Here is a 274,498-nt window from a genome sequence, read left to right on the forward strand (position 1 = left end):
TTAAGGATCTTGTCAGTCATATCGACGTTGACATCGTTTTTTTTTTTTTTTTTTAAATTAATTAACATCTTTATTTAATATTATTCAGGAACAGGTCAATTAAAGCCTTTAACCTAAATGTTGTCTTAAGTAAATAATCTCTTAATTATAAAATATAATTTGTTTTCATCTTAATATATAGGAATAGGTCAAATTTCGAGTAGTGAGGTTTCAGGTAAATAATATATTCATACTATCATCTTAGAAGCAGCCCAAAATGTCTTCTTTTGAGCCTGCGATGAACAAAAATCTTTTCGAAATTTGAAATTAACATTGTTAAACAGGCTCTGAAAACAATGTTCGGGATTGTTCAAAAACAAATTCGTTGTAATTTCTGTCAAAGAGGCTCGTCAAAAGGCTCTAAATATTAAAATTTTTTGGTGATTGATTTAGCTTTTTAATATGAAGAGTGAATATGTCCACTCCCCCACCTTTTAGATATAAGCTTGTCCTAAAGCGATTTTTTTCTGGATATAAATGTGGTACTGGATTTTCAATTTCAGCAATTTCTGTTTTTGTTTCTTTTCGATATTTTTGTTAGTGGTTTTACTTGGTTTTAGGTAAGAGATAATCATTTTGTGTGGCGCTGTTTTACATTTCATATAAAAGTAAAATATGTAAATTAAAACTGAAACAGATATGAAGAATTTTTTTCTGTAAATTGTGTTACTCTTATTGTTTAACAAAATAATTTATTTAATTTCTATGTGTGACATTGGTTCGATTTTTGATACATTGTGTTCAGTAAATATTACAATTGTGTATTTTTGAATACTATTAGATATTGTAATTTTTTTAAATTCTGCTGTGCAGTTGGATATTTTTATTATTTTCGATATAAATCTCTTGTCCGTTACAATTGTGATAAAGTTTTTCTCTTGTCATATTCCAGGTTATAAGTAAGTATGTTTGGTTTAATGAATTGAATAAAGAATTGTTTACGATATTTTTGAAAAGTACAAGTTGGTGTTTCGTGTTTTATTATATTAGCTATGCAATGGTCTTTGACAATATTCTGTGTTAGTGTATTTAGAACATAGTGATTTGCCTTCAATATTTTCCTTAATAATTTGGCCATTCTTGTCGGGGTAAGGTTGGTCGTTCAATTGAATTTATAGGAACGTGGGACATTAGGAATATTTTATTAGTAGCTACGTTATATCAAGCGGAAGTATTTAAGTTTATCAGATTTTGGTAATTAACGTTGCCAATATTGTCATGTTTTAGTAGTTTAGGATTAAATATTCCAAGTCGTGTTAGTTGTGAACCCATTTCAATGTCCTCGATATATTCGGTAAAATGTTCAATGTTAAATATTAATAGATTCAATTTTTGTTCCTTTTTTAAAGAATTGTACTGGTTGTTAATTAATTCTATGCCATTATTGAGACTGTTAATAACGTGGTTTACAGTGCTGATCTGTACTGTGTCTTGTGATAGAGTCGAAATTTGTTGTTCAATATGTTGTCTGTCGTCTTCGTCTAGTGTGCCAAAAAGATATTTTAATGTGGAACCTACAAAGTTAACCAGTCCTCGTTTGTTTCGTTTTGAGATGCGTATGCCATTCATTTCTTTTTATACCCGTTACTCGTAGAGTAAAAGGGTATACTAGATTCGTTGAAAAGTATGTAACAGGCAGAAGGAAGCGTTTCCGACCATATAAAGTATATATATTCTTGATCAGGATCAGTAGCCGAGTCGATCTGGCCATGTCCGTCTGTCCGTCCGTCTGTCCGTCCGTATGAACGTCGAGATCTCAGGAACTACAAAAGCTAGAAAGTTGAGATTAAGCATACAGACTCCCAAGACATAGACGCAGCGCAAGTTTGTCGATTCAGGTTGCCACGCCCACTCTAACGCCAACAAACCGCCCAAAACTGCCACGCCCACATTTTTGAAAAATGTTTTAATATTTTTTCATTTTTGCATTGGTCTTGTAAATTTCTATCGATTTGCAAAAAAAACTTTTGGCCACGCCCACTCTAACGCCCACAAACCGCCAAAAAGTCCTTCGCACTTACACTAGCTGAGTAACGGGTATCAGATAGTCGGGGAACTCGACTATAGCGTTCTCTCTTGTTAAATTTGCTTTTATAATGAATAACGTTTTGACCTCTTGTAACGAACTGATTTTGTTGGTCTGCTCGCTACGGAATTCGTGCAGCTAGCTCAGTAGAGTTTGTGCGTTCGTCCCACCAAATTTATAGAATAACGTGATCACCCGGTTACCAGTAATAACACTCGCAGTTTCGTTCTTGGATCTTTATTTGTGCTGTCCCCTGTGGAACAGCAACACGTTAACCCCACGTCTGGTTCGGACTGGTGGCGCCGGTATCCCGCCTGTTTGGATCGCACGGACACACCTAGGCGATCGTCTGGTTCAAGTTCGCGGTCTCCTACAGAGTTCTCCGGGTCTACACCACAATCCCTGCTGCTTATCCTGTGTTTGGCTTCGCCTGTTGGGCGCTTCTGGGCTACTCGTGCTTCGTCGTACTGGACCTCAGCTACCTGCGTCTCAATTCGGAGACCTTCTCGTCCCGAACGTCTTGACGTAGCGATCTTGCTACTTGTTGACTACCACGGCTGTAGCTCCTCTGCTGACTTCGTTTTAACGTTGTTGACTCGTACACTTGTTCTCCTCGACTGTCTGTCCCGCTTCCAGCGTTCGGCCTGTTTATAGGCCTCCTCTAACAGTTCATCCCTTTGGTCTCCAGTCTCCGGATCCAAAGTTCGATTTGTCCCGTTATTTGCCTTTGAGCCTGCTGACTCTTCAAACTCTCTTTTCAGTAAGTCCGGAGTCTCCACCCTCTCTCTCTCTATTTCCCGAGTCTCCAAACTCTCTTCCTCTAGAGTCTCCAAACTCTCTTTCTCCGGGCTTCGCACTGCCGTTACTACGCTTTGCCTTGTATCTATTATTATTTTCTATTATTTTCGTTATTCTATTCTGTTCTATTCTGCATGTTTTTCTTAAGGGATTCTTTGATTTTGTGCACGTTAAGGGTGCTTGTCTAAATTTTGTGTCGATTTCGAAATTCTGTCGTTTTTTGTTAGGTTTTTTGATTTTAATTTCTTTAATCATCTGGGTATCATAAGTCGGTGTGTCTGCGTAAAGAAGGATGTTAGCCGGTATCTGTCCGGCTGTGTTATGTTTAGTCTTGTGGTTGTATATTTATAAAATTGTTTCCATTCGTGTTTCTTTATTTTCTCTATTGTTTTCAGTATTGATAATTCTGATTTTTTCATTTATGGTTTTATGAAGGCGTTCTATGTCTGCTATTCCTGTTTTACCACAAGGTAATATCTATTTGTATGTCTTCGTTGCTTAGCCAAATTTTTAAAGAAGTGCTTATAATGCTGAGTCTTTTTCTGCTTTAATTTTCTGTGGTTTTCCCATGTCGTTAAAAATTCTAGTAAGGGCTCGTTTTGCCTCTAACCAATCTCTACTTTTTGTTTCAATAAGTGAAGCAAATTTTGAATATACGTCTATACAAGATAAATACTGTTCGTTGTCAATTGCATAAAAGTCAATAACATACATTTCGCGAGGGTTATTTGTCTCTGGAGTTATTTCGAAAACTAGTTTTGTTGGTCTATGTTCTGTAAAAATAGTGAGTGGGAAAATAGTGAGTTTCTTTAAATAATCGTATCATTTTTTCAATACCAGGGTGTAACAATTTAGAATGTTGAGTAATAATAAATTCTTTAAATTCAGGATAAGATTTTATGTCTTTTAGCATAATGATACTTTTCACAATTTTCACGTTACTATGTGGGTTAATAGTTTCTCGATATGCTTTTTAAAAAACTAAAAAGTCTATCGTTTTCCAGGTAACACTGTTATTATTTAAGAAGTATTTAATAACGATATCCTTTGCCTTTGTCAGGGTCATGTCAGTGTATTTGATGGTCAGTTTTATTTTGGAAAAGTATTTTGTTTTCTCTACTCGTAATTGGTCTACGGTAGTGGTTTTTCTGTAATTTCAATGTAGGTTTCGTTGCTTTCTTATGAACTGTGTATTGTTGCTGCTTTTAAAATATTTTTTTCTTCGCCTACCATGTTTTCTTAAATTTTGACGCGAGATAAAGCGTCTGCTACATGATTAAGTTTACCTTCTAAATAGCGTCAGTAGTGACTTGAAATGTTTTTGTGAAATCAGGGCAAATCAAAATTGGGTCGTTCATTATGAGTGTTTTCAATTTTTTTAAATGATTTATTGTGTTCTTCGTTTCTTGTGTCTATTTTAGCTCCTTTTTTTTTTTAGAAATATTGTCAGAGGTCTTGCAATCTTTGCAAAGTCTGGAATAAACTTACGGTAATATCCGCATAAGCCGAAGAAATATTTGATTTCTTTTGGTGTCTTTGAAATTTTTCGATTGCTTTAATTTTCTCTTTATTAGTTCGTATGCCTTCTGGACTTAAAATATGACCTAAGAAGTTTGTTTGCTTTTTAAAAATTCGCATTTGTCCAATTGGAGTTTAAAATTAGCCTCTTTAATTTTTTTAAAAACCTTCCTCAGTGAGTCAGGGGGTTCGTTCAGAGATGTTGAATAGATTATCACATTATCTAAATAAACTAGGCAATCCTTATTTAGGACGTAATTCATGCACCGTTAGAAGGTTGCAGGAGCAATTTTTAAGCCAAATGGTATGCGAGTGTACTCATAGTGACCATGTTTGGTCGAATACGCCGTTTTTGGTATAGACTTAGAGTCCATTTCGATTTGGTGAAAGCCTTTTTCTAAGTCAATTGTAGTAAAATACTGACATTTTTCTAATTTGCCTAGTATTTCGTCCATATTAGGAATCGGAAATTTATCATTTATTGTTATTTCATTTAGATTTCGATAGTCCACGACCAACCTGCATTTTGGTTTGCCAGAGGCATGCATCCATCTTTTTAGGGACAATCCATAATGGACTTCAGTAAGGGGAGTCGATTTCGTGTATATGTAATACCTCGTTTTTACATTTCCTCAATTGGCTTATTTACTTCTGCTTCGTAGGCAAACGGATACGAGTATGGTCTTTTGTAAACTGGGTTTTCGTGAGCGGTTTTTATATCATGACGTATTATACTTGTGAATGTAAGGTTTTCATTTTTGCAATATTGAATGTCACTGAACTCTTTTAATATATTTGTAAGTCTGTATTTTTCCTCACTATTTAAATGTTCGGGTCTGTATGTGTGTTTTGAGTCTATGTTATTGTCCATGGCATAGTTTACTTCTGATGTAAAGTTGTTTTCTTGTAAGAGTGCATTAAATTTTTTTGAAGAGTTCCCATCACATGGATCTAGTTCTTTGTGAATGAATGTTCTTTCGTTAAATATTGTTTCCCTCCGAGAGTAGTCTATTAAATCGTTATTCTCCATTAGTATTTTTCTTCCCAATAGAATGTCATAATAAGGTGAAAATGAATGAATAAAGAATTTTTGTGTTTGTTAAAAAATACCGTTGGCTGGAAGGGTACATATTTATTTAATTTAAAATAGCCTGTCATACTTCGGACAGTTATTTGCTTATCTTTAACTTGAAGGCTGAAAAAGTTTGTGCTCATCATGTTTATTCAGGAGCCAGTATCAACTATGCATCTATATCTGTGCTTATTAAACATAATCTCTATGTATTGGTGGGATCCCAATTGGTATTGGAAAATGTTTAGCTTGTTGATATTGCTGTCTGAGTATTCTGTAATAGATCTTCGTGGAACTGTTCGTCGTTATTAATGCAGTGTTCAGTTTCGTTATCGTAATCTAATTCGTGCTGGTGAAAATTTTCATTTGTCTGCATACGCGATTGTTCGCTGCTTTCTCTAAAACGCTTATTGGGCACTTTTGGTTGTTTGGGGGGCTGATAGTAGTTTCGGGTGTCGTTTTGACGGTCATGAAGTAAGTCTGTTCTGAATCCGTTGTATAAATTTCTGTACTGATTAAGTTGCTGTTGTCTGGTCGGAGGAATTTGTCTAAAAGGGGTTTGGTTGTTTACGTTAGTGTTTTGGGTCTGTGTGGATTTTATTAATGGAATAAAGGGGCGAAAAAGTCGTTGGTTGGGGTGAGTGTTTTTGATTTGATTAATGTTAGTATGTTTAATGTGTTAGGTAAATTTGATTTAAGCCTTGGTTCATTATCGGATGTTTTTAAAATTGGGTCTTCGAATATACCTTCTAGTTGGGCGGTTTGTCTTAATTTTTGAACGGTTGAAATGTCATCCCTCGCTAATGTCATGAACAACCTATCGGGGAGTGGGCGTTGAATTGTATATTTTATAGTAGTTGCCATTGCTTGTGTATAAACCGCTATATTATTTCGGTCATTCTCTAATGCTAACTTATTTATAATTACAGTTGACTTATCTTCTAATTGTTCACAGAATAGACGTAAGTTACCCTTAAAAGGTGTGCGATACAATATTCCTAGTAGGTCTCCAGGGGCGTCTGAGTCTTGAATTCCGTGATTAGGGCGTTCCTTAAAGTTGTCCAATGTGCATTTCAAATTGGGAAACATTTTCCGCATCTCCGACAATTTGAAGTTCGATGGCTCCAAATAGGACCGCCTTCTGTCTAACGTTGTTCGAAGGGTATAAGTTCAACAGGTATTTGATACGTCTGTTGAACGAGCTGAGATTTTATGGGTCTCCAGAGAATTGCGGTACTTGGCGTATTTGCCGAAGTAATTGAGACAGATTTTCCGCTGTTTACGTCATTTTAGTTTAAATTATAAGTTAGTTTTTGTTCTTTTTCACAGACTGCTACAGTACGACGCGACCTATGTCTAAAGTGAACTGCACTGTGCGCCTTTTAATTGTATTACACCTTAAAGGAGGTCTTCACTTCACGAAGCGGTACACAAAATTAGGCCTTTAAATTAACTCCGATCGCGGATTTAAACGAACCGAAAGCACTTTGTTGCGGCCAATTCGCGGGTACAATCAGAAAAGGTTACTTGGTCGTACAAGTTTCCTTTTTTCACTAGATTGTCACAGGACAACGAGTTTACTAGGATTTTTTTTCAGTATCCTGCCGACTCACTGTGGTCTGGCCCATAATGCAAAAGTAAAAAAATGAATGTCAAACAATTGACTATAATTGAGTCAACCCTAACTCGGAATTGATCAAGCTACTAAAATCTATGATTGGTTTTGCCTTATTTTTGGTTTTTGCATTTTGGTGGGCGTAAGTACTAACGACCACGTCCATTTTTAAGCTTTTTTCCAATTCTTATTTTTCAAAGAACTTACAGTAAAAATTTCATTACGATATGTCTGCTAGAAGTATTTTTGACCGCTCTCCCCATATAAGCCAGACCACTGCACAGTGGTTGCGCCCATAGGCCAAAAATGAAAAAAAAATGTTTTCAAATATTTACGAAAAGTAACCAGATTGTCTCAAAAATGTCCAAATATGTGTATGGCAAAACCGTTTCGACTTAACTCTAACGGGACATTCTAAAAATATAGTGAAAAGGGAGAACATTTTTGCAGCACACGGAGTTTTGATTCGGAGTTTTCGTCGCAACAAAAGTGAATTTCAAAGTGGTCAAACGTGCGATTGATAGGTCCAATTTTAATTATTTAAAATGAATTTTAAAGTTTCAGGTATTTACTTTAATAAATTTTTATTGTGAAATTCATTGAATTGATTTATCATATTTGGTGAATTTTTGATGGATTATACCTTTTTTGTGTATTATGTGAACGTCATTTTCCTATAAAGTGTTTTTAAAATGGAATCATTTAATATTACAAATAAAGGTATTTACTGTAACTTTTTGCAGTTTTAGAGTTTCTGACATGTTGTTTTAGTTTATTAAGTGATAGTGAAACCTGTGTCTTTTTAAGTATTCAAAAGTGATAGTACGATGAAATTAATTTTAAAATTCTGGTCAATTCTGGTAGATAATGTTTAAAAAAATTTCAGCTGCAGAACTTTGCAGATGGCTGAGTTATCTTACACAAAAGAATATACACGGGCCTGCCATAATTGAAAATGCTCTCATATCGATCGGCAAGTTGTCAGAGGAAGCTGCTGAATCCAGAAATAAGGATACAAAAAAATTTCGACAACAAACTCCGATTTATAATAACTTCAGATCCTTTAGTAACGGGACAGCGAAAATTGCCACCTAAACACAAATCAATTAAAAAAAAATCTGTTTTCTTTTTGTTATTGTAACATTATTATATACGTCTTTATTAAAACTTTTGCTTAATATCTAAATGCGAAATCAATGTTCCTTAGTATCTCTAAGTATTTTTTGTATTTCTTGATATATATATTATCCTTTTGTTGGATTTTTTCTTTATAAAAAACATTTATTAAAACATTTACAATTATAATCTTTCATATTAACAAAATTGAAGCATACTTTTAGGTGTGTTTTTTGCTTTTTGGTAGGCGTAAAACTAACGATCATGCCCATTTTTTAGATTTTTTTCAATTCCTATTTTTCAAAGAACTTACAGTAAAAATTTCATAACGATATGTCTGCTAGAAGTATTTTTGGCCACTCTCCCCATATAGGCGCAACCACTGTGCACTGTGCGACTGCGCCAATAAACTTTTTTGGTGATTGATTTAATGAAAAAAAAATATATTTTCCTTTTTTTTTTTTTTATTATAATAGATAGAGCAGTTTACAAAACTAAACTAACTTAAGTAATATAGCACTGGCTGCAGGGCCTATGGCTATGTTGGTTTACAATTTGTATTTATTAAATTATTTTTTAAATCTAATTAATGGCTAGTTGGTTAAATGATTACTGTGTTTGTTGTTGTACATTTGTTTTTTTTTTTGTTTTAAATTTGGTGGTATAATTCTGTTTTTTTTTAGGAAACGTATGAATTTTTGTATATTTTCTGGGTTGGGCTTACTAAGAAGGTCTAGGGGGTTAGTGTTGCTAAATATGGCTTGCTTGGTTTGTATAAGGGATGGACATGAGTTCATTATGTGGCTTATTGAAAGATCTCCTTGGCAAAAAGGGCAAACTGTTATAGGATTTGGATTGAGGTAGTGTTGGTGGGTTATGTTTGTGTGTCGTAGTCGAAGTCGTATTATTTTTATTTGGTCGAGTCTGGTCCAATTTTGGCGAGTTTGTTTAAGGTAATTGCAGGTGTGTGTGTTATTTATGTTAAGTGATTGGTACCATTGATTGCAGTTTATAATATTTTCTTTTTGTTTTGTCTCAAGTTCAGCTTTAAGATGTCTTTTTATATCTGTGTTGTTTATGTTTGGGGTGACAATTAGTGGCATATTGCTTGCTGATTTTGCAGCTTGATCGGCAAGTTCATTTCCTATTATTCCTGAATGGCCAGGAATCCACATTATTTTAATTTTAGGGGCATGTTGTGTTATTAGGGATCTGATTCGGTTTGGGTAAAAGCTGTTGTTATTCGGGTTTCTGATTGAGTCTATTGCTGATAGGGAGTCGGAACAGATAACAAATTTACCTCTTCGGGTTTTAATTAGTTCTATTGCTTCTAGTATGGCAATTGTTTCGGAGGTGAGGACGGATGAGTATGGAGGCAGTATGCCCTGTTTCAAGATGTTTGTGTCAGTTGTTATGGCGAATGATATAATGCAGTTAATTTTTGAACCGTCGGTGAATATGAAACTATGTGGCTTTAGTTTATTTTTTGTGTGTTCGAATAATTTTCTGTATGATTCTGGGGATGTTTCTTGTTTCTTGTGGCCTCTGAGTGATGTGTCTATTAGGTTGGGGAGGTCCCATTATGGCTTGTATTTATGGAGTTTTATTGGTTTGTAAGGTAGGTTAAGTTCTAGGCTGAGTTTGATTGTGTGATCTATTATTGATAGTGTTTTATTTTTAGATTTTTTGTGCTTTACAAATTTGTGAATTGGCGTGTTTTTCGAAAAGATTAGGTTTTGGGATAGCTTGGCTATTTGAAGGTTTCGTTTCATTTTTAAAGAGGGAACATTTGATTCGTAGAGTAAATTATTTATTGGGGTAGAGCGATAGGCTCCGAGGGCTAGGCGGATTGCGGAGTTAAATGGTGTTTTTAATTTGTTTAGAATGCTTTTGGGAGCGTGGCCGTATAGAAACAGGCCATATTCTAATTTGGCGATGACCGTTGCTTTTGCTACATTAAGTAGTGTATACGTGTTGCAATTGAATTTGAGACTGGATAGACATTTTATTATGTTTAGCTTATTGTAGAGTTTGGGTAAGAGTGAATATATGTGTGTGTTCCATTTATATTTGTTGTTTATAGTTATACCTAGAATTTTTAGGGAAGTAACGGTAGGAATTTGGATGTTGTTGCAGCTTACCTTGCAAGTACAGTGATGTTTTTTACATATGTGGAGGTGTTGGCATTTTGATAGGGATAGCGATGCCCCTGAGTAGGAGCCCCAATTCCCTATATCATTTAAGAGGTTGTCTAGGCTAGAATTTTTAGGGAAGTAACGGTAGGAATTTGGATGTTGTTGCAGCTTACCTTGCAAGTACAGTGATGTTTTTTACATATGTGGAGGTGTTGGCATTTTGATAGGGATAGCGATGCCCCTAAGTAGGAGCCCCAATTCCCTATATCATTTAAGATGTTGTCTAGGCTGATGTTTGTGTTTTTTTTTGAAATTTATTATAAGGAAGAAGTCGTCGGCGTATGCGTTAAATTTTATTTCTTTGTATAGGGATATGATATTAGATAATTTATTAAAAGCTATGAGAAAGAGTATTACGGATATGGGTGAACCTTGGGGGATTCCATTGGATAGGGGTAGTGGGCTTGATGTATGCGGACCGACACGGACAATTATTTTTCTGTTAATCATAAAGTTTTTTATGTAGTTTATAATTTTTGGGCCTGTTTTTCATTCCTGCAGCTGGTGGATTATGGAGTGCACACCTACTCGATCGAAGGCTCTTGAAAAATCAAGAGTGACGAGGGAGGTGTGCATTTTTGACTTCGTTATGAGATAGTCTACATAGAGTAGACAGTCCGAAGTTGATTTGCCTTTTTTAAATCCAAATTGGTTTTCGTTAAGTAGGTTGCTATGTGTCACCAACCACCAGAGTCTTTTAGCTATTATTTTATCTAGTGTTTTTGCCATACAGCAGTTGAGAGAAATGGGTCGGTAAGACGTAGTTTTAGTTTTGTCGGTGTTAGGCTTGAGGATTGGGATGATTAGGCTTGTTTTGTAGGCTCGAGGTATGTGGCTATTAAATATTTCATTAAATAGTTTTGTTATTCTGTGTTTTGTTGTGGGGGAGCTATTTTTTATCATTTGATATGAAATTCTATTGAGTCCTGGAGCTGATCCTTTTAATGTTTGTAGCGCTGAGATGAGTTCGAGATATGTTATGTTTTTTTCAATGGTTTGGGCTATTGGAGAGGGGGTATAGTTCTGTAGGTTGTTTCTGTATTTATTGTTTCGGAACTCCTCTGAAAAGTTCCAGTCGCCGCAGAGTTCAGAAAAGTGTTGTGCGAATATGTTAGCAATTTCGTTGCTAGCTAGTGTCGTTTCGTTGTTTTCTGGGCTGGATATGGCATGAATTTATTTTATTGGGTTAAGTCCGCAGAAACGTCTTATATTGGTCCATATTTTGGATGAGGGGGTAGTGGGATTGATGGTTGAGGTAAAAGAGCTGGAAGCTTCTTTTTTTCTTTTTTTTAATTCGTGCCTAAATTTTGCGTTTTTACGTCTATAGTCAATAATGTTTTCTAGGGTGATTGTACGGTTTAATTTTTTCCAAGCAAGTTGCTTTTGCTTTCGCAGTTGGTCGAGGTGCTTGTTCCACCATGGAACCCTGTAGGGATGTGCGTTTGGTAAGGTTTGTGGGATTGAGAGGTTTGCGCTAAATAAAATAATTCTATTGATTTGGGCGGCTTCTTTGTTTACGTTTTGGGAGGTAGGGTATTTCTCGTTTATTTGTTGTGTATGTGCGCTGTACTGGTCCCAGTTGGCTTCTTTTAGTTTAAAAAAGGGTCTGTTGAATTTTTGTGTATTAGTCGTTGGGAATAGGGTCGTGATGATAGGAAAATGGTCGCTGCCATGAAGATCGTTTACAATTTTCCAGTTTGCGTGAGGGGCTAGGATTGGAGAGCAGAGTGTGAGGTCGATATGTGAGTAAGTATTGTGTGTTGAAAAGTGTGTGGGAGATTTGTCGTTTAGTAGAATAAGGTGTGTATTGTCGATGAATCTTTGAGTTATTTTCCCTCGTGTATTTGTTGTTGGGGAGCCCCAAGACGGGTGCCATCCATTGAAATCTCCCGTAATTAGAGATGGTGTTTGCTGGATGTTAAATGTGTTTAGGAGTGTCTGGTCAGAAATGTTTTTGGTAGGGGATATGTATGTGGAAAATATGTTAAGTTTTATTTTAGATTGTATGTTTATGGCTATTGCTTCTGGATCGCTTGTGATATTGAGGATAGTGTATTGGATTGACTTATGAACTAGTAGTGCTACGCCCCCAAATCTATTGGTGGCTATATTGGTTAATAGCTTATAGTTTATTGGAGTTGGAATGATATTAATGTGTTGTATGTGGGTTTCTTGGAGGGAAATTATGTGTGGGGAGTATTTCTTAATGAGAATAAGGAGTTGGCTGTAGTTGTTTACATATCCTTTTAAGTTCCATTGGATTACTGTAAGGGACATTTGGGAGGAGATAAAAGCTTATAACTTAGTTTAAGGGTGGTGTTGACGGTTTAGTTTAAGCTCTGTGTAGGGCTTAAGATTCTATATGGATTCGCTATCCCTGTTGTTAGTGTGTTTCTTTTTGTTTAAAGTTTTGGCCTTTATTTTGGATGCTTTGAGGTTAGTAGATAGGTTATTAGACTTATCTTTTGAGAAAATTTTTATTTTTAGGTCGTCTGTGTGTTGTGATGAGTATGGCGTAGATGTGGGGTGGTCAGTGGGGTGGTAAGTATCCATGTCTTCTGGTTTGTCGTAGCAGTGATGGTGGTGGTGTTGAAGCGGTTGGTTTGACAGAGGAGTTGTTTTGGCTGGTCCAGTTGTTGTTGTCTTCGATGAAGTGGTATGTGCTGTTGATGTGGGTGTGATGTACGAATTTTGCGATTGGATTGTGTGTGTATTTGTGTCGATATTAGGTGCTTGAGTGTTTGTTTTCATCTGTGTTGTGCCGTTTGTGAGTGTTTTGGCATAGGAGTCTCGCAATTGGAAGCCGTGTCGTTCAAAATAAATACGTTGAGCAGTTTTATGGTCTACTTTTTGTGTGGTTTTAATGGCTGTTAATTCCTGGTTTTTTATAAAAGTGGGGCATTTGCGATCAAGTGGGCTGTGTTGATGGTTGATTTCTGGGTTGTTTCTGCAGTTTAAGCAGTTTTTTTCGTTTGTGCATGTTTCTCCGTCGTTTGTGTGTTTTACTTCTGAGCAATTGGTGCAGGTTTCTAGGCTTTTGCATATTGGTGCTGGGTGGCCGAAGCGAAGGCATTTTTTGCATCGGAGTGGAAGTGGAATATAGTCTCGTACTCGGACTGTTTCGTAGCCGATTCGTAATATTTCAGGGAGTTTGTGTGATTCAAATGTTATAATGATCAGGCCGGTTTCAATTAAGGTGGTGTTGTTGCTATCGGAGTTAGAGTTGGGGTTTTGTCGTTTCATTATTTTTTTAACTTCAGTTACTTTTTGTGGTTCGTCGATATATCTAAGGTCGTTGCAATAGATAACTCCCTTGGAGAAGTTTAATGTTTTATGTTCAGTTGCTGTTACTTCCACATCTGCGATTGTTGTTAGTTTAAGGAGTTTTCTGGCTTGTAGTTCATTTTTAGTTTTTATTAATAGGCTGCCGTCTCTTGTACGTTTGCATACCTCAACTTCTCCTCCACAGGCAAAGTCCACAGATTTTTTAATGATGAAAGGTGATATTCTTTCAAACGAGTTATTATCTTTCCTTTTAATGACAATAAATTTTGGGTTTCCTAATTGGGATTGGTAAGATTTTGCAGTGAAATTATGAATGTCTGGTGGGTCTGTCATGATTGTTAGATAAGGGCTTCAGCCCGAGTTATAGGTTTTGGTGTTTTTGTTGTTGTGTTTTTTGTTTATCTTTGTGGTTTATATTTGTTTGTGCAAAGTTTTGCTGATAAGAGTTTAGGGCTTGCGCGAAGCGAGGCTTTAAACTATAGTGGCACGACTTATCTCTTCGGAGGTTGAAGTTGTACTGATATTTTCCTTTTATAATCTTTATTTGCTAAGTTTTCACCACAGGTCAGTTATGAACTAATTTGCAAATGTATTCTTTCGGCCCAGCAAACCTTTTACAGAGGATTAACATAAGCCTTTTAAGTTCTACTTAGCTTTATACGTCAAGCTTACTGGATCGTTAAGCTTGTTACCGTTAAGTGGCTTGTATCTTGGGAGAATGTTATTTATAAGGCTTTTGAAGAGTGAGGCTTTCCAAAAGATCGGCTTTAGCTTTTTTATATGAAGTAAGGACCTGCTTGGTCTTGCGTGAGATTTCGGGCTAGCTCACTTTCCAGGGCCGTGGTTCCCCTAACCCTGCCCGCTCACGTCATAACAATAGACATAGAATTCAAAAACTTGAACTCTACGTTGTACAACACTTTAATCTACATTCAAATTCAAATACGAGTTAAACGGCAACATCTCTGAGTTTGTCGACATCACATTATCTTATCTTACTCCTGTTATTGGGCACTCCTGGTGTACTGGAGGGCATATGCTCATCCCTACCCGACCGTGCAGCCTGCTAGCATATTTATGCAGCTGCCCCAAACATTCACCTACACACATTGTACCCACCCATTCCTAAGGTATTCCTTCTCCCATTAATTCGACTCTACTCCAGTTTCATTTATTTCCCAAATACTTATAATTTTATTTGTTTACAATTTTCATATTCATATCCCTGACTTGGTCCGAATATCCACACTGGATTTCTTTCAACATATGTTTAATCTTGGACTATTTTCTTTAGATCCTGACCTACCATGAAAGCTCTCAAGGGAGGGGGGAATATGAAGGGTAATTTAAATAAATAAATAATTACAGAAATCAGGACCAATTGAACAATAAAAAAATATAAATATAGGTAAATATGTGTGTTAAATAAATATGGGAAATAAATGCTTAAATAAATATATATTCGGATAATTGGTAATATATCTAAAATAAATTATCAAATGTAGATGTTGCAATAAATAAATTGTGGATAAATAAATTGTAACTAAATAAATAATTAAATAAGACGGAACAAACAATAAATACACAATAAAAAAAATATTATAAAATAAATATTTGTAACTAAAATTAACAAAAAAAAAAATCTCAACAACAAAAAATATCTCGCCAGGTCCATTTGGACGACCTGGCTGACTTTTCTTCAGGGTTCCACTGGGTTTCATCGGGCCTGGAATGGAAAGCCCATTAGCATGGCTTCACTCCTGGCAGCCGACCATTTAGAACCGATTGGTTCACTCTTTCAGCCACATTGGACTGAGGAGAATACACCGCTGTTCTCGTATGCTGTATTTGGTACTTCTGCAGCATCTCCGTAAACCGCTTCGCCACGAACTGTTTGCCATTATCGGAGTGAACCGTCTCGGGCACCCCGAATGTGTGAAAAACTTCGCCGGTCAGAAATTTTATTACCGCTGCTGTGGTGGCCTCCCTCATGGTTTTTAAAAAGACAAATTTCGAAAAATGGTCCACGACAACAAAAATGTATGCATGGCCACTCTTCAAGCGAGGATACTTGCATACCTGGCAATCTCGTATGTACCTCCTAGCTTCCGCTACCAGCCCCGGCCAATAGAAGTTCCGTCTTAACTGGAACAGCGTTTTTGCTACCCGTCCATGTGACCTTGTGGGTGGACAATGCGCCTGATCGATAAGCGTTGACGTCAGGGATGCCGGAATCCATAGCTCCCAACTGTTCTCTTCTATATCCAGTTTCCCGTCTTGCAAACGAGTACGTTTGAAGACAAAACCGTCGACTACTCTTAAGTCGACGCCTTATTCGCCTCAATATCATTCCGCAATTGAGTGTATTCTGCAGACTTGAACTCTACCGTCTCAAAACCTAGAATTTCGTCCTTTTCTTCCAAATCGATCTCCTCTACTGTTCGGGACAGTGTATCTGCAACGACATTCTCCGAACCTTTGCGGTGCTCTATGCGAAAATCAAACGCCTGTAGCTTTAAGGACCATCTCGCCAACCTATCGCTAAAATTCTTTAGGGACATTAGCCACTTAGGGCTGGAGTGATCCGATTGCCTCCACTGACTCTTTTGATTTAATTTTCATTTCGAATTTCCTTCCCTTTTTTTTAGCGTGTCTGTCAGCGGGCCTGCAAGTTCAGCGAAGTTTTTGATAAGCCTGCGTTACCATCCGGTTGTTCCTAAAAACCGCCTGAACTCCTTTACACTTCTTGGTATTGGCATGCTCCTAATCGCTTAAACCGGGACCGTTCGTAGGGCTCCTTTGCCTATGACAAAACCCAAACAACGAAGCTCTTCGAAGCAGCAATGTGAAATTTTAAGGCCGATTGTCAATCCCGCGTCTCTCAAGCATTGAGATACTTCTCGCAGCGTTTCTATATGCTCCTCAAATATCGGGGATACCACTAGCAAATCATCCTCTGCGGTATAACCCTGTCCATCAGACGGCATATCCACATATCCGTACGGCATCACCACAAAATGGTAAAGCGGGCGTCCTGGCACAGTGAAAGCCGTGTATTTTCTGTGGCTCTCCTTCATTTCGATCTGCTAAAATGCATGCTTAAGGTCGACGCTAGATATGAACTTTGTTGTATTAATACGACTAAGTATGCCCTCAATGTTTTGTTGTAGATATGCATCCTTGACAGTTATTAAATTCAGCTTCCCAGCATCCAGGCAGAGTCGATTCTTTCCCGGCTTTCTTACCAGGGTAATCGTATTACTCCAAGCACTATCGCTCTCCTTAATGACACCCAATCGCAACATTTCATCGACTTCCTCATAGATGAGCTGTTGTACCGCTGGCGATACAGGATAATGGCGGTCCTTCACCGGAACTGAGCCTGCGACCAACCCGATCGAGTGCCCATGGTTTTCAAAAGACAGAAAGGATTTTTGGACCTCTTCTAGCCTTTTCGACTGTTCCTCGTTCAGCTCTGGCCAGATACCCTTCGGGTCTTGCAATTCTCCTGGCTCAATTGCGATTTCCTCGAGTCCGAATATTTCTGGTGCGATAACAAAACCTTTCCAAAAATCGACTCCCAGGTACAACTCCTGTACTAGAGACGGGCACATGTACATATATATCCATATTAATACTGGCATTCTTATTATTATAAGACTGGAATTGATATTTTCCCCAGGATCTGTTGTGCTTCTCCGTTTGCTGTACGCACATTCGCGTAATAGGATCGCCAAGGAATCCTCATTTTTATACCCGTTACTCGTAGAGTAAAAGGGTATACTAGATTCGTTGAAAAGTATGTAACAGGCAGAAGGAAGCGTTTCCGACCATATAAAGTATATATATTCTTGATCAGGATCAATAGCCGAGTCGATTTGGCCATGTCCGTCTGTCCGTCCGTCTGTCCGTCTGTCCGTCCGTATGGTCGAGATCTCAGGAACTACAAAAGCTAGAAAGTTGAGATTAAGCATACAGACTCCAGGGACATAGAAGCAGCGCAAGTTTGTCGATTCATGTTGCCACGCCCACTTTAACGCCCACAAACCGCCCAAAACTGCCACGCCCACACTTTTGAAAAATGTTTTGAAATTTTTTCATTTTTGTATTAGTCTTGTAATTTTCTATCAATTTACCAAAAAACTTTTTGCCACGCCCACTCTAACGCCCTCAAACCGCCCAAAGCTGCTACGCCCACACTTTTGAAAAATGTTTTGATATTTTGTCATTTTTATATCGGTCTTGTAAATTTCTATCGATCTGCCAAAAAACTTTCTGCCATGCCCACTATAACGCCTACAAACCGCCAAAAACTGCGTTCAAGACTCTCCTTCTCTCTTCCACTAGCTGAGTAACGGGTATCAGATAGTCGGGGAACTCGACTATAGCGTTTTCTCTTGTTTCTACTAGCTCCTTGCAGCCCTTTCCCAACAAGCTTACTGATGCACCGGAATCCAACAATCCTCTTATCTCTGTTCCTGCCATTTGCACCATCACATATGGGCGTGAATCTGTATCATTGTTTACTTTCCCAATGGCTTGCACTGACTGCTGTACTTCCCTTCGTCTCTTCCTTCGTTACAAAAACCTCTCTCTAACCTTCTTTACCTTCGTTGTCACCAATGTCATTCCTGCTAACTGATTTGTATTAAATATCCGGTCCTTGCCAGCTTGTATTTGCGGATACGTTCTTGGAGTAATAGATGCACTCCATCGGGATGGGATGTTGTTCCCTTGGCGTATTATTCCGGGCTTTTATGGTTTTTGTTTTGATATATTGTTGTCGCCTCGGCATATCCACGAGTTTTCTCCCGGAACGCGGATTTCCCGCTACCCCAGCGTTCCGGAGAGCGTTTCCCTGATTACAATTAGGGCATTTCGGCGTCACCGTATTCGCCAATCCACATTTGTAACAAAGTAAGTTACGCTGGGCCAACTCACAGTACGGATTTTCTCGTCGGGCCTCCAGAAATCGCTTCAACAAACTCATTCGATGCCTCTACAGGATTATTCTCTTCCATGACTATATTTCGGATCTCTTCCGAATCGGCCATCATTTCGAGATCTGGGCATGGCTGGGATCCGCGAACGGATCCAAGGCACCTCTGAGCTCCGGCCAATCCCTGGCGGTTTCGTGCGGGTCAACAGCCATTCCGACGCGTTGTCGTCTAAAAGGTGATGGAAGTCTCTTAATAAACCTTGCCATGGGATCCCGTAATGCTGCTGTAGGTGCTCCACCCGAAAGGTGAAATCCTCGGCACTCATTGTGCCCTGACAGCCGGTAAAGTGCAACGGAAGAGGATATTTCGGGCGTATTGCTGGTCGAGATTCTGCTACTCCTGTCGAAGCATTTCCTTTAGGTCTGTATGCCTGCATTGTCGCTGGAGTTGTCCATTGGTTTCTTGTCCAATTTCGCTCTCCATGTTCCTGCATAACAATTGAAGACGGAATAACCGAAGGGAATCGGCTGCTGCCTTGACCAGAAAATCTTTGACCATTTTGGAATGCATTTGGAGGCATATTTTGTGCTAAACTTGGAAAGAGAACCCTAATTTCGTTGGTTCCTGGACGTTGCCACTAGGTGCTTGGCTTGATTGTCTTTCGCCGTCCCCGCCTTCGTCTGTTACGTTCCCTGAGCCCAACTGTAGGTTTCCATCTGATCGGATTTCCCTTTGCCTACTCTGCTGATTAGTCGGTTTTCTGTTCGAATCAACTTGATTGTTTGTTGACAGGGATGATGACGACGAGGAAGGCGAATTCTTTCGCATAATCAACTGTTTTAACATTTCTGCGAACCCAGTCTGCATACATGGCTCTATCCGCACATCCAAATAGATATGCTATTTTAATTTGCTCTTGAGAAGTTAGGATCAGCTGTTCCATTTCCTTCCTACTAAACCTGAACGCTGCTGCATTCTCTGCGCTGTACTGCTCTTGGATTGGCTCACTCATTGTAGATAAATGGGTACCGCCCATTGAGTTTTGGCCAAAAAAAAAAAATTTCGGAATAATTTTGTACGCCTAACATATCAAAAAAAAGTAAATTCCAACAAAAATTTGAATTCTTATATATGTATTAATTATTTATTACATTTCTCAATTTATTCGCAGGTGAATGGGAGAAGGAAGTTTACCGGTTTTCGGGTGGCGAATGTGCTTAATAAATACAAAACAAATAAACAATGAGCCTCTGTATTCGTCAAGAAATACTTCAGCCATCACAAATACTATTTAATTTTTCTTTCCTTTAGGAGCGGCCATCATATTACGAAATGCAACGTTTGCTCACATTATCGAAGCAAAGGACATCGTGCTGCATCTCAACCGCAACAAAAAGGTTTGGGGTCCGACACCTTTTGGACGTTAAATGCAGAATAAGGATCTCCCCGGGAAGGAAATAATACTGTTACGGACCTACTTGGTCTTGCGTGAGATTTTGGGCTTCCCAAGCTAGCTCACTTTCCAGGGCCGTGGTTCCCCTAACCCTGCCCGCTCACGTCATAACAAAAACATAGAATTCAAAAACTTGAAGTCTACGTTGTACAACACTTTAATCTCCACGTTTACATTCAAATTCAAATACGAATTAAACGGCAACATCTCTGAGTTTGTCGACATCACATTATCTTATCTGACTCCTGTTATTGGGCACTGCTGAGGTACTGGAGGCCACATGCTCATCCCTACCCGACCTTGCAGCCTGCTAGCATATTTATGCGGCTGCCCCAAACATTCACCTACACACATTCTACCCACCCATTCCTAGTGTATTCCTTTTCCCATTAATTCAACTCTACTCCAGTTTCACTTCCTTCCCAAATACTTATAATTTTATTTGTTTACAATTTTCATATTCATATCCCTGACTTGGTCCGAATATCCACACTGGATTTCTTTCAACATATGTTTAAACTTGGACTATTTTCTTTAGATCCTGACCTACCATAAAAGCTCTCAAGGGAGAAGGAATATAAGGGGTAATTTAAATAAATAAATAATTACAGAAATCAGGACCAATTGAACAATAAAAAAATATATATATAGGTAAATATGTGAGTTAAATAAATATGGGAAATAAATCCAAAATAGATATATATATACATAGATTAATAAATAAATATTCGGGTAATTGGTAACATATCTAAAATAAATTACCAAATGTATAAGTGTATAATATATAAATAAATAAATAAATTGTGACTAAATAAATAATTTATAAAGACGGAACAAACAATAAATTCACAAAAAAAAAAATTTTTTGTAACTAAAATTAATACAAAAAAAAATGTCTGAAGCCTAAAGGCTCCCGTTGCCTCCACTCGGGAGGCGTGTCGGTTTCCTCGACGAAGATTTATCCCCATAAAATTGTGGATCAGCAAAAAAAGGAACGTTATCTGGTCAAAACTCGGATCTTGCCAATATGTTATGGCCGCTCAACAAAAAAAATCTCGTCAGGTCAATTTGGAAGACCTGGCTGACCTGGAAAGCCCATAAGCATGGCTTCACTCCTGGCAGCCGACCACTTACCTAAGGTTTTTTCTGCACCAGGTTTTCCAGTATTCCCCCGCTGAAACTTCGCTACTATTTTCGTTTATTGTTGATTTTGTTTTATTGTTGTATTCAACACCGGCGTACTGCTGCAGCTCTAATTAAATATGGTTTAATTAAAAAAACAATATCTTGGTGCACGTGCACATAAAAACTTTAATTTCTCGGGAGCGCAGCAGCTATAACGCCCCTGACCGTGACTTTGAATCGGTTCTTTCCATTTCTTCTTTGGCTCTACCATGGCATGATCCAATCCCCGTTGTTCGAATTTTGCCGGGTCAACGGCCGGATAACATTAAGGTGACCTTAATAAATCTACCAAAATATTCGGTATTAAATAACCCCTGCGCTGCGCTGGGGTTCGATATCGCTATCGATATGCCTTCCACAACAGAAGAGTGAATATGTCACTATAGAAACAAACATATCCATTCTACACCCACAACTCCCCAACTCGCACACTCACATTAATGTCTAAGTACAAAACCACACACACTATTGTAACAATTCACACGCACACATTAATGTCTAAGAAAAAATGTAATCAAAGATCGAGAGCCCTTCGATTAAGCTTAGCTGTTATTTACGCACAGCATCATATTCCATAGTCCAAACTCTGTGGCGACCCAACGTTGTCCCCTAAACATTCGATCGAGCCAACGTCGTCCCCTAAACATTCGATCACTTGGCGAGGCCAACTGAAATAACAAATCGTAAACATTTGACCACTTGGCGAGCCAACTGAAATAACAAAAACTTCCGCCCACGCAATGGTCTCAGGATTCCCCAATTACTCCTATTTTTTCGGGAGCTTCTCTCTTTATAAACAATTATAACTTAGTTCTCTTAAACTTCGCTCTTAAGCTAACCCAATCTGCCTATATAAACGCAAACATGTCCCCATAAGGCAGTTCAGTTCGGAGTACGCTATCAATTGCGATAGCTTAGCTAAAGCCCATTTCAACTTCGAAATCCATTGTCCAACTAAGTGATAATCAAAAGGGTCTAGTTTTTCCTCTATAGGAATAAATAAAACGTTTAATAATACATCACAAACCAACCGTGTTATTTTTTTTATTAAGCTCTCGGACTGAATTCGTAAATGCCGCAGTCGGTAGGATACTGAAAAAAAGGCCTAGTAAACTCGTTATCCTTTGACAATCTAGTGAAAAGAGGAAACTTGTACGACGAAGTAACCTTTTCTGATTGTACCCGCGAATCGGCCGCAACAAAGTGATTTCGATTCGTTTAAAGTGACTAAAATCGGTATCCGCACAAGAACCTGTATGATCGGAGTTAATTTAAAGACCTAATTTTGTGGACCGCTTCGTGATGTGAGACCTCCACTAAGGTGTAATACAATTAAAAGGCGCATAGTGCAGTTCACTAAGACATTAGTCTCGACATACTGTAGCAGTCTGTGAACAAAAACAGTAGCCCACTAAAATCAAAAGTGTGACCGCTACCATTGTATTAAACAACAAAAAGTTAAAACAGTGCAGTTCACTAAAAGCATAAGTCTCGACATACTGTAACAGTCTGTAAACAAGAACAGAAAATAACTTATAAATAAAACTAAAATGGCGTTACCAGCAGAAAATCTTTCTCAATTACTTCGGCAAATACGAGCTCGTTCATCAGACGAATGGAATACCTGTTGAACCTATACCCTGCAAACGACGCTCGACAGAAGGCGATCATATTTGGAGCCATCGAACTTCAAATCACTGGAGATGCAGAAAGAGTTGCCCTATTCGGAATGCATAATGATTGATCAACTCTAAGGGACGCCTTAATCACAGAATTTAAGACCCAGACACCCCTGGATAAACTGAATGAACTGAATGAAGAATGTACCGCACACTATTTTGCGAACAGTTAGAAGATAAATCAAATGTTATCATAAATAAGTTAGCATTAGAAAATGACAGAACTAATATTACATTTTATACACAAGCAATGGCAACCACTATAAAAAATACAATTCAAAGATCACTCCCCGATAGACTGTTCATGACCCAGCGAGGCATGACATTTCAACTATCCAAAAATTAAGACAAACCGCCCAACAAGAAGTTCTCTATGAACCCCCAGTCTCAAAAACATCCGATAGTCAGCCAAGAATTAACCCAAATTCACATAAACATACACACATTAACCAAACTAAAAACACCCATCCCAACCAACGATTCGTTCTCCCTTTTATTCCATTAACAAACCCTACACAGATCCAAAATACTAACTCAAGACCAGGCGAAATAAATCCAAAGTTGATTTACTGTTAGGCAGAAATTATTTGGAGCCCTCTTATTACCCCTTACATAGAAGAAGCCCTTCTAATAACATCCTCTAACTACGCCTTAGACGACGAGTTAAGAGAATCCCAACGTATTCAGATTAGAACATTTGAATACAGAAAAAAGGGAACAACTTTCCCACGTTCTGCTTGAGTACAATGATATTCAGTATAAAGAAGGTGAAAATTTGACTTTCACAAGTACGATCAAACATTCTATTCATACGAAACACGAAGACCCCATCTATAAAAAACCATATGTAAGTACTCCAAGCATTTGACCAAGTCAACAAACCATTTAACGAAATGTTAGATCAAAAAATAATAAGGAAATCTAAATCCCCCTATTGTTCTCTAATTTGGATCGTCCCAAAGAAAAGCGATGCTTCTGGGAAATTTCGATTAGTCATAGACTATCGTAGTCTCAAGGAGATAACCATTGACGAAAAATTCCCTATTCCCGTAATGGATGAAATATTACAATAAAAATATACAAGCTTGGACGGTGTCAATACTTCACAACCATTGATCTATCTAAAGGTTTCCATCAAATCCAAATGGACCAACAATCAATACCCAAAACAGCATTCTCAACAAAACATGGACATTATGAATGTATTCGTATGCCCTTTGGTCTGAAAAATGCACCAGCATTTCAACGCTGCATGAACAATCTTTTAGAAGATTTAATTTATAAAGATTGTTTAGTTTACTTAGATGACATTATCATTTATTCCACTTCATTGGAGGAACATATAATGTCATTAAAAAGGGTATTTAACAAGCTACGATCAGCTAATCTCAAATTGCAACTCGATAAATGTGAATTTCTGAAAAAGAAACAGAATTTCTCGGTCACATTATCTCGACAGAAGGTATAAAACCAAACCCTAACAAAATAAATGCAATTGTTAATTTCCCTATTCCTTAAACCACAAAACGAATAAAATCTTTCCTTGGATTTTACCGTAAATTAACATTTTACAAAAATAGCAAAACCTATGACTCTCAAACTAAAAAAAGGAGCAGTAATTAACACAAAAGATAATGATTATATATCCGCCTTCGAAAAACTAAAAGTACTCATCACGTCCGATCCAATCCTAATATATCCCAACTTCGAAAAGAAATTTTCACTGACAACAGATGCGAGTAATATAGCCATAGGTGCTGTATTATCCCAAGAACATAAACCATTCTGTTATGCAAGCAGAACTTTAAATGAACATGAACTTAACAATTCGGCCATAGAAAAAGAGCTATTAGCTATAGTATGGGCAACAAAATATTTCAGGTCCTACCTATTCGGGAGAAAGTTCGACATATTAAGCGATCATAGGCCACTTGTATGGTTAAGTAACATAAAAGACCCCAATATGAAACTACAGAGATGGAAGATAAAACTTAACGAATACGATTATAAGATTCAATATCTACCCGGTAAAGAAAACCACGTCGCTGACGCTCTATCTAGAGTCCAAATACCAGAAAACTTCCTAGGAGAAGATGACCCAGTTTCCGTTCCCACAGCAGCTACTGTGCATAGTGCACCAGAAGACAACCAAAGACGATTTTGACGACGTCCAGATAATAAAATATTTCCATAAAATCAGAATAAAAATCAGTTATAAAAAAAAGACTGATACCCTTGCCAAAGATCTAATACAAGAATACTTCTGCACTAAAAAAAGTGTTATTTACTTCCCCAACGAAGCCGACTTTCAAATCTTTCAAAATGCGTATATTCAAATCATAAGCCCCGACAGTTTCACGAAAACTATGAAAACCAGTAATAAACTAATAGACATTAAAACATACGCCCAATTTAAAGAAATCATTCTCAAAACACACAAAGAACTATTACACCCTGGTATAGAGAAACTCACGCTTCAGTACAAAGAACTCTATTATTACCCTGATTATCAAAAACTTATCCATCGCCAAAACGGAACATAGAAACACAAAATTAACTCTTGATATAACCCCAGAAACTTTCAATCCCAGAGACAAGTATGTCATGGATTTTTATTTAATAAACAATAAAAAATTCCTATCATGTATTGACATTTATTCTATAGAAGTAAACAGTAGAGATTGGCTTGAAGCTAAAAGAGCTATTTTACGCATATTCAACGATATGGGTGAACCCACAGAAATAAAAGCCGACAAAGACTCCGCTTTCATGTGCGCTGCACTTAAACTCTGGTTAGAATCAGAAGGAGTGACTCTCAATATAACAACAAGTAAAAATGGAATTTCTGACATTGAGCGATTTCATAAAACTGTTAATGAAAAATTAAGAATAATTACAAGCGAAAATGAACCCGAAAACCAATTCACGAAGTTCGAAAAAATTCTTTACGTATACAATCACAAAACAACCGGTCGAACTCCAGCTGACATCTTCATTTTTGCAGGAACCCCTGCTTATGACAATCAACAAAATAAAGTAAACAAAATTGACAAACTCAACGAGAATAGACATGACTTCAGTATAGATACCAACTTTAGAGAATCCCCTCTAGTTAGATCAAAAACAACTAACCCATTCAAAAAGACAGGAAATTTAAGACAAATAATAATTTAAGAAAGATAATACACTATAAATCCAAGTTTAAAAAGAAAAAGAAAATTAATAAGAGTAAATATAATAACGATAATTCCAGGCCTACTCCTGAGCATGATAATCATGTTATTCCTCCCATCGACAATTAACCCACAATATCAAGAAGTAACCCCATCCAGGCCAAAAACGGTTACCTAATCTTTCAAACCGGATCAATAGACTTACAAATAAACCATGAATATCATTACTTATCTATTAACTTAACTAAAACAGAAAATACTTATGAAGAACTTATTAAACAAACTCAACCTTTTAATAACTTACCACAAATTCAGTATCTAGTAGAAAAACTAAACAGAGAAATGAACGGTATCAAAATTGTAAAACGCAGTAAACGCGTTGAAGGAGAACAAATGATAGCTTTAATAATTTTCAACTTACAACAATTCACTGAATATATTGAAGACATAGAGCTTGGTTTACAATTGGCCCGCTTAGCTATCTTTAACCCAAATCTTTTAAAACATGATTCGTTAATCCACGTCAATTCTGAAAAACTTCTTAATATCAAAACTTCAGCCTGGCTTAAATCTGATACTAACGAAATTCTGATAGTATCCCACGTTCCAAAAGACATAATCAAAACACCAGTTTTTGAAATAATCCCATACCCAGATGAAAAAAGTAACATACTAACCGAAACAATACATGACAAATATTTTTCACACAATAATCAAACTTACACTGCAAGTTCTCAAAGCTTGGTTATAAATAAATGTATAATTGGTATACTAAACCAGGTCCCAACACAATGTAGATACAGTAAAACACATTCTGATTTCGAAATAAAATATGTAGAGCCTAATATAATTACAACTTGGAACCTACCCAAGACTATCCTAAGCCAAAATTGTATCAATAGAGAAACTATAATAGAAGGCAATAACATGATAAAAGCATTTTATTGTTCTGTTCAACTAGAAGAAATATTAGTTACCAACACAATGTTAGACTATACTCAAACTATATATGTAAATAATAATGTAACAAAACTCGAACCACTCGAATACATTCAAACAAAAGAAATAATCGAACAACACAATCAGACGAATAATATATTTCAATTAATAACACTTACAACATTAATCATAGTTGTTATAGCTGCATTATTGTACACTATCTATAAATAGAGGACTATACCCCAAAAATTAATGGTAAAATTCAAAAATCAGACTCTAAAAAACGAAATTATATAAGTTGTGAATCAAGCAATATTGTTCCCAATACCCCTGTATTGTACCCTAATCTTAACGCCTACCCTAATCTTAACGCCCTAGCCAACGTCCCCTAAACATTCGATCACTTGGCGAAGCCAACTGAAATAACAAATCGTAAACATTTGACCACTTGGCGAGGCCAACTGAAATAACAAAAACTTCCGCCCACGAAATGGTCTCAGGATTCTCCAATTACTCCTATTTTTCGGGAGCTTCTCTCTCATATTTTTCGAGAGCTTCTTTCTTAATAAACAATTATAACTTAATTCTCTTAAACTTCACTCTTAAGCTATCCCAATCTGCCTATATAAACGCAAACATGTCACCATAAGGCAGTTCAGTTCTGAGTACGCTATCAATTGCGATAGCTTTGCTAATGCCCATTTCAACTTCGAAAGCCATTGTACAACTAAGTGATAATCCAAAGGCTCTAGTTCTTCCTCTATTGGAATTAATAAAACGTTTAATAATATATCACAAACCAAACGTGTTATTTTTTTTTTAAACGCTCGGACTGAATCCGTAAATGGCGCAGTCGGTAGGATATGTGAAAAAAAGTCCTAGTAAACTCGTTATCCTTTGACAATCTAGTGAAAAGAGAAAACTTGTACGACCAAGTAACCTTTTCTGATTGTACCCGTGAATCGGCCGCAACAAAGTGATTTCGGTTCGTTTAAAGTGACTAAAAACGGTATCCGCACAAGAACCTGTGTGATCGGAGTTAATTTAAAGACCTAATTTGGTTGGCCGCTTCGTGAAGTGAGACCTCCACTAAGGTGTAATTCAATTAAAAGGCGCACAGTGCAGTTCACTAAGACATTAGTCTCGACATTTTGTAGCAGTCTGTGAACAAAAACAGTAGCCCACTTAAATTAAAAGTGTGACCGCTACTATTGTATTAAACAACAAAAAGTTAAAACAGTGCAGTTCACTAAAAGCATAAGTCTCGACATACTGTAACAGTCTGTAAACAAGAACAGAAAATAACTTATAAATAAAACTAAAATGGCGTTACCAGCAGAAAATCTTTCTCAATTACTTCGGCAAATACGAGCTCGTTCATCAGACGAATGGAATACCTGTTGAACCTATACCCTGCAAACGACGCTCGACAGAAGGCGATCATATTTGGAGCCATCGAACTTCAAATCACTGGAGATGCAGAAAGAGTTGCCCTATTCGGAATGCATAATGATTGATCAACTCTAAGGGACGCCTTAATCACAGAATTTAAGACCCAGACACCCCTGGAGAAACTACTAGGAAGGTAAACTTACGTCTATTTTGCGAACAGTTAGAAGATAAATCAAATGTTATCATAAATAGGTTAGCATTAGAAAATGACAGAACTAATATTACATTTTATACACAAGCAATGGCAACCACTATAAAGAATACAATTCAAAGAAAACTCCCCGATAGACTGTTCCTAGCGAGGCATGACATTTCAACTATCCAAAAATTAAGACAAGCCGCCCAACAAGAAGGTCTCTATGAAGACCCAGTCTCAAAAACATCCGATAGTCAGCCAAGATTTAACCCAAATTCACATAAACATACACACATTAACCAAACTAAAAACACCCATCCCAACCAACGATTCGTTCTCCCTTTTATTCCATTAACAAACCCTATATAGATCCAAAATACTAACTCAAGACCTGCCGAAATAAATCCAAAGTTGATTTACTGTTAGGCAGAAATTATTTGGAGCCCTCTTATTACCCCTTACATAGAAGAAGCCCTTTTAATAACATTCTCTAACTACGCCTTAGACGACGAGTTAAGAGAATCCCAACGTATTCAGATTAGAACATTTGAATACAGAAAAAAGGGAACAACTTTCCCACGTTCTGCTTGAGTACAATGATATTCAGTATAAAGAAGGTGAAAATTTGACTTTCACAAGTACGATCAAACATTCTATTCATACGAAACACGAAGACCCCATCTATAAAAAACCATATGTAAGTACCCCCAAGCATTTGATCAAGAAGTCAACAAACAATTTAACGAAATGTTAGATCAAAAAATAATAAGGAAATCTAAGTCCCCCTATTGTTCTCCAATTGGGATCGTCCCAAAGAAAAGCGATGCTTCTGGGAAATTTCGATTAGTCATAGACCATCGTAGTCTAAAGGAGATAACCATTGACGACAAATTCCCTATTCCCGTAATGGATGAAATATTAGACAAGCTTGGACGCTGTCAATACTTCACAACCATTGATCTATCTAAAGGTTTCCATCAAATCCAAATGGACCAACAATCAATACCCAAAACAGCGTTCTCAACAAAACATGGACATTATGAATGTATTCGTAAGCCCTTTGGTCTGAAAAATGCACCAGCATTTCAACGCTGCATGAACAATCTTTTAGAAGATTTAATTTATAAAGATTGTTTAGTTTACTTAGATGACATTATCATTTATTCCACTTCATTGTAGGCACATATAATGTCATTAAAAAGGGTATTTAATAAGCTACGATCAGCTAATCTGAAATTGCAACTCGATAAATGTGAATTTCTAAAGAAAGAAACAGAATTTCTCGGTCACATTATCTCGACACAAAAGAAATAAAATAAATCCTTGGACTATGCGGATTTTAACGTAAGTTCATTCCCAATTTTGCAAAAATAGCAAAAAAAGAAGCAGTAATTAACACAAAAGATAATGATTATATGTCCGCCTTCGAAAAACTAAAAGTACTCATCACGTCCAATCCTAATATATCCTAACTTCGAAAAGAAATTTTCACTGACAACAGATGCGAGTAATATAGCCATAGCCATTATCCCAAGAACATAAACCCATCTGCTATGCAAGAAAAACTTTAAACACGAACTTAACTATTCGGCAATAGAAAAAGAGCTATTAGCTATAGTATGGGCAACAAAATATTTCAGGTCCTTCCTATTCGGTAGAAAGTTCGACCTATTAAGCGATCATAGGCCACTTGTATGGTTAAGTAACATAAAAGACTCCACTATGAAATTACAGAGATGGAAGATAAAACTTAACGAATACGATTATAAGATTCAATATCATCTACCCGGTAAAGAAAACCACGTCGCTGACGCTCTATCTAGAGTCCAAATACAAGAAAACTTCTTAGGAGAAGATGTCCCAGTTTCCGTTCCCACAGCAGCTACTGTGCATAGTGCACCAGAAGACAACCAAAGTCACATCTCAATAACAGAAACCCCTTAATTATTATAACAGACAATTCGTATTCATAAAAGACGATTTTGACGACGTCCAGATAATAAAATATTTCCATAAAATCAGAATAAAAAACAAGAGAGAACACTATAGTCGAGTTTCCCGACTATCTGATACCCTTTACTCAGCTAGTAAAAGTGCGGGAGAGTGTTTTCAACACTGACAGTTTTTGGCGGTTTGTGGGCGTTAGAGTGGGCGTGGCAAAAAGTGTTTTTGCAAATCGTTAAAAATTTTCAAGACTAATACAAAAATGAAAAAATATCAAAACATTTTTCAAAAGTGTGCGTGTGGCAGTTTTGGGCGGTTTGTAGGCGTTAGAGTGGGCGTGGCAACATGAATCGATAAACTTGCGCTGCGTCTATGTCTCTGAAGTTTGCATGCTTAGTCTCAACTTTCTAGCTTTTGTAGTTCATGAGATCTCAGCGTTCATACGGACGGACAGACAGACGGAGAGACGGACATGGTCATATTGACTCGGCTATTGATCCTGATCAAGAATATATATACTTTATATGGTCGGAAACGCTTTCTTCTGCCTGTTACATACTTTTCAACGAATCTAGTATACCCTTTTACTCGACGAGTAACGGGTATAAAAATGTCTTAATAATATATTTTTTTTTAATTTTAGTTTTAATAACTACATATATCCACCCATTATCCGTTTGTGGGGACCACCCACTAAAGATTGGTGACCCCGACGTGATCTAAGTGCGAAAATCGTGTAGAGATCGCAGTATTCGGTTGAAAACTGGCACTTTGGTGGAACATAACCTCAGAATATGGTTAACCACAGCGATGATGAAGACGCCCACTCGAGGCAGCAACCGTCCCAGCAGGCAAAAAGTGCCCCCAAAACAAGCGCCTCCACAACAAGCGCCTCTTCTAAGGCTGCAGCAGACACTTCAAACACCGCTGCAACAGCAGCCGGCGACCCAACCAGTTGGGCAAAATTTGTTACATATCGCGTTGCAGCAACCCGTTGCGTTTTATCGGAGCTCATCTGCTCCGCCGCCATCGATCGCGGCAAGGCCGGGAGGCGACAAGCATGCGTCAGGCGAGATTGGCCGAGTGTCGTTTAGGGCTCCACCATACATGAAAGGGCATCCGGATGTATTTTTTACCCTACCGTAGTCGCAATTCGCAAGTCTGCATAACGGTGAACGAAACAAAGTTCCATCAAACTTTGAACGTACGGCCGGCAGAGTACTTGGAGACCATTATGTACATTCTGCGAAATCCGCCGCCTACTAGAAGGTATGAAAAAATTGTTGCCGAACACATGCCTTCAACTCAGTAACAGTTCGCACAGTTGTTTCGGTCGCTGGAGCTTGGAGACAGCAAGCCGTCTGTATTGCTGCGCCGCATACGCGATCTGGCCAGGGACGGCATTGGAGATGACGCCCTGATAGCTATGTGGCTTGAGCGGTTACCCGAGGGCTTGCGACTTGAAGTGGTGATGGCGCAAAGCGATTTTGACAATATCGCGATGATGGCTGACAGGACTTGGGAGTACGCGCACCCCATGGTCAACGCGGTTGCCGCATCTGCTCCGATTTCAACCCATAGCTCGTCAGCACGGCACGGATCAATGGAGCAGCAATTGACGGTGTTGAGAGTGATGATAGCCAAGCTCGGAAGGCGCCCTCGTGGAAATAGCAGTAGTCGATCAAAGTCCCGTGACGATTGCTTTTGTTTCTACCACAATCGGTTCGGTGAAAAAGCGAGGAGATGCAGATCGCATTGCAAGTGGCCAGCGGGAAACTAACCGCCACTTCGCAACCAGTCGATTATTGCCGATTTATTACCATGCTTAATTATTACCGCCGTTTCCTGCCGCAAGCAGCCGTTGTTTAAGGCATTCTCCAAGTGCTTATCCCGGGCAACAAGAAGAACGACCAGTCGTTGGTAGTTTGGTCCGAGGACGCCGAAATGGCATTTTTGCGCTGCAAAACCGAATTGGCCAGCGCAGCACTGTTGGCGCACCAAATTGCTAACGCACCCCTTGCTCTCCATGTTGACGGCAGCTATTACGTGGTCGGAGCAGCGCTTCACCAGGTCAACGACAAACAACTGCGCATGACGGAAACACAAAAGCGCTACAGTACGTACGATCGGGAGCTACTAGCGATTTTCCAAGCCGTCAAGTTCAATCGTTTCATGATCAAGGGACGCGACTGCACTATTTACACCGACCACAAGCCATTAATTTATGCTAGATAGCATCACCACGACAAGCGAGACAGTTGTCGTTTATCGCCGAACTCTGCACGAAAATCGAGCATATTAGTGGTGCGTCCAATACTGTGGCAGACGCCCTATCCCGCTTTGCAGGAATCGAAGAAATCAATATGGACGCGTGCGCACGCCTACAAGAGGCGAACAACGAGCTGTAGCAGCTGTTAAGAGACATCGAGACGGGCAAATCTTCGTTGCAATTGCGTAAACTCCAGCTCCCCACTCCAACATCAGCGTATATTGTAATGTATCATCGTCCTGTATTCGTCGATACATTCCATCGCCGATGCGCAGAATCTTATTTGACGTGCTTGGTATGACTCATTTCGGCAAACGCGCCACTGCCAAACTGGTCACTGAACGTTTTGTGTGGCCCAGCATCAACAAGGACATCGCCTCATGGTCGTCGTCTTGTGTCGAGTGCCAGCGATGTAAGGTATATCGACATAACAGAGCTGCCCTTAGCAATTTTGATGTGCCTAATGCCCGTTTTCAGCACATCAACATAGACCTGATTCGTCCGCTACCACCATTCAATGGCTATCGCTACTGCTTGACGATAATCGATCGGTTCAGCAGATGCCCAGCAGTAGTACCATTGACTGAAATCACGGCTGAAGAGGTGGCACGCTCACTCCTGCACGGTTGGAGCGCACATTATGGTGTCCCGATTAGGATTACGACCGACCGAGGACGTCAGTTCGAGTCGGGCCTCTTCAAAGAGCTTTCGCGCATCCTAGGCGAAATTTTGTGTGGCACCTGCCTGGTGATCTCTTTGAGTCTAGCCGGATCCAGGACTGCAACTCGCACTTTGTCAAGAGCCTGCGAAACATCATGACGCAGCTCCAGCCGACTCTAACCTCAGATCACGCTACAACAAGGACCTCATTCGTCGACAAACGCTTGCAGACGTTCTCTCATGTCTTCATCAGAGACGACACCGTACGCGCCCCGTTAAAATCGTCGTACGATGGTCCATATCTTGTCCTGCAGCGAGAGGACAAATTTTTCGACGTAGATGTAAATAGCAAACGACTAAGAGTCTGCATCGATCGACTCAAGCCAGCAGTCCTGCCCGACAAAGAAGCAATCGAAGGATGCATCGACTCAAGCGACTACACCAGATGCATCTGCGTCATCGAATAAGGACGAAATAGCAAAACCTACAGCAACCAGCGACCCGCTGCCAACATCGACTACAACGCGAAGTGGACGTCATGTGCAGCTGCCGGCTCGGTTCAAGACCCAATGACTATTGGTCCAGCAGTTCCAGCAATCAGCAGTGCTGATTTCTGGGAGGGAGTAATGTGGGGACCACCCACTAAACTTCCAGACCATGCCTGCGTCCGTCGGTGATTGGCAAACAGCCAACACCGCGAATGGCACCTCCCGACAGTTAGCTTTTTCGATAGGGTTTCGAGGACGATTTCTCTCTTCCACCAGCAGCGGCCGCATGTAGTACATACGTACTCTGATCTCAAGTTTATAATTTAGTCAAAAAAGGATTACTTATTCATACTCCCACACGTTAAATAAAAGTATTGCAAATATAATTATGTAAAGTGTTAAAGATATCGTAAGTATCATTCCGACGCTGCGGTCGAGTTGCCAGTGCTTGCCGCTGGGAATTAAACGGAAAAAGTTGCAGAACACCGTTTTTATTAAGGAAATCAGCGATTTTCATTAATAGTAGTATCGGACTGAAATACTCTGATCGTCAATGGCTTTTTAAGGCTTATAAAAGGACTTCTGTAGATTGATTTAAATAATAATAATAATAAGAAAGAGCTTGAATTTGAAGCTTATATTGTTCATCATTTTTCTCTCTTGCCTACTGGAGAATATACTGTTTGATTATCAGCCAAGTCCAGTTTAGATCTTTTGGGAGAGTCTTACCAGCAAACTCTGCAAAGATTCTTATCTCTTGAAAGAAAATTGGAACTCGCCTCTAGTTCCTGAAGATATTTTTTGCCTCATCATTGCGCTATGAAAAAGCACAGCACCACCACTAAGCCTCGCATCGTTTTTAATGGATCAGCGTCCACTTCTTCAGAACACTCATTAAACGGTGTTTTGATTGCTGGTCCAGTAATTCAGCCAAAACTATTTCAGAGTTTTCTTCGTTTTCGCTCGCATCCAGTTGCAATTACAGGACACATCTGTAAAATGTACCAGTGTGTCACGGATTCGCCTGAGGATAGCTACTTGCAGTGCTTTTTGTGGAGAGATTCTCCTCAAGATGATCGGTGCATACTCAAGCTGGATACGTATTGCACCAAACGTGCTTTCGACCTAGCTGTGAGGTCAATGCATCAGTTGTTCATGGATGAGAATGCGACATTTCCAGTGGGTGCTGAGATTCTTCGCCGGGACTTTTATGTTGATGATTTGATATCTGGCGCCAGCTTCAAAGGAGAGGCCATCAACATAATGCAGCAGACGTTCGCACTCTTGTTCAGAGGAAATTATAAACTAAGGATGTGGTGTTCAAATGTACCAGCCGTTTATTTATTATACCCGTTACTCCTAGAGTAAAAGGGTATACTAGATTCGTTGAAAAGTATGTAACAGGCAGAAGGAAGCGTTTCCGACCATATAAAGTATATATATTCTTGATCAGGATCAAAAGCCGAGTCGATATGACCATGTCCGTCTGTCTGTCCGTCCGTATGAACGCTGTGATCTCAGGAACTACAAAAGCTAGAAAGTTGAGATTAAGCATACAGACTCCCAAGACATAGAAGCAGCGCAAGTTTATCGATTCATGTTGCCACGCCCACTCTAACGCCCACAAACCGCCCAAAACTGCCACGCCCACACTTTTGAAAAATGTTTTGATATTTTTTCATTTTTGTATTAGTCTTGTTAATTTTTATCGATTTGCCAAAATCGATTTGCCACGCCCACTCCAACGCCCACAAGCCGCCAAAAACTGTCAGTGTTGAAGACTCTCCTTCGCACTTCCACTAGCTGAGTAACGGGTATCAGATAGTCGGGAAACTCGACTATAGCGTTCTCTCTTGTTAAAGATTGTATTAAGAATTTATAGCTTTTGCGATGCCAGCATTGAATCTTATGGAACCTGTATATATGTCGTTTCTAGGGGACAATCGCGCAGCAGCCACTTACTTTGTTCAAAGTCTCGAGTGGCTCCTTTAAAAACCCTAACAGTGCCAAAACTTAAGCATTGCAGAGCTGAGCTGCAAGCGTGACTTATAGCGGATGTATGTAAATTTAAAGTATTCGAAGAAAAATTCTACTTCTGGAGCGACTCAACTGTGGTGCTTTCTTGGATCCGTGAGGAGCCATCAAGATTCAACGTCTTTCAGGAATTTAACGGTACAATGAAATGGCTCTACTTTCCAACTGTTTTCTTGAGGAGCTCTTTCCATCAAGCTTGTACCGCCCTTTTTGAGTAACCCTACAACTTATTGGCCACAAACAGTGGCCACTGGAGGTGGCGATTGGCACATTTTGTAGTGACCCTAAGGCAAGCGAGAACCACTAAGGGACAGAAACGAACTTCAACTGTTTCCTTCCTCGCCAGTCAAATTGGAGACTTCCTAAAATCGGATGTGTTTTTGATACGCTGCGCGAAAAAATCCTTTATCACGAAGACGGCTGGGCGAGTTTGGCGGAATAACTGCCCAAAGCCACTCGGTGCTAATGTGCATCATTTCGGCGCGATAAACAGTGAATAGAAAACGCGAGCGACAGGCAAATTGCCAAATTTTTTCTTTTATGACTTTGCAATTCGATGCAGCTGAGAACAACAGCGCTGCCAACTTACGTCGGCAAGTGATCGGAGCTTAGTGGCGTTGCCAGACCATCGGCACTGCCAGGGCTGCTCCAACAGCCGAATCTTGTACCTGTACCTGTAATAACTAATTTGAATTTATTATTTGAATCGAATACATCCAAACAGTGCAAAAAGACGCTAACAATTAAAAAAAAAAAAAAAATATATATATATATATATAATCATAACTAGTGTTATGTTTAATACAAGTGCTTATTTAACTTAAACAAATAAGTGCCACGCTCGAAAAAATGAGCAGCGATCAAAAGAATGAGCGCAGAAGCTCCGTCAACCCAAGAAATGCTTGCCACTCTTATTTTTAAACTAGCGATATAGATCAAAATCAGAAGTCGACAAAGAGCAACTCGACTCTACTGACCGTCGACAGCAAGAGAGCCAGCTCTTGCTCAACCCTACTCCCGCATCATGGAGTTACCAATGCCAAACCCCACCACCGACGGCTTCGCGGAATGAAGCTCCAACAACAAGCAGTGATAAAATTTCTGCAGTCGCAGCAAAATCACCACCAATAATTAAACCAACTACCAATATTGCGAGTTCGGTCCCAGCGGCCGCACAACAAAATAAAATGGCAACAAAAACAGTTAGCTTCGATAAGCAATAACCGGTCCCGGCTATACAGACCGGTATGGACCGCTACATCCAGATTAAGCGCAGCTTAGTCCACTCAACACGGTTGGTAATACACCAAAGATCAACCGAACCAACAAAAGCACCGACCAAACGAGGAGCTACAATGAAAACCGTTTCTCCATCTTAGCAGAGGCGGACAACAACCAACCAGAGTTGGGGCAGGAGACCCAAAGGAAACCTAAGCCCACACGTATTTACATAAGGGAAAAAAGTTCAAGCGCCCTGGTCAACAAAATTGTTGCGCTGGTCGGGGACGAGAATTTCCATGTTGTTCCGCTTATTAAAGGGAACATACACGAAACAAAGGTTCAAACGAAGTCCGAAGAACACTTCCGAGCTGTGTCTAAGCACCCGGAAGACACAAAAACGAACTTTTACACCTATCAACTAAAAAGCAGCAAGGGACTTCAAGTTGTGCTAAAAGGTGTAGAGCCTGACGTCACCCCCTCTGAAATTCAAGAAGCCCTTAAGGCCAGGGGCTTCTGTGCCAAAAATGTTAGCAATATTGTTAACAGAAACAAAAAACCGCAGCCACTTTTCAAGGTCGAACTCGAACCAGATAGCAAAGCCTTAAAGAAAAACGAAGTGCGCCCGATCTACAAGCTGCAGCTCTTACTGCATCGAAGAATCACCGTGGAAGAACCCCACAAACGCAACGGCCCTGTTCAATGCACAAACTGCCAAGAGTATGGACACACCAAGACACACTGCACACATCGGACGGTCTGCGTAGTCTGCGGAGACTTCCACAACTCCGTAAACTGCCCCGCAAACAAAGAAGACCCCCAAATGAAAAAATGTGGCAACTGTGGAGGAAACCATACGGCAAACTACAGAGGCTGTGCGGTCTACAAGGAGCTGAAGAGTCGCATGCGACGAGCGACAGCTACGCACCAACAACTATTCGCCAGAACCAGAACATGGTAATTCAGTTGCTTGTAGCTCAACAGTCCAAATAATAAATGACTAACCTACGTATATCCATGTGGAATGCCAACGGCATTTCACGGCATAAACTTGAAATAACTCAATTCCTAAACGTAAATCACATCGACGCCATGCTGCTGGTTGAAACGCACCTCACAGGGAGATATAACTTCCATATAAGAGGTTATACCTTTTACCGCACAGATCATCCGGATGGCAAGGCCCACGGCGGAACGGGCATCTTAATCAGAGAACGCATCAAACACCACTTTCATCAAAGGTTTGCAACAAATTACCTGCAAGCCACGTCCATAAAAGTGATCTCAGGAAACGGCAACCGTTGCATTGCCGCTGTCTACTGCCCACCTCGATTTAATATCTCTGAAGGTCAATTCATGGACTTCTACAACACTCTGGGGGATCGCTTCATAGCCGCAGGAGACTACAACGCCTCGTGACTCCCAAGGGAATAAACTGGACTACGTTTCTCCTGGTAGCCCCACATATTGGCCTGCAGACCCAAAAAAGGTCCCAGATCTAATTGATTTCGCGGTGACAAAAAACATCCCATGCAATCTAATAAGCGCCATTGCACTACCGGATCTCTCATCTGACCACTCGCCTTTGTTGATAAGCCTTCTTCAAAAGCCCAGAAATTGCGGACCACCCCTACAGGCTGACGTCGCACAACACTAACTGGATGAAATACAGAAAGTATGTGAGTTCCCACATTGAGCTAACTTCCAAACTAAATATCGAAGCGGACATCGACTGCTCCACCGCCGCACTGGAAGAGGTACTCGTCACAGCAGCCAGGATCTCAACCCCTAAACGGAAGGATGGGGAATTTAAGGAGTTCAAAACCAACCGGCAAATTTAACAGCTGGCTCTGGAAAAAAGGCGTCTGCGACGAGCGTGGCAAACCAGTAGATCGCCATGCTCAAAGCAACGTCTTACTGAAGCCACCCGCAATCTAAACCGGGCCCTGAAGCAAGAAGCTGAAAATGAACAACTTAAATATATTGGAAAACTCTCGCCAACTAGCACAAAGCATCCCTTGTGGAGGGCTCACGCAAATCTAAGATCTCCAATTCAAACCGTCACCCCCATAAGGAATTCTGCAGGGTGCTGGGCCCGCAGCGACAAAGATAGAGCCGAATGATTTGCCTTACATCTCAGAGGCGTCTTCCAGCCGAACCCCGCAGCTAATGATTATGTTCCTCCGCAAATCCACCTCGAAACTGAATCCACGCCAACTACATTTCAGCCGAACGAGATCAGAAAAGTCATCAGGGAGCTAAAACCAAAAAAGTCTCCAGGCAGTGACCTAATAACTACAAAAATGATAATGGAACTTCCGTACTGTGCTATTAAGGTCATCTGTAAACTCTTCAATGGAATCATATGTCTCGGCTACTATCCAAGGAAATGGAAAAAATCAATTATTATAATGATAACGAAGCCCGGAAAAAATCACACGATTCCGTCATCTTACAGACCAATAAGTTTATTATCATGCCTGTCCAAATTATTCGAAAAATGCCTTCTAACGCGCATTATACCATATATGGGAGCCCAAAACATTATCCCAGCCCATCAATTTGGCTTCAGAGAAAAACATGGAACTATAAAGCAAGTAAACAGAATAACATCAAAAATTCGCAAAGCCTTCGAACATAGGGAATATTGCAGCGCGATATTCCTCGACGTATCTCAAGCATTCGACCGCGTCTGGCTCAAAGGTCTCATGCTTAAAATTAAAACACACTTGCCCGGGTACACTCATAAACTTCTTGAATCCTACCTCTACAATAGAGCCTTCGCAGTAAGATGTAACACAACCATTTCCGACAGCTTCACTATCGAAGCTGGAGTCCCACAAGGTAGCGCACTTGGGCCAACTTTATTCGTCCTTTACACAACAGATATTCCCACGAGTGACCGACTAACAACATCCACCTTCGCCGACGATACTGCGATCCTTAGCCGCTCCAAATGCTCAGTCCGTGCAACAACCCAACTCGCTAACCACCTCGTGGTAGTCGAGAAGCTATCTGACTGGCGTATTAAAATAAGCGAACAAAAGGGTAAACACATAACGTTTACCCTTAACAGACAAACTTGCCCTCCGCTCTGTATTCATGCACGTAGATCCCCTAAGTTAATGAAGTAACGTATCTCGGCATCCCCCTCGACAGACGTCTAACATGGCGTAGACATATCAAATGCAAGAAAATGCACCTAAAACTGAAAGCCAGCAGCCTCCACTGGATTATAAACTCACGATCGCCCTTGTGTCTGGACTACAAGGTCCTGCTCTTCAACTCCACTCTTAAGCCAATCTGGACGTATGGCTCCCAGCAGTGTGTCTCACTCATACGCGGACGCTTTCAGCTTTTTTTTCGATTACTCTTTGTGTTTGTTTTCGAAGTATTTCACAATTTACAAAAACCATGCAATACTTTTTCATTTTGTATTCTGCAAACGTTTCGGCAGTAGTGAGAAAGTGGAAGTGTAATATAAACGAAAAATAAACTTAAGTAGTAGTAGTAGCAAGGTGGACCAAGACCTCAAATGTCTGGACCACTGAGTTTTAGGAGCCATGGAAACTCAGGCCTTCAGTTGCAGAAGTACAATATAATTCTTATTATATCTTATTATAACTTATTGTGTTGGTCCTATTAAATAATAGATATACAGATAAACCTAAATACTATAGAATAAGTTTAATTTTTTTAGTGTCTTTAATAAGAGTGTAATTTTTTCGTATGATGGGGTTGCTTTTGCTTATATAGTGCGCGTGAGTTAATTTTGTATGACCCAATCTAAGGCGAAGAAATTTTATTTTGTCCTGTCAAGAAAATGTGAAATGTTTGATTTATTGTTATTGTTGGAATATTAAGGAATGCAAGAATGTGTCATTAGAAAGGCATCTAATAATATTAAGCCTTTTTAGCAGAGCAACGAGAAGATGGTCTATGTGTGAGTTCCACTTGTCTTTGTTGTTGAATATCAGGCCTACATTGGGAAGATGAAAGCTACCAAACGATACATCGTATCTGCAATTGTGTTTGTTACTTACACTTTTCGGCTGAAAGGATAGCACCAGAATAAGAGTACCAGTTGGCTATATTATATTTAAATTTAATATCCCATTTTTTCTTTTATTCATTTTAATAAGCAGGTTGACATTGTCAGCATAGGCGCCTTTTTGTATTTCTTTGTGCAATGCTATCAACTCGACAAGATTTTGGTAAGCTATGACAAATAGTACCACTGATAAGGGCGATCCTGTTGGAGAAATGTTTGCCAACTCTAACTTTTATCTTCCTGTTGGTCATAAAATTGCGAACATAATTAATGACTTTGGGGCCAAGTTTCCACTTTAATAGTTGGTTGATAATCGCATGTAAACCAATTTTATCAAATTCTTTGCAAAAGTCGAGCGAGATAATAGAAAGCAAAGGTTTTGTCAACAAGATAGTCTATAAAGAGTAATTGTCCACATATGATTTGACTTTCCTTAATCCTGTTTGGATATTGTGGAGGAGTTTGTAGCTAGTTACAAACCACCATAGCCTTCTGGCCACAATTTTATCGAGAAGTTTGGCCATGCAAGAGTTAAGCGAAATTGGGCGGTAATGGGTCGGTTTTATCTTTGTCAGTCTTGAGAGTGGGAATGATAACAGTAATTTTTTATTGTTTTTTTTTTACCGATTAAGTCCATTATCCGGTGCTGAAGATTCATAGGTAGAGCTTTAATCGTAATTAATTCTGTCAAAGCCAGGAGTTTTTCCCTTCAGTGTGTTAAGAGCAGAGGAGAATTCAATAAAGTTGATGTCAAGCTCTATTGGGAAAGATCTTTTGTCGGGTGTGTGTCGTGTGTTATCTAGAATTATTTTAATTTTGTTTTCATTAAATGTTTAAGAGAAATTGCAATCGAGTGATTCAGCTGAAATGGTGAGAATGTGTGGGTGATTTAGACAGTGAATTCCCTTGGTAGAATTTAGCCCGCAAAATTCGCGGATATTACTCTATATAATCGCTGCTTCGTGATTGATATTTCGGCTATAAGGGGTTGTCAGATTAAATGTGTTGGATAGCGATTCAAAAAATTTCCAGTCAGCTTTATCTGTATTAAATGGGGATTTATTTATCAATGAGTTGTTTTGCGTGGAATGAAATAAATGCGTGATGATTGGAAGGTGATCACTTCCGAAAAAGTTGGTTTCTATGTATTTTCCATTCTGCATGTATTGCCACCTCTGCTGAGCAAAAAGTGAGGTCTATGTGTGTGCTCAAGTGTGTGGGACTCTTAAGAATGATATAGTTCGACTTCATAATGCAGGATGACTCCTTTTTGTTGTTAGTGGGGGAACACCAGCTTCTATGCCACGAGTTGAAGTCCCCAGTAGCTAGCGTTGGCTTGTTGTTTGGAGGGAGCAGTACTGGTTGCAGATTGCATTGAAATCAGTGGAGAGAGAAATTTCTTTGAACTGGATTGTCTTGTGAATAAGTATGCCAACACCAGAAGGTGATGAGTTGAATGTGAGAAAAAGATAGTTTGTGGGGATAGCATATATTGAGTTGAATCTCTTGCAAAGTTAATATATGTGGGTGGTGGTATTTTATTAATGTTTGCAGCTCACTGTGGTTATTGACATAGCCATTTATGTTCCATTGTAGAATTCTTAGAGATATAAGGTTGGTTGGGAATTAGAGAAATGCTAACAGAGTTCGAGTTAAGATGATATGCAGGAGGCCTACGCTCTCCGACATCAACTACAGTAAGTACTGCTGTAATTTCGAGCCGCTCCCCCTCCCCCGCACAGCGCCAGTCCCCACGCCTAGCGCAAATCGATTGATTTGCCGGCACCGGGAGGAGCGCTCGGTGGGGAAAGGGGAGCGGACTCCATGAACTAAAGCAGTTAATAAACTGTCAACATCTGAGTTGTCGGGTAACATGTCAATGTCTGAGAAGTTGAAATCGTTCGTTTTGTCATATCCTGTAAGTGCATCAAAAGGTAAAATCTTTTTTAAAGTGTTTGTTTTTTTTTTTCTTTCGCCTTATGTTGGGTCCTCGCACGATTAGATAAGTTTTTGGGAAATATTTTATTGGAGGAGTTGAGAGGGGTATTTGTAGGTAAGGTAGGAAAGTGTTTAATTTCGCCAGTGGTATTTAGTGGTGTAATATCATTGTTTGGGATAAGTTTTCGAGTAGCAATAATCCCGTATCTTTAGATGTGGATGGGCTTAAATCAAATTTTTACGTTCTATCGTGATTAGTGGGATTGTCTTTTTTATTACAATTAGTTTTTGGATTGGTCTTAACTACACTGGAGTACATTGCTCCGTAGTGGGCGTGCCTCAAGTTGTACATTGACGCCGACTTTTTCTAAAGTTTTTATGGCTTGGATTTCTTGCTGCTGGACAAAGATCGGTCAACCGTCTGTCCGTCCGTATGAACGTCGAGATCTCAGGAACAACAAAAGCTAGAAAGTGAGGAAGTGAGATTAGGCATACAGTATAATGTTCGCAAGGATCCCAAAGAAGGTTCAGTATTTTAGAGTCAGAGCGTCTGCTCAGTTAGAGTTACTTTATTCGAATGTTTCTTATGCGCTTAACTTGGGCTGAGCTGACCCGTATATATAGTACTTATTATTATATACATATAGTTCCATATACATATACAAATGTATGCAGAAGGCATGCATATGTCATGTATGTTCTGACTACTTGAGCTGCAAGGTGCATGCTCAGCATTCCCACGCTCCGCTATCGGCTTATGTATAAGCGTTAGATCATATTACTTGAGCGCTGGAACACTTGTGTAATTGTTGGTGGTCTTTTGGGTACTTGAACGTTATGTTTGTTATGACAAAGTGTCACAAGGTTTTGAAGATAAGTTTTACCCATTAATTTAGTATATTTATAGGGTAGATATGCTACACCTCCCTTTTTAAAGAAATGACGTAATACATGTAGTCATTTAGTTCTCAATATTAATATTTTTAAAAATTAATTAATTTTTTTTTTAAATGATATTGATTTTTCTTATTAATTATTCAATGTTTTGTCTCAAAGCATTTTTGTGTAATGACAGAATAATAAAAAAAATGTATGTTGAAATACGTTTTTTTTGTTTTATGTTTAACTTTCTTAGAAGGAAAAAGAATTTTTTTTGTTTTGCTTTTTTTTTTGTGGTTGATCAGACCTTTTCTTAAGTAAAAAGAAACGTTTCATTGATTATATATTTTTAGTCTATCCTTATGTACTTTTTCTTTCTTTTGCTTTGTATCTCTAGTTACTATGTTATCTCCGTCTTCTATGGTTTCTACAGTATAAGGACCTAAACATACTGGATCTATCTTATGACCCGTTTCGTTCCTTAGTATAACTTTATCTCCTATTTTTAATTGAAAATCTGAAGTTTTCTTATCATTAAGTTGTTTTCTATAAGACTTCGCTTTTTCTAACATAAGTCTTCATTGGACCGTTCTTTAGTATAAAATTTTCGAATATAGCTTTCGCGACAGTATTTGCGCTTTTGTTTGCAACCGGTATGGTTACTAGATACTTCGTTAAATCACATATAAGTGTGACGATGTATTCGTTGCCATATTCTGATATCGGTAGTGGACCTACTGTGTCCACTATCACTATATCAAAAGCATTTGTTGGGGTTTCTGTGTGAGTCATTGGGGTCTTTGTATGTGTCGTTGTTTTCGACATTTGGTATTTATGACATCTACGTATGTACTCTTTTATATGACGAGTCATATTTTTCCAATAATAGTGTCTTTTTATTTTTGCTAGCGTTCTTGTAATGCCTGCATGACCTCCTTGAATTGTATCGTCATGATATGTAGACAGTATTGATTGTATCTCTTTTTCAGTTTTTATAATGGTCACCGGCTGGAGTAGCGCTACTCTTACTGATTTTAATTTTATATTCTCCGTATTTTTGAAATTATCTATTGAAATGGTTTCAAAGATTTTTTCACTCGGTGCCAATTTGAGTTGGCTGATTTTTAGTATACCGGCTTGCATTTCAAGCCTTTGGAAGAACTGATCTAAATCAAACATTCCATTGGTATATAAATCGTCAACATCAATTCTTGCAATAACTTTATTTCCTCGTTTTAGTAAAAAAAGAGATTCAGTTATTCGCAAGGTCACTACTTTTCGTACTTCATCATTTGTTATAACTTCGTGTACGTTGGGCTTAGATACATTTTGGATCTTTGCCTTTGTTACTGTACAGTTTTTATCTTGTCTACTTTGTTGCCTGGTAGTGACTTTCAGGACTTTATGTTGCATGTCTTTGAGTTCTGTTATATTTATACGCGAGAGTGCGTCTGCTACAAAATTATTCTTCAAGCTCTAACCGCATGCGAGTTAATCTAAAAATGGGATTACTCATAGAAAATAGGTACGTTAAAGGTCTGTGAAATGTTTGCCATAAATATATGGTCTAAAATGGGAAATTGCCCAATGAATTGCCGCTAGTTCTTGTTCCGTTGTACTCTTATTGCATTCTTCTTTTGTAAATGAACGTGATGCATAAGCTATTGGGAGCTGAATTCCGTTACGGTTCTGAGTTAGAACTGCTCTGCAAGCTTGTTTACTAGCATCGGTTATAATGCAAAATTATTTGCGAAAATCAGGATATTGTAATAATGTGGGGTGCATAAGATTTTCTTTAAGGTATTCGAATGCGTTCTGGCATTCGCTTGACCATTCAAAAGGGACATTCTTTTTACATAATCTAGTTATGTGCCGTGAATAGTCGGCGAAGTTCCTTATAAATCGACGATAATAATTGCAGAATGCTACAAATCGCCTTGCGCTGTAATGAATTTCTTCAGGACTGGTGTTAGCTAAAGGGAACGAGCGCACGCAATTTGTTCCGGCTATCTGCTCGTCGGCTAACGGTGATGGTGTTCGGACTGTTCCCCTTAGAGGTGCCTTTTCTTATTATTAGAATCAAAAATATGCGTGCTACGATAAGCAATAAGATATTGACCATTACATTACACAAACTCTTGAGACCGGGCTATCATATGCTCACCAAAACAGACAGCGAGAATTTTTTTAACCTCAGATTTAATTGAGGCTAATGCGACCCCCACCCTTCCAATGGCCATTTGATGCTTCTCCTCGAACATTATTTTTGGGAATGGCCCCTTTATATGGTCTACAGGGTTTCTACTAACTGAAGGCAAAAATTAGGATATACTCAAAACATTATAAATTTTTTATTCGCTACAAACTAAGAACAGTCGTTGGACACTAGCCATGATTAAAAGAATATACTTGGTTGTGTAACTTAACATGCAGATTTTAAATGTTTGTTAACCGAGATGACGGAAAATGTTTTCGTTTTCAGTACAGCGTGCAAAGAAGAATGCGAATGAAATCGAGATTATAATAGTGTGTAAAAGAAACGGATTGAGCTGATTGGATTTTAGGTTAGATTAATTATTATCCGAGTTTCTCCTTGTTACCTTCGCCAAATTTTCTTTTGCGATCTTGCGCAGTATAGGAACTTAAAAAAAAGGCATCTATTCCCTTTCTTTTATGAGGGAGGATTTACATACATATGTTATAACGCACGTTCAATAATAAAGGTTAAACTCGGCGCATTGGCTGCCGGAATCACTCACCCAAATATATCCTCTGGAGATCCAACGGAGAAAGCGCTTTGCCGTGGATGTCAAGGCTGTGGGGCTTGGAGGAAAAAATAACTTGCATAACATATAAAAAAAAAATCCTCATTAGGACAAAGGTCTAAAGTCCCTTCACATCCGATCAGTCATTTCTTTCTTCACACAAACTTCATTCCCAATTTTCACACTCGCGACTCCAGCCTTTTTATATTGGCCATTACGCACCGATCATCATGAATATATATATTAACTACAAACTAACAAACAAAACTAAGAACTAAACTGATCTACATGTGATATTCTCGCGATTACGCTATATCGCAGGTTTGCTGCTGCTCGCTTTAGCTCCGACTTTCAACTGCTTTTGCTTGGGCCGCGCAGTCACGACAAATCCAAGGAATGGCAAATTGGTTTTCTCGTTTCTTTTGCACCGCTGGGCAATAACTTAGGAAATTTAGCGGGTCGCCCAAAATAAAATTTGACTACTCAGACGACTTTCGACCAGCCAATCTTTTCCCCTGAACTCCAATGAGCCGACGTCCCGTGACCAATAAACACAATGCGAAAATGCTAATGCGGGTGATGAACAGCTTGGGTGGTAGTCTCTCCGGATGTGTCGACATCTATCAAATTTAGCATGTGCGATTTTTTTGTAAAAATTCGGACAACTTTCTTTATTACAAACATAACCGCACTGTAATTTATAAAAAGTTCACTTTGTTACAAACTGTAATTTATTGCTTACTAATTTCTGAAGTCTGCAACCTAATGTGTTATTGCGTTTAAGGAGAACCATACTAGCAAATAATTTAATCTTTAAGGAGTTTCACATTTATTTTTATAAGCTGTACCTCTACATATTACATGTTATAAATTTTTAAGCTTATAAACTCAATATAAATATATTAATTAGACCCGTTAGAAGTTTTCGTTGAACAGTTCGCACCAAAAATATACATGGATTTGTTGACATCTCTTTCACTGCCATATATTTTTCCAGCTTTTTTAGCCATAGATCCCAAGAGGTCTTGAGAAATTTTGTGTGCGGATCTTAGAGAAGATGCCCATTCTTTTAATCCTATTTCATCCTGAAATAAAAAATAGTTCGTGCTTAAATGGTTAGAAAAGTAGGTATTTTGCTTACTGGGTTTGTCAAAATAATTCTTCCATCTCGGGTTCCATCATTAATGCGAATTTGAATGCAATTCTCGTTTTTGTGCAGAATAAAATCCGATGATATATCTTCTACTTGGTCCATAAAAATTAATTCTGGCTTATTATTTCCACTTTCCGAATGTAGCTCAAGCCTTAAAGAAAAAAAAAATTTACATAAGGAGAATTTGTGCATTAAAAATTGTTTTTAATGCTTGTTTTAATATTTAAAATTTTATCAGATTTGAAGTACTGACGCTTTATTAAATGCCTCTGAAATATATTATTGTAACCGTTTAAGTTTCTATACTTACAATAACAAACCATATTAGAGTATGGAAAATATTTATATATTTGTATATATATTTTTTTAAATGATAACATCGCAAGCGAAGCGTTTTTTACATTGCGGGTAAAACTGATTTGAACATACACTATTGTGGAAATATCGGGTGTTCTTTAGGTTTTTTTTCAATGGGGTTCAGTGTAGCCATCTTTCATGTCAGCTGACTTTTTTTTTTTGTATCTTCTTACGGTAGGAAAATTAAAATCTTCTAAAGATACCACCTACCGTCCGTAGGTGGCATGCACGATCCATCACCCCTGGTGGGATTATGCCTACGCACTAAAACAAAAACCTCCGTATGCTCCTCAGTCCTATAAAAGCTCACTGGAACTGCCAGTCAAGGTAAGACTTCGATAAGCAGGATGTGAAGCCAGGTCGCTCTCCCTTCCTGATGCATTGGCCATGTAGCGCTCCTCCTTTCCACCCTTTAGTCGCCTTTTGCGACAAGCCGGGAACGCTGAGGTAGTATTCTTATCCCGCCACCTCACAGGAACACTCCTTCGGTGTTTTAATTGCCAGCTCTGTTGGCCGTCTCGTCGGCACGGACTCGTTTCATCATATTTATGATGATGCGGAGTCCCAGCTCCCATTTATTTACATTCGCCGTCATCGCCGTGATCAATCCATTTGGACTAAGCGGGTCTCCAGTTAACGCTTTCAGCTGTTCCCTCTCCGCCGAGAACCTACAGTGCATTAGCACATGTTCCGCGGTTTCCACCGCATCAATGCAGTATAGGCATTGGGCTGAGTCTACATGGCGGAAACGATGTAGGTAGGCCCGGAAGCAGCCATGGTCCGTGAGGAATTGCGACATGTGGTAGTCCAAAGTTTTGTGGCTGCACTGCGTCCATGCGTCTATCTCCGGGATGAGTTGGTAGGTCCACCTTCCCCGTTGCGACATTTGCCATCTCGTCTGCCACTCTCCAACCACCCGTTCGTAAGCCTCGTCCCGTGTAGCACCATTGCTGATGAGAACAAGAGCCTTGATCTGCATCCTGAGATATCGTTCTAAAGCCTCTTATTAGCCTAAGGGCCATCGACCTTATCACCATCCGCGCTCCATTTTAGTATGAGCCTTTCTTTGTGGCGTCACTCCAAATTGGCGCAGCGTATAGAAGCGTAGCCTTTGCTACGGTTACCAATAGCCTCCTGGCTGGGTCTCTGGGGCCTCCCACGTTGGGCATAAGTCGAGATAAGGCTGCCGATGTGATGGCTGCCTTTCTGCTAGCGTATTTAGCATGATCCTTGAAAGATAGCCTGTGGTCTATGAGGACTCCGAGGTACTTCAAGGACTCCGCTGAAGACACCTGGGTTCCGCTGACTGAGACTTGCATGCTCTCCACCTTCTTCCTGCTGCTTAATAAGACAGCTTCAGTTTTATGTGCCGCTATTACTAGTCCAGCTTTCTCAAACCAGTCGATGGCCGCTCTAATTGTTGAGTTGCACTTCTCCTGGGTTTCCATAATCGTTTTGGCAACTGCAGTTATAGCCACGTCATTTGCGAAGCAGTGCAGCTCAGCTCCTGAGGGCTTCCTGATTGACAGTATACCATCGTACATGATGTTCCAAGTACAGATTCTTGAGGATCACCAGTACATAGCATCGAGGATTAAAGGCCATCTTGCCGTGTTAGATGCGTTTTTAACGTCCAACGTGACAATCGCACAGTATTTTTTTTTGCCACCTAGCCATCTGTCGCCCTCGAGCGCGTTCTTGGCAATGTTTCTCACTGCCGTGAGTGCGTTGAGGGTACTCTTTCCCTTTCGAAAGCCATATTGGTGGCTGCTTAGACCGTTTGTGCTCTCGGTTACCGCCTCTATTTGGGCATATAGGATGCGCTCAAATAGCTTTCCTACTATGTCCAGAAGGCATAGTGGACGGTAGCTGACTGCAGCTTGTGCTGAACCTTTCCCTTTAGGAAACAGTACCAGCTTCTGGCTTTTCCACCTTGCTGGAAAGACTCCGTCCAGGAGGCACTGCTGAAAGGTGTCCCTGAAGATGTCCGGTCTAGACAACGCCACTGCTTTGACGACTACTTCCGGAATGCCATTAAGTCCAGGGGCTTTGTTAGCCTTGATGCGCCTTGCTGCCTCCACAACCTCCTGTGCAGTGATGCTCGGGAAGTCGGAGACTGGAGCTGCGGCTAATGGCTGCCATGTGGTCGACTGCATCGGAAAAAGCTCCGCAACGATGTTGGCCAGGACATCAGGATCCAAAGGGGGGACATCTCTCTTCCGCAGTTTGTTGCTTACCAGCTTATAGGCCAGACCCCAGATGTCGTCGTCTACGCTATCCAGCAGATTCTTGTAGGCCTGTGCCTTGGCCGCCGAGATTCCGTGCTTGAACGCGGTTCGCTTGGCTTTAAAAGCTTCCAGAAGCTCCGTTTGATGGGGGCTACCTCTGGCTCGTTGTGCTCTCCTCCTAGCCTTGAGGCATTCCGATCGCATCTGTTGAAGGACGGGGCTCCACCAGTATACGGGGGGCTTACGCTGCACCTTTTTTTTGCGAGGCATTGTCGCATCGTACATTGCTACGAGTATTTTCATAAGCTCCGCCGCCATTGTCTCTGCGTCACCCGTTGGGATTAGTAGGGTGTCGATCTGATATTGCAGCATATCCTTATCGAACTTCCTGGTATCCCATGCTTGCCCCAGTGATCTTCTCGGTTGACTTCTGATTGTGCCAGTCGAAGAGACGCAAAAAGTGATCAGAGCGTGATCGCTCAGCGTTACCACGTCCAGTACCGTCCAGCTTAAGTTAGCCACTAGGCCTCTGCTGACAAAAGTGACGTCAATAAATGAGGTTACCCTGTTATTATTAAACGTGGGCACGCGGCCGTCGTTCAGCAAGGTCAGGTCCAGCATCATCATAGCATCTATCACCGCTCTGCCTCTGGGATTGGATACCATGCTGCCCCATTCGACTGCCCAGGCATTAAAGTCCCCAGCAATAATTGTCGGACAGCGCCCTCCGTCAGCTGACTTCTGTCGAGTGCTATATGTTCAGTTTGGTTTGGCAATTAATGATGAGTAGGTTAACCAAATCGTTGAATTTTTTCGGAATAAAATTCGTTTTTGAAAATGCACCGTTTGCTTCGCCCGTCTTATGGGAGGCAGAATGCGCACTGAAGAAAATATTGGTCGAGCTATTGCCGACATACGGCTCCATATGCTTGAAAAAGAGGTCGAGTATTGAACTTCCAAGATGCATTTTCTGAAAAACTCATGTGATGGTCGTTTGCCCGAAGTTATATTTTATCATTAAGGCCATCAAATTATCTTTCAAATAAAAAAAATCTGCTCTCTACCGAAACGTGCGCATTTGCTTTTAATTACAAAATTTATTTAAAAACATAAGCCTCCTAAAAAAACACTCTTATAATTCACTATGTATGGCTTACAATAGCCAAACTCATTACCATTAATTAACTTCGTTATTTTTTAAATATTGAATTAAATTGCAATAAAATTCCTACAGATAAGACTGTGATTAAGTATTGATCCAAAATGTTATTTCTGGACCTCAGGTTTTCTTTCAATTTGTTAATTCCCCTCTTTGTATAGTTTTTGTAATTTTACATTCAATATTGATATCAAATACCCGTAAAATGCAAGAATTGTAATTATAATTATTAAATATGTCAAAGGTATCGTATGTATCATTCACTTGCTGCGGTCAAGTTGAAACGATGATGCTGACTAGGAGTCCTCTCACATCAGTCTTCCAGTGCTTGCCGCTGGGAGTTAAATACGTTAAAAATTGCAGAAAACTTTTTTTTATGAAATCCATAAATTCCATAAATAATAATTAGGCTTTTAAAAAGAATTCTGTTGGGTGATTAATTAATACAGAAGGTAATTAATTAATAACAGGCAGAAGGAAGCGTTTTCGACCATATAAAGTATATATATTCTTGATCAGGATCAATAGTCGAGTCGATCTGGCCATTTCCGTCTGTCCGTCCGTCTGTCCGTCCGTCTGTCTGTCCGTCTGTCTGTCTGTCCGTCCGTATGAACGCTGAGATCTCAGGAACTACAAAAGCTAGAAAGTTGAGATTAAGCATACAGACTCCAGAGACATAGAAGCAGCGCAAGTTTGTCGATTCATGTTTCCACGCCCACTCTAACGCCCACAAACCGTCCAAAACAGACACGCCCACACTTTTGAAATTTTTTATTTTTGTATTAGTCTTGTAAATTTTTATCGATTTGCGAAAAAACTTTTTGCCGCGCCCACTCTAACGCCCACAGGCCGAAAAAAAATGTCTTTTTTTCAGTCGCTTTGTAGGGATATGAAGACTATTCTCTTTATATCTATATAATATTTATTTAGAGTGATGCCTGAGGTAAGAAAAACCTAACCTAATGAGTTGTAGAGTTATAATGAGTTTTCCGGTTGTACACGTTCTACTGTGAACAATAAGCTTAGTTTATTTCTAAACCTTTTATAATCTAACGTATTACTCGTAGTATGGACGCTATCAAATTACTTTGCTAAGCTGTTTTGTTGTCGTATTTAATTGTCAAATATGGTCCGTCAATGGTTGTATAAATGGCTTCTATGGGATCTACGACTAAGACCATATTAAACGTGCTGTTTCATTCTATCGTGGCTCGCATAACTAGTTATATAGTTTCAACAATTTTCTTGTTGACTTCAATGCTAATTGATATCTCCATTAGGATATTGTGAAATTCCTCCACTTGTTCATTTAATATACTGTGCTTTCCCATACTGGTTTCATAATGATGAGATTATTGTTCCTAAATTAAAGGCTGATTCGTTGTCGCTGTATATGGACTTGGTGGTAGGTAACTAACTAACTTCAAATTGGGGCCATTTATGTCTCGAATGCAATGCATGATAGCGAAATTCGAAAGTTTGTCTACGTCAATATGGACCATTTCGCCCACGTGCGACTGGATAAGTATGATTTCCAACTCGTGCTTTTACAGAAATTACTCAAATTTTTGTTTGTGTTGTCTGTACCTTTTCACATCATTGGGATAATGCCATTGAACCTTTTATAAACATATATAAAAATGCCTTAAGGCTCTTGGAAACAATGTTTTTGATATAAACAACAAAAACCTTCAAAAACATTTTAATTTCGAATAACAGTTGGCAAAAAACGTATGATATTATAAGTAGAATGATTATAAGGTCTCCGAAGCTTTTAAACTGGACTTTTTATTAGGCCTCTGTTCTTAAGCCTCTTGGTTTCGCGCGAGTTACCGCCTCAGCATTCACCCTCGGCGGTCCCCCGCCCAAACCCCCTCGTCAACCAGAAATCTAGAGGGCACCCAGAAATGCTTTGTGTCGCCTCACTTGAAAGGCTGCGTTTTAGTATCAACTAACACTTAAAACGCTGACTCTTTGTATGGATTAGCACTTGGGATGCTGAGTCACCAGCCACCCAAAACCTCTTCACAAATGTAAAAAAACCCAATTGTAAAGAACTATGAAAGAAACACAAAGATCATTCGAAATTTTAAACTCAACTGCAACGGACGTATTATTTTCCTCCAAACTACACACCCTCAAACCTACGGGAAGATACCGCGCGAAAATAATGGACTTTCGGTTGGGTGGTTTTGTTCGTAAATTAAAGTGAAAAAAACCAAATCATATTGATTATGCAGCATCTAATTATTGTATTCAGCGTAATTATACCCGTTATTCGTAGAGTAAAAGGGTATACTAATTCGTTGAAAATTATGTAGCAAGCAGAAGGAAGCGTTTCCAACCATATAAAGTATATATATTCTTGATCAGGATCAATAGCCGAATCGATCTGGCCATGTCCGTCTGTCCGTATGAACGTCGAGATCTCAGGAACAAGAAAGTTCTTAACTAGAAAGTTGAGATAAAGCAGCGGAAGTCATGTTGCCACGCCCACTCTAACGCCCACAAACCGCACAAAACTGCCACGTCCACACTTTTGAAAAATAATTTGATATTTTTTAATTTTTTTGTTAGTCTTGTAAATTTATATTGATTTGCCAAAAAACTTTTTTCCACGCTCACTCTAACGCTTACAAACCGCCAAAAACTGTCAGTGCTGAAGACTCTCGCACTTCCACTAGCTGAGTAACGGGTATCAGATAGTTGGGAAACTCGCTTTGACTTCAAATCCAATGCTTCGAATTTATATTTGTTTGAGCGAAAACCAGCGGAGACTTTACAAATTTTTTTGTTGTCGATCGCAACAATCCCCCAGCAAAGACAGTTTGAAGCAATTCTAACAATCCGTGGTGAAGGGTGCCCAACTTGTGATTGCTAGAGATTCAAATTTGTCTGCAACAACCAATGTTTCCCCTGATCAAACATCATCTGATGTATTGTCCTATATACAAGACAAAACAAAAGCCGATAACAGAAAAGTACAAAAAATTTTACATTTCTTCCGCTAGGGACATTTCATCTTTCAAGAGATCTGTGCCAAACGAGCTATTTTTAACCATATATTCGGGTGAAATTTGGCCGGCTAGTATGACGATAAAAGGGTTTGAAACTAAGATTAACAAGAACGCTATAGTCGAATTTCCCGTCTATAAGATACCTGTTACTCAGCTAGTGGAAGTGCGAATCAGAATATTTTTACATTTTTCTGGCATATTGATAGAAATAGGAAAAAAAAATTAAATGATTCAAAAATTAGAAATGTTTCAAAAGTGTGGGTGTGGCAGTTTTGGGCGCCTTGTGGCTGTTAGAGTTTTATACTTCATGGGATCTTAACTTCATACGGACGGACATGGGCAGATCGACTCCGCTATTGATCCTGTTCAAGAATACAAATACTTTATATGGTTAGAAACGCTTCCTTTTGCCTGTTTCCATACTTTCCAACGAATCCGTAGGAATTAAACTTCCCTCACGTATCCAGACCACTGCACCTTCCTTCTCTCCTAGATCTTCTTCATAAAAATAAACTAACATCTAGCCACCTTATCTTCTAGCAATATGAAAAAGGCTTGTGTAGCTAGCTAAATAAATAGAATTCGAATAGCCTTTCTCTTGCCTCTCGTGTCATTGTGATTATAAAGACTTGGTTAAAGCCGGAGATCCTAAACTTCGAAGTGATCCCAGGTATGTACACAATATATAGGCATTACCGGGCCTGGCGGTAAGGTGGATTCTTAGTTGCGGTTAGGTCTACCCCTAACGTTAGAAGAGTTTTGTATGAGTTGCGGTAACTTTAAATTCATATGCATTTAGCTCCCATTTTTCAATAGTATTGTTTGTATTTCTTGCTCTTACATTTAAAATTTGCAAAATATTTTAATCATTTTTCTCAGTCTGTCTCAAATAGGAGGTCCGATAGGCAAAATACTATGTTTATATAGGATAAGGAAAATAGCGATTTGCCTAATTAGACTAATTAGTCTAAATAGCCTTATTTGTACAATGTATTATATCTAAGTCGGTTACTTTTCATGGCCTTAGAGCGAACGGTCGTGTTTTTTTCCTGCGCTCTGAATTTATTTAACATAATTATTGCAACTTCGTTCGCTTCGCGAGGGAATCTCTTTTGATTTGTGCACTACCTTAAACTAATTAACTAAATCTTAAACTATTCTGTCCTTGTGTTTTCGTGCGCTCTCTCACTCTCCCACACAAAATCTAAAGTTATAAGCGTGCAGAAAGCTCTCTTTCGGCACATCAACAGCTCGCTTGCATGTTTTGATTTTGTAATTTGTTTGTTTTTTTTTTTAAGTGCACAGTGGTTGCACTTGTAGGGGACCGCGGCCATAAATAGTTCCCGTTAAGATATCGGTTTGCAATTTTTCCCAAAAATCTAAAAAAATATTTGAACATGTAGTAAAAAAATAGCCAAATCGGACGACGTTATCTTATAGCTCCCATAGTATTGCTAATATGCCGATGGTGTGCAAAAACACTTCCAGTAGAGTTGCAGGTCCCATAAATATAAACAAATTAAAAATCATACATATATAAGAAAAAATATATTTCTTAATATTCAAAGGAAAATTGAAACAAATTTTAATTTGAATGCAAAAACTTAAAAAAGAACATCTAACAAATTAAATGCCGATGAAAAAAATTGAGATTTATCTTTTTTTAGTAGTTTTCTTTGACCTGTTATAAAGGGGTCAGAACGCAAAAGGTTGTTCATCAAATCGGTATTTGTTAATATGCGAGACATTTTTCGAGTATGCTGAAGCCGGTATTTCTTTATTTCCTTATTGTTGGACTCCTTCTAGCTGTATTTCCATCGTTGGAAGTTCCTTTGCCTCCGTCTTTTGGTTTATCAACAATGATTCCCATTTTGTCACGAAATTCCGCATGGATTCGTTCTTTTCTTTGCAGTACATTAAGCTTATGTTCTGCTGATCTTGCCTGCCACATTTTTATTTCCAACTTGTATGAAAGGTGCATGATGTTCTCAAAAAAGCGTATGTACGAATGAAGCGGAGATAAGCCGAATTCAAAATACTTTTCAATGTTTTTTGCTAGACATTTTTCTAATTGATTCATTTCCGTTGGTTTTGCACCGTATATAAAACATTTCATAGAGGGCGTATTGCTTAACGCGTTGCACACTTTACCATCTACCATAGTAAGTTGCAGGGTATGGTTGATGAATAAATTTTTATTGAGAACTTGAAATTCAGTTGGCACTAGCTTCTCAATTTTTTTTTTGAAGTATAGTTCTTCTTCAACGGATATTTTGTAGTATGCGCCTATGTAATATTAAGAACATTAAAGTACAATAAGCATACAAACACATAGCAGCACTTTGTTTCTATGTTTATGTCAATAAACTCCAAGACGGATGTAACATGATCGTCCACTTGAAGGCTACAAAGTATAAGTGCATGGTCAGCATTCCCACGGCGACCATAATACATAATACATGTGTGCATAACTCACTCTCGCGATAAGCATAGATATATAAGATATATAAGATATACATAAGAAAGCCGCTCCGCTGCTGGCGTATTCGGCAGCGCAGCTACGCGGTTTAGGTTTAGCCGAAATATGCTTAAGATTGGAGATGCAGATACTTGTGAACCGTTGAACGGGCAGAACCATCTCTGCCCAAAAAGAAACCTTAATAAAGAATCAAAAGTTATCACAACAACAAACCTATTACTTGTGGTATTAACTACAATTGAGGCATTCCTTTTTCAATTGAATCCTGACTGGTCTACAATAGCGGATCTCGGATTTCCATATTATTTTGGAGCTACTTTCAGCTATAAGCTAAAGTGGGACGTACGACGTTGCAAAAATACATCTATCATCGTCATTACAGCTGGAAAACTTTCGCTTGTATTCACTGTGACCAGTACTGCCATCAAAGCACCATTTTACAATTAATGTTAAATTATCCTCCACACCATCCAGACAATTTTCATTAACAGTATTTTGAAGCTGTAAAATACTTGTAGCTGTGTTGTCTAGAAGACTCTGCAGCTCCACTTCTGCATATGTTTCACCTACTGTTATGTCATTTGGGTATCTTGACTTCTTGAGTTTGAGAATTTTCTCATAGCTAGGCAATATATTGAACGAAGCTTCATTATTCATAAACTCTCGAATTACCATGTATTGGTGTATGGTTATACCAGTCTCCATTAAAAGCGATAAAACTATTTTAATATCTGGTTCGGAAGACTTTGGGATCGGTGGAGTGTCGGATAAGCGTAACACAGAAGCTGCAGACTCATCGTGTTTTCCAGCAGAGCTATCCGACGACGTTTTTTTTCCTTGAGTCCTTTTTGAGGACTCAGCAAAATCAATTTTGGGACGTTCACGTTTCGCACTTGAAACCTTTGCTTGAAGAGGCTCAATTAACATGGTTTCACAAGTGTTCAGCCATTCGGATTGAAATTTAACAATTAAACCTTTATTGCGTTTGTGTTTAACCCAATAAGCAATAATTTTTTTGCAAATGTAATTTAAACAGTTTTCAAGAATCGTCAACTCAACTACGTAGCCCTTTTTTTTGTTCGGGGGGCAATATATATACAAGTTTACTTAAACTAGGAAAATGACGTTCAATGACGAGTTCCCCGACGATCTGATACCCGTTACTCAGCTAGTGGAAGTGCGAAGGAAAGTCTTCAACACACAGTTTTTGGCGGTTTGTGGGCGTTAGAGTGGGCGTGGAAAAAGTTTTTTGGCAAATCGATAGGTACTTATTACAAGACCAATACAAAAATGAAAAAATATCAAAACAGTTTTCAATAGTGTGGGCGTGGCAGTTTTGAGCGGTGTGTGGGCGTTAGAGTGGGCGTGGCAACATGAATAGACAAACTTGCGCTGCGTCTATGTCTCTGCAGTCAGTATGCTTAATCTCAACTTTCTAGCTTTTGTAGTTCCTGAGATCTCGACGTTCATACGGAAGGACAGACGGACGGACACACGGACGGACAGACGGACGGACAGACGGACGGACAGACGGACGGACAGACGGACGGACAGACGGACATGGCCATTTACTCTACGAGTAAAGGGTATAACAAATGCCGCCAGGCTATAAAGCCTGAGCTGTCAAAAATGCAAAATTCTTTTATGCACCAAGCTAAAGGTTGCTTGAAAGGACTGATCAGCAGTTTTAGCGAAGCTAGAGATAGTTTTCGTCGAGCTGATGATCTCCTTTCTGCGCTAGGTTTGCAGTTTAATAGCCTTAAGCTATTAGAAGAATAGCCAAAGCGCAAGAATGCGATGGTGGTAGGCTGCCTAAGGGGAACACCCCGTAGCCACTGGCAAGTGATGAACAGGACTTCACAGCTGATCCACTGTCAATCGCAGGAAATCCTCAAATGTTGATAAGATCGGCAGCTAAAAAAGATTCGGAGCCATCCCATTAATCAGTTGTCGAGGGAGACCAATTTGGGATGGCTAGAGATTTCGATTTGTCCGCACTGGTTTCTCGTCCAGTGTTTCCACCTGCCCCGATTAGTTTACCATCTTAAAGGAATATTGTATTCGGACTACCGGCATAAGTTGGCAGTTTTGGGCATGGCAGCATGGGTCAACAGTTTCCCAACGTATGTATGTACATAATATACAGACATGATCGTCCCTCCAAACGTAAAGGTGGAGTCCTAATTGTGGTTAGGTCATAGGTTCATATGTAAAGCTGTCTTTTTCCAATATCGCAAGTTGTCGCAAGTTAATTATATTCGAATAAATCGATCTATGTCTTGTAACAAGTGAAAGTGTGTTTCCTGAAAGTGTGTTTCTGCCCAGAGTAACACCTCTTACTCAACATAAAAATCCATATCATCCTACTTTCGAAGTGACAATCTACACAGGTACAGTAAAAAACAAGAGAGAACGCTATAGTCGAGTTCCCCGACTATTTGATACCCGTTACTCAGCTAGTGGATGTACGAAGAAGAACTTTCAACACTGACAGTTTTTGGCTGTTTGTGGGCGTTAGAGTGGGCGTGGCAAAAAGTTTTTTGGCAAATTGATAGAAATTTACAAGACTAATACAAAAATTAAAATATATGAAAACATTTTTCAAAAGTGTGGACGTGGCAGCTTTGGGCGGTTTGTGGGCGTTAGTGTGGGCGTGGCAAACATTTTTTTTGGCAAGTCGATAAAAATTTACAAGACTAATACAAAAATGAAAAAATATCAAAACATTTTTCAAAAGTGTGGGCGTGGCAGTTTTGGGCGGTTTGTGGGCGTTAGAGTGGGCGTGGAAACATGAATCGACAAACTTGCGCTGCTTCTATGTTTTTGGAGTCTGTATGCTTAATATCAACTTTCTAGCTTTTGTAGTTCCTGAGATCTCAGCGTTCATGCGGACGGACAGACGGACAGACGGACGGACAGACGGACATGGCCAGATCGACTCGGCTATTGATCCTGATCAAGAATATATATACTTTATGGTCGGAAACGCTTCCTTCTGCCTGTTACATACTTTTCAACGAATCTAGTATACCCTTTTACTCTACGAGTAACGGGTATAACCAGTTCCTTGACTATCTGATACCCGTTACTCAGCTAGTGGAAGGGCGAAGAAGAGTCTTAAACACTGGCAATTTTTGTCGGTTTGTAGGCTTTAGAGTGGGCGTGGCAGAAAGTTTTTTGGCAAATCGATAAAAATTTACAAGACTCTCTTAAGTCTGTATGTTTAGTCTCAACTTTCTAGCTTTTGTAGTTCCTGAGATCTCAGCGTTCATACGGACGGACAGAGAGACGGACATGGTCATATCGACTCGGCTATTGAATATATGGTCGGAAACGCTTCCTTCTGCCTGTTACATACTTTTTAATGAATCTAGTATACCCTTTTACTTTACGAGTAACGGGTATATGAGGCTAAATGAGCTATGAGGCTAAATTTGCATTAATTGGTCCGATCTTTACTAGTGGAACAAATTAGTGGATGCCATAAATATTTGAGTTGACACACATAAGAAATGTAAAGTCCAGACATTACTACGTTAGTAATAGTTACTAACGTAGTAGCCGATCTATTTGCCAAGTTTTTTCAAACCAGCCTTACTCTCACGCGCTCACGTATCCAAGCCGAAAGCAATTACAAAGGACTCCCTAAATGGTCGGGTATCCCTAGGCTTTTTGAAAATGGTATCAGTCCTTATTTGCAGCACATTTGCAAGTTAACTTTATCACCATGTCAGCATAGTTTTATAAAACGCAGACCTAACCTTTTGGAGCAAACTTCCCTGGTAATACAGGACTTCAAAAATAATCTTTAAACATACATACGTAAACTACACTGACTTTGTGAAAGCATTTTAATCTATCATTCTCTTTTAGTAAGAAACTTGATTAGGTTTCCCTGTTGATCCTGTAAATTGAATTTTAAGTTATCTGAATCGCAGGACGCAACGGGTCCTATTTAAACATTTTGTTTTATGTCCAGTGTCCCACAAGGGAACCCCCTAGGTCCGCTCCTTCTTACCTTATTCATTAACGACCTTCCTTTATAATAAAGCATTTGCGTGTACTTATGTACGCTGACAATGTAAAATTATGCTGCAGTATAAGGCTTTTTTTTTGTCAGTTGCACTTACAATCCTATCTAGATAGCATTCAAACATGGTGGCGTGATAACTTATTCAACTTAAATGGCTCATTATGACCTTTTGTCGTGTGAACTCAATATTCGCGACTTACACTCTAAATGGGTGCTCTCTGGACAGAATAACACAAGTTGATGATCTTGGTGTTTTTCTGGACCCTAAACAAAAATTTTCAGACCATATTTCGTCTATTGTCAATAAAGCCAAGGGTGTGCTTGGTTTTGTAAAAAGGTCCTTACATGACTTAAACCGTATTAATTTCGCTTAGCCGTCAGGGTCTTGCGTATGGATAACCAGTTTGGAGTCCACAATACGAAGTTCACTCAGACTAAATTGAATCGTTTCAAAAACATTTTTAATGGTAAGGCGGCGCCTTATTTGGGATGCAAAACGTATATTAACTCCTTATTTCAGTCTACTAGAATGGTAACCTTGGAGCAAAAAAAATGGAGCAGTCTTCATTATACCCGTTACTCGTAGAGTAAAAGGTTATACAAAATACGTTGAAAAGTATGTTACAGGCGTTTCCAACCATATAAAGTAAATATATTCTTGATCAGGATCAAAAGCCATGTCCGTCTATCTGTCCGCCTGTCTGTCTGTCTGTCCGGCTAGAAAGTTGATTATGCAGATTAAACATGCAGATTTAGAGACATTTAGAGACATAGACGCATCGCAAGTATGTTGACCCATGTTGTCCGTATGAACGTTGAGCTCTCAGGAACTATAAAAACTAGAAGGTTGAGATTAAGCATACAGATTCTAGAGATACAGTCCAAAAGTTTCCACGCCCACTCAAACGAACACAAACCACCCAAAAGTGCCACGCCCGAACTTTTGAAAAATGTTTTGATATTTTTTGAAATTTTTATAAGGCTTGTAAATTTTCCATCGATTTGCAAACAAAATTCTGTCACGCCTACAATTTTAACTTTTTTTCTTTCATTACATTTTTTTCCATATTCTATCAATATTTTAAAATGATGTGGAAATGTCTCGTTCGCAATTTATGGAATTCACACATACCTATTTGGATATAGCTTGGCATATTTTGTTTGCCATAAAGATGCAAAAGAGCCCCCAAGCTTTTTTATGTATCCATGTAATATACAATCCGATTCCTTTTCATCTGCATCGAAGTGCTGCTTTTGCTTTAATTTTCTCTTTTGTTCTAGTTTATCGGTCTCACTGTTGACCGTATCAAATACTGTTTCAGAAACTTCCTGTTGCCACCTACGAAAGATAAAGAAGAGAACAAGAAATAAAATCAACATTTTTTATTATTATATATGGATAAAACGGATAATATTATGAATTTATATGCGAAAATGAAGAACTTAATATAAATTTATAAAATGAGATGCAAGTTAGGAACTTTTTAAGATCACTATATTTATACGTAAATCCGAAACTGTACCTCAGGTATTCTTAAAATGGCAAACTATCATGGGATACAATAAGTTAAAGACTAGGTTATAGTTTTTTAGTTATACCCGTTACTCGTAGAGTAAAAGGGTATACTAGATTCGTTGAAAAGTATGTAACAGGCAGAAGGAAGGGTTTCCGACCATATAAAGTATATATATTCTTGATCAGGACCAATAGCCGAGTCGATATGACCATGTCCGTCAGTCCGTCTGTCTGTCCGTCCGTATGAACGCTGTGATCTCAGGAACTACAAAAGCTAGAAAGTTGAGATTAAGCATACAGACTCCAGAGACATAGACGCAGCGCAAGTTTGTCGATTCATGTTGCCACGCCCACTCTAACGCCCACAAACCGCCCAAAACTGCTACGCCCACACTTTTGAAAAATGTTTTGATATTTTTTCATTTTTGTATTGGTCTTGTAAATTTCTATCGATTTGTCAAAAAACTTTTTGCCACGCCCACTCTAACGCCCACAAACCGCCCAAAGCTGCTACGCCCACACTTTTGAAAAATGTTTTGAAATTTTTTCATTTTTGTATTGGTCTTGTAAAATTCTATCGATTTGCCAAAAAACTTTCTGCCACGCCCACTATAACGCCTACAAACCGCCAAAAACTGTGTTTAAGACTCTCCTTCTCCCTTCCACTAGCTGAGTAACGGGTATCAGATAGTCGGGGAACTCGACTATAGCGTTCTCTCTTGTTTTTTTATAGTTTCTGTCGAAATAGCTTTATGTGAAAAAATTTTCAGGATAATAATATAGTTGAGCAATTTTTACGATGACTGACGATTCAAGTGTAACGATTTCGAATATTCATACCCGTTACTCGTAGAGTAAAAGGGTATCCTAGATTCGTTGAAAAGTATGTAACAGGCAGATTCTTGATCAGGATCAATAGCCGAGTCGATCTGGCCATGTCCGCTTGACCGTCCGTCTGTACGTATGTACGTCGAGATCTCGGGAACTATAAAAGCTAGAAAGGTGAGTTTCAGTATCCAGACTCCATAGACCTAGCGAGAGATCACCACGTTGGTTGACCCATGTTGCCCCGCCCACTCTAACGCCCACAAACCGCCCAAAACTGCCACGCCCTCACTTTTGAAAAACGTTCAGCTGGGCTGAAATTCGGTAATATCGGAATCTCAAATCTGGAATCGCCTATTCCGGTAACACAAGCGGATTACTTTGTCTTTGTAAGTTTTAGTTGATTTGCGAATAGGGACTATACCAAGTGTAGCTGGGAGCCCGAGCCGAGTACAGTACACTGTACTCAGAGTACTTGCATAAATCAGTACTATAATTACATACGCATTGGCAATGCTAGCATAAACAATAATGTTCAAGTGAAAGTGTTCTATGATCGCCGACTTATGAAGCACACTGCATAAGTGCATGGTCAGCATTTCCACGCTAACCGAAAGCCGCTATGTACATAATGTGCGCACATAGCATTCTCTCCCAACTCTCTTAACATAAGTAATACATAGTGCAGCCGCTTCTCTGCCCACTAGGCAGCTAAGGCGCACTTCATAGCTTAAAGAATCAGGGAAATTTAAGAACTGAAACAAAGAATTTGCAAGTAAAATAAACGGAGCTATGCTCCATAAAAACTACAAATAAATTGTGAAACTACTTCTGGCGGATCCTACCTTCGACATGGCGACCGTGACAGGACCTAAGGACTAAGGAGGACACGCCCCAATCAACACAAAAATGTTTCAAATAAATTATGGATTGGCAAAACTTAATAGCCATCTTAAATGAAATAAAAGAAAAATTTAACAGGTCATATAAATGTTTGTCTCAGAACAGTACAGTTCAAAAACAAACTGGCAATAAGCATACAACCATTCTGGTAGAATCCTTTAATCAGGGAAGATCCCATATACATAACCAATGAGGGAAACTAGACAAAAAACAGTGGACAACACTCTCCAAATTTTTAATTAGACTAAGAAATAACCTAATAAATATCAAAGAAAGGTACGATTTAAACATATCGATACAAACAATTCTAAATTCCCCTTTGACACTAAGTGAGGAATCAACAGATTCGCTCAGTGATTCTGACTCTGAACTAGAAGTCAAAGAAGAAGACTTGAACGACCTGACAATAGCCGCAATATTGCAATTGCCGGAAGATTCAGAGAATATAGAAGATCAGGACATAAAATTAGACATAATGACGGAAAATTCAGCCGCTATCAGGGCCTACATAAGGGAAGTGTCGAGCGCAGTACCAGAGTTTGATGGACAAAATATCCATCTTCAGAGGTTTATTATGGCCATCAAATTAGTAGACCTTGCAAAAGGATAATTTGAGGACATTGCAGTCCAATCTATAAAATCAAAATTAATTGGCACTACTCTGAACCTGGTACTGAGCGAATCTACAATTGATACAATAATTAAAAAATTGTAGGCTTCAATTGTTGGGGAAACAACAAAAAACATCAAGGCAAAATTATTCACAGTACAACAAAAAGGCAAAACATCTACACAGTTTACAACAGAAATTGATAACTTACGTAAGCTCTCAGAAGCCTCGTATATCAATGACTACTAGGGATGCCATCGATGTTACTGTGCTAGAACCAGGTACATGCACAACTATGGATGCTGCCATAGGTGCGTACATAAGAACTAGCACCAGAGTAACCGGAAATGTGAATCATGTAATGTATTCAAAGAGAGCTTACTCTAACAGAGGCCAAGGTTATAGAGGTAATGGTCGCGGCAGAGGCAATCGCCATTACAATACAATAACCATAATTACAATTACGGCAATAACGGCAACCAAAATAATGGTAACAATTATAGAGGCCGTGGCAACTCAAATAAAGGAAGCCGAAACAATCAAAATCGAAATAATTACAATAACAATGATAATGCTAGTGTGAGAGTAACCAAAATAATTCGGGAAACTCGAAACAAACCTCAGATAAACAGCAATAAATAAAGCTCATGTACATTCAATCAATCTAAGTATAAATATATTCATTGCATTTGACCATGTGGCAACAGGAAAAAGATTTATTTTCTTAGTTGACACAGGTGCAGATATTTCCATACTAAAAGAAGAAGCCGACTACTTCAACAATATAACTTCCAATTGCATACGCATTAAGACAATTTACTAAGGGCGAGCGTAATAAAAGTAATACTGAGCAGGAATTAGCGGCAATACATTGGGCAATAACTTCAGACCCTATATTAATGGTGAACATTTTATAGTCAAAACTGATCACAGACCACTCACCTTTTTATTTTCAATGACTAATCCGGGCTCAAAATTGACTCGTATGCGACTTGAATTAGACGAATATAATTTTACAGTAGAGTATCTGAGAGGTAAAGACAACTATGTTGCTGAAGCGTTATCAAGAATAGCCATCCAAGAATTAAAAAATATAACCGGAAATATTATGAAATTCACTACGAGACTACAAAGTAGACAAAAATCCTGCGCAGGAGAAACAAACAAATCTGAATTGTATACGTAATCCACAGAAAAAGCTTCAATGCCCAACGTATACCAAGTCATCAATAATGACGAGGTACGTAAAGTAGGGACATTGCAAGTAAAAAATATGATATGTTTCTTTAAGAATGGAAAAAAAATTTCTGCAAGGTTTGATGTCGATGATTTATATACAAATGGAGTTCTTGATTTAAAATAATTTTTCCAAAGGCTTGAAATGCAGGCCGGTATATATAAAATTAGTCATCTCAAAATGGCAACGTGGGAACATATCTTTGAACACGTTTCAATAGATTATTTTAAACAAAAGGGCAATAAAATATTAACAAAATTAAGAGTGGCGCTACTCAACCCGGTGACCTTAATAAGCAATGAAAAAGAAAAAGAATCAATTTTGTCTACACTACATGATGATCCATTACAAGGAGGTCATACAGGCATTGCAGAAACCTTGGCCAAGGTCAAAAGACATTATTTTTGGAAAGGTATGTCTAAACAAATAACAGACTACATTAAAAGATGTCAAAAATCTAAGAAAGCGAAAATAACAAAGCATACAAGGGGTATGCTTTACTTTGTATGACTTTAACTGAAACCCCTGAACATGCTTTCGACAGAGTGATAGTGGTCCTCTACCCAAGTCAGAAAATGGCAACGAATATGCAGTCACTCTCATTTGTGACTTAACTAAATATTTAGTTGCAATTCCCATACCGAATAAAAGCACAACAACAGTCGCTAGAGCAATTTTCGAATCTTTTATTCATACTTACGGTCCAATGAGACGTTCATTACGGAAATGGGTACAGAGTATAAGAATTCAATCATCACATTTCTTTGCAAATATCTAAAGATTAAAAATATAACGTCTACCGCTCACCATCATCAAACAGTAAGTGTAGTCGAAATAACTTTATAGAACTTTAAATAATACTTACGATATTACATATCGGTTGTTAAAACTGATTGGGACGTATGGCTTCATTATTTCGTCTGTTTTTTTAATACAACCCCTTCTCTATTTGGTAGAACAAATAATTTACCAATAAATTTCACTAATATAACTAGCATAGAACCAATATACAATATAGATGATTATGCTAAGAAAAGTAAATATAGATTAGAAGTATCATATAAAAGAGCTACAACTATACTTGAAGAGCATAAAAGAAAAAATAAGGAAAATTATGATTTACAAACAAAACATATAGAAATAACAGTAGGAGATAAAGTTTTATTAGGAAATGAAGTAGGTCATAAATTTATTTTAAATATACGGGACCCTATAAGGTAGAAAAGATAGAAAAAAGAGACAACATAAGAATATCAAACAATAAAAACAAAAAACAATAGAGAACGCTATAGTCGAGTTTATCTGATACCCGTTACTCAGCTAGTGGAAGTGCGAAGAAGAGTCTTCAACACTGACAGTTTTTGGCGGTTTGTGGGCGTTAGAGTAGGCGTGGCAAAAAGTTTTTTTGCAAATCGATAGAAATTTACAAGACTAATACAAAAATGAAAAAATATCCAAACATTTTTTAAAAGTGTGGGCGTGGCAGCTTTGCGCTGCTTCTATGTCTCTGGAGTCTGTATGCTTAATCTCAACTTTCTAGCTTTTGTAGTTCCTGAGATCTCGAGATCTCTAAACCAAGGAGGTTTGTTAGAGATAGACGGATAGTACATCGGAATACAAGAGTTAAAAAATGATTTAATTGCGGTATACAAAATATTTATGTCATCCGCTTATATGTTCCATTAGTACAGATCGGGCCAATTAAAGCAAATTATAATAGCTTGCGACAATGATATGTCGAGCAAGCCGTCAATAAAGTCATGTAGTGCTATAGGAAGAAGGATATTTGATACCAGGTATTGATACCAGGTATTGATACCAATTGGTGCCTATCGGACCTTCTATTTGAGACAGGCTGAGAAAAATAATTAAAATATTTTGCAAAATCAAAATGTAAGAGCAAGAAATTCAAACAATACTATTGGAAAATGAGAGAAAATAAGAGCTAACGCATATGAATTCAACGTTGCGGTACTCATACAAAACTCCTCTGACGTTAGAGGTAGAACTAACCGCTATTAAGACTCCACCTTTCCGCCGGTCCCGGTCGTGCCTGTATATTGTCTACATACCTGGGATCACTTAAAAATTTAACCTCCCTGGCTACGTGAGGGAAGTTTAATTCCTACGGCCTTTATACCCGTATACTAAATTAGCCGAGTTGATCTGGCCATGTCCGTCCGTATGAACGTCAAGATTTTTGGAAGTATAAAACTCTAACGGCCACAAGGCACCCAAAACTGCCACACCTACACTTTTTAAAATAATTAGATATTTTTTCAGTTTTGTATTTGTCTTGTAGATTTCTACCGGTTTGCCGAAAATTTGTGTGCCACGCCCACTCTCACTACGCAAATCTGCCACGCCCACAGTTTAAAAATGTATTGACATTTTTTCCTTTTATTATTAGTTTAGTAAATTCATTTTGATTTGCCAACAAAGAGCCTAAAACTGCCACGCCTACACCTTTAAAAAATATTTTAAATATTTTTTCAGTTTTTTATTAGAATTAGAAAATTCCAATTCTACCGATTTGCCAAATAACTTTGTGCCACGCCTACTCAATAGCCCACAAGCCGCTCATTACTGCCCCGCCCACACTTTTGAAACATTTCTTATTCTTTAATAATTTATTTTTTTTCCTATTTCTATCAATTTGCCAGAAAAATGTGAAAATTTTCTGATTCGCACTTTCACTAGCTGAGTAACGTGTATCTGATAGACGGCAAATTCCAATATAGCGTTCTCTCCTGTTAATCTTAGGTTCAAACCCTTTTACCGTCATACTATCCGGCCAAAATTCAACAGAATATATTGTTACAAATAGCTCGTTTGGCACAGATATCTTGAAAGATGAAATGTCCCTAGCGGAATAAAATGTTAACATTTTTGTACTTTTCTGTAATCGGCTTTTGTTTTGACAATACATCAGATGATGTTTGATTAGGGGAAACACTGGTTGTTGCAGACAAATTTAAATATCTAGCAATCCCAAGTTGGGCACCCTCCACCACGGGTTGATCGAATTGCTTTGAACTGTCTCTGCTGGGGGATTGTTGCGATCAACAACAAACCAATTACCGCTGGGGTTTGCTCAAACAAATATAAATTCGAATCATTGGATTTCAAGTCAAAGTGAGTCAAATCAAGAGAGAACGCTAAAAAAAACATAAGTCAATAAACTTAAGCTGCGTCTATGTCTCTGGAGTCTGTATGCTTAATCTCAACTTTCTGGCTTTGTAGTTCCTGAGATCTCGACGTTCATACGGAGAGACGGACATGTCCATATCGACTCGGCTATTGATCCTAATCAAAAATTTATATACTTTATATGGTCGGAAACGCTTCCTTATGCTTGGTACATACTTTTCAACGAATCTAGTATTCCCTTTTACTTTACGAGTAACGGGTATAACTAGATCCTAATTATAAAGCCCCATGTGTTTAGTGGATGGATATCGTTAGATCTTAAAGTCCACATGATAGTGTACCAGTTTTCCCGATGAGAATAAAATTTGTTAGGTAATAGAAGAACTTGACAACGGCAAGAGAGGTCAAAATGTGGAAAAACAATCCGATACTGTAATATGAGCGAATTGGTATCCAAGTGGTCGACTTTGTGCGAAAAGGTGTATTGTATTCCAACATCTATGTGGACAGCATGCTAAGTTGACATTTGATGACTTGGGATTTGGTAGTTAGACGATTGAGCTGAAGTAGAAGACAGCCCGTACTCTAAATGTTATGTTCAAGAAATGGATGGTCGATATCCAAATTGCTGGTTTGTGTGGAAGAGAGCGTATACTCCAGAGAAGATTATGAAAGATTATCCCGCCAAATTAATTATGAATTATAAATTAATTATAAAATTAAGCAGCACGAGGTCGTGTAATAGTCAGGAAGGTCATGTCGGAGAATTATTTTGTATTACTAGATTTAATTATCAATAGTAAGTTTCTCAGTATAATCGATTATAAAAATAAAGGAAGAACAAAGATAATGAAAGAACAAAGGAAATGAAAGAAAGCTTTTCCATGATAGGGGTCCTGAATAAAAGCGACGTAGGGAAGGAGAGCGAAATCCTTGCCGAGCAAGATAGAGAACAAGAGATAAAATATAAAAAGGTAGTTTAAGGTGGCCGTAACGAACTAGCAGCCAGAAGAAAATAAGAAACAATAATGTTTTCATAATGTTTTAAATTTTTTCTTTCTCCCTGATGAAATTGTTGGGTTTAGTCAGGAGAGAGAGTGTACTCTAGAAAAGATTGTGAAGGATTATCCCGCCAAACTAACTTTTGAAGACACAATAGAAGTTAGAAAATTTGTTTTGCAAAATTAAATTAAATCATATAAGTATTTTACTTTGTCAAGCGATATGTTAGAAATTAGTATAATAAAGTTGTAACGAACTGATTTTATTGGTCCGCTTGCTGCCCCAGGTACTAACGCTGCGTGATTGGTGCCGAGGAGATGGCCCGTTGCGCTAGGAAACGTAACTGTTCCCGGACTTGGGTGAACAGGTGGTGGACTCTCAAGGCGAAAGACGTGCTAGCCGCAACATGCTGTCCCTTGTTCCGGCCGGTCCCGCCAGACGGCGGTTGACTTTCCACTAACGCTCTGTGCGATCGCCCGGTTTACGCCGCAGTGAAAGATACATTTCCCCAAGCTGATGCGGAAGTACCTAGATGGGTTTGCTCGACGGCCTCGTTTCCGCTGTCGAGTTCCCGAGTTAGGGTGTGGTTAGGGTGGGCGTGGCAAAAAGATTTTTGACAAATAGTTAAATTTACAAGACGAACAAAAATTTAAAAAAAAATTTCAGCACATATTTCAAAAGGGGAAGTGGACGTGGGCAACGTTTTGAAACAAACTTACACAGCGCAGACGTCGCTAGCAGAAGTCTGCATGAATACAGTCAAAGCAGCATTTGGTACTCTTACTCAAGGTTCTGACTGACTGAGTGAGACATTGAGTAAAACGAAAAAATGTACTATACTCGAACGGCGAAGCAATGCACAAATGAGTACTCGCGACCGAGTACTCGGAATAACCCAGACGGCTAGTTAGCCGCATTGGCGACGTCAAATTTATTACGTATTTGTTTATTCGTTTTTGGCTCGATTTTAATACAAGACATAGAAAAATAGAAAGACATGGATTATTCAATTACTGAATGCAAAAACATAAAACATATCAGAATTGTTAAATTAATTAAATTTCTAGAATCTGAAAATGCTCTATTATTAATATGTCATTCTATTTACACATAAATTATGTATCTACATATATTATGTTGTACATATGTATGCAACTTACTAAGAACATAGGCTTTCGTTCGAGCTCTGCATTCTTATCATTGCCTATGCAAGCCATGAACGACGAAATTGCCAAATTTTATCCGAGTACTCTAAGCATTTACTCTGCATTCACTCATTCTATCCATTCCGCTTTGGATTGAATTTCACTCATTTCAACGAAAACAACGCTAACCAATGCGCAATTCACTTATTTGAAACCGTTTCAGCCCGCCGAATTGCGAGTTATGCTTGTGAGTACTCAAATAATCGAATATTTTGAGTGCACATGTGCAGAAATCTACTCGCTAGCATATCTATGCGTATTTTTAATTTTTATCGAGAATATATACTTCCCCTTATAATATGTTATCTAAGAATAAATGCTGTGCAGAATTTTATTTGCTGTACTTTGCCCTTGAATGCATTGGATAAAATTTTGATTGTCTTTCCTTGCAAAATCAACCGTAAAACAAGGCTTAAGCTTTATGTGTCAAGCTGAATATCTTAGTGAAAAAAAATCATTCAAATCCACTGCAGATATAAATTAAGATAAGGGTTGGCCGGCGGTTAACGCGCGCGACCTTTACTAATCAGGTGTCAGGCGGAGCCGTGACAATGAAAGATTAGGAGTTACTTTTTATGCTTTATTACACCGAGCCAAGCGGAGCTGTAGCGTCGGAGACAAAATCAGAACTGAATATAAAATACAAGAATTCAAACTTAGGAGCTAGCATGAAAACGAAACACATTGTTGCGAGCTCATATTCGTAGCAGCCACGCAAATCTGCAGTGTCTGCCGGCTACGTATCGACATCCGGCATAATGCTTACGTTGCAGTATGCCGATGTTGTCGTATTTCATGCGCCCGTGGGAGCGACGTTTGCTTTAGGTAACAAGATGCGTACCATGCACCCAGATTTCAGAGCCGTTGTCCACTTGTACCTTGGCGGCCCTGTCGTTGATGATGACGATCCCCTCATCTACATAGGTGATGGGGTCCAGGCTGCTGGGTTGTATTGCGCAGTGCGCCTCGCCGCCTGCATGGAGTTCTTTCGCACAAGAGCTGCCTGATGACTGAATTCAAATCTGCGTGATCAAGAATATTTGGGCTAACAATGTTCATTTTTGCAAGTGTCACGGCCAACATTAAATTTTAAAGCTCCATCATGAGCATTCTATTTCTCGCGAGCAACGTTTCATACAAATGACCGGAGTCAATTTGCGACGCTTTTGCTGCTTTGAGGATTAAGTTGACGGTGGCAGTTAATTTATTAATTTGACTCTGGATTTTTGTATTGATTTCTATCTGCCTATTGTTCGCGTCTATCAATCGCGCCTCTACGACCCTACTGTTTTGCAAATCGCTGGCATCAGGTGTACCGGCTACAACCTTTAGTATGGAGCCCAGGAAGTGTGCTGAATCTACATTCAGCAAATTTCTCATGTGTGACTGCGGGAAGTGGCTAAGCAGACCGACCGTCTCCTCTACTACACGTGCGTACTCCGAAAGATTCGCGGAGTGCCTTACGTAGGCGAAATTCTCCCACACCAAGATCTGGCCATCGACTTTGGGAATGTATTTGGCGCGCGAATAATCGGTGATGTGAGCCGATGCCAATGATAGAGACACGAGAAGGATAAGATTGGTCCTGTGGGTGAAAGTTTAAATGGTTAATTTTTCTATTTTGCAGACAAGGGGAACCCAACACCAATAATAATAAAAATGCTTAAGAATATAATGTGCGCGGATGGCGCTAGGCTTAGATCTATTAAAAATTACGCCAAGTGGCTAGAAAAAATTTAAAATTAAGCGAAACACTTACCTCGCTGCTGAGCGCGTCATTTTAAATTGACCTTGTGGACCACCCTCCCCTCAATAAGGACCGTGGTCCCCATGTCCGCTTCTACAGCTCTTTTTTCGCACAACGGCGTGAGCTTGTTGCCGAGTCTTCGGTTGGATTTTCACTTTCTCGCCAACATCGAATGTCCTATTCTGCCGCGAGGCGTTTTCTCTGGGCCTCAGCGCGGTCTGAGCCTATTGCGGATCTCTAGCTGTGGCTCATCGGGGTGTGTTAGGACGATGTCAGCCGGTCTCCTGTCTCCACTACCACTGGGTAGTGGCCAACATTATTATTTCGACCGTATCACTCAAGCCCTTGTCTATCTTTATGCATCTGGCTAGCTCAAGCAACGTGGAAACGCTCCACCTGCCCGTTGAAGGTGCTGTGCAGTGGTGGTGCGTTTGTAACGCTTACCCCAAAGTTGTTACACAGCATGGACACGATCGTGTGTGACTTCAACGACGGTTCGTTGTCGCAATAAATGGTCTTTGCCCTTGGGAAAAAGTTCAAAGCTGAAGCAGCGCCGGCTTCAGGTCTTCAATAGTTCTCGAGGCGATTTGTTGTACGAAGGCAAATTTAGAAAACTTGTCGACGCAAGTGAGGAAAAACTTTTTGTCGGTAGAGAAAATGTCGATGTGCAACATTTCCCCTGTGTGTGACGGTATTGGCGTTTCACCGAGTTCTTGTTTTCTCGGGTGCCTGTCATACTTTGCCCTTGCACAAGTCCTGCAATTCTGCACGATCTCGTTGGCCAGCTTGGCCATTTTGGGGAAATAGTATTCCGACAATACCTGCTTTACATTTTCTTGCGCTGCTCTGTGTGCCCTATTATGTTCAGCAGTTAAGATTTCCCTTCTTTCTTCGATTCTGAGTACGTCCACGACGAGGTTCCTGCAATGCCAGAACTTTGTGGCTGGGAACCTCCGGACTATCTCATCTTGTATCATTGCGAGCGTGTGCAAATCGCAATGGAAGGCGTTTACGGCCCTTGGGACGATTATGTCTGCCAGTTCGTCTAGTAAAGACCCCCTGCAGACGAAGTTAACCGTGTGGCGCCTTTTATTCCCGAATAAAATAAAGGTATTTTTAGACGGGAAACCTGCTTCTTCCAGTATTATCTGGTTCTGGAAGCAGTTCAATGGCTTGTCTGTTGACTCGATTGTGTGGGTGAGAGACACCTCACTGTGAATCGTTGCTGCGCAAGATTCGGGCTCTTCTTGTTCCAGCACATTAAGCTGTTGTCTGGACAAGGCGTCCGCTACCAGGTTCTCTTTACCGGGCTTGTAAAATAGACGAGCATTGAACTCGTCTATGCGGGCCTTCCACCTCTTAATTTTTGCGTTCGGGTTTGATTCCGACACAGAAAATGTTAACGGCTGATGGTCAGTGAAGATATTTATATCATTCACTCCATACAAGTAATGCCGCAGTTTAGCCAGGGCCCAAACGATGGCCAATAACTCACGCTCGTTAGTCGCGTAGTTGGCCTCACTGTCTTTAAGAGTTATTGAAATCATTGTTATAGGGCGGCCCTCTTGAGACAACACCGCACCTATACCATGGGCTGAAGCATCTGTCGTTAGATCAAATGGCTTCTTATAGTCCGGGTAGCTGAGCATGACATCTTCTGATGCCAATATATTGCGCATCTTTTGGAACGCCTCTCGCTATAGCAGCGAAGTCTCTGATGAAGCACCTATAGTAGCTCGCGAGGCCCAGAAACGATCTGACTTCGAATACCGTCTTAGGCTCTGCAAATTCTTTTATGGCCTTTACCTTTTCTGGGTCCGTTGTTGCACCGTTACTGGTGACAATGAACCCGAGAAAGCTCACGCTTTTCTTAAAAAAACGCGATTTCTCGATCGATACTCTCATGTTAGCTTCTTCTAAGCTCTTTAACACCCACTCTACATGTTTGATGTGAGCCTCCTCGTCTTGCGAGAAGATGATCACATCGTCAACATAAACATAGCAAAATTTGCCTATTTGCTCCCGTAGGATGTCATCGATCGTTCTTTGGAAAATGCTGGCGGCGTTCCTGAGGGCGAATGGCAATCTCTTAACTCATACTTTCCTCCGTTTACCGAGAAAGAAGTTTTTTCACGATCGCGCTCCGCTAGTACGACTTGATGGTATCCTGATTTAAGATCCAGTGTCGAAAAATAGCGTGCTTTGCCCAAATTGCCTAATATCATTGATATATTTGGCATGGGGTATTTATCGGGAATGGTGTGCTCGTTAAGCTTGCGAAAGTCTGTCACCAAGCGCTTCTTGCGGTTTCCCGCATCATCGGTGCCCCTTTTATCAACTACCCATATGGGGTTGTTGTAGGGGGATGCCGATTTCTGAATTATATCGTTTCTTAGAAGATCTTGGATCTCCTTATTAACGAAGTCAGCTACGCCCATGGGATATGGGTACAGCTTGGCATAGATGGGCTCTTCGCTCACCGTTCTGATGGTGGCAACCACCGAAGTATTATATGGCAGAGCCTCGTTTGGGTCTGCAAAGGCCTTTTTCTGGCCTTTAATAATTTCCGAAAAGTCTCCCGCACTGAAGCGGGTGCATCTGAGCAATCCACATCGGTGAAATTGACATCAGTGCATTTGTGGAAGGAGATTTTCTCAACTTCCGTACCCCATTTGAGCTGACCGGAGGCCAAACAGAGTGACGCCCCAGCCTGAGCTATCAAATCGAGACCGATTATCCCATCGAAGGTTGACAAGTCTGGTAAAATGAAAAATGTTGCTTTCACGTTAAACAACGCAACAAAGCATTTTTGTGTGACGGTGGTTGAGCCATGGATGGAATGCAAGGTGAATTGCAAGTTAACCGGACGGACGCCACGCAACCCCTTGTGTGGTCTGATGTAATTCTTGGACGTGCCGGTATCAATAAGGAAGCTCATATCCTGCCCTGCTACTCTTCGTCTAATGACGGGTAGCAGGGATTTTCCCCTAAAAAATTGAGGGCGTCAGAATCACTTTCGGCATCGTCCTCGATCTGCGCCATAGCGCCGTTGGCAGCTTCGGCGTACGAGGTCTGCCCCTGCCCAGCATCTTGGGTTACATGATTCACCCTTTGTTGCTTGCCCTTTCCGTTAGAGCGACCGGACATGGCCGACCGCCTGCTGACGCCAGCGGAGGCCTGGATGGGCTGTCCAAATTTTGACAGCGAAGGGTCTACCTCCATTGGTTCTGGAGCACTGGCGCGAGTTTGCTGCTCGGCATTTCGCTGGCCGTATTGGCCTTGCTGCTTGTTCTGCCTACTAAAATGTGGGTTCTTTGACCCGCTTGCCTGCGTTTCTTGTTGGGGTGGCTTGACCCGCTGTTGGGTACTTGCCTTGTGTTCTTTTTCCTCAATGCTTCTCGCGAAGTTGGCAGCGAACGCATATCTGGCGCTCGCGCCAGAGCTGACGGCAAGTCCCTTGGCTTTGCTGAGAACAGCACATTTGTGAGACTACGCTTGAGTCCCGAAACAAACACACGTAGTGCATCTTCGCGGAACTTTTCGCAGAGGCCCTTTGCTAGGACCGGCTCGTATGACATGTTGACTTTTTTAGTCAACAATGTAAGCTTTTTGCCGACCTCATCATAGTATTGCAGCAGAGACATGTTGCCTTGTCTCAGCGTGGCCAGCTCTTGCTCAATTACGTGAACTGGACGTTTGTCGCTGTACGTGAAGTCGAGGCGACTTATAATCGCGTCGAAGTTAAGAACTATGCCGAAAGAGGCTAGAACAACGTCCGCGGCCCCCTGATTTTGTTTCTCATAATTATGACCGCCTGATAATGGCGTGAACTGCCGTCGTACGGCCTAAAAATACGATAGGCTGCGAGAGCCGCCTGTCTCCATGAAACATACGATTCATGTGCGCCTGCAAGCTCGGGCAAGCATTTGACGGCATCTAATGGCTCGTCGCAGCGGATATCATTTCTTATCTCTATGGGTGCATAAGCTTGCACCTCTGGTGGCGTAATATGCGCTACGGCCAGCTGCTGGGACATTGCGTTGACTTGGTCAAGCAAGACCTTATTTGCAGCGGCTTGCTCAGCTAAGGCAGCGGTGACGGCTGCCTGTATTACGAATTTCAACTGGTCTGGGTCCATGACGCTGTCTGTAGGACGAGGTGAGGGTGGGGGTGAGGGTGTGCGTCTTGGCACTGAATAGCGAATGCGATGGTCGTCGCAATCAGAGTCAGAATCACTACACTTTCGGCGAGTGGTTCTATAGAAAAGGAAGGGTGAAGTCATATGCTTCTAATGTAAACAACGAAAACTCGAACACAACGCTTGAGGACGGAGGCAACAAAGTTGCGAAATCCCACGGATCGTATTACGTTGAACGACCAAACAAAACGAACAAGATGAAGGCAGACGGAAAAAAAAATTTGTGCGCGCATGCATTTGATGCGCCGCTTTTAGTAATTATTCAACAAATGTTTATATATTTTTGCTGCCAATAGTTTTCCGTCAACTTAATCCTTTACTAGTTTCACGTATGTTAAAACTATTTATTATTTAATTTCATTTAAGAAAAGACACTTGCAAAAATTTGTTTATATGCTTATTTTTTTGTTTCGCAGGTTTAAGTGCAGTTTTAAAAAAAAAGGTGCCCACTTACATTTTTTTTTTGGTGTTGTGTTGTGTTCTAAACTGAAGTTGGTTTCTGTTTTTGTACACTGCTTGTCTCTGCCTCCCGCGCTGCCGTCTCCGCTGTCCAGATAGCTCTGTGTGACGTGAAATTAAGTTTGCGCTATAGCGCACCTCAGCCAACTGCACTCAAGAGGCGAGGTTAATGGCGTTGTAGCTGTGCTGCTGCCTGTGTTGACGTAGGTCAGCAGCACCCACTTGTTAAATAGTTCTGTTGTAAACAACAGTGGTCACAAGCACTTGTTTTGTTGCTACAGCCCTGTTAATGTGGCTGAGTCTGATTAACTTGTAGTTAGGTTTTAGATTTTTAGAATTTCTTTTAGTTTGTTTTGCACTTTTTTTTTGTGTTCGTGGGTAATGACTAACGCACTGTCAAATACCACTGGTTGGGCGCCAATTAAGATAAGGGTTGGCCGGCGGTTAACGCGAGCGACCTTTACTAATCAGGTGTCAGGCGGAGCCGTGACAATGAAAGATTAGGAGTTACTTTTTATGCTTTATTACACCGAGCCAAGCGGAGCTGTAGCGTCGGAGACAAAATCAGAACTGAATATAAAATACAAGAATTCAAACTTAGGAGCTAGCATGAAAACGAAACACATTGTTGCGATCTCATATTCGTAGCGGCCACGCAAATCTGCAGTGTCTGCCGGCTACGTATCGACATCCGGCATAATGCTTACGTTGCAGTATGCCGATGTTGTCGTATTTCATGCGCCCGTGGGAGCGACGTTTGCTTTAGTTAACTTATACATTTGATATGCACGAACGTATTATATTCTGACTAGTTATACCCGTTATTGGTAGAGTAAAAGGGTATACTAGATTCGTTGAAAAGTATGTAACAGGCAGAAGGAAGCGTTTCCGACCATATAAAGTATATATATTCTTGATCAGGATCAATAGCAGAGTCGATCTGGCCATGTCCATCTGTCCGTCCGTCCGTATGAACGTCGAGATCTCAGGAACTACAAACTACTATACAAACCGCCCAATGCTGCCACGCCCTCACTTTTGAAAAATGTTTTGATATTTTTTTATTTTGTATAAGTCTCGTAAATTTCTATCAATTTGCCAAAAAACTTTTTGCCACGCCTACTCTAACGCCCACAAACCGCCAAAAACTGTTAGTGTTGAAGACTCTCCTTCGCACTTCCACTAGCTGAGTAACGGGTATCAGATAGTCGGGGAACTCGACTATAGCGTTCTCTCTTGTTTTCCTTAAATACTCTCTATGTGTTTTTCTATTACTTGTCTATCTTCCTGCAAACTAATCCAAACACTACTTCCTGGAGGTAAATGCGTGACATTCAGCGCTCATTCAATAAAAAGGTCATTCAATATACATAAACTATCGATTAAAATCTTACCTTTCAGATATGGTCAACGAAAACATTTTATAAAGATCTTGATCGGCGTCGTTTAGTTTTATGCCCTTGGTATCTTCCTCATCAAACGATCCAATATCAAAGGCATCTGCGGCATTTACTTCTCCCCTAGGGGGTACTAAAGGTGGAGTATATTTTTGTAAGTAAACTTGGTGCCAATCAATTCCACAGAAAAAGTTGTGCATTTTTACTTCATCCGCGCTAAAAGATCGAAAATTAGGGCAAAAAATAAATATATATATTAGTACACTGTGTTGAAAAATTGAACTTTTATTGCTGGATCCGCTGCGAAATTGGTGGATTACAATACGCATACTCCAAATATGGTCATAATAATGATTCCTAATCAAAAATTCCAAGCAAAATATAAATTTAGTTTTACAAAACGGTGGGCATGTACAAAACTTTTAAATTAGATAAAACTAATTTATTTTACAATTTAGGTCCAATTTCTAGAAACAATTGCTTATGGACCAATTTACGTGGTATATGGGTAATTTGCGCATTGTATCAACAATCTTTTTGGGTTACGGCAATGGAAGTTTATCCTGCTACACAGTGTTATCTCACCCGTTTCCCATGCACCCAAGCCGTTTAGAGACGTCCCTTTGAAGTAACATTTCCAACAAATTCTTAAGTTCCAAAGAAAACGATTCCGGAAGTTCTACGTTCTAAAAAAAAAAAAATTATTAAAAAAATATAAAGTACACAGGTTCTTAAAATCTTTTGGTTTTTTTTTTTCCTTTTGGTAATATCCTTATAAAAAAATTGTTAATTAAAAAATGTGTATACTTTTATAAAAACAGGGGTAGCCAGATCCCAAAATTCTAAGTTTATGTACCCTTTCCGTTACAGTCTACATATTCTGGATCAGGATCACTAGCCGAGTCGTCCGTATGTCGTAACGTCGAGTTTTTAGATACTATAAAAGCTAGAAAGTTGAGATTATGTAGTAAATTCTAGGAAATTTTAAAGTGTTTTTTATGTTATTGTGTGTCTTGTCAATTTCTATCGATATGCAGAACAAATTTTGGCCACACTCAGTCTAGCACCCACAAACCGCATAAAAGCAATCCTGCACACGTCTTTAAAAACCTTTTTTAATTTTTTTAATTTGCCTTATCCTTTTTTATCGATATGCCAAACAATATTATAAATTTAAACTTCCCACTTCCACTAGTTGATTAACGGATATAGATAGTCGAATATACTCGAGTATAGCGTCAAACTGCGTCTGCTGCTGAATTTTCAAGTGCTTTCATATGTTCTATTATTAAATCGTATTCTTCTTGGTTTAACCAAATTTTATATTATTTTAATCATGTGTTTTTCAGTAAGATGAGATAAACTAAGGGCTAATGAGTATAAAAGAGGAAAAACTACGTTTACAGGTTACTGCACTACTTTAATTAATAGTGATCGTGACTGCTCTTCTTCTAATTACCTCAAATAAATGCATAGGCTCACTATCCACGAAGTGATGATTTACAGAACCATTTAATTATTTATAATTGCTGCATATTTTGATTATTTAATAGAGAGTAGTATTATAAGAAAAGGGAGTGAAAGTGCAAAATGTAACAAAACGAAAACTTAATTTGTTGAGTTCAGTGGTAAAACACGCCTTATCTGGTTTGCACTACTTATTATATTGTTATTATATTAATATATAGAATTATGCTATAGTCGGGGACTATCTGATACCCGTTGCTCATCAGTGGAAGTGCGAAAAAGAACAACAATTTCAACAATAACAGTTTTTGGTGGTTTGTGGGAGTGGCAAAAAGATTTTTTGGCAAATCGAGAGCAATTTACAGGATTAACAAATATGTGAAAAATATCAAAACATTTTTCAAAAGTGTGGGTGGGGCAGTTTTGGGCGGTTTGTGGGCGTGTCAATAAGTTTTGGATATCGATAGAAATTTACATTTTTAAAAAGTGTGGGTGTGGCAGCTTTGGGCGGTTATTGGGCGTGGCAACATGGGTCAACAAACTTGCGCTGCGTCTTTAGCTCTGTAGTCTAGATCCTTAATCTCACTTTTTAGCTTTTATAGTTTCTGAGCTCTCGATGTTCATACGGACAGGCGGACATGGCCAGATCGACTGGGCTGTTAATCCCGATCAAGAATATATATACTTTATATACTCGTATATATACTTTTCAACGAGTCTAGTATACCCCTTTATTCTACAAGTAACGGGTACAAGAGTAAAACTTTGAAATCAAGACTTTTTTGCTCAGTTTGTATAAAATTAGAAATTAGGAAACAATAGCTTAAATTATTATATTATTTATTGTTTATTATTTATATTATTTATTGACGAACCTCCAAGACTGTGGTTATGACTGCTGTGATGTCGAGAATAAAATCTAGAAATATATATATATATATATATATATATTAGGCATGCAGAGACGTAGACTCGAGGAAAATTTATTTCAAAAAATTTACACGGCCACTGTAACGCTGACAAACCACCCAAGACTGCCACGCCAACAGTTTTCACAGCATTTTTTATTTCATCTCGTGTTATATAATCGTGAAAAGCAGTCAAGGCCAGAATATTGAAAAATGCTTGAATTTTTTTTTGATTTCATACATTTCTTACCAGTTCCTATGCCAACCCACTAACAGGTATATAATAGTCGATGAAATCGACTAAAGGGTTATCTCTTGTTAAAGCCGTTACCGGTAGAGTAAAATTCTAGATTCGTTAAAAAGTATGCAACAGGAAGAATTTGGCGTTTCCGATCGGAAACTATAAAAGCTGGGAAGTTGAGACTAGACATGTAGATTGAAGTTAAGATTGTATTATCTTGTAATTTTCTGTTTTCTAATATATAGTCAAATGTGTATACATATGCCTTTCCCTATTTTCTAGTCCTCATTTACTGAGTTGAAAACCTTTGACTGAAATCAATTTAATTTTTGCAAGGGTAAATTTATGCTTAAGTATGAATCTTGTTTATATTAATGAAATCATAAATAGGGCTCAATTTATGGGTTAATTTCTTTTTTAAATTGTAGGAACAAAAAAAACAAAATTCATAACTTTAATCCCAAATTTCTTGTGGTTGATAAAAAATGTCTCAAAGTATTAAATTGATATATTTGAAAGATCTATAAACATACCATAGTTAATGTCATTTTGTCAATTTCAAGCTTATCCTTTGTTTTATGTTGTCGAAATGGAGAATGACCTTTAAGCAATTTATACAACATGCATCCCAAGCTGAACCAATCAGCACACGAATCGTATGACGTTCCTTTGGATAGCACTTCTGGAGCCATATATCCATGAGTTCCCACTGATGCATGCGGTTTCTTTTTTGAGAAGTCGCAAGCCAATCCCAAATCAGATATTCGTATGTGTCCGTTTTCATCGAGCAATATGTTGGCGGGTTTTAAGTCTCGGTACACAATACAGCGTTTATGCATGTGTTCCAATCCCATAATAACCTAATATGTTAGAGGTTTGAGTAAAATAAAATATTTAATGGCATTACTTACTTCAGCTGCATAAAATTTCATTTCGTCCTCACTAAAAATACCATGCTGCGATAAATGGTAATGTAGATCACCACCGTTCATTAGGTCTAATATAAAACACAGTTTATCTGGTGTATGAAAGGCATAGGTCATACACACTATAAACGGACAATCAATCTATGAAAATGTATTAATTACTAAAGTAAAGTACAATTTATAAACGATCTTACTCCAGTGCTGACTGCTTGCAACATATTTCTTTCATTAAGTGCTAACATTTCTCCTTGTTTCATTTTAATCCGTTTTTTGTCTAAGCATTTCATTGCATACATTTTTCCAGTGTCAGCTTTTCGGCATCCATATACTTCTCCAAAACCCCCTCGTCCAATTATTCTATGAACGCTGAAATCGTTCATAGTTAGCTGAAATATATGAAAATGGCTTTTTAAGAAAGTAAGAATACTTAAAAATACTGTTTAATATCTACATATATCAAAAAACATATATACACTAAAAAGATTACATAAGGCTTACAATTTTATAATTCTATTGTTTAAACGTATAATCGTTTTATTTTTTGGATTCATTTTATTGTTTTGGAACAGTGAATTATAATCGATAGGGACTCTGTATCGCCTCTGCGCGCAGAGCTTTAGCTCTTGTACGCGCTCGCCCCTCTTTTCCGCACTTACGCTCTCGCTTTCATCCGGGCTCGCGCTTTCCAAATATCGCAGTCGGGCGCCGTCGAACACCCGAGCCCGCTTTATCGATGTAAAGCGGGTGGGAGCGCCGCTCTAGTTAAAGCTTCAACTTTAGTCTCATGTATGCAGCTGAATAAAGCAGAACTCAAGACCCACGATGCCCCCGCTTCGTTCTTCTTCTTCGACCCCTGGGGGGTTTTTTTTTTGACTTTTGCTCTGCGCCGTGGAAATTTATCTATTCGCCAACAGCTTGCCACTTATCGTTGGAGGACGATCGCCCTCACAGACACTGTTTCTTCAAGCCCGGATATTCTTCCCGTTTGCCAGCAGTTTCCGGCCATTTGTTCCGCCAAGATCAGTACGAGCCTTCTTAAATTTTCTCACTGCCCGTCTTCAGCAGAGCTGCAAACATTCAATTTCGGGCGCACTGCTGTAAGACTATTTTCTGTGTGAATTCCACATTCGTGAATTTTCCCGACACAAAGGCATGTGAGAAATTTAACTCACCACATTTGTCTTCTCAATCCGTCTTCGCTTCGCTTTTATGCGCGCGCCGCCGTTCTTTTTTTCGTATATCAACGTGCAAACGGTCTTATACGTACATACATATGGTCATATGTTCGTACTTCATACATATTTACTTATGTTTATAAGTTCATACATTATACATCATACATATTTACATATGTTCATACATCATACATAGTTACATATATATATAATTATATAATCGCAATTTTCATATGTAAAAACAAGAGAGAACGCTATAGTCGAGTTCCCCGACTATCTGATACCCGTTACTCAGCTAGTGTAAGTGCGAAGGACAGTTTTTGGCGGTTTGTGGGCGTTAGAGTGGGCGTGGCCAAAAGTTTTTTGGCAAATAGATAGAAATTTACAAGACTAATAAAAAAATGAAAAAATATCAAAACATTTTTCAAAAGTGTGGGCGTGGCAGCTTTGGGCGGTTTGTGGGCGTTAGAGTGGGCGTGGCAAAAAGTTTTCTTGCAAATCGATAGAAATTTACAAGACCAATGCAAACATGAAAAAATATTAAAACATTTTTCAAAAATGTGGGCGTGGCAGTTTTGGGCGGTTTGTGGGCGTTAGAGTGGGCGTGGCCAAAAGTTTTTTGGCAAATAGATAGAAATTTACAAGACTAATAAAAAAATGAAAAAATATCAAAACATTTTTCAAAAGTGTGGGCGTGGCAGCTTTGGGCGGTTTGTGGGCGTTAGAGTGGGCGTGGCAAAAAGTTTTCTTGCAAATCGATAGAAATTTACAAGACCAATGCAAACATGAAAAAATATTAAAACATTTTTCATAAATGTGGGCGTGGCAGTTTTGGGCGGTTTGTGGGCGTTAGAGTGGGCGTGGCAACCTGAATCGACAAACTTGCGCTGCGTCTATGTCCCTGGAGTCTGTATACTTAATCTCAACTTTCTAGCTTTTGTAGTTCCTGAGATCTCGACGTTCATACGGACGGACAGACGGACGGACAGACGGACATGGCCAGATCGACTCGGCTACTGATCCTGATCAAGAATATATATACTTTATATGGTCGGAAACGCTTCCTTCTGCCTGTTACATACTTTTCAACGAATCTAGTATACCCTTTTACTCTACGAGTAACGGGTATAAAAATATAATTTTATTTTACTTAATGATTACAATATTTATAGTTGAGAAGAACACCGACCGATTATAATTAGGCCTCAAGCTGAATTCTGATAATTACTCTGTTTTGATTGACGTTCAAGCCTCGGATTCGAGCTTTTCTAATATGGACTTTAGACTTTAGGGTTCTGATCAAATGAAGAGAGAAAGCTTTGGAGTTGCTGACTTTAATTGTCTTTGAATTTCTCTTGGATTTAAGTGCATTAGCTCTTGAATACAAGTGCTCTTAGATTTTTATAATTTTGTTTATTGAAATCTAATACTTCTGTTTTTCGGGATTACGAGTCCGAGTTTTGAATGTGGAAACGTGACGATGATGCGAGGTCTTAAGCAAGGAATGTTTAAGTTAGGCAACGGATATTTAGTCTACCAGGGGTGACTTATCTGGTATCTTTTGGGTACATCCAGAGTTGTGTAGGATGTGTTTGTGTATACATGTTGTATGTGTATTAGTGTGTAGGCATGTGCTTAAGTCTTAGGGACTTATGGATATGTCACTATATATATATATATATATTTTTTTTTTTTTTAACACGAGTCTCACGGCCACACTTCCGCCCAACTGACCGAGAAGATGCCGTGTATCGTACGACTCGAATCGCGGGAAGATAGACGCGATATAGAAGACAGTTAAGGACAAGGAAATATATGTATAAGTTAACACGCGCAAGCTTAAGTTTGCTGACAACGCTCTTACGCCGGATGCCGTCGTGACAAAGTTGCAGCCGAAACCAGAGCCTCGCACGCGTAAGCTGCCGGACCGCCCGTTGCAGACGCTGACTCAACATTTAGCCGACTTTCCAGCGGCAGCGGCGGCTTCGTGGTCCGACGGAGCTGGCCCTAAGTTCCAGTTTTAATTTTGTTCTCCAATTGTCAAGTACAATAAATAAAAACAAATAGTTACCTTGCCGAGATATAATAAATAAATCAAATAAAGATTCCTTACTTAAAATAAACGGTCTTGTTAATTGGCGCCCAAACGGAAAATAACCCAGTTACTATAACTCTTCGAGCTAACGCAAAGAGTCGCGGTACGGTTCAATAAAGTGAATAACCAAATCAACAAGTGAACTCAATTATCCAAATGAAAAAACTCTTCGAGCTAACGCAAAGAGTTGCGGTACGATTTAAAGTGAACAACAAACAAATTTTGTGAAAAAAAAACCACAAAAATAGTGAAAAACAAGAGAGAACGCTATAGTCGAGTTCCCCAACTATCTGATACCCGTTACTCAGCTAGTGTAAGTGCGAAGGACAGTTTTTGGCGGTTTGTGGGCGTGGCAAAAAGTTTTTTGGCAAATAGATAGAAATTTACAAGACTAATACAAAAATGAAAAAATATCAAAACATTTTTCAAAAGTGTGGGCGTGGCAGTTTGTGGGCGTTAGAGTGGGCGTGCAAAAAGTTTTTTTGCAAATCGATAGAAATTTACAAGACCAATACAAAAATGAAAAAATATTAAAACATTTTTCAAAAGTGTGGGCGTGGCAGTTTTGGCCGGTTTGTGGGCGTTAGAGTGGGCGTGGCAGCATGATTCGACAAACTTGCGCTGCGTCTATGTCCCTGGAGTCTGCATTCCTAATCTCAACTTTCTAGCTTTTGTAGTTCCTGAGATCTCGACGTTCATACGGACGGACAGACGGACGGACAGACGGACATGGCCAAATCGACTCGGCTATTGATCCTGATCAAGAATATATATACTTTATATGGTCGGAAACGCTTCCTTCTGCCTGTTACATACTTTTCAACGAATCTAGTATACCCTTTTACTCTACGAGTAACGGGTATAAAAATAGTGCAAAAATACGCACTCACAACGAATAAAAAAAATTAAGACCCCCAGCCAAAAGAGCTGAACGAATTAATAAAGCAAATCAACAATACGAGCGGCCGGCGGGAAACAGCATATTGCAGCGGCCACCCCACCACTTGATCGAAGTTCGAATTTCATATCAAAAAAAAAATGTAAGTGAGATGTTCATTTTTATTTCAAATTAAGTAAATAAAGTACTCAGAGCTGTCTAGTGTAAGATTTCAGTGTTTATTAAAACAAACTAAAATAAATTTCTGCCTGTTGCAATAGAGTGCTGAAGAACCTCTATAAGCTTAAAAAAAATTAATTCCGAAACGATTTGAATCTTTTATGTTGTGTCCGGGGCAATACCAAATAAGGGCGGACGACAGTAGTGGTGACGAACTAATACCCTCATACTTAGACCGGACTTTAGAGCAATCAAAAAAAATGAATACTGAACAGGTTGCTCGGATGGAGGCAAAGGTGCAGGCAGCCCTTGAGGAACAAGGCCGCTTATTTGAAGAGAGGATAGCCTCCCTGACAAACCAACTTAATAAAGGTAGAGTTTCTGCACCACAGATAGAGTGTCTTTCCAAGAAATTTAAATAGTGCCAGGGACCCGCTGCGACGAGCCCTTAGATATTGCAAAATCCATCCCCGAGTTCGACGGAAAGATAGAAAACTATGTTTTGTGGAGGCAAGCCGCTTCCGCAGCCTATAAAGTCTTCGAGCCATACAACGGCACCTCAAGACACTACCAGGCAGTAGCTATAATCAGAAACAATGTAAGGGGACCAGCAGATGCTGTGCTGGCCTCATTCAACACAGTGTTAAATTTTAAAGCCATTATTGCTAGGTTAGATTTCACATACGCGGACAAGACACCGGTTCACGTAATCCAACAGCAACAAAGCACGCGTCAGCAGGGCAACTTGCCACTAATACAATATTTCGACGAAGTCGAAAAAAACTCACACTATTGACAAATAAAACACTAATGACGCACGACCCCGTCGCAGCAGCTATATTAAACGAAAAATTTAGAAACGACGCGCTTCACGTTTTTGTCTCAGGATTACAAAAATCTCTAAAGTGGGCGGTCTTCGCGGCGCAACCCATAGACCTCCCCTCAGCCTTAGCTCTAGCCCAAGAGGCCGAATCAAGCAACGAGAGAGGCATTTTCGCAGCAAATTTTGCAAAACACCTTGAGGAAAAACCCCAAAAACAAAATTCGCAAAAGTCTCAGAACTGGCGTCAGAACGCCCAACAGGCAAAGGAAGAAAATCCTCAAAACTGGAATCTCTACTTCCAAAAGAACCAAAAAGATAGAAATGACCAGCAAAACCCAAATAGCACAAAACAGCGCTTTAACAACCAAAGCTTCCAAGGGCGAGTCCCCGAGCCAATGGAGGTGGGTCCCTCCTCTCGCTATAGGCAACCCGCACAGGGCTACCGGAACGATCAAATTTACGTCGACCAGTCCATGAGCACCCAACAAAACCTGAATCATCTACCCCAAGAAGATAGTAGCGGTGACTACGAGTCACGGTCACAGCATGAAACGACACAGGTTGAGGACGATATGTCCGGATTCGAAAGCTGTAATTTTTTAGCGGAAGCTCCCTGCTTCCGTTCATAAGACGAACGGTTGCAGGGCGAATTATCAGACTTCTGATAGACACAGGGGCCTCAAAAAATTATATAAAACCACTTCCCGAACTGGCACATTGGGTGTCAGTTGATAGCCCTTTTCAAGTCAAATCAATTCATGGGCACACTAAGATCGAGCAGAAATGCCTCATCCACCTTTTCGATGTAAAGTCCTATTTTTTCATGCTAGAGTCACTTAATGACTTCGATGGCATAATTGGCCTTGACCTCTTAAAACAGGTCAATGCTCAAATAGATCTGACAAACAACGTCATTAAACATGACCATGGGATGGAAAAAATCGAGTTCACCAAATGTCAACAGGTGAACTATATCCAAATAAATGACGCAGATGTCCCTCCTGCTATCAGACTCACTTTTGATAGTATGATAAAAAAAATGGTAAAGGCATTTGCGGACGTTAATGAGTCCCTACCGTACAACATAAATACGGTTGCCACCATACCAACGGATGACGAACCAGTTTACTCAAAACTGTATCCGTATTCAAAGGGCGTGTCAGACTTTTTTTTTTTTTTTTTACGCGCGAGTCCCACGGCCACACCTCCCGCCCAACCGACCGAGGGGCGCTGCCGTGTATCGTACGGCTCGAATCGCGGGAAGATAGACGCGATATAGAAGACAGTAAAGGACGAGGAAATATATGTATGCTAGTAGTAATATCTAAGAATTCGTTAAGTATGTTAGTATTGATCGCTTTAAAAACGGCAGAGAGTCAGAATTAGAGATAATAGGATAGAATCTATTATAGTCAGAACATAATACTCTGTAGGGATCATGCAACTCATAGTTAGATCTACACTGATTTAAAATTAAAGGTAAAGGTGAAGTTTAGCCGACTAACCAAGTCGGGACTATCCACTTCACCACGAATAAGGTTAAAAATAAAGACTGTTCCAAGCATCGTTCTACGGTTAGCTAAGGAGGGTAAGTTAATTAACATTAATCTACTCGAATAAGGAGGTAATCTACGGTTTGCATCCCAATTAAGGCGCCGTAAAGCAAAAAGTAAGAAGTTCTTTTGAACCGATTCAATGCGGTCCGAGTAAACTTCATATTGGGGACTCCAAACAGGTGATCAACATTGGTTTCCATGTTTAATTGGGTTTTGACCACTGTACCAAAAGACAAAATCAGAAAATGTACCGCAAGAGCGCAGTGTGCACTTTAAGATTTTGTGTGGAAGAGCGAGAGAGCGGGTGCACCGTGCAGTTAAGTACAAAAACAACACCAAACAGCACTACGGACAACGCACGAAAAAGAGAGTAAACAAAACGCAAAGACAGAAAGAGAACAGATCGAATTAATTTATTAAAATAATGCACATATCACAAAAGATTCACTCGCGAAACGAACGGCACTTTAACTAGTACAGATTATAAAATTGAATTATTAAATAATTTGTTAAATTCCACCGCTGGATTTAGCAAAACAAAAATAAATTCGGAGCGCAGAAAAAAAACACGACCGTTCGCTTTGAAGCTTGGAAAAATTGAAAAAGCAGAAGTTAAACAACTTCTAGCGAACGGCATAATACGACCGTCGAAGTCTCCTTACAATAACCCGATATGGGTCGTCGATAAAAAAAGCATCGACGAAGCGGGTCACAAACAAAAGCGCCTGGTTTTTGATTTTAGGAAACTAAATCATAGGACAACCGACGACAAATACCCTATCCCATCCATTTCGACTATATTGTCAAATTTGGGCAAGGCTCAGTATTTTACTACGCTGGACCTCAAGTCAGGGTTTCACCAGATCGAATTGGTTGAAAGAGAAAGGAAAAAAACAGCGTTCTCTGTCAACAACGGTAAGTACGAGTTTTGTAGACTCCCCTTCGGGCTGAAAAATGCCCCAAGTATTTTTCAACGAGCCATCGATGTTGTGCTTCGCAAACAAATTGGTAGGATATGTTATGTTTACGTCGACGACGTAATAATTTTCTCCAAGTCCAAAGAAGACCACGTCAGAGACATTGAGTGGGTCTTGAAAAACCTTAGGGACGCAGGCATGAGGGTGTCTCAAGAAAAATCCAAGTTTTTCAAGAAAAGCGTGGAATATTTGGGATTTACAGTGTGCAGAGACGGGATTCAGTCCTCGCCCGATAAAATTAAGGCTATCAAAGACTTTCCCCCACCAAAAACACTATTCGCTCTTAGGTCATTTTTAGGTCTAGCACGCTACTATAGCTGCTTCATAGCGGGCTTTGCCAACATCGCAAGGCCCCTAACAAATATCTTGAAGGGCGAAAATGGCAAAGTAAGTGCCAACTATTCAAGAAAGGTGATAATCGAAATGTCACCAGAGCAATATGAAGCCTTCTATAGGCTAAAAAATATACTGGCCTCTGAAGATGTAATGTTGTCCTAACCAAATTACAAAAAGCCTTTTGACCTCACATCAGATGCGTCTGGCTACGGACTGGGAGCGGTACTGTCTCAAGACGGCCGCCCGATAACAATGATATCGCGAACACTGCGGGGTAACGAGGTAAATTTTGCCACAAATGAGCGTGAGCTTCTCGCCATCGTATGGGCACTTAAGAACCTCAGAAATTACTTGTATGGTGTTAAGAATCTTAACATTTATACAGACCACCAGCCATTAACCTTTTCGGTATCGGACAAAAACCCGAATGCAAAAATAAAGCGTTGGAAAGCCTTTATTAATGAGCACAACGCGACCATAATTTATAAACCCGGAAAGGAGAATTTGGTAGCAGACGCTCTGTCTCGCCAAACTGTCAATGCACTAGAGGACCCAGTAGACTCGGATGTCGCCACCATCTACAGCGAAGAATCCCTCACGTATACCATTGAAGCCACAGAGAAACCGGTGAACTGTTTCCGGAAGCAAATTATTTTGGAAGAAGGAACAATTTCCCATCCGAAGACGCTTATTTTGTTTAAAACAAAAACTCGTCACACACTACATTTCTCTGATCCCAGCACATTTGCACATTTGCAAAGCATTAAAGATGCAGTAAATGCTGACGTAGTCAACGCAATTCATTGCGAGCTACCCGTACTGGCTTTCATCCAACACGGATTAGTTGCGGCATTCCCTTCCACCATCTTTAGATATTGCAGGAACTTGGTAACAGATATTGTATACCCAACGGAACAGAGGGAAATTGCGACAGCCGAACTTAATCGCGCGCACAAAGCAGCGCAAGAAAATGCGAAACAAATACTTAGGGACTACTTTTTTCCAAAAATGGGTCAGTTAACCTCAGAAATAGCTGCAAACTGTAGAATCTGTACTATGAGTAAGCATGTTCGGCACCCAAGAAAACAGGAAATAGGGAAAGCCCCGATACCGTCGTTCGCCGGAGAAATGTTGCATATAGATGTTTACTCCACTGCCGGTAAATATTTTCTAACCTGCATCGATAAGTTTTCCAAGTTTGCAGTAGTACAACCTATACGGTCTCGCGCAATTGTGGATACAAAAACTCCACTTTTGAAACTTTTGAACATGTTCCCCAAAACAAAGGCAATTTACTGTGACAACGAGAAATCCTTGAACTCAGAATCCATTAAATCAATGCTCAACAATAACTTTGGCATCGTGATTTCGAACGCCCCACCCTTGCATAGTCTCTCTAATGGACAAGTCGAGCGGTTTCACGGCACTCTTGGGGATATAGCACGCTCTTATAAGTTGGAAACACAGGTAGAGGGAGGACACGGTCGAAAACATTCTCCTTGCAACTATAAAGTACAACAGGTCAATCCATTCGGTGACAAACGAGAGACCCATAGACATAATTCACGCAGCCTCCAGAGATAGTACAGTTCAAATCAAAGATTGCGTCAGCACAACAAAAGACACTTGACCAAATGAATATAAAAAGGGTCTATAAGTCGTATCTGGTAGGCGATCGAGTTTGGATAAAAACCAATAAACGATTAGGAAATAAACTATCACCCCCATTCACAGAGGGTATAGTGGAAGCAGACCTAGGTACGACGGTTCTTATTAAAGGGAGGGTGGTCCATAAGGACAATCTTAAAAAGGTTTTTGACATTTGAAAAATAATGACAACTATTTTTAACTAATTACATTTTTTTTAGGTTATATCTTTTCAGTTTAATAATAGCAACCATGACCTTGACCGAAGCGACATTGAGACTCAACGACTACTCCCACGCAGGCTACATACCTATAGTTGACGGAGACGTAACAATCTGGGACTCGTACACTTACTTGGGACACACGACGAACTTGACATCTTTCGAAACTTACATCGACGAGACATAGACAAACTACCAAAAGATCATATGAGACAGGTATTGTAAACGGACGTACAGCACATAGCCACCTTAATAACTTCCTTGACCGTTCATCACCGTCAAGCACGTAGCATTAACATGATAGGTAGTGCCCTTAAGGCAATTGCAGGAACCCCAGATTTTGATGACTGGGAACAAATAAAATTTAAACAAAATCAGTTAATAGAATCCGACAGCAAGCAGATAGAGATCAACACTAAATTCCAAACAAGACTCAATGACGTTTCAATGGCCATCAATAACATTTTGAAACCAGATGCAGAGGTCGAACATTTTTATGCAACCATTTTGGCAAAGAATAGAAAGATAATTACTAACCTTGAGGACTTAATCCTCACTGTTACACTCGCAAAAATAAATTTAATCAGCCCCATTATACTAGACAGCATCGACATTAAAGAATTATTAAATGAACAACTCACCAATATTAGTATAACCGACCTTTTAGAGGTCTCCCATATAAAGGCTTTTCAAAATTCTGAATTATTGTACTTTTTGATCAAATATCCCAAACCTCTGTTAAGCTGTAAAAAAAATAGATATTCTTTGTGTCCAGCATAATAACGTAATATTAGATCTAGAAGAGGGTAATACGGTGGCCGACTGCGGAACAAGGACCTTCGCTGTACGTGACTGCGTTGCTACTGTGAGCACTACTTTCTGCAGAAGACTACAAAATACTTCATGCGCGCAACAACTGGTATCTGGAACCGTCGCACACTGTGCCACATGCCCCGGTCACCTGGCGCCCGTGATAGTAATCGGAGAGGGCATTGCAGTAATAAACAAGAGAGAACGCTATAGTCGAGTTCCCCGACTATCTGATACCCGTTACTCAGCTAGTGGAAGGGAGAAGGAGAGTCTTAAACACAGTTTTTGGCGGTTTGTAGGCGTTATAGTGGGCGTGGCAGAAAGTTTTTTGGCAAATCGATAAAAATTTACAAGACTAATACAAAAATGAAAAAATATCAAAACATTTTTCAAAAGTGTGGGAGTAGCAGCTTTGGGCGGTTTGTGGGCGTTAGAGTGGACGTGGCAAAAAGTTTTTCGGCAAAACGATAGGAATTTACAAGACCAATACAAAAATGAAAAATTTTCAAAACATTTTTCAAAAGTGTGGGCGTAGCAGCTTTGGGCGGTTTGTGGGCGTTAGAGTGGGCGTGGCAAAAAGTTTTTTTGCAAATCGATAGAAATTTACAAGACCAATACAAAAATGAAAAAATATCAAAACATTTTTCAAAAATGTGGGCGTGGCAGTTTTGGGCGGTTTGTGGGCGTTAGAGTGGGCGTGGCAACATGAATCGACAAACTTGCGCTGCGTCTATGTCCCTGGAGTCTGTATGCCTAATCTCAACTTTCTAGCTTTTGTAGTTCCTGATATCTCGACGTTCATACGGACAGACGGACAGACGGACAGACAGACGGACGGACAGACGGACATGGCCAGATCGACTCGGCTACTGATCCTGATCAAGAATATATATACTTTATATGGTCGGAAACGCTTCCTTCTGCCTGTTACATACTTTTCAACGAATCTAGTATACCCTTTTACTCTACGAGTAACGGGTATAACAACGCGTCCATGAATGTAGTGGACAGCACTGGACACAAACAGATAATCGCGGTAACCTTCCTCGCGACTTACGACGATTACGTCTCACGAAATGGGACCCGTTACGTAAACCCCCGAGGCATCCTGAAGAAGAAACCTGCTGTATCCACGTCAACCGTGGTCAACGTCACCCTGTTCAGAGAACATCTAAGCCTCCCATTCCTACATGACCTTACCATGAAGAATCTCCGCCATATCGGGGATCTTAGAACAGGATTATCTTCACGATCATATGGCGGCTTGGCACTCATCGCTCTATTCCTACTCCTCCTGGGCACCTGGAAATTGTACCAGCGCAGAATGGGAAAGAAGAAAACCGAAGACGCGTTTCAAACTAGTAGGGGAGGAGTTAACACGCGCAAGCTTAAGTTTGCTGACAACGCTCTTACGCCGGATGCCGTCGTGACAAAGTTGCAGCCCAAACCAGAGACTCGCACGCGTAAGCTGCCGGACCGCCCGTTGCAGACGCTGACTTAACATTCAGCCGACTTTCCAGCGGCAGCGGCGGCTTCGTGGTCCGACGGAGCTGGCCCTAAGTTCCAGTTTTAATTTTGTTCTCCAATTGTCAAGTACAATAAATAAAAACAAATAAAGTTACCTTGCCGAGATATAATAAATAAATCAAATAAAGATTCCTTACTTAAAATAAACGGTCTTGTTAATTTATACAAGTAAGATCTAAGAATTTGTTAAATACGTTAGTATTGATCGCTTTAGGAACGGCAGAGAGTCGGATTAGAGATAATAGGATAGAATCTATTATATCATGCAACTCATAGTTAGATCTACATTGATTCAAAATTAGAGGTACGTAATTTCTAGTGAATCTGCTTGGAACAGTGAAGTTTAGCCGACTAACCATTTCGGGACTATCAACTTCACCACGAATAAGGTTAAAAATAAAGACTGTTCCAAGCATCGTTCTACGGTTAGCTAAGGAGGGTAAGTTAATTAACATTAATCTACTCGAATAAGGAGGTAATCTACGGTTTGCATCCCAATTAAGGCGCCGTAAAGCAAAAAGTAAGAAGTTCTTTTGAACCGATTCAATGCGGTCCGAGTAAACTTCATATTGTGGACTCCAAACAGGTGATCCATACTCGAGGATCGGACGGACTAGAGAAATAAATAAGGTCTTGGTCATGTAAGGATCATCAAATTCCTTTGACCACCGTTATATAAAACCAAGCACACCCCTGATCTTATTGACAATAAACGAAATATGGGCTGAAAATTTAAGTTTAGGGTCCAGAAGAACACCAAGGTCATCAACATGTGTTATTCTGTCCAAAGAGCACCCACTTAGAGTGTAGTTGGCGTGCATTATATTGGCACCACAAAAGGTCATAACTTTACACTTAGAGCCATTAAAGCTTAATACGTTAACTTTTTAAAAAAATGTTTTGATTTTTTTCATTTTTGTATTAGTCTTGTAAATTTCTATCGATTTGCCAAAAAAATTTTTGCCACTCCCACTTCAACGCCTACAAACCGCCAAAAACTGTGTTTAAGACTCTCCTTTTCCCTTCCACTAGCTGAGTAACGGGTATCAGACAGTCGGGGAGCTCGACTATAGCATTCTCTCTTGTTAATCTAAGCTTAGAGCTATTTCATAACCATACTATCCGGCCAAAAATCACCAGAACATATGGTCAAGAATAGCTCTTTAGAGAAAGTTATCTTGAATGGTGAGATGTCCCTAGCGTTGTTTTGTCTTGTATATAAGACAATACATCAGATGATGTTTGATCGGGAGAAAGCCGAGAAACGAAAATTTGTTTCTTTAGTGGAACCACCGAGAGGGGTTTTGGCACTGCAGGTTGTATTTCTGAAGTGCCAACTTGTGCCGGTTGTCCGGACTCATCCCATACATCCTTGCACATACGTATGTACATACATTTGTACACAATTATATGTCGGCGCAATTCTAACTCCGCGAATTCGCAAAGTGAAAAGTGAAATTGTGTGGTGACGAAAAAGGCATAATTAATATCTGCTAACTGGTGTGCACTGTGTTCGGGAATTTCTTTGTTCGCCGGACAGTCCGCCCTGTTTGCGAAATTTTTTTTCTTATCCTGGTGTCTTTTTACAGACATTCAATACATTCAAATACAGTCCACTTCTCGAAGCTTCACTGTGCACTTACATATTTATGCATGCCCATATATTTCATATAAGTATATTATCTGCCATTTTCCACTACCCTCCACTACGAAATTATTAAATTACGAATTATTATAAATACAAATTAAAAGCGAGACAAAAACAACAACATTATTACAAATCCATAAGGGCGGGACCGCAATTGATTTTTTGTCCAGAAGCTTCGAATTTACCGCTGCAAAGGCCGCGGCGCTGTTGTTGTTTGTTCTCCCTCTCTCTTGCGTCCCTTACGCACACACTGCTTGCCGACGGCAAAACAGCCACTTATTAAGTTGGAGAATAAGTGAATTCTGCGATTAATATTTTATTAATTAATTATTTTCGGATTACGGAACAAGATCAACCTTTCGTGGGCCTAATTTTGTTTTCTAACCCAACAAAATATAAGAAAGCGAAACGTCCGAGCAACGAAATATTAATATGTATATTCACATATTCGTGTCCGACGATATGGAGATCTCGAATTTTCTATCCTACATTCCCGTTCCCAATTCTGTTATCCAATCCTCATAGAGCGCCATCCGCCCGCAGCACGAGTCGGCCGTTGAAGTTTTCTGACCGAATTTTCTTCGGTGTCGTCCCGAGCCCGCGCAACTATTGCCAGTTTTGGATCCGCTTCGGAGTCGCGACGAACATTTATTTGTGTACCACACAGGTCATGTCATCGTCGTTCGCTGGCGGACGGGCGCGAAACAAAGTGGCAGTGTGATCATCAGCCAGCGGGTATTTTTTTTGGTTTGTTAGAGTCAAGTTATTTGACGACAAACTTGTCGCGCCAAGAGCATTAGTGTGACCTTCTGGCCGCTTCTTCCAAGGCACCCGTTGCCCAAGTCAGGTGACAAGCCCTGAACAGCAGAAGTCGATTCTGGGAATCCCCGCGGGAGGCGAGAAGAAACCGCATACGATCCCTTCGATCCGCTTGGAAAGGTCCCAATCCGCATCTCCGCAGCAGTCTCAGTTAAAGCCAAAGGCTGCCACCACTATTCAAAGGTTCAAGCCCACGACGGACCGAGTTGGCTTATTCGAAGCTAACCTCCACACTCCGGGCGCCTCGGAACCTGAGAGATTTTCCCGGCAAATGTGCCGAGTCCATCTGGACGAAATCCGGGCCTTAGGGGAAAATGTGAAGAAGGGTTATGATAGCTACTCCGATCTTTTTTTCCGTGTCCGTCGAGGATCCCGACACCTTCACAGAGCTGGAATCCAAATACAGCTACTGTTATTCCGTCTATTCGAGATGTGTTGTCAATCTTCAGGAGATAGTAGAAAAGGCGGCAGTCCAGTCCACTTAGGCTTCCGCCAGTGTTCCCACACCTTCGACGACAGGGTGTCGTCTACCGCCAGTGGACACCGAAGTTTTCGCTGGTGATTATCTTCGGTGGCCCACATTCCGAGACCTTTTCACTGCGATAAATATCCAAAATTCCCGTCTCACACCGGTGGAAAGGTTGTTTCACCTGCTTGCCAAGACGAGTAGCGATGCACACGTGATAGTGTCGAAAGCACCGGTGACGAATGAAGGGTTTAGTTCAGCGTGGCGAGGCCTTACGGATCGCTATGAAAATAGACGTTTACTGGTTAACAGCCACTTGAAGATTTTACACAGCCTCCCAACTGTCCACCAAGAGTCCGGGACCGCCTTAAGATACTTACAAAACACAATTCAAAGCTGTTTGACAGCCTTGAAGACGTTCTCCATTCAAGTCGATGCTTGAGATTGCCACTGGTGTTTATGGTGTCCGCAAAGCTTCCTAAAACCACACTATTCTTGTGGGAGCAATCCATATACAACAAGGCCGAAATTCGAACTTGAATGAGATCGAGCGCTATCGTACTCTGGAGACCGTCGATGACGTCCGGCCTCTGGGCAATTTCCGCCGAGATCGGCAACTGCGTGCGCCCCACCGCGCAGGCCCAACTCATACGAGACCAGGGTGGCTTCCGCCCCCAAGGGGTGTGATTTCTGTTCCAGGGAGGACCACCCTATTCGCTTAAGTACACGGTTCCTCGAAATGGATGTGAATGGTCGCTCCGACTACATCAAGAAAAGGCAGCTCTGCCTGAACTGTTTCGCACGAGTGCACCAGCAATGGGATTGCACTAGTGCCCACAGCTGCTTCACATGCCACAGCCGGCATAACACCCTCCTGCACCGTGTTAATCAATTTGCGACCGCTCCAAGTTCGTCTGCGACAGCCAGGTCTCGGCCCGCACCTACTTCAGAAGGCACGGGCGCCTCAGAGGATCCCTCAGATGTGTAAGTATGCTTCGCTTCCGGTTCAAGAGCCGTTCTAGTGGGCACTGCCCCTACTAACGTGTGCCATCTGGGGTGCAATTTCGAAGCGCTAGCCCTGATTGACCCTGGGTCCGAAGCAACCTTCATTACACAACGGCTGTTTAACCTAATCAACTAACACATACATACTCGTATTAGCTTAAAAGATTTAAGAAAACCAAGATTAACGTGTAACTTAAAACTATTATTTTTTAAACTTACCAAAATGGCTTTTTATTCGAAATTCCATTTAAGTTATATTATCTACTATACAAAGTATACAAATAGTTATACTCTTTACTCGTAGAGTAAAAGGGTATACTAGATTCGTTGAAAAGTATGTAACAGGCAGAAGGAAGCGTTTCCGACCATATAAAGTATATATATTCTTAATCAGGATCAATAGCCGAGTCCGTCTGTCCGTCCGTCTGTCCGTCCGTATGAACATCGAGATTTCAGGAACTACAAAAGCTAGAAAGTTGAGATTAAGTATACAGACTTCAGAGACAAAGAAGCAGCGCAAGTTTGTCGATTCATGTTGCCACGCCCACTCTAACGCCCACAAACCGCCCAAAGCTGCCACGCCAACACTTTTGAAAAATGTTTTGATATTTTTTCATTTTTGTATTGGTCTTGTAAATTTCTATCGATTTGCCACAAAACTTTTTGCCACTCCAATACCCACAAACCGCCAAAAACTGTCAGTGTTGAAGACTCTCCTTCGCACTTCTACTAGCTGTGTAACGGGTATCAGATAGTCGGGGAACTCGACTATAGCGTTCTCTCTTGTTTTATATTAATTATCAGATTCGCTTAAGGCATCCGTCTGGCTATCTAAATCCAAGTTAAATATTGAGCTTGTAGGGTGTTAATGGTCTTAATGCCTCATTTTTGGCCTTTTTTGGAAAACAAACGATGCACAAAATTCTTTTATCTCATCCAGCTCAGTTGCTTGCATATTAATCGCTGGAGGGTATAAAAAGCAGGCAACTTTATTTAAGTTAGCCACCCAAATGGTTTCAACGATTTCTAAAATGTGTCGCTTTAAAATAGTTATTGTAGGAATATCCTCCGGATTTGGGCATAAATTTTATTTTAGTGCATTTATGGAAGGCAATACATAACATAGCGATGGTGTCTTGGATACCTGCAGTTTTTCAAAAACAATTTCAACGTTCTCGCAAACATCTACCAATGATTTAACAATAATGATATTTATATTTAAAGGTCGTTGACTTTCGCCCTTCGTTGTCAAAATTGTATTCATGCCTGGCCAGTTGTCATGAACGTAAGCACGGACGTAAGCATTCTGTAATTTCTAAAGACGTGACAAGAAGATGTTGCAAATTTGACTTTTTAAAATACTTTGTAATTTTTTTGCAAGCTTCGATTGTGTTTGACAACTCTTCAGTTGCGAAAAAGAATTTTTCGAGGACATTGGATAATAAGTTTCTACTGCAGTTAAGTCTAATGTTATTTTGTAGAGCTTTAATGACATTGGAGCCTCTATCGGTCACAAATTTAATGGGCTCTATATTGACGACTCAAAATTCCTCAAATACACTGTGCAGTTTTTTAGAGATTTTAAAGACATTGATTTCATCCCGAGCACAATGTCTTGTAACTTGTTGTCGACCATGTAGTGGAATGTGACGCCCTGAAAGTTTCGATGAACAAAATTATCCGTCCACATATCAATTGTGGCCGAAGGTTTTTTTGCTGCGTACAATTTCTCCTCGAAGCTGTCTTTTTTTCTCCGCTGCGTCCTTTTGCACGTTCCTCGATATGGTTTTTGGATCGGGTATAAGGTCTTCCAAGTCAATATTCTCCCTGTAAAAAATTTGAGCATTTTTTTTAAAGCCAGCTCCTTGTATAGCTGAATACGGTCGGCAATCTTCGGTGATCCAATTCGCACAAATTTTGGTTGCCTCGTTTTTTATTTCAGCAGACATTTGTTTTACCAAAATTGGTTTATTCATGGCCTTGCAACACTTATGCCTATGCAAGTTTGAGGTTTGGAATTTTCATAATTTAGCACAATTGAGCACGTGCGACAATAAACGAACCCGGGCACAATTTCGTCTTGTTCATTTTTTATTTCGGCCAATATATTCCATTTGTTTTACCAAAATTGGTTTATTCATGGCCTTGCAACACTTATGCCTATGCAAGTTTGAGGTTTGGAATTTTCATAATTTAGCACAATTGAGCACGTGCGACAATAAACGAACCCGGGCACAATTTCGACTTGTTCATTTTTTATTTCGGCCAATATATTCCATAAGGAACTTCATATACTTAAGGTATATGTTCCGAACTTTATTTTATCGGATACAGCTGAATTGTTTTCAATTTTTACAAAAGTTTAATCAAACTAACCACGTGGAATGACTCGAGTAAATGCTTTCAGTTGGTATGATGTCCTACCCGAACTCTTTCAAACGCTTCAATCATACAAGTATTAGTGCGAATCATTTTCGGTTGTATCCCTACAATGGTGAATGTGCAAAAGCAAATCAAGTATGAGGTGATTGGTAAATACTTAAATTGTTGGTTGTTGCTGGTCGAAGGCAAATTCATATACATGAATCAAACCGAAAAAATCATTGAGAGTCCAAATCAGTACTCGAGTATGAACAAATATGTTTGACTCGTTGCAGCTCTCTGGTACATGAAAAATGTTTTGATATTTTTTCAATTTTGTATTAGTTTTGTAAATTTCTATCGATTTACCAAAAAACTTTTTGCCAAGCCCTCCTTCGCCCTCTCCTTCGCACTTCCGGGTATCAGATAGTCAGGGAACTCGACTAAAGCGTTCTCTCTGGTTAGGTTATAAAGACTTACCAAATAAATATTTTGGTAAAAATTACAAAAAATACTCTTTCAGTAGTGTTTCGCTTCCTTGACCATTTTCGGTGAAGGGTATAGTCAATTCTATTAGGCGAGGTCCGAAAGAGTTTTTAGAGAGGGATAAACGAAGGACAAGAATTACAAGATGCGTGATGAACTTTGCCAAGTACTGGAGTAGAATTTGCCCGTGAACGACGATGTTGTTGTACCCCTCCCCCTCTGTTTCAGGTTCTGAGGGTTTTATGTGTGAATCTTCAAAGGCTTATGTTCTTAACAATAGGGCGTACCTAACAGCGGGGTTCTGTAATGTCATCAAATATGATGACATAACTTTTGACAGCACAAGGGCACTAATGTGCCTACCTAATAAGTTAAACAGAATATTGTTAGCATGCGCATTTAAGGTGCGGAAATGGTATTCCAACAATAAACAGGTTTTTAAGAAAATTCCCGATGTGGATATTGGAACACCTCCAACTTGACAAAACGCTGAAATGGTGTTAAAACGGTTTGCTCTGAATGTCACTAAAGAAGCAATTAAGTCTATTTTCCTAGCCGTAAGCTTACAGCACCAATCGGTGGTAAACAATGAAACAGCACATACAGTTGCGAAAAAAATAATACCACCACCATACCTTTTTTGTCTAAGGGAACATAGTTTAAAAGGCTGTAGTCCAAGGAAAGGTCCTTTTTTTAAATGGGAGACACATACCCAAGCGCATTAGGTTCGTCAAGGAACATTTAAATTGGCCATGCGAAAGATGGACGAACTTTTTATTGTTAGATGAGAGCAAGGTGGTTTTTTTTGGTGGCAATGGATCTTGATCGAATGTAAGGCGCCCTAGGAACACCGAATATAAGCCAAACGACACAGTAGAAGCAATTAAACCCGGCGGATCCAGTGTAATGGTATGGGCATGTTTTTCTTACTATGGAGTTGGACCAATACATTGGATAAAACCATAATGGATCAGCATGTGTATGTGGATATTTTGGAAACGGTTATGCTACCCTTTGCTGAATATGATATGCCGCTAAAATAGGTCTTCCAACAAGACAATGACCCCAAGCATACCAGCAGGAAAGCCAAGGAATGGTTCCAAAATAGATCAGTTCATGTTCTGGAGTGGCCTGCGCAGTCGTCAGACCTCAATCCCATCGAAAACCTTTGGTCGAATATTAAAAAGGCAGTTGCAGCTTTTAAGCCAACTAATAACGAAAGCCTATGGACCGTGATTAAGGAGTCCTGGAGCAATATAACCCCAAAACGGTGCCAGGACCTGGTTGACTCCATGCCAAAGCGTTGCGCAGCTGTTATTGGTAATAAAGGATACACTACCAAACACTAAATTAATTGGATCGGCGTAGTTTTAATATACAATCACTTGTTATTAATGAATTTGTTACTGTTAAGTTTATATTTTATGTTTAAAGCATTTTTTATGAAGTGGTGCTATTATTTTTTTCGCCGTTTTTTGTCATTTTTCATAAAGTTCCTTAAATAAGTTAAGAATTCATAGAACAATTGTGATTTTTTTTTATTTCCTAAAAAGTGAATTGTTTAACCTTTCTTAAAAGGTATTTCAGATCCTTTTAAACCCAAAATTGTAGGTAGGAGACTTATTCAAAGTTTTACTGGGCAAGTGGTGCTATTTTTTTTTTCGCAGCTGTATATATGATGTATTAGGACAATTCGCCTCCGTGGTGGTGAAGGTATAGAACTTAGCTTGGGACGATGAGCTTCCACGCTAATCGCAATCCTTTAATTACAATGCAAAATCGCAGGCACATATTTGATGGAAAAGTTCCACTCAATCAAGAAATACACACATTCGTCTATTCATCCGAGCGAACGTAAGGAGTAACAGTGCATGCAAGTAGTACAAAATAAATTAAATTTCAGTCCGGTTGCTTTGTTCTAATTCACGAGCGCTGAACTAACGTACAGAGTGGGGAATGATTTACACCTGCTAACAGAAATCGAAGCAATTTCAGAGCGATCTCAATGCGCCATGTATTATCAGAATGCAATTCAGCGGATGTTCTATCAAGCGGGATTGCACCCAGCAAATTAGAGAAAATTGGTAGAAAAAACGCTGAAATTGGCGTCCAGTCACGTATTCTGTAAGCAGTGGTCCATTGAAAATCTTCAGGAGCTGCAAGTGCGAAACAAATGGTAAAATATGACTCAAACCGTCAAAACATGACGGCGAGTACTACTAAAGAAAGACAACTTGAAGGTGATGATGAATTAAGCAACATGATCGAGAGGTTAGGAAGACTCCGTACGAGTAATAGACGTTAAAACTTCATTAGACATATTTAAACGACCAGTAAATAATTTAGCTTTTGAACAGAACTATCCAGCTTATTTTATAAAGCACCGGTTACAAAAGAAATCCCAACAAAAGAGAAGAAAGTTAAGTGTGCAGTACTCCCAATTTGGCTGACGATCATAACTCTGTATTTGGCGAGCATGACTCGAAATATGTGGAGGATATTATCAAGGTCATAAATTAAGTCAGGTTGAATAAGAAGGCATTAATGATGGTATTTAAAAAGCAATCAATTATTCTTAACTCTACTAAAAAATTCATTACAACAAATTTAGGATCAAAGCAAAGTCGAAGCAAATGTTGCCGATCTAATCGGAAAATCCTATTCAACTGTACAGAATCATGCATTCTGAGGGCACCACAACATTCGGTCATACAATATTCAAAATTACAGTACCTCTGCTATAATCGATTCATACTTAAGACCCTAATAGAGATCAATTTTGGGGACTTACTCAGGACGAGTTTATGCAATGTGTACTGCTATCCAATAATGAATTATAGTGCGAATATACTTAATAAATTAAGTGCTTTGTTATGTCATTCAATTGAAATACGATCTACTTTTGTGAAAAGTAAATGTTTGAGACCCATGGAGACCCAGGAACAGGTTTGTTATCACACTCTGATAAGTGCACTGCACCTTCTTGAACTATAGTACCAGTACATTTAACTTACATGAGTTTTGGCCATCTCACAAACTATGTTGAGAAAGTACAACACAGTTCTCTAAATCGGACGAGCTACATCTTCTTCAATAGAGGCATCGAAACTAAAGGAATCAAAGTGGTCAACCCAATTCACAACCAAACTATACTATAGCGGCCTACGGGCGTTAGCAATATCACTTATTTTGATTATGGCATGTGTTCGAATGGAATTATGGAAAATGCATCTGAATAATCACTTGTACCTTTCCAACGCAGGTCTGCATTCAACATTGGTGATAATGTGTTACGTACACCCTTTTTTATGATCATAAGACTTTGAAGATTTACATATAAAACCAACCAGAATCTAAAGACTGTGAAGGGGTACTACCATCTCGTCGAGTCAGATGGAACGCGACAAAAAAATGCACGTCGACAATAAACGAGTGTCCGATTACCAGTTCACCGGCCGCAATAGGTTATAGAGAAATCCTACTCCAGTTACAGGCACAGTTCACCGAAAGGGTATTGACTCCCAAAATAGGGGAAATAGGGAAAACAGGACTGTTTAGGTATTGAGCTTTTTCAATAGCTGTTGCGAATAACAAATAGCCGATTATACTGGCAGCTAGGGCCGACCAAGAGCTATATCGAATTCACAAGTTGAGTCTTTGTAAAAAAAACGAAGAAGTGACAATTGGCGGGACAGACAGTCGATATGCAGCGCCTCAGCTTAAATAAGGTAGATAACAAAGAGAGAGTAGATAAGAAAGAGAGAGAGAGAGTGCGATGCAACTGCTATTAATGACTATTTCGGCTTACAATATTAAGAGTATAAAATTAGTCTACTGCACAGTTTTGGCTGCTGCATGACCCAACAAAGACTATGATAGAAGACCGCTGTCCGGAGTAGCTCAGAAAAAGATCTAAGCTGGTATAAAAAGACCTTAGCCCACCGAAAAAGTAGTCAATACTCGAGAGTCAGTTCTCGAGATTTCCTTCTCGAGAATCCATCCTCGAGATTCCCTTTTCGAGATTCCATTCTCAAGTGAAGACTGTCTTAAACGCCAAGAACCTTGTACAAAAGAAAAATGCCGAGAGGAGAGAAAACAACGTGAAAACAACGTGATCAACACTGTGGAAGTCATTGACCACAAAGATTACAAAATAGGTGTGCAACACACACTTGAGTTCATCGTGATGTTAGTGTTTCTGGCACTATACAAAGGATCTGAAAGGATCTACAAGCGGGACCAGCAAAGACAAAGTAACAGCACTGACTTTTCAAACAAGTGCAAAATTCAAGTAATCTCAGAACCAGATAGCGGCCCAAGAGTGACGCAGAAAAACACTAAACATTTATTGTTAAACTTTTCCAGGCAATATATTTCATTCATAGAAATTAAATTTTCAATATTGTTTAAATAAAAAAACCTTTTCAGCGGCGAGTATATACCTTGTTTTTGATATGCCGTCAGAGCGTCAGAGCCGTCAGAGCGAAGTTTGTAGTCGTGAATAGCCAACAATTTTATTCCCTGCTAAAAACAGTTATAGTCAACTTCTCATAATCTTTGTATGCTAGCCTTTAATTTATGTATGTACACATGGCACTAGCCAATAATTTATTAATCAATTAAGTTTCGCTATTTATTTAACTACAATAAAATGAGTAGGTAAACATTTACAAAAGTTGTGCCGACGCAAGAAGTGGAGTAGGTCAGAAAAGATGACATAAAGTTTGACGGACAACCTTGGCAAAAGGAGAACGTATTGCCCGGCCCACGACGATCCATCAGGCATGCGGACGCATGAAGGGGAGGGAATGTGGCCGAAACATTGCCCGATCGTTTTACGATCAAGCTACAGCTAAGCTCAGCAGAGAAGACTGCTGACTGACGTACGGTACGATCTTCTACAGGCACATCTAATATTTTCTCGTTAAATCGACGAGCACTGGCAACCTGGTGCTGGAAAATTGAATGCCCCTCCCTTGGCCTAAGTCCTTACCCAGTACACGGGCACTAATACGCCGACGTAACAGATGGCAACGCACGGGAGAATGTGTAGTCGCAGTAATACATTAATAATCTAATAATTAAAAATACAAAGACAAGCTTACTTCATTGCATTCAATAGAGGCTGTCGTTAAGACTGTAGATCCTCTTATGCTACAGTATTCTAGTTACGAAGACCGAGGGCACACTGTATGTACTGTATGCCAGGCAACTAAGCCAACAAACTAACATCAATATTTTTAGAGACATTTAAAAAATTGTCAATATGTTAAATCTCTTCCTAGGCGTAAAAGAAACTGCGTAATATCTCCTCAAAAAGTCTTATCTGCTAAGGCGAAAATTCATGGTCAATGTGAGAGAAGAAGCCATCAGATGCAGTCGAGCTGGCGTTTTGCATAATAGTGTGTTGGGTCCTGTTTTATACATCCTTTATACCTCTGACCTGCCATATCCCAGAGATACAGTTACCCTCCTGGCAACGTATGCTGGCGACGTAGAGTATATGGCAAGCTCGCCGTGTCGATTCGAAGCGTCTAAGAAAAACCCAAAACTTTTTCGGCCTTTATAGCGAATGGTCTAGCAGATGAAACATATTCATTAATGGTAATAAGTCCATAAAGCATACATGTAAAAAGCGTTGCTCTGCAGAGCGATAGTGGCCCCTTCTATTGGACTCTGTCGGACTCTAACATAATAAGACTCCAAAGGGTCCAAAACCACGCGTTGCGCACAATCACCAATGCGCTCTGGTATGCGAGAAACATCCCCACAGCTAAGGATCAGATCAATTGCCATTAAATTCGCTACAACGATCGGCTTTAGGCCCACATCAACCACCTAGCGGTTTCACTGGGTAAGCTGACAACTAAGCGACACGAGGGACAAAAAGAACGCGAGGTAGTCACCAGTAGCCAAAACTATTACCTAATCTTAATTATTCTTAAAAGTTGTAATTTATCATTGTTATGTTTCTATGTTATGTTCGTTGCCACTGTTAGTTCCTTCGTTTTCAAGCCATTTAATTGGTAGCATAACGTAAAATAAAACAAGAGAGAACGCTATAGTCGACTTTACTCAGCTAGTGAAAGTGCGAACGAGACTCTTCACTACTGACAGTTTTTGGCGGTTTGTGGGCGTTAGAGTGGGCGTGGCAAAACGTTTTTCTGCAGATTGATAGAAATTTACATTACTAACAAAAAAATGATCCTGATCGAGAATATTTATACTTTATATGGTCGGAACGCTTCCTTCTGCCTGTTACATACTTTTCAACGAATTTAGTATACCCTCACAAAAGAAAAAAATCAAATCTGTTAAAATGTTAACTGTGATCACAGCTATAACAACACATGTTATTTGCATAATACATTTCATCTTTATATATCTAATATTATGATCTTATCGCATAGATATTTAGTTAGACCGTTATATAAACAGCCAATCCTTCTCTTATTTGTCGTAGACAAACCTGCTAAGGTTGCTTCTAAGTGCAGTATTTGATATGACATAAAGCTTACTTAAAGTATTTATGTGTCCTGGGGTCTTCGGGTGTCCTCCCAGTAAACTTTATGGCCGCCACTGACCATTGGGCAAGTAAAGCTTACATGCTGGGGTCGCTGTCCTTTAATCCTTCCCAGTTACTCGTGGATGTCGTTTGCCAATTTATTGATATAGTAACCAGGTATAAAACTGGGCTGAGTTGAAGGATACCGTCCGAAATACAGAGCACAAACGGGGCGACATAGGCCCTCATGTAAGACTTGTTTTCCAATAGTGGACCACGGGATTAATGTCTTGCAAAGAGACTAGAGGAGTATATTATGCCTTTGCTTAGGCACCCCTCAACTAAATTTCACAAAAGTGACACATAAAACATTTTGATACCATCTTCAAATGAAGTCAAACAAAAACATCTACAGTCGAGTATCAAAAAATCGAATAGGTGCCGTATGATTACTACGGTACTTTCAAACACCCATCAATTAATTTAAGTAACAAAAGAACATGAAAAGGGTATACTATATTCGATGATCAACACTGTGGAAGTCATCGACCAAAAAGATTAGATACTAGGTGTGGAACATACACTTGAGTGTATGTTAGTGCTTCTGGCACTATACAAAGGATCTGAAAGGATCTACAAGCGAGACCAGCAAAGACAAAGTAACAGCACTGACTTTCCAAACAAGTGCAAAATTCAAGTAATCTTGGCACCAGATAGCGGCCGAAGAGTCACGCAGAAAAGCATTCATAAAAACGCACATATACAGATATATATATATATGTATATATATGTATATATATATATATATATATATATATATATATATATATATGTATATGTATATATATATATGTATATATTGAGATAGACGACCTTTACATAGTGTGTTTTTTTCTTTGTTTGTGTATATTACGTTTTTGTTCGGTTTCCATCAGCATAGCAACACCAAGGACCCAACGCGTCGAGGTCTCATCGCTTCGGATGTTAGTGGATTTAATTTTTGTCTCGTGACAATTTTATTTTTCAAAACCCATCAATTAATTTAAGTAACAAAAAAACATGAATTTTAAAATACCGATGTAACTAAAAGGAAATGTACCTCTTTTTATACCCGTTACACGTAGAGTAAAAGGGTATACTATATTCGATGTATGTTTTGCACCATATAAAGTATATATATTCTTGATCAGAATCAATAGTCGATCTGGCCATATCCGTCTGTCCGAATGAACGTCTAGATCTCAGGCACTATAAAAGCTTGAAAGTTGAGATTATGCATACAGACTACAGAGTCATAGTCGCAGCGCCAGTTTGACCCATGTTGCCACGCGCACTCTAACGTCCGCAAACCAAACCCAAGCTGCTACGCCTACAAACCAATCCCAAAGCTGCTACTCGACTATAATGTTCTTTCTTGATTTGTTTATTATTTATTATAATTTATTATCAACCATACAAATGCCTATAATACGTTTAGTAAATATATATATGAAATAATATGAATACAAAACAGAACAGTAGTTTCTAGTACAGTACATTTTTATAACAATTGAAAAAGCCCTCGTTGTATTGTCTCAAGTGACGGTTAATCTGTTATCATGCCCTGCTTTCGGTTTTAGACTCTGCACCTTTATGACATTCGCGCCGGAACCCTTGCCCTATATTCTTATGCAGTAGGTCATTGGGGGGACAACAATCGTTTTGAATAGCAACACTTTGCTTGCTGGTTGGCTTAAGCAGCCTGTTCAGCTTCCTAAGTTTAGCGCCACATGTGGACTTTATGTTCGGTTTATGCTGTTTCCAGGTAAGTCTCTTTTACAGGATCAAACCTAAGTATCTGAATCTGGGAAGATTGTGGGCCGCTAGGCCCAGGAATGATTTTGTCTCATTGAGAAGTTACTGTCTTGCAACTTGATTCTATTTATAGAAATGTTTCATCTGTTTGTCCGCTTGCCGTACGAGTCCACAAATTCCTGAGCCAACCTTGACGCCTTGATTCGACATGATGCCCGATTTGTTAAGACACTGAATATCTAAAATGAAAAGAGTACAAAACTACTAAGCTTATTGGTCGGTATGACTCGACGAGATTCTCCGGTTTCCCAAGCTTTCGTATCATCGATATCACAGCGCACTTCCATTAAGAGAGGAAGTGACGGATACGTAGCATAGAATTAAGTTGGAGAACAAGTAACAATATTCCCTTATTAGGCAATATACAAAACAATACACTCTAGATACTCTGATAGTGTACTCTTGCAGAGTCACAAAAATTATATACCGTTTGAAAGAGTTTCCAACCCAAGATCAGCTATCAAGAGTGCCTAGACCTCAGCCTAAAAGATAGATAGTCTATACCAGGCTTCGATGCGTTGATCTATGAAGATTCTAGTCAAGGTTTTAAGCTACATATTCCATCCAATTTCCGGAAAGCAGTAGTCGCATTTCCTGACACGGTTCGCTTGGAGTATTGCTCCTTTAGGGATTGTATGAAAAGCAATGCGCCATTAGCTACTCAGCTACAGAGCACCACCTTGTGATCACCAAAAGTCAGTCAATTATAGATTCCAGAGCTCCACATTTGGATTCAACCTATTATTACATGAGCCGCATAGCCCGACATCGTACAAAAGCTGCATGCTGCTTTTAACGTCCACAGTCGGTATATAGCTTCTACACTAAGTTTAAACAACTGCTGCTTTGGAGCACACTTGCGCTACCTAGAGGAGCGGAGACGTTACTACGCTCGCCAGCGAATTTCGCTTGGCTGACCAGCTTCCTGCTTGAGACCTTTTGACTCCACCACCTCGTCTCGTTCCGTTTATAACAGTGCTTACTTATATGTCAATCAATGTTCCGCTCCTTTAAAAAGAAAGTAGGCTCGATATTTTCGTGGTATTGCATAGTACAGTGCTTTTCCGAAACAATTTAAAAAATTAATCCCTTGTCAATTGCAACAAAATTAGGGTCGCCTTAATCGCTATGTCGATACACCAGACTGATTATCAGTCAACCATAGAATAATTATTAAACAAGAGAATGCTACTATAGTCGAGTTCCCCGACTATCAAATACCCGTTACTGCAAACGAGACATTTTCACATTTTTCTGGCGTGTTGATGGACGTGTGGACGATACAGTTTTGGACGGTTGGCTGGCGAAACAATTGTTGTGGCAAACAGTTTTTCGGCTAATCTATATATATAAAATTCTTTCTCCTCACTGACTGACTGATATATCACAGCCATGGCCAAACCACATGTCTTAGAGTCTTGAAGTTTTTTTTTAAAAATCAGAAAACAAATTTCCAGATTCGTATGGGTATTTTAATTTTCTAATTCCACCTGCAACTTATTTTTAAAAATAAAAAACATAAATTAAAATTGCATTAAATGTAAGCTCGCTAAGCAAGCATTAAAAACGTTTAATGCGTGTGTACGCATACATACACAATTTTAGCGACTGAAAGAGAGCCAGAAAAAAACAGTTAGACTCGACTGCAAAGAGAGCTATGGCATTTATTTTTGTTGTCGCTCCCGTGCGAGCAAAGTCGCGAATGTTGGTGTTGTTTTGTTCCCGGGAACGAAGCAGTAATTTATATTGCGTTCTTTGTCATACATACATAATAACGCTCCTTCAATTTACTCAACTCATATTCGTGTTGATACTGAATTGAATCTGTTGGCAACGCGCACAATAGCGAGCCCTCTAGTTAAAAAATAAAAATAGAGTAATTTTTAATAATTATCTTAAAAATAAACTATGTCAGCTTCCTCGCAAGTGGACTTTGCGACTATTCTAATATGTCGGGCATCTTTTTATTGTTAAGATTCCTCCCAGCAGTCAGCATGTCTTTGTCGTTTGGATTATCTGCGAGTCTGTTAATAAATAAACAGCTAACTTAAATGTTCTTTAAGAGAGAGGCCAGAAGATCTGAAGTTGGCAGTCATCAAATGTTAATATATTTTAAAACAAAATGGATGTGTAATCAGTTTAATTGGCGGTACACATCAAACAATGTGTAAATAGTGTGTATAATATTTATCGAAATTGATTACACTAAGGAACTTTGAGCTTGAATATATTTCAACGCATTACAGCACTGTAATCAGGGGCTTAGGAAGGCAGCTTCAAAAAATTTCAAAGAGCTGGGAGTTTTTTTCATGTTGATTTAATGTATATTCTTACTTCAGCTTTGTCATGATTCATCTTATAACTATAATTTCAAAATATTTTCAGTTTTCTTGTTTGCAATAAGAAGCAAATTTGCGCAAGCACGGACAAGCATGTTGTTTTAATGTATATTCTTACTTCAACTTTATCATGATCCATCTTATAACTATAGTTTCATAATATTTTCAGGATTCTTGTTTGCAATAAGAAGCAAATTTGCGCAAGCACGGACAGGCAAACAACAGGCTAATTATACTGATGTTGCAGATCAAGAATGTAAATATTTCACAGGGTCTTCATTTAGTATAACCTCTGCAAGGTTTGGATTAATATGAATTTAGCAATGTCTAAAATACTTACTTGTATGTTTAGTTCTAAGTTTTTCCACTGGCAAAACCTAGTAAATTTATCGCTAGAAAAAAAAAATGACAAGAAGATTAATTATACTTGTAAATATACGGTAATTATATGAGATATGAATATTCCATTCGTTTGATTATATTTCGGTTTAAAAAACTCAACAAATTAATTAGATACTCGCATTTGAAAATGTTAAATTTACATAAGCCCATGGATTTAAGAAATACTTTGCCCGCTAGCCTGTTATCGGCAATTAACAAGAGAGAACGCTATAATCGAGTTACCCGACCATCTGATAGCCGTACTCAGCTAGTGAAAGGGCGAAGGAGAAATTTCAACACACAGTTTTTGCCGTATTGTGGGCGTGCAAAAAGTTTTTTTGCAAATCGAGAGATATGGGTCAACTTGCTGCGTCTATGTGTCTGGAGTCTGAATACTCTTAACACTCAGACGGACGGACAATGCCAGTTCTAAACGGCTTCTCTACGGGAAAGAGGTATAAAAATGGTGAAAAAGTAGTTTTCCCTTTTTTGAAGTCCTATTTCTGCGAGTTCTTTCTTTATAGAACTAAAAACTCTCACTACGAAATACGCTCAGATAGCTTAGTGTTCCTTCTAAAAAGTGCTCTTTTGGATAGTTTCAATGGTCTTTATTCTTGGTTTTGATACAACTAGGATATCTTGTTTGATGTGGCATCCTCTTCTGCTTGGTTTTTCATGTTAATTTCACATACACTCGTAACTGGTATCAAGGAATTTGGCTGTTGAGGCTTAAAGGCTTAGTTGTCAGACAAGGGTGAACAGGTGCTAGACTCAAGGACTCTCCGCAACCGGCTTCCCCTGTCCTCCCGGCCGTTTCCGGCATTCGCCAATCCCTTGCCCTGACCGGCCATTTCCGCTAGATGCCTGTTCAGTTCCCACCGGTCCAGACTTACGCCACGAAGTCCATGTAGCAGTCGATCGCTCTTCGGCACGATCCTCCCAAATATACAAACTGAGGCTAAGTTCGGCTGTCAAGTCACTATCAGACTCCCCGTGTGAATGCCTGGGTCTTATCTCAATTAGTGTTGCATCAAGGAGTCTCAAACTAGCCGCGTTCTGCCTTTAAAGACCTCATATACCTGTAATTATTCGGTAACTTGCATGATCTCGACATAACCCGAAGATCTCACCATAGCGATCTTGTGGACTTTCACGGTTGAGTCTCTTTGTTCACTGATTCTCGATGACTGTCTTGCTTAGCTCTTGGCCGTGCATTTACGTATCCACCCCCATTTTTACCAAGACTATCCACCAGAACACTCCTCGAAATGCTCCGCATTTTGGCAGCTGCATAACGATGTTTTATAATTTAATTTTATAATTTAGTTTGTGTGTGAGTGTCTGTAGATAGGACGGGACACTGTTTTTATTCTGCCCAAACCCCTTACACGTGTTATACAGATCTTAAGGTATCGGTGATTTGGTGCAAAAGTATTATATATTCATCCGTTCGTCGACGCGTTATTGAGGTAACAGGGCCCCCCGCCATAAAAACCATTCCATCCAAACGTTTGAAATCGTAATACATTACGACATAATATAAAGAAGACAAATAAATGTTAAATAAATTAAGCAAATGGTTACACCGTTATATACGAATACCAAAACACACAACCAGGAACGCCGTCAGAGCCCGAAGTGTAACTTTTTAAATATTTTATCCGCTTCCTGATCCGTTTTAGGCGTTGTATTTCCAATTTCCAACAACTGGCTTTGGGAAAAGAAATTCTTTTGTGATTCGCAAAAAAACCAAACCTCCTTCCGGTCCGTGGTAACCCATGTTTTTTTTTTAAATTCGTTGATTTGTCTAATTTGTAAAATACTGCTTATTACTATAAAAATATAGGAAATAAAAATAAACAAAACAAGAGAGAACGCTGTAGTCGGGTTCCCCGACTATCTGATACCCGTTACTCAGCTAGTGGAAGTGCGAAGGAGAGTCTTCAACACACAGTTTTCGGCGGTTTGTAGGTGTTAGAGTGGGCGTGGCATCATGAATCGACAAACTTGCGCTGCTTCTATGTCTCTAGAGTCTGTATGCCTAATCTCAACTTTCAAGCTTTTGTCGTTCCTGAGATCTCGACGTTCATACGCACGGACAGACAGACGGACAGACGGACATGGCCAGATCGACTCGGCTATTGATTGTGATCAAGAATATATATACTTTATGTGGTCGGAAACGCTTCCTTCTTTCTGCCTGTTACATACTTTTCAACGAATCTAGTATACCCTTTTACTATACGAGTAACGGGTATAAACAGTGGGTAGGCAAATCAAGAACATCATGAAGCGTTGGCCTCTCCAGCCGAGCGCATACCAGCTTCTTCAAGAGAAACCGGCTCCGTCGACGAGGATATCGACGAGGATATCGACCGGAACGATGAAGGCTCCTCGGGTGGCTTTTGTGGCTTAGGGAGAAGCAGCAGTTTTGGGATCTTTCACTGGTTTGGGGAGACGACTTCGTTTAGGAACTTGGTGAACGCCTTCGCAAAGATGGCTGGCTGAAGGAAGAGAGCTAAGCAAAGCGCCCTGTTGGGATTGCCGTCGGGCCCGGATGCCTTGCCGTCCTTCAGCCGTTTCGCCAACTCCAGTATCTCCTCGCTGCTGACCGTGGCGTCTGCTTCGTCTCGGCCCTCTGCGGCTGAGTCGCGGGGGCGTAAACTGTCCATCCTGGGAAACCGATGCTCCACTATGCTGCCGAACTTCACAGGGTCGAGGGGCGTAGGGGCCCTCGTATATGCCTTCTTGACCACCAAGGCACTTTCCATGGGTCTCTGTCAGCTGCGTCGCATAGGTCGAGGGAGCATTCAGCTTTTAACGACCTTTATTCAGTGACGCTTGATAAAGAGAATCCTGTGATCCTCGCTGTGATGCGCGTCGTCGCTCCTTTGTCGTCCTTCTTCGCGTCGCTCTCGACGGCGTATCCGAGCCGGCTCGACTGGGGCTTAGGATGTTAAGGGGACAGGGTGTATCATCCGTGAGATCAGCCAGAGCTTCTTACCGAACCACCTTGGTCGACTCCACCGTCCCTTCATGCGTAATATAGGCACTCGTCGCCCTTGCCAAAGGACCAACCTGCGGGCTCGACTGTGTCCGCACCTTCTGAGTCTGCTCCGACTGTCCAGCCGCACGCCTGTTTTCTGACTGCGCGACTCGCGCCCGCGCTTTCCGCTTGCTCGTATGACTTACGCCTGTTAGTCTTAACCGACTGCCTCAAGACGCGACTGCGTCGCCTTTTTATAGGCCGCGGGGATCCCGTTATTTCCAACTCGTGTCCCTTTGCGCTTGTCCAAAGTCCACTCCGTTATCGTTCGACCTCTGTGCCCTTGACCGATTCGAGTCCAAGATCCAGCGCGGTACCGTTAGTTAACGGCTTCTTCGCTTTGTTGGGGTCCAGTCCAAGGTCCATTATTTAGCGTCTGACCTGACCGCCCTTAATTCCTCTCGCATCCCAGCCGTCTTCTCGGTTGCTAGGCCGATCTCCTGCACCCGAATTTGTGGGGAGTTTTAAGACAACATATAGATCTAAAAGGTAGTGCTTGGCAATGGTTGGGTGGATTTCCAGATAGCAGAGAGTTTTAAACTATTTAAGAAAAAATAAATTCACCTTCAACCAACATCAATAACCAGGTTATTCTTAAAAGACCTCTCATTAACAAAATAAATAAAATCTCTCTAGACAATAGAAATTTAATAAACAGCCTTAATTATGAAGGAGACGTTCAAAGGGATACTAATACTACATTAATGTTTCATATTAAAATGCTGGAAGAGGAAATTCTTGATCTTAATCAGGCCATACAGCGAGCAAAAACAGACATTAGCAACCCTTAAAGACCACGAGATCAATGAAGTTAAAATAAATATTATATCAGAATCAATTACCTTTGACAGATTTTGACGAAGCCATACACATAACAGAATGTTAATCTATATTGTAAAATTCCCTGTAACCAATACCAAGCTATGAGAAGAAATTCTATTTACTTTTTTTTCAAACTTTTTGCGTTTATTATAGGATCATCTCTTATTGTGGGACAAACAATAATTATTTAGATCTTTCTATCTTCTATCTTCTATCTTTATATAATTTATAATTTGAAATAATTGTATTAGTTAAAAACGGCACTAGGATTTCTTTGCTGGGCTGAAGAATTTTTGCGCTTCAGTCTAATCTGACTCCATACACGCGTAAGCGACTTTGCGAGACGATTTTAGTCCTTTTAGATTCTATATGTCACTGCGTCTATCTAGGTGAGATATATTACTACATACGTCTGATTGTGGGATGAATGTATTGTTTGGAGTACATGGTGGGCAGGTTTGTCTATTCAGTGCGAATGTTACATGTCTGCTTTTGGTCTCGTTTATCTTAATGCGCCAGTCCGCAAATCATCTTTCCACTATTTTAAGATGACAGTCAAGTTTTTCTGTTGCCTTTGCTGTGCATTTAGATCGGCTGAGTATTGCGGTATCGTCAGCAAACGTAGAGGTTGTGAGCTGAAAGTTTGTAGGCATGTCTGCTGTGTATAGGGTGTAAAGAACGGGGCCCAGCATACTACCTTGAGGGACTTCAGTATTGATAACGCGGTCGTGTGAATTCCTGATCACTCTTTTGAAGAGATAAGATTCGTACACTTTGTGGGTATTCTGGGGAAGAAGTTTTGTTATCGTGTACATTAGTCCTTTCAGCCAGACTCGAACAAATGCTTGTGCGACATCTAAGGTTATAGTTGAGCAGTATTCCCGGTACTCACAAGCAGTACGAATTTCGTTTGTGATGCGATTGACCTGTTCGATCGTTTTATGATAGGAGACTGATTTGTCTGTAGGATGAGGCTTGCGTTTTGTCTTTGCCTGGCTTGGGAATCCTCACTACGACCGCCTTCTTCCACCTTTGGGGATAGTATATAAGTTTCGTAATAGCGTGAAGGCGTTTGCATAAGGTGAGAACCGCACACGGTGGGAGTTCTTTAATAATTTTTGGTGTCACCAAGTCGTGCAGGTGATTTTTGGGCTTAAGATCTTTTACTATAGATGCTATCTCGCTTTGGCTAAGTTTTTCGGATTAATTGGTTTTTTTTTTTTTCTCTTCTTATTTATTCAACCTTCCCTTTTACTTAAAATAGGATGTATAGGGTGTATAGAATTGGACCTAATACACTTCCTTGGGGCACTCCAGCTTCTATAGTACAATCGCTTGAAGTGCTTGAACTACATCCAACCGCGAACACTCCTTTGTATAAGTAAGACTTTAGAAGCTTATGTAAGTTTTGAGGCAGCAGTTTGGTTATTTTAAACATAGGTCCATTCAACCATACCCTATCGAATGCTTGTGCAACGTCTAAGAATAAAGCTGTACAATATTCACGATGCTCAAAAGCAGTGCGAATTTCCGTTGTGATGCGGTTAACCTGCTCAATAGTTCCATGTTTTGCCCGAAAACCAAATTGGTGCGATGGCAGTGTGTCGTGTGTTTTAAGGTGGGGACTGATTCGTAGCAGCAGTACTTTTTCAAATAACTTGGAGAGACAAGTAAGTAGGCTTATTGGCCTGTATGATGATGGCTGTGTTTTGTCTTTCCCAGGCTTAGGGATCATAACTATAACTGATTTCTTCCACTTTTGAGGTAAGTATTCGATTTTGGTAATAGCGTTGAAGAGTAGGCAGATTTGTAGAACTGCACACATTGGAAGCTCGATGATCATTTTCGGTGTTATTAAATAGAAGCCAGGCGATTTTCCAGTCTTCAGTTGCTCTCTAATGACTTTCGTTATTTCGCTTGGCCGGAATTCTATGGGATCTTGTGGTGCTAAGTCAGATGCAGTTAAGGGTGGGAGAATAAATGAGTTAATGGCTGGATTTGGTTGGAATACCTTTTTGAGGTGATCAGCGAAGACTCTTGCTCTGTCCATGTCACTACGAGACCAGTTTCCGGTAGAGTTACGGAGGGGTACGACAGTTTCTGCTGGTACCTGCAGATTCCTGTGGGCTTTCCACAATGCGTTTTTTGTGCTGGTGGGCGTGCGATTCTCGACGTAACGCAGTTGTGCGTCCGCTTCTTTTTTCTTAAGCGCTTTAGTAAGTCTGCGAGAAGCTGCTTTTAGTCTACTCTTTGCGCCAGGTGATCTGTGCTCCTGCCACTCCCTTCGAAGTCGTCGTTTTTCAAGCACAAGCAAATCAGTATCCCTACTTGTCATGTTAAACTTTATACTGCATGAGTGGGTACCTTGTGAAGTTGATGCTTTTGCTGCTGCAACTAGTGTTGATTCTAGGTCACCAGCAAACTGATCAATGTCTTGCTCTACTTCAAAGGGGCTTGAAAAGTCGGTATGGCAACAAACATATTTTTTGTACCTCTCCCCACTAGTCCTGCTGCTTGTAAGCCTATACGGCCGCTCGATGTGTTGCAGCTGGTACATAAGATGAAGGAGCACAGGGCAGTGATCAGATGAAAGTTCTGCAAGTGCGTAAGCTGTAATTATTGATTGGGATATCCTCTTAGTGATGGCAAAGTCAATCAAATCTGGAAGGTTCTTAGGATCTCCTGGCCAGTATGTAGGCGCACCCGGAGAAACATAATTAAGCTTGCCTTCCGGTTTAATAATTGCGTTGTACAGCTGTTTTCCTTTTGGAGTCGCTATTCGAGATCCCCGGTACATGTGCTTGGCTTTCCAATCGCTAGATGCAACAAACCTTTCATCAAGCGAGTCGAAAAGTGTTGTGAATTTGTCCTCAGATATTGTGAAGCGGGGTGGGCAATAGACAGCAGCCAGAATGTGGTCACCGTTATAGCGTTGGAGGCTTATAGAGGTTTTTGTAGGCAGTATTCTTGCCAATTACTAAGAAAGTGGTGCTTAATTCGGGATCGGATTAGTATGCCAGTGCCTCCATGGCCTTGCCTTCCGGGTGATTTGTAAAGTAAAATTGTTATCCTGATATTTGAAAATGTTTCTTTTCTGTAAGATGAGTCTCTGAGAGTAGCATAACATCAATGTTTCTGTCAGCTAAGAACTAAGCAAGCTTGTGTCGCGAAACGCTTGTAGCGTTCCAGGTTGCTATTATTAAGGGAGTCATTCAGGCATGCTTACGATTTGGATTTAAAATCAAAAAATTTGTTCTCCGGTTTTCAAATTCGTAAGAATTGTTCGATTTGTAAAACGGACACTTTTGTTTGGCCGAAATAAAAAGTAAATGTCTTTTTTATATCAAATCAGATATTATTTACTAAGGGAAAAAAATAATTTACTCAGTGGTATATTGATGTTAATTGTACATCACCACAAGATCATTCTGCCTTTTAGGTATTTTATGAAATTTATTTCTTACCCTAGCTCAGATTTAACAAACAAAATGTTGCCATCGGCAACAACAATTTTCGATTTGGCAACGGGTCGATAAGTACGCCGGCAAAAGCTATCGCGAAGGTTGCCATACCGTGAAACGGTAGGCAGGTGAAACGAAAAGGTGAAACGAAAAAGGCAGGTAAATATAATTATAAAATATAAAAGAATTTATTAATTAATTTAAAGCAGGGCCAAAAGTATTGTTTGTATAAAATGCTATTTAATTTAACTGCTTAAGTGGTCAAAGTGCAGTAAAAATGTAATTGCGAACATCGGAATTAGAACTGTGAAAAAGGTGGCAGCTCTAGATTTTCTAATTTTTTCACATTGTTAAATTATGACTAAAGAAAAAAATATGCTGTTTGAGCAGCAAGAAGCGATGAGAAACGAAACACTCCGATAGAAAAAATTTTGCACCTAAAAACGAAATCAAAAGATTTGGCCCACATCGAAGTCGAATAAAAATAACGATTACCGGAGCATGCCTGATTATGCTGTTTTTAAAGAAACGAGCTCTTGCATAGTTGCTTGCATGAATGCCATAAAGTCTTTAATGCTTTGCTACATCGAAAGCACAATCGGTTCAATTCCAATTGACTGCTGTTGCATGTTCTCGTGATTGTATGTTTCATGAATGGGGTTGTATGCTGATTTGACTCTGACTTTAGTGTACTTGCAAAGGAAAAATTTGGCATTGTTAGGTATCTGCCAGACGAAAGAATATAAGTTGTAGTCGGTTCCGTTACTTTGTGAATTGCTGGTATGGTACGATCACGAGCTGAAGCCACGCGTTTGTTTAGGCGACTCTTAAGTTCCTTGTAAACAATGCATCCTCGCCAGTTGGCTGTGTGGTTTTCGCAACAGTTGCTGCATAATTTAATTGAGCTGTCATCCTTGTTCTTAGGACAGTTTGCGGTACTGTGAGCATCCCTGCAAATGACGCAGATAGATTTTAGGGTGCAGTACGCTTTGGTGTGGCCGTTAGTGCACTGCACAGGCTGCTTGCGCTTGTGTGGCTCTTCGATGTTTATTCTGCGGTGCAGTAGAAACTGTAGTTTAAGAATAGGATGTACTTCATTTTTGCTGATTTTTTGACTCGATGGCTCCAGTTCGACTTTGAAGAGTGGCTGCGGCTCTTTCTTCCTGTTAAGAATGTTGATCACCGTTTTTGCCTTAAGGTTTTTCTCCTTTAGTGCCTCGATAATTTCGGATGGGGTCACTGATTATTCAATTCCTTTAATGACAACCTGCAATCTTTTGGCACTTTTACGCTGGTAGGTATAGTAACTCTTTCCAGCTTCATCCAGGTACTTGGTCACTGATCGATGGCTAGACTCATCCGGAGTCTGCACTTTCGTTTCATGTATGTTTCCCTTGGTAAGAGGTATAACGTAGAACTTGTTTTCTCCGATGATCGTAGCTAGTTTGTTAACCAGTGCACTTGAGGTTTTCTCTCGTATAAATATTGGTGGCGGCTTAATCTTCTTCTGCTCCTGTTCTTTGATTGGACGCACTTCGCAGTCATCCAGTAGTGCAAACCTATTTGAAGTTGAGTTGTCAACGTTGGTGCGATTTATTTTCGGCTGATTGCCAGCCTGTTTGTGTTGTGGGCTTAGCTTTCGCTTTATTTGAATGTAGCGATCCAGCCCTGTTTGACACAGTTTTGTGTTTTGTTTTGGTTCTTGTCCGCTTTTGTTTTCTAGAGTCGGAGAGGTTGCACTTGCTTTGGTTCTTGTTGATTCAGCAGAAATGTACACAGCTCTCGGTTGTTGTTGCTATGGGTGCAGTTGCAGTAGATATCGAAGTTACTGTGCTGGTAGCTACAGAACTTGACACCGTTTGCAATGAGGAGAGCGCGACAGAGACGCTCTCAATGCGTTCGGGTTCACATCGTGCAGTCATAAGCATTGGTGAGCAAGACCGGGATCGTTTGCTATCTGCAGGTGCTAGGTCATTGACCCGATGGATTGTTTGGCACTCGCGGGCGTCAGACACGACGGTGAGGTATGCATTGTTTCGTTGGAGGGAGAGCCGGCGCTAGTCTTGCTCTTTTTGCCGCTGAGCGCGCAAGTCGCGTTGGCTCATTTTGGAACTGTCGATTTGTTTGTTGTCTGTTTAAACTAGCTTTTGTTTTAATTTAATGTTTCCACACACAACAAATATTATAGGTTAGCAATTTAACATTGCTAATAGCGCCTTTTCGCTGATATTTGTAATTTATTTTGTATTTATATTTGTATTTGGCGGTTTGTGGGCGTTAGAGTGGTCGTGGCAAAACGATTTTTAGCAAATCGAGGAAAATTTCACAAGATAACCAAAAATGTGAAAGAATAGAGTGGCAAAAAGTTTTTTGGCAAATCGATAGAAATTTGCAATACTAATAAAACAAATAAAAAATATCAAAATATTTTTAAAAATTTTAGGCGCGGCAGTTTTGGGCAGTTTGTGGCCGTGGGTGTGTGTGGGTCAACTGCGCTGCGTTGACTCTGGAATCTGCATGGTTAACCTCAGCTTGTATAGTTCCTGAAATCTTGACGTACTTACGCACAGACGGATGGACGGACGCACATGGCCAGATCGACTCGGCTATTGATCAAGAATATATATACTTTATATAATTGGAAACGCTTCCGTCTGCCTGTTAAATACTTTTAGTATACCCTTTCACTCAAAGAGTAACGGGTATAAACACTACAAATGAAAGAGAACCCTTTCTGATTACAAAGCAGAAAGAGATCAATCTATTCCGATACGTTTCTATAAAGTGCTTTGACAGAAAAAGGTATTAGCCTGCACTCTGATAGGTTAGGTATTAAAGAACCACCAGACGAGCTGTGCCGACGGCGTACATGTAATGGAACGCAAGTGAAATAAGTTTAACGGTCTCCCCAAGTTGCGGCGCAGCACCCAAAACATGGGAACCGTCATGACTGAAAACTCTTACATAAAGAAAATATCTGAATTAAGGCGGAAAGTTCCTTTAGAGAGCGAACACAAATATTTTTGCAGTCGCTTTGTAGGAATATAAAGACAATTCTGTTTATATCCATTAAATATTTATTTACAGTGATGTCTAAGGTAATGAAATACATTTTTTTTTTCAATAGTGTAAATTATATTTCATAAATTTTTATAAGGATCTTGTAAGTTATATCGACTGGCAAAAATCCTCCATCTGAACACTCCGAGGGCGCCGGCTGGGCAATGGGCATTGCATTATCCCGGACAACGAGTAATGCATTGCTACAGTGTCTAGCTAAGTGTCTAGCTAAGGCAACGATTCAATTCCTTCCGCTCGAAAGCAGGAGGAAATTAACCATTTCCCATGGGCGAGGTGTCTGGCGGTTAGGCATAAAACGCATCGGGGAGCAAGCGGCGACGCGGAGAAAGCGAAGAAGCCCGAGAAGAGGCTTAAAGTCAGTGAGGCGACCAAACGAAACTTGATCGTGGCACTCATCGACAGAAGCGATGAAGCCGACAAGATGACCGAGCCGCGGTGGAAGTTGGTGCATGCGCGACTCGTTGAGTCATTGTTTGCACGGATGGAGGAAGCTCCTGAGGCCCCCATGCCCACTTTTGATGGTGCCGGGTGGCTGAACGGGGTCAAAATCCCGAAGTGCATGGATGACCCGACGAGAAAGTGGCTGACGCAAACGGTCTGCCAATTGGAGGCGTTGTGGGAGGGGGTAGCTGGAGGTGGTGGACAGGGAGCTAATCCCTTTCATTCCTAAGGCGAAGGTTCTCTTTTCCATCGCAATTAAAGGGGACCGGGCGCTGAAGCTACTGCAGCGGCAGAATCCATCACCCAAGGAGGGGGGCCAGAGAGCAGTCCTTTAGATAAATAAGGAGGGGGAAGACATCCTATATCCAAGGTACGGGAAGATGGCGTGGGGCATGGGGAGCGTGTACCTGCGCCTCAAAAACCGATATCCCGGGGATAAGGATGCTCACACCCTGAAGGCAGGCGAGGTGGAGAAGGACCTAGGTCTGGAAACCATCGCGGAAGCCGCACAGGGACTTTCGCTAGGCGAGACGGATGATGAGGACGGAGACCTAACGTTGACAGTCAACCCGAAGAATGCAGATGAGCCCAGTACCCATGCCACTGAGGGTGCTGCAGCTCAATCTTCATAAAAGCAAGGTCGCGTCGGCGGAACTCCTCATCGCCCTTGAGCAAGGGTCCGCCGACATAGCTTTGGTCCAAGAGCCATGGATTGCCTCGGGCAATGCCGTCGCCAGACTAAAGTCCTCTAATTACAACCTCTTCTACACACCATCGGTAATCGTACTTGTGCGGAAGGCCCTGCATGCTAACCTAATGTCTCATTACAGCACGGATGACCTGACTGTTGTGATGCTGGAAAGCAAGAGGAATCGCCTTTTGGTAGCTTCCTGCTACATGGCACATGACAGAACGGTCCCACCGGAGCAACACAGGAGCATTGTGGTAGCCAGCCCGAACGACCAACAACTGATCGTGGGTGCAGAGGCCAACGCGCATCACTGCGTATGGGGTAGCCCCGACATTAACGACAGAGGTGAGTCACTCCTAAACTTTTTACTATCAACCAACCTATGCATAGCTAACGTGGGGGAAGAGCACACCATTGTAGGCCCCACCTCCTCGAACGTGCTAGACCTAACACTCGTAAGGGGACAAAGTACTATGGTTTCAGAATGGAGAGTCCAATTCCTATGCGACTTCGAACACTCTCCCAAACCGACCTCCTTCAGAAGAGAATCTTGACACGACTCGCGACTGGGCCGGGCCTAGTAAAATCCGCTGAAGATATAGAAAAGTCCCTAGAGACCCTCTCCAGGGAATTGTTAGATGCGAAACGCGCAGCATGCCCGACATCTAGAGCCAGGAAAGGGACCTGGCCACCCTGGTGCAAGGGCAATCTTTCGCTTCTACGTAATAACCTCCGAGATTTTTTTTAAAATCGCCAAAGACGCGAATAATGATATAATCAATGGGGAATACAAGATCCTACTCAGGGATTACAAGAAGGAAATACGAAGGGCACACAGAAGCTCGTGGAGAAACTTCTGCTCGAATATCGAGACGGCCCCAGAAACGGCTAGCTGCTATCGAAGCAGCCAACCATACAGAGTCAGCTCAAACGCGATGACGGACAGTGGGCTGAGGGCAGCGAAAGGCCCTAACAGCACTAATGCATGCTCACTTCCCAGGATGTACCGAGATATCCGATGCAAACAAGCACCAGGACCTCGTAACTGGAGAAGAGCATCTCCCAACAGATCTAATATCCTCTAGAAGAATCCAATGGGCCATAGACTCCTTTGCGGGAATAAAAGCACCGGGACTAGATGGAATATTTCCAGCCATGCTACAGGTGACTAAAGAAGTGATCACCCCATGGCTATACTCTATACTCACAGCGTGCCTAAGCACGGGCTATATCCCTGTCCAATGGAGGACCTCTAGGATTGTCTTCCTGCCAAAAGCAGGGAAGTGCAGCCATATGAGCCCCAAGGATTACAGGCCGATTAGTCTCACCTCTTTCTTACTCAAGACGCTAGAAAAGCTGCTGGACATATACATCAGAAATGATGCAGGACGAATACTGTCATCTAAACAGCATGCTCACACGAAAGATAAATCAGTGGAGACGGCACTACACTCATTAGTAGCCACCATTGAGAAAGCCCTGCATAACCAAAAATATGCTCTCGGAGTGTTTGTGGATATATCCGGAGCATTCAACAACGTGACCACAGACGCTATTATGACCGCCTAGAAGCGGCCAACAAGCCCCCCGCTATCAAAGATAACAGTTTATGCTGACGACATAAGCATAATTATCACGGGAGTCTGTCCATCGACACTCAGCTCGATTATGGAATCAACGCTCAGGGAGATATGTGAGTGGGCGAAGAGGGTAGGACTCACCATAAACGCGGACACGACGGACCTCATTCTCTTTACCAAGAGATACAAGGTGCCGCTATGGGTCCCCCCGAAGATTAACTCATCCAGGCTAACCCCGAAGATACAAGTGAAGCACCTTGGAATTGTTTTAGACAGCAAGCTGACATGGAAGCCCAATGTACTAGAGAGGGTAAAAAGGCCACCATAGCGCTATATGCATCCAAGAAGATGCTTAGCAGCACATGGGGCCTTTCACCCGCTCTAATGCACTGGGTTTACATCCGGTGGTGCGTCCAACTCTGATGCTTGGAGTCTTAGTGTGGTGGCAGGCTATGAAAAAGAAGACTTACAACAAGCTCATGGAGAAAACCCAGCGGCAGGCACTGCTCTGCATAACAGGGGCGCTGAGGTCAACCCCCACAAAAGCACTTGAAACTATAGTTGTAGTTGATCCCCTAGACATCCACGCGCAAATGATCGCAGGAAAGGCCACACAACGCCTAGTTGCATCAGGGAATAAGTCCCTACAAGGACTCGGGCATAGTTCAATTGGTCGAGACATGAGCAGCATATCTGACTACATAGTCACCAGAACGTGCCCGGATGTAAGAACAACGACATTCATGGAACCAGACGACTGGAAAACAGGTCAGGACCATGCCCAACACCTCAATATATACGCGGACGGCTCCATGATGGATGGAGGAGTTGGAGCGGGCATATACTGTACAGACCCTGAAATGAGGCTGTCGTATAAGCTACTAAGCCAATACAGCATATTCCAGGCGAAAGTATTCGCAATAGGGAAAGCAGCAGAGCTTGCGCTGAGCATTGACCGCCCACATGAAGCGGTCAACTTGTTCGTAGACAGTCAAGCGGCGATAAGATCCATGCAATCGTCAGCGGTCAGTTCCAAAAGTGTACTGGCAAGCAGGAAGGCACTAGATATTCATAGCACGACCACGTCAGTGAGGATCTACTGGGTTCCCAGCCACCAGGGCTTCGATGGTAATAAGACGGCAGACGAACTTGCTAAGGAAGGCGTTGGACTGGCGAAAGAAAGATCGCGAACTGGAAAGACGGGCCGCGCACGAGCCAAAATCAGATGAAGAAGAAGAGCGCAACGTAAAACTCAGTCACTACGTGCTGCATCTTCCAAGGAAAGACTGCAGACTGTTAGTGGGAATTCTTACAGGTCACTGCCTAACTGCCAAACTGGGCATTACTGACAACGACAGTGTGTGACGAATCCGAGGCAATTGAAACCTTGGAGCATCTCATTTGCAAGTGTCCGGCCCTAACAAGGGCAGGAAGAAGCCAGGCGAACTACTTGCCTTCGCGAAAAATACCTCGATCCTAAAGGATTTCGAAAACCGCGAAAACATTCTCTTGGTCCATAAAGAAATATTCGGACAGCTATGGGCCAATGCCTATGCGCGGTCCCGTAAGGTCCTTCCGACCGAACCTAACCTTGTAAGTTATATCGCCATTGACATCATAATTTGTCTAAGTGATGTTGAACACAATTTTAGTCTGAACAAACCAATCATTTTTTTACTCGAGAGTGTTTTTAGTCGTCGATGAACTAAAATCTTTTCGAAATTTAACAGGGTTAAACCGACTCCAAAAATCAAAATTCGTAATTTTCACAAAAAATTCGTTGTAATTTCTGTCAAAAAGAATCTACAAATTTTTTTGAGTCTATACAGAATAATTTTTTATGCTCTTTATAGTAAATGATAGATGATGAAAATCGGTTCAGTAGGTTTTTGTTATCATAACCTAATACGATCAAATTAAAAATTTAATTTATATATTGTTAAATAAACTGTTGTTGACTCGAGAGTCATTTCTCGATATTAAGTTCTCGGGATTCAATAGTCGAGATTCAATTCTTGAGATTCCCGTCTCCAGATTCTTTTCTCGAGATTCTATTCTTGCGAAGAACCCTGTTCAAAAGAAAAGTGCCGAGGGGAGCGAAGACTCAATCCTGCAACAAACCCCTGGATACTAGAACATAGACTGGAAGGATCAACGACCATCATAAGGAATACTCTTGAAGAATCTCTACAATCCTAACGACTCAGAGGAGTCTCAAGATGGGCGGCAAGGAGTCTAAGGCATCCGAAAACACCGCCAACGTGATCAACACTCTGGAAGTCATCTACCACAAAGATTAGATAATAGGTGTGCAACTTATACTTGAGTTCATCGCCGTGATGTTAATATTGCTGGCACTATTGAAACTAGTAAGGATCTACAAACGATCAGTGCTTTGGCGTCGGGATTATCACCATACCCTGAAATGGATCGTATTCAGTATTCCGCAACACTAATAGTGCATAGCGCGGGAAACGGAGGCCGCTTAGCAGATATAGTCAAAGCAGTGCAGTCAATGAAAACTCACTTGCCTACTACCAAACATAACATAAAAGCCGGCAAAACAAATAAACAAAAAACAAGTAAACCGGTGCATATTTTTGTTGTATGTTGATATCAGTCTTCTCTATATTTTTATATATACATATATTCTCGTGCCAATTTTTTTTTTATACGATTAGTAAATATATGTAAATTAATGGTATCTAAAGGGTGTTAGGTATAAAAAAAGATGTTATTGTTAGCCTCTTCCAGGCAATATATTTCATTAAAAGAAATTAGTTAACGAAAAGTGGAGTAGGTCATAAACGATGACATAACGTTTGACGGACAACCTTGACATTTATTTGCTTACTTATCTTTACGCTCATCTTCGTACAGAGCATTAGGAGAAACAAACTCTCTCATTTTTAATCTCAGTCGTCTACATACTCCGCCTGCATATAAACGTTTTTGCGCTAATTTGACACTTTCGCTGTCAAATTACAATTAACTAAGAATACTATTTGAACAATAAGTATTGTTAAATCAAAGCCTAATGAAAAAGCTCATTAGCTAAAAATTTGGTGACCCTGGCGTGATTTGTGCATAAGAAATAATATATCCTAATGCAAATCGCGAAATACATAAATATCGGCAAATAATTAGCCATTAATACAGCTGCAAATTTTGAGTTCTCAGCTGCGCGAGAGTATTGCACAAGCTGTATACATCTTTAATAAAACCAAACCCAACGTTTCGATCTTGGTTTTCTTTATTAATTATGCAGGCATTAATTCCTTACATATATATTCGGTATATGTTGGCGGAACTCATATTGTCGGTCGTTTTTTTTGTGTTTGTTGTTTATTGTTAAGTAGAAAAAATTTGAAGTCTAGTGTAAGCTAGTTTAGGGCGAAGGCGGGAGCATAATAATGTTCTCTCTCGCTCTTTGCGAATTCGCCCCGTCTTCGCCAACCTCTGTTAAGCTAGGCCCAAGAACACACATGTTAAATAGAGATGAAGTCGAACATTTTTCGAAATTTTTTTCGTTGTCGTAGTTCCGAGTTTAAACTAATTATTCTTGCCACCAAAATTAAATATTTGTAATAAACTAATTAAAATCTATATATATCGGTATATAAAATAACTGTAGTTATAGTATTTATTTCAGTATATTATTATTTCAGAATAGGCGCCACTACGGCCAACCGGCCAATCGATGCTAGCGATCCACAACCAGGGCTTAAGCTGTCACCCACCAGGACCACGGTCAGGCGAATGCACTCATTTGGTGACCCAGGCATATTAGCCAGCGGGCTCTACTCCCATAGTGACTGCTGAGAAGAACTTTCATGCAGTACTACATAACATGATTAGTTTATATATATTTTATATGAATGAAAAAGTCTCCTTTATTGCGATGCAAACTTCTGAGTGAAACTATATACATATAATCTGCAAAGGTATAAAATTAGGTTGTTTACAAAAAAATTAAAAGTATTTTCAGAAATATATAAAAGAAGCTGAAGACATTTGGGAAATATTTATGAATACTTAAAGAAGAGCCCTATGCATTCAAATGGTGAGACAAATCGCAAATCTTTATATTTAAAAGGGTCGATTTACTTTTGCTTACCTAGTTGCACAATTCTAAAATTTACATACACTTAGCAAGAGTAAAAATTTGGGCATATGCATTAAAAACTTACCTTTCTAAAAATTTTTTAAATGGCCTTCCTTTAAGTTGTGTAAATATTTCTTCCAAATATGGCTGTAATAATAAACATTTATTTCCGGTGTAAGCAGGGCAGAAAATATTTATTTTTAATTCCAAATAATGTATAAGAGCAATTTATTATTTTGTTTAGTTCCCCAGCACAAAATCCTATATGTATATCCTTCGTAAATATATTTAAAATAGGTAATATGTCGGAAGTTTTTTAAAATAAACAACAAGTTTTTGATATTTAAAGAAAGAACGATATAGTCGAGTTACTCCACAGTGACAGTTTTTTACGATTTGACGTTAGAGTGGACGTGGCAAAAAGTTCTTTGGCAAATCAAGAGAAATTTACAAGACTAATAAAAAAATATCAAAACATTTTTCAAAAGTGTGGGTGTTAGGGTGGACGTGGTAAAAAGTTTATTGGCAAATCGATAGAGATTTACTGTACTAATAAAAACAAGAGAGAACTGTATAGTACAGTTTCCCGACTATCTGATACCCGTTACTCAGCTAGTGGAAGTGCGAAGGAGAGTCTTCAACACTGACAGTTTTTGGCGGTTAGAAACATTTGGCGTTAGAAACATTTTTCAAAAGTGTAGGCGTGGCAGTTTTGGGCGGTTTGTGGGCGTTAGAGTGGGTGTGGAAAAAAGTTTTTTGGCAAATCGATAAAAATTTAAAAGACCAATATAAAAATGAAAAAATATCAAAACACTTTTCAAAAGTGTGGGCGTGGTAGTTTTGGTCGGTTTGTGGGTGTAGAGTGGGCGTGGCAAAAAGTATTTTTGACAATTTGATAGAAATTTAAAAGACTAATACAAAAATTACAAAATATCAAAACATTTTTCAAAAGTGTGGACGTGGCAGTTTTCGGCGGTTTGTGGGCGTTAGAGTGGGCGTGGCAACATGAATCGACAAACTTGCGCTATGTCTCTGTAGTCTTTAGCCTAATGTCAACTTTCTAGCTATTGTAGTTCCTGAGATCTCAGCGTTCATACGGACGGACGGACAGACAGACGGACTCGGCCATTGATCCTGATCAAGAATATATATACTTTATATGGTTGGAAACGGTTCCTTCTGCCTGTTACATACTTTTCAACGAATCTAGTATACCCTTTTACTCTACGAGTAACGGGTATAATGATTATGAACAGGGGGCAATAGCAGCTGTTGAGGATATTGAACACGAACTTACAAGTTATGATAATGTGCATTTTTTAGCCAAAGGTCCTTGTTACCCTTTATAGAAAGAAATATAGCAGGAAAACCATAAAAATCGTAATCTTAAAAAAATTATATACAGCCACTCGCAGACGTACATAACGCCGGTACAAAAAGAATTTACAGTTAAGTCTCTTCATGGTTGCAACACGGTGAAATATAAATGCATTGTTAAACTTTTAAACAAGACTGTTCCCTTCTTCATTCTACCGGACCTCTCAAGCTTTGACGCTATATTAGAATTTGACACGCTAACGCTAAATTGATAGTCCAGATATATCGCGAAGTTGAAATTAGGCCAGGAAGCGAGTGCAACGAACCTTTCGACATGATAAAATCCGTCTCCTGGAGAAAGGCCGCAACTGCGGCATGCAAAATATTTGAACCTTACGAAGGCAGCAGCCGACACTACCAAGCTGTCGGAATTCTGAAAAATAAAGTTAGAGGCCCAGCGGCCGCCGTGTTAGCCTCATTAAAAACTGTGTTCAATTTCCATGCGATAATAGCATGCTTAGACTTTACATAGCGGACAAGACTCCGACACATGTAATTAAACAAGAATTAAGTTCATCAAGACAGGGGGAATTACCTTTACTCAAATATTACGACAAGGTAGAAAGGAAGCTAACGCTTCTAACAAATTTAGTGTGCGCTCTGTGACAGTTCAGCGACTCTTCATTTATTCAGCAAGTGTGTGTGTACTGTTTACATTCGCGACTCTTATAATTAGGTTCTTACATTCTAATATTGCAATGGGACTTATACTACTATGCTTATATACAATTACTACTACTACTACAACAGCTCGGCCATCCTGATAATTAGGATTTCCTGATCCTCGCCGCTCTACTTCTTGTAATCATTACATTTTCGTTACTTATTTCAGTGTTTGTTACATTTGGTTTGGTTTTCTTATTTCATTTAACTTAGACTTTTGTTTTTCTTTATCATTTTTCTTATTTATATTTTTATTATTTGATACCGAATTCTTTTCTCGAAGCAATGGTTTAATATTATGAGCCGCCCATATTCCATCGTATGGTTTTTGTGTCAACTGAAAACCTTGATGGCGATTTCATAGGGGCCTTTATATTTGGTTATTAATTTCCTAGGCGCTCCAACTGTTGAATCAAAATTCTTGACCACAACGTAGTCTCCTAATTTGTATTAATTTGCTTCTAGTCGTTTAGAGTCAATATATTTCTTGTTATAGTTCTGTACTTTTTCCTGCGAAACTTCTGTATTTTGTCTTATTTTCTCTAAATTAATTTCTTTTCTTTTTAGCATTGACTCCAATACATTTTCTTTTAAACAATCTAGCATTTTTCCTATATGATTCACTCCAAACAGCATTATACTTGGGTGCTCTTTTATGCTTCTGTGCTTTGTATTATTCATTGCATACTCTACTTCTTCCAAAACTTTGTGCCACTGTGCGTTTTTTTCTACATATACGAGCTTACTAATCATGGGTCCTAGGTCTCTATTTATTCGCTCAACTTGTCCATTTACTTCTGGTGAGCCTGTTGCAATTTTGACGTGCTCAATGTTTCTTGATTCCAAAAATTCTTCGAACATATCTGATGTATAGCATGTCCCTCTGTCTGAAACAATGGTCGTTGGTCTGCTATACGCTCTAAAATAATCACATAAGGCTTTCATTGCTTCCTTTGAGTTTGTTGATTTCGGTGGATACAATCTCACAATACAATCTTTAATACCCTTTTCTGATATTATATATCCTAAATATTTCACCTCACTTTGAAAAGACGTACATTTACCGATTCGTAGCTCTAATTTGTTTTTAACTAATCGCTCAAATACTTCTTTTAATATAGCTTGGTGATCTTCTATATACTTTGTCGTGGTAAATTATGTATACTTTATCGATTCTTCGTCCATATAAACATGGAAGTATCCATTTTTCAGGTCTATTTCCGAGAACAATACTTTGTTTGGTAGGGTATCTAATAAATCATCAATTAATGGCATCGGGTATCTAACTTTCGCCGTGATCTTATTTAGTTTCCTATAATCTGTGCACATCCGAATGCCACCCAATTTCTTTTTTACTAGTACAATTGGCGAAAAATACTCAGACTCACTTTGTCGTATAATACCATCTTTTAAATAATCATCAAGGATTCCTTGCTAGCCATCGGGATCGCTAAACATTTGTTGGACTCATTGTTGCTGGCGCTCGCCATCTGCCTCTCAGAACATTGCTCGATCTCATTTTCGTTGTTAACATTCATTTCACAAGATCCCGTTACTTTTCTCGAACCTTCTGTTTCTTGCATTCCTTTGTATGTATGTGCAAACGTTGCCGTCATCGTGTCGCCGTCGTTGTCGCTACTTCTTGGTACTTCTTTTTCGCTACTTTGTTCTTCGCCGTTGCCGTTGTTTTCATCCCTGTCTATTTTACCGGTTTGTTCTGTGGCGTTGATTTTTTTCATTGCTGTGTTATTTTTTCATGCGCGCACCACTCAAATTTAATATTTTCAAGTCTTTTAATCAATTCGACTTTTGTGCCACTACTTTTAAGTTTGTTTTGCAGACACAGAGCTTTTAGTTCTTTTAATGTGTAATTGCTAGGATTACAATTCATTAATGCCGATTTTTATTATACCCGTTACTCGTAGAGTAAAAGGGTATACTAGATTCGTTGAAAAGTATGTAACAGGCAGAGAGAAGCGTTTCCGACCATATAAAGTATATATATTCTTGATCACGCCCACAAACCGTCCAAAACTGCCAAGCCCACACTTTTGAAAAGTGTTTTGAAATTTTTTAATTTTTGTATCGGTGTTGTAAATTTCTATCGATTTGTCAAAAAACTTTTTGCCACCCCCACTCTAACGCCCACAAACCGCACAAAGCTGCCACGCCCGCACTTTGGAACAAGAGAGAACGCTATAGTCGAGTTCCCCGACTATCTGATACCCGATACTCAACTTTGCCCGGCATAATGAGGAAAAAAATTATAAACCGCAAAATCAGCGGCAGGCAGGGTGGAGAAATTCATCACAACAAAATTCATATAACTATATTGAACAGGATCAGAACCTAGGGGCAATTAAAAAATCCCCATTTCATAAAAACCCAATGGGAGGAAATCATCAAACCAGGCCAATCCACACGGACTCAACAAAGAATTAACTATATGCCAGAACAGGGGTCAAGAGATGAAGATTATAACAAGGTTGCACATGAGGGGGTTAAACAAATAGAAGACGACCTCGACACAGACGACGTCTGCAATTTTTTAGGGTAAAATCCTAATCAAATTACTTATTGATACTGGCACTTCAAAAAATTACATAGCACCATGCCCAGAGCTTAAAGGCATTGAGGCGTAGAAAAACCTTTTAGCGTTATGTCAATTCATGGCCATACAAAAATAGAACAAAAGTTCCTAATTTCTCTGTTTAATGTACGGTCACATTTTTTAATACTTAAAGTTCTTAAGGACTATATTGTTAAATAAGGGCGAGTAAAAATATTTCCCAACGCTCGACCTTAAAGCGGGCTTTTATCAAATCGAGTTAGCAGAGAAAGACCGAGAAAAAACAGCTTTCTCGTTTTGCAGATTACCATTCGGTAAGAACGCCCCAAGTATTTTTCAGAGAGCTATAGATGACGTTTTAATAGAAGGAATCTCAAAGATATGCTACGTGTATGTCGACGATGTTATTATTTTCTGAAAAACAAAAGAGGACCATGTCAAGGACATACAGTGGGTCCCCGAAAAAATGTTTGAAGCAGGCATGAGGTATCTCAAGAAAAGTCGAAGTTTTCAAAAAAAGCGTCGAACACTTGGGATTCATCGTGTCGCAAGGGGGTCTCCGAACCTCACCTGAAAAGGTGAAAGCCATAAAGGAGTTCCCCGTGCCAAAAACTCTTTTTGATCTCAGATCTTTTCTGGGTTTAGCAAGTTACTACTGTTGTTTTATCGAAAACTTTGCGTCAATCACAGGTCTCCTAACGGGAATTCTTAAAGGCGAAAACGGGAAAACAAGCAAGTATCAAGGCTAAGAGAGATATTGGCATCAGAAGATGTTCTTCTTTCATTCCCAGGCTTTAAAATACCGTTCGACTTAACGACGGATGCATCTGGGTACGCACTTGGAGCCGTATTATCCCAAGACAAGCGCCCAATTACAATGATATCGCGCACGCTGCGTGATAACGAAAAAAATTTTGCAACCAACGAGCGATAGCTTCTGGCCATAGTTTGGGCGCTTAACAACCTTCGTAATTACATATACGGTGTAAAAGAGTTGCGCGTCTACACCGACCACCAACCACTCACTTTCGCCATCTCGGACAAATATCCTAATACGAAGCTAAAACGTTGGAATGGGATTATCGAAGACTATGGGGCGAAACTTATTTACACGCCAGGAAAAGAAAACCTAGTGGCAGACGCGTTATCTCGTCAGAACGTATACGCATTAGAAGACTCATACGAGTCAGACGTATTATCTTGCCAAAGCAACAGGGTTTGTAAAGACACATACGAGTCAGACGCAGCTACAATACATAGAGAAGAATCGCTGACCTATACCATCGACACAATAGACAAGCCAATTAATTGTTTTAGATCATTAGATCATTAGATCAGATCATTATAGAAGAAGATAAAAATTCTTCAGTGAGTAACCTTATTCTCTTTAAAAACAAAATGAGACACGTAATAAGATTTTCCGACCGGGAAAACCTTATAAACACCATTGCACACTTCCAATCCTAGCATTTATTCAAAACTTACTAATTGAAGCATTCCCAAATACCACATTTAGATATTCAAAACATGTGGTGCAAGATATTACAAAACGGAACAAAGGGAAATCGCCAGAGCCGAACGCAATAGGGCCCATCGCGCAGCCCAAGAAAATGTGAAGCAGATCTTGCGAGACTACTTCTTCCCAAAAATGCTTCGCCTAACAACAGAAACGGCATCTAACTGCAAGATCTGTTCTATGGCCAAGTATAGTCGACACAACAATAAACATAAAATCAGACAGACGCCAATTCCCTCTTATGCTGGAGAAATACTCCACATCAATATATTCTTAACAGATGGGACCCTCTTCCTTACGTGTGTCGACAAATTTTCAAAACTCGCCATTCCATCAAGACAATCGTAGGCGTAAAGTCGCCAATATTAAATATAGCCAACTTTTTTCCAAACACAAAAACCATCTATTGCGACGACGAAAGGTCACTAAATTCAGAAACAATCAAATCAGTCCTCCTCAACAATTTTAACATTTCTATCGCAAACGCACCACCTTTGCCTGAAAATAGAAAAAGGGCCCAGCTCCGGAAATTATCTGCTGGGCGCAAGTGCCGTTTTGGAGCTCCAAAGCGGAGAAAGTTTGTTTCCCAAGCGCTTGTTTGACTTTAGGAAAACTTTTTCGCCTACTTGGTAATTTTTATCTGTCCTCTTTTTATTGGACGTTTCCAAGCTCTTACGCTGTGCTTGCTGAATTTTCTCGCTGATTTTTTTCTCGAATTGTTGAGTGTATTATTTCTATTGGTTTTTTGTCCGTTACCGAATGTATATTTCTATTATACCTGGCAGTTGCTAATAGAATTAGCTCTGTCGTATCGTTTATCCCTTTTTCTATTTTCTAAACAATTCGACATTCAACATCACGGCCCACCACAACCGGCAGAGTCTCCCATTTCTCCACGATTTAAGTTTGAGGAACCTCCACCACATAGGGACCCTCAGAGAAGAACTCACTTTAGGCTCCCTCCTCAGCAACTCACTCGCCGTACTCATCGCCTTCCGTCTGGCTCGGATACCATCACCTTAAGGTCAGGAGGCGAACAAAACCGGGAACTGACACTGATGTGAAGCTAGCAGGTCACCGGGACGGCGACCACTTGAAAAGGGGAGAAGTTAGCACAGGCGGTTCGCACGGAGAGAAACTGCCGAATTGCAGGTCACCATATCCGGCGGCGTGCACGCGCAGTGAAAGAACTGCTGATCGCGCATTCCAAGGGCAATTGCCCGGAGACCGGTCGGAGCACTGACTTTTTGTTTTTTTTTTAAATCTTCTTATTTACTGAATCTTCCCTTTTACTTAAAAGACTAACAATAAGTTTTCAAATCTTATTCTAAGCTAGCTTATTATCATTTTATGAGATGACTTGTGCTATGTGGCCTAACAAATTTAACGCTGGGCTGGTTGATCGTTGCGGTGCAGTCGACTTTGGCTGCATACTCAAAGAAGTTTTCTTGCAAGGGAATTTGGATGTGAGCCTAGTTTTTCCTTGTATTTTACTTTTCTCTCTGTTATTGTCTCAATGACAAGTTTTATTTCTAGGTGTTTGTGTATATTCTCGTTCCGAAGATACCATGGAGCTCCAGTTATGATTCTCAGAATCCTAGACTGTGCTCGCTGTATGATGTCGATGTTGCTTCTCGATGCATTGCCCCATAGCTCGGAGCCATAGGTCCATATGGGTTTAAGAACGGAGTTATACAAAAGGACTTTGTACTCCAGGCTTAGGGGAGACCGAACGTTTATAAGCCAGTGTAGATCCTTTGCTTTTAGTCAACTATGTGTTTCCGCCAGGTGAGCCGCTTGTCCAGATGAATACCTAAGTATGTTACGTCATCGGCTTGTGGGATGCGCGTGTGGTTCATAACCAAGGGTGGGCAGCTTTGTTTGTTAAGGGTAAACGTAACTTGTTTGCGTTTTTAGTTCGTTTACTCATATGCGCCAATTTGCAAGCCAATTCTCTACACATGTTAAATAGCGTGCTAGTTGCATCGTAGCTTTTACTGGGCATCTGGATCGACTCAGTATTGCAGTGTCATCAGCGAATGTAGATATAGTTAACTGGTAGTCTGTTGGGATGTCCGCCGTGTATAGGGTGTATAGAATTGGACCTAATACACTTCCTTGGGGCACTCCAGCTTCTATAGTACAATCGCTTGAAGTGCTTGAACTACATCTAACCGCGAACACTCTTTTCTATAAGTAAGACTTTAGAAGCTTATGTAAGTTTTGAGAAAGCAGTTTGATTATTTAAAACATCCATCCAACCATATTCTATCGAATGCTTGTGCAACGTCTAAGAATAAAGCTGTGCAGTGTTTACGATGTTCAAAGGCGTTTCTGTTGTGATGCGGTTAACCTGCTCAATAGCTCCATATATTGCCCGAAAACCAAATTGGTGCGATGGGAGTTTGTAGTGTGTTTCGAGGTGGGTACTGATTCGTAGCAGCTGCACTTAAGCTTCTTGCTTTATGATGATGGCTGTGTTTTCTCTTTCCCGGGCTTAGGGATCATAACTATGACTGATTTTTTCTACTTTTGAGGGAAATATCCAATTTTGGTAATTGCGTTGAAGAGCCAGAAAATTTGTAGAACTGCATTGTAGAACTGCTCGGTGATCATTTTTGGGGTTAATAAGCCAGGCGATTTTCCAGTCTTTAGTTGCTCTTTAATGATATTCGTTATTTCGATTGGCTGGAATTCTATGGGATCTTGTGGTGTTAAGTCAGATGGAGTTAAGAGTGGAGAGTAAATGAACTAGTGGCTGGCTTTGGTTAAAATACTTTTCTGAGATGATCAGTGAAGGCTCTGGCTCTATCCATGTCACTACGAGCCCAGTTTCTGTTGGTGCCTGTAGATTCCTATGGGCTTTCAACAATGAGTTCTTTGTGCTGGTGGGCGTAAGACTCTCGAGGTAACGTAGTTGTGCGTCCGCTTCTTCTTTCTGAAGTGCTTTAGTAAGTCTGAAAAAAGCTGCTTTTAGTCTAGTCTTTGCACCAGGTGAGCACAGGCAAATCAGTATCCCGACTTGTCATGTCTTGTCGACTTGTCTTTATACTGCATGAGTGGGTACCTTGTGAAGTTGATGCTTTTGCTGCTGCAACTAGTGTTGATTCTAGGTCACCAGCAAACTGATCAATGTCTTGCTCTACTTCAAAGGGGCTTGAAAAGTCGGTATGGCAACAAACATATTTTTTATACCTCTCCCCACTAGTCCTGCTGCTTGTAAGCCTATACGGCCGCTCGATGTGTTGCAGCTGGTACATAAGATGAAAGAGCACAGGGCAGTGATGAGATGAAAGTTCTGCAAGTGCGTAAGCTGTAATTATTGATTGGGATATCCTCTTAGTGATGGCAAAGTCAATCAAATCTGGAAGGTTCTTAGGATCTCCTGGCCAGTATTTAGGCGCACCCGGAGAAACATAATTAAGCTTGCTTTCCGGTTTAATAATTGCGTTGTACAGCTGTTTTCCTTTTGGAGTCGCTATTCGAAATCCCCGGTACATGTGCTTGGCTTTCCAATCGCTAGATGCAACAAACCTTTCATCAAGCGAGTCGAAAAGTGTTGTGAATTTGTCCTCAGATATTGTGAAGCGGGGTGGGCAATAGACAGCAGCCAGAATGTGGTCACCGTTATAGCGTTGGAGGCTTATAGAGGTTTTTGTAGGCAGTATTCTTGCCAATTACTAAGAAAGTGGTGCTTAATTCGGGATCGGATTAGTATGCCAGTGCCTCCACGGCCTTGCCATCCGGGTGATTTGTAAAGTAAAATTGTTATCCTGATATTTGAAAATGTTTCTTTTCTGTAAGATGAGTCTCTGAGAGTAGCATAACATCAATGTTTCTGTCAGCTAAGAACTAAGCAAGCTTGTGTCGCGAAACGCTTGTAGCGTTCCAGGTTGCTATTATTAAGGGAGTCATTCAGGCATGCTTACGATTTGGATTTAAAATCAAAAAATTGGTTCTCCGGTTTTCAAATTCGTAAGAATTGTTCGATTTGTAAAACGGACACTTTTGTTTGGCCGAAATAAAAAGTAAATGTCTTTTTTATATCAAATCAGATATTATTTACTAAGGGAAAAAAATAATTTACTCAGTGGTCTATTGATGTTAATTGTACATCACCACAAGATCATTCTGCCTTTTAGGTATTTTATGAAATTTATTTCTTACCCTAGCTCAGATTTGACAAACAAAATGTTGCCATCGGCAACAACAATTTTCGATTTGGCAACGGGTCGATAAGTACGCCGGCAAAAGCTATCGCGAAGGTTGCCATACCGTGAAACGGTAGGCAGGTGCAACGAAAAGGTGAAACGAAAAAGGCAGGTAAATATAATTATAAAATATAAAAGAATTTATTAATTATTTTAAAGCAGGGCCAAAAGTATTGTTTGTATAAAATGCTATTTAATTTAACTGCTTAAATGGTCAACGTGTAGTAAAAATGTAATTGCGAACATCGGAATTAGAACTGTGAAAAAGGTGGCAGCTCTAGATTTTCTAATTTTTTCACATTGTTAAATTATGACTAAAGAAAAAAATATGCTGTTTGAGCAGCAAGAAGCGATGAGAAACGAAACACTCCGATAGAAAAAATTTTGCACCTAAAAACGAAATCAAAAGATTTGGCCCACATCGAAGTCGAATAAAAATAACGATTACCGGAGCATGCCTGATTATGCTGTTTTTAAAGAAACGAGCTCTTGCATAGTTGCTTGCATGAATGCCATGAAGTCTTTAATGCTTTGCTACATCGAAAGCACAATCGGTTCAACTCCAATTGGCTGCTGTTGCATGTTCTCGTGATTGTATGTTTCATGAATGGGGTTGTATGCTGATTTGACTCTGACTTTAGTGTACTTGCAAAGGAAAAATTTGGCATTGTTAGGTATCTGCCAGACGAAAGGATATAAGTTGTAGTCGGTTCCGTTACTTTGTGAATTGCTGGTATGGTACGATCACGAGCTGAAGCCACGCGTTTGTTTAGACGACTCTCAAGTTTCGTGTAAGCAATGCATCCTCGCTAGTTGGCTGTGTGTTTTACGCTACAATTACTGCATATTTTAATTGAACTGCCGTTCTAGTTACGCTTTGCTGTACTGTGAGCATCGCTGCAAACAACGCAGAGGGATTTTAGGGTGCAGTACGCTTTGGTGTGGCCATATTCTTGGCAGTTCGTGCACTGTAAAGGATGCCTGCGCTTGTGTGACTCTTAGACGTTTATTATCCGGTGCAGTAGAAGCTGTAGTTTTTAAATAGGATGTTTTTCTCCTTTAGTGCTTCGATAATTTCGGATGGGGTCACTGATAATTGTATTTATTTAATGACAACCTGCAATCCTTTGGCACTATTAAGCTGGTAGGTGTAGTAACTTTTCCCAGGTTCATCCAGGTACTTGGTCACTGATCGGTGGCTAGACTCATCCGGAGTCTGCACTTTTATTTCGAGTATGTTTCCCTTAGTAAGAGGTTTTCTCACGTATTGGAGGAGTCTTAATATTCTTCTGATCCTGTTCTTTGGTTGGATGCACTTCGCAGTCATCCAATAATACAAACCTATTTGAAGCTGAGTTGTTGTAAGCACGATTTAATTTCGGCTGATTACCTGTCGGTTTGTGTTGTGGGCTTAGGTTTCGCTTTATTTGGATGTAGCGATGTAGCCCTGTTTGATCCAGTATTTGTATTGTTTTGGTTCTTGTCCGCTTTTGCTTTCAAGAGTCGACGTGAGTGCACTTGCTTTGGGTTTTGATGGTTCAGCAGAAACGTACACCGCTATCGGTATTGTGCATAGGGTTGATGTTGTTATTGTTGTTTCTATAGGTGCAGTTGCAGAAGATATTGAGATTACTGTGCTGGTAGCTACAGAGCTTGAAGGCGTTTGCAATAGGGAGAGTCTGAGAGAGATACTCTCAGTGCTTTCGGGTTCACATAGGGCTTAGAAGTCTCCGAACTGCCGCGGTGATTTCGATTCAGGGGCAATAAAGTGTCGCCAATATAAAATGAATTTTATAGTATGATGTATGGTGTGAGTAATTTACTGGAAACCCCCTGTGTTACCAGCACAAAAGGGTCGCCTAGTGAATTGTGTGGCAACCGTACCTTGCAGGCAACAAGTCAAAACGGAGTAATACGGCCCACCGTGTTCAACGCCGAATATAAAGGAATCAAAGAGCTGCTATTAACAAATTGATTATAAACTTCTTCAAAATAAAACAAAACAAAAAGTAGAACCGAGAATATATTAAAAAAAACATATAAGAAATAAAAAAAAAAACAAATTACGAAACTCACGAATGCATAATAAAAAATGACAATTCAAAAAATAAGGCGATAAATAAAAAAAAGAATATTTCACTTGCCACATGCCCACCAATATAATTTTCATTATTTTGTGATTGTCGAGGGAACACAAATAAGCAAAAACAAAGGACCCGAGTGAGTGAGACGTTTTCGGCAAGCTAGGCTAACAACTAAATCTGAATTACCGAAGACACATCTGTTCAGAAGTTAATGAAAAGGTGATCGGGCTTGAGGCTAATCGGGAAACGACTAACGAAGTCACTCCCCAATCAATGCCATTAACCCCCGCCCGCACCGAATATGAATTAAAGGAAATTGCTAGGCTACCCGATAATGTGAAAGAACTGCAGGTATTCGAGGGCGAAACAGGTAGTTACGACTTATTGTTTGGGAGAGCAGAGGCCATCCTAAAAGATTACGAAATAATCAAGGAAAGGCCTTGGTACCGTTCCATTGTGGTCAGCGTACGACAGAAAGTTAGGGGAAATGTGGGAACAACCCTTGTATCTTATATTGTTTCTGAGGATGATTGGCCGGAGACCTAACGCATATTAGCGCTCCTTTACGCACCTTGGAATACCAAATAGGCCAAATGGTTCAGGAGACTAGGACGGTAGAGGCTTTTTATTCTGCGATAAATAGCCACTCTAATATTACGCTGCCTAAAGAATGGCAAGCAAAGCCCGGATATCCTCAGAGCGCTGGTGGAAACCTACAGGGACAGAGCCCTGGACGTCAATATGGCGATATCTCGAGATTACTGGTGATCCGAGGGCCGAAGAGTTTACCAGAAGCATACACTATCTGCCTAGAACTACAAAATCTTACTTCTCGGAACCATGTCGCGCATTCTAATACTTATTCTAATAAGTTTCGCCTTCCCAGAAATACATGTGGCGGCCCCAGTCGAACTACTCGAACCACTCTTCGCACAATACCCAGTACCAATATCAGAACGCATGCAGAAATTCTCAGCCGAGGTATTCAAACGCCCAAGCAATTAAGATGGAACACCATCAATCGTTCCAACCAAAATTCGAGCGTAAAACGCAGCCCCAGCACTTCTTATAATTAATTCTTTTCGGAAATCTCAGAGAATATATTACCTGAGCGGTGCTCCATCCCCGGCTGGAACCACTGCAGCCGAATATGGGGAGGAAAGCGGAAGCGAGGGTTACTATGACAAGGCCTTGCCGGACGTTCCATACATAGAGTATGTTGTGATGGATGGGGCTAAGCTACAGTTTCTAATAGATACTGGCGCAAATAAGAAATTTATTAGTCCCCAGCTAGCCAAGTGTTGTAAACCCATGCAAAAACGTTTCCCTGTCCTGTCCGCTGGGGGGATATAAGAATAACCCACCAAGTAACAGGACCATTCTTCGGGCCCTTGGGAAACGACTCCCATGTAGCCTTCTTCGTTCTCTCCGGTTTAACCGCCTTTCATGGCATAATCGGAGACGACACCCTGAAATCCCTCAATGCAATAATCGACACGAAATATGACTCGTTAACATTAGCTTTAGGGGTACAAATACCGTTATTAGCCATGCCTTCAATCTTTTTCCACTCGTTAATTGACGACCAGCACCCAGCAGAAGCAAAAATGCGACTTGAACCCCTGATCTCTGAATTCTCTGCCATTTTCGAACCACTTTCGCCAGATGAGGCAGTGGGAACAAGTGTTCGAGCTGAAATCCGAACAAACACTCAAAAACCGGTATATTCTAAAAGTTACCCATACCCCGCGAGCATGAGGGGAGAAGTAGAAAATCAGGTCGGAGAACTACTGTGCGAGGGAATAATTAGGCCCTCCAAGAGAACCCCGGTCTGGATAGTCCCAAAAAAACCAAAGCCTAATGGGGAAAAACAATATCGAATGGTAATCGACTTTAAACGGGTTAACGCTGTCACCATCTTCGATGCTGACCCAAAACAAAACAATATCGAATGGTAATCGACTTTAAACGGCTTAACGCTGTCGCCATCTCCGATGCTTACCCAATCCCCGATATAACATCCACCTTATCCAGCTTAGGCGAAGCCAAACATTTTACCACACGCGACTTAACGTCTGGGTTCCATCAAATCCACATGGAGGAATCCGTCATCCCAAAAACAGCGTTCTCCACTCTGATCGGGAAATACGAATTTACGCGCCTACCCTTCGGCTTGAAAAATGACCCGGCAGTCTTCCAAATAATGATCGACCATGTTTTGCGAGAATACATCGGCAGGATTTTCTATGTATAAATTAACGATATCATTGTCTTCAGTAAAGACTATGAGTCTCACTGGCGCAATCTGCGCGATGTATTTGAAAAATTGAGACAGGCCAAGTTGCAAGTAAATTTAGAAGAAACACAGTTTCTACACAACCAGGTGGAATTTCTGGGCTACGTAATAACATCGGACGGGATCCGAGCAGATGGGAAAAAGGTGAAAGCTATAAGAGAAATGCCCCGCCCCAACCTGAAAGAACTCAAGAGCTTCTTAGGGATGACTTCCTATTATAGGAAATTTATTTATGAGGGGGGAGCATGCTCAGGTTATAGCGTCCCAATCCAAACGTATTTCAATTTCACTCGACGAGGAAACTACAAGGGCCTTCGACGATCTTAAAAACATCCTTTCTTCCTCAGAGGATTTATCTTTCCCAGACTTCAATAATATCCATGCGAAATTCTACACATCGACCTTTTTATGATCGAAAAACTCAGATTCCTCAGTCGATAACTTTTAACTCAGTGATAACTTTTTCAAATTCGCCAAACTATTTCCAAAAGAGTCAAAATCATCAGTACATTTCCGCGAGAGACTGGTCGAAGTTCTCTATTATTTTACAGCACCGGAAACGATAGTGTCCAATAATAAAAGGGCCTGCTCTGCCCCACCGTGCTTAATTACCTACAATCCCTTGAAATAGCCTTAGGATAACTGAGTTGGTATTTATTGCTGTACACAGATACAACAACTCTGACAAATCCCAAACCAGTCGACATCTTTTTTGATATAACTTCTTAAATAAATTATCAGGGACTTATTAATTGTAAGGAACAAACGTTAGAGGACATAAAAGAATTGGTAATAATAATAAGACACCACTATGAAATCATAAAATTCAAAATCGGTCAATAAACACTCAATTGTAAGTAAATGTATTGATAGATAAAATGGCAAGCCCAACAATGCAGCTGTCTGAGAACCACATAGGACAATTCCTTGTACAAATTAAGAAGATACCTCATTATGGTGGTAAGATGAAGAAGTTCAGCAATTACATAGTTAGAGTAGGTAAATTAAGTAAAAATCGTAATAAAATGAAAAAATTGGGTTACACTTGCCGACGGTTTTGAGACGATTTTCGTTTACGTGGCCTTGGCGTCAAAAAACCTTGCTCCAGGGATTTTGGTGTGACACCACATAAGAAGCATGTGCATCCTAATTTAACCTTTTTTTGCTCCCCGTCAATGTAATTAAATAGGAGCATACTTTTGTAACACAGTGTTATATTCGAACTTTGTATTTTCAAAAAGGATTTTTTTATGAGAAGAAGGCAACATCCTTGGAATATAACGTAGGAAATCAGTTAGTGGTTGTTCTGGACAAGGAAACAAGAAGTAACTTGTGCCAGTCGTGACATCACCGCGAGAATATTCAAAAACAAGCTATAGTCGAGTTTCCCGACCATCTGATACCCGTTACTCAGCTATTGGAAGAGCGAAGGAGAGTCTTCTACACCGACAGTTTTTGGAGGTTTGTGGGCGTTGGAGTGGGCATGGCAAAAAGTTTTTTTGCAAATCGATAGAAATTTACAAGACTAATACAAAAATGAAAAAATATCAAATTATTTTCCAGAAGTGTGGGCGTGGCAGTTTTCGGCGGTTTGTGGGCGTTAGAGTGGGCGTGGCAACATGAATCGACAAACTTGCGCTGCTTCTATGTCTCTGGAGTCTATATGCTTAATTTTATCTTTCTAGCTTTTGTAGTTCCTGAGATCTCGACGTTCATACGGACGGACATGGCCAGGTCGACTCGTCTATTGATCCTGCTCAAGAATATATATACTTGATATGGTCGGAAACGCTTCCTTCTGCCTGTTACATACCTTTCAACGAATCTAGTATACCCTTCTACTTTCCGAGTAACGGGTATAAAAATCCTTGGAATGGAACTTTGTTATGACGGCGAAGCGTTTGGATCAGGTCAAGTAGTTAGCTATGAAACACGGTCTGAACATGAAACCCAGAGCAATGCTTTAAAAATTATTCATAGCCTAAGCATGCTTTATGACGAAGCTGGCAGGAGAAGTCCAACTGCAAAATCAGGGACAAGGACAAAGACTACGCAAGCCCTGATGCGGTCCCAGAGCATAACTACAATGAGAATCTGTAACGTATAAATGAGATCTTCTATCGGGCCCTACTATTGCTGCCAACTGCATTCCCTGTCGACGTTGACCGACGAGTTTGAAGATACAAATTACAAACGGGCGGTACCTTCGAAAAATCATAGACGCCCTAGTACTGTGGTGTAAAAAAAAATATATGGACGAGGATGGATTTCGCAGTGCTAAGTGTGACGATACCGACGAGGGCGTAGAGTCAAAGCTTGTCGCGCGACAGACTGTCGGTGGCGATTCAAAGCGAAATCAACGTTACGATCGACAAGCTACTTCAAATCACGTCCCGTTCGCGTGATCATCGTGATCGTGATAAAAAAAGAGGTGAGGAACGCATAAACCAATGCTTATGATAAATTATATCCTGAAAAAGCTAAGATAGGCGAAATACAAAAATAGCCTTGGACCGAATATGTAGGTGCGCGGTCGGGGAACAACCAGGGGCGAAATGGAGTAATGATTCCTATCTCCAGCTACTGGCATCACCCTAGGCGTTGCGGTTCCCATCCTCTGCAAAACCAGAGGAGACCGAGTAGAAATCCCGGATGTGGAACTATCCGACGAGGTGTGGCAAATGAGCTAGAGGACACGTTAAGCGGTAGTCTCCTTAGAGACGGGAGATCGACCAGGTGCAACTGTACAGTCGCGGCCAATCGAGACGTGGCCGCCGACAATGGCGGCAAACGGTATCATCTGAAGATGGGTCGGAGTGTGGTCGCGAGAGCCCTAAGGGCCAAGGCGTTTGAAAATGAGCGATCACACGCAGGAAGAAAAAGGACGTAGCCGGTAAGGATATCAAGCGGAGGTATGACGCCGCAAGCCTTCCGCAGGCCTCTGAAGAGGGAGCAACTTAAAGCCGTAAGTTGTTCAGAAGGGTCGGCCACTGTAGTAAGGAACCATCGATACATGGTGGAGCTAGAAAAATTCTAAAAAGGTAAACATAATGGCAGAATTTACACACGAAACCGCAGGGGATCACCTTTGGCGGTCTGCAACACCGGAACCACGCGGATTGGAGAAATCGAAAGGGATATCCATGGATATATCAGACTATGGGCAGCACTGGATATGGAAACTAGGGACAATATAACAACGACATGTAATTGGTAAAGCGATCACGGCGGATTGTGAAAGAATAAGGACGGTTAATGTCGTGGTAAATGAGGGTAATTCCAATTACCTGTGCACTGTCAAACGAAAGAATGTCTATCAGACAACTGGATCTATATAGTAAAATTTGAAGATTAAAATTGTCCAAATTAAGAGGAACAGATATATATACTGTTTCTTGAACCGATCCCCATTTAAAAGAACAGGATCAGATATGGTTTTAGCTTACTCACAGCGTGCGCCCATTTTACCCAAATTCAAGTAGAAGTAATAAAAATTTTAATAATGATATATTAAGGTGTGTCCACTATATTAAGGTGTGTCCACTAGTTAAAACATTATAATTGAAAAATGTAAATATATCCGTACTCGTATAGTAAGAGCTTATAGTAAATAAGAACGTCACACATAACAAACGAACGTCACAATTCCACCCATGGAATTATTTAATGGCATTTGCTTGATGAAATTAAAGTTTTTTGTTTTAATAAAATCGCTTACTTCAAATAACTCAACCGGAACCTCATTTTTTAATAAATATTTTTGGACACTCGCAACAGCATGCTTGGAGTATTCCTATAAATATAAGTTGAAAAATTACATTTCGTCAATTTTTATTAATGGTTACTTGCATAGGTGTGCGACAGCATTTCCTCCATTATAAAATTGTCATAAATATCTCTTGCCATTTTTTTTCTCTCATCATAACATTCTGTTTTTTCAAAAATTTTTATCTAAATAAAAAATGAAAGAGTTAATACAACTTCCAATAAGAAAAAGGTATTTTACCTGTTCAAAAAACTTAAGTTGCTGTATAGGTTCATCTGAGTCGTTTTCACAAAAGTCTTTGAACAATAAATAGCCTGCGAATAGTTTTATATAGTTACAAATTTTTCAGCATATGTAGATTCATACTTACCCAAGACTTCATTAAATATTTTATGAAAATTCAGTTCGCCTTCTTTTTCCAAATATTTATACATAACACTTCTAACACTGAAATAAAAGATTGATAGAGTATATAAACTTAAAATTCGTATATATTTATAGTTTGTTAAAATTAATGTGGGCAATATATAAATGCCTCTGTTAGGTTTACTGTCTCGATATCTGTATTCTCGAAATCGCAAAGCTATCGACGACGAAACTGGCACGTAGCTGCTATATAGGGAAAGGGTATCCGCCGAGCTGCTGCGCCAGTTGGTAGTATATTTGTTAATATTTATGGTGAAGGAATTTTTTTTAAAACTACTTGCCTTGGAACTTAGTAGACCAATAACCCAGATTTAAGTAATGCCGTTTGAGGTATTGTGTTTATTATTCAGTTGTGTTTATTATTCAGCTGTATATAATATAACAACAAAGAGAATACCATTTTTTGACTTAAAACTAACATTAGTTGCGAAATCATAGCATCCACGCCAATGTGCTGTGTTTGCCAGCTGTGCACAAGCATCCGACTAAATGCTGCGTCAGCAAGTGGGTTATAGCGCGGCTTTTTGAGTCACTCAGTCGTGAGACCGGCACAAATTAATGCGTTACTTAGTGTCCCTGCATTTAGTTCTAGTATGTGTGTCTGATAGGTTCTGATGTGCTGTTTGCAGTCCGAATTTTAGAATGTATTCCGGGTAACGTTCACTAAAATGTGGAAGGTCAGGGAGACTTAGAATATTTATAATAGTAATAATAGTAAGGGAGGGCGAATTTGCTACTTCCGCGGTCTTTTTTGGGACTGCGCCGTGATTAATGAAAAGTGTTTTGGTCAAAGATAAACAGAACCAGATGCTGGGAATGTTGTACACTCGCACCTGCGTTGACCTTAATCATGATAAGTTTAATTTAAATAGGTAATTGGCTGTAGATCACTGGGTCTCATAATGTGGTACTCCGCCAGAATGTAGTTCAATCCCGCAAGAACTTTTCACTGCTGGTAGTCAAAATATGATTCCTGGTGTCACCAAACAGTTTTTAATTAAATGGACTTATCCGTCGTAACATTAAATTATAATGTGCAAGGAGAACATTGTATTTTTATATATTCTAACCTGATCTTGGGAAACTTAGTGATAGTGTAAAATGTTTCTGGATTGACAGGCAAGATGTCCCTTACGGGAGCATCACTAGGCTCCGATATCACCACCACCGGCGGAGGACACAGGGACGAGCTTGGCCTGATTTAGCCATTCCCGCACTCGTTTCTCGAATATCGATCGTCTTGGACGTCGGTATAAAAGAAGGTAATTTTGTTTTAGAAAGATCTTATCACGGTAATTTCAGTGAAGCACATATTATTGAATATCGCAATGGACTCTCTATTTGTAGCCTTCGACTCTGTTTGACCTGACAATTATGCCGATTGCACATCGTTACATGAAAATTCACTAGAAAGCATATACCATTTACTTCGAAATCGAGAAACCATTCCGTTGCCACAAGCTCGCCCTAGCCAACACATACTGCGTCTACGGCTTCATTCCCATCACAACTTTTGAAATTAGTCATACTTCATAAAACACAAGTCGCATCGTGAATCGATTAATGTCCTTTCTTTTGAAGAACGATGAAAATGCAGTTTGACAGTCATACTCCCCAAACGTTTTCATGGAAATTCCATGGACTCCCAAAATAAGGGAAATAGTGAAATATTATTATTGAGTTTACCACTCTGATTCCTTTAGTTTCGCCAAACTTTTTTGAAGAAGAGTTAGTTTGTCCGATTCAGACAATTTTGTTGTAATCTTTCGAATTGTCTTTGTCATTTGTTCCACAGCAGAGTTTTTTACATGCTCAAAAAGGGTGTATGTGGCCTTAAGGGATGTGAGTGATAGTGTTGAATGTACTGTTACGAAGAGTGATAACAAACCTTTTTCCTCAAGTCGTATTGTAGTCTGTATAAATTTGCACACAGGTTAAAGTATAATGGATCTATTAGTCTTACACTTTATATCATATCGTTTGTCAAATGGATAACATCACATGGAATTTCAAATAGTAACTATATTCGCACTATAATTCACAACGACGTTCCAACCTACAGCTGTATGATTAAAACATATGTATTCATTCATAAACATTCATAATTCTGTACAGCTGAATTAAATTTTCCGAAAAGATCGGAAATATTTTCTTCGACGGGAAATGATCCTGAGTTTGTTGTAGTGGATCTATAGATTACTAGAATTAGGCTGATGGTTCTATGGCGACTGTCAGTAAGAACGCTAGCAATCAGCTTGCAGAGTTATCTAAGCTGTTAGGACGGCAAATGCTTGCCTCGATTGCCTTGATATTTGCCTATTTATTTCTTGATTGTTTATTGCTGCTGACCTAGATTTCTCATACTGACTTGCTTTTTTAGTACAGTTAAGAATAATTGATTGCGCTTTAAATGCCATCAATAATACCTTCGTATTCAACCTGACTTAATTTATGACCTTGACCTTTCATATCCGCAGCATATCTCAAATCAAGCTTGCCAAATACAGAGTTTGCTTAATTTCACACTATGTCAAGTAGTAATATACGCTGACAGGAATGGCTTACCAGACCTTTTATGATCGCCAGGCAAATTGGGAGTACTGCACTCTTAACTTTTTTCTTTTGTGATGGGATTACTTTTGTAACCGTTGCTTCATAAAATAAGCTGGATATCTCTCTTCAAAAGCGGCGCTAGCTAAATTAGTTACTGATCGTTTAAATATGTCTAATGAAGTTTTAACGTCTACTACTCGGACGGGGTCCGCTCCATCATGTTGCTTAATTCATCACCTTCAAGTTGTCATTTTGTAGTAGAACTCGCCGTCATTCCTTAACGTTTTGCCAAATATTTTTCCATTTGTTTCGCATTTGCAGCTCCTGATAATGGGACAGCCTTTTACCTTTGAATCTTTCCAAAAATATCGTGTTGCCTTTTAATTTGGCAGGTGTAATTCATTTCCCACTCTATACGTAAGTTCAGCGCTCGTGAATTAGAACAAAGCAACCGGACGAAACTTAATTGATTTTGTACTTACCTTTTGTACTACTTGCATACACTGCTGCGTATGTGTGTATTTTTTCATTGAGTGAAACTTTTCCGTCAAATATGTATATATGAATTTGCATTGTAATTAAAGGATTGCGATTAGCGTGGAAGCTCATCGTCCAAACCTAAGTCTAGCGTCTGCACAAATATTATTGCCTTTACCACTACATGGGCGAAGTGACCTAATACATCATATAAATTTGCTGTTTCAGAGCTTACCACCGCTTGGTGGTGTAAGCTTGCGGCCAGAAATATAGACTTAATTGTTTCTTTACTGACATTCAGAGCGAACCCAACGTTTCAACACTAGTTTTTCAGCGTTTTGTCGAGTTTAAGGTGTTCGAATATCATCATCGGGAATTTCCTTAAAAACCTGTTTACTGTTAGATGACCATTTCAGCAGCTTGAATTCGCATAGAAACTTATGTAGGCATATTAGTACCCTTGTGCTGTCAAAAGATATGTCATCATTATACCCGTTACTTTACTATACGAGTATACTAGATTCGTTGAAAAGTATGTAAACGGGATCAAAAATTATAAATTAAACTTAAATGCCAATTATACTGAGATAATTACAGCTAAGAAAAATATCAAAACATTTTTCAAAAGTGTGGGCGTGGCAGCTTTTGGCGGTTTGTGGGCGTTAGAGTGGGCGTGGCAAAAAGTTTTTTGGCAAATCGATAGACTTTTACAAGACCAATGCAAAAATGGAAAAATATTAAAACATTTTTCAAAAATGTGGGCGTGGCAGTTTTGGGCGGATTGTGGGCGTTAGAGTGGGCGTGGCAACCTGAATCGACAAACTTGCGCTGCGTCTATGTCCCTGGAGTCTGTATACTTAATCTCAACTTTCAAGCTTTTGTCGTTCCTGAGATCTCGACGTTCATACGGACGGACAGACGGACATGGCCAGATCGACTCGGCTACTGATCCTGATCAAGAATATATATACTTTATATGGTCGGAAACGCTTCCTTCTGCCTGTTACATACTTTTCAACGAATCTAGGATACCCTTTTACTCTACGAGTAACGGGTATAATAAAGTAAGAAGTTATTATGTGCTCATAAGATTTCGAGATGTATGACGTCTTGGCTATAGGGTAAACCCGTTGTTGCCCTTAGGTATTGGTATTATTTAAATCCCCAATTTAGGGAAAGTGTTAAAAAGCTGGGTTAAAAACAAATATGATTACAAGAATCATTAGTGGATGTATAATTATGAAGTGAATGTTTTAAATCGTCTCAGAAAATTCCTCCCAGAAATTACGTACCAGGAGGTCCAAAAGAAAAAAAAACCTAACATGCTCTTATTTATAGTATTTTCTCTTTAAGGAATAAGTGCATAAAATCTTAAAGTTAAACTTATTTTTCATTGATGTTGACGCGAAAAAATTGATAAGCTCTAATAATTACACCTCGTTGTGTAGTGGATAGCGCAACGACCTGTCAAACACGAGGTTGTGGGTTCAAACCCCACCCATGACGAGAGCATGGCTACACAAACTATCCTCTCAAAAAAAGATACTATTCTAGTTTTTAGAAACTATTCTTTCATAGGTGGCAGCCCCACCACTGGGATAAGCCGCATCTGGCCAATCAGCAGATCGGTCGAAAATTTTAAACCGATTTCCGAAAGAGAAACGAGAGAATTAAACATAAACGGCCCCCCAAATTGGATGACGACCATAGGCATATCAAAACGGACACGAATTGGTCATTGGAATGTTAGAACTCTGAGAGAACCATCTAGATTAGCACAGTTCGAGGCGGCAAAGACGACACCAAGGGCGACTTCTACACTGCCCTCACAGCAACCCTCAGCAAGACGCGGCTAGGTGACATTAACATCCTCATGGGTGACTTTAATGCGAAAGTAGGCCCCAAAAACACCGGACTAAGATCTGTCATGGGCCAACATGGAACTGGGACTCGCAATGACAACGGAGAGAGATTAGTGGAACTCTGCCAGCTATTCCAACTGGTCATCGGCGGCACAATATACCCACACAAAGATCTCCACAAATACTCCTGGACATCTCCTAGTGGTAACACGCGCAACCAGATCGACCACATTTGCATTAGCAGGAAATGGAGACACTCACTGGACACTACTGGAGGTTCGGAACAAAAGGGGAGCATCTATAGACAGTGATCATGAATTGGTCATTGGAGAACTTGAAATAAAGTTAAACCGCAACTACTCAAGGAACACTGATAACAGCCAACACCGACGAGCGCCCCCTCTGAACCTGCACCTCCTTAGCGACTCCACTCTGAGGACGAGAATGACGTCCACATTGCGGGAACAACTGATCCCCCTAGAAGACCACCCTTGGGAGCGCACCTGCAGACAGCTGAGCAAATAATTGGGCTGCAACAACGTGGAAAAGCAGTGTGGATATCTGAAGGGACCTGGGACCTGATTAGTAGGAGGAACCACCTGAAGCCTCTGGCGGACCAGCTCACACAGTACCGTGAGGAGTATCGCGGACTATGCAGAGCGGTAAAAATGTCGGCCAGAAAGGACAATAGAGCACAGCTGGATAGACTTGCGGCAGACGCAGAACGAGCAACCGGCGAGAACAACATGCGCTCGCTATACCAGCAGATTGCACGGATCACTGGAACATATCACAAACAGAACAAACCAGTCAGAGATCTAGAAGGTAACCTCTTATCCAATGATGACGCACAAATCCAAAGATGGCGCCAACACTTCATGGGAATTAGCCACACCACATCACCAAACGTGGCCATAGACTACAGGAGTGTTGTGCCGCCAAGTGGGAGTAGCAGGATACCCTCTGCACATCTCTCACGCATATGGGAAGGCGAGCCTCCTGGAAAAGCGGAATCATTGTAAAGCTTCCCAAAAAAGGCGACCTTAGTGACTGCAACAACTGGAGAGGGATAACACTGCTCAAAAACAACAGCTACAAGATCTTAGTTACACTTTTGAACGAACGCCTCCAGGAAAAAATTGAGCCAACAATCCAAGACGAACAGGCAGGCTTCAGACCACACAGGAGTTGCGTAGACCAGGCAAATACACTACGCATAATAACCGAGCAAGCTGTGGAATGGAGAGCCCCGCTTTACCTCCTGTTCATCGACTTCAAGAAGGCATTCGACTCAGTTGAAAGAGCAGCAATATGGCGAGCACTTGCAAGAAGAGGAGTACCTGCAAATCTCATCGCCATCATCAAATCGATGTATGACGATGCCAGCCTGGCGGTACTGCACAACGGGAAAACTAGTGCACCTTTCCAGACAAACACCGGAATTCGGCAAGGATGCCCGCTGTCACCACTTCTCTTCAACATCGTAGTCGACGAGTTAATGAGCGAAGTATGCTCTTCCGAGCGCGGAATTACGTGGAACCTCACCAGACACCTTGAGGACTTGGACTACGCAGACGACATCTGTCTCATATCGCACAGACTCAACGACATACAGAGGAAAAGTGACGAACTCGTCAGGACAGCCAGCAGCGTAGGGCTCGAGATAAACAAAGCGAAAACAAAAGCTATGCACTTCAACCATTCCAGCCAAGTAAACATCAACATAAATGGGAACCCAATCGGCAACATCATATCCAACAGTGGTGGAGTGGATGATGATGTCTCCAGCCGTCTTGGCAAAGCCCGCTCAGCATTTGGGAGATTATACCGCATATGGAGAGACCGACAAATCAGCCGACGGACAAAGCTCAGGATCTACAATGCGTGTGTGAAATCCATACTGCTATACGGAAGTGAAACATGGCCACGAAGAAAATAACGCAGAAGCTACAGGCTTTCAGCAACAAATGCCTGAAAATAATATGTGGGATATTCTGGCCAAACAGAATAGCCAACACTGAGCTGTGGCACGTTACGTGCGAGCCCCCCCAAAACACACCCAAATAAGGAAGAAGAAATGGATGTGAATAGGGCACGATCTCAGGAGAAACCCTAGTAGCATAGTAAGGATGGCACTGGACTGGAACCCCCAAGGAAGCAGGAGGGTAGGAAGGCCCAGAGCAACATGGAGAAGAACCGCTCAACAAGAACTTGCCCAAATAAACATCACATGGGAAAATTCTAAACAGACAGCACAAAACAGAGTTAGATGGAAGGCTCTCGTAGAAGCCATAAGTTCCCGAGCGGAATAAGAAAGAATTAAAAAAAAAAATATATATATTACTTAGCTGTGTAATCATTTTATCGATAGAAATTTGCGAAACAAATAATGGCACATATAAAAATACATTTTAAAAAGAGTCCGTGGATAATGTTAATCAGTTTTTGAGCGTATGAGTATGCAAACCAAGACAGTATATTCTCTCTTTTAGTCTCAGGTGAATCGTTTACGCCAGGAGAGCCATATCTCTAGATGTATACCCAGTACGTAACTTAATCAGCTTGTGGGTTGCTTTGTATATTTAAAACAAGAGAGAACGCTGTAGTCAAGTTCCCCGACTATCTGATACCCGTTACTCAGCTAGTGGAAGTGCGAAGGAGAGTCTTCTACACTGACAGTTTTTGTTTGAGGGCGTTAGCGTGGGTGTGGCAAGTGATGACCTAGCGAAAGGCCCTAATCTAAAAGACTGTTATGATACTTGCCTAGGAGTTGCGAATGCAATGAAACTCTTTATGCGCCAAACTAAAGGTGGCTTGAAAGGACTGATCAGCAGTTTTGGCGTGGCTAGAGATAGTTTTCGTTGAGCTGATGATCTTCCGCGCTAGATTCACAATTTAATAGCCTCAAGCTATATAGAAATCTCCAAAGCGCAAGAAAGCCGCTGGTGGTAGGCTGGCTAAGGGAAATGCCCCGCAACCCCCCGCAAGCGATCAACAGGACTCCACAGCTGATCCGTTCACGATCGCAGCAAACCCACAAATGTTGCTAAGATCGGCAGCTAAAAAAGATTCGGAGCAATCCGATCAATCCGTTGTGGAGGGAGTCCAGCATGGGATTGCTACAGATTCCGTTTTGTCCGCACTGTTTTCTCAACCGGTGATTCCACCCGTTCCTAATAGTTTACCAACACAAAGGAATATTGACAACCTGCAGTGCCAAAACCCCTTTCGGTGGTTCCACCAAAGAAACAAATTTTCGTTTCTCGGCTTTCCCCTGGTCAAACATTATCTGATGTATTGACTTATATACAAGACAAAATAAAAGCCGACAACATAAAAATGGAAATATTTATCCTTTAATACGCTAGAGACATCTCATCTTTCAAGATAACTGTCCCTAATGAGCTATTCTCGACCATATGTTCTGGCGACTTTTGGCCGGATAGTATGGTTGTGAAAGAGTTCGAAGCGAAGATTAAAAATAGAAAATAAGGGCCCTTGGGTATTAAACTTCCCTCACGTAGCCAGATCACTGCCACATCCCCCTCTACTACTTCTACCTCTTTATCTTCAGAAAACTAAACTCTAGTCTGACTATCTGTTATTAAAATGTGAGAGGCTTGTGTAGTAAGCTTACTAATTTGTATTCAGATAGCCTCTCCTTTGCATCCCATATTATTGTGTTTACAGAGACTTGGTTGAAACCGAATGTACTTAACTCTGAAGTTTTCCCAGGTATGTACATAGTATACAGGCATGATCGTCCCTCCAGGCGGGGAGGTGGAGTCCTAATTGCTGTTATGTCAACCCTCACGTCAGAGGAGATACTTTTTGACGAGTTCCGTAACTTAGAATTCTTATGCGTAAAGCTGTCATTTTCTGATAGCTATGTTTATATTACGAGCTCTTACATTCCGCCGACTTCTGAATTTCCTGAATATATAAACCATTTGTCCGCTTTCCAATCCGTTTCAAATAAACTGTCCAATAGGGACCAACTAGTTGTTCTACGTGACTTTGATATACCAGGCACTAAGTGGTCCGCAGAAGAATAGTCGAATATTCTTCTGCCTACAGCACATCATGACTTTATTGACGGCTTGCTCGACATATCGTTGTCGCAAGTTAATTATATTCGAAATTCTCTTGGTCGTTTGTTGGATCTATGCTTTGTTAGAAGTCCAGAAAGTGTGTTTCTGACTAGAGTAGCACCTCTTAGTCAACCAGAAGATCCATACCATCCAACTTTCGAAGTGACAATCGATACAGGTACCGTAATAAAAGTGAGGCCAGTTAAGTCAACCAAACGAATTTATTGTTTTCGTAGGGCAAACTTTCGGAGGCTAAATCTTTTTATATCTGGCTCTAATTGGTCCGATCTTTATAATAGCCGATGCCGTAGATATATATTTTTATAATCCAATTAAATCATTTTTTAACTTTTGTGTTCCGATGTACTATCCGTCTATCTCTAACAATCCTCCTTGGTTTAATAGAGAGTTGACACATCTAAGAAATGTTAAAGTCCAGACATTATACAAAATTTAACAATACCGGTTCTCAGTCTTTATTTTCTAAATATGTAAGTGCTCGGTTAAATTTTACCGTGCTTAACGCTTAGTGTTATAAGAATTATTTAAACCATTGTAAGTTCCTATTCGCACAGGATCCCAAACAGTTTTATAATTTCGTTAACACTAAGCCCAAAACAACCAGTTACCCTTCCTCGCTATTTTTTGAAAATACTACGGTAACATCGGATCAGGGAATAGCCGATCTATTTGCCAAGTTTTCTCAAACCACATATTCTACGTTACTTCATTCCCATAAGCCTTACTCTTACGCGGTATCAAAGTCGAATTTAATATTCTGTCCTACTCTAAACGAAGGCTCACTGCCTTATGATCTTCAGCGAGTTAAGACTGTCTATTCTCCAGGTCCCGACGTAATTTCTTGCTGTGTCCTTAGGTTCTGTGCGGAAGCCTTGTGCAAGCCTCTACTGAAACTCTTTAACTTATCTCTGGAATCTTCACAGCTCCCCCATATATGGAAGGAGACCTTTGTCATCCCTCTCCATAAAAAAGGTAGAAAATCGGATGCAAGCAATTACAGAGGAATCTCCAAATTGTCTGCCTAAGCTTTTTGAACACGTTATCACTCCTCATTTTCATCACCTTTGTAGGTCTATTATATCACCATGTCAGCATGGGTTCATAAAACGCAGATCAACAGCTACCAACCTTCTGGAGCTAACCTCCTTCGTAGTACAGGGTTCAAAAATAATCTTCAAACAGATGTCATCTGTACGGATTTTAGTAATGCCTTCGACTCTGTTAATCATTCACTTTTTTTAAGGAAACTTGATTTATTAGGTTTCCGTGTTGATCTCCTAGACTGGATTCTAAGTTATCGGAATGGCAGGACGCAACGGGTCCTCTTTAAAAATTCTCTTTCTTGTATTCTCCGAGTCACATCCGGCGTCCCACAAGGGAGCCACCTAGGTCCGCTCCTTTTTACATTATTTATTAACGAAATTCCCTTAATATTAAAGCATTCGCGTGTACTTATGTACGCGAATGATGTAAAATTATGTCTCCAGTATAAGGACATTTCTCGCCATTTGGACTTACAATCCGATCTAGATAGCTTTCAAACCTGGGGCCGTGATAACGTATTAAACTTTAATGGCTCTAAGTGTAAAGTTATGACTATTTGTCGTGCCTACTTTATGCACGCGACTTACACTTTAAGTGGGTACACTCTAAGTAGCGCTAAATTTTGATTACAGTGACTATCGCAAGGCTGAATATTCGGACACCACTTTAGTATGTCTAAGGCTCGTGGTTAGAACGTTCAATTCACGCATCAAGCAATCAAATTTTTTAATACAAATTAGATAAAACATTTAATTACTAAAGTTGCTAGGAAAAACAAATTGTAAAAATGAGATTAAAACAACAGAGAACGCTATAGTCGAGTTCCCCGACTATCTAATACCCGTTACTCAGCTAGTGGATGTGCCAAGAAGAAATTTCAACACTGACAGTTTTTGGCAACATGAATCGACAAACTTGCGCTGCTTCTATGTCTCTGGAGTCTGTACGCCTAATCTCAACTTTCTAGCTTTAGTAGTTCCTGAGATCTTGACGTTCATACGGACGACAGACGGACATGGCCAGATCGACTCGGCTATTGATCGGAAACGCTTTCTTCTGCTTGTTACATACTTTTCAACGAATCTAGTATACCCTTTTACTCTACGAGTAACGGGTATAAAAACTTAATCTGTTTGCCTTTTTCTTTATGTACTCGTGTGCGCAAATTTGCAAGACATTGTATAGACATGTATAGCGTGGCCGTTTATAGGATTGAGCCCAGATCTCTTTCCTTGGTGCAATTCAGCTTCTATTGTGCTATCGCTTGAACTGCATCTTACAGCGAACACTCTTTCGTACAGGTATGAGACTATTGAAGCGTATGTCTTTAGAAGCAGCAACTTGATTATTGCATACAGAAGTCCATCCAACCATACTCTATCGAATGCTTACACAACGTCTGGGTATATAGCTAGGCAATATTCACGAAGTTCAAAAGCAGAGCGAATTTCTGTTGTGAGGCGGTTAGTTTGCTCAAAGGTCCATGTTTTGCCAACAGCATAACATTTTCAAATAACTTGGAAAGACAAGCTAATTGGCGTGTATGATTGTGTGTTTTACGATTAGAGGGGGGAGTGTAATTAAATTGGTAGCTGGATTCGGTTGAAATACTTTTTTGAGATGATCAGCCAAGCTTCCTGAGTTACGCCGGGATACATCAGTTTCTGTTAGTTCCAGGGGGCTCTTCACAATGTATCTTCAAAGTATCGTTGTTGTGCTTCCGCTTCTTCTTTCTTAAGCGATTTTGTAAGCCTACGAGAATTTGCCTTTTTTTTGCGCCACGTGATCTGTTCTTTTGCATATACCTTGCCACGTGGGCGTCTGCTGGATTTAATGCTTTTGCAGGTGCAGCTAGTGTTGATTTTAAAACTACAGCAACCGACCAATGTCTTGCTCGTTTACCAGGGGGCGAAAAAAAATGTATTTCAAAAACAACTTTTTTTTTAACCTTCCCAGTTGGTCCTATACGGCCGCTCGATGTGTTGCAGATGAGGTAAAAAATGAAAAAACACCTGGCAGGGGTCAAATGGAAGTTCTAAAAGTGCCTGGCTGTGATTACTGCTTGGGATTTACTTTTTGTTAAGTTTCCTAAGATCTAAAGGCCAGAATGTAGGCTCCTGAGATAACATAATTCAGCTTGTGTTGCGGCTAAATGATTGCATTATACAACTGCTTTCCTTTAAGGTTCGCTATCCGAGAACCCCCGTACGTGGGCTTGGCAGTCTAATCACCAGCTGCAACAAATCTTTGACTGAAAGAATTTTTTTTACCCGCCAACAAACAGCCCCTAACTGCCAAGCCCACACTTTTTTCGTTTTGTCTTGTCCGCTTTTGAATGAGTGCACTTGTTTTGGTTGTTGCATGTAATCAGAACCATGTACTAATGTACGCGGGATTGGCTTTTGGCTCTTTACGAAAACCCCACTAGTATGAAAAAGCTGATCCCTAGACAACGACAATGACGACAATGAGATCGAGAAGAGCAACGACTACAGATGAAGCTAGGGCCGAGGAAACATGACGACGGCTAAAATGTTAATACTTCAAAATCGAACTGATGGTTTTATCTGTGCTCATGTGTCCGGCTTTGTCGTGGCATTCGTGGAGGATATGGAATTTCAACTGTTTCGTCACAACCCAAAGCATCTAGCTGTCATATTTGCAAAACAGGCGATTTTGCTCGATCACATACCCGTAATTTCTTCTCGGCTTTCATATCAGCAACTATTTTCTGGATTTTCTCATCTTGAAGTATGGCACACAACCAGTCAGCGTCATCTATGATTGTTTTAAAAATCTTCAGGGATGCTGTCTCCATCTCATGTGATTCTTCAACTGGCGCTCTATTTAACTCGTCAACGTGGCACATGTGAGTTCCTGCTCTATGAACAATGTCGATGTCAAACCCTTGTATTCGCAACCACCATCTTGCAATTCGCGGTATCAGCTCTCGTTTTTCCATGGACGTTTTTAAAGCGTAATAAACTTTTTCCATAAATTTTGTATTTAAATCGTTCCAACGACTCGACGACGGCTTGTATGTGGCTTGGCTTTAATGTGCAATTGGCTTTAGTTGATCGTCATCTTTTTGCATTAAAACTCCGGCTAATCCAACGGTACTTGCATCTGTATGTTCATGTTCAGCATATATCCGGTAGCTACCGGATTACAACGGGCTTTGACGTGAGGCATATCTTCAATTTTTCAGAAGCATCGTCTTGTGACTGCTCCAATTTGTACTTTTGTTCTTTGCGTAAGAGGATTCGCAATGGCTCTGATATTATTGCATATCCGGGTACGAATTTCCGAAAATATCCAGTGAGTCCAAAAAATGGTCGCACTTCGGTGATATTATTTGGCTTTTCTAAGTCTGCAATGGCATTAGTTAGGTCTTCTCCGGGGCTTATTCCATCAGGTTTGTTCTTTAGTCCAAACGGAAGGTGTTTAAACTCGAATAATCCATTCGTGAATATATTGTATTATATTAGAATATTTTTTATTAGAGTATTCAGCGTGCGACGTGTGAAAAACATAAGACGACAATGATTCTTCGGTGCTTATGTCCGCACTTCGTGCATCAATAAGATCAATTTTGCAATAAAAAGTTTCCATATTTTTATATATTTTAAAAATAATATTTTAGATTATGAATTATTTTTTTGAAATATTTATTTTTTAAATGTAATAAGATTCACTTAAATTATTTTTTTTATATTTTATTTTGATATTTTTAAAAAGGCGCGCTCTTATGGATGGTAAGAAATGCTCTACGAGTAACGGGTATAAAAAACTTTTTTCAAACCATAAGAGTTACGAATCAAAATTGACCAAAACATTAATCAAATTTGTTTCTTAAATCAAAATTGATTTCGGCCCTAAAATCGTCTTCTAGCATAAGCACGCACACATGCACACGATCTCCTTTATTGTTTTTACTCATACAAGCAAGACAATTCTATTTTTAGATTTTAACGGTTCTATTTTAGGCGAGCGCAAAGAGAGCAATTTTGGTCGTCACCAAAAAAGTGGCTGCATAGTGCAAAACCAATGTATGGCCGTTACGCATCTTGTTATTATAACGTCTTTGGTCGAACATTCTTCTGCCTACAGCACATCATGACTTTATTGACGGCTTGCTCGACATATCGTTGTCGCAAGTTAATTATATTCGAAATTCTCTTGGTCGTTTGTTGGATCTATGCTTTGTTAGAAGTCCAGAAAGTGTGTTTCTGACTAGAGTAGCACCTCTTAGTCAACCAGAAGATCCATACCATCCAACTTTCGAAGTGACAATCGATACAGGTACCGTAATAAAAGTGAGGCCAGTTAAGTCAACCAAACGAATTTATTGTTTTCGTAGGGCAAACTTTCGGAGGCTAAATCTTTTTATATCTGGCTCTAATTGGTCCGATCTTTATAATAGCCGATGCCGTAGATATATATTTTTATAATCCAATTAAATCATTTTTTAACTTTTGTGTTCCGATGTACTATCCGTCTATCTCTAACAATCCTCCTTGGTTTAATAGAGAGTTGACACATCTAAGAAATGTTAAAGTCCAGACATTATACAAAATTTAACAATACCGGTTCTCAGTCTTTATTTTCTAAATATGTAAGTGCTCGGTTAAATTTTACCGTGCTTAACGCTTAGTGTTATAAGAATTATTTAAACCATTGTAAGTTCCTATTCGCACAGGATCCCAAACAGTTTTATAATTTCGTTAACACTAAGCCCAAAACAACCAGTTACCCTTCCTCGCTATTTTTTGAAAATACTACGGTAACATCGGATCAGGGAATAGCCGATCTATTTGCCAAGTTTTCTCAAACCACATATTCTACGTTACTTCATTCCCATAAGCCTTACTCTTACGCGGTATCAAAGTCGAATTTAATATTCTGTCCTACTCTAAACGAAGGCTCACTGCCTTATGATCTTCAGCGAGTTAAGACTGTCTATTCTCCAGGTCCCGACGGAATTTCTTGCTGTGTCCTTAGGTTCTGTGCGGAAGCCTTGTGCAAGCCTCTACTGAAACTCTTTAACTTATCTCTGGAATCTTCACAGCTCCCCCATATATGGAAGGAGACCTTTGTCATCCCTCTCCATAAAAAAGGTAGAAAATCGGATGCAAGCAATTACAGAGGAATCTCCAAATTGTCTGCCTAAGCTTTTTGAACACGTTATCACTCCTCATTTTCATCACCTTTGTAGGTCTATTATATCACCATGTCAGCATGGGTTCATAAAACGCAGATCAACAGCTACCAACCTTCTGGAGCTAACCTCCTTCGTAGTACAGGGTTCAAAAATAATCTTCAAACAGATGTCATCTGTACGGATTTTAGTAATGCCTTCGACTCTGTTAATCATTCACTTTTTTTAAGGAAACTTGATTTATTAGGTTTCCCTGTTGATCTCCTAGACTGGATTCTAAGTTATCGGAATGGCAGGACGCAACGGGTCCTCTTTAAAAATTCTCTTTCTTGTATTCTCCGAGTCATATCCGGCGTCCCACAAGGGAGCCACCTAGGTCCGCTCCTTTTTACATTATTTATTAACGAAATTCCCTTAATATTAAAGCATTCGCGTGTACTTATGTACGCGAATGATGTAAAATTATGTCTCCAGTATAAGGACATTTCTCGCCATTTGGACTTACAATCCGATCTAGATAGCTTTCAAACCTGGGGCCGTGATAACGTATTAAACTTTAATGGCTCTAAGTGTAAAGTTATGACTATTTGTCGTGCCTACTTCATGCACGCGACTTACACATTAAGTGGGTACACTCTAAGTAGCGCTAAATTTTGATTACAGTGACTATCGCAAGGCTGAATATTCGGACACCACTTTAGTATGTCTAAGGCTCGTGGTTAGAACGTTCAATTCACGCATCAAGCAATCAAATTTTTTAATACAAATTAGATAAAACATTTAATTACTAAAGTTGCTAGGAAAAACAAATTGTAAAAATGAGATTAAAACAACAGAGAACGCTATAGTCGAGTTCCCCGACTATCTAATACCCGTTACTCAGCTAGTGGATGTGCCAAGAAGAAATTTCAACACTGACAGTTTTTGGCAACATGAATCGACAAACTTGCGCTGCTTCTATGTCTCTGGAGTCTGTACGCCTAATCTCAACTTTCTAGCTTTAGTAGTTCCTGAGATCTTGACGTTCATACGGACGACAGACGGACATGGCCAGATCGACTCGGCTATTGATCGGAAACGCTTTCTTCTGCTTGTTACATACTTTTCAACGAATCTAGTATACCCTTTTACTCTACGAGTAACGGGTATAAAAACTTAATCTGTTTGCCTTTTTCTTTATGTACTCGTGTGCGCAAATTTGCAAGACATTGTATAGACATGTATAGCGTGGCCGTTTATAGGATTGAGCCCAGATCTCTTTCCTTGGTGCAATTCAGCTTCTATTGTGCTATCGCTTGAACTGCATCTTACAGCGAACACTCTTTCGTACAGGTATGAGACTATTGAAGCGTATGTCTTTAGAAGCAGCAACTTGATTATTGCATACAGAAGTCCATCCAACCATACTCTATCGAATGCTTACACAACGTCTGGGTATATAGCTAGGCAATATTCACGAAGTTCAAAAGCAGAGCGAATTTCTGTTGTGAGGCGGTTAGTTTGCTCAAAGGTCCATGTTTTGCCAACAGCATAACATTTTCAAATAACTTGGAAAGACAAGCTAATTGGCGTGTATGATTGTGTGTTTTACGATTAGAGGGGGGAGTGTAATTAAATTGGTAGCTGGATTCGGTTGAAATACTTTTTTGAGATGATCAGCCAAGCTTCCTGAGTTACGCCGGGATACATCAGTTTCTGTTAGTTCCAGGGGGCTCTTCACAATGTATCTTCAAAGTATCGTTGTTGTGCTTCCGCTTCTTCTTTCTTAAGCGATTTTGTAAGCCTACGAGAATTTGCCTTTTTTTTGCGCCACGTGATCTGTTCTTTTGCATATACCTTGCCACGTGGGCGTCTGCTGGATTTAATGCTTTTGCAGGTGCAGCTAGTGTTGATTTTAAAACTACAGCAACCGACCAATGTCTTGCTCGTTTACCAGGGGGCGAAAAAAAATGTATTTCAAAACCAACTTTTTTTTTAACCTTCCCAGTTGGTCCTATACGGCCGCTCGATGTGTTGCAGATGAGGTAAAAAATGAAAAAACACCTGGCAGGGGTCAAATGGAAGTTCTAAAAGTGCCTGGCTGTGATTACTGCTTGGGATTTACTTTTTGTTAAGTTTCCTAAGATCTAAAGGCCAGAATGTAGGCTCCTGAGATAACATAATTCAGCTTGTGTTGCGGCTAAATGATTGCATTATACAACTGCTTTCCTTTAAGGTTCGCTATCCGAGAACCCCCGTACGTGTGCTTGGCAGTCTAATCACCAGCTGCAACAAATCTTTGACTGAAAGAATTTTTTTTACCCGCCAACAAACAGCCCCTAACTGCCAAGCCCACACTTTTTTCGTTTTGTCTTGTCCGCTTTTGAATGAGTGCACTTGTTTTGGTTGTTGCATGTAATCACAACCATGTACTAATGTACGCGGGATTGGCTTTTGGCTCTTTACGAAAACCCCACTAGTATGAAAAAGCTGATCCCTAGACAACGACAATGACGACAATGAGATCGAGAAGAGCAACGACTACAGATGAAGCTAGGGCCGAGGAAACATGACGACGGCTAAAATGTTAATACTTCAAAATCGAACTGATGGTTTTATCTGTGCTCATGTGTCCGGCTTTGTCGTGGCATTCGTGGAGGATATGGAATTTCAACTGTTTCGTCACAACCCAAAGCATCTAGCTGTCATATTTGCAAAACAGGCGATTTTGCTCGATCACATACCCGTAATTTCTTCTCGGCTTTCATATCAGCAACTATTTTCTGGATTTTCTCATCTTGAACTATGGCACACAACCAGTCAGCGTCATCTATGATTGTTTTAAAAATCTTCAGGGATGCTGTCTCCATCTCATGTGATTCTTCAACTGGCGCTCTATTTAACTCGTCAACGTGGCACATCTGAGTTCCTGCTCTATGAACAATGTCGATGTCAAACCCTTGTATTCGCAACCACCATCTTGCAATTCGCGGTATCAGCTCTCGTTTTTCCATGGACGTTTTTAAAGCGTAATAAACTTTTTCCATAAATTTTGTATTTAAATCGTTCCAACGACTCGACGACGGCTTGTATGTGGCTTGGCTTTAATGTGCAATTGGCTTTAGTTGATCGTCATCTTTTTGCATTAAAACTCCGGCTAATCCAACGGTACTTGCATCTGTATGTTCATGTTCAGCATATATCCGGTAGCTACCGGATTACAACGGGCTTTGACGTGAGGCATATCTTCAATTTTTCAGAAGCATCGTCTTGTGACTGCTCCAATTTGTACTTTTGTTCTTTGCGTAAGAGGATTCGCAATGGCTCTAATATTATTGCATATCCGGGTACGAATTTCCGAAAATATCCAGTGAGACCAAAAAATGGTCGCACTTCGGTGATATTATTTGGCTTTTCTAAGTCTGCAATGGCATTAGTTAGGTCTTCTCCGGGGCTGATTCCATTAGGTTTGTTCTTTAGTCCAAACGGAAGGTGTTTAAACTCGAATAATCCATTCGTGATTAATTTTCTGCTGGTTCCATTTGAATCTGATAATATCCGCTATTCAGGTCTAGGGATGAAAAATATGCGGAACGCTTCGCTTCCTGCAACCTCCCCTCAATATTCTGTACGGGCCAATTTTTCTTTCTGAGCAGCTTGTTTAGGCAGCGGTAATCGATGGAAAGTCGATCACTACCGTTCGGCTTCTTAATGAGCACCACAGGGCTGGCGTACTCTGTCGTGGGTGGAGTAATTATAATTCGCTCTAATAGTTCGTCGACTATATTGGGAAAAACTTACTTCTACGGCTCGGAGACTCGGTATGGTGCTTGAGAAACTACTTGGCCACCCTCAACATCAATTTGTGCCTGTACGACATTTATCTTGCCTATGCTTTCCAAACCTGTTTAAAAAACCGTCTGCAAACTTCTCAAGCAAACTGCATACTTTGTTTCGTTCTTCTTCTTTCTGAAAATGAACAAAAAGGTTTTTTAAAATACTCTCGGTTGAACGTGTTACTGGCTGATAAACTGCTCTTGACTTCTATCTCGCTTGGATCGAATTTCAACAAAAATTTTCCCAACAAGAAATCTTCCTGCAACAGATTGTCGTCGGCGATGTAAACTTTGGCTGTCCACATTTTTTCAGCGATTACGATATTCACTACCATAGCTTCGGTAAGGATACGTGAGCCCTCCACATATGCCCACAATTTTCATGAAGCATTCCTATCGATCTGCGTCGATCTCGTCCGCAACTGATTTGCGAATTATACTGACTGGGCTTCCAGTATCAATAAAAGCGGGATAGCCTTTCTCGTTGATGTGGATTAAACGTGTAAACAGCTTGTCCTGATTGGATGCGGCAAAGAGCATTACATTGGTGGCATGAAACTTATTGCATTTGGAGCATCGCGTCTTTTTCCTCTCCTTTGGGAGAATTAGCAAATGGGTTACGGTTTATAAAATCATCTATATCAACTGATTAGCTGTTGGCATATTATTGACAAACTGTGCCATCATGTTTGTCAGCATCGTCATCTGCTGTTGTAGTTGTGAATTCTTGTTGGCTCATTATTTCAACTGCTTGTGGCAAATCCACTTCTTCAGAATTCTCGTGTTCCACTAGCATTTGGACTAGTACTGCTCTGGAGCCTGCAACTGCCAAGTTCCTCTCTCCTACGAGATACCGCAACTGGTCTGCCTTGAGCTCCGCTATCTTCTCCAAAAATGATCTCTCCTCTCCGTAAACTTTGACTGTTTTTCTTCCTATGTACGCACAACCACAATCGTTCGCTGTATGCCCGTCTGCAAGGGCATCACCACCATGCTCGAGAATTTTACCTCCTGTGAATATCACCACGACGCTACACATACACACAAGCTTTTTGCATGTATACCGCCAGGTTCACCAAGATTCCTGAGTACTCCGCTTTGAATCCATCAGCCACGCAGGAAAGGATGCCTTATCCGTAATTTGCAATCTCTAGCCCTTTAGACTTTTGAGAACACCTGTCTGTCCGTCCGTATGAACGCTGTGATCTCAGGAACTACAAAAGCTAGAAAGTTGAGATTAAGCAGACTCCAGAGACATAGACGCAGCGCAAGTTTGTCGATTCATGTTGCCACGCCCACTCTAACGGCCCAAACTGCCACGCCCACACTTTTGAAGAATGTTTTGATATTTTTTATTTTTGTATTGGTCTTGTAAATTTGTATCGATTTGCCAAAAAACTTTTGGCACGCCCACTCTAACGCCCACAAACCGCCCAAAGCTGCTACGCCCACACTTTTGAAAAATGTTTTGATATTTTTTCATTTTTGTATTGGTCTTGTAAATTTCTATCGATTTGCCAAAAAACTTGTTGCCACGCCCACTCTAACGCCCACAAACCGCCCAAATCTGCTAAGCCCTCACTTTTGAAAAATGTTTTGATATTTTTTCATTTTTGTATTAGTCTTGTAAATTTCTATCGATTTGGCAAAAAACTTTCTGCCACGGACACTATAACGCCTACAAACCGCCAAAAACTGTGCTAAAGACTCTCCTTCTCCCTTCCACTAGTTGAGTAACGGGTATCAGATAGTCGGGGAACTCGACTATAGCGTTCTCTCTTGTTTTTTTTTGTGAACTGGTTTATCCACTGACTCTATAGTGTACTACAGTAAAAAGTATATATAAATTTTCGAGGTATGTTCAAAAAGGATCGCGAATTTTGAATTTTCGCGGGTTACGTATAATCGAATTTCAATTTTTTTTTTTGCGTTATGTTTGCTGCTTTGCTGGCACGTGTTTCGGATCGTCGAATACCTATTCAAAAAACTGGATTTAAGAACCTGTATCAAATTTTGTGTGAAAAACAAAATTAAGTGCCCGAGTGCATTCCGAATTTTGACTTTGGCTCACGGAAAAGCTACCTTGGACCGAAGAAACGTTTATCGGTGGTACGAAATGTTCTCAGAAGGCCGAGAATATGTGAACGACGAAGAGCGTGTTGAACGCACGAGCAATTCAACAACAGACGAAAAAATTAATGAAGTGGGGATAATGGTATTGGCCAATCGTCGATTCAATTCAACTTTAAAGGGGAAAATACAGTTGATGCTAAAACTTAGCTTGATAACGAGTTTTCGGACTAGGGCTGTGTGCTGGAAAATCAACCATTAAGGACTAATATGGTAAGTTTATTCGTGGTGAAATGAGCACCGAGGACGGCGTGAGACGCCTAAAGGAAGAATGTTATTGACGAAACAAACGAAAAAATCCACAAAATGATATTGGATGACCGTAGTCTGAAATGGAATGAAATAGCTGAGTCTCTGAAAATATTAACTGAACATACACTTCACATGCTTCACGAATGAGAAACCTCTGTGTAAAGTAGGAGGAGTCGAGGAGTTGATGATTCGAAGCAGTGTTTAAAGATATTCAAGCATAATAAACCCAAGCATAGGCCGGGGACTATTCAATAAACCTGTTACGCCAAAGCATCTTCAAATTAAAAGTGTGCATAAATAAAACCCCATCATCGTTTTATAAGAGCATTTGTATTGGTGTAGTATGGTATGGTATGGTAGTATAGTACAAGGACCTAATTGAACAAAGTAATACAATGTAGTTACGTAAACATAGAGTCCGGCCATTAACCCCATGTGGCCGACGAAACGCGATCAGCTCTAAGTCCTGAGCATTTGATAGTGCAAGTGTCAGCAGATCCCAGTCTCTCGCGCTCTCTTATGTATGAGTATATATACTTATGTATAAGCCGGCCGCTGTCAACGCTCTGCAAGCAGCGCAGCAGCAAACTACTAGCTGTTAAGTCCCAAATATGTGAATCTAAGAACCTGGAATAAAAATTACTTCAACGAAGAACATGTGTCCAAACCCATAACCAGGTTCACGAGTTCCTCGCTAATCAAAATCCTAATCCCTGGGAATTGGGAACACTTTATTACATCGGATACGGTGTACGTCAAAGGCTGATAGTAGATATAAATGTTTAATTCGCCGATTCTTCAGTGCCCATACATCAATCCCGGATTGTTCTGAAGACGCAAGTTATTGGGCAATTTTACTGCGACAGCAAAGTGCCTAAGAGTTGGGTTCGGAATTTTCAGTATGTTCTGCCGCCAACTCACAAGTCTTAGGATCTGGCTACAGAAACACAACACCCCTCGCAAGGTCAAGACTATTCTGAAATACATTTTTATACATGAAATTTATCAATTTTAAGCGAATGATTAACCCTATTTACATATATATTTTTCGGGTTAACGTTAGTTTGATGACGTTCTTCATTTTTTAATAAAACAAAATCTCCAATTGCATGTCTTACAACGTCTGCCTTATTTTTGTCAAATCTATATTTATCATTACTAGCCTGAATATTAATATTTACTACTGCCCTGTATCTAACATTTTCTTTATCTACCTCTATCTCCATGTCATACGGTGGCATCAAGCCCAGGGGACGGATCTCTTTACCAATCAGCATTTCTAAAGGGCTTGCTTTGGTTGCACTACTAACTGTGCAATTTGTACCTCGCCCAGAGCATCCTGCCATGACCTGTTACTTGATTTCACCGCAGTCAAGAGATTCTTGAGCGTTTCCATAACGCGCTCAACTTGCCCGTTTGCTCGACTTCCTCCTGTAGCTATAAGATGCAGCTTTATCTTCTGAGATCCACAAAACTCTGAAAACTTTCCGCTGGTAAAACATCTACCCTGATCGGCTATTATTCGGTTCGAACACCCAACAAAGAAATAGATGATTTCAATACCTTCACGCAACTATCGGTGTCCAACTTAAAAGTGTGAAACAAATAAACGAATTTGGTTAGAGCATTTATTTGTACTATGACAGATTCCTTAATATCATTCTTCCCACTTGCCATGGGACATTTACTTTTGGGATTGGATATAACTCTGCTTGTATTTTCCCAGATGACCCCTTTACACTTTTACACGTTATACAACTGTCGACAAACTTTCGAACGTATTTATTCATTTTGGCAAATCAATAATATTGATAAGTCTTATCGAGAGTCTTTTTCCAGCCGAAATGCATAACGGACTCATGAACTTGATTGATTACCGACCATCGAAATGCATGCGGCACTACTGGCAGACAACGAGTCCTTCCATTCCTCTGTATTTTTCGAAACAAGACCCCTCTATAAACTCATAAGTCTGGGGAAAATCATCTGTGAAATCTTTTGTTTTCAGTTTATTAGGTTAGGTTAGGTTAGGTTTTACCGGTCGTCGGTAATCTGACGCACTTAGACCATTAGAGGTCCATTGTGATACCGTGTATGTTTTCCTCTTTTGCCCGTCGAGGTTCGTGTGAAGTAAGCAGTTTCCCCAGCCAGAGGCGCTGGTGAATTTTTGTATCCGATGTGGATCGGTGTCGGACAGGTCGGACGTGTCTATCAGGAATCTGCTTCATAATTGAACAAGTCTTTTCGCTTGCAGTGCTGGACAGTGGCATAGTAGATGCTCTACCGTTTCTTCCATTTCTTCGTCCCTACAGCTACGACAGAAATCGTTATACAAGGCATTTAGTCTTCTGGCATGGGTGCCTATCAACCAATGCCCTGTGATGACTCTCATAGCAGTGCTGAGGTTTGCTCTGGTCAATCTTAAAAGTTTTGACGTTCTTTTTGAGCTTATTTTTGGCCATATTTGGCGTGTAAGGCGACTGTGTGTGGTATTTTTCCATATTGTCTGTTTGTTTCGGTTTAGGTTTTCCCTAAGTAGTAGTTTACAAGTGGCTAAACGCATACTCATGCACTCCATCTCTTGTATAAGTGGCGCGGTAGGGCCTTCTCGAGCTAGTTCATCTGCGATGGAGTTGCCTTCTATGTCCCTGTGTCCCATATAAGGCTGATTTCGAATTGTTGTGTCATCTCGTGCAAAGATGAGCGGCAATTCGATACTGTTTTTGAGTGGCTTGAGATTGAGGCAATCGATTTGATAGCTGCTTGGCTATCACTAAAAATGTTTACGTGTGAGCTTTCCGGTTTTAGTGCTTTCAAGTGTTTTAGGGCCTCCCTTATTGCTGCTACTTCAGTTTGGAAGACGCTGCAATGATCGGGGAGTCTGAACGAGATCTGTAGGCCTAGCTGTTCGGAGTAAACTCCTCCTCCTACTCTGTTCTGTAGTTTTGACCCGTCCGTATAGAAGCATATAGCATTCTGGGGGTCAGGTGTTCGTGAGTTCCAATCGTCCCTCTCTGGGATGATTGTCAAGTATTACGCCCAGGTACCTTGCGCTGCTACTGAAGGAAAGTCTTTAATTGTTGAGGTCTGTCAGGGTTTCGGTAATCGGGATGACGTTGTTAAAAGCTGCTTCTATGTCCAGGAAAGCTACCAGTGCATATTCCTTTTGGAATATCTTGGAGACGAGAGAGTGTAGTGCTGTCTATGTCGATTTCCCTTTCTTTTAGGCGTGTTGCGTGCCTGTGATGAGACTTGGATTGAGAGTTGATCTCAGATGCAGGCCGATGATTCTTTCAAGGGTCTTTAGTAGGAAGGATGACAGACTAATTGGTCTGAAATCCTTGGGGGTCGTGTGTGATGGTTTCCCTGCTTTGGGGAAGAAGACAATTCGGGACTCTAGCCGCGATTGCGGTAGGTGTCCAAGGAGTAGGAACCTTTTAAAAATGTTAAGAAGCCAGTTTATGGCTATATTTCCCGCATGCTGTGTTTCTGCGGGTAGGATTTTGTCTGTACCTGCAGATTTGTATGGTTTAACGCTGTGAATCCCCCAATGGAGGACCTTTGGGTCTATACACAGTTCGATACTTGCCAGTGTGGCGCTTGTTTGTTGGGAGGTGAGAGCGTTTTGGCTGTTTCCTGGGAAGTGAGTGTCTAGAAGTATCTTCAGAGATTCCTCACTCGTGCTGGTCCAGGAGCCATCTGCTCTTTTAAGGTCGCCTAGGGTTGTGGCCGATTGGGAGAGGATTTTTCTAAGTCTGACTGCTTCAGTTGTATTTTCAATTTCTGAGCAGTAAGAATGCCACGAGGATCGCTTTGGTTTCCTGATGGCTTTTTGTAGTTTCCTTCAGCTTATTAACAATATCAGAAATTTCCGAGTCCTGACGTTGCTCAGCTGCGAGCCAATCATTTGAGATTTCTGCTAAGTTTACACGTTTTTCTAGGATTTAAGTCTTTTGAACTGGTATTGCATCAGGCACGTGATTCCTGGATTTCACATGCGCCATGCGCTTTCCTTCCCTATATTCTAATTTGAAATCATAAGATTGCGATGCACCCTAGGTGTTAGTTAAATTTTTGTTCGCGATGCTTTTAGCGAATTGCAATCCGTAAATACAACAAACTCTCCTCCGAGCAAATATTGTGGAAAATGTTTAACTGATTCAACAACAGCCAATGTTTCCAATTCATACGAATGGCATTTAGACTCAGCAGGGCAGGTGGTTTTACTATAATACCACATAAGGATCCCCCTTGATCCGATGAATTAGCATTGCTCCATATCCACAAGAGCTCGCATCAGTATGCAATTCTATGGAATGTTGTGGGTCAAAATAACAAGTACTGGCTCACTTGTCAGAATAGTGTAATTATTCTTCCTAATCTCCTCCAAATCATTAGTCCAGTTAAAATTGTTTTTGCTGTCTACACGGCATTCCCTATACCTATCATGACGACATTATAAATTGTTTTTAAACAAATTTATCAGCAGCACTGTTTCGAACGAACGAGCATTCCGCCCCAGAGTCAAAACAAATCGGAAAGAGCTCACCTCCGTGTGTCATAGTTCCTTTTGGTTCGGACACAGAGCACCGATTTACTTTTTTCTCGAATTTTCTATGTTTTTTATATTGTTAATGCACCGATTCGCAAAATTTCCAAGCTGTCCACAAAGTTAGCAGGTGACGTTTCGCAAATCCCGCTGCTGCTGCTCCTTGACCTCCACGTCAGATCGCTTGAGTCGAGATTCCGCCATCCTATGCCCAGGCAGCTTGCATGCGTGTGCGTGTGCGTATGCTACAAACGGCTGTCAAAATTCACCATGTGTCCTAGTACAGTTGACACAGCTATATGCTCGGCTGTCATTTTGCGCCATTTCGTTGTCAATGTTGTTACCATGCGGCTTGCATACTATGCAGTTACTCAGCAACATAATTAAGTTACTTCCTTCAATCGTTTGTTCTTCCATAACGATATGTGCAGTTGCGCACCATTGAGTTGCATCAGCGCCAGCCTCCGTATGTGGCTTAAACTTCATTTAATTAATTATTTAATTTGCGGACGCGCCGAAGACTGCATGACTTTGCACATCTCCAAAAAATTCGATTTTACATTTCCAAGAAAATGCGCAATAGGTCAGCAGAAAGTGCAGGAGTTGGCACAGATCCCACTTCTAATGTCGGGTTAGCGTTGTCGTTTTCGTTATTGTTCATTAATTTCTCGATTTTAAGTACTAGCGTTGAAAAAACTTTATGATTGTAGATGGCGAATATTCGCGTTTTCACTGCTCAGCCGTTCGTCTCAGACTCCCCTTTTCTAAGTTTATTTGACAGGCATTCGGCTTCCCTTTCACATTCTCGCAGTGCGCATGAGTACACGCACGGCAATCGTGAATTCTAGACCTGTAACCTATACCCCTTAGGCAACTCTACCTATTAACGACAACCCTATTAATGATTGTGAGGGCATTTTAAATAAACCTTTTAATCTTTGACATATTGATAAAGCAATATAAGAGATCGCGGTCTATGTGTTAATATGTACATATTTACACCCGTTACTCGTAGAGTAAAAGGGTATACTAAATTAAAAGTGTGCATCAATAAAACCCCATCATCGTTTTATAAGAGCATTTGTATTGGTGTAGTATGCATATATCGTCGTACCGAGTATACAAGGACCTAATTGAACAAAGTAATACAATGTAGTTACGTAAACATAGAGTCCGGCCATTAACCCCATGTGGCCGACGAAACGCGATCAGCTCTAAGTCCTGAGCATTTGATAGTGCAAGTGTCAGCAGATCCCACAGTCTCTCGGGCTCTCTTATGTATGAGTATATATACTTATGTATAAGCCGGCCGCTGTCAACGCTCTGCAAGCAGCGCAGCAGCAAACTACTAGCTGTTAAGTCCCAAATATGTGAATCTAAGAACCTTGAATAAAAACTACTTCAACGAAGAACATGTGTCCAAACCCATAACCAGGTTCACGAGTTCCTCGCTAATCAAAAACCTAATCCCTGGGAATTGGGAACACTTTATTACATCGGATATAAATGTTTAATTCGCCGATTCTACAGTGCCCATACATCAATCCCGGATTGTTCTGAAGACGCAAGTTATTGGGCAATTTTACTGCGATAGCAAAGTGCCTAAGAGTTGGGTTCGGAATTTTCAGTAAGTTCTGCCGCCAACTCACAAGTCTTAGGATCTGGCTACAGAAACACAACACCCCTCGCAAGGTCAAGACTATTCTGAAATACATTTTTATACATGAAATTTATCAATTTTAAGCGAATGATTAACCCTATTTACATATATATTTTTCGGGTTAACGTTAGTTTGATGGCGTTCTTCATTTTTGAATAAAACAAAATCTCCAATTTCATGTCTTGCAACTTCTGCCTTATTTTTGTCAAATCTATATTTATCATTACTAGCCTGAATATTTATATTTACTACTGCCCTGTCTCTAACATTTTCTTTATCTATCTCTATCTCCATGTCATACGGTGGCATCAAGCCCAGGGGACGGGTCTCTTTACCAATCAGCATTTCTAAAGGGCTTGCTTTGGTTGCACTACTAACTGTGCAATTTGTACCTCGCCTAGAGCATCCTGCCATGACCTGTTACTTGATTTCACCGCAGTCAAGAGATTCTTGAGCGTTTCCATAACGCGCTCAACTTGCCCGTTTGCTTCGACACTTTTGAAAAATGTTTTCATATTTTTTGAGTGTTGTATTGGTCTTGTAAATTTCTATCGATTTGCAAAAAAACTTTTTGCCACGCCCACTCTAACTCCCACAAACCGCCCAAAGCTGCCACGCCCACACTTTTGAAAAATGTTTTGATATTTTTTCATTTTTGTATTGGTCTTGTAAATTTCTATCGATTTGCCAAAAAACTTTTTGCCACGCCCACCCTAACGCCCACAAACCGCCAAAAACTGTCAGTGTTAAAGACTCTCCTTCGCACTTTCACTAGCTGAGTAACGGGTATCAGATAGTCGGGGAACTCGACTATAGCGTTCTCTGTTGTTTTGTAATTATGTATTTATTTATACTTGCAAGCATGCCTACTTCCGCAGATGCCAAAACTTAAAATACAAATGTAGTTTGAAGAGGAACTAACGGTTCTAGTTTTCAAAATTAAAAAAAATTTTTTTTCCTAAATCAGCTTCTTAAAGCTGCCACTAGTCATGTTCGGAAACGTCTATCAAATGGATTGATATAATTGGGGCACAATTAAACCAAAGACATTAGAATAACAAAATGGGTATAGGGCATACATTGGTTTTCACTATACAGACACTTTTTTGGTGGCGGCAATAATTGCTCTCTCTCCGCTTACGTAAATCACTTGCTTGTGTGGGTAAAAACAATAAGCGAGAAAGTGTGGATGTGTGCGTACTTGTGTCAGAAGACGGTTTTGGCCGAAAACAGTTTTGATCTAATGGGATTGTTGTAAAGGGAGGCCATGAAAATTGTAATTGGGTCGTATACTTATATGATCTTCGAGTCGACTTGAAATAAGTAGAACATTCAAATATTTGCATGTTTCTAACTATTGCATTTCAATATATTTTGGTTCTCTTTTATTAATTATGTATATTATATATTTTTTCCATATATGTAGATTAATTTTCAGTCGTCAATAAAAATTTTATAATTAATTAATTTTTTTGCACATAAAATTCATTATTTGGTGATGAATTGCACTAAAAAAATTTCTTATGTGCACGGTTAATTTGTATTATTTTGAAAAATATTTTCAGAAACCTAAATATGTATTTTTTTAAAATCAACCATTTATCGCAACGGGATCCCTTATAATATCTACTTGAAAGTTGGACATTTACATGACAATATACTTATACATATGTTTTTACTTTTATACGAATACTTTGTAATAATACATATACTAAGTAATTAAAATACAATACAAAATTAAAAAACAAATAGTTATGGTAAAGTAATACAAACATATAAAAAACAAGAGAGATCGCTATAGTCGAGTTCCCCGATTATCTGATACCCGTTACTCAGCTAGTGGAAGTGCGATGGAGAAATTTCAGCACTGACAGTTTTTGGGCGTGGCAAAAAGATTTTTGGCAAATCGAGATAAATTTACAAGACTAACAAATAAGTGAAAAAATATCAAAACATTGGCCAGATTGACTCGGCTATTGATCCAAATCAAGAATGCATATACTTTATATGGTCGGAAACGCCTCTCTAGTATACTCTTTTACTTTACGAGTAACTGGTATAAATATCCAGCTGTAATCCAACTTATCCCAATCATTTCATACTCTAAACATGATATTAGCATCAGAGGACATAGTTCATGCAAAGACAGACTTTTCGTTTCTCTTTGTTTTGGTTTTCGGTCAACTGGTTCAGTCGCGTGGTTCTTGTTATGCTCACTCATCAACAACTCAGAGAGAGCGAGCCAACTGAACGCTCGCTCGTTGAGGGTCAGCAGAAGAGCGAAAAAACGAAAGACTCATCGAAAACGGTATTTTGTCTTCAGTGCCTTTTAAACACAGCTTAGCAAAAATTTTAACATATTTGTTAGATGTAAACATTAGATTTATTACTTATTCAGTATTAAGCTTTACAACTAGTAGCGAATTAACATTTTCTGCACTTAAAGAGCTTTGTCGCTCGCTTAAAATGTAATGAAGCGCTGAAAAGGCCCTCTCAACAGACACCTGAGTCGCCGGTGTAGCCAGTACAACGTGTGCGAGCGCATTCAGGTGTGGCGACTGCAGCTTAATATCAGTAAAATACTGCAAAATGTTCGCATTTAGTGGCAAACGTTCATGCATAAGGTCGAAATTTTCTATGTAAGCATAGATCTGGACCAGTTTTTTAGATGCAGGCTCTTCTTTAGTTTCGGAGATTGTCTGTACGCCATCCAAATAGGCGGAAAACAGAGACTCTTCTTTGTCAGCACGTGTGACTTACAAGTTGACTGATAATTCGCATATACATACACAAATGCAAATGCAAAAGACTTTTATTTTCTTCGATCGTTGCACAACGGTCAGCGAATAGCAGAGCAAAAGGGAAACACAAAATTGGTTTTTGGTTGAGCACAGACCATCCGTTCAAGAGACACTGGTGAACGGTTCTTGTCTGATTTTTTGCGCAAGTGGTGCGCAAAAAACAGTTATTTGGTGACTGCAAGAAACGGTCAACTGTTATTTGCGAGCTCTGTTTTATCATGTTCGCAGCAGCGTTATTCACCCGCTTTAATGCAATTTAATAATTCAGTAATGTAAGCCTAAAAAACCAAGAGACGATTATCTGTTTTGTAAAAATTAAAAGGTGTAGTTGCCATAGCTTTTCTATGTTTGTGGGGTCAGGTCGTAGTAAACATAATAAATAAATATCTAATTAATTGGCATAGCCCCCAGTTAATCTCGGAAGCTCCAAAGGTTGCTTTTGATGATGCTGCTGATGGCCACAATTACAAATTTTTCACTCAAATTAACATATATGTATTTTCTCAAATACAAGTTCATCAACACCGTTGAGATGTTTCTTGAATGTCATCGATCAGCTCCAGTTTCACATAAAGAACCAGAGAAATACAAATACAAGTTAAACACAGAAGGTCGCGAATAATATTCTATCAAGTAGGACGACATGAAGAAATCTATTTGGTCGTGACTTGGCATGTCACGGACAGAAGTACATAGTCAATTCTATTAGGAGGGCTCTAAAAAAATGTTTATTAACGATCACAGTGAGCCAAAATACATACATTTCTATGGACCGTTCATGGTTCAGTTTCAGCTGTCACTATTTGACTCAGCTTTGACCCAAAGTATAAACTGTTTACTTCCAAGTGAAAAAATATTAAAGTAACTTGCAATACAAAGCGTATAAATGATATATTAAATTATTTATTTGTACTACCTTTAGGTTATTAGAAGTTTTTGAACAATTTCAAGAAAAATAATATTTAACAGAAGGTATAGAAAATATTTACCATCTATAACAAATAACCAATTGGTAAAACAAAATACATAAAACGAATACATTAAAGTTAATGTGTGTATAATGTATATATAAATGTAATTGTTACTTTATTATACAAAATTAATACCTCGGGTCTGGTAAAATTAATTTCTTGCTTGCCCTTGCAGCTGGAGTACATTTTGACTTTTCCATTGCCATTAAATAGCTGACATCAGCCAAAACTGCTTCCAAATCAGCCATTGCCGTTTCTTATTTGTTATCTTTTGTGTGTAATATCATATACAGTTGTTTATAGATCGTTTTCCAACATACTGATTTTGAAACGACTCATTTTTAAATTGATTATATTAATTTCATTATTGTCAACAAAAATAAATAGTATGTATATTCAAGAACTTTTCGGTCACATCTAATGTGACCGTACTGAACTCAAAAAAAGTGCACCCCGTAAGCACTGCTGAATTATAGCCTTTTCTCACAGAGATTCATTCATTTGATTACAAATCTGGAGAGCTAATGTATCATTGGATTTTAACAAATCGGGTGTCACAAACATTTACAGTTTTACAGATTTTTTTCTGTAATCCATAAACCCTTTCCTTTAAGCCCTTCTTTTTGCTATATCACCGATTTTGTGTATCTATGTACTGATTAGACAACTGCATACAATTTTTATTTCTTCGTGTATATGCAATGTTGTTACTTCCTGTTAATTTTAAAATTCTTTCTTCTAGACTTTCACAACTTTTTGTCCTGAACCATAATCCCATTTACCGTTTGGACTGCTCGTCCACAGTGATAAAAGGAAAACAATTTTCTTACGTGCGTGAAAAAACTATACAGCTGACAACGCCGGATAAACCAATTTTGCTCTTTTGCAATAAGAGATACCAAAGTTGAAGTTCCGAGTGGATATAAAGGAAGTAATCCCGGAACAAGGAACCGAATTCCGCTGGCCACTGGAATGGGGAATCTGTACAAAAAATGTTTAAAATATAAATTTACGTCAGAGTTTAAGTGAATGAAAGACATAAATTTTATGAATTGTAAGATAGAGTTTGAGAGTTGCTTAGATATGGGGGAAGAAAGGCAACAGTCGAAATTAATCGGAAGGGGAAGTCGCCTTGACCATCCTGGCAACTGTACGGAAGGAAGGGATTTTCAAGGATACAGCATACATACAGATATGTGAGTCCGAGATGCGCAAACAATTTATCTTCAAGCCCGGATTAGCAGATGTCGCCGCACGCGCGTCGCCGCTGTGGGACCCAAAAACCACAGCGTCAGCTCCAGACAATACTGCGCTGGCTAAGCATTGGCCGACGCTGTTGTCGCAACGTCCGCTGCGGCTAAAGGGCTGACGCAGCTACTCAAGCCGGGTAGATAAGCCGGTGGATTCGTCGCGGGAATTTAGTCCAATTCTGGCTGCGATCCGACCACGAAGAATTATTGATCATTCTATCAACCTAAACCTTGAATAAATATTAAAATCAATTCATCTTCTTTTATTTGGAAATGCAGTACTCGTTAAGGTAGTCCTTCGGACTGCCATAACTGGCGCCCGAACAGCCTTCTTCGGAAGTAGACCCTTGTCTACCTGGGAGAAGCTAGTTATGATGTGAAGTGCGTGGTGTGTTCGGAAGTTTCTCTTAAAAAAAAAAAATAATAAAAAAATTTACAAGTGAGCCAAGAAATGAAAGAAGTGTTAATAGAATTTCCTAAATAAAATTAAACAAAAAACAATTACACACTGCGGCAGTGAACAAATCTGCGAGTGCAAAAATATTGTTGAAATAAATAAAAGATAAAAACCAACTACACACTGCGGCAGTAAGAAAATCTGCGAGTGCAAATAATTGGTAAAATAAAATAAATGCAAGAAGTAAAATGTGTTAAGTCACAGCTATAACATAGGTATTTGTTAACAAATAATCAATTAAAAAATTAAAAATCGAAATAATCAAAACCAATGGAAAAATAAGATGTGTGGTAATCTACTAGAAAGGCTAAGTGGTGTGGAATTCATTCAAAAAAAGCTGCCTAGTAGATTGTGTGCAACCCGTACCTTAGTAGGCTACCAAAATATTCAACAAATTACACTTTTGATTTTAAATCGAAAATTTAAAATTTTTAATTACCGGTTCTTACCTTACAGTTTCCCAGGCTAGCAAAGAAAATGGAGGAAATTAAGGAAACTTTAGGGAAGTTTGATGACTCTTTGAAAGCTCTGTTAAACCAGGCTATGGGGATTAAGGAGGATGTCAAGAAGGTTAGCAATAGGCTTTGTACGTTGGAAAATGATTATGAACAGCGCAATCCGGTGGCGAATCAGCCTATTCGCCTAACTAAACCACGTAACGAGTACGAGCTAAGGGAAACTTCTACTTTACCCGATTGTGTAAAGGAATTACAGCCATTCGAAGGTCAATCAGAGGAATATGTGTCGTGGCTCAACAGGGCTCAATTGATTCTAAATGACTATGAAATTGTAAGAGACAAGCCTTTGTATAGGTCCATTGTTTTGCATATTAGACAGAAGATAAGAGGTAATGCCGATTTGGCCTTCTGTTCTTATAGCGTACCAGACGATGACTGGGCCGAAGTCAAACGAGTTCTGGCACTTCACTACGCGGACAAAAGAGATGTTCGCACTCTTGAGTATCAACTGTCGCAGTTGACTCAGGGTAATAAGTCCTTGGAGGAATTTTATATGGAGGTAAATAGTCACTTTTCACTTATTATTAACAAGTTGAAGAGTGGCGGTCATCCCCCAAACGTGTTTAGCGCCTTAATAGAAACCTTTAGGGATAAAGCTTTAGATGTCTTCGTGAGAGGACTCCAGGGCGATGTTTCCAAATTATTGGTGATACGTAGTCCCAAGAATTTGCCAGAGGCATATAGTTTTTTCTTGGAGCTACAGGATGTAAACTTCCGGGGGCGCTTGGTCTGGCCTACTTACACTCCTTCATTCAATCGCCCCGCTCAACAAAATCGCTCTCCAGCCACGTTTCCCTTCTGCGCAGCCGCCGATTAGAGCGCCTATGATCGCTGCCCAAAATAATAGCTCAGGTAGGAATTGGCAGGGTTATCAAGGTTATTAAGGTCCGAGACAGGCAATTAAGATGGAATCTAAAAGGTCAGGTCAGTCGTACCTATCCGGGCTCAACGCTCGTAGAGAGGAGGACACCGCTAGCAAACGGAGTCCAAGCACATCCGCAAACCCTTTAAGGAAAGCGCAACGTTTGTACCACATGACGACAGTCGGGCCTCCTAGTACAATCATAGCTGAGGATACCCACCCCGAGGCATTGTACGGGGAAGGTTGCGAACATAACGATGGTTCAGACCAACAGGTCTTCCTAGGAGAGCAAAACCAAGGAGTAATAGTTGAGGAACAGCCAAATGCCGAAGAAGCAAGAAATTTTATGACGGACGCCTCTCTAGCGTACCATACTTAGAATATGATACCAGAGACGGGGCTAAGTTACAATTCCTAGTTGACACCGGCGCAAACAAAAATTTTCTTAGCCCAAAAATCGCTGCCGGTTCAACTCCTTTAACAACACCATTCTTAGTCCAGTTTGCCACAGGTTGCGTAAAAATCACACGTCAACTTGTGGGGCAGTTTTTTAAAAAATTTGGCAATCACTTACTTCTCACATTTTTCGTGTTACCTGGATTAAATTCCTTCGACGAAATAATTGGTGACGACACGCTCAAGGAATTAAAAGCCTTGATCGACAGGGAAAAAGATTTACTTGTTATAGCACCTGGCGTCAAGCTGCCACTTTTAGCTAAGAAATCTTTCAACGTCCATTCTTTAATTAATATCAATCATTCAGAGTCCATAAATCTTGCCTTGAATGCTCTAATCAGCGAATTTTTATATATTTTCGAACCAATATCACCTGGAGGAACAGTTAAAACTGTCGTTAGAGCAGAAATTCGTACTAACACTCAGGACCCTATCTACGCTAAAAGTTACCCATACCCAGCCAACATGAGAGGGGTGGTAGAAACACAGGTGGAAGAATTGTTACGCGATGGTATAATATGACCAAAACCAACTGGGGAAAAACAATATCGTTTGGTGATTGATTTCAAGCGTTTAAACGCCGTTACCATATCTGATGCGTACCCCATACCAGACAGTAATTCCACACTGGCCAGTCTCGGTAAGGCTAGATATATATAACGTCGGGCTTCCATCAGATTCACATGAAAGAACAGGACATACCCAAAACAGCATTTTCTACGCTGAATGGAAAAAACAAGTTTTTGCGCCTCCCTTCGGATTAAAGAAGGCGCCTGCTATTTTTCAACGTATGATTGACGATGTGCTTAGAGAGTACATCGGAAAAATATGCTATGTGTATATTGATGATATTATAGTCTTTAGTGAAGACTATGACAACCATTGGTCGAATCTGCGTCTTATTTTTGAAAGCTTGAGAAACGCAAATCTTCGGGCAAATCTGGAGAAAACCCAGTTCTTGGCAAGTGAGGTAGAGTTCTTGGGATACATTGTCTCGGCGGAGGGCATTGAAGCCGACAGTAAGAAAGTAGAAGCCATTAACAAAATGGAACCACCCACCAACGTTAGGGAATTAAAAAGATTCTTGGGTATGACTTCCTACTACAGGAAGTTTATTCAGGATTACGCCAAGGGGGCAAAACCCTTAACTAATCTTACTAGAGGGAAATGTGCTAGAATCAAGGCATCTCAATCAACAAAGGTTCTAATTGAGCTGGATGAAGAAGCCCTACAAGCCTTTAAAAATATGAAAACCATTCTGTCTTCATCAGAAGTACTAGCTTTCCCCAATTTTAACATACCATTTCACCTGACAACAGACGCGTCCAATTACTCTATTGGGGCGGTTTTGTCACAGAACGACCGAGGAAAGACAGACCCATCGCTTATATATCACGCGCCTTAAATAAAACTGAAGAAAATTACGCTACAATAGAAAAGGAAATGCTCGCGATAGTCTGGGCATTAGACAATCTACGATCATATTTGTACGGCGCTACAACTCAGAGTGTATACAGATCATCAACCTCTTACATTTGCCTTAGGCAACAGGAATTTCAATGCTAAACTGAAGCGTTGGAAATCTCGCATAGAGAAATACAACTGTGAATTGATTTACAAACCAGGGAAGTCAAATGTAGTCGCCGACGCACTTTCTCGTATTGTTTCTCACGTTAATTATTTAGGATCCGACACAGCTACAGGTTCTGATTTGATTCCGTACAAACCATCCGAGCGCTATGGATCCACGACGTTTCGCACTACGTGCCCCACGTAGAAGTGCCCATAAACGTTTTTAGAAACCAATTAATTTTTCAACCGGGCTTACCCGAATACTCTTGCGAGCATCCTCATTCGGGATACCTATCAACAGTGGTATCCAATCCAGCCTAACCATTTCATTACGAAAATATTTAAAACCATCCATTATTAATGGAGTTAAAATTCCAGATTCATATTTGCACCTCTTCCAGACACAATGTCTCAATAATTTCAAAATGCTTAAGATACGTATTACACAAAGATTAGTTACAGACTTATCTGATGAGAAAGAACTCTGTAGGGTAATTGACAAAGAACATCGGAGGACTCATCGGGCACCCAAGGAGGTTCGTCTTCAAATTCTTGAAAAGTTTTATTTCCCAAAAATGGCTAGTACGGTCCGTGTTCAGCTGTCTTCATGCGAATGTTGCAAATTGTTTAAATACGACAGGCACCCGAATAAGCCACTCTTGCACCCAACACACATACCAGATTATCCCTGCGAAATCCTTCACATTGATATCTTTACAAAAGAAAATATATCTGAGCTGCATAGATAAGTTTACGAAATTCGCGAAACTTTTCCCGTTGCAGTCAAAATCTTCGGTTCATCTGCGGGAAAAGTTGGTGGAAGTACTTTACTATTTTTCAGTCCCTAAAAGTATTGTGTCAGACAATGAGAGGGGATTGCTATGTTCAACTGTACTCAATTATTTAGAAACGCTGGGAATTAAGTTGTACAACACCCCAACCCAGAAGAGCGAAGTCAATGGTCAGGTAGAAAGATTCCACTCCACCTTTTTAGAAATCAATAGGTGTCTAAAAACCGAATATCCGACGTTTAAGGACACAGAATTGGTACGCATAACAGTGGACAGATACAACTCTGTTCACTCAGTCACTAATAGGAAACCAGTTGACATTTTTTTCAACAGAACATCTCGTATAAATAACCAGGGGTTGGTTGATTTCAAACAACAAACCTGGGAGGATGTTAAAGGTCTAATCGCATTCAATCAGGAGTCTACTAATTTCTATAAAAATAAGCTTAGAACAAAACCTCTTTTCTACAACCAGGGAGACAAGATTTTTGTAGCCAATAGGCAAATCAAAACAAAAGAAAAACAACGCTACAAGCCAGAGGTAGTAGAAGAAGATAGAAGAGTAACTGTCAAGACTAGATCCGGTAAAACTTTTCACAAATCAGATCTTAGGAATTAATAACAAAAAGAGAGAGAGCGTGTCACTTTTAATCATACACTTATAAATTAAGAATACTACAATTCCACTTCTTACTGTCATAATGTCCACACACAAATTGTTAAGTTAAAATGTTAATTTAAAATACACCATTTATTCACCCTGCGACGGGAGGTTAACGTAAAATCTGAAGCTAAACGTAAAAAAAAAGAAAAGAAAAAAACCTTATTGTATCATATGACAATTATTAAGATAATCCGAAAACTAAGTTTGCTCTTCATCCACATGGTGGGAGTAATCCACATAATCAAGTACGATTCACCTGTCGTCCCACTACAAAGAGGCAACGTATGGAGAGTAACCGGAGTCTTCAAGTTGGTGCATTTCATCGATTTGGAAGGGATGCGACGAATCGTTGGGGCCACTCAAGGAGAATCGGCTATGATCAACGACCAACGAATAACCACCATAACGACTCACTATCTGCAGGAAGCAACAGAGGGTCTCGTCCGGCTGACCGGCTCATCGCATCGGAACCGTCGGGTCATCAATAGGTTGGGCTCCGCCTGGAAGTGGATAGCAGGCTCGCCAGATGCAGCAGACTGGGACGCTATTTTGAACTCTCAGGATAATCTAGCCAGGAACAACGATCAGCAAATACGGATCAACACTCTATTCGACGCAACACACCAGCAACTAAACGACGTTATTGGGAAGGTTAACGCCATAGATGGGGATTTTCATCTCTTCACCGCTATACTTCGCAGGGCTATATCTTAGGCACACAGGTAGCGGAGATCACGCGAGCTTCTCAATTAGCTAAAACTGGCGTGGTCAACACAAACCTGTTGAGGTTTGGCGGTTTGGCGGTGATACTGTCGGAAGTAAGAGACCTTCCTTATCAGAACGCAGTGGAAGCAGTAGAGTTCTCTCGGCCTACGATACTAACTAATGGGACGGCCATACTTTACATTGTGGCCATGCCCAAGGTAACGGAGCAGAAATATCGTATGATATACTTGTACTCAACGGTGATTGACGGAAAACAGGTAATATTGGAAGCCAACAAAGTGGCAACGACCGCCGAAGAAACGTACATCGTCCTCGGTAAATGCCTCTCCATAGGCAATACAACGGTATGCCAGGAAAAAGACCTGCGTAAACTAAAGGAGGACACTTGCATTCCCAGACTGATCAAGAAAAGACACGCTACTTGTAGCTACCTGAGGAGCAACGCAGAAGCCATCATGCCAGTCGACGACGGCACGATCTTCTTAACAAACTTTAATGGTTCAATAAGCGGCCCCACAAAGGACTACAACTTGAAGGGATCTTACATAATACAATACTCCAACGAAACCATCGCTGTTAAGGGCAGGAATTACAGCAGCCACACTACAACACATCTGATGGCAATTCCGGCAGTACTCTCGAAAATAACTGCAACGAAGTACGAACTTTCCTTAGAATACGTTCACGACTTTAGCCTGGAAAACATCAAAAGGTTAGCCGCAACATCAAGCAGACTGGTATACTCCTGTTCTCTGGAAATCATATTGGTAATAATCATCCTTGTAAGCAGCTATCTCATGTGGAGGAGGATCACGTCAACGAAAGGCATCCCAAATACGAGCGACTTCGCTTCGGAATTGGAATCACAGGTCATCAGCGTCAAAAGCGAGCTCAAGTGATCTGCGGGACGCAGATCTTGTGGTGGGGAGGAGTTAACACAGGCCACAACGAGCCTCCTCCCCGCCCCCCTCAATAACTCGTTCGGCCAACAACAACGCTGCGCTGGCCAAATATCGACTAGCGCAAGTGTCGCAATATCCGTTGCGACCAAAACGCTGACACCGCTGACGCCGCACGCGCGTCGCCGCTGTTGGACCCAAAAACCACAGCGTCAGCTACCGACAATACTGCGCTGGCTAAGCATTGGCCGACGCTGTTGTCGCAACGTCCGCTGCGGCTAAAGGGCTGACGCAGCTACTCAAGCCGGGTAGATAAGCCGGTGGATTCGTCGCGGGAATTTAGTCCAATTCTGGCTGCTATCCGACCACGAAGAATTCTTGATCATTCTATCAACCTAAACCTTGAATAAATATTAAAATCAATTCATCTTCTTTTATTTGGAAATGCAGTTCTCGTTAAGGTAGTCCTTCGGACTGCCATAACTTATATACTTTATATGGTCGGAAACGCTTCCTTCTGCCTGTTACATACGAGTACTTTTCAACGAATCTAGTATACTCTTTTACTCTACGAGTAACGGGTAACGGGTTCAAAATTTCCAAACAAAAAAATTTTATATACAAATTATTTAATTATATAAATTTATTATAAACGTAAACCTCTTAAAATAAATAAATATAAAAAAATTTATTCATCGATCGCAGCCTGCGATGCAACCGGAGCACCAGCCGCGTGCAGTGGAAAGCTATGCGTTCTCCTTTCTGCTGCCAACCAAGTGCATATCGCAGGCCACCCCGAGTTGGCGTCCTCTTCATCGCCGCAAGCAGATCGCCACACATCGGCTTGGTGTGAATCTTTTCTTCGCCTTCATCGCGCACATAAATTTGGTGCGCTGTCTCCGTGTGCATTGCATATATTCGTGCAAGACGCAATTCCAGCAAGAAGATGCTGGTTGTGACGCTGCATCCGCTGCGTACTTGAAGCGTCCCAACACGAATGATCGACCCAATTTTAAGTACCTTTAGAGTAGTTCTGCATATATGTGTTAATTTTCCTATGAATATGTACTTATAAACTTTACGATTCCATCTCTTTGTGAAAGATCTGAGAAATAAATATGTGGTTTTCCCAACTTAAAGTAATACCCACATTTACACATTAACAGTCATCGGGCCTGCTGACATCTATGAAAACTGCGTAAGTACGGCATAGCCGTCAATCATGTAATATATTAACATATATATATATACAGTCAGAGATTCGTAATTAGTGCTTTAACTAAGATTATATATAATTTACGAAATTTAAAGAAGCTAAGGGTTAATATCAATTAATCGTAGTTGGCTTGATGTAAAGTAAGCCGAAGACATATTGTAACGTGATATTACAATATCTGCATTCCTATCTTAATCATTTTTCTTTTCGTTTGCTTGAAATAAACAAAATTACTCAATATTACCTTTCTTAGCGTAATTACCTTAATCTTTAGTTTTAAGGAAAATGTCTAGTAGTCTAGGAAAATGTATCGAAATAGTATCTTTATCTTTGATTATCGAATAAAAATTAATCCGATGTCTTCTTGGGCACCAAAGGCTATGTAAAGTAGGGGTTGTAAAAGGGTGGAGTCCGAATGGATTTCACAAGTAGGGTGGGGTATACCCTAGGCCAATAACATCTGGTCTTTGTTTTCAATAGGTACACTTTCTTGTCTGATTCCTAACCGTTTGGTTATCATATTTGCAGCTAACGTATCTCAGTCTTCTGTAGTATAGCTATGACACTCTTGTTCATCTTAACACAAAACCCACGCCCATTTTCCCTGAGCTAGCTGGTCAAAAAGGTAGACAGAGTGTGTTGAGGTGGACAACGCTCATTCAGTGTGTTCGTTACGAATTTCACCTGGGAATTCATCATTGCGGACGTACACACACCTATAATTGAAGCAGACTTTTTAGCCGAATTCCAGCTTCTTATTGATCTCAAAAACAGATGCCTTATTGACTCGATTACAGGACTGTCAACAACCGCGTGCCTAGAATAGGCGAATCAATCTGTAAGAGTTTGTGGAAGTCACCAAACCGTCATCGAAGGATACAAAGCAACATGATGTACAACACCACATTGAAACATATGGGACACTCGTTTCTGACCGACCACGACGCTTATCTGGAGATAAACTTGCCACTGCGAAAAAGGAAATCAACTTTCTGATCGAGCAAGGCATATGTTGTCCCTCCAAAAGACCATGGTCCAGCCCACTGCACATGGTCACCAAAAAAGACGGTGGCTGGAGAGCATGCGGCTATTATCGTAAGCTCAACTCGATTACGATACCAGATCGCGATCCGATTGCATTCACGACTTTACCGAACAGCTACGTGGTGGGAAAGTCTTCTCAACGCTTGATTTGTTAAAGGCGTACTACCAAATTCCCATGGCGGAAGAAGACATCCAGAAGACGGCCGTATGTACCCCTTTTGGACTGATATAATTCCAGTACATGCCTTTCGGGTTAAAGAATGCGACTCAGACGTTCGCAGCAACACTGCGAAAAATTACTCCACGTACCACCGGGAGCTCCTTGCCTTACACGAGTCAATCAAATATTTCAGACAACTCGTCGAAGCCCGCATTTTTGTGATTTGTATACGCATTCCAACAGCGGCTAAAAATGAATCGCCTCGACAGCTGCGGCATCTAAAATATATTTTGCAATTCAAAAATAGAGTCGCAAACGCTTTTTCAAAGCTTTCCACTATGACGATGCCCACAGCAATCACCGCGGCGCAGCTTGAGGAGGAGCAAGCCTCGGCTTCTGGATTGACACGTATCTTGCAAGGAACTACTTCCTTACAGCCCAAAAAAGTTTGTTTCGGTGAAAGAAGTTCGATATACAGTGACGTATCCACAACAAATCTCCGTCCTTTTGTACATCTATCTATCTCTCCCCACAATCTATCTCAAACAGAAGTTTGTCTGGCCTTCGATGAACAAAGATGTCCTCAAATGGTGTACATTTTGTCTCCCATGCCAGCGCTCCAAAGTTCAGAAGCACAATCACCTCCAGCCACAGAAGATCGCTTTGCCAAATGGAAGGTTCGACCACGTCCACCTGGTTATAGTTGTCATGCCTTTACAACAAACCTTATCGAGAGCACATGCAGAAAATTCGACAAAATCCCACAGCGCACCATATTAAAGATAAAATGTTCCTACTCAAGGGAATTGACAAATGTACCCATGTACATTTAGTAGCAGTCGACCGCCTCAAGCCTGTTTCCCAAGTCAAAAACGACAAGCAGTTCGACTCGGAGGAATCCAATCCCACTCTTCAAAGGACTTACGAAAAACGGCGTAAGGTAACATTCGCGAGCCAAAGATCGTGACGGATTCACGGATACTGTGGCGACATTGATACAATAATACTAGATTTAAGCGATACGGCAACACTTAATTATTAAGAGTCATTCTCTTGATACTGACTTGTAGTACGCGCGCATTGTGTGTGCCTTTATTATAATAATGCATTATAATCAAAAATATTAGTTAAAAAAAAAACAGATTCCTTATTTTTAAATAAAAATGTTTCTTTATTATCGCTTATAATTTTAAGACTAAATTATCGTACCCAAATCTGACCCTAAGAAAACGTTTCATATCGTTCTCACTGTTGTTTGGTTGCAGCAGAGGCCTCGCTGCTAAAGAATTGCGGAAGTGTCGTAGACGCTAGGTCAGCAATTTGGGCAGGTGCATTTTTGTTATTTGTGGAGTGGATGCTCATTTGGTGGAGCGGACGCTCGTGTGGTCATGGCTCAGCGTTTTGGCCAAGTGCGTTGTACTTTACAAGTAGAACATTTGTATGCGCAATAGCGGGTGTCAGGTGACTTGAATTTATGTTTTATTAACTCTTTCCTCTTTATTTGACGTTTGTCCTCAAGTGTTAAAATACGGTAGGTCGTTAAAGCAAGGCCCGAAGGTTGATGCGCTGTTGGATTATGTTAAATTGTTCTGCTTAAGTTCGGGGGCGGCTACCTGTAGTAGGACCTTCTCCTGCTTTCTTCTGCTTTGGAAATAAACACCCGTGATAAGCAGTGAAATGCCGAATAGGATTATGATCGTGCTCTTATTGAAGTTTTGTTCAATCTTGAGCTTACGCAATAGCTTGATGTTGTTGACATGCAGGTTCTCCAATCTTTGTAGAGAAAATATTTTGATTCTCTCTGTCTCCTCCGGTGTTAATTGTATGATGGGCGCGCCTGGCCTCGTCAATGTCACCTCGGTGTGACCATATTTCATATCGTTTATCCTTAGAGTCTCGTTGAAGAATTTTACCACATATGAGTCCACCAAATGCTTTATTTTGTTGCTTCAACTCAGCGTGCCATTAAAATTGTTAACCATAAATATTCCATTGTCAACCTCTTCGATCGTCTTAATATGATCTCCATTACCAAACCCGCACTGCGACTGTTCTCCTACCAAAAGCGTAGGCAAACATAATGTCTTACTTAGGTGGTCTACGATTTCGTTTTTATTACAGATCTTAATATTATTAAAAGTTGTTGTGTATTATTTCAAACATTTTTTTAATAACTCTCTGAATTTAACATTGATGACTGTATTATTCCTCACAATTGGCTTGATTAAAATGTTTTCGTATTCTTTATTCTCTAGATTTTGAATTTTTATTACATATAAAATTGTCGTATTATTATGCAAGACTGAAACTTTATATTTAATATTTCTTCTATGATGAGCCTAACTTGGTTTTGAAGATTAAGATCTCTAATACAATTAGTTATGGAATTAGTGATATTAAACAATTTATTAAGTCTGACCTTAAAATGGTTATTGATTATTATTGTTATCTATCATCTCGTTAACGTTGTTTTCTAAGGATGCAAAGTCGTCATGATCTGGAGTACCTGTCACGTATTTCCATGCGGTGCCCAGTAAATTAATGGCTCTAACGGGTCTACTGTTATGGAAGAGGGAGTTAATGGTGTAGAAAGTGGAGAAAGTTTGATTCATTTCGTGCTTCTGGGTAAGGTAGTTGTCCGTAGTTTTTAGACTATTCTGTGTAATAATCAGTGTGTCAAGTTAGTTTATTTAGTGTGTCTTCGATATGCTTCAGATTAATGACATGTATTAGTCTGGTTGTTGATGTTCTTATTTTACGTATTCCCTTACAGATCGCCGTTTGTACGTCCGTATAGTTCGTAATTTCAGTGTCAGAGTCAGTATTCTGCAAAAAAAAGGTCAGTCATTTTTTAAGTGACTTTTATGTACTGTTTTTCCTGTCACTGTTATTATAGTGGTTTCTTTATTCTCTTCAACTATTTCCCTTTTAAATTTGGGTAATAACTTTAAACCTAATCGGGAGTTATTTCTAAAGCAAAGTTCGTCGTCTGTCTTGAATGTTTTAATGAGTTTTCTTTTATTGTTGTGGTATTGTAGGTCCTGATTTTGTACTTGTCTTAATTTGTTTATATTGTCAAGCCTGGTTTATTTGAAGTCTTCGGGACTGACTGTTGATACTCTACCAAAGAAAACCACGATTTGTTCCCTGTGACCGAATGGATCGAGTAATTATACTCGTACACAGCTCTATCTAACAGTTCTTCGAAACTCCTATCCTTTTTAATACACCTCATTATTTCTGAGAGTGTAGAATGAAATTTGTCCATTGAGTGGTACTCGGAAAACTTCAATGTTAAGCTTATCTTTGAGCATAAAAATGATTAAGGCTGAATTGAGACCTTTTTGTTGTCTTTGAGACTTAATAATTCGAGCTTGAGCTAATTTGAAAAATTTGTCAATTGCAGTCAACACTAGCATCTTCTCGTTGGAGTAGAGGTCGATTTGGATAATATGACCTGGGTAATTCGGAAGCGGCGTCTGTTTTAATTCCGGATTGTCAGTCGTATTTTCCTTTTTTTCAAATTCTGCATTGCCCAACTATCTCGTCTATATTCCTCTTAAATTTTGGAAAATAAAATCCTTCGGACAGCTGAAGCTTATTGTCTAAAGATGTGTTTAGACATGATAAGTAGACAAACTATAAATATGTTCTATTTATGGGCTGCAATAAACATGGCAGGGGACAACATAAGTGGCAACCACAGATAAGTACGATTGCAGTGGTCTATTGCCGAAGTGTTAAGAGATATGATCACGCGGGAGGTGATTAGCGAGGTCATAGGTCACAAATATAGATTTAAGATAAATCTCAGCTGCATTGACCAACGCAGACTGCAGCGTCTTACAAGCGCTGCATTATATAATTAGATGATAAGAACCTATGTAAGAATGAATAAAAGGCGATGCCCTCGCAGTAGCGAGTCAATTAGATTCAAACACCCGAATTGAACTCATTAAGTGTACGCATTAGTTTATAGTGTGAACATTTTGGTCCTTTGAGAAATTCTGTTGTTTTCCCCCACCAGTGGTAAGAAACACAGAAGAAACAAATCGATAGAAATTTACAAGACTAATACAAAAATGAAAAAATATCAAAACATTTTTCAAAAGTGTGGGAGTAGCAGCTTTGGGCGGTTTGTGGGCGTAAGAGTGGGCGTGGCAAAAAGTTTTTTGGCAAATCGATAAAAATTTACAAGACCAATACAAAAATGAAAAAATATCAAAACATTTTTCAAAAATGTGGGCGTGGCAGTTTTGGGCGGTTTGTGGGCGTTAGAGTGGGCGTGGCAACATGAATCGACAAACTTGCGCTGCGTCTATTTCCCTGGAGTCTGTATACTTAATCTCAACTTTCTAGCTTTTGTAGTTCTGAGATCTCGACGTTCATACGGACAGACGGACAGACAGACGGACAAACAGACGGACGGACAGACGGACATGGCCAGATCGACTCGGCTACTTATCCTGATCAAGAATATATATACTTTATATGGTCGGAAACGCTTCCTTCTGCCGGTTACATAGCTTTCAACGAATCTCGTATACCCTTTTACTCTACGAGTAACGGGTATAAAAACCAGCGCTTCAAAGTAAAAAGAGCAAGGTCCTTCGAAAAATTCTGTTGTTTTCCCCCACCAGTGGTAAGAAACACAGAAGAAGAAACCAGCGCCTTAAAGTAAAAAGAGCAAGGTTATTCGAGTGATTCTGTTGTTTCCCCCACCAGTGGTAAGAAACACAGAATAAAAGACCACGCCTTAAAGTACTGGGACTATAAGGTGAAACATTGTGTTCTTGCTTTTCTTTGGCTGATCAATCAGCTGTGAGTCGAGGCACAGCTAGGTCAACTGGGCGACCAATCAAAAAATCCTCCACAGATCACGCCAAAGAATACAAGCAGAAAGCACAAAAAAGTCAGAGTGATTGTTTTCCCAAGATGTTGTCGGAAAGATCTGTGAAATTGATGCAAGACCAAGGAGTGCTGCAGAACAAAATACTGCAAGCCATCAAGGACAAGGCATCTATACCAGCAATAGAAGCATTGGTAGACCAATTTACTACTAACAACAATACGCTGGTAAAATTGGGAGTTGGCGATCATCAATATTTTAATGATAAAATATTTATTATGGATGCTGTTAAGGCCTACAAAGAGTCGCAATTAAAGGTAGAAACACTTGAAGAGATAAATATACCAAGTGGATCAAAATTATCTGATTCCGCTTCAGCTCGGAGCTCCAGTCCAGTTGATAATCTGGTTCAACTGGTGGACAGAAGAGTTCAAGTGAGATTGAACTAGTCCAGCAGATGGCAATGATGAAAAGTCATTGTTCCAACGTGACGGACACACTGAAACTGCTTGAAAACAAGTATGAGACACAGAGCTGCTTTTGATCAAGATGAGGCAGACATTCTGCAATCTAGAAAAATTCTGCACTAGAAATGGTACTTCAGAGGAAGTTGGAACAGTTCAAAAGTTCCAACTACGACGTGCCAGAACTCCCAAAAGTGGACCTTCCAACGTTCAATGGAAATGCGAAGGAATGGCCAACATTTTACGAGCTGTTTTCTGAGCTAATAGACAGCAGGAAGGATCTCAGCAACACAAGGAAGCTGGGATATTTAAGAGCCTGCTTAAAGGGAGAAGCTTAAGTGGTGGTTAGACATTTGATAACAGGATGAGCGGCTAGCTATGCAGCAGCGTGGGAGCTTATCTGCAAACGCTTTGAGAATAGCAGAAAAATATTCTCCCAACACTTCAACAAATTAATGGAACTGGAGTGCTTGCTGACACATGATGAGAAAAATTTAGGGAAGTCGCAGTATCCAATGCGACCGAGAGCATATTCATCATAAAGCAAAAAAGAAAGATAGGAAGCTCTGCTGACGTAATTTTAGCTGAAATTCTGCTGCGGAAATTTTCGCCAGAAGCCTTGCAGCTGTATGAACAGCATGTAAAAAAGGCAAGAGCTATACAGTCCTTACAAGATGTACTAGAGTTTATTGAGCAACAATACAACTCAGTAAATGCCATTACCAAAAAAACCGCTCAGCTTGCTACAAGAAAAGTGCAAGTTAGATCGTGTGCCTTTTGCTCTAAGGATGGCCACGATATGATAAAGTGTCTCAAATTCACAGCACAATCAATCGAAAAAAGAAAAAAATTCGTTTAAAAGAACAGAATGTGCTTTAGATGCTTTGGAAAGCATAATGCTATTGACTGCAGAAAGGAAATTATATGCAATCGATGCTCCAAAAGACACAACAGCCTTCTTCATAAAGACACAAAACGCAGTATCAACAGCAATAGCCTTAAGCAAGGCCAAGACACACTATTGGCTACAGCTGTTGTTTTAGTAAAAAACAAAGCTGGAGGTTACAACGAGTTGAGGGCGCTTATTGACGGTGGATCCCAGAAGACGCTGATTTCAGAGGAAGCAGCACAAATATTAAGGATTCCCAGAGTAAGAAGTACTATAGAGGTCGAAGGTATCTCCCAGACTACTCAATTATCAAAAAATTGTGTCCACCTGACGATCAAACCAAAAATTCCAAGCAGCTTCAAAGCATCAACGGAAGCATTGGTTTTACCAACACTCCATAGAGCCCTCCCAGTAAAAAGTTTGATATTGATATCAACAAAGAGTGGAAGGGCTACAGGCTAGCAGATCCACGATTCAACGAGCCAAGCAGAATTGACATGGTGATAGGTGTGGATCTATTTCCCCTGATTATGATGGAGAAAATAAAAACCGTAAATGGAATCTTGAGACAAAAAACCAAATTTGGATGGATTGTGTCCGGAAATATAACTCGAGCAGCAAAGCAGCAAAAAATTATAAGTGCCACTACAACAATAAATCTAAAGGACCTGGATCGCTTTTGGGAATTGGAAGATGAAGCCGATGAGACGATTACAGACAATGCAGAATGCGAAAGAATATTCCAAGAAACAACTGTCATCAACGAGGAAGGCAGATTTGTGGTTTCAATTCCATTCCACCAAGAGGCAAAGCTGGGGGACTCTCGCAAACAGGCAATGGCAAGGCTTATGCAAATGGAAAATAAGTTTCAAAGAAACCCAAAGAACTGGGCTGCATACAACGAATTCATGAAAGAATACCTTAAGATGGGACATATGGAATCTGTAAAGGCAACGGGTCAAGGTAAATACTATTTACCCCATCAAGCAATCATCAGGCCTGGAAGCTTAACTACGAAGCTACGAGTAGTTTTTGACGCATCCGCAAAAACGACAAATGGACTAAGCCTAAATGATGAATAGCTGGTCCTAAGATTTAAAAGGATATATTCGATATTCTAATCAAATGGCGCAAGTGGCAATATGTTATTGTAGCTGCCATTAAAAATAATAATGAGTTAGCACCTTAACTAGAAAAAGAAGGCATCAAGTGGCACTTTATCCCCCCGGGAAGCCCCCACATGGGAGGTTTATGGGAAGCCGGTGTAAAATCAGTGAAGCATCACCTTAAACGAGTTATTGGTGAAAACAGCTTTACATATGAAGAATTTGCATCGCTGCTATGTCAAATCGAAGCAGTGCTAAACTCGCGCCCATTAGTCACTGTAAGGAGCGAAAACGATGGTGAGGAAATATTAACGCCGGGTCATTTTCTGGTGGGAAGACCTCTAATTGGAGCTCCTGAACATTTTGACGAAAGTAAGACAATCAGCTCTTTGGATAGATGGAAGCTTATTCAACGCATCAGAGGTGATTTTTGGAAGAAATGGAAAGAGGAGTATCTGGTGTCATTGCAACAGCGAACCAAATGGCGCCAGGTAAAGCCAAATCTGAAGGAGGGACAGTTGGTTCTTATAAAACATGAGAACACTCACCCTGCAAGATGGCCAATGGGAAGAATTATTAGTACGACTAAAGGACAAGATGATAAAGTCCGGGTAGTCACGGTTAAAACAAGCGATGGGGAAGTAAAAAGATCGCTAAACAAGATCTGTCAACTTCCTGTTAGCGAAGCAAAACCAGCTGGAGCTGCAACGCCATCTAGAACGGAGTCAATGCAGCTACGCAAGGACAAGAAGCTTAGGCAGCGAGTTCCAAAAGGCAAAAGGAATGGCACTGGAAGCATAGCTACTGTGCTATGCTGTTTATTGATGTTGCAAGCTACAACTGCGACAAAAAATTCGGAAGAAATTCCCAAAGAACTTGGGAAAATTTATGACATCGACGCAAAAGCTGCAGTTATGGTAAACAAAATTGGTAAAATTGAAGTCGCTACATCCAGTTGGCAATTATTGTTTTATTATGACATGCAAGCCTATTTTGATGTCATAAAACAATCAGAGGACTTCCTGGAAAAATCCCGCCTGGTTTGCGAAAAAATGGGAGACTTCAAGGACTACTGCGATTTCTTCGGCACGACAATAAGGACAAAAATTGACAACATAAAAGAAAAAGACAAAATACTACGGCACCGTACCAACCGAAAGAAAAGGTTTATACTGTTCTTTGATATCGGAAATGCAAATAGAATACAGGATAATATGCAAACGATCATAAAAAACGAAAAACATCTAATGGAATATGTTGACAATCAGACCTCGGTCATCAATGCCACGGAAGAATTAGTAAGAGCAACTACGATAGAAGCAAACCGGAATTTGGGAAAACTGACCCAACAAGTCAATATTATTGCAGAAACCATGAAGGAGCACTTTATGGTATATAAGGAGTCAATTAAATTCCTTATGTTATCAAATCAAGTGCGAAACTGGATTGAAGAGGCAGAAAGTCTACAAGCAACAGCGATCTCAATGGTAACGGACATTAGTGAAGGAACAATTCATCCTACACTAATTGCGCCTAACAAAATGCTGGAGGAGCTCGAAAAAGTTAAGCAAAAATTAGGACGAAAACAAATGCTACCGGGTGGAAATTCAGTTATACAATTACCACTGATCTATAAACTGATGAAGGCACAAGCTATGTTGAAGGATAATGTCCTATTCATTGAAGCAAAATTGCCGATATACAACAATCAGGAAACGGATCTCTTTGAAGTAATCCCAATACCACTGTGGACAAACGGAACAAAGCTTATTCCGAAATTGAATTCTAAATATTTTGCGTTCAATACAGACATAAACGCTTATCACCTAATGTCTGAAATGGAAATTAACCAATGCAGACAAGAGGATTCGACAACATGGCTTTGCGAAAATAATTGGGCATGGAAAAACGCGGATGATCACTCTTGCGAAATATCTCCATTGAAACCAAGCAAGGCACACTCATGCGAAATGATGGAATTCCAAGGCAATTCGTTCATCAAAGAGATAAGTGGATCCAACCGTTGGCTATTTAGACTGTTTCGGAATACAACAGCTAATATAAGATGCAACGAACAGCATCAAGTTATAAGACTGCCCAATCAAGGCATTATACAACTACCTGCAGGATGCACAGCAATATTAGGGGATACAACAATAATTACTCCTCAAAAAGTAATTTCGACAGCGTCTGAAATTATCATATTTATAATGGTCATTTATATCCGGAGGCAACGCATAAATGAGAGACAACTACTGGCCGTACACTTTTCCCCCCCGGAGAATGTCTAAAGATGTGTTTAGACATGATAAGTAGACAAACTATAAATATGTTCTATTTATGGGCTGCAATAAACATGGCAGGGGACAACATAAGTGGCAACCACAGATAAGTACGATTGCACTGGTCTATTGCCGAAGTGTTAAGAGATATGATCACGCGGGAGGTGATTAGCGCGGTCATAGGTCACAAATATAGATTTAAGATAAATCTCAGCTGCATTGACCAACGCAGACTGCAGCGTCTTACAAGCGCTGCATTATATAATTAGATGATAAGAACCTATGTAAGAATGAATAAAAGGCGATGCCCTCGCAGTAGCGAGTCAGTTAGATTCAAACACCCGAATTGAACTCATTAAGTGTACGCATTAGTTTATAGTGTGAACACTTATTTTCATGAGAACCCTTATATAGAGCTCATAGAGCTCATCAACTTTTAAGATTTCCTCAACGTGGTCGGTTTCGTTTCCCAAATCTGTTACTTTTGATTGTGTGAAATGAATTTTATACCTCTTAAAATGGACTGGGAATATTTCTTGAATCTTACCCATAATTGGTTCTGAGGTTTGTATGCCATTAATGACAGATTGATTAAGGTATGTCTTGAGGAGTTTTATTAATTCGTCTTTGTGATATTGTGAATCTCGAGCCTAAGGAAAGTAGGGAAGGGGATACTAAACTTGTAGTGGTCGGACTTCGAAGTAAAGAGAAAAAATTTGGTTTTTAATTACGTTTATGGGGACTTCCATGAGACTTACTGAATTGATTGAGCGTTTCCTTTTACGTTCGCTTTTCCAGGTTTATATTCCAACTCGTAGTCGTATTTTTCCAAAGTCGAGTTCCACCTTTTGATTTTTGCATTACCATTCCAATTACATAATAAAAATAACTTTTTAAAGTCAGGATAACTAGGTATGACTTCTTTAGAGATCAAAGCACTTTTTAGTTTTCTGAAAACTTGCAACATCTTCTTCATCAAGTTCTATTGTCGTAGCCTTGGATTGATTTTTAAACACACGTCTATTTTCCCCTGTTAAAAGAGAAGTCAGGGGCTTAGCGAGTCTAGCGTAATCCCTTATGAACCGCCTGTAATATCCGGATAACCCAAAGAAAGATCTTAATTTTTTCTTCATAGTTTTTGGGTTTGGAAATTCGACAATTGCTGTGACTTTAGCTGCATTGGCTTTAATCCCTTATCAGAGATTATAAACCAGGGGAATTCTAACCTGGATTTGAAAAACTAGCACTTCTACAGCTGACATTTCATATTAGCGTTATTAAGGGTTTTAAAAATTGTCTCCAAGTTTTGTGTCCATCTGTGCTGAAAACCACAATATCGTCTATATATGTAGATATAACATATCTTTCCTATGTAGTATCTGATCTGTGATCGTCCAGAGCACGTTGAAAAATAGATAGAGCATTTTTAAGCCCAAAGAGGAGTCGTGTAAACTCGTATTTGCCTTTCTGACAGAAAAGGCTTCCTTTTCGATATCGCACGCTCTCAGCGGTATTTGGTGGAATCCACTTTTGAGATCGAGTACGGAAAACAGTTTATTGTTTCCGAGTTGCAAGAGTACCTCATTGCATCCTTTTTTTTTGGGACAATCTACACTGGTGATTTGTAGGGTGACCTTGAGGGTCGAACGATGCCATCATTGAGGAGTTCCTTTGCTTGTCTGTCTACCTCGTCCTTGAGAGACATAGGGTATTGATAAAATTTTGAATAAACGGGTTCGTCCGATTTTGTCTACATGTCCGCTTTGACGTTAGTTACGAACTTTAGCTTTTCGTTCAGCCTGGCAAAGAGGAGTGGGTATTTATTGGTCAGTTTATTTAGTTCTTTAATTTGTGGTGGAGTCATGTGGTCGGCACGGGGGCAAATAGTGTTTAACACGGTTTTTTATCATCATTAGATTCTTATTGGTGTAAATAGTAGTTTGCAATTCTTTCAGGCTATCGTTTCCTAGAATAGCATCAAAAGTTTTCAGTGTGGGAAGTAAGAAAAATTTAATGGGAGCGTCGGAAATGTTGAACAAATGAGCATTTATATGGTGGTTTATTTTAATGTTACCTCCTACTGAGATTGCTTCGAATGGTTTTTCATTGGGTATTGGGTTAGAGACCAAACGAGGCTGAATATAATTTTTTTTTCATCCCGTGTCAATGGAAATTTTTAATGTTTTCCCGCCCCCTACATTTGCTTCAAAGTATGTCAAGGAGGTGCGGGTAATTTTAAGAAATGTAAATCTCTATGTTCTACTTCCCTCTGGTCTGGTACTAATTCGTCTTTCCTATCTGTGCATTGTAGATTTTTAATTTTTGTGTACACGTCTATTGAACTATTTACTTTTGATTGAACGCCTTGCGATAAATAGGCCTCTTACATTTCGTCTCCTCGTCATAAAAGAAGTTGTCTATTTGATTAAAGATAGAGTTGGGAGTTGAACACATATCGCCAGTAGGGTTCAGACTATATAGTCTGTCCCAAATTGATTTTAAATGATTTATTGCGTCGGTTTTTTGTTGCGGAGACAATATATGTTGAAAGCGGGGATCCAAAAACAAGCATGAAACTACAAATTTATTATTTAACAATGCTTTTGTTCGTGTTTTTATTGAATTTAAAATTTTATTTCCAATAGTTTTCGTTAAATTGTGACTTGAATCATTGACTATTTTTTCGGTCGATATTTTTAGTTTAAGCCACTGGGCGTAAAAATTACTAGTTGCGCCTCTTGGAATCTTTGTATAGATTTTTGGAAAGGGACTAAAAACATTACAATATGTTTCAATAAAATCTCAAAACGAGGCATTTACATCAAAATTCTCTTCATCCGTTCTGTTTTTAAGTGACTCAATTTTACTTAAAATATTTTTCGCTTCCAACAAGTTTTTTAACATTATGTACGTGGATCCCCATCTTGTTGGACAGTTTAATTGTGGCACTTTTAATTTTTTAAGCTCAAATATTTCGCGATATCCATTCGATGGTTTTCTAATATATTTAGTAATATTCCTACAATTAAGTAGGTATTCAATTATGTCCAATGATTTAATTACATCGAGGGCAACCAGCTGTGCTGTGTGTGCAGCACAACGACAAACTTCAATATTTCCTATTAAAACTTTAAGAATTTCTATGAACTCTATTTTATCTTAATAAACGTCGTTGGTGCGCTCGTAATCGTTCTTTTCATTATTTTGCGCGTAGAATTGTCTATTTTCAAAGATAATAACGTGTTTTTTTTTAAGTTCAGCTGTTATATGTGTTCTTATATTATTTGCCACTATTTCCAATGTATTTTCACAGTTTACTGCGTTTAATTTCATCATTTTTCCTTCAGCTGTTTTTATACCTTTACAAATTGGGTCAAGTATGTTTCTCATATTTTGTGAATTTAAAACTTTGAAGGGAATGCTATCTTCGGTTACCAATCCTATATATGATTTTATTAGTTGTTTTTTATTTACTTCAATATTTTTTTTTTTTCTTATTATTTTACAACATGAACTTGTTGATGAAGTTTCAAGGTTTTCTAAACTAATCACATTAAAATTAATTTTGTGTTGTATTTGTAAATGTGCTCTTAAATTTGATATTCTATTATTTTTGAGAGAGCTTTTACATATACTGCCTCGACTGGCTTATTATCAAAATATTTCCAAACTTCATTGTTTTCTGTTTTAACTATTATTTTACTTATTTTATAAACTACTAAGAGTAAGTTCTTCGTTTTCAAAAAGTGGCAAAGTATCTATGGCCATGTCCAAAAAGGTTGGATTTAATTTAACTAGCAATATGTTCTCAAGAACATCCTAGCTTAATCGATTGCGTTAGTCGGTAAGCACCAGCCTCAGAGTGGAGAATGCTCTTTCAATCGACACCTGTTATAAAATAAGAAACTATCTAAGAGGGAACCTAAATTATTTATGCCATTTTTTTATTTACCTGAGTTGGCGGTACGGCATAACAAACGTTACTAACTGCGTATAACTCCTGGTCATTATACTGCATTTCTTTCCAGTAAGATAGCACGTCTATGACAAATTTGATACGCAAGTTGTATATTTTCACTTTTTGTGTACACGTCTATTGAACTATTTACTTTTGATTGAACGCCTTGCGATAAATAGGCCTCTTACATTTCGTGTTCTCGTCATAAAAGAAGTTGTCTATTTATTTAAAGATAGAGTTGGGAGTTGAACACATATCGCCAGTAGGGTTCAGCCTATATAGTCTGTCCCAAATTGATTTTAAATGATTAATTGCGTCGGTTTTTTGTTGCGGAGACAATATATGTTGAAAGTGGGGATCCAAAAACAAGCATGAAACTACAAATTTATTATTTAACAATGTTTTTGTTCGTGTTTTTATTGAATTTAAAATTTTATTTCCAATTGTTTTTGTTAAATTGTGACTTGAATCATTGACTATTTTTTCGGTGGATATTTATACCCGTTACTCGGAGAGTAAAAGGGTATACTAGATTCGTTTTAAAGTATGTAACAGGCAGAAGGAAGCGTTTCCGACCATATAAAGTATATACAGTGGGGAGCAAAAGTGATTCCACGATCAACGTTTTCATTTTTGAGCTCACATAAATATTAACAGAATAATGTAAATGACAAAAACTTTTTTTTTAATGAACACCTTGTTTATTTCTTACAATTAGGCGTAAATAGCTAAATATAAAACGAAGAAATGAAAAAGTAATAATTCAAAAACAAAAACCAGCGGCATGTACTCAGTTTTGCACCATTTTAGAAAAAATACAAAATAAATTCATTATTAATATATTTTCCAAGACGCTTATTTTCTATGACATTTTTCCTACATTTTGACATACTTTCAACTAGTTTTTCGAAAATTTCATTTTGGAATATTATTTCAGTCCGGTTCAACACGCCCCCAAAGATTGTCCAAGTTGGATGGGGCTGACTGATACTGTCTGAGCCGTCTCTTTACGATTGACCATAGGTTTTCAATCGGATTGAGGTCGGAACTTTGCACTGGCCACTCCATTATCTAAAAATTTTGGTTTCCGAGCCATTCTTCAACAATTTTCGCAGTGTGCTTGGGATCCCCATCTTGCTGAAAAGTGATTTTCTGTTTTGGGAAGGCACACTTGTCAAGAAAATTGGGAAGATGGGTTTGCAAAATGCTCAAATAGTGTTCCTTTCACTTTTGCTCCCCCACTGTATATTCTTGATCAGGATCAATAGTCGAGTCGATCTGGCCATGTCCGTCTGTCCGTCCGTCTGTCTGTCCGTCTGACCGTCTGTCCGTCTGTCTGTCTGTCCGTCCGTATGAACGCTGAGATCTCAGGAACTACAAAAGCTAGAAAGTTAGATTAGGCATACAGACTCCAGAGACAAAGACGCAGCGCAAGTTTGTCAATTCATGTTGCCACGCCCACTCTAACCCCCACAAACCGCCAAAAACTGCAACGCCCACACTTTTGAAAAATGTTATGATATTTTTTCATTTTTGTATTGGTCTTGTAAATTCCTATCGATTTGCCAAAAAACGTTTTGCCACGCCCACTCTAACGCCCACAAACCGCCCGAAGCTGCCACGCCAATACTTTTGAAAAATGTTTAGATATTTTTCATTTTTGTTTTAGTCTTGTAAATTTCTATTGATTTGCCAAAAACTTTTTGCCCACAAACCGCCAAAAACTGTCAGTGTTGAAGACTCTCCTTCGCACCTCTACTAGCTGAGTAACGGGTGTCAGATAGTCGGGGAACTCGACTATAGCGTTCTCCCTTGTTTTAGTTTAAGCCACTGGGCGTAAAAATTACTAGTTGCGCCTCTTGGAATCTTTGTATAGATTTTTGGAAAGGGACTAAAAACATTACAATATGTTTCAATAAAATCTCAAAACGAGGCATTTACATCAAAATTCTCTTCATCCGTTCTGTTTTTAAGTGACTCAATTTTACTTAAAATATTTTTCGCTTCCAACAAGTTTTTTAACATTATGTACGTGGATCCCCATCTTGTTGGACAGTTTAATTGTGGCACTTTTAATTTTTTAAGCTCAAATATTTCGCGATATCCATTCGATGGTTTTCTAATATATTTAGTAATATTCCTACAATTAAGTAGGTATTCAATTATGTCCAATGATTTAATTACATCGAGGGCAACCAGCTGTGCTGTGTGTGCAGCACAACGACAAACTTCAATATTTCCTATTAAAACTTTAAGAATTTCTATGAACTCTATTTTATCTTAATAAACGTCGTTGGTGCTCTCGTAATCGTTCTCTTCATTATTTTGCGCGTTGAATTGTCTATTTTCAAAGATAATAACGTGTTTTTTTTAAGTTCAGCTGTTATATGTGTTCTTATATTATTTGCCACTATTTCCAATGTATTTTCACAGTTTACTGCGTTTAATTTCATCATTTTTCCATCAGCTGTTTTTATACCTTCACAAACTGGGTCAAGTATGTTTCTCATATTTTGTGAATTTAAAACTTTGAAGGGAATGCTATCTTCGGTTACCAATGCTATATATGATTTTGTTAGTTGTTTTTTTATTTTTATTTATTTTACAACAAGAACTTGTTGATGAAGTTTCAAGGTTTTCTAAACTGATCACATTAAAATTCATTTTGTGTTGTTTTTGTAAATGTGCTCTTAAATTTGATATTCGATTATTTTTGAGAGAGCTTTTATATATACATACAGCTAAGCCCTCGACTGCCTTCTTTTCAAAATATTTCCAAACTTCACTTGGTGCCATAGTTTGCAGAAATATGCAAGTGAGTGTAGGTGTGAACCAAGCAACAAACGTTTTACAAGTAAAATTAATATGAGGAAATAAACGTAGCGAAGGCTGCGGCCGCTGCGGATGCCTTCCAAGAATTTGTCGACTCATGCGTCTGTCGTCTTATGCTGCTCGGCAGCAAAAATCAGAAGTAGCAAAAAGTCGAAAGCACCGACTTATGCTGCTGCGACTGTTGATTAGCAACAATAGCAACGAAAATAAAAACCAGAAAACAGTCGAAGGCACCGACTTATGCTGCTGCGACTGCTGACGACTTCCGAAAGTCGTCGGAAGCTGCAGCAGCGACTTACGTCAACGATCAAAGGCAACAGCAAAGCAGAAAGCGAAAAAACGAAAAACGGCGACTGTTGCTGATTTTTGATATTCGTCGCTGCGTGATTTTTACTTATGCTTTGACTGCGACTTCTGATTTTTCAGAAGCAGAAGCAATAGTTCACTTTCTGATATCGCTCGCAGCAGAAGCATTGAAAAGCAAAACAAGAGAGAACGCTATAGTCGAGTTCTCCGACTATCTGATACCCGTTACTCAGCTAGTGGAAGTGTGAAGGAGAGTCTTCAACACTGACAGTTTTTGGCGGTTTGTGGGCGTAAGAGTGGGCGTGGCAAAAAGTTTTTTGGCAAATCGATAAAAATTTACAAGACTAACACAAAAATAAAAAAATAAAAATAGATGTTTCAAAAGTGTGGGCGTGGCAGCTTTGGGCGGTTTGTGGGCATTAGAGTGGGCGTGGCAAAACGTTTTTTTAGCAAATCGATAGAAATTTACAAGACCAATACAACACTCAAAAAATATGAAAACATTTTTCAAAAGTGTGGGCGTGGCAGTTTTGGGCGGTTTGCGCTGCGTCTATGTCTCTGGAGTCTGTATGCCTAGTCTCAACTTTCTAGCTTTTATAGTTTCTGAGATCTCGACGTTCATACGGACAGACAGACGGACAGACGGACGGACAGACGGACATGGCCAGATCGACTCGGCTATTGATCCTCATCATATATACTATATATGATCGGAAACGCTTCCTTCTGCCTGTTACATACTTTTCAACGAATCTAGTATACCCTTTTACTCTACGAGTAACTGGTATAAATATTGATACTTCTGCTAATTCGACTGCAGCTATTCAAACACTGCTTTGGGCATTTCTTGTGGTTCTTTAATACCCAGAAGCTTAGGTAAGTTTCCCCCAAACAAAGGTGTCTAGGGCCCTGTCCCTATAGAACTGAGTCATGACCCTTTCAGATTCCTTAGACAGTTCCATACATCCTACCAAGGAGAGATGGTTGTAAATCTCCTAATAATACTCTTCTACCGTTTGTCTAATTTTCATCATTGTTGTCATATAATGCTCTAAAGTGTTTACATCAATAAACGTGATGTATAAACCTGCATAATGCAGAGCATCTGGATATGGAGGACCAATCCAACCGCGTCTGCGTGACCTACTACTTTAATTCTTGTGGTATGCAGGATACAGAAATATTTATGTTTCTATTTTATTTTTTGAATAAAGATTCTTAATATTTTGTTTTAAAAATGTTTATATATATTTTCTTAATCTTGTCTTACATTAAAATGTTGATCGCATCCTTCCCGGTGGTCCAGACTTACTCCTTTTTACTCTTTGGCTACTTGGGATCCGGATACTTCAGTTGGAGGGCGAGCTGCGGTCGTAAATTACAACTCAGAGCATGATCAACTCGGATCTAGTATTGCCGGGGTGGTAGTTTTGTTTTATTTTATGTTGTTTATGTTTCGAGTCGACCGGCAAATTGTTTGTGTACCCGGGAGTCTGTCTCGACCGCGAAGGGTTTTTATTTAGATTTTTATTCTTTGTAACCGTCACTGTGCAGAATTTTTTCCGCACTTAACACGAACTTAGTTTTGTTGTACATGCGACAACAGATTACTTATTGTTAATAACAAATTTGTTCTTTATTTAAGCGGTCGCGCGGTATGCGCGAACAAGTCACCCTTTATCTTTGTTTACATTATCATTTGTCTGCAGCTTCAGCGGAGCTTATCAGCGGAATCAATGTAAGCATCGCACCGCTGTAATTGTCCGCGAGCTTGCCCAGTACTTTTCCAAACTTCTAACTCCCTTCTAACTGTAACTTGTTTACGTCTTATGCTAGTTTAATCGTATGGCGTGAGTACAGCCAAAGCTTAAGTTAGTCACATTTTTGATCTGAAAGAAAACGTACGCATCGGTGTCGAACTAATTAATATTAAGTGTCTGAAATTAACCAATAAATCAAACTAAACAGTAACACTGGCGGGTTTATTTATGAACATAAGAAAAACTGGTCCTTCGAGCCGGATTACCGGAACTGCGTTTCTTTCGGGCATTTGATTTTGATTATTGGCCTTTTGACAAACGGTGATCTATAGATTCCTACATCGTATAGAATCGTTCCCTTCTTTCGACCACCATGCGGAGTGTGATTCAACAACGGGGCTTCTGCAAAAGCCAAATTACTCGTGCGCATAATAATGCCTTAAAATTTGTTGATGACATTCATTCAGTGCAAACAATAGTTGTCCGCCTGGCGCAACTACAGGAAAATTATTTGCGGTTCGTCCGGCTCTCGGAAGAGCTGTATGCATTTAAATCGGAAACCGATTGGGAGAACCCTGACGAGGATTTTGACGCATATGAGGACAAACATTATGCTACACACGCTATTCTCAGCAATACTTTTGAGGAGTTGAGACGGGATGTCACCTCAAACAGTATTGATGCCACAGTTCAAGCCGCAGACACATCCCAGAGAAGTCATGTCGATTTTCAGTTCGAGCGAATTAAACTTCCAACTTTTTCTGGAAATTATGAGGACTGGAAACATTTTTCGGACATGTTTATTGGATCGATTGCTTCCAATTCGAGCCTGACGGATTGCCAACGATTTCATTATTTAAAATCGTACCTTGCCGAAGACGCGCTTGCATTAGTTAAACATATTCCAGTTACTAATGACAACTATCGGGAAGCATGGGATCGGCTGGAACAGCGATATAACAAACAATCGCTAATTATTCGATCGTTTTTAAACAGTTTCATGAGCCTTCCGAGTGCTATAAATTCAAATATCGGCACAGTGCGGAAAATTGCCGATGGTGCAGACGAAGTTATTCGTGGTCTACGAGCTCTTAATTGCGAAGAGAGGGATCCCTGGCTAATTTTCATTTTACTTTCAAAATTGGATAGCGATACCCGCCAAGCCTGGGCTCAGTGCGCAGAATCCGAGGAAAAAGGTGTGACCATCAACCGATTCCTGAAATTTCTCACATCACGCTGCGATACGTTGGAGGCTTTTAACTTAACTCGATCAACCCAAGCTCGACGCACAGCTACAACGCACCACGCAGACACGCATCTAAGATGAGAAGAGCCGAAGTGCACATCGTGCCAGCAGAATCACCAACTGTTTAAGTGTCCTCAATTCATCGCACTCGACATTGCATCTCGCCGAGACTTCCTCAAATCAAGAAAGCTCTGTTTCAATTGCCTCAGCCCGGCTCATATGGTGGGCAACTGTACATCGAGGCATACTTGTCGGATCTGCCGCCGCAAGCATCATACTTTGGTTCATGGCTCGTCGCAGCCAATTCAAAATGGCAACAACATTGACACAGCAAGTGTTGACAGCCGCGATCGACCAGCAGTCTCACATGCGGGATCTACAATTGGCCACAATCAACCGCTAGCTCGAGAAGGTCATCGCTTGGGAAGCGAGACTCACGCGGAAAACAACTTTACGCATCATACTCTGGAGAATATTCCGGCGGCTGGTTCTCAGACTCTGTTGCCAACCATCCTTGCTGACGTCATCGACGCCTGGGGAAACACTACAACCTGCAGGCTGCTCCTGGACACTGGATCTACAATAACCTTGACATCGGAATCATTTGTTCAACGAATAGGCGTGCGTCGAACGCACGCACGGATTTCTATTCTCGGTCTCGCCGCCAACAGTGCGGGCGTTACCCGAGGACGCGCACATATCAAGCTGCGCTCTCGTCATTCGGGCCAAACTGTCGAATTGGTCTCGTTCATTCTCAACTCGCTGACGTCATCACTTCCTGCCCAAGTTATTGACACCTCATCCTCTACGTGGAGGCAAATCTGCGAGCTTCCTTTGGCAGACCCAACGTTCTGCACACCTGAAGCAATCGATGTCATTGTTGGATCGGATCAACTTTGGTCTCTATACACAGGAGATCGGAAACACTTTGGTAACGACTATCCTATCGCTCTCAATACTGTATTTGGTTTGATTCTTGCAGGCTCTTACTCTGCATTCGATGATCACCCTACTTCTGCGGTTACTCATCACGCGGACCTAGACATGATGGTTCGTTCATTCATGGAGATGGACAGCATTCAGCCTAACCAGGCTCTCCTGGACGCCAGCGATCCCACAGAGCGTCATTTTGCTGCCACACACAAGCGCTCGACGGACGGGGTGTACGTCGTCGAGTATCCCTTCAAGGAGAAGGCACCGCCTATTGATTCGACCTTGCCACAAGCCATCAATCGCTTCTTCTCGCTGGAACGCAAATTTCGTCGGTATCCAGAATTGAAGCAGCAGTACGAAGCTTTCCTGGACGACTACTTGCAACATGGACATATGGAACAACTGACCTCGGCTGAGGTTGAGGAGTCCCCAGACACCTGCTTCTATTTGCCGCACCACGCTGTCATCAAACTGGACAGTCTGACTACCAAATGTCGTGTAGTTTTTGATGGATCAGGAAAGGACAGCTCTGGAGTATCGCTCAATGACAGACTAAATATTGGTCCACCGATTCAACGCGATCTTCTTGGCGTTTGTCTACGTTTCAGGCAGCACCAATATGTTTTATGCGCAGATGTCGAAAAGATGTTTCGAGGCATTAAAATCTTTAAGCCACACACCAATTTTCAGCGCATTGTTTGGCGCAAGACTGAGAACGAACCTCTGCTTCATTTTCGCCTGCTGACGGTTACCTACGGATTGGCACCGTCACCATTTCTGGCTGTTCGAGTTCTAAAGCAACTTGCCGACGATCATGGCCATGAATACCCTGCAGCAGCTCACGCTCTTTTGCACGATGCCTATGTGGACGATATCCCTACAGGCGCCAACACATTCGAGGAGCTTATGATTCTCAAGGACGAGCTTATAGCCCTCTTGGATAAGGGAAAATTCAAGCTACGCAAATGGAGTTCTAATAGTTGGCGTCTTCTGAAATCATTACCGGTTTTCTTATCCGGTTTTCTCCGTTTCTGGATGATTATGGAGTAATGCGAGTCGGTGGGAGAATCGAGCAATCTACACTCAACTACAAGTTGATGCAACGTTCACCAATCTTCGTCAGCAGTACTGGATTCTGGGAGCCCGCAATCTCGTCAGAAAGGCAGTCTTCCAATGCAAATCCTGTTTTCTTCAACGAAAGGGCACAATCAACCAGATCATGGGAGAGCTACCAATTCCTCGAGTTCAAGCTAGCCGCTAGTGAGCTAACTACACAGGCTTTCATCGCAGCCTTTCAACGATTCATTGCCCGCCGAGCGAAGCCTACTGACCTGTATTCGGACAACGGAACTACCTTTCATGGAGTCAAGCAAACTTTGGATGACATGAGACGTCTGGCCATTCAACAAGCCAAAGATGAGGAACTAGCAGGATTCTTTGCCAATGAAGGGATTTCTTGGCACTTTATACCCCCGTCTGCTCCCCATTTTGGAGGGATGTGGGAAGCTGGAGTTCGCTCAATTAAACTCCATATGAAACGGATACTTGGATCAAAGGCTTTAACGTTTGAGGAGCTCTCTACTGTCCTGACCCAAATTGAAGCTATCCTGAATTCACGCCCGCTGTGCCCAACTGGGGATAATTCTTTGGATCCACTGACGCCTGCTCATTTTTTGACTGGATCTCCGTATACTGCATTGCCTGAACCCTGTCGTCTGGAAATGCAAGTCAATCGATTGGAGAGGTGGAATCAGCTGCAAGCCATGGTTCAAGGCTTTTGGAAAAGGTGGCATATGGAATACCTGACATCTCTTCATGAGCGGACAAAGTGGCATCTGGAAACCGAGAATCTGAAGATCGACACACTGGTAGTACTCAAGGAGCCCAATCTACCGCCCTCTAAATGGATTCTTGGCCGCATCACCGCAGTGCACGCAGGAATCGACGACAAGGTCCGAGTCGTTACAGTGAAGACTGCTCACGGATTATACAAACGCCCAATTGCCAAAATCGCTGTACTGCCTCTCTGCTGAAAAACCGTTTAGGGGGCCGGTATGTTTGGAAACGAGACACCCTGTATGCGCGAACAAGTCACCCTTTATCATTGTTTACATTATCATTTGTCTGCAGCTTCAGCGGAGCTTATCAGCGGAATCAATGTAAGCATCGCACCGCTGTAATTGTCCGCGAACTTGCCCAGTACTTTTCCAAACTTCTAACTCCCTTCAAACTGTAACTTGTTTTCGTCTTATGCTAGTTTAATCGTATGGCGTGAGTACAGCCAAAGCTTAAGTTAGTCACATTTTTGATCTGAAAGAAAACGTACGCATCGGTGTTGAACTAATTAATATTAAGTGTCTAAAATAAACAAATAAATCAAACTAAACAGTAACACTGGCGGGTTTATTTATGAACAGTACCCTATTCTTGCCATAAGAAAACGTTGTCGCTGGCGTCGGTCGCGACAGAGGCCTCGCTGAAGAATCGCGGAAGTGACGCAGACGCTAGGTCAGCAATTTGGGCAAGTGCATTATTATTATTTGAGGAGCGGATGCTTGTGTGGTCATGGCTCAGCGTTTTGGTCAAGTGCATTTCGCTTTTCTCGCTTCCGGCACTTTAGCCGTTTAACTGAGCACGGCAATCATTGACGTGTGTCATTTGGGGAAGAACTACCGTACACGAGCTTTAATCGACTCGGGATCCGAGGCGACGTTCATTTTCGAACGCCTGGTTAACCTCATTAAGTAGCAACTCCGTAATACCCGGACCCAAGTCTCCGGGCCAATCATTCTGGCTCCACGAAGTCCTCGAAGCTGTGTCATTTTGGGATCCGCTCTCCGAATAAGCCGGGTCTATAAGTAGACACCACGTACATCCTTCCGGAACTAGCATGCAAACTGCACTCCTATCCGATACCCCGGAATTCTTTGAAGGACCTGCCCGCTCTCCGCTGGGCATTTTTGAGAGCTCTCAATTTGATATTATGATCGGGGTCGACATTTAACCGTCCATTATGATGGTACCCGACAAAATATTTACGGCTCGCTCCTGGGTCAAGAAACTATTTTCGGGTGGGTGCTAACGGCGCCGATTTACTAGGGTAATCCGAAAGGGGTCTCATCCTTCACGACTCAGGTGCACCAAATAGGCGACCCCGATTCGCTCGACTCGCTTCTCAGCAAGTTCTAGAAGGTGGACGATCTACCAGGTAAGATGGTAAAAGAGTCCGATTCCTATTGGGAGAGGAACTTTATCCAAACTACGAAGAAAGACGCAAGCATGAGATACGTGGTGATGCTCCCGTTCTGTGGCCCCGAGAATTCTGGATCCAATTTAGGATATTCGAGGTCCACGAAGCGTTAGCTCAGTTTTTTAGAAACGAGAATCGTTTAAAAAGAGACTTTCCCCTAAAAGAGCAATATGACATCGTGATCCAGGAGTATCGTTCTTAGATGAGTATTCCGAACTCAACCAGATCCGCGTTCCGAGATGGGTCTGGTATCAACCTGAGGTAACCATAGAGCATTACGGAATTTTTTTGTGCACGCCAGAAGGGCTCGAATTTCTGAACGGCTTGCGCATGATCTTTCGCTCCGCTCTTTTCTCCCATCTTTCAGCCAGCAAGTTCAGCACTCCGCGGCACTCTTTTGGTTAGGTCTAAGATTATTAACAACTCCGACAACAACAACAGCGAAACGACGACGACCAAAGCCCGCCAGGGTGTATTCGTTTAAGCCTTCTTTTAGACATCGGAGGAGTCACCAAGGAGGCTACCCTGTTTTGGTTGATCTGTTCTCTATGCAATTATGTGCACTTTGCACTTCATGACATTCGAGTCTGAAGCAATGCTTCTTATTTGTATGCAGGATGCGCTTGCTCTGAGGTCCCAAGTTGGTAGCAAAAACCAAACCTAATGGCCGAGAATGGCATCCTGCACGCTTCTTACTTTCAATATTCTACTAAAAAAGCTTATCGGTCGATACCGATACGGGATATTAAGGAGGGCCAGTGTTTGTTCAACCTCTTCGCGACTCACAGCGTTGAGTCGTTCTGCAAAAGAATTCCGAGTCGGACCTGCACCGTGTACTGTGGGCTTTCTATACGGGAATTTTTTGAAGAGATTGTGAGAGATTTTTTGCGCAGCGACTCTGAATTGTATGATCAATTGTATGTGATCAAAGGTAAGCTCAAGGCTTTCCGTGATGGAGAGACACTCATATAGCGAATCCCTCTATAGAGATCAAAGTCAATGGCTTTTGGGATTTATTGGCTGTATGGTTAATGCGTTGCCCTTCCTGTAGCAATAACATGGATATTTGAACTGTAAACGTAGGCTGCGTTTGCTCTTCTGCGGAGGGTTAAGTTTCAACCCCCCCAGAGACATTGCTAACTATTCCAATCCTAAGCAAATATATATATTTTTTTTTTTTATTATTACTTTGCTATTATTTATTGAATCTTCTTATATAAGAACTAACAATAAGTTTAAAAAACTTAACTGTAACATGTATTTTTTGAACCGTTGTATTAATTTTCCAACTGTTCTATGGTTAAACGACCCTAATAATTTATTCGCTAGGTTGGTCGGTCCTTTCGCCGGATACGGGAACGGCTGCTGAGCTGGATTAGACATCTCGCTACGTGGTTGGGGCGCGTGTACAGCTTGCTATAATATTTTTCCTTAAGTTCCGTGATTGCATTGGTAACTGATGGGATATTTAAGTCTCTTTGGATGTTTCACTCCGAACGTACCACGGTGCCCCAGTGATGGTTCTCAGAATCTTTGATTGTGCTCGCTGTATGATCTCAATATTGCTATTGCTGGCATTGCCCCATAACTGTGAGCCATAGGTCCAGATAGGTTTCAATGTAGAATTGTAGAGTAAGACCTTGTGATCTAGGCTGAGCGGAGAACCAGAGTTGATAAGCCAGTGTAAGTTGTTGGCTTTGAGTTTAAGTTGGGTTTTTTTGGCTTCAATGTGCCTGCGCCATGTGAGTCTTCTGTCAAGGTGTACTCCTAGGTACACTACCTCATCTGCTTTCGGGAGTGGTATGTTGTTCAACAAGAGCGGTGGGCAGTCTTGTCTGTTTAGCGTAAACGTCATGTGCTTGCATTTTTGCTCGTTTACTTTTATTCGCCAGTCAGAGAGCCACTTCTCAATGTCGATGAGGTGCCATGCCAGCTGTGCTGTAGCTTGGATAGGGGACCTTGAACGGCTAGGGATAGCTGTATCGTCAGCAAATGTGGATACCGTTAAGCGACTATTTGTAGGGATGTCAATTCATGTGTTCGATCGGCGACGCGTGAAGACGTGTAATTATCGAGCTCCGCACAAAATCAGTTGTTTTGAGTGAAGTGAACGCCTAACAAAATAAACTAAATAAATAATCCGAAAGCGAAAGAGACGCTCTATGCGATGCAAGATCGCTTAAATATATATAGAGATTTGTTATCGTAAATAATAAAACTATGAGTCAGAACGACACTCGCTCTCAGCGTCAGCGTGAGCAAGACAAACGCCGGCTCTCAGTTCAACGCGTACTTCTCCTACTCAGCCCGGAAAATTCAGATTTGGAAAACAAGCCGAAAAATACACGCGACAACTCCACCTTGATCAACAATGCAGCCCCCGGAAATACCAACAGATTTGCCTTGCTGGCAGATACCGCTGAGGACGTGCCGCTGGGATTCGTTGATATCGAACCGAAGAAAACAAAGCCTCCGCCAATATACATCCGCGAGAAGAGCACAAGCGGTTTTGTAAATGCTTTGATTGGCCATATTGGAAAAGAAAGCTTTCATATAATTCCCCTCGTAAGAGGTACTATCAATGAAATCAAAATTCAAACGAAAACGGAGGACAACTACAGAAAAGTCACAAACTATCTTACCAAACAAAAAATAAGCTTCTACACCTACCAGCTGAAAAGCAGCAAGGGCCTGCAAGTAGTACTGAAGGGCATTGAGTCTGATGTTACGAAGAGATAACTGAGGCGCTAAAAGAAAAGGGATTTTACGCCGAAAGCGTGTTCAATATCAAAAACAGAAACAGGCAGCCCCAACCACTCTTCAAGATTGAGCTTGAACCAGAAAACAAGCCTCCTAGAAAAAACGAGGTTGACCCAATTTACAAACTCCAGCTCCTTCTGCACCGTAGGATCACAGTAGAAGAGCCGCACAAACATAACGCTCCTGTACAATGTACAAACTGCCAAGAGTATGGCCACACGAGGTCGTATTGTACACTTCGCCCGGTGTGCGTAGTCTGTGGAGATCTCCACGACTCCAAACACTGTCAAACTAACAAAGAAAATGGATGCGAGAAAAAATGCAATAACTGTGGGGGCAATCACACAGCAAACTACAGAGGCTGTCCAATCTACAAAGAGTTGAAAATCCGTCTTCACAAAAGAATGAACACGGCGCGGACACACCAAGGAACAGCTACGCTGACACCATCAGAAACAAATCCTGAAGTACTTTTCTCGAAAGCAGCAAGTTTCGCTCCCTGGCCTATATCCAACACTAGATAACATTTGCAAACGTTTTAAAATCCGGTATGACGCTTCCAACCCAAAATTCTCGAACCCCACATGAAGTGCACACAAAATTAGACACACAGCAAAACCATAACCAAGCTGCGCAGCAGGAAACAAAAACTGAAGCTATGATGCAAGCCCTACAAGAGAGCATGATGGAATTTATGACATTTATGAAGACCACCATTCAAGACATGATGCGTAATCAAAACCTTTTGATACAAATGCTTGTAGCCCAACAATCAAATAAATAATGGCTACCTTACGCATAGCTACGTGGAACGCCAATGGCGTTTCACAGCGCAAACTTAAGCTATCTCAATTCCTACATGAGAAGCACATCGACGTAATGCTTCTTTCGGAAACTCATCTCCCAAGCAAATACAATTTTCAAATAAGAGACTACCATTTCTATGGTACAAATCATCCCGACGGAAAAGCACACGGTGGCACCGCCATACTCATAAGGAACCATATGAAGCACCACTTTTACAAAGAATTTGCGAAAAATCATCTTCAGGCCACATCTATCAACATTCAGCTGGAGGACAACACTCTCCTCACACTAGCGGCCGTATACTGCCCCCCCCGTTTCACAGTATTAGAAGCTCAATTCCTGGATTTCTTCCAAGCACTAGGGCCACACTTCATTGCAGCAGGCGACTACAACGCTAAACATACACACTGACCATGTTTCCCCCGGGAGTCCTACATACTGGCCATCAGACCTCAATAAGCTGAATGTCTGCCGGATCTGTCATCAGATCACTCGCCTATACTAATTCACCTCCGCCGGTACGCATAAAACGTGAAGCCACCATACAGATTGACTTCTCACAAAACAAACTGGCTCAGGTATAAAAAATATATAAGTTCACACATTGAGCTAAGCCCAAAACTCAATACTGAATCTGATATAGAGAGCTGCACATTTGCATTGCAATCCATCCTTACTGCAGCAGCTCTTACTGCAACACCCAAATTAACAAATACTACAAGTAATTCAAAAGAGACCAACGTACAAATCGAGCAACTCGTCCACATAAAACGACGCTTACGCAGAGAATGGCAATCTTCCAGATCCCCAACTGCAAAACAAAAGCTAAAAGTAGCCACATCACCAAACTTGGTTACTTTCCACAACGATGGAAGAGGTCGATTATTATAATGATTCCAAAGCCTGGTAAGGACCACACAGTCCCTTCATCTTACAGACCAATAAGTCTACTCTCATGCATTTCGAAACTATTCGAAAAATGCCTGCTTATCCGACTTAATCTACATCTGAGATACCACAACATAATCCCAGCCCATCAATTTGGATTCCGCGAAAGCCACGGAACCATTGAACAGGTGAATCGTATTACACCGGAAATAAGAACTGCATTTAAACATCGCGAATGCTGTACAGCAGTATTTTTAGACGTATCCCAAGCATTCGACAGAGTCTGGCTCGACGGCTTAATGTTTAAAATTAAAACAGCCCTACCCGAAAGCACACACAAACTTCTAAAGTCTTACCTCTATGACAGAAAGTTTGCAGTGCGGTGCAACACTGCCTTTTCCATCGATCATACAATTGAGGCTGGAGTCCCCCAAGGCAGCGTTCTTGGGCCAACCTTATACCTCATCTATACAGCCGACATCCCTAAGCAAATATGAATTTATTTATTTGAAGTCGTAGACAGAACATTGAAAATTTGGTTCAGAATAGATACGCGAAATGGCTATTTTACCAAGGCCAGTTTTGACTTTGGCGACACATTGAACATTTTGAATTTGCAGAATTTGGAACTGGTAACATTAAATACAGAATACAGTTATAATTGCACAGTTACAGTGCACAATTGCACTATGGGAAATTTACCCACTTTTTTTTCGCCAAAACCCATTTTCTGAAAGTCAGAATATTACAATAATAATTAATGTACACATTCATAATCGATGCATTCTAGAAATTTTAATAGATGGCGCCACTACTAAGAATTTAGCTGTTAAGAACAGCTGTTGTGTGTACAAAAAATTATTTACTTTTGCCTTACAAAAGTGAGTCCACCAATGAAAGGTACTTCATATTGTATCTTATTTAATTTTTGTTCAGAATATTGTAATTTAAAATAACACATTTTACGATTTTGGAAGAATAATAGTTTTTACGACTTAACCCTACTTTTCCAAATTCAGAGTAATAATGGTAAAAGGGAGGTAAAAAACTCGGTTCCTGAATTGTTTTGTTTTTTTTTTTTTTTTTAAATAGTGTCAGCTTATGTAAAATAATTTAGTATAAAACAAGAGAGAACGCTATAGTCGAGTTCCCCGACTATCTGATACCCGTTACTCAGCTAGTGGAAGTTCGAAGGAGAGTCTTCAACAATGACAGTTTTTGGCGGTTTGTGGGCGGTAGAGTGGGTGTGGCAAAAAATTTGGTGGCAAATCGATAGAAAATTACAAGACCAATACAAAAATGAAAAAATATTAACACATTTTTCAAAAGTGTGGGCGTGGCAGTTTTTGGGGGTTTGTGGGCGTTAGAGTGGGCGTGGCAACATGAATCGACAAACTTGCGCTGCTTCTATGTCTGTGGAGTCTGTATGCTTAATCTTAACTTTCTAGCTTTTGTAGTTCCTGAGATCTCGACGTTCATACGAACGAATGGATGGACGGACATGGCCAGATCGACTCGGCTATTGATCCTGATGAAGAATATATATACTTTATACATATATATACACTTCTTCCTGTTACACACTATTCAACGAATCTAGTATACCCTTTTACTCTACGAGTAACGGGTATAAACACTATCACGAAATCAGTATACAGTAGTATACGAAATTAGAGAAAGCCTTTACGAATATGAGTAATATAATGGGACACATCAGCCTAGCCGCCTGGTGGGGAACCCTGCTGCGATGGGATGGGGCACTTTTGCGTCGATTCTGCTGAACCCGTTGCACAAAGTGTTTTAATATCGTGAACTTCCTTGTTATTTTCAGCCGGTCCCATTCAACAAAAACTAGGTTGACGAACTTGGTTTTGTCAAAGTGGCTTCTAGTTCTATTGACAAATCTAACCGTGTACGGAACCGTACTAACTGAGAAGCCCACATAGTCAGTTATAGTTTTAGGAGTTTCACGGAAGCGCTCGTAGGTAGATGATATCGTATTGGCCAGTTAATGGATCATCAAACAGTTATCCAAGGGTAAGCCCGTGGGTTATGGCAGCGTAGCCCGCAAGAAAGTCACGAGCACTTCGCTCGTGCCTCAGACGTAACTTTAATTAAAAAGCTGATGCCGAAAGCTGCCCAAAGTAAGTATTACCAGATTATATTTAAATTGGTGATAATCTAGCTCTAAATTAAACTTGACTAACATGCGGTTTAAACCCATTTCACAAGGCAGTGATGTACGACAACAACAACTCAATTACTTTATAACAATCATATTGACTGCTGAATATAATTTCCAAGTAAGCGATCTTTTTATACCCGTTGCTCGTAGAGTAAAAGGGTATACTAGATTCGTTGAAAAGTATGTAACAGGCAGAAGGAAGCGTTTCCGACCATATAAAGTATATATATTCTTGATCAGGACCAATAGCCGAGTCGATATGACCATGTCCGTCTGTCCGTCTGTCTGTCCGTCCGTATGAACGCTGTGATCTCAGGAACTACAAAAGCTAGAAAGTTGAGATTAAGCATACAGATTCCAGAGACATAGACGCAGCGCAAGTTTATCGATTCATGTTGCCACGCCCACTCCAACGCCCACAAACCGCCCAAAACTGCCACACCCACACTTTTGAAAAATGTTTTGATATTTTTTCATTTTTGTATTGGTCTTGTAAATTTCTATCGATTTGCCAAAAAACGTTTTGCCACGCCCACTCTAACGCCCACACACCGCCAAAAGCTGCTACACCCACACTTTTGAAATATGTTTTGAAATTTTTTCATTTTTGTATTGGTCTTGTAAATTTTTATCGATTTGCCAAAAAACTTTCTGCCACGCCCACTATAACGCCTACAAACCGCCAAAAACTGTGTTTAAGACTCTCCTTCTTCCTTCCTCTAGCTGAGTAACGGGTCAGATAGTCGGGGAACTCGACTATAGCGTTCTCTCTGGTTTTCTATGAAAAAAATAATCCAGACGGAAAAGCATACGTTTTAAAACCCACTACCTTTGCGAGTTTGCCAAACCAAGCCGACAATAAAGATGGACACAATGTGGACAACGCCATGACTATCTGCCAGACCAGCCGTGCGAGTCACACGACTTTCCGAATCTTTTCCGGACACAATATTAAGCCCTTGCGGCTAACTATAGAACCCAGGTAACCAACCTCTGTTCGAAAGAAGTTACATTGTAGTCTATCGAAGACGCACACCACGTGATCCAGGTGGTCTTCGGCCGTGGATTTCAAATAAGGGCCGGAAAGGAGTCCATCTCTTAGGCACTCCGGCTTTCCGGCTTCCGGTGCCGATGATATGCCTCTCGACTTAAAGCGGAGGTCGATGGGTAAGTCCGGGGGTATTTCTACTTTGGGGACGGTACTTCATCTTGAACTGGTATGGTGACGAGGATCTCTACGAGTTCCACTTGACCCATTGTCGTTTGTGCTGGTAGCGTGTACGTCTGCGTTTTAAGATTCATAAGATGCCGGGTGCTGGTATCGTTTGAGGTGACCACTTAGGCACTACCGAGTAGAACCTTGGGAGGCAACTGAGATTAAGCTCCACTTTCCAGTAGAGCTAACGGTAGCGGCTCCTCGGTCCTGCATTGGAACATTAAGTGAGGCTGCTTCCCTCTATCGTCATCCTCCATGGCGTTTCCAATTGTCTGGGGTTTCTCCACAGTTTAGGGGGTTTGTGTCGTATCTCCGAACGTATGTTCCGAAAACAACCGGCCTAATACGGAGTCTATGTGATGAATGTTTGGTTTCTCTCTTTCTACAGGCGGCGTTAGTCTTTCTTCGGGTTCAGGGGCGGCTGCATATCGGATGAAACCTGGTTGGGATGGGCGGTGGTTCCTAGGCGTTATTATCGGACGGCGATTCCGGCTTCAAGCTTTAAGGGAACTGGTGGTGCTCTCCCAAAGGGGACCCCAGTTTTGGAAGCTTCTAAGGAGAAGGTTCTAGGCAGTATTCAACCCGACGGTCTGCATGCTGTGTGGGTGACCCGATTGGCATCATTTTACGACTCTAATGGCTAAGAGGGCCAGGCTTGGACTTAATCTGAAGCACCCAGTTGCTTGATTGTCGGCTGCTTCTCGGCGAAGCGCGGTGTGGCGTCAAGAATGTTGCGTTCGGATTTAACAGCTGTCGCTGGGGTTTTTGGCGTTAGCTGTCAACCTCAGCCCCGAAAGGCTGACGTGAATTTCCTGCTGGTGATACAGAATTCAATGGGGATCTCAGGTCTGTAGCGTTATCCTCTATTTCAAGTCGTTGGAGTCGTGTCAACTTTCATAGCTGCTGCAGCTTTTCTTCGTCCGCACAGGGCCATGTCAGTGGAGTGATCGCGGGTGGCTACTAATAATAGGGACCTGATATGCTGTCTCTCGGAGTCCTACGATAAAGCACTGCACAAGGATGCTATTGAAGTTCGCTGCCGCCAATTTGCCGAACACGGTTCCATTGCATAATGGAAGCAAAAGAGAGCAAGGCTCTCGTTGCCCCACATTTAAGTATGGAAGGCGTGGTAACCAGTATGATGGTGAAGTAGTTGGGCATGTTTTTTGCAAGGGCGCTGTACGAGCTAAGTGTGGCGGCTGGTAGGTACACAACTTTCTGCACTTCTTCCTTTCGGACCACTGGTATTCTTCGAGCATGTCGCTGAAATACCGGCCAGCACCGGTTGTGTGCCACCGATGGTAGGAGGCGATTCTGCATCCGACTCTTCCAGAATCTCCCAATGTAAGGGAAGGTCGCCGGTTGGACGCTGTGCAGTCGGCATGTATGTTGGATCGCGGTTCATTGTCCGTTGGAACACTCGTGGCGAGGGATTAGGAGGCACGTTGATTTCTTCCACCATGCGTGGCATGCAGGCGGAATGTCGATCACATCCGTCTTTGTTCGCGCCGTCGTCGTTGTGGATTGTATATCCGCCGATAGCCCCCCCACGGTTGCCCGTTGACCGTTCAAAACTTGACCACATTCGCTCGAACATTCGCCCACCCAATTTATAAGCTTCAGCTCCTTTTGCACTGTAAGATTACTGTAGAGCAGCCGCATAAACGTAAAGCTCATGTACAATGTATGAACTGCCAAGAGTATGGCCACACGAGATCGTCTTGTACACTTCGCACCGTGTGCGTAGTATGTGGAGATCTCCACGATTCCAAACACTGCCAAATAAATAAACAAAATACAAGCGAAAAAAAAGAGAGGTACCTGTGAGAGGTAATCACACAGCAAATTACAGAGGCTGTCCAATCTACAAAGAGCTGAAAAGCCGTCTTCACAAAAGAATGAACACGGCTCGGGCACATCAAGGATTAGCTTCGCTGACACCATCGGAATCAAATCCTTAAGTTCTCGTTTCGAATGCAACTAGTTTCGCTGCCTGGCCTATATCAAGTATCTCAACAATCGTAATAAATAATGTCTACCTAACGCATAGCTATGTAAAACTTCAATGGTGTTTCACAGCGCAAAGTAGAGCTAGCTCAAATTCTAAATAAGAAGCACATCGTTGCTTCTTTCGGAAACTAATCTAACAAGCAAATACTATACAAATGAGAGACTACCACTTCTATTGTACCGATGGTAAAGCATATGGTAGGACCGGCATACTTATAAGGAACCGTTTGAAACACCAGTTCTACAAAGAGTTTTCTGAAAATCACGCCTTCTGAAGTTTGGAGAGCCCACTCGACTCTTCGCCCACCAAATGAAACCGATAAGGAATCCCTCAGGCGGCTGGGGCCGTAGTGATGCAGACAGAGCCCCCACATTTGCTGCTCACCTACAAAATGTATTTACCCCAAACGAGGCTTTTAGCACTTTCGCGCTACCGTCCTTACCCGTTAACTCCCACCAGCAACACACTTCAATTGTATTCCGTCCGAAAGAAATACCCAAAATTATTAAAGACAATCTCAGCCCGAAATAATCCCCTGGCTGCGACCTTATAACACCGGAAACGATTATTGAACTGCCACATTCTGCAGTTCGATATATAACCCAGATCTTCAATGCCATCACCAAACTTGGTTACTTCCTAAAACGATGGAAGAGATCGATCATCATAATGATTTCAAACCCTGATAAGAACCACACGGTCCCTTCATCTCCAGTAAGTATACTCTTATGTATTTCGAAACTATTCGAAAAATGCCTGCTAATCCGACTTACACTTCATCTGAGCGCCCACACCCGAATCCTTTCGTTAAAGCCACGGAACCATTCGGCAGGTGAATCGAATAAAATCGTCTCGAATAAGTTTTCAACGAATTCTTTGCGTTCGATAGTCTTGGAATCGGGCAGACAGGCATGAAAGGAGGGTCTTAAAGGAGGAGGGCGGACTCCCGTGAAGGAACGTGAAGAAAGATTCTCCGGCAATTCAGAAGCTGATGCTTACAAAAATTAATCAAATGTTCAAATTCGGAGTAATCGGAGAATAGTAAGAGCCCATGAGTGCGTTACACAGTCCGGAAGCTTGAAAAAAAAGTCATCTGTGTTTAGATGTCAGAAAACTAAACAAAATCAAAGTTGATGTCACGGTCTTCATCGGAAGAGTGGACCTCAAATCACGAAAATAACCATAGTCATTTGAAATCGCTACACTCATAAATAATTCCTTAATTTTGACATAAAAAAACAGCTAATAAAAAATTACGTTAGCTCCATATTTATGTTAAAATATTGTAGTGAAGGATCTGTGATCCATGAAACTTACTCCTTTTATACATAAAGTAAATGTCGTATTCTTCTTTTTCACTGATTCCATTACTGCACTTATTGTTTGCGTTTAACAATTCTATGACTTGGATCTAAAAATGCATTGGTTTGACTTGGCGACAGTTGGCAATGCGAGGAGTGACGATATGTTATCCAAGAATACGAGAGTTGGGTTGTCATAGCGCTGCTTTAAGCGGTCCAGAGTCTTGTGTAGTTGTCTGTGGTCACCTGGAAAGCTGGAACCGTTTTAAGAGCGGGTCCCCGAAGGCAGGTTAACAACTGGTTGAACTTCTCGATCTTTGACATGGATGGCTGGTGGCCAACGACTTCGTTAAACGACAAGATGAAACTATTTGCCGTCAAATGCCAGCTGATGTGTGTCCAAAACTAACCGTGGGATTAATGAATGCCGGTGCTGGATGCGTCTGGTCCAAGTTGTATCTGAACGCAAACCTTCGCGTGGATAAATAGTTCCTCTATTTTAAAGCGAGTATTGCGCTGCGCCTCAGCTGGCTCCATCTCCTCTATGCTCCAGAGTGGATAAAGCAAGCTTAAAATACGATTCCTAGACCGACAAACGGCAAGATCATTCCAACGGAGATAAATTCAAACCAGGTTCCACTAATTTCTCATACGGTAAAGGTTTTCCGAGCACTCGTTCGCTGAGCTTTAAGTTGCTCCAGAGGAGACATTTTGCAAATGTTTGATTTATTTTCGATCTGACAGGGCCTTGCTGGACATGGTATGTAAGAGCGAGCAAGACGACGAGATGTAGTGGAAAATTTTAGTTCGCCAAGCCTAGAGTGCAACCGATGTGTTGCGGCAGGTTATGTATGGAGGTGCTCCTAAGGACTATAGATGTATAGATGGAGCACCGAGATGTCGACTCCAACTATGGCGATGACACTTGGAGGATGGTATGCTCACTCCAACGACGTCCAGGGATGCAGCGGGAGACATTTGAATATGGCCGGCAGCTGCGCTGCTATGAGTTGCGCGCAAATGCACGAGCGACAATTCTATGCGGACGCTGGCTAGACCGGCAGCGAACGGACAAAAGGTCGAAAATGCGCGTGCGAGACTTAGAGCAACGTGAAAATGGGGGTGTACATGACCACAACCATCACCAAAGTTAACTAAAAAACAAGAGAGAACGCTATAGTCGAGTTCCCCGACTATCTGATACCCGTTACTCAGCGAGTGGAAGTGCGAAGGAGAGTCTTAACACAGTTTTTGTAGGCGTTATAGTGGACGTGGCAGAACGTTTCTTGGCAAATCGATAGAAATTCACAAGACCAATATAAAAATGAAAAAATATCAAAACATTTTTCAAAAGTGTGGGCGTATCAGCTTTGGGCGGTTTGTGGGCGTTAGAGTGGGAGTGGCAAAACGTTTTTTCGGAAATCGATAGAAATTTACAAGACCAATACAGAAATGAAAAAATATCCAAACATTTTTCAAAAGTGTGGGCGTGGCAGTTTTGGGCGGTTTGTGGGCGTTAGAGTGGGCGTGGCAACATGAATCGACAAACTTGCGCTGCTTCTATGTCCCTGGAGTTTGTATGCTTAATCTCAACTTTCTAGCTTTAGTAGTTCCTGAGATCTCGACGTTCATACGGACGGACAGACGGACGGACAGACGGACATGGCCAGATCGACTCGGCTATTGATCCTGAATATATAAACTTTCTATGGTCGGAAACGCTTCCTTCTGCCTGTTACATACTTTTCAACGAATCTAGTATACCCTTTTACTCTACGAGTAACGGGTATAACTAGCACATGTCTTGACACGGTCGCGAAACACAAGAGCTTTTTCTTGGGTATAAATGATAAGTCAGATGGATTCTCCACACATCCACTTCTCGTGGCCTTTTATAACTTCAGTCTTCTTCTTCAATCTGCCACTAACTCCCTAGTACGAGTTGGCAGCATCATACAAAAGATTTTATGTTAACAACATTCAAAAGGCGGGGAATTCATATATAAAAAAATTTATTCTAATTGGTTTTTGACCCAACACTGACTATTTCATGAAGTTTGATGACAAGTGGTAAAATATTTGACTTTCCCAAGGCTGGACAGTATCTGGTATAAGGGAGATTTGTATGGTTACGACTTAAACGCTTAAAGTCAATTGCCATTCGATACTATTTTTTTTCCATTCTTTTGTTTGTTTTTTGGGCACTACCCAACACGTGAAGTTATACAGACTTTTCGATGTCGTTATTATTTAATTACGCAAAAATTTATCCACCACCTTTCTCATGATGATGGGGTAAGGGTAACTTTTGGCGCACCCCTGGGCTGAGGTGCTCGTTTGAATCTCAGCCCATATCGGCAATATCGCCGGCAGCGGACTGGACAGATATAGAGCAAAATGCATGGCTTCCATGCGTCTTTCCGGGGATTCTGTTACTCTGTATTTGATTTTGGGTATTTTTCTGTCGTACTTTTAAATTTGGTCGCAATTGTTAGTTGTTTGCGTTATCATCTTCTTCATATGAGGGAAAAACACCTTCCTGTTCATATGTGCTAATGTCTCGTATATTCCCCTGTAGTTGCTTTTCTCTATTATATCCGGCAATAAGATTATATATCTTATCGCCCTATATAAGCTATGGATACCCATGGATGGTTAAGACCAACTCCTCCGCAATGCCAACGTTTTTTAAGGTTTTACCATTTTTTTAAGATTACGTGCTATTGTTTCATCGTCAAAGTTATTCTCTGTCCAAGTTATCCTCATTTTCTTCCCAAATGGAATTTGTTTTACCACTTTAGTAGTTCCCCCTTTTTGTATAACCACCTGGATGTTATATTCGTTTAACGGTTTTTCGGAAATTTGAAAGCCCAATTGCAAGTTTTCCTCTGGGGAATAAAACGTCTAAGCCGTTAAGCTCTGGTTGGAGTCTGCTCAATGAGTCCGCCCATACGTTCAAGGAACACTCAATGTATACTGTTTCATAGTCCTATTCTAACATCTGGAGTCTCCAGGTAATGGCCTAAGATAACTATTTTGAAATTGGTGCCAAACAAATAAGGCCTCAAATGCTTTATTGAACAAATTATGGCAAACATTTCTTTCTCTATGGTAGCGTAGTTTGTTCCGGGTGTTGTTCCTGCAAGGATGCTGAAAACACCATGATGTCATCCATATTAATGAGGCCCAAAAAATTGTATTCATTAACCTATGAAAGGTTAGGGGAGAATTGTTAAAGCCAAACGCTCATACTCGAAGAAGAAGGTCGTCTTCTGAATATCCTTGTTTTGAACCTCGATATCATGATACCCGCTTGCTAAGTCCAAAGTCGAGAAGTACTTAGCTCTTCCTAAATTATCCAGTACGTCATTTATTATTGGTGATCTACCTGATCACCCAGCCATACCGGAGCACCACAGGGTGAATGGATATGTCTAATTATTTTCTGATCCAGTAACTTCTATAGCTGTCTTCTCACCTCCTGTCTTTCCTTAAAGCTTTGTTCTTATTTGATGTTAGACAGCATTTGTAAAGTACAAGTTTTTATTCAGCCTAAAAGTCAGCAAAATTTTAAGCCGAGGTTTTAATGCATTGGCCTAAAATTCGTAACCAAATGTTTGCCAGAACAGAATTTAGGGCAATTATGCTAGATAGCTAGCTCATAGCGGCGTTAGGGAAGATCTGGAAAAACTCGTGTTCTAATTAGGAAATTTTTGATGCTGCTGAGCTTGTACCTAAGTCGCTCTATCCGTTTCGGTACTAAATTTCTTTTTTGATCGAAATCTGGTGGAGTGCAAAAGCATTTGAGGTGCTTCCCGCAGTCAAATTGTTAAATAAGTGCTAAGTTCACGCTGACGAGATACTAAGTGGTGCTCGGAAAAGGTTTAGCCAGTGCGTAACCCTTTTGTTGCCCAGGTCACGGAAACAATTATCTGCGAAGGTAGCAAGCTGACCGTCTGCGTCTACCAGTACCCAAGAGTGAGAGGTTAGACCTGGGAGATCTCCGACATTTTTATCGGAACCAATTATTGAGCGGTTAAATATTATTTTTTTGAAAGAACGTTTCGGTTATTGGTTGCTTACTGTGGAAAATTTTAAAATACACAGATTTAACCTAGCAAACAGTAATCGAATTCCAGCCGATAAGCACGGGGGGCATGACGGACTAGGAAACGAACAGAAGAATAGATAAATAACTTATAGTGCAGTTAAATCGGCCACCAGCGCGACTGCGCAACCTTCTTCAGTGGCCGGCTATGCAGATGCGAAGAATTATCGTAGGAGTTTGACAGTGATCGGCGGTTTAAATTGTTTGACCCTTACATGACCTTAGAGCCCTTTCGAAGTTAACCTATATTCGGTAGTGAACTTAACTAGTCCCGATTCGTCGCCATAGGCAACGTCCGTAGTCCGACAGCTGTGAATGCGCGATTAAAATTGTGAATTAAATCAAATTTCGATCCTTACAAGCTGATGTGCCTCAATTCTGTTTCTCCGAACGGCATTAACCTTCATGGCGTTACATAACTCTTACGCAACCTTCTATGATTTTTATATGGGAACTTTTGCTGAAACTAAAAGCCAAGAATAATGAGAAAAACTGCCCTTGAAATTAGAATTATACTTTCCAAAAAGAAAAAAATTATAATTATACTTTAAGAAATTCCAAATTAAGTTTAAGTAAATTTCAAAGATTCTCTTGCTCAATTTGAAGAATAGGGTAAAAGGACATGTCTCTTTATCGCTTTTGTTTAGCCCAAGAACCGCAAGGAATTTTAAGCCACCTTCGAGGGAGGTTGATCTTTCTACGACGGACATAATGTGTGAGTGTTGATAATAAAACTATTTTTCATTTGTCTTTGGAATAAACAAATGAAAGCCTAAAGAAATTAAATTAATTCTACACGTTGCTAAAAGCTTAACCTGAATTGAATATCACAAGAAATTAAATTCATAAACTATAAACTTAATATGATATATATATATATATAACATATATATATATAACACCAAAAATTTATTAATATGTTAATATGATGGTATATATAATCTATTTCCCTATCTATCTCAAGACCAATGAATTTAAACCTAATGTTAGCCTTAATCAGTACATTTATATTAAACCTTATTGTCTAATGAAATCATGAAATCTTAAATCCCTGTGTTTTTACCGAATGATGACTCCGCAGTAGTAAGGATCAAAAGGGATCACCAGAGCCATGCTCTTGCGGCGGGTGATCGTAGGTAGGGTGGGCATTATGCGAGCACAACAATATCTGTGTCCTCGCATCCTTTCTATCCTTTCTCCAAGCTTCCGCTTTTCCTTCTTACTTTTCTCCTTCAGTGAATTTTGTTTATCATATCTTCCGGTTTAGATCCTGCTTCTAATTTCGTCGCAGCACGCTCAATTTCTTGACTTGTTTATAATAATGAGTATTCCGTGTACGAGGTCTGGGTAAGCAAGACCACCACCCCCAACGCCGGAAACATACATCGTGCCCCAGCAGCTCAGATCCTTAGTAAATATCTGTATTACCAACTGGCCAGATTTACAAGGTAGCAAAATATTTTTTTGATATATTTTGTTTCAGAAGAGATGAAAGATGTCAGAAGAGATAATAAAGATGTGGAAAACAGAAAAAGCAATAAAGCGGTCATCTTCTTTCCCGGTTTATAACACTAAGTCACTGAACTAGACTCAATTCTAAACTCAACTACACGGAACATATAGGCATTGCTTCCGAGTCGTGCCATATCCCGGAAGTTTTTTTTTTATTTATACTTTGCTTTTATTTATTGAATCTTCTTGTATAAGAACATACAAAAATTTCTTCGATGGGTTGGTAGGTCTTTTCGCCAGAGACAGGAACGGATGCTAAGCTGGGTTAAACCTCTCGCTAGGTGGTTGGGGTGCGAGTAAAGCTTGCTATGGTGTACCAACTCGAAGTACGCCATCACTATCCAAAAACGGATTTAGCGCCGATCGATGAATACTTCGATAAAAGATGGTTTTGCAGATATTCGGATTTTATCAATGTGGATACCACAACAATTTCCGATTCCTTTTGAGTGGGCCAGTGTTGTGCATCTATAGATAGCCAATTCGGCGCTCTCCACCAAATTTGACAGATTTTAAGAACTTGCGGTGATATCCCTCTTGAAGCCACGTCTGCTGGATTTTCTTCCGATTTAACGTAATTCCATTTGACATTGGGAATTAGTTTATTGATGTCTTCCACTTTAGTTCTGACAAACTAATCTTTGCTGCGCTTGTTCCGTATCCAAGCAATAGTAATTTGCGAATCACTCCATGCATGCGTTGTAATCTTGTTGCTCCATATAGCCTGCACTTTCGCTAATAACTTTGCTAATAAATGCGCAGCACATAATTCCAACTTTGGAATTTTTTTCCTGTTTTTTATAGGATTTATTTTTGCTTTTTGCTGCTAGCAAAGTAACTCTGTCGCCTACTTGTGTATACACAGCCGCTGCATATGCTTTCTCTGATGCATCGCAGAATCCATGTAGCTCCATAATACCTTTGGACCATCCAGTCCAGCGTGAAATGCTAATTTCTTCTAAATCTGATAGACCTTTAGCATATTCCATCCACCAGTTTGCTAAGTTGGGTTCCAATTCAACGTCCCAAGTCATCGGTAACTTCCACAGTTCCCGAATGAAACATATGCCTTGAATCGTTACAGGTGCCAACCATCCCAGTGGGTCGAAAATTCTGGACAGCTGTGATAACACTAACCGCTTTGTTATGCGTGTTAGCATTGGGTTTTCTGCCAAAAACGTAAATGTATCCTTCTTCGGATCCCATTGAAGTCCTTAGGTTTTGATCGATTCATTCTCCTCAATGCAGATTTTCTCCGCAGCACCGTCGTCCTGAATGTCGGCAAAAATACGTTCGTCATTTGCAACCCATTTTCGCAGATGCATGCCGGCCTTCTCCATCACTTGTCTCAATTTCCTTTGAAGTTCATAGAACTCGTTGACTGTGTCTCCACCAGCTATGAGGTCATCCATATAAAAGTCGTCTCTTATTGTTTCTGGTAAGACGCTATCCTCTTGGCAAAAGCGATCTGCCAACTCTCGTAGACATCGGACTGCTAAGAAAGGTGCTGCCGAGGTGCCATAAGTTACAGTCGCTAACTTAAACTCACTGATCGGCAATTTTGGATCATCTCTCCATAGGATATAAAGGTATTCTTGGTCTTTCTCAGCAACCTTTATTTGGCGATACATTTTTTCAATGTCAGCTACTATAACATATTGCCACTTGCGCCATTTAATTAGAATATCGGATATATCCTTTTGAATCTTAGGACCAGCTATTATAACGTCATTTAGGCTTAGTCCATTTGTCGTCTTTGCGGATGCGTCAAAAACTACTCGTAGCTTCGTAGTTAAGCTTCCAGGCCTGATGATTGCTTGATGGGGTAAATAGTATTTACCTTGACCCGTTGTCTTTACAGATTCCATATGCCCCATCTTAAGGTATTCTTTCATGAATTCGTTGTATGCAGCCCAGTTCTTTGGGTTTCTTTGAAACTTATTTTCCATTTGCATAAGCCTTGCCATTGCCTGTTTGCGAGAGTCCCCCAGCTTTGCCTCTTGGTGGAATGGAATTGAAACCACAAATCTGCCTTCCTCGTTGATGACAGTTGTTTCTTGGAATTTTCTTTCGCATTCTGCATTGTCTGTAATCGTCTCATCGGCTTCATCTTCTAATTCCCAAAAGCGATCCAGGTCCTTTAGATTTATTGTTGTAGTGGCACTTATAATTTTTTGCTGCTTTGCTGCTCGAGTTATATTTCCGGACACAATCCATCCAAATTTGGTTTTTTGTCCCAAGATTCCATTTACGGTTTTTATTTTCTCCATCATAATCAGGGGAAATAGATCCACACCTATCACCATGTCAATTCTGCTTGGCTCGTTGAATCGTGGATCTGCTAGCCTGTAGCCCTTCCACTCTTTGTTGATATCAATATCAAACTTTTTACTGGGTGGGCTCTATGGAGTCTTGGTAAAACCAATGCTTCCGTTGATGCTTTGAAGCTGCTTGGAATTTTTGGTTTGATCGTCAGGTGGACACAATTTTTTGATAATTGAGTAGTCTGGGAGATACCTTCGACCTCTATAGTACTTCTTACTCTGGGAATCCTTAATATTTGTGCTGCTTCCTCTGAAATCAGCGTCTTCTGGGATCCACCGTCAATAAGCGCCCTCAACTCGTTGTAACCTCCAGCTTTGTTTTTTACTAAAACAACAGCTGTAGCCAATAGTGTGTCTTGGCCTTGCTTAAGGCTATTGCTGTTGATACTGCGTTTTGTGTCTTTATGAAGAAGGCTGTTGTGTCTTTTGGAGCATCGATTGCATATAATTTCCTTTCTGCAGTCGATAGCATTATGCTTTCCAAAGCATCTAAAGCACATTCTGTTCTTTTAAACGAATTTTTTTCTTTTTTCGATTGATTGTGCTGTGAATTTGAGACACTTTATCGTGGCCATTCTTAGAGCAAAAGGCACACGATCTAACTTGCACTTTTCTTGTAGGAAGCTGAGCGGTTTTTCTGGTAATGGCATTTACTGAGTTGTATTGTTGCTCAATAAACTCTAGTACATCTTGTAAGGACTGTATAGCTCTTGCCTTTTTTACATGCTGTTCATACAGCTGCAAGGCTTCTGGCGAAAATTTCCGCAGCAGAATTTCAGCTAAAATTACGTCAGCCATTACGTGGCCATTCCTTCGCATTTCCATTGAACGTTGGAAGATCCACTTTTGGGAGTTCTGGCACGTCGTAGTTGGAACTTTTGAACTGTTCCAACTTCCTCTGAAGTACCATTTCTAGTGCGGCAACATCAGATTGCAGAATGTCTGCCTCATCTTGATCAAAAGCAGCTCTGTGTCTCATACTTGTTTTCAAGCAGTTTCAGTGTGTCCGTCACGTTGGAACAATGACTTTTCGACATTGCCATCTGCTGGACTAGTTCAATCTCACTTGAACTATCCAGGGTTTCATATATTAGGCTTATCTGTTGCCTCACCCTGTCCGCTCTTCTGTCCACCAGTTGAACCAGATTATCAACTGGACTGGAGCTCCGAGCTGATGAGGAATCAGATAATTTTGATCCACTTTGTATATTTATCTCTTCAAGTGTTTCTACCTTTAATTGCGACTCTTTGTAGGCCTTGACAGCATCCATAATAAATATTTTATCATTAAAATATTGATGATCGCCAACTCCCAATTTTACCAGCGTATTGTTGTTAGTAGTAAATTGGTCTACCAATGCTTCTATTGCTGGTATAGATGCTTTGTCCTTGATGGCTTGCAGTATTTTGTTCTGCAGCACTCCTTGGTCTTGCATCAATTTCACAGATCTTTCCGACAACATCTTGGGAAAACAATCACTCTGACTTTTTTGTGCTTTCTGCTTGTATTCTTTGGCGTGATCTGTGGAGGATTTTTTGATTGGTCGCCCAGTTGACCTAGCTGTGCCTCGACTCACAGCTGATTGACCAGCCAAGGAAAAGCAAGAACACAATGTTTCACCTTATAGTCCTAGTACTTTAAGGCGTGGTCTTCTATTCTGTGTTTCTTACCACTGGTGGGGGAAACAACAGAATCACTCGAATAACTTTGCTCTTTTTACTTTGAAGTGCTGGTTTCTTCTTCTGTGTTTCTTACCACTGGTGGGGGAAAACAACAGAATTTTTCGAAGGACCTTGCTCTTTTTACTTTGAAGCGCTGGTTTTTCTTCTGTGTTTCTTACCACTGGTGGGGGAAAACAACAGAATTTCTCGAAGGACCAAAATGTTCACACTATAAACTAATGCGTACACTTAATGAGTTCAATTCGGGTGTTTGAATCTAATTGACTAGCTACTGCGAGGGCATCGCCTTTTATTCATTCTTACATAGGTTCTTATCATCTAATTATATAATGCAGCGCTTATAAGACGCTGCAGTCTGCGTTGGTCAATGCAGATGAGATTTATCTTAAATCTATGTTTGTGGCCATGTGATCATATCTCTTGACACTTCGACAATAGACCACTGCAATCGTACTTATCTGTAGTTGCCACTTATGTTGTCCCGTGCCATGTTTATTGCAGCCCATAAATAGAACATATTTATAGTTTGTCTACATATCATGTTTAAACACATCTTTAGACATTGGTAACGATACCTCCCTTGCGTGATGGTTTAACTATAACAATAATTGTTTCACTGCGTATCTCATCTGACCATGGTTCCATATCGAATTCCCATTGTGACAATTTCGATATGGTCTTTGGTAATTAATGGAATTACCCTGAGGAATTACCCTGATTCATGGCAGGTAACATGAATGTGTTACCCATCAACGGGTATAGAACGCCGAGTCCCAGCCATCCATTCATATTCGGCATGGTAAACGGCATTGAAAACGAAGGTTGTTTATTTCCTCCTCACTGGTATTGCGCCCAAAAACCTGTTTCCCTGGTGGTTTCTAATGGCTCTTCCTTCTCTTGACCTTGTTTTTGAATTTCCTTAGTGCTCTTGTCCTGCGATTCCGTTATCCCTGTGCTTTGTTTCCGGGTCGGTTTTTTCCAGAGCAAATAAGTTTTTCTCCCTGCAAGCCATCTCGAGACTTACCATAGGCCTCCCTATCGACCCCTTCAAAGCCGAAACAAAGGCGTTTAGTACCATCTCCTTATACCATTTAATTTTTTCTCCTTTCACCAGTATATTGTTTTCGCTCGACTTAGCTAGACTCACCAGCGCCTTCTTTAACATCATAACTTTGGTATACAGAGCCCCTACTCATAGCTCCTCTGCCCCTGTGTGTGTTAATTCCATTATCATGTCCTGTTCTGATCTCTTGTCTCCTTGCTTGCATTCCTCCTGCCTATCCCTTTGCAATGACATATCTATCTCACTTATATATGTTATTTGTGTGATAAATCGCTGTGTTCTTAATTTAGTGTTATGGCTTATTAATTAATATAATAATATATATAAGATGAAGTGTTTATTTGAAATGCCGAACTCTGTGTATTTATTTGTTTATTTGATGGAAATGGAGTTCTGTAACTAAGCATCATGAGTAATTTTTGACATCCAAGATTTGAATTCAGCAAAATATTATTATATATTTGTCGTTTATTTATTCATTTATTTTCAATGCAAGTTATCCAACCCGTAAACATAGCACTCTATCCAAGATTATAAACAAATTTTAAATTTCAATCTAGGCGGCATTTCCCTTGTCTTTGTTTTTGTCATTGCCTTTGCCAGCGCTTAGCTACCCGCCCGCTAAGATAAACAATCCAACTCCAAAAAAACACAGCCTCCGCTTGGAGACCAAACCATGGTCAACTTATTGCGCTTCAATCAAACTGCATCGGTCAGCATAATTGAATTTCACAATGCAGAGAAATAATTTCAGCATCAAGCTTTTATTCTAAACATAATTGAAAGTTCAAGAAGTTTCCAAAAAAAAGCTTCTGGCCGAGGTTGAATGGATCAGGATTTAGAATCTAAGAGTCAGTCTGTTTCGGGATCGGATCGAGAACGATAGAAGATAAATTCAGATAATAGTGTCTTGTAATATAGTTTAAGTGAATAAGTTTATCACCAATAAATTTATTAAAATATAAAAATAAAATATTTTTTTAAATAATTTTTTAACATCAATTTTAATTGGCGCCCAGCGTGGGGCGGTGTCATTTAAAAGTTCTAAATAAATATTAACGATAATAAGTTAAATATAAAACGGAACTCGCGCCGCCAACAACCCATATTTTTAGAGGAAAAATTAAAACATCCTCATTAATCCAACGACATCTAACTACTGTGACAGTGATCGTGGAAAAACTTAATTGGAAATTAATTAATGCAATAATCCAATTAAGAAGTTAAAAAAAAAGGTGGACTGAATACTTAATACAAATTACAAGAACACGATACTAAACAGAACTCAATAAAAACAGAACTCTACAAAACCAGGACTCAACAACAAAAAGAAATGAAACCAAACCAAAAACTATAACCAAAATATTCAAAACAAGAGAGAACGCTATAGTCGAGTTCCCCGACTATCTGATACCCGTTACTCAGCTAGGGAAAGTGCGAAGGAGGTCTTTAACACTGACAGTTTTTGGCGGTTTGTGGGCGTTAGAGTAGGCGTGGCAAAAAGTTTTTTGGCAAATCGATAAAAATTTACAAGACTAATACAAAAATGAAAAAATATCAAAACATTTTTCAAAAGTGTGGGCGTGGCAGTTTTGGGCGGTTTGTGGGCGTAAGAGTGGGCGTGGCAGCATGATTTGACAAGCTTGCGCTGCGTCTATGTCCCTGGAGTCTGTATGCTTAATCTCAACTTTCTAGCTTTTGTAGTTCCTGAGATCTCGACGTTCATAAGGACAGACAGACGGACAGACGGACGGACAGACGGACATGGCCAGATCGACTCGGCTATTGATCCTGATCAAGAATATATATACTTTATATGGTCGGAAACGCTTCCTTCTGCCTCTTACATACTTTTCAACGAATCTAGTATACCCTTTTACTCTACGAGTAACGGGTATAAAAATATAATAAAAAATCAACACCAAGAAGAAAGGAAGAGCAGAGAGCCATCCCCCGCCACAGCTGAATACAAAAAAAATTTTTGAAGGAAGACCCCAACAGAAAATAATCAGGACAACTAAACTGAAGGAAGAATACAACGGAAAGTATCGTGAGTAGAATAAAATAATATTAAGAATAAAATATATTACAATTAGGAGCAACGCTCTTAGAAATTTTATTTCTGGATTGAACGGTTCAATCTCAGAAACACTATTTTCTCTAAACCCACCAGACTTGCCAAATGCTTTGGCAAAGTGTCAAGAATTAGAGTCTAACAACTTTCGAGCCCAATTTGCAAATAGGTATTATGGATTTAGGAATGAAAATAAAGGTCAGGGAAACAACTTAAGATTTAATACAGTTAATTCCAGACAGAATAATAATAATAACAACAATAATAATATTAATTATAATAATAATAATAACAGAATAAATAATAATTGGAATAACAACCTGAATAATAATTGGCCGCAAAACGTGAACTTTGGGCAAAATAATAATTGGAATTCAAATAACAATTCTAAGGTACAACCCCCACCAGAACCAATGGAAGTCGAAAGTTCCATAAAGTATCAAAATCGACCGAATAACAATTACTATCGTCCGAGTAATAATTACAACAGGGGGTATAATAATAACAGGCAGAATTATAATAATTTTGCACAAAGATATAATTATAACCACAAATCCCATTAAAAAGGGAAGCAACTGGGACAGTAAGTCAACCAGCCCAGAAAGATATGAAAATAAATAACATTGATGAGGATCATTTGTTAAATCAAGGTCCTACAGAGGAATGCGTCATATAACAAGAATAGACAGAAATACAAAAAAACAACTAAAAATATTAATTGACACAGGAGCCTCTTCTTGCTATATCAAAAAGGGAATTTATAAAAATAAAAAAGAATTACCAATTTACAAGAGAGTATCAACAGTTCATGGATACTCAATTATAAAATATTACCATATACTAACAATATTTGAAGCGAAACATATATTTTATGAAATAGAGATTTAATTAGGTACAATCTATTAAGGAAAATTGGAGCTAAAATAGATGTAGAAAAAGGTATTCTTGAATATAATGGAAAAAAGGAAAAACTAGAATGTTATGACAATGAAGAGAAAAACGATTTGTGTTTAATTGGAGAAAATAATACTCTTCCATTAAAGGAATATATTATAAAAAAATACTTTAGCAATCAAATAGAATATAAAACTAAATCAGTTATTGCAGAAAGAAGTAGTTACAGCTGGAGATCTTATAATCTCGAGCACGCCGACGATGGTAATTCCGTCAAATTACAATTAAAAAGTTTGGGATCAAAAAATCCTGAACATGCCGACGATGTTAATTCCGTCGAATTACAATTGAAAAGTTTGGGATCAAAAAATCCTGAACAAGCCGACGATGTTAATTCCGTCAAATTACAATTGAAAGGTTTTGGATTAAAAAATCCTGAACACGCCGACGATGTTATTTCTGTCAAATTACAATCAAAAAGCTTGGGATCAAAAAATCCTGATCACTCCGACGTTGAATTATCCGCCAACAATAAAACTAATAGTTTGGGATCCACAAATCCTGAACACGCCGTCGTTGAATTTTCCGACAAAGAAAAAATTCATAATCTAATAATAAATTCAAATCAACTGAAAGATTTCGAAAATAAAATTATGAATAAAATTGAAAAGGAGCATTCTAAAATAAATATGCAAATCCCTTTTCGAACCGATATTCGAGGAGAAATAAATACTGTCAATGACAGGGCAATTTATAGCAAACAATATCCTTATGCTATGTCAGTCTCAGATTTCGTTAATAATGAAATCGATAGAATGTTAAAAGAACAAATAATAAGACCTAGTAGAAGCCCCTATAATTCACCAGTCTTAGTAGTACCCAAAAAGTGTCAAAACGAAGATGGAACTCTAAAACACCGACTAGTTATCGACTATAAAAAATTAAACGAAAGCACAATACCGGACAGATACCCGATGCAAGACCCGTCTGTAATACTATCTAACTTAGGAAAGTCAAAATATTTCTCAACAATTGATTTGGAATCAGGATTCCACCAAATTTTAATGAAAGAGTCAGATATTGAAAAAACAGCCTTTTCTATTAATAACGGGAAATTTGAATTCTTACGTATGCCATTTGAATTAACAAACGCCCCCAGAATATTTCAAAGAGCAACGGACGATATATTAAGAGAACAAGTCGGAAAAACCTGTCATGTTTATATGGATGACATAATAATTTTTTCAAATACAATTGAACAACATTATACTGATCTAATTCAAATAATTAATATTTTACAGCAAACTAATATGAAAATTTTTCTTGAAAAATCGAAATTCTTTAAATTAGAAACAGCATTTCTTGGTTATATCGTTTCTCACAATGTAATTAAAAAGAATCCTGAAAAAATTTCTACAATTATGAAGTATGCGATTCCAAAAAACATTAGAGAACTTCGAAGTTTCCTAGGACTCACTGGATATTACCGAAAATTTGTCCGAAACTATACAAAAATTGCCAAGCCCTTAACCAAATACTTAGGAGGAGATAATGGTAAAATTTCTAGAAGAATGTCTACAAAAATTACAATACAGTTAGATGATCCAGCTGTAAAAGCTTTTAACGAACTAAAATATAATTTAATAGCACAAGTGGAATTAGTCCAACCATCAGATGTAGCTATCGGAGCGGTATTATCACAGGATAATAAACCAATTACTTTCATATCCAAAACTTTAAATAAAACCGAACAACTTTACGCCACAAATAAAAAAGAATTGTTAGCCATAGTTTGGGCTCTTAAAAATCTCAGAAATTATTTATATGGAGTAATCGGTATAGAAATACAAACAGACCATCAATCTTTATCTTTTACAATCTCGGATAAAAACCCGAACATAGAAATGAAAAGATGGTATTCTTTTATAGAAAGTTTCAAAAATAATATATAAGCTAGGAACAACAAATGTCGTCGTTGACGCATTATCTCGAATAAAATTAAATAACCTTACAGACAGCGATATAGAACAATCAAGCTCAGATCAAAATACACAGCATTCCGCCGAAAGTAGTTTTGAAAATGTAATGCAAGAGACCCATAAACCGTTAAATCAGTTTCAACAACAACTGTTATAAACAACGGGAAGGTATACAATACATGAGTCATTGAAAGTTTTTGACAAGACACGACATATAATCGAATATGATACGCCAGAAAATTTAATAACAATATTAAGGGAATATCTACCACCAAACATAACGGTAGGAATTCATTGCACTTTAGAAGATCTTTATCATATTCAATTACCTTTAAAAAATAACTTTACTAACAAATTTCTTTTTACTAAAATATTTCTACAAGGCGTGGAAAAAAATGAAGATAGGGCGATTATAATAGAAGAAACACATTGTCGAGCTCATAGAGGACTAGACGAAAACTACAAAGAAATCAATAGATTATATTATTGGCCAAATTTACTTACCAAATTAAGGGAATACATAAAAAATTGTACAATTTGCAACGAAAATAAATATAACAGGCATCCAATTAAAATTCCTATTGGGGAAGCTCCTATCCCAACTAAAGAGGGAGAAAATTTACACATCGATATTTATTACGCGCAGAATCTTATTTTCTTAACTTGTATTGACGCATATTCAAAATTCCTAGTAGTAAAAGAAATTCAAAATAAACTAAACATCGAGAATAAAGTAATGGAATTACTTCAACAATTTCCACACTCCAAAGTAATTCTGACCGATAATGAACCGAGCTATACCTCTCAATTTAAATCCTTTGCACAAAGATGTGGTTTAACTATACATTTCGCAGACCCCAGACACAGTACCTCGAACGGACAAATTGAAAGGGCACATTCGACATTAACAGAAAAGAACATTTATGAAAAGAAACATGGGGAAAGAAATAAGCTAAAAACAAGATATAAAAAACAGATTGTTAAGGAAAACCTACCTAACAAAATAGTAATCAATAGTAGAAACAGAACTATTCACAAAGACAATATTAGTTTTAACAAATATTATATTTCTTTTAAATTTACAGACAATGCATTTCTTGTTACTTCTAATACCATTCGTAATGATAGCCACTTCAGAAATAATTGATTACTCCAATCACGAATTTTTCCTGTTCAGAGACAAAAAGGATGTTCTTACTTACGAATCCTATAGGGATTTATTCCACGTAACCAATTTAAGTTTTTATAAAGAAATAATCAATGTTGAATCAGAAAACATAAAGAGAGACACTAACAAAAGATCACAATGGGAAATCACTTACGACTTAGAAGTTATCGAACTAATTTTATCACAGTTAATATCATCTAGATTCAATAGGGGAATTAATGAATTAGGCACCGTGTGAAAGTGAGTAGCTGGAATTCCGTCAAAGTTCAAAATACAATCAATGACTTAATAGAAAATAATAACAAGCAATTTATTATCAATTCCAAATGTTTAAAGAAATAGAATCTCTTTCTGATGATTTTAAACATGTATTTATGGACCAAGATTTTCCATTAAGAAAACATCGCCTAAAACTTTTAACATTTGACCTGCAAAATTTAATCGATACTATCACATTAGCTAAAATTGATGTCTTTAATACTAAAATTTTAAACCATGAAGAAATAAAAGAAATATTAAGTCACGAATTGAGACCAGTAATGATTGCAGACCTAATGGATATCTCTGTGTTCAAAATCGTATTACATAAAGAACTCTTAATAATTTATGTAAAATACCCTATAGTTTATAACAGATGCGAAATATACTATGCTAGAGCGATTTAAAAAGGCGATGGAAAACTAGTAATAAGCAATCAAGTCGCAAAATGCGACAATACATGTTATGAAATGTCTACATTTAAGACCGAACTTTTTAACAATTACTGTACTATAAGTAAGACAAAAAACCTGTTTTACCAAATTATTAAATGGCGAAAAATCCACTTGTAAGAAAATAAGGGAAAAAAATAAGGAAATAGATATCATCCAAGATGGTGCCATTTTTATAAATGGTTACAATATTGTTAACAACTCCCACTTAAATGGATCATTTCTATTAACATTTAACGGAACAACCACAATAAACAACATTTCATATACCAATTTAGAAAGTAAAATTCTTGAATACATAACCACAAACCATTTTACAGATTATGAAATATCCGATTACATACAAAACGGCCAGAACTAGAAAAACCAAATAATGAGGAAGTATTTTTAACAGAATTAAATGAACGCTTAAACGAAATTCGTAATGAAGCGGGACGCGTCATTTTAAAAGGGGGAGAGTTATCCAACCCGTAAACATAGCACTATATCCCAGTTTATAAACAAATTTTAAATTTCAATCTAGGCGGCATTTCCCTTGTCTTTGTTGTTGTCATTGCCTTTGCCAGCGCTTAGCTACCCGCCCGCTAAGATAAACAATCAAACTCCAAAAAAACACAGCCTCCGCTTGGAGACCAAACCATGGTCAACTTATTGCGCTTCAATCAAACTGCATCGGTCAGCATAATTGAATTTCACAACGCAGAGAAATAATTTCAGCATCAAGCTTTTATTCTAAACATAATTGAAAGTTCAAGAAGTTTTCACAGAAAAGCTTCTGGCCGAGGTTGAATGGATCACGATTTAAAATCTAAGAGTCAGTCTGTTTCGGGATCGGATCGAGAACGATAGAAGATAAATTCAGATAATAGTGTCTTGTAATATTGTTTAAGTGAATAAGTTTATCACCAATAAATTTATTAAAATATAAAAATAAAATATTTTTTTAAATAATTTTTTAACATCAATTTTAATTTGCATGCTGACGGTAGCTGCTCAGACTGCTCAACTGCGGACTGTGAATGCTATGGTATCCTATATTATCTACTTCTAGCACCTTGCACACTGAAGCTAGCTTCTTTGCTGTGCGATACGGTCTTGGAACGAAATGCGGATAGTCATTGCACCCTGGTGTTACCCCTTGTTTTGTTTTACAGTGAACAGCTAACTCCTAACCATTCCTACGCTAGTCAACCGCCCTGTACGCTAAAGCACTTTAAGGCACTATAATGCGGCTGTATTATACTTGTAATCAATTGGTTTCGTCCTCATGCTAAGCAGTCGCACTGTTCTTTAAAGCGTAAGAGCACAAATTATTCAAATTTTTCTTAAACTCGATATCTCTGGCTGTCGAGGAGGTTTCGGAGGGGACCGCTGAGGGTGGATGCTGTGGCGGTTGACTTATTTGCAGAGCGAACAACAAAACGCAAAGCGAAACGTTCAGACGCAAGAGTACAAGAGAAAGAGGACCATATCATCCACAACTACCATGGGAGTGCGCCAATTAGACCGCTGCTGAATTAAGATTAAAAACTCGGGCCACCATTAAAATGCGTTGGAGTTAGAACATCAAGATCGGCAGGGCTTTCTGAAATTGATACTAAAGGTCGAGGATTAACTACCGCAGATATATAGCAAAGAAGAGTTCTCAGTTGCTCATCGAAGGTCAAAAAGTAAGAGCCGACAGCACGGTAAAAGTGATGCTTTGCTGTCTTCACTGCAGTCTCCCAAAAACCACTATGGTGTGATGATCGGGGAGGCATGAACTGCCCCCTGAAATTCTTAGAGTCAACTAAGTTAGTTGCATTGTCGGACCAAATTTCTCGTGGCTTCCTTCTTGTGCATTTGAACAGTTTAAGGCCGTGCAAAAAAGTAACAGCATAGATTTCTTTGATAAAATCCAAATCTATCGTCTTGATTGCAAGGCAAAAAAAAACACACACTTAGCATTTTAGAGAAGCCTTATTGCACGCCTTATTCTTATAGAAAAATTATTCACACAACCAGTGATTTCAAATGCATGAGATTCATCGAGACGCGTGATTTATAATGGCCATAGTAACTGGGTGATCCTTTTGTACGATGATGGGGTGGCGGCCATTAAAATTCAACGAAGACCATCTACTCGAAAAAGTCCAGCTTGGTCAATGAAGGATGACAGCGAGACAAGTGAACTAGACGGCTGCACTACTCCTTTGGTCTGCAATGATTTAATGTCATTCCACAAATGATCCCGCTAAATTAAACGCAGCAACAGAGAAGTCCCACTTTGAATGACGAATAGTATGCAAAACTTATGGATGTCCAAACGTACGCTGCAAAGCAGCAAATGAATGTAACTATATTAGTGTACCGATTTTGTACACTCAAGACTCTTCGACGAAGGGACTTTGAACAACGACGTACAGGCTCTATAAGCTTCAATACTCTCATCCCAAAAACCGCTAATCTGTAATTCTTGGTCAAAGGGTCCATCGTGGGAATGAGGCATGCCGAATTTGTGCAAAACTACTGCAAATATCTTGCCATTTAAAATCTTTCGCCAAAGAAAGGCTTTCGTCCCAGGACAAAAATCTAGCGATTTCGGATGAAACTAAACGTTGGCAGATCTTGCTGTTTTGAAAATAAGAACAACAGTTGATCCGACACCGGATCCCAGACGAGGGCTAGCAGTTTTGTAAAGTCGTCAAACTTCAAAAAGGAGTCCTTAATATCTTCCGAAACTCCTTTCAAAACGGATGGTACATTTGAACACCACTTCCTTAGTTTGTCCTCTAGACAAGAATGCGGACGTCTGATGCATTATGTTTATGGCTTCTTCTTTGGAGCTGGCGCCAGATATCAAATCATCAACATAAAAGTCACTGCGAAGAATATCAGCACCCACTAGAAATGCCGCATCCTTATCCGATGCATCGTCCTCACAAATAGGTAGGAAGCAGATACAGCTTGAACATTCACAGATCATCTTGAGGAAAATGTCTCCACAAAATGCACTGCAAGTCCACACACCGGTACATTTTTTAGATTTCTTCTGTGATTGCAACCAGATGCTAGCGAATACGAAGAAGAATCTGGAATAGTTTTGGCTGAATTATTGGACCAGCCATCAGAACATCTTTTAAGAAGTATCCTAAAGAAGAGAGGCAAAAAATACCGACAGGAACTGGAATCTTGCAAGAACTGCTGGCATATGTCCCATTAGCAAGTACTCCTCAATGGGCCTAGACGGCTGGACGATGCTCTAGTCTTCTCTCAAGTTAAAAGAATCTTCGCCGAGCTTGCTGGTAATCTTACCAGCAATTGGTAAAATTAGCTTCACAGTCAAGCTCTTCATTTGCTATTTCCTCCACCTTCCAAAACCGCCGAAGCACAGCTGACTTGGCCGACGCACAGAAGGTCGTAAAATAGACTGGCGCCAATCAATAAATCTACGCGCTGAGGGCGATTGAAATCTGGAGGATTAAAAATATGGCGGGGAGCATAAATAAATTGCAAAGCATAGCTTAATGGTAGCCGTACTAATAAGTTTTTCAGTTGCAACTAAGGCAACATAAAATTATACATTTTTACCTTTAACTAAGGCCCGTGAGTATAAAATTTTATTGTCACGTCAATTTATTTAGTTATGCATTTGTCCTTAGAGTAACTTGGGTCCCAACATAAAGGGCCTCGGGAAAAGTTTATTGGGAGTCGGCAAAAACAATCTATTGTTCAATGAGTCTTACATTTCTTGTTGATATTTGCGGTGTTAATTCTATACCGCAATCCGGAGTCAGAATAGAGAGCCCAAATTGTCGTCGTCGTGCCGCTGCTACTAAATTTGGCTCGCGAATCTTTAGTTAGTCTGACGGAGAAAGTACTTTGGATTTCGGATTATAGAAAGCAGTCGGCGGTCAAATGTGATTTCAGGGGCTGATTAAGGGATAGATAGAAATGATTATAAAGTCAAGCAAGCGAACTAAAATGGTGGAGTGAGTTTTCACTGTAGGGGAAATGGAGGTGTCATGGTCGCTTGGAGCGATTTCAACTTACCTATAAGATGTGATGTCCCGTTAAAATCTCTGGTCATCCTAGGTTGGGTTGGTGTGTATTGCCGCAAGATTTACGGCCATCAAACGTTTATTATTCGTCGTTTATTTGTATTAATTTATTGTTTATCCTATTTGGTGATTAGTGATTGTAGGTGTTTAATGTTCTGAGATGACGATAGTTACCGATTTTTATGTTGGGAGCTGAGTGGTACGGGGAAAACTCGACTCAGTAAAAAATCTAAGTTAGCGGATCTGCCATAGGTAAAAAGGAGGAAATCCTTTAAAATTTTTAAAAATATTACTTTGCAATGCACCAATCTTGTGTACACAAGATCGGCTTGTACCCGACAGTACACTATTGTAAAGTATGAGCTATCGGAAAACTTCTGCTTTTTTATTTTCGTTAATAAGCATATTGTGCGATAATGCCTAATGGTATAAAATAATAAGAAGCCTTCTATTTAATGCTTCTGGCTACCTTTTTTATTGTAGAAAACAAATGTAAGTTGTTCTGTGAAAAAAAAACCCTAAAACTATTTTTTTGTCTTATACGTTACACGTTAAACTGCCGTGCCTCAATAAAAAAATATGCAAACTACCTTTTTTCCATTCCTTTGCAGTTTATTAAAAAACTTATTTTAATTCAAAAGTCACGATCGACGGCTGCTTCCCAAAGGGTTTCTTTATAGAACTTTCGCGGTAGTTGTGCCAGTCCGGTGCTCTATGTTGGCGAGTTGGATTGTTGCTTTCCCATCTGTACACACTCGAACACTCAGCGTAACGGCCGTTTTTAATAGGGTGAGCAAACGTCATCAGATGCTCTCTGATGATTGCTCTTATTTTTCTTATTTGTGGCAGTGCCGCTAGCTAAAGCTTTTCCCAGAGAGGGGTTTTTCCCTTGTCAAAGGCTATCGCGATACTTATCAATAATCCCTATTATCATTGACTGCAACTGCAACACCAACCAAAGATTTCGAGAAGCGCTACACGGAGTTTTAGCAGAACGATGAAATATTTGGTAGCTTGGAGGGCGGTAGGAATGAACGCGGCACTGATGTAGTCAAGCAGTTCGAATGGCGCTTTACGCGGCGTTATACTTCCCACGCTATACGGGAAGTATATTTCTACGGTTCCTTGACAATGAATACTTTGTGATTCCGTTCTGCAGATCACAACCTGATGTCCTTTGCGTGCTATACTTTCAGCATGCGGCCTTGTAAGTACTCTGTGCTTCCTGTGGCTGAGTGGACAGTATTCTTTATGGCCACCTCGATCTCCGGCAGATGCACATCCCATTCTCTGTGAACCTTTTCCAAGAAGCTTCGGATTACCGACAGCACATTTCGATTTTCCCCTTTCGGCTGTGTTGCTTTGGGGTGGGTATATCGGCGACTTAATGTGTTGGATTCCGAACCCATCGATCATCTACTCAAAGGTATTAGATTTGAACTGTTTACCATTATCCGAATGTACCGTGTCAGGTATACCGAATGTTCACACTATAAACTAATGCGTACACTGAATGAGTTCAATTCGGGTGTTTGAATCTAACTGACTCCCTACTGCGAGGGCGTCGACTTTTATTCATTCTTACATAGGTTCTTATCATCTAATTATATAATGCAGCGCTTGTAAGACGCTGCAGTCTGCGTTGGTCAATGCAGCTGAGATTTATTCTTAAATCTATATTTGAGGCCTATGATCGCGCTAATCACCTCCGCGTGGTCATATCTCTTGACACTTCGGCAATAGACCACTGCAATCGTACTTATCTGTATATCTTTTTACTTCCCTATCATTTGTTTTAACCGTGACTACCCGGACTTTATCATCTTGTCCTTTAGTCGTACTAATGATTCTTTCCATTGGCCATCTTGCAAGGTGAGTGTTCTCATGTTTTATAAGAACCAGCTGTCCGTCAGATACTCCTCTTTCCATTTCTTCCAAAAATCACCGTTGAATAAGCTTCCATCTATCCAAAGAGCTGATTGTAAAGTAAGTCAAAATGTTCAGGAGCTCCAATTAGAGGTCGTCCACCAGAAAATGACCCGGCGTTAATATGTCCTCACCATCGTTTTCGCTCTTTACAGTGACTAATGGGCGCGAGTTTAGCACTGCTTCGATTTGACATAGCAGCGATGCAAATTCTTCATATGTAAAGCTTTTCTCACCAATAACTCGTTTAAGGTGATGCTTCCCATGTGGGGGTTTCCCGGGGGAATTAAGTGCCACTTGATGCCTTCTTTTTCTAGTGTAGGTGCTAACTCATTATTGTTTTTAATGGCAGCTACAAATTCTTTGTCCAATACTCTTGAAGCTCCTACGAAGTTTGTTCCATTATCTAAGTATATGTTCTCACTCTTGCCTCGTCTTGCAAAGAACCGTCGAAGAGCCTCCAAGAATTTGTCTGACGAAAGGTCGCTAACAGCTTCCAGATCTATCGCTTTTGTTGCCATACAAACAAATACACAAATGTATCCTTTATACGTTTTTTGACCTCTTCCCTTTGAGCAGCGAATCTGGAACGGTCCGGCGTAGTCGATTCCAGTATTTTGAAACGAGTAATCAGCCGTTACTCGATAAACTGGTAAATTTCCCATCAGTTGACTGGACATCTCTTGCTTGTATCGTATGCATACAATATATTCCCTTAAATATTTCTTTAAGGAATTTTGTATGCCAAATATCCAGAACTCCCTCTGAATATAAGTTCTCATAATGTTAATTCCGCCATGCAGAGTTTCATTATGAGAATCCTTTACAATTAAACAAGTCAAATGTAACTTATCCAGTATAATTGGATGTTTTACATTATACGGTATCATTGCGTTTTGTAGTCATCCACCAACTCGAAGTACGCCATCACTATCCAAAAACGGATTTAGCGCCTGCAACTTACTCTTTGGGTCTAAAGGTCTTTTGTTTTTGAGTAGTCTGACTTCGTGTCCAAAATCTAGCTGTTGTTGTATCTTTACCACAGCAATCTTCGCTAGCTTTAATTCCTCCACCGTAAGATGTGACGGCTGTTGCGATTTTCCTCTCATCTTTGTTATGAAGCGTAATACATACGCCATTACTCTAAGAAGTTTGTCGATCGATGAATACTTCGATAAAAGATGGTTTTGCAGATATTCGGATTTTATCAATGTGGATACCACAACAATTTCCGATTCCTTTTGAGTGGGCCAGTGTTGTGCATCTATAGATAGCCAATTCGGCCCTCTCCACCAAATTTTACAGATTGTAAGAGCTTGCGGTGATATCCCTCTTGAAGCCACGTCTGCTGGATTTTCTTCCGATTTAACGTAATTCCATTTGACATTGGGAATTAGTTTATTTATATCTTCCACTCTAGTTCTGACGAACTTATCTTTGCTGTGCTTGTTCTGTATACAAGCAATAGTAATTTGCGAATCACTCCATGCATGCGTTGTAATCTTGTTGCTCCATAAGCCTGCACTTCCGCTAATAACTTTGCTAGTAAATGCGCAGCACATAATTCCAACTTTGAAATTGTTTTCCTGTTTTTTATAGGATTTACTTTGCTTTTTGCTGCTAGCAAAGTAACTCTGCCGCCTACTTTTGTATACACAGCCGCTGCATATGCTTTCTCTGATGCATCGCAGAATCCATGTAGCTCCATAATACCTTTGGAGCATCCAGTCCAGCTTGAAATGCTAATTTCTTCTAAATCTAATAGACCTTTAGCATATTCCATCCACCAGTTTGCTAAGTTGGATTCCAATTCAACGTCCCAAGTCATCGGTAACTTCCACAGTTCCTTAATGAAACATTTGCCTTGAATCGTTACTGGTGCCAACCATCCCATTGGGTCGAAAATTCTGGACAACTGTGATAACACTAACCGCTTTGTTATGCGTGTTAGCATTGGGTTTTCTGCCAAAAACGTAAATGTATCCTTCTTCGGATCCCATTGAAGTCCTTAGGTTTTGATCGATTCATTCTCCTCAATGCAGATTTTCTCCGCAGCACCGTCGTCCTGAATGTCGGCAAAAATACGTTCGTCATTTGCAACCCATTTTCGCAGATGCATGCCGGCCTTCTCCATCACTTGTCTCAATTTCCTTTGAAGTTCATAGAACTCGTTGACTGTGTCTCCACCAGCTATGAGGTCATCCATATAAAAGTCGTCTCTTATTGTTTCTGGTAAGACGCTATCCTCTTGGCAAAAGCGATCTGCCAACTCTCGTAGACATCGGACTGCTAAGAAAGGTGCTGCCGAGGTGCCATAAGTTACAGTCGCTAACTTAAACTCACTGATCGGCAATTTTGGATCATCTCTCCATAGGATATAAAGGTATTCTTGGTCTTTCTCAGCAACCTTTATTTGGCGATACATTTTTTCAATGTCAGCTACCATAACATATTGCCACTTGCGCCATTTAATTAGAATATCGGATATATCCTTTTGAATCTTAGGACCAGCTATTATAACGTCATTTAGGCTTAGTCCATTTGTCGTCTTTGCGGATGCGTCAAAAACTACTCGTAGCTTCGTAGTTAAGCTTCCAGGCCTGATGATTGCTTGATGGGGTAAATAGTATTTACCTTGACCCGTTGTCTTTACAGATTCCATATGCCCCATCTTAAGGTATTCTTTCATGAATTCGTTGTATGCAGCCCAGTTCTTTGGGTTTCTTTGAAACTTATTTTCCATTTGCCTAAGCCTTGCCATTGCCTGTTTGCGAGAGTCCCCCAGCTTTGCCTCTTGGTGGAATGGAATTGAAACCACAAATCTGCCTTCCTCGTTGATGACAGTTGTTTCTTGGAATTTTCTTTCGCATTCTGCATTGTCTGTAATCGTCTCATCGGCTGCATCTTCCAATTCCCAAAAGCGATCCAGATCCTTTAGATTTATTGTTGTAGTGGCACTTATAATTTTTTGCTGCTTTGCTGCTCGAGTTATATTTCCGGACACAATCCATCCAAATTTGGTTTTTTGTCCCAAGATTCCATTTACGGTTTTTATTTTCTCCATCATAATCAGGGGAAATAGATCCACACCTATCACCATGTCAATTCTGCTTGGCTCGTTGAATCGTGGATCTGCTAGCCTGTAGCCCTTCTACTCTTTGTTGATATCAATATCAAACTTTTTACTGGGTGGGCTCTATGGAGTCTTGGTAAAACCAATGCTTCCGTTGATGCTTTGAAGCTGCTTGGAATTTTTGGTTTGATCGTCAGGTGGACACAATTTTTTGATAATTGAGTAGTCTGGGAGATACCTTCGACCTCTATAGTACTTCTTACTCTGGGAATCCTTAATATTTGTGCTGCTTCCTCTGAAATCAGCGTCTTCTGGGATCCACCGTCAATAAGCGCCCTCAACTCGTTGTAACCTCCAGCTTTGTTTTTTACTAAAACAACAGCTGTAGCCAATAGTGTGTCTTGGCCTTGCTTAAGGCTATTGCTGTTGATACTGCGTTTTGTGTCTTTATGAAGAAGGCTGTTGTGTCTTTTGGAGCATCGATTGCATATAATTTCCTTTCTGCAGTCAATAGCATTATGCTTTCCAAAGCATCTAAAGCACATTCTGTTCTTTTAAACGAATTTTTTTCTTTTTTCGATTGATTGTGCTGTGAATTTGAGACACTTTATCGTGGCCATCCTTAGAACAAAAGGCACACGATCTAACTTGCACTTTTCTTGTAGCAAGCTGAGGGGTTTTTTTGGTAATGGCATTTACTGAGTTGTATTGTTGCTCAATAAACTCTAGTACATCTTGTAAGGACTGTATAGCTCTTGCCTTTTTTACATGCTGTTCATACAGCTGCAAGGCTTCTGGCGAAAATTTCCGCAGCAGAATTTCAGCTAAAATTACGTCAGCAGAGCTTCCTATCTTTCTTTTTTGCTTTATGATGAATATGCTCTCGGTCGCAGTATCCAAAAACTTCCCTAAATTTTTCTCATCATGTGGCAGCAAGCACTCCAGTTCCATTAATTTGTTGAAGTGTTGGGAGAATATTTTTCTGCTATTCTCAAAGCGTTTGCAGATAAGCTCCCACGCTGCTGCATAGCTAGCCGCTGATCCTGTTATCAAATGTCTAACCCCCACTTGAGCTTCTCCCTTTAAGCAGGCTCTTAAATATCCCAGCTTCCTTGTGTTGCTGAGATCCTTCCTGCTGTCTATTAGCTCAGAAAACAGCTCGTAAAATGTTGGCCATTCCTTCGCATTTCCATTGAACGTTGGAAGGTCCATTTTTGGGAGTTCTGGCACGTCGTAGTTGGAACTTTTGAACTGTTTCAACTTCCTCTGAAGTACCATTTCTAGTGCGGCAACATCAGATTGCAGAATGTCTGCCTCATCTTGATCAAAAGCAGCTCTGTGTCTCATACTTGTTTTCAAGCAGTTTCAGTGTGTCCGTCACGTTGGAACAATGACTTTTCATCATTGCCATCTGCTGGTCTAGTTCAATCTCACTTGAACTATCCAGGGTTTCATATATTAGGCTTATCTGTTGCCTCACCCTGTCCGCTCTTCTGTCCACCAGTTGAACCAGATTATCAACTGGACTGGAGCTCCGAGCTGATGCGGAATCAGATAATTTTGATCCTCTTTGTATATTTATCTCTTCAAGTGTTTCTACCTTTAATTGCGACTCTTTGTAGGCCTTGACAGCATCCATAATAAATATTTTATCATTAAAATATTGATGATCGCCAACTCCCAATTTTACCAGCGTATTGTTGTTAGTAGTAAATTGGTCTACCAATGCTTCTATTGCTGGTATAGATGCCTTGTCCTTGATGGCTTGCAGTATTTTGTTCTGCAGCACTCCTTGATCTTGCATCAATTTCACAGATCTTTCCGACAACATCTTGGGAAAACAATCACTCTGACTTTTTTGTGCTTTCTGCTTGTATTCTTTGGCGTGATCTGTGGAGGATTTTTTGATTGGTCGCCCAGTTGACCTAGCTGTGCCTCGACTCACAGCTGATTGATCAGCCAAGGAAAAGCAAGAACACAATGTTTCACCTTATAGTCCTAGTACTTTAAGGCGTGGTCTTTTATTCTGTGTTTCTTACCACTGGTGGGGGAAACAACAGAATCACTCGAATAACATTGCTCTTTTTACTTTGAAGTTCTGGTTTCTTCTTCTGTGTTTCTTACCACTGGTGGGGGAAAACAACAGAACTTTTCGAAGGACCTTGCTCTTTTTACTTTGAAGCGCTGGTTTTTCTTCTGTGTTTCTTACCACTGGTGGGGGAAAACAACAGAATTTCTCGAAGGACCAAAATGTTCACACTATAAACTAATGCGTACACTTAATGAGTTCAATTCGGGTGTTTGAATCTAATTGACTCACTACTGCGAGGGCATCGCCTTTTATTCATTCTTACATAGGTTCTTATCATCTAATTATATAATGCAGCGCTTATAAGACGCTGCAGTCTGCGTTGGTCAATGCAGATGAGATTTATCTTAAATCTATGTTTGTGGCCTATGACCGCGCTAATCACCTCCCGCGTGATCATATCTCTTGACACTTCGACAATAGACCACTGCAATCGTACTTATCTGTAGTTGCCACTTATGTTGTCCCGTGCCATGTTTATTGCAGCCCATAAATAGAACATATTTATAGTTTGTCTACATATCATGTTTAAACACATCTTTAGACATTGGTAACGATACCTCCCTTGCGTGATGGTTTAACTATAACAATAATTGTTTCACTGTGTATCTCATCTGACCATGGTTCCATATCGAATTCCCATTGTGATAATTTCGATATGGTCTTTGGTAATTAAAGGAATTACCCTGAGGAATTACCCTGATTCATGGCAGGTAACATGAATGTGTTACCCATCAACGGGTATAGAACCCCGAGTCCCAGCCATCCATTCATATTCGGCATGGTAAACGGCATTGAAAACGAAGGTTGTTCATTTCCTCCTCACTGGTATTGCGCCCAAAAACCTGTTTCCCTGGTGGTTTCTAATGGCTCTTCCTTCTCTTGACCTTGTTTTTGAATTTCCTTAGTGCTCTTGTCCTGCAATTCCGTTATCCCTGTGCTTTGTTTCCGGGTCGGTTTTTTCCAGAGCAAATAAGTTTTTCTCCCTGCAAGCCATCTCGAGACTTACCATAGGCCTCCCTATCGACCCCTTCAAAGCCGAAACAAAGGCTCTTTCACCAGTATATTGTTTTCGCTCGACTTAGCTAGACTCACTAACGCCTTCTTTAACATCATAACTTTGGTATACAGAGCCCCTACTCATAGCTCCTCTGCCCCTGTGTGTGTTAATTCCATTATCATGTCCTGTTCTGATCTCTTGTCTCCTTGCTTGCATTCCTCCTGCCTATCCCTTTGCAATGACATATCTATCTCACTTATATATGTTATTTGTGTGATAAATCGCTGTGTTCTTAATTTAGTGTTATGGCTTATTAATTAATATAATAATATATATAAGATGAAGTGTTTATTTGAAATGCCGAACTCTGTGTATTTATTTGTTTATTTGATGGAAATGGAGTTCTGTAACTAAGCATCATGAGTAATTTTTGACATCCAAGATTTGAATTCAGCAAAATATTATTATATATTAGTCGTTTATTTATTCATTTATTTTCAATGCAAGTTATCCAACCCGTAAACATAGCACTCTATCCAAGATTATAAACAAATTATAAATTTCAATCTAGGCGGCATTTCCCTTGTCTTTGTTGTTGTCATTGCCTTTGCCAGCGCTTAGCTACCCGCCCGCTAAGATAAACAATCAAACTCCAAAAAAACACAGCCTCCGCTTGGAGAGCAAACCATGGTTAACTTATTGCGCTTCAATCAAACTGCATCGGTCAGCATAATTGAATTTCACAACGCAGAGAAATAATTTCAGCATCAAGCTTTTATTCTAAACATAATTGAAAGTTCAAGAAGTTTCCAAAGAAAAGCTTCTGGCCGAGGTTGAATGGATCACGATTTAAAATCTAAGAGTCAGTCTGTTTCGGGATCGGATCGAGAACGATAGAAGATAAATTCAGATAATAGTGTCTTGTAATATTGTTTAAGTGAATAAGTTTATCACCAATAAATTTATTAAAATATAAAAATAAAATATTTTTTTAAATAATTTTTTAACATCAATTTTAATTTGCATGCTGACGGTAGCTGCTCAGACTGCTCAACTGCGGACTGTGAATGCTATGGTATCCTATATTATCTACTTCTAGCACCTTGCACACTGAAGCTAGCTTCTTTGCTGTGCGATACGGTCTTGGAACGAAATGCGGATAGTCATTGCACCCTGGTGTTACCCCTTGTTTTGTTTTACAGTGAACAGCTAACTCCTAACCATTCCTACGCTAGTCAACCGCCCTGTACGCTAAAGCACTTTAAGGCACTATAATGCGGCTGTATTATACTTGTAATCAATTGGTTTCGTCCTCATGCTAAGCAGTCGCACTGTTCGTTAAAGCGTAAGAGCACAAATTATTCAAATTTTTCTTAAACTCGATATCTCTGGCTGTCGAGGAGGTTTCGGAGGGGACCGCTGAGGGTGGATGCTGTGGCGGTTGACTTATTTGCAGAGCGAACAACAAAACGCAAAGCGAAACGTTCAGACGCAAGAGTACAAGAGAAAGAGGACCATATCATCCACAACTACCATGGGAGTGCGCCAATTAGACCGCTGCTGAATTAAGATTAAATACTCGGGCCACCATTAAAATGCGTTGGAGTTAGAACATCAAGATCGGCAGGGCTTTCTGAAATTGATACTAAAGGTCGAGGATTAACTACCGCAGATATATAGCAAAGAAGAGTTCTCAGTTGCTCATCGAAGGTCAAAAAGTAAGAGCCGACAGCACGGTAAAAGTGATGCTTTGCTGTCTTCACTGCAGTCTCCCAAAAACCACTATGGTGTGATGATCGGGGAGGCATGAACTGCCCCTTGAAATTCTTAGAGTCAACTAAGTTAGTTGCATTGTCGGACCAAATTTCTCGTGGCTTCCTTCTTGTGCATTTAGTTTAAGGCCGTGCAAAAAAGTAACAGCATAGATTTCTTTGATAAAATCCAAATCTATCGTCTTGATTGCAAGGCAAAAAAAAACACACACTTAGCATTTTAGAGAAGCCTTATTGCATGCCTTATTCTTATAGAAAAATTATTCACACAACCAGTGATTTCAAATGCATGAGATTCATCGAGACGCGTGATTTATAATGGCCATAGTAACTGGGTGATCCTTTTGTACGATGATGGGGTGGCGGCCATTAAAATTCAACGAAGACCATCTACTCGAAAAAGTCCAGCTTGGTCAATGAAGGATGACAGCGAGACAAGTGAACTAGACGGCTACTCAGAAAGGGCGGTCCATGGGCCCACAAAGGGGACTCGCTAAGCTCGCTGGAAAGAGCTCCGCGATACAGAATATCTACCAGATTTAAAGCAATAAGAATGTAGCGTATTCCGTGTGCCGGGCAACTCCTAAATTGCATCCACTCGGTTTGCTATAAACAAGTTGAATCTTGGGGATCCTCCCGGATGCTTGCATGCATGCATGCTCAGCTCCGCAAAGCTCAAGTTTAAATACGGTTAGTGGTTTTAAAGGAGCCACTCGGGACTTTGAACAACGACGTACAGGCTCTATAAGCTTCAATACTCTCATCCCAAAAACCGTTAATCTGTAATTCTTGGTCAAAGGGTCCATCGTGGGAATGAGGCATGCCGAATTTGTGCAAAACTACTGCAAATATCTTGCCATTTAAAATCTTTCGCCAAAGAAAGGCTTTCGTCCCAGGACAAAAATCTAGCGATTTCGGATGAAACTAAACGTTGGCAGATCTTGCTGTTTTGAAAATAAGAACAACAGTTGATCCGACACCGGATCCCAGACGAGGGCTAGCAGTTTTGTAAAGTCGTCAAACTTCAAAAAGGAGTCCTTAATATCTTCCGAAACTCCTTTCAAAAGGGATGGTACATTTGAACACCACTTCCTTAGTTTGTCCTCTAGACAAGAATGCGGACGTCTGATGCATTATGTTTATGGCTTCTTCTTTGGAGCTGGCGCCAGATATCAAATCATCAACATAAAAGTCACTGCGAAGAATATCAGCACCCACTAGAAATGCCGCATCCTTATCCGATGCATCGTCCTCACAAATAGGTAGGAAGCAGATACAGCTTGAACATTCACAGATCATCTTGAGGAAAATGTCTCCACAAAATGCACTGCAAGTCCACACACCGGTACATTTTTTAGATTTCTTCTGTGATTGCAACCAGATGCTAGCGAATACGAAGAAGAATCTGGAATAGTTTTGGCTGAATTATTGGACCAGCCATCAGAACATCTTTTAAGAAGTATCCTAAAGAAGAGAGGCAAAAAATACCGACAGGAACTGGAATCTTGCAAGAACTGCTGGCATATGTCCCATTAGCAAGTACTCCTCAATGGGCCTAGACGGCTGGACGATGCTCTAGTCTTCTCTCAAGTTAAAAGAATCTTCGCCGAGCTTGCTGGTAATCTTACCAGCAATTGGTAAAATTAGCTTCACAGTCAAGCTCTTCATTTGCTATTTCCTCCACCTTCCAAAACCGCCGAAGCACAGCTGACTTGGCCGACGCACAGAAGGTCGTAAAATAGACTGGCGCCAATCAATAAATCTACGCGCTGAGGGCGATTGAAATCTGGAGGATTAAAAATATGGCGGGGAGCATAAATAAATTGCAAAGCATAGCTTAATGGTAGCCGTACTAATAAGTTTTTCAGTTGCAACTAAGGCAACATAAAATTATACATTTTTACCTTTAACTAAGGCCCGTGAGTATAAAATTTTATTGTCACGTCAATTTATTTAGTTACGCATTTGTCCTTAGAGTAACTTGGGTCCCAACATAAAGGGCCTCGGGAAAAGTTTATTGGGAGTCGGCAAAAACAACAACCGCCACCATCTACCGCTAGACCTGGCGCAGAAATCTATTGTTCAATGAGTCTTACATTTCTTGTTGATATTTGCGGTGTTAATTCTATACCGCAATCCGGAGTCAGAATAGAGAGCCCAAATTGTCGTCGTCGTGCCGCTGCTACTAAATTTGGCTCGCGAATCTTTAGTTAGTCTGACGGAGAAAGTACTTTGGATTTCGGATTATAGAAAGCAGTCGGCGGTCAAATGTGATTTCAGGGGCTGATTAAGGGATAGATAGAAATGATTATAAAGTCAAGCAAGCGAACTAAAATGGTGGAGTGAGTTTTCACTGTAGGGGAAATGGAGGTGTCATGGTCGCTTGGAGCGATTTCAACTTACCTATAAGATGTGATGTCCCGTTAAAATCTCCGGTCATCCTAGGTTGGGTTGGTGTGTATTGCCGCAAGATTTACGGCCATCAAACGTTTATTATTCGTCGTTTATTTGTATTAATTTATTGTTTATCCTATTTGGTGATTAGTGATTGTAGGTGTTTAATGTTCTGAGATGACGATAGTTACCGATTTTTATGTTGGGAGCTGAGTGGTACGGGGAAAACTCGACTCAGTAAAAAATCTAAGTTAGCGGATCTGCCATAGGTAAAAAGGAGGAAATCCTTTAAAATTTTTAAAAATATTACTTTGCAATGCACCAATCTTGTGTACACAAGATCGGCTTGTACCCGACAGTACACTATTGTAAAGTATGAGCTATCGGAAAACTTCTGCTTTTTTATTTTCGTTAATAAGCATATTGTGCGATAATGCCTAATGGTATAAAATAATAAGAAGTCTTCTATTTAATGCTTCTGGCTAGCTTTTTTATTGTAGAAAACAAATGTAAGTTGTTCTGTGAAAAAAAAACCCTAAAACTATTTTTTTGTCTTATACGTTACACGTTAAACTGCCGTGCCTCAATAAAAAAATATGCAAACTACCTTTTTTCCATTCCTTTGCAGTTTATTAAAAAACTTATTTTAATTCAAAAGTCACGATCGACGGCTGCTTCCCAAAGGGTTTCTTTATAGAACTTTCGCGGTAGTTGTGCCAGTCCGGTGCTCTATGTTGGCGAGTTGGATTGTTGCTTTCCCATCTGTACACACTCGAACACTCAGCGTAACGGCCGTTTTTAATAGGGTGAGCAAACGTCATCAGATGCTCTCTGATGATTGCTCTTATTTTTCTTATTTGTGGCAGTGCCGCTAGCTAAAGCTTTTCCCAGAGAGGGGTTTTTCCCTTGTCAAAGGCTATCGCGATACTTATCAATAATCCCTATTATCATTGACTGCAACTGCAACACCAACCAAAGATTTCGAGAAGCGCTACACGGAGTTTTAGCAGAACGATGAAATATTTGGTAGCTTGGAGGGCGGTAGGAATGAACGCGGCACTGATGTAGTCAAGCAGTTCGAATGGCGCTTTACACGGCGTTATACTTCCCACGCTATACGGGAAGTATATTTCTACGGTTCCTTGACAATGAATACTTTGTGATTCCGTTCTGCAGATCACAACCTGATGTCCTTTGCGTGCTATACTTTCAGCATGCGGCCTTGTAAGTACTCTGTGCTTCCTGTGGCTGAGTGGACAGTATTCTTTATGGCCACCTCGATCTCCGGCAGATGCACATCCCATTCTCTGTGAACCTTTTCCAAGAAGCTTCGGATTACCGACAGCACATTTCGATTTTCCCCTTTCGGCTGTGTTGCTTTGGGGTGGGTATATCGGCGACTTAATGTGTTGGATTCCGAACCCATCGATCATCTACTCAAAGGTATTAGATTTGAACTGTTTACCATTATCCGAATGTACCGTGTCAGGGATACCGAATGTTCACACTATAAACTAATGCGTACACTGAATGAGTTCAATTCGGGTGTTTGAATCTAACTGACTCCCTACTGCGAGGGCGTCGACTTTTATTCATTCTTACATAGGTTCTTATCATCTAATTATATAATGCAGCGCTTGTAAGACGCTGCAGTCTGCGTTGGTCAATGCAGCTGAGATTTATTCTTAAATCTATATTTGAGGCCTATGATCGCGCTAATCACCTCCGCGTGGTCATATCTCTTGACACTTCGGCAATAGACCACTGCAATCGTACTTATCTGTATATCTTTTTACTTCCCCATCATTTGTTTTAACCGTGACTACCCGGACTTTATCATCTTGTCCTTTAGTCGTACTAATGATTCTTTCCATTGGCCATCTTGCAAGGTGAGTGTTCTCATGTTTTATAAGAACCAGCTGTCCGTCAGATACTCCTCTTTCCATTTCTTCCAAAAATCACCGTTGAATAAGCTTCCATCTATCCAAAGAGCTGATTGTAAAGTAAGTCAAAATGTTCAGGAGCTCCAATTAGAGGTCGTCCACCAGAAAATGACCCGGCGTTAATATGTCCTCACCATCGTTTTCGCTCTTTACAGTGACTAATGGGCGCGAGTTTAGCACTGCTTCGATTTGACATAGCAGCGATGCAAATTCTTCATATGTAAAGCTTTTCTCACCAATAACTCGTTTAAGGTGATGCTTCCCATGTGGGGGTTTCCCGGGGGAATTAAGTGCCACTTGATGCCTTCTTTTTCTAGTGTAGGTGCTAACTCATTATTGTTTTTAATGGCAGCTACAAATTCTTTGTCCAATACTCTTGAAGCTCCTACGAAGTTTGTTCCATTATCTGAGTATATGTTCTCACTCTTGCCTCGTCTTGCAAAGAACCGTCGAAGAGCCTCCAAGAATTTGTCTGACGAAAGGTCGCTAACAGCTTCCAGATCTATCGCTTTTGTTGCCATACAAACAAATACACAAATGTATCCTTTATACGTTTTTTGACCTCTTCCCTTTGAGCAGCGAATCTGGAACGGTCCGGCGTAGTCGATTCCAGTATTTTGAAACGAGTAATCAGCCGTTACTCGATAAACTGGTAAATTTCCCATCAGTTGACTGGACATCTCTTGCTTGTATCGTATGCATACAATATATTCCCTTAAATATTTCTTTAAGGAATTTTGTATGCCAAATATCCAGAACTCCCTCTGAATATAAGTTCTCATAATGTTAATTCCGCCATGCAGAGTTTCATTATGAGAATCCTTTACAATTAAACAAGTCAAATGTAACTTATCCAGTATAATTGGATGTTTTACATTATACGGTATCATTGCGTTTTGTAGTCATCCACCAACTCGAAGTACGCCATCACTATCCAAAAACGGATTTAGCGCCTGCAACTTACTCTTTGGGTCTAAAGGTCTTTTGTTTTTGAGTAGTCTGACTTCGTGTCCAAAATCTAGCTGTTGTTGTATCTTTACCACAGCAATCTTCGCTAGCTTTAATTCCTCCACCGTAAGATGTGACGGCTGTTGCGATTTTCCTCTCATCTTTGTTATGAAGCGTAATACATACGCCATTACTCTAAGAAGTTTGTCGATCGATGAATACTTCGATAAAAGATGGTTTTGCAGATATTCGGATTTTATCAATGTGGATACCACAACAATTTCCGATTCCTTTTGAGTGGGCCAGTGTTGTGCATCTATAGATAGCCAATTCGGCCCTCTCCACCAAATTTTACAGATTGTAAGAGCTTGCGGTGATATCCCTCTTGAAGCCACGTCTGCTGGATTTTCTTCCGATTTAACGTAATTCCATTTGACATTGGGAATTAGTTTATTTATATCTTCCACTCTAGTTCTGACGAACTTATCTTTGCTGTGCTTGTTCTGTATACAAGCAATAGTAATTTGCGAATCACTCCATGCATGCGTTGTAATCTTGTTGCTCCATAAGCCTGCACTTCCGCTAATAACTTTGCTAATAAATGCGCAGCACATAATTCCAACTTTAAAATTGTTTTCCTGTTTTTTATAGGATTTACTTTGCTTTTTGCTGCTAGCAAAGTAACTCTGCCGCCTACTTTTGTATACACAGCCGCTTTGGAGCATCCAGTCCAGCGTGAAATGCTAATTTCTTCTAAATCTGATAGACCTTTAGCATATTCCATCCACCAGTTTGCTAAGTTGGATTCCAATTCAACGTCCCAAGTCATCGGTAACTTCCACAGTTCCTGAATGAAACATTTGCCTTGAATCGTTACAGGTGCCAACCATCCCAGTGGGTCGAAAATTCTGGACAACTGTGATAACACTAACCGCTTTGTTATGCGTGTTAGCATTGGGTTTTCTGCCGAAAACGTAAATGTATCCTTCTTCGGATCCCATTGAAGTCCTTAGGTTTTGATCGATTCATTCTCCTCAATGCAGATTTGCTCCGCAGCACCGTCGTCCTGAATGTCGGCAAAAATACGTTCGTCATTTGAAACCCATTTTCGCAGATGCATGCCGGCCTTCTCCATCACTTGTCTCAATTTCCTTTGAAGTTCATAGCACTCGTTGACTGTGTCTCCACCAGTTATGAGGTCATCCATATAAAAGTCGTCTCTTATTGTTTCTGCTAAGACACTATCCTCTTGGCAAAAGCGATCTGCCAACTCTCGTAGACATCGGACTGCTAAGAAAGGTGCTGCCGAGGTGCCATAAGTTACAGTTGTTAACTTAAACTCACTGATCGGCAATTTTGGATCATCTCTCCATAGGATATATAGGTATTCTTGGTCTTTCTCAGCAACCTTTATTTGGCGATACATTTTTTCAATGTCAGCTACCATAACATATTGCCACTTGCGCCATTTAATTAGAATATCGGATATATCCTTTTGAATCTTAGGACCAGCTATAATAACGTCATTTAGACTTAGACTACTCGTAGCTTCGTAGTTAAGCTTCCAGGCCTGATGATTGCTTGATGGGGTAAATAGTAATTACCTTGACCCGTTGTCTTTACAGATTCCATATGTCCCATCTTAAGGTATTCTTTCATAAATTCGTTGTATGCAGCCCAGTTCTTTGGGTTTCTTTGAAACTTCCTTTCCATTTGTATAACTCTTGCCATTGCCTGTTTGTGAGAAACTCCCAGCTTTGGCTCTTGGTGGAATGGAATTGAAACCACAAATCTGCCTTCCTCGTTGATGACAGTTGTTTCTTGGATTTTTCTTTCGCATTCTGCATTATCTGTAATCGTCTCATAGGCTTCATCTTCCAATTTCCAAAAGCGTTCCAGGTCCTTTAGATTTATTGTTGTAGTGGCACTTATAATTTTTTGCTGCTTTGCTGCTCGAGTTATATTTCCGGACACAATCCATCCAAGTCTGGTTTTTTGTCCCAAGATTCCATTTACGGTTTTTATGTTCTCCATCATAATCAGGGGAAATAGATCCACACCTATCACCATGTCAATTCTGCTTGGCTCGTTGAATCGTGGATCTGCTAGCTAGTAGCCCTTCCACTCTTTGTTGATATCAATATCAAACTTTTTGCTGGGAAGGGTAAAACCAATGCTTCCGTTGATGTTTTGAAGCTGCTTGGAATATTTGGTTTGATCGTCAGGTGGACACTATTTATTGATAATTGAGTAGTCTGGGAGATACCTTCGACCTCTATAGTACTCCTTACTCTGGGAATCCTTAATATTTGTGCTGCTTCCTCTGAAATCAGCGTCTTCTGGGATCCACCGTCAATAAGCGCCCTCAACTCGTTGTAACCTCCAGCTTTGTTGTCTCTTGGCCTTGCTTAAGGCTATTGCTGTTGATACTGCGATTTGTGTCTTCATGAAGAAGGCTGTTGTGTCCTTTGGAGCATCGATTTGCAGTCGATAGCATTATGCTTTCCAAAGCATCTAAAGCACATGCTGTTCTTTTGAACGAATTCTTTTCTTTTTTCGATTGATTGTGCTCTGAATTTGAGACACTTTATCATATCGTGGCCATCCTTAGAACAAAAGGCACACGCTCTAACTTGCACTTTTCTTGTAGCAAGCTGAGCGGTATTTTTGGTAATGACATTTACTGAGTTGTATTGTTGCTCAATAAACTCCAGTACATCTTGTAAGGACTGTATATCTCTTGCCTTTTTTACATGCTGTTCATACAGCTGCAAGGCTTCTGGCGAAAATTTCCGCAGCAGAATTTCTGCTAAAATTACGTCAGCAGAGCTTCCTATTTTTCCTTTTTGATTTATGATGAATATGCTCTCGGTCGCAGTATCCAAAAACTTCCCTAAATTTTTCTCATCATGGAGAAGGGATCGATCGCCGACGTTTGAAGACGTGTTTTTATCGAGCTCCGCACAAAATCGGTTGTTTTGATTGAAGTGAACGACTAATAAAATAATCTTAATAAATAATCCGAAAGCGATAGAGACGCTCTACGCGATGCAAGATCGCTTAAATAAATATAGTGATTCGTTATCTTAAATAACAAAACTTTTAGTCAGAACGACACTCGCGCTCAGCGTCAGCGTGAGCTGGAGGAACAGGCAATGGCAAGAGTTATGCAAATGGAAAGGAAGTTTCAAAGAAACCCAAAGAACTGGGCTGCATACAACGAATTTATGAAAGAATACACTCACGCTCAGCGTCAGCGTGAGCTGGAGGAACGCCAGCTCTCAATTCAACGCGTACGTCTCACCGATAACCCCCAACGCAGACATCGAGCGGTCAATAACCCATAGCCCAAGAAACCTTCTTCTTTTAGCCCCGACACAAGTAAATACTTTGATTGGCCTTATTGGGAAAGATAGCTTTCATATAAATTCCCTCGTAAGAGGTACTATCAATGAAATCAAACTTCAAACGAAAACGGAGGACAACAGAAAAGGCACAAACTACCTTACCGCACAAAAAATAGGCTTCTACACCTACCAGCTTAAAAGCAGCAAGGGCCTGCAAGTAGTACTGAAGGGCATTGAGTCTGATGTTACGCCCGAAGAGATAGGTGAGGCGCTAAAGGAAAAGGGATTTTTCGCCGAAAGCGTGTTTAATATCAAAAACAGAAACAAGCAGCCCCAACCACTCTTCAAGATTAAGCTTGAAGCTGAAAACAAGCCTCCTAAAAAAAACGAGGTTTATCCAATTTACAAACTCCAGCTCCTTCTGCACCGTATGATCACAGTAGAAGAGCCGCATAATCCTAATGCTCCTGTACAATGTACAAACTGCCAAGAGTACGGCCACACGAGGTCCTATTGCACACTTCAACCGGTGTGCGTAGCCTGTGAAGGTCTCCCCAACTCCACACACTGCCAAACTAATAAAGAAAATGCCAAGAAGAAAAAATGCAATAACTGTGGTGGTAATCATAGCACAGCAAACTACAGAGGCTGTCCAATCTACAAAGAGCTGAAAAGCCGTCTGCACAAAAGACGGGCACTCCACGGAAGAGCTACGCTGACACCATCAGAAACAAATCCTGAAGTACTTTTTTCGAAAGCAACAAGTTTCGCCCCCTGGTCTATACCCAGCACTAACTGGATAACCTTTGCAAACGTTTTAAAAGCAGGTATGAATTCTCCAACGCAAAATACCCAAACCCCACATGAAGTGCATACAAAATTAAACACACAACAAAACCCAGCTACGCAGCAAGAAACAAAAACGGAAGCTATGTTTCAAGCCTTACAACAGAGCATGATGGAATTTATGACATTTATGAGGACCACCAAACAAGACATGTTGCTTAATCAAAACCTTTTGATACAGATGCTTGTAGCCCAACAATCAAATAAATAATGGCTACCTTACGCATAGCTACGTAGAACGCCAATGGCGTTTCACAACGCAAACTTGAGCTAGCTCAATTCCTTCATGAGAAGCATATCGACGTAATGCTTCTTTCGGAAACTCATTTCACCAGCAAATACAATTTTCAAATAAAAGACTACCATTTCTATGGTACAAATCATCCCGACGGAAAAGCACACGGCGGCACCGCCATACTCATAAGGCACCGTACGAAGCACCATTTTTACAAAGAATTTGCGGAAAATCATCTTCAGGAAACATCTATCAACATACAGCTGGAGGAGAACACTCACCTCACACTAGCGTCCGTATACTGCCCCCTCGTTTCACAGTATTGGAAGCTCAATCCCTGGATTTCTTCCAAGCTCTAGGGCCACACTTCATTGCAGCAGGCGACTACAACGGTAAACATGCTTACTGGGGATCGCGACTTGTGAACCCAAAAGGAAAACAGCTTTATAAGACTATAACAAAAGCCACTAATAAACTTGACCATGTTTCTCCCGGGAGTCCTACATACTGGCCATCAGACCTTAATAAGCTGAATGTCTGCCGGATCTGTCATCAGATCACTCGCCTGTACTAATTCACCTCCGCCGGTACGCATAAAACGTGAAGCCACCATACAGATTGACTTCTCACAAAACAAACTGGCTCAGGTATAAAAAATATATAAGTTCACACATTGAGCTAAGCCCAAAACTCAATAGTGAATCTGATATAGAGAGCTGCATATTTGCATTGCAATCCATCCTTACTGCAGCAGCTCTTACTGCAACACCCAAAATAACAAATACTACAATTAATTCAAAAAAAACCAACGTACAAATCGAGCAACTCGTCCACATAAAACGGCGCTTACGCAGAGAATGGCAATCTTCCAGATCCCCAACTGCAAAACAAAAGCTAAAAGTAGCCACACTGGGCAACGCTCTGAAACAAGAGGAGAAAGACGATCAGTGCCGATACATAGAGCAACTCTCACCAACAGGCACAAAACAAAAGTCACTATGGCGTGCCCACTCAACTCTTCGCCCACCGACTGAAACCGTTTTGCCGATAAGGAATTCCGCAGGCGGCTGGGACCGTAGTGATGCAGACAGAGCCACCACATTTGCCGCTCACCTACAAAATGTGTTCACGCCAAACCAGGCTACTAGCACGTTCGCGCTACCGTCCTCACCCGTAAACTGCCACCAGCAACACACCCCAATTGTGTTTCGTCCTAAAGAAGTAATTAAAATAAAACAATCTCAGCCCGAAAAAATCCCCGGTCTGCGACCTTATAACACCGGAAATGATCATCCAGCTGCCTCACTCTGCAGTTCGCTTCATAACCCAGCTCTTTAATAACATCACCAAACTTGGTTACTTTCCACAACGATGGAAGAGGTCGATTATCATAATGATTCCAAAGCCTGGTAAGGACCACACAGTCCCTTCATCTTACAGACCAATAAGTCTACTCTCATGTATAACAACGAAAATAAGAACTGCATTCTAAAATCGCGAATACTGTACAGCAGTATTTTTAGACGTATCCCAAGCATTCGACAGAGTCTGGCTCGACGGCCCTAAGTTTAAAATTAAAACAGCCCTACCCGAAAGCACACACAAACTTCTAAAGTCTTACCTCTATGACAGAAAGTTTGCAGTGCGGTGCAACACTGCCACTTCCACCGATCATACAATTGAGGCTGGAGTCCCCCAAGGCAGCGTTCTTGGGCCAACCTTATACCTCATCTACACAGCCGACATCCCTACAAATAGTCGCTTAACGGTATCCACATTTGCCATTGCATTGCATTGCACCTCACCGACATCGAGATGTGGCTCTCTGACTGGCGAATAAAGGTAAACGAGCAAAAATGCAAGCACGTGACGTTTACGCTCAACAGACAAGACTGCCCTCCGCTCTTATTGAACAACATACCAACATACCTCCTGAAAGCAGATGAGGTAGCGTACCTAGGGTACACCTTGACAGAAGACTCACATGGCGCAGGCACATTGAAGCCAAACAAACTCAACTCAAACTAAAAGCCAACAACTTACATTGGCTCATCAACTCTGGTTCTCCGCTCAGCCTAGATCACAAAGGCTTACTCTACAATTCTGTATTGAAACCTAAATGGACCATGGCTCACAGTTATGGGGCAATGCCAGCAACAGCAATGTTGACATCATACAGCGAGCATAATCAAAGATTCTGAGAACCATCACTGGGGCACCGTGGTACCTTCGTAATGAAAACATCCAAAGAGACTTAAATATCCCATCAGTTATCAATGGAATTACGGAACATAAGGAAAAATACCATAGCAAGCTTTACTCGCACCCCAACCAAATAGCGAGAGGTTTAACCCAGCTTAGCAGCCGTTCCCGTCTCCGGCGAAAAAACCTACCAACCGAGCGAAGAAATTTTTAGGGCCGTTTAATCATAGAACACGTTGGAAAAATAATACAACTGTTCAGAAAAAAAATACTTGTTATAGTTAAGATTTTTAAACTTATTGTTAGTTCTTAAACAAGAAGATTCAATAAATATAAGCAAAGAAATAAAAAAAAAAAAATAAAAAAAAAATGATGCAGCAAGGACTCCAGTTCCATTAATTTGTTGAAGTGTTGGGAGAATATTTTTCTGCTATTCTCATAGCGTTTGCAGATAAGCTCCCACGCTGCTGCATAACTAGCCGCTGATCCCGTTATCAAATGGCTCGCCACCATTTGAGCTTCTCCTTTTAAGCAGGCTCTTAAATATCCCAGCTTCCCTGTGTTGCTGAGATCCTTCCTGCTGTCTATTAGCTCAGAAAACAGCTCGTTAAATGTTGGTCATCCCTTGGAAATGAACGTTGGAAGGTCCACTTTTGGGAGTTCTGGCACGTCGTAGTTGGAACTTTTGAACTGTTCCAACGTCCTATGAAGTACCATCTCTAATACGGAAACTTCAGATTGCAGAATGTCTGCCTCATCTTGATCAAAGGCAGTTCTGTCATACTTGTTTGCAAGCAGTTTCAGTGTGTCCGTCACGTTGGACCAATGACTTTTCATCATTGCCAGCTGCTTGACTAGTTCAATCTCACTTGAACTATCTAGGGTTTTGTAGATTAGGCTCATCTGTTGCCTCACCCTGTCCGCTCTTCTGTCCACCAGTTGAACCAGATTATCAACTGGACTGGAGCTCCGAGCTGATGCGGTATCAGATAATTTTGATCCACTTGGTATATTTATCTCTTCAAGTGTTTCTACCTTTATTTGCGACTCCTTGTAGGACTTGACAGCATCAATAGTTTTAATAAATATTTTATCATTAAAATATTGATGATCGCCAACTCCCAATTTTACCAGCGCATTGTTGTTAGTAGTAAATCGGACTACCAATGCTTCTATTGCTGGTATAGATGCCTTTTCCTTGATAGCTTGCAGTATTTTGTTCTGCAGCTCCCCTTGGTCTTGCATCAGTTGTATAGATCTTTCCGACAACATCTTGGGAAAACAATCACTTTGACTTTTTTGTGCTTTCTGCTTGTATTCTTTGGCGTGATCCGTGGAGGATTTTTTGATTGGTCGCCCAGTTGACCTAGCTGTGCCTCGACTCACAGCTGATTGATCAGCCAAGGAAAAGCAAGAACACAATGTTTCAATGGTTCTAAGTTTGAGGCCTATGATCGCGCTAATCACCTCCGCGTGGTCATATCTCTTGACACTTCGGCAATAGACCACTGCAATCGTACTTATCTGTAGTTGCCACTTATGCTGTCTCGTGACATGTTTATTGCAGCCCATAAATAGAACATATTTATAGGTTGTCTACTTATCATGTTAAGACACCGAACTTGTAAAAAACTTCGTTCACCAGGAAATCTACAATGTTCGCCGCCATTGTTTCTTAAATGGAACTCCGCTGCACTTTAATATTAGCCCGTTGTCGACTTTGAGGTCCGGTAAGTTCCTTCCATTCTTCTATACTTCTAGCACTAATTCCTGGTAGTCTTCGGCAGCAAATTCGATAGTTTCGTACCCTCATAACTTTGTTGGATTTGCCAGGACTTCCTCGATGCATCAAGCTGCTCCTCGTCGTCCTGGTTCCGTTGAAGCAATACTGCCCCAACGCCGAAGTGAGATGCATCGCACTAGATTAAGAACTACTTCTTGAAATCTGCATGAACCAGGACCGGTGCGCTCATCAGGGCCAACTTCAGATCGTCTACTGCTCGTGCTGCGCTGGGAATCAAGGCAAACGTTCTGTTTTTGCTTTTCTTCAAAGCCTCGGAAAGTGGTGCTGCCATTGCAATTGCTTATACGGTCTCCCAGAAACCGTGAAAGCCGTGTACTCTTGCTCTTGTCATCCAATTCGATCTGCCAAAACGCAAACTTTATATCCAAGATGGAGATAAAGTACGTCTGGTCGATCCTGCAGAGGATCCCATCAACACTGGGTAAAGGGTATGCATCCTTCAGCGTCAAAGTGTTCAGATTGCGGGCATCCAGGCAAAAGCGGTCTTTCCCGGGCTTGGACACTACTGTCGTGCGATTGCTCCACGGACTCTTACTTTCCTCAATGACTCCTAACGCCAGGATCTTGTCCACTTCATCTTCAACGACCTTCTGCTTCGTTGGAGCCATGGGATAGGGTCAATCGTTAGAATGTCTTTCCATGCTAGACACTCCTAGGCCATCCCGTATAAAGGACAGAAACTCATTCTTGACCCTTCTAAGCCTTCCTTTACTGCGCAGACAGACACCAGGATTCCGGCAACTTCTCTGGTTCTCTGGTTAAGTGATACTTAATATCTACATATATGCTTGGTTCGTTTGTGACAGACTGGATTATTCACTATGCTAATACAACCTTGGTTATCTTCATAAATGTGTATTGGTTTATTTAACTCAATCTTAATTCCATTCATTTCAACCATATTGCTTCACGTACACTTTCAAACAATGCCAAATGTTCTGCTTCTGTTGATGAAGCTGCAACTGATTTCTGTTTCATGGTACTCCAACATATCAAGCAAGATTCAAATACTTTAAAAATAAAACCAGTAGTACTTCTTCTCTCTGTCTCATTATTTTCATAATTCATATTATTGACAAAAGTTAACTTTAAATTAACTACCTTTTAAATACCTCAGAACTCATTTAAGGAATTTGCTATAGTTCTTTATCTGACTGTAATGCTGTATAATCAAGTTTACTTAAAAGAGGCGTACTGACCGGCTTACAATCGTCCATATTAAACTTTTTCAAAACATTATTGGTATAAGCTGACTGACTTAAGCTCAATTGTTCTCCACATCTGTCTATTTTTATTCGAATATCCTTTAAGCCCGTCATTTTAAATTTGTTCAAAAAATATGACTTTAAATTGGACATTGTATTTATATTTTATGTCGCTATAACTACATCATTAACATATAAAAGTACATATATATTTATAGACATATTTCCTTTGTCTATAATATAAATACAGCGATCTACTCTATCTACTACCAATTTCTTCTAATACATCTTCGAACACTTCCAACCAGCATCTAGCTGCTTAAAAAAGGCCATATATGGCTTTTCAGTTTGCAAACTGTATTCTGATTATGTACTAATCCGTGAGGAACCTGCATATAAATACCCTCCTTTAGAACTCCGTTTAGGAATGCTGTCTTTACATCCATTTGATGAATTTTTAAACCATATTGATTTAAAAGTGCCAATATGAAACGGAAACTAGAGATTCGCGCGTCCGGCGCAAAAGTTTCGTCATAGTCTGTCATACTTTAATAAATGACGAAATTCATCTTGCTTTACTGTAAACACCCATTTACTATCAACAATATTTTTATTATCTGCCCTTTTTATCAAAGACCACGTGTTGTTTTCTAAATGAGAATCTAATTCATCACGAATTGCCCTTTCCCAAACGACTCTGTCACTTCGATGCTTAATTTCTTCAAAATTGCTGGGTACATCATAGAAACTTGTGTACGTGTTCATTAAACATTTTTCTATTAATCTATAAGATAATTTTGGTCTACCTTCTATTCTTTCCCTTCTTCTAATTTCTTTATTCTCTATTTGTGAATTTTGTAGTTTGTCACCAGAATTATCAACTGGATCGGCATTTTTAAGATTTGTGGAGTTTTCACTAGACTGTATATCCGATTCAAAATTATCAGATTTCTCATTTTTAGACTCATCAATGTTTTCGTCATCAATTTTATTTAGCAAACAAGAGTCTTCAACCTGTTTCTGGTTCAGATCCATTGTCTTGCGATTGCTTGACACTATCATCTACAGATTTAGTATTTAACATATTAGTCCCATTTACCACAACATCTCTAGCTGTCATAAATTTCCTCATTTCTACATTCCACAATTTGAGACCATTCGGTACGAATTTCGGTACGCCATTTCATACGGCGTTTTCTTTATATTTTGCAATGCTCTACTTGGGCATCTGTTTATCAAATAAGTTGCTGTTAAAACAGCCTCACCCAAAAGCTTTTATTCAATTTTGCTCCCGTAATAGAGGTCTGCACGAGTGCACTCAAAATTTTCGGTTATTTGAGTACTCACAAGCCTAAATCGCAATTCGGCGTGCCGAAACGGTTTCAAATGAGCGTTTTTTTCGTTGTATGCGAAATGAGTGAAATTTAATCCAAAGCGGAATGGATAGAATGAATGAATGCAGAGTAAATGCTTAGAGTACTCGGATAAAATTTTGAAAATTTTTCGTTCATTGCTTGCATAGGCAATGATAAGAATGCAGGGCTCGAACGAAAGCGTAAGTTCTTAGTAAATTGCGTACGTATGTACAACATAATATATGTAGATACATAATATAGTATGTGTAAATAGAACAACACATTAATAATAGAGCATTTTCAGATGCTAGAAATTTAATTAATTTAACAATTCTGATACTATAAATTACTATTACTAAATTACTAATCATTAATTTAACAATTCTGATACTATAAACAATATTATGTTTCTGCATTCAGTAATTGATTAATCCAAGTCTTTTTATTTTTCTATG

The 274,498-nt window shown here is 40.1% G+C and overlaps 3 protein-coding genes and 2 long non-coding RNA genes across 9 annotated transcripts; 3 read left to right on the top strand and 2 right to left on the bottom strand.

The window, feature by feature from the left end:
* Positions 1 to 19,780: 19,780 nt before the first annotated feature.
* LOC120320750 lies at positions 19,781 to 20,568 on the top strand. The gene is made up of 2 exons (XR_005560290.1): positions 19,781 to 19,856; positions 19,916 to 20,568. It is a non-coding gene; the product is annotated as an uncharacterized LOC120320750 (long non-coding RNA).
* Positions 20,569 to 47,672: 27,104 nt separating this feature from the next.
* LOC6539269 (G protein-coupled receptor kinase 1) lies at positions 47,673 to 181,111 on the bottom strand. Of its 5 annotated transcripts, XM_015189739.3 has the most exons (15): positions 180,827 to 181,109; positions 149,252 to 149,328; positions 149,122 to 149,195; positions 148,965 to 149,066; positions 148,834 to 148,908; positions 130,485 to 130,546; positions 113,132 to 113,183; positions 83,279 to 83,470; positions 83,070 to 83,225; positions 82,692 to 83,018; positions 80,128 to 80,228; positions 79,540 to 79,758; positions 62,426 to 62,632; positions 48,009 to 48,171; positions 47,673 to 47,952 (listed from the first exon to the last, which is right to left on the bottom strand). In XM_015189739.3, exons 1-15 carry the CDS (start codon positions 180,937 to 180,939, stop codon positions 47,770 to 47,772), a joined length of 2,103 nt encoding a protein of 700 aa, XP_015045225.1. In that variant the 5' UTR covers positions 180,940 to 181,109; the 3' UTR covers positions 47,673 to 47,769. The 5 variants fall into 5 exon arrangements, with proteins under 5 accessions (XP_015045225.1, XP_039227184.1, XP_015045226.1 ...); XM_039371250.2 differs by lacking the exons at positions 82,692 to 83,018; positions 83,070 to 83,225; positions 83,279 to 83,470 and having other exon boundaries at positions 180,827 to 181,111; XM_015189740.2 differs by lacking the exons at positions 149,122 to 149,195; positions 149,252 to 149,328; positions 180,827 to 181,109 and having other exon boundaries at positions 148,961 to 149,064.
* Positions 171,025 to 177,507, bottom strand: LOC120320739. The gene is made up of 2 exons (XR_005560273.2): positions 176,389 to 177,507; positions 171,025 to 171,084 (listed from the first exon to the last, which is right to left on the bottom strand). It is a non-coding gene; the product is annotated as an uncharacterized LOC120320739 (long non-coding RNA).
* A 30,106-nt stretch (positions 181,112 to 211,217) lies between the features above and the next one.
* On the top strand, positions 211,218 to 212,981 carry LOC122319488. The gene is made up of 2 exons (XM_043206818.1): positions 211,218 to 211,929; positions 211,981 to 212,981. Exons 1-2 carry the CDS (start codon positions 211,218 to 211,220, stop codon positions 212,979 to 212,981), a joined length of 1,713 nt encoding a protein of 570 aa, XP_043062753.1.
* A 4,420-nt stretch (positions 212,982 to 217,401) lies between these two features.
* On the top strand, positions 217,402 to 217,920 carry LOC122319489. Its single transcript, XM_043206819.1, has one exon. It carries the CDS (start codon positions 217,402 to 217,404, stop codon positions 217,918 to 217,920), a length of 519 nt encoding a protein of 172 aa, XP_043062754.1.
* Positions 217,921 to 274,498: the final 56,578 nt, after the last annotated feature.

This window comes from Drosophila yakuba, chromosome 2L, assembly GCF_016746365.2.
Source record: "Drosophila yakuba strain Tai18E2 chromosome 2L, Prin_Dyak_Tai18E2_2.1, whole genome shotgun sequence".
Classification (NCBI taxonomy): Eukaryota; Metazoa; Arthropoda; class Insecta; order Diptera; family Drosophilidae; genus Drosophila; species Drosophila yakuba.

What these genes read in the sequence shown, in the direction of transcription:
- LOC6539269 (XM_015189739.3), bottom strand. Translation starts at nt 180,939, where the DNA reads ATGGCTGATTTGGAAGCAGTTTTGGCTGATGTCAGCTATTTAATGGCA. An exon ending in TTAATTTTACCAGACCCGAG is followed by an intron (nt 149,329 to 180,826) that starts GTATTAATTTTG and finishes CTTTTATTTCAG; the next exon opens with TGTTAGAAGTGTTATGTATA. An exon ending in ACTTAGAACTAAACATACAA is followed by an intron (nt 83,471 to 113,131) that starts GTAAGTATTTTA and finishes CATATATTTCAG; the next exon opens with CTAACTATGAACGATTTCAG.
- LOC122319488 (XM_043206818.1), top strand. Translation starts at nt 211,218, where the DNA reads ATGGTGGGCAACTGTACATCGAGGCATACTTGTCGGATCTGCCGCCGC. An exon ending in AGGAGATCGGAAACACTTTG is followed by an intron (nt 211,930 to 211,980) that starts GTAACGACTATC and finishes TGATTCTTGCAG; the next exon opens with GCTCTTACTCTGCATTCGAT.
- LOC122319489 (XM_043206819.1), top strand. Translation starts at nt 217,402, where the DNA reads ATGAGTCAGAACGACACTCGCTCTCAGCGTCAGCGTGAGCAAGACAAA.